This window comes from Macaca nemestrina, chromosome 1 (genome assembly GCF_043159975.1).
Source record: "Macaca nemestrina isolate mMacNem1 chromosome 1, mMacNem.hap1, whole genome shotgun sequence".
Lineage (NCBI taxonomy): Eukaryota > Metazoa > Chordata > Mammalia > Primates > Cercopithecidae > Macaca > Macaca nemestrina.
Genome location: NC_092125.1, coordinates 231,589,313 through 231,813,182, shown reverse-complemented (window position 1 = coordinate 231,813,182; position 223,870 = coordinate 231,589,313). Strand labels below are relative to the sequence as shown.

The 223,870-nt window shown below is 58.0% G+C and overlaps 5 protein-coding genes and 1 long non-coding RNA gene across 30 annotated transcripts; 3 read left to right on the top strand and 3 right to left on the bottom strand.

Moving 5' to 3' along the window:
- The first annotated feature begins 9,441 nt into the window (after positions 1-9,441).
- Positions 9,442-13,607, top strand: LOC105496708 (uncharacterized). The gene is made up of 3 exons (XR_011606736.1): positions 9,442-11,161; positions 11,737-11,815; positions 12,783-13,607. It is a non-coding gene; the product is annotated as an uncharacterized lncRNA (long non-coding RNA).
- Positions 13,608-16,738: 3,131 nt separating this feature from the next.
- Positions 16,739-18,122, bottom strand: LOC105496722 (uncharacterized). The gene is given in 3 exon segments (XM_011767297.3): positions 16,739-17,052; positions 17,055-17,297; positions 17,300-18,122. Coding segments are annotated over 3 exon segments (819 nt in total). The 5' UTR covers positions 17,562-18,122.
- A 15,735-nt stretch (positions 18,123-33,857) lies between these two features.
- Positions 33,858-118,185, top strand: LOC105496707 (SKI proto-oncogene). 2 transcript variants are annotated; one of them, XM_011767275.3, is made up of 7 exons: positions 33,858-34,871; positions 111,422-111,547; positions 111,730-111,845; positions 112,295-112,557; positions 112,752-113,044; positions 114,471-114,701; positions 115,035-118,185. In XM_011767275.3, the coding sequence occupies exons 1-7, from the start codon at positions 33,903-33,905 to the stop codon at positions 115,221-115,223; spliced, it is 2,187 nt and encodes a 728-aa protein (XP_011765577.1). In that variant the 5' UTR covers positions 33,858-33,902; the 3' UTR covers positions 115,224-118,185. The 2 variants fall into 2 exon arrangements, with proteins under 2 accessions (XP_011765577.1, XP_011765576.1); XM_011767274.3 differs by having other exon boundaries at positions 112,295-112,563.
- Positions 118,186-130,004: 11,819 nt separating this feature from the next.
- On the bottom strand, positions 130,005-200,625 carry LOC105496701 (MORN repeat containing 1). 12 transcript variants are annotated; one of them, XM_071067772.1, is made up of 15 exons: positions 200,375-200,624; positions 199,026-199,123; positions 198,837-198,908; positions 196,362-196,460; positions 195,235-195,345; positions 193,627-193,717; positions 192,806-192,893; positions 181,984-182,080; positions 179,733-179,843; positions 166,947-167,070; positions 165,491-165,657; positions 144,168-144,301; positions 143,921-144,000; positions 132,856-132,902; positions 130,005-130,319 (listed from the first exon to the last, which is right to left on the bottom strand). In XM_071067772.1, the coding sequence occupies exons 2-15, from the start codon at positions 199,096-199,098 to the stop codon at positions 130,126-130,128; spliced, it is 1,488 nt and encodes a 495-aa protein (XP_070923873.1). In that variant the 5' UTR covers positions 199,099-199,123; positions 200,375-200,624; the 3' UTR covers positions 130,005-130,125. The 12 variants fall into 12 exon arrangements, with proteins under 12 accessions (XP_070923873.1, XP_070923818.1, XP_070923823.1 ...); XM_071067717.1 differs by having other exon boundaries at positions 198,837-199,351; positions 200,375-200,625; XM_071067722.1 differs by having other exon boundaries at positions 198,837-199,123; positions 200,375-200,625.
- Positions 200,626-200,716: 91 nt separating this feature from the next.
- On the top strand, positions 200,717-213,260 carry LOC105496702 (retention in endoplasmic reticulum sorting receptor 1). Of its 6 annotated transcripts, none has more exons than XM_011767267.3 (7): positions 200,717-200,873; positions 204,788-204,875; positions 206,423-206,527; positions 209,213-209,312; positions 210,842-210,920; positions 212,255-212,390; positions 213,078-213,260. In XM_011767267.3, exons 2-7 carry the CDS (start codon positions 204,795-204,797, stop codon positions 213,165-213,167), a joined length of 591 nt encoding a protein of 196 aa, XP_011765569.1. In that variant the 5' UTR covers positions 200,717-200,873; positions 204,788-204,794; the 3' UTR covers positions 213,168-213,260. The 6 variants fall into 6 exon arrangements, with proteins under 6 accessions (XP_011765569.1, XP_011765571.1, XP_011765568.1 ...); XM_011767269.3 differs by lacking the exon at positions 200,717-200,873 and adding an exon at positions 200,929-201,041; XM_011767266.3 differs by lacking the exon at positions 200,717-200,873 and adding an exon at positions 201,171-201,312.
- LOC105496704 (peroxisomal biogenesis factor 10) lies at positions 204,859-222,818 on the bottom strand. Of its 8 annotated transcripts, XM_011767272.3 has the most exons (7): positions 222,644-222,817; positions 220,655-220,735; positions 218,691-219,097; positions 217,008-217,183; positions 216,772-216,907; positions 216,104-216,235; positions 215,680-215,815 (listed from the first exon to the last, which is right to left on the bottom strand). In XM_011767272.3, exons 1-6 carry the CDS (start codon positions 222,753-222,755, stop codon positions 216,131-216,133), a joined length of 1,017 nt encoding a protein of 338 aa, XP_011765574.2. In that variant the 5' UTR covers positions 222,756-222,817; the 3' UTR covers positions 215,680-215,815; positions 216,104-216,130. The 8 variants fall into 8 exon arrangements, with proteins under 8 accessions (XP_070923889.1, XP_070923903.1, XP_070923893.1 ...); XM_071067788.1 differs by lacking the exons at positions 215,680-215,815; positions 216,104-216,235; positions 217,008-217,183 and adding exons at positions 204,859-205,043; positions 205,238-205,406 and having other exon boundaries at positions 222,644-222,818; XM_071067802.1 differs by lacking the exons at positions 215,680-215,815; positions 216,104-216,235 and adding an exon at positions 204,861-205,043 and having other exon boundaries at positions 222,644-222,816.
- Between the last annotated feature and the right edge of the window lie 1,052 nt (positions 222,819-223,870).

The following is a 223,870-nucleotide window of genomic DNA, read 5'->3' as shown; positions in this document are numbered from 1 at the left end:
CTAGGCCCGTTCTCAGGGGAGAGAAGCCCAGCCGTGGGGTCTCCACAGCCCCACGTCCACCACATGGCAGGTGCCAGCTGACCAAGAGCTCCCAAACAGCCAGTGTCCAGGGCTCCCCGGCAGTCCTGGCTGCCCTGGCTTCAGCTCTGAGCTTCTGGGTCTTTCCTGGAAGTATAGTCCCAGCCTCCCAAGAAAGGAGGAAAAGCCAGGCCCAGTGGTTCATGCCTGTAATCCTAGGACTTGGAGAGGCCCAAGCAGGCAGATTGCTTGAGCCCAGGAGTTTGAGACCAGCCTGGGCAACATGGCAAGACCTTGTCTCTATAAATAAAAAAATTAGCTGGGCATGGTGGCATGTGCCTGTGGTCCCACCTACTTGGGGGGCTAAGGTGGGAGGATCACCTGAGCCCAGGGAGGTGGAGGCTGCAGTGAGCCAAGATCATGCCACTGCAGACCCCATCTCAAAAAAAAAAAAAAAAAAAAAAGCCAGGTGTGGTGGCTCAAGCCTGCAATCCCAGCACTGTGGGAGGCCAAGGCGGGAGGATCACTGGAGGGCCAGGAGTTCGAGACCAGCCTGGCCAACATGGAGAAACCCCATCTCTACTAAAAATACAAAAAGTAGCCTGGCGTGGTGGCGCAGGCCTGTAATCCCAGCTACTTGGGTGGCTGAGGCATGAAAATCACTTGAGCCTAGGAGGCAAAGGTTGTGGTGAGCCAAGATCACACCACTGCACTCCAGCCTGGGCGACACAGCAAGACTCTATTTCGAAAAACAAAAAAAAGACAAGAGAAAGGCCCTTGAAGACAAGTGTTTGTTTGCTCAGCTCTCTGGGCCATGCTGGGATGGTGATATGTTCTTGCCCCTTCTCTCCCTTCCCCGCCCTGGCTCCCTAACCCCAGGGTTCCACTGTTGGACCCGGGGGTGGTTCCTGCCTCCTCCTCCTCTATGGCCCCCACATGGTCCAGTGCCCTCCTGCCGCAGGACCGGCTGGCCTCCGGATGGGCTTCAAGCCCCTGGGACTCATCTCCTTCCCTGCCTGGGTCCCTTGGGCAGAGCCTGGGAACCTCAGGCCCCTGCCCTGTCCTGGAGGACCGTGTGAGGGACACCTGCGTGCAGCTGCTGCTCCAGAACAGGGGTCTTTCTGGGAGGGAGGACCAAGCCCCCACCCCTGGGAAGCCAAACACTACAGCTTTGCTGGGGCCTTCAGCATCCTTCCGGCCCCTCCCGGCTCCCGCATGCAGGTGTCCTGGCCACTGGGCCCAAGAGGGGCAGAGCAAAGCAGGAGCAGGGAGGCGTCTCAAGTGGCCCAGACCTGGGACACCTGCGCTGCCTGGCTGGCACGGGCTGCTTGGGAAGCTCTCGCTGCAGGTGCCCCAAGGCTAGGAGGCACGAGCCTGCAGGGGACGTCGGGGCTAGCTGAGCCTGGCTCCAGCCTGCAGCACCGAAGCTGGGGGGCCCCCATCCCCTTTGGTCTTAGTCACCCCAGTGGGCCTCATTTACCCTTGGCCACCAGGGAAGAGGAGCCGAGGCCCCATGCCAGTGCCATGTGGCAGAAAGCAGGGCCTCTGGGCCTGGTGCTTTGGGGACGCAGAGGCAGTGCAACATGTCACAGTTGTCCTCCTAGGGGCTCTTCCCCTCTGGTTTATCTGCTGCTCTGGATTAATTTCCCCTCCTCCCATGTCACCACGGGGGAGGGGGCAGTGGGGCAGGCCCCTGTGACCTACAGCCAGGGATAAGTCCACAGAGAAAGGCACTGGGGTGACCTCTGCTCTGGGCACATGGTGGGTGCCTCCACTTGTCAGGAAGCCTGACCCCCAATCCCCTCCCTCCTGACAGCTCTCCCAACAGCTGCCTGCCAGCCAAGGGCCTGGAAGGGGACCGGCCACTCAAGACTCTCAAGACAAGGAAGCGTGTTCGCCTCCAACAAACACACCTTGTCCCGCCTGTCCCAAAGTTATTAGCAGACACAGTGGTGCTGGTGCTGGTGGAAGTTTCAAAGTTGAGCCTGGTGAAAAGGCTCCACTTCTTCAGAGCTAGCTGCTGCTACTGTGGTGACAGGGAGTTTTGCTTTATTGGAAAATAATTTCTGGTTGGAACTGACACGTGCAGTGTGGAAATGAGTTTTTGCTAAGCCGAAATTAATGTTTACAAAAAAATGTTTCAGCCGTGGGAGTTTGCACCCCAGGCAGAGCCGAAGGTGTTCAAGTGGGTGGGGGCATCGGAGCCGCCCATCTCGTACTGCCACACCTGCAAACCGGTGGGCGAGGAGGCCCCTTACCCTCTGTGGCATAAAAGGACGCATTTATGGATGATGAATCAGGCCCCAGCCCACTGAGCTGGTTTCAGAAGCCTGGTGAGGTCTGCTGGTTGCAGGTCAGGGAGCCAACCCTCTCCAACTCCTTCCACCACGAAGGAACAAGTGTCCCAGCCACTGGCATCCTCAGAGTCCCCCGGATGATCGTCTCTGCCCAGCGCTCACACCCTGCAAATCAGGCTAAGACAGCAGTGACAGGCCCGGAGGCTGGCAGGCCTAAGCAGCCCGATGGCAGTGCACCCTCCCAATTTCCCAGTGAGACGTGTGACCAGCAGGCACCCTGGGTACACGCTGAAGGCACTGGGCTGTCTCCACCCCTTCCCACGTGGCAAAACGGCCTGGCGCCCAAGCACAGTGCCCTGGCAATGCTCGCCTGCTGGCAACAACAGCCAAAACGCCCGGGCAGCCTTCCGACACAGCCAGGAAGCGGGCTGTGCTCTGCCACACCTGCTGGCCCATGGATGCCAGGCAGACACGCCCGCCTGTAGCCAGATGTGGTGGCATTTACGGGATATGGGAGTGCCAGGCAGATAGGCTGTGTGAGACAGTTGCCTGGGAAACATCACCAGATCCTTGGGGCAGCAGAGCAGGTGCTCGGGCCCACACATGGGTGCGAGAGTAGGGGTGTGCCTTGGTGCCCCTGGGCACCCCCAGCCTCCTCACAGCCTCAGTGGCGGGGTCATGGCACAGACCCGCCCCCGACCCCAAGAGCCGGAAAGCCAGTAGTAGCTGGGGAGGGCCCTGGCCCGGGAGACAGTGGTCCTGTTTCTGAACCCCACCCCAGCCATGGCCTGTCTCTGGGCCAGCATTCCCCACCAGACAGGGCCAGCTGCCCTCTCTCAAAGTCCCCAGCACCCCTTCAAGCACTCTCCTGTTCACACCCTCCCACAGCCTGTCCTCTATCCCCATGTGTCAGGCTCAGCCCCCTGCCCCCTCAGCCCCCAGCCAGGGGCGGGCTTTTGTCAGCCCCAGACCCTGCTCTGACGTCCCCTCCCCAGAGAACCCAGCCCAGCCCAGGCTTCTCTCTCCACCCCACTGCCCTGCTGGGAAATTGTGAGCTCAGATGCTGGTTGGTCTTCCTAGGAGGGCGGTCCTGTGTGCTCTGTTCCCTGGGAAGCCTCGCAGAGTGCTTGGCACCAAGGAGCCGGTCAGGCAGTGGAGACCTCTCAGGGCACCCCTCCTCTGGGGAAAACAAGTCACAGAAATCAAGCTGGGGGAGTGCTGTGGGTTGAGCAGTGTCTCCAAAGACTCATGTCCACCAGTACCTGAGGAAGTGGCCTCGCTCGGAAGCAAGGTCTGCGCTCATAGAATCAAATCAGGATGAGGCGATACTGGGTTAGGGGTGGCTCTGAATGCAGTGTGACCAGTGTTCTTGTAAGAAAAGGAGAATTGGCCAGGTGTAATATCTCACGCCTGCAATCCCAGCACTTTGGGAGGCCGAGGCGGGCAGACCACTTGAGGTCAGGAGTTCAAGACCAGCCTGGCCAACATAGTGAAACCCCGTCTCTACTAAAAACTACAAAAATTAGCTCAGTGTGATGACGGGCGCCTGTAGTCTCAGCTACTCGGGAGGCTGAGGCAGGAGAATCGCTTGAACCCGGAAGGCAGAGGTTGCAGTAAGCTGAGATTGAGCCACTGCACTCCAGCCTGGGCAACAGAGCAAGACTCCATCTCAAAAAAAAAAAAAAAAGAGAAAAAGAAAAGGAAAATTGGCCAGGGCCAGGTGCTGTGGCTCATGCCTGTAATCTCAGCACTTTGGGAGGCCGAGGCAGGTGGATCATGTGAGGTCAGGAGTTCAAGACCAGCCTGAAAGACATGATGAAACTTCATCTCTACTAAAAATATAAAATTAGCTGGGTGTGGGTGGTGGGTGCTTGTAATCCCAGCTACTTAGGAGGCTGAGGCAGGAGAATTGCTTGAACCCAGGAGGCGGAGGTTGCGGTGAGCCAAGATCATGCTGTTGCACTCCAGCCTGAGCGACAAGAGCAAAACTCCATCTTGGGAAAAAAAAGAAAAAGAAAAAGAAAAGAAGGGAAAATTTGGACACAGAGTCACAGGAAGGAAGCTTGGGGTTGGGGGTGGTACAGCCGCAAGCCAGGGAATGCCAGGGGCCCAGAGCTGGAAGGGGCAGGAAGCAGCCGCCCAGAGCCTTTAGAGGGAAGGCCACCCTCCCAACCACTGATTTTGGACTCCAGCTGCCTGAACTGTGACAGGATAAATGTCGGTTGTTTTAGGCTCCCAATGTGTGGTCATTTTTTCACAGCAGCCCCAGGAGACACGCAGCAGGCTCCCAGCTTTCCAAGCCACCTCGCACCAAGTTCAGCTTGAAAACACTGAGCCCAGGCCGGGCGCGGTGGCTCAAGCCTGTAATTCCAGCACTTTGGGAGGCCGAGACGGGCGGATCACGAGGTCAGGAGATGGAGACCATCCTGGCGAACACGGTGAAACCCCGTCTCTACTAAAAAAGTACAAAAAAACTACCCGGGCGAGGTGGCGGGTGCCTGTAGTCCCAGCTACTTGGGAGGCTGAGGCAGGAGAATGGCGTAAACCCGGGAGGCGGAGCTTGCAGTGAGCTGAGATCTGGCCACTGCACTCCAGCCTGGGCGACAGAGCGAGACTCCGTCTCAAAAAAAACAACAAAAAAGAAAACACTGAGCCCAGCTCGGTGCGGGGAGCCCTAGGTCTCCTGTCCACCAAGCCCAGAACTGAGGAACTGGCTCCCCCATGGGCCGAGAGCTGGAAGGGGGCCCTCGGAGGAGGAGCTATTGGGCCAGGAAACCTCTGCAGGTGGAGAGGCTGGCCAGGGCCCCCTTGGGAGTCCCCAGGGAAGGTCTGGATTCTCAGCTCTGTAGAATCAGCTTTGTCCCCAGTTCAGCACCTTTTTATGGGAAATCTGCTGGCTGGAGACAGCCCTTGATGTCCCGAGATGCTGGCTGGTCCTTGCACTTTCCAGGACCCAGCTCGCCTGCAGCACACAGATTTCCATTTGTCATAGGAAACTGTCCTTGGCGCATCCCCTGTGCAGCCTGGCCAGCTGTGAACTGTGAGCTCCAGCCCTGCTTCGTTTGCTTCAACTTTCTGAGTGACGTGCAGACTTTCACAGGGGAACCGTGGGGTGGCTCCGTCCGACACCTCCCTTGCTGCCCCTGCATTGGAAAATAAGGACAGTGGGTGGCCTGGGCCCTGCGCATCCTCCAGAGGGTCAGGGACATGCACGGTGAGCGACTTCTGTAGGCTCGAAGGCACAGCCTGGAAGGACTGGGACACCCGTGGGCAGGGAGCAAGAAGTCACCACTGGGGGCTTAGGTCTTGTGTGTTCATCTGGTAGAATTGCTGACTTTTAGAGAAAGGGACCTGAGTCTGGGCACAGTGGCTCACGCCTGCAATCCCAGTACTTTGTTTTTTTTTTTTTTTTTTTTTTTTTTTTTTTGAGAGGGAGTCTCGCTCTGCGCCCAGGCTGGAGTGCAGTGGCGCGATCTAGGCTCACTGCAAGCTCCGCCTCCCGGGTTCACGCCATTCTCCTGCCTCAGCCTCCCGAGTAGCTGGGACTACAGGCACCCGCCACCGCGCCCGGCTAATTTTTTGTATTTTTAGTAGAGACGGGGTTTCACTGTGGTCTCGATCTCCTGACCTTGTGATCCGCCCACCTCGGCCTCCCAAAGTGCTGGGATTACAGGCGTGAGCCACCACGCCCGGCCAATCCCAGTACTTTGGAAGGCCAAGGCAGGTGGATCACCTGAGGCCAGGAGTTCAAGACCAGCCTAACCAATATGGTGAAACCCCATCTCTGCTAAAAATACAAAATTTAGCCAGGCGTGGTGGTGTACGCCTGTAGTCCCAACTACTTGGGAGGCTGAAACAGGAGAATTGCTTGAACCCAGGAGGTGGAGGTTGCAGTGAGCCAAGATTGTGCCACTGTACTCCAGCCTGGGTGACAGAGAAATTCCAACTCAAAAAAAAAAAAGAAAAAGAAGGAGAAAAAGAGAAAGTGGCTTGAAAGATATGGCCCAAAAATGGGCTGGTTTTCTGTTTCTCTTTTCCCCTGGGTGCTCCCTCGGGGACTGTCTGGAGAACCAGGCTCCAGGAGGCCCCCGTGCAGACTACTGACTGTCCTGCAAACCCTCACACTGTGTGGCCTTGGCCTAGGGCTGCTCTCCCCTACCAGGTGCCCGAGGAGGAGGTGGCCTCTGTTCCTTCCAGCTATGCCCTCCATATGTGCCACTGGACCCCATCACCACGAGCCCCAGCTAAGTGACAACCAACAACCCTATTTCTGTTTTTGGTTTTGTTTTAGAGACAGGGTCTTGCTCTGTTGCCCAGGCTGCAGTGCAGTGGCAAAATCTTGATTCACTGCAACCTCTACCTCCTGGGTTCAAGCAATCCTCAACACCTCTTTATTTTTATTTTATTGAGACAGTCTCCCTCTGTTACCCAAGCTAGAGTCTAGTGGCACGATCTCGGCTCACTGCAACTGCTGCTTCCCTGGCTCAAGCAATCCTCCCACTTCAGCCTCCCAAGTAGCTGGGACTACAGGCACAAGCCACCATGGTTAATTTTTTGTTTTGTTTTGTTTTGTAGAGACGGCATGGGATTTTGCCATGTTGCCCAGGCTGATCTTAAACTCCTGAGCTCAAGCGATCCTCTTCCCTTGGCCTCCCAAAGTGCTAGGATTACAAGCATGAGTCACCACACCAGGGCCCTGGCTAATTTTAATTTTTGTAAAGACAGGGTCTTACACTATTGTCCAGGATGGTCTCGTCAAACTCCTGGCCTCAGGCAGTCCTCCTGCCTTGGCCTCCCAAAGTGCCATATACCCCCATTTCTGGGTGAGCAATTTCCAACTTTGTGGTGTGAGGGATGTCTGACAATGAAGTTCCATCCTCCTCCCTGGGGTCCATCCTGCAGTGGAAGCCGTCCTCCCAGCCAGCTGGTGACTGAACAACAGTGCTGTGCATCCGAGCGGGACACTGGCTGAGACTCTCCTCCCCCTCCCATCCCCCTTCTGCTTTTCTCCCTGCCCATGGCCTGGCAACCTTCCCCGGGGCCAGAGGGCAGCCCAGAGTCCTGAGGCCCCAGGAAGCTATCTGGCCGCTGGAAACAGTGGCCTGATGCCCAGCAGAATCTCTGAACAGGTTCTTTGCCTGCAACCTAGGTGGAGCCAAGGCATGACTAGGATCCGAACTGGCCAGACAGTGGCCGCCAAGACCAGCCCCGCCTCCATTCTGCCACCTTCTTCCCCGCAGGCTTCTCCATAGTGGGGCAGGCTCTCTGGACACCCCTCCGCAGTCAGGGCCCTCCCATGGCTGCCCTGCCCAGGACTGGGCACAGCTGCACTGACTGTTCCTGGCAACCTCACCTGTGCAGGCCACCTCGCTGCTTCAGCACAGTCCAGCACGGGTGTTCTCGCTCTGGGGTTGGCCTGGCACTGACCTGTGCGCCTGTGAGGGAAGGTGGGCAACTCTGGAGCTGGCTGGTGCCCCCTGCCTGGGTGGAGGTGGGGCAGGTCCCAGATTTCTCAGAACAATTCCAGGATGCAGCTGCGTCTGGGGCCTAAGCAGAGGGGAGATATCAGGCTGGGGCTGGCTGCTGGGCCTGTCCTCTCTGAGCTGCCTCAAATCCCCTATTCCTTGAGCGGCCTTGGAGCCTGGCCTCAGGCCTCAGGGCACCACACCACTTGTCTCCAGGGACCAACCTGTTCACCCCACACCCAGCCCTGTGACGGAGGTGCTGTCTCTTGGCCCCACTTACAGATGGGCCAACTGAGGCCCAGGGCATCTGCCCACTTGTCATGACAGTGAGCAGCCAAGCTGGATGTGAACCCAGGTTTTTGTACACTGCCGTCTGGCAGGGTTGGGGAGGACTTAGTGGCACCCACTGACCTCCCACTGGGGGTCGGGGTCAGGGAGTGAAGTAAGTGCCTGGCTGTCTGAGCACCCTGGGGCAGCCCCTCCAGCCTGGGAGAGCCAGCTCACTCTGGGCAGCTGGCGAGGCCAGCTCCTGCCATATTGGGTCCTTACACACCTCTCAGCTGTGAAAGCCCCTTGCTGGCCTCCAGAGAACCTCGAGGATGGCCTCACAGGCCAAACCCAGCGGCTGCACTGCCCATGGTCACCAACTCTGCAGCACGCGTGTACAACCAGTGTCCCTCCGGTGTCCCCACGCCCAGGTGCCCGGCTGTTTGACCTGCCAGCATCGCGAGCCGTTTCTGGCGCTGCCTGTGGTCTGCCTTCCTGGCACATCCTGAATGGAGGTGCACGCATAGAGGCTGCCTGTGAATCTCCTGCGCCTCCTCGGAGGGATTTGCTCCCTTCTGGGACGTGCCCTGGGGACAGTCAATTCCCCCAAATAGTGACTTCCATTCTCCACATAATGAGAGCCTTTGGCTGAAGGATTGGGAGGACCAGGAAAAAGCCTCCAGGCCACGTGGGGCGTGACTTGGCGATCCCGGTCGCTCCGGGAGTCAGCCTGGACCCCCAACGCCCGGTGGCCTGCTCTGAGGGCCACGCCCGCCGCCGAGCGCCCGGGAACCGGAGAACCCGCAGGGCGTCAGCCGGGTGGATTTCCTCCCACTGCCCCTGACCCCACTGCCCAGCGCTTTCGGGACTAGCGGATGATGGACTTGTGCTAAACTGGCTACGACCCCTCCGGAGCGGGGTCCTGGGGTAAATCAGCAGTGAGCTGCAGCCTCAACCAGCCCCTGCCTTTGGTTTCCTCGCGCTCCCGGCTCACAACACCTCAGACCCGAACTAACTCTCCAGCCTGGGTCCTCTGCCGGACCCTCCTCCCGGGCACCTCCCACGCCCCGCCCCTCAAGCCCCGCCTCTCCCTCCGGGCTCCCTCGCGTCCCGCCCCCAAGCCCCGCCCTTCCTCCCGTGCTCTCCACGCCCCGCCCCGCCCCCCGGGCTCCCCACGCCCCACCCCTCAATCCCCGCCCGTCTTTCCGGGCCCCCCTGCGCCCCGCCCCCGCTCCGCCTGCTGGCGCTTCCCTGCCCCGCCCCTCTCAGCTCCACCCTCCGTCTAGGCCCCGCCCACACCCCGCCCCCATGGGCACCACCCACAAAGCCAAGCCCCGCCCCGCAGGGTCCCGCGCACTTCCCGCCCCGCCCCGCCCCGGCCCTGTCCTCAGCACCCAGCCTGGGGCCGCCGTGGCGGTGAGACCCGCAGGGGGAGGGCCGGTCCCAGCCACCTCGCCGCTCCAATTTCCTCCATGTTCACAGGCCCAGCCTGGCACTCACCGCTCGTTCTGCGACCTCCAGGGCGAGTGCGCTTCCGGGGCGGCCGTCCAAGAGGCGTGGGAAGCGCACGGGGGATTCTGGGCGTGCAGTCGCCGCCAGCGGATGGCGAAGGGGCGGGTGGGTGAAGCGAGTTTCCAGCGTCGAGCCTGCTTCGTTTCAACGTGGACGCCACATGCAAGCCACGAGCGCAGCGCCTCACGGTGTTCGCCCTTGCTCCGGGTCCGGCGTTCTGAGGGTGCCCCAGCTGCGCTGCAGGCCTCAGTGGCACGCCCGGGGGCTGGAAGGCTGAGCCGTCCTCCTCCCATGTGCGCGGGAGACCCTCCGCCACTGCGCCCAGATCGCCGGCGAGGCGCAGGGGGACGCTGGGAAGGGCATCGGGAGACCCCGGGCCTCCTGTCCGCACACCTGTCCGAAGCCTCAATGTCTCCATTCCTTTTCGGTCTGTCTGACCTGAGAGCCGAGCTCACGGCAGGGATGGGGACCCCGGGCTTGAACTGCAGGTGCCGTGCCAATCAGGGCCCAGGCAGGAGAGGGGCGTCCCTGCATTGGGGCCCCATCATCAGGTTCGCATGGCCACTCTAGCGTGGTGGGGGAGGGCAGGGCCTTTCCCTGTCAATTCACTTCCCTGTCGGTACTCACCGACCTGTCTGTGGAAGGGCAGCAATGGTCGATTTCCCGATTAAACAAAGTGTGAAGGAGGAAGAGAGGCTACAGGAATCTCCCGTCCGGGAGACCCTGTCTCTAAGGGGCCAGGCGGGGTCCTCCTGTGTCTCCTGCAGCCCTGCACAGCCCCTGTCAGAGGTACCTTCTGGAGAGAGTGGCCCACCTGTCCCGGCCTTTGCCACTGGGCGCCCTGTCCCAATTTATCCGTGTCCAGTCTGATTCGTGGTATCATGGATTGGAAAGCTGTGACAGACGCCCTGGGCTGGGAGGTATAAAACGAAACTGTTTAACTCCAGTGAAAAACAGTTGCAGGAATCCCAGAAGTGGGAAAAGGTCGTTCTGAGCAATTTCCGTGGAGTGGGTGTGATTCCGAGACTGAGGCTCCAGGGGCCGGGGTCAGTGGCTCACGCCTGTAATCCCAGCACTTTGGGAGGCCGAGGCAGGCACTTACCAGGTCAGGAGATCGAGACCATCCTGGCTAACACAATGAAACTCCGTCTCTACTAAAAATACAAAAAATTAGCCGGGTGTGGTGGCGGGCGCCTGTAGTCCCAGCTACTCGGGAGGCTGAGGCAGGAGAATGATGTGAACCCGGGAGGCAGAGCTTGCAGTGAGCCACGATAGTGCCACTGCACCCCAGCCTGGGCGACAGAGCAAGACTCTGTCTCAAAAAAAAAAAAAAAAAGAGAAAAAAAAGGTTCTGGGACCCCTGGCCCAGGAGCCCCAGGCCACAGCCTCCTGCCTGGGAGGTGTGGCTCCCCATGCAGCCAGCTTCTTCCCTGCCTCGGGTGTGCGACCTGCACTCTGTCCAGGAGGAGGGGAGACTCTGTTGCCCAGGGGCAAACCTGAAAACACAGCAAGGTTAAGGGAGGAGGGCAGTTTCCTGTCAAAGTCCACATTTGTGAAAAAGCATTGATTGGGCAGAGAGAGGTGCTGTATTCTGGAATGGAGGTGAGTGGGGGCCAGTGCGGGCTGGCCGGTGAGGGTGGGTGTGATGTTTTGCCTGGCCCAGTGGAGCTGGGGCCGCAGGTTCCCAGTCTGCTGGCAGAGCTGGGTCCTGGTAGGGGCAGAGCTGGGCAGGCCCACATGGCCTGTGCATCCAGGGTGTCTTGTCCCCTCGATCCTTCAGAGGATGAGCCCCCACCCTTTGCCGGCCTTCTTGGGCGTGGTCTGATAGAGGCTGAAGACAGTCAAAGCCGCTCTCCTCTTTTCTTTTTTTTTTTTTTTTCAGACAGGGTCTTGTTCTGTCACCCAGGCTGGAGTGCAGAGGCCTGATCTCGGCTCACTGCAACCTCCATCTCCCAGGTTCAAGCGATTCTCCTGCCTCAGCCTCCCGAGTAGCTGGGATTACAGGCACGCACCACCATGCCTGGCTAATTTTTGTATTTTTAGTAGAGACGGGGTTTCATCATGTCGGTCAGGCTGGTCTTGAACTCCTGACCTCGTGATCCGCCCACCTCAGCCTCCCAACGTGCTGGGATTACAGGCGTGAGCCACCGCGCCCGGCCCGCTCTCCTCTTTTCTAGGTGAGAACAGTGAGCCCGCAAGGTCAGGGAGCTGCCCTCAGGTCATCTGGGCTGTTGAAGATGGAGGTGGCAGATGGAGGTAGGAGAGGAGGCCAGAGAGGAGCCGTGTGCTCCCGATCCCTGGCCCAGCACTCTCCTTCCCTGGCCCCCACTTGGCATCTGCCCCACCCGGGGCCTGGACTCCCACTCACGCACTGGAAACTCCCTGTCCCGGGGCCACACACACCATGCCTGGCAGGCGCTGGAGATGCAGCAGAGCAGACGCGGCCACAGGAGTAGCTGTGTTTCCTACAGTGGAGAAGGGGACCCTGGTAGGAGCACTGCCCAGCCAGGCACGTGGTGCTCAACCCTATGGGCACTGACCCCACGAAAGGCCGGGGTTTGTGCTGTGGGAGGCCTCTGTTTGGCGAGAGCTCTGTCCCGGCTCCAGTGCGGCAGCCCTCCCCCGGCCTGCTGGAATGGGACCTCATCCCTGCTCCAGCGTCATGGACTTTTCCGGCCTTGGGCCCTCAGCGATTCAGGCGGGGCCGTTTTGCTAACACCCGTGTGTATGTGGGGGTGTGGGGGGGGTGTGTGTGTGTGTGTGCACGCGCCTGTGTGTGCACGCGTGCAGGCATGTGAGCCTCTGTGTGCCCATGTGCCTGCATGTGTGTGCACGTGTGTGCAGTGTTTCTGCCCCAAGGCTGGACCCCGAGGCCCGTCTTGGGTGCAGGGTGTTTTCTGTAGGGGAAACTGAGGCATGGGAGGCTCAGCCCCATGCCTGGGAGGGTGACTGCCAGCCAGTTGGCCTCAGAGCTCCCACTCCTGGGCACAATGGGCACCTGGCCCTGGGGCCTGCGCTTCTTAGCTACACACAGACCATAGCCCTGGATCCCAGGCCAGGGGTGTCCTCTCAGCCCTGCCTCCCTGGAGTGCACGTCCCCCGGCCAACCTTCTGGTCTCCTTTCTTCCTCTCAACTTTACCCTCTCTCTCTCCTTTCCTCTCTCTGCCCCCCTCCTGGCAAGCGGATTGCAATCCAAACTTGTTGTTAACTTCTCCCCTGCAGTTGTCCACGGGCCCTTCCAAGTTAAACATTACTCACGGCGACAAGAGCCCGCCGGGCAGTGCCTGGCCTGGAGGTGGACCCGCGTGCAGAAGGTGCTGGGACGGGGTGAGTGCCAGGCCCCTCCCTGCAGCATCTGTGGGGCAGCTGCTGGTGCAGGTGGCCCCAGCACCCTGAGCCCATACCTGGGTCCCTGCAGCCTCTTGCCTCGCCCTTTGAAGTCATGAATGTGCCTGTTTATGTAACCCCCATGCTCGGCCAGAGCGGGTAGGCCTGTGGGCAGCAGGTCCCTGGGCAGGCTTGGGAGGGGCCAGCCAGGGGCCCCAGAGGGGTTTGGGCTGGGCCAGGCGAGAGCCCTCCCCTCGGCCAGTCACGCCAGCTCTGTGCCAGGCTAGGGGTGGGACTGGAAACAAAATGCTCAGAAAAAAAATAGCCTCATCTGTTTTGAATCGATTCCGCTGATCGGGCCCTCAGTTTTCCCAGCAGGGAAGTGGAGGGATAGGTAGTCATGGGCTCAAGCACCTCAGGGAGCCCCCACAGCCGGGGGAGGCACGAAGCCCAGACCCCACTCACCACACCCAGCAGCTGCTCCACCCTTGTCTGCCAAGAGCCTGCCAGGTTAGGAGCAGAGCCCCCCAGGCTGGGTCCCCCAGGGGAGCAAAGTTGGATGTCAACAGCAAATAGGCAACGGTGTCCTCTGCCCACCCTCTGCCACCCCACCCCTCGCGTCCTCTCTTACCACTCCCTCCTCCACCTGCTGCACGCATCCTGCAGGGACCCAAGCACCGTCCTGCCCCCAGGCCTTTGCGCTGCTGGCCCCGGCCCCGAAAGCTCATCCCTCACCCATTTTAGGGCTGCTGAGATGGACCTCATAGGAAGCCCCCCTCCAACTCAGCACCTCTCCACTTACCCTGGTCTATTCCTTTTAAGAACATGGACCCCCGTCCAACAGAGAACATTTGGAGACTTAATTTTTTATGCTCTCCTAGGGAAGCTGCCAGCTCTGTAGAACAGGAGCTCTTTCCCGTGTGTCTGTGCTTGCTGTAGGGAGGCATGCAGTCTACTCCACAGAAGAAACCAGTTCCACGCTCACCCACCCAGCGCCCTCAGGGCCCAGCCCCCTGGCCTGCACCCGGACCCTGTCGGGCAGGACACATCTGGCTGACTAGAGCTCCGGCCAGGGGCCTCCTGTGGGACTCAGCGGGGACAGCTGGAGCCTGAGCCAACAGGGGGAGGGCAGCAGGCCGAGGCGCACAAAGTTCAGGGGGGCTGCTTGGTGCCGGTGGCGTTCGGCCACCCCACTTCGTGCAGGGCTATGGGCCACTCGTCCAGGAACTCCACACCCCTCCATGTGAAGCCGCTCTCCTGTCCTGCTCACACCCCCAGGACCCTTCAGCCTCCCAGCCTCCCTCCTGCCTCTGTCCAGACAGAGATTGTTGGAGGAGGTGCTTCAGTGCACGCACAACGTCCACATCCCTGCTGCAGCCAGGTTCCATCCAGGGAGCACAGAACCTGTCCTGGGCACCCAAACGCTCATGGGGCCTCTGTGCCACTGGGCCCTCTCTTGAGAGGCCTCTTCCCAGCACCTCACCCTGGAATGCAGCCTTAGGGTGGGGGGTCCTCAGTGGGGGCTGGGGGAAAGGCCCTGCCTAGTGCCCTGGGGCTGTGTTCTCCAGGCACCTTGTCTGTGCACCACAGGGTCTTGAGGGGCTCTGGAGACGGGCGCCTCACCTGCCTGCCTCGTGCCCAGACCTGCGAGTGTGCCTGCCGGTGTCAGACAGAGGCGAGCTGGGACTTCATCCCTGAAATCAAGCAGGAGGGTAGGAATGTGAGCCTCGAAACCACCTTGTTTCTGTATCGTTTCTGGGAGCAGTGATGTTGGCCATTGGGACACCTGCTGAGGGTCCTGTTTTCCCATCCGGGTGCTGGTGGGACAGAGGGAGGCTGTGACCTTCACCCAGCCTGTGCCGAGAGCTCCAGCTCCCCACAGCTTCCACAGCCCTGCCTGCCACCTCCCCCACACCAGACCCTGCCCTCCTGCCCTCCATGCCTCCTTTGGGGAGGAGGCCGGGGGTGGGTGGAGCTGATTTAGTCACAGGCCCTGCTTAGGCAGTGAGACCCCAGCACCCCCCAGGTAAGGGTGCCTCGGGGGCCGGGTGGGGGTGGCTCCTCGGGGCTCCTCCTGGCCCTCTGGGGGCTGCGAAACTTTCGAGGCTGCACTTGTCCTTTTTGCAAGGCACTGCCAAGACGTGTGGCATTTCTGTGGTCTCTGCAAGCACAGCGAAGCACACACGTGCTCCAGGGCTGGGGCTCTTCTCCTGGAGGGTGACCCTGGGAAAGGGTAGCCTTGCCCACCCAACCTTGGTCACCAGTGGCCATCCAACCCCGGGTGTCCCCATCCTCGGTTTGGGCTGAGGGCAGACTGCAGGCTGGCGTTGCAGAGGCAGCTGGGTAAAGTGTGGTCCCAGACAGGGACACAAGCTGGCAGTTACTGTGGGGGACCTGGGCCTGGGCTTAGGGACTGCCGCCCCTATCCAGACGCCTGATTGGGACCAGGGTGTGGGGCTGGGCCCTGCAGCGCCTGTCTTGCCTGGGCTGGAGCCCTGGAGCTGTGCGACCTGGGGCCAGGGTGTTCTGACAGCCTCACTCTCAGGGGCTGGATGCCCTTGGGCACTACAGTGGGTGCCTAGCAGACCGTGCTATAGACCATACCCTGCTCTGGGCGTCTGTGGACTCCCTGGGCCCCTGCCACCATGGTCACTGCCTCTCTTGGGAGCAAGTTTGTTTTCTTTTCTTTTGTTTTCTTTTTTTTTTTTTTTTGAGATGGAGTTTTACTCTTGTTGCCCAGGTTGGAGTGCAGTGGCACGATCTCAGCTCACTGCAAGCTCCGCCTCCCAGGTTCAAGTGATTCTCCACCTCAGCCTCTTAAGTAGCTGAGGTTACAGGTACCTGGCTAATTTTTTATATTTTTATTAGAGATGGGGTTTCATCATGTTGGCCACGCTGGTCTCAAACTCCTGACCTCGGGTGATCCACCCGCCTCGGCCTTCCAAAGTGCAGGGATTACAGGCGTGAGCCACCGCGCCTGGCCGAGACCAAGCTGCTGCTGCTACTTTTTTGTTTGAGACGGAATCTTGCTTTGTCGCCCAGGCTGGAGTGCAGTGGTGTGATCTCAGCTCACTGCAAGCTCCGCCTCCTGGGTTCACATCATTCTCCTGCCTCAGCCTCCCAAGTAGCTGGGACTACAGGCGCCCACCACCATGCCCAGCTAATTTGTTTTTTTGTATTTTTAGTAGCGACAGGGTTTCACTGTGTTAGCCAGGATGGTCTCGATCTCCTGACCTCATGATCCGCCCGCCTGGGCCTCCCAAAGTGCTGGGATTACAGGAGTGAGCCACGGTGCCAAGAGCAAGCTTCTGATGCTGGGGCCGCAAGGAGCTTCCCAGGCCAGGCAGGTTGCTGTCTCAGCGGCAGCCTGCAGCCTCCTCCCAGGATCTGGAGCAGGAGGGTGGCTGTCTTTTGCATTCAATCCGTTGGGCTGCTGCAGGGCTCCCGCAGAGCTGCTCCAAGGGGCCAAGAGAAGGAAGGACGCTGCCCCCAAGGACAGACGGGCAAGCTGGAGTCAGGAGAGGCCCAGCCGTGGCCCGCAGGCCTTGAGTCGCTGCTTGGGGGAGCGTGAGGCAGGTATGGGAGGGGGCCAGGGAAGCCCTGCAGCCCCCCCACCCCCACCCCCGGCCCCAGGCAGCAGTGCCTCCGAGGCCTGGGCGGCAGGAAAGGGAGAGATGACGTCATTGCCGCCTGGAATCTGCTGTTTGGAGGCGTCGCCATGGAGACCGGAAGGCTCAGGGTGGGTAAAAATAGCAAACCCAAGAGGGTGTAAGTTCCAAGAACCCGAGTCTCTGAAAAGCGAGGCATACATGTTCTCGTTGCCTGGAGGACAGAGGGCCCAGGCTGGGAGTCTAGCGGGAGGGGCCGCTCGGGGCTGCTGGCTTGCAGCCACCCGCACGCGGTGTGTCCCCGCCACAGCCACCGAGAGCTTTGTCCCCGCGCAGGGTGTGGCGGGGGTGGCAGGCTCCCAGCAGGAGGCATCTGCAAGCACGCTCCCTTCCTCTGCTTGGGCACCGCAGCCTGAGCCGAGGGCCGCTCTGCAGGGACTTTTCTTTCCTCGCAGAGGGGAAGCAGCCGTGGCCTGTGAGTCGCTGGGCTTCCCAGGCCTCATCCCGGCCGGAACTCCGTGCCTCCAGGCGGCCTCTGGTGGGGCGGGAGGGACCGAGCTGGGGTTTTCGCTGCCTGGGCGGAATGCTCTTTTCCTGCCCTGCTTCTGGAGGAGGAAAGGGGCGGCTGCCTGAGGAAAGCCTCCTGCACCCCAACCCCGTTCCTCTAGGGTGGTTTCCTTGCCAGGGAGCAGGATTTTCCTCCAGGCCAGGAGGTGGCTGTCCCGCTCCTTCTGGGCTCGGTCCCCGGAAACGCCAGTACACACTGTCTGCACCTCCCTTCAGCGGTGTCCCAGTGTCCTCATGGGTCCCCCCAAGTCCCAGGCCACAGAATACGGCAGGAGGCCCGAGGGCTCTGGGCTGCTCTCCCCAGATGGCTGAGTCCGTGGAGAACCCCTGCAGCCGTGAGGGGCTCCCTGGCCCGGTGCCACGTCCGAGAAACTCTGCCCTGTCTTTGCTCTCGGCGTGGCTGGGGCCTCCTCTCTCCCAGGCCAGGCTGCACCAGGGCATGGAGGGGACCTTGCCTGGCGGCTTCCTCCAGCCGCACGAGCCTGGGCAGAAGTGTCATTGGGCTCAGGGACCCTCAGATGTCCCAAAATGACCCAGGAGCCCTCAGAAGGCCCAAAATGACCCAGGAGCCCTCAGATGGCCCAAAATGACCCAGGAGCCCTCAGATGGCCCAAAATGACCCAGGAGCCCTCAGATGGCCCAAGAGCACCCTGGGTGGGGAAGGATCCAGGGTGATTCCCAGCCCCGAGAAATGAAGCTCCATTCCGGGAGGGTGACTGTACCCGGGCAAGGGGTGACCATCCCTGGTTGGGAGGCAACTGCCCACTATAGCAATGAACGTTCTCCTGAGCAGCCTGGGGAGCCCTTTCCTCCCTCCGTGCAGGGGGCTGCTGGGGCTGAGTCTCTGTCCGCCGCTCCCTGGGTGCTAAATCCTGGAACATCTTCAAAGAGTTTCAGTCCCTTCTCTTCTGCACATACCATTGTTCTCAGGGTGGCTGGGCAGCCCCTTCCTCCACCCAGGGCAGGGGAGCACGGGGTCACCTCTCACGCCCAGCCCTCCCTCGGCTCATGGTGGTCTGTGGCTGGAGAGGGCGAGGGGATGTAGAGCCCCGTGTAGGGGTCGCTCATTCCCCCAAGACATAGCTCACATGCCTTATGTAACTCGTGAGCTCACGCAGAGGGCCTGCCAGAAATGACGGCAGGGGCGGGAGGGGCCTGCTCGGGAAGCCAAGTGTGGCTCAGGCTTACGAGGAGCCGGCCGGGCCCTGCCTCGAGGAGAGAGGGGCCCTAGCCTTTGCAACCTGGGGCTCCTACGCTGTGGCAGGGGATGGGCAGGGCCTGGGACGGAGCGAAGGCCGGGGTGGTGCAGTGTATGGCTAGGCCTGGGATGGCTATGCTGGTCACTTGGCCTGTGGGTAACTGGCCAAGAAGGATGTGGGCCCAGGCCCACCCCACTCCCCCACCAGCAGGCGCCAGCAGGCCCGTGATGTCAGAGGAAGGGCCTAAGTCACCCAAGACCCCCGGGAGCAGCTCTGGGGGCCTCGGAGGGGTGGGTGGGTGGAGGCAGTGCTGTCTCCCCCAGTGCCAGCTGCCCTTCCACCCCCAAACACAGACCAGGGCGGATGCTGCACTGAGGATGGCCCTGAGGCAGGGCTGGACCCAGTGCCTGCGGCTGTCCCTGCCCTTCCTCCCTTCCCTTTTGGAGTCCCGTGCTTCCCCTCTGCCTGCTGCACAGGCCCCCACGCTGTGGCTGGCCCAGCCCAGTTTCACTCCTGGAATGGGACCCCGGGCCCCAAGAAGGGCAAGGGCTTCAGGGAGGCTGTGGCAAGGGCCTCTGGGCAGCACTTGAGGCCTAGGTGACAGCACGGGTCCTCAGGGCAGTGCCCCCAGCCAAGAGCGAGCCATCCCTCCAAACACAGTACCAAGGGGCACCTGGCCTGGGGACCCGTGTCCCGCCAGAGGCAGGGCCTGGCATAGCTGCACCTCACCGGGCCCAGGCCAGCCATTGGCCAGCCTGTTGCTGGGAAGGCAGCCAGCCCCTGATAGGGAAGGGGTAACGGGGAGTCCAACTAGGAGGAAGGGGATGCCGGGACGGGGAGGCCAGCCCTCCGGCCTGAGGAGGGCAGAACACTGGCAGGGGTCCCTGGCAGGGTCTCGGACTGTGCCTTCGAGCCCTTAAGCAGGAGAATGGGATGGGTGGGGGCTCTCTGAGGGGGCCAAGGGCGGTGCTGGGAGCCCAGTGTGGGACAGACCCTGCTCTCAGGAAGGCTGGCCAAGGGGCCATGGCCCTAGACAGAGGGTGGGGCTGTGTCCTGCTGCTGACGGGGAGGGGTGAGGATGGGGGCAAGGGGCGTCCATGCAGAGGCAGAGAGCAGGAGGTAAGGGGCTGGGCTCCTGGGATGGCTTGGCCTGAGCCTGGAGGCTGCAGCCCCTCTGAGTAGCGGGAAGGTGGCTGCGGGCAGGTGCCGTGGGTGACTGAAGGGTAGGACCTGTGTGAAGGACCCCTCGCTGCCCTTGGGACCACTGGGCCCCTGAGGTCTGGCTCTCACACATGCCCTGCCCTCACCTGACCTCACGCCCCGATCAGCCACATGCTCCAGCAGGTCCCAGGTTGCCCTGAGCCTCAGCGTGCTCTGGTCTGCATATGGTGGTAATGCCACCTGGCTCAGCATGTCGAGGGAAAACCAGCCCTGGCACCTGGGTCCCACAGTGCCTGTGATGACTCATGAGGTTCTGCCATTGCAACCAGCAGTGCCACGGCTCAGGCCCCTGGAAAGCACTGTGGGGATGGTCCCCCACTTTGGGAAGTGCTGGCTGAAAACTTCTTGTGGGCAAGGACAGCACCCTTCTGTCCCCATTGCATCCCCTGTGCCCACCTCATGGTGCTCAGTGTTGTGTGCCGGGTAAAGGACAGCAGCCAGGGCCTTGGAGGATGCTGGTGATGCCCCGGCCATGGCTGGGTCCCTGGCTCTCGCTCTGTCCCCACTGTTTGACATGTACCTGCTTCAGCTAAGTCAAGAGTGAGCTCTGGCCCTAGGGTCCCAGGCTCAGTGAAGTGCTGAGGGCACTCGGGGAGGTGGCAGTGAATGACTGGGGTGGCATGGCATGGCTGCAGCCCCGGGCAGCCATAACCAGCACAGCGCACAATCCAGGGCAGCACAGGATGCCCCCAGGACAGGGTCCAGTGGGCGAGGGTGGCAGGGCTGGGTGCCCACACTGGCTTTTAAATTCAGCACACGGCCCCCCAGGCTGGGCCTCACCAGTGTCCCCCTGGCTGTCCATAGGCTGTGGACGCGTCCTCAGAGCCAGGCTGCGGGCTGCTGAGGGTGCCGAGACCTCTGTGCCCCTCCCTCCCTCAGGCCCATCTTCCTGCTGCTGCGCCCTCAGCCTCCAAGGTCCCTGTGGCCCTGGGCAGGGGCTGCCAGGGGTCTCCTGCAGGAAAAGGAGCCTGAGAGAGCCAGCCTTGTCTCCCTAGCCTGGGACTGGGCCAGGCCCTGTCATACTCTGGGTGTGAGCTCAAGGTGGGGTTGGATGGACAACTGGCTCCTGGGATGGCCCAATGCCTGGCCCAGGCTGTCCAAGCCTGGGCAGCCACATTGCTGCCCTACCTGGCTTCGTCCCTGTGGGGAGTGGGCAGGAGCTGGGCTCTGACTCTGAGTGGGGTGGTCGGCCGGCCACCTGCTCTCACCCTCTGGTTCCCAATGGCCACAATGGCAGGATCATCCGTGGCCCCCCAGGGGCAGGCGCCCTGCTCAGCGCTTCCCATGCATCGCCTCGGGTGACCCCAAGAGGCAGGCCCTGGCTCCGGGACCACCACAGGGAGGCTGACACACACCTGAGGCCACCTGGGCCCGGTACAGGTCAGGCAACTGATTTCACAGAAGACCCCACGGCAGGCGAGGGCTCTCCTGGGGAGAAGGGCTCTGAGAGAAACAACAGAAAAGGCAAACAAAACTGAAGGCAGCTTCCTTAGAAAACCAGAGAATGGGTCAGGCGCGGTGGCTCATGCCTGTGATCCCAGGACTTCGGGAGGCCGAGGCGGGTGGATCATGAGGTCAGGGGATCGAGACCATCCTGGCCAACGTGGTGAAACCCCATATCTACTAAACATAAAAAAATTAGCCAGGTGTGGTGGTGGGCACCTGTAGTCCCAGCCACTCAGGAGGCCGAGGCAGGAGAATGGTGTGAACCCGGGGGCAGAGGTTGCAGTGAGCTGAGATTGCAGGACTGCACTCCAGCCTGGGCGACAGAGCGAGACTCTGTCTCAAAAAAAAAAGAAAGCCAGAAACTGCCGGCCAGGTGTGGTGGCTCACGCCTGTAATCCCAGCACTTTGAGAGGCTGAGGCGGGCGGATCACCTGAGGACAAGAGTTCAAGACCAGCCTGGCCAACATGGTGAAACCTTGTCTCTGCTAAAAATACAAAAATTAGCTCTGCATGGTGGCATGCTCCTGTAATCGCAGCTACTACGGAGGCTTAGGCCTGAGAATTGCTTGAACCCTGGAGGTGGAGGTTGCAGTGAGCTGAAATCACGCTGCTGCACTCCAGCCTGGGTGACAGAGATTCTGTCTCAAAAAAAAAAAGAAAGAAAGAAAGAAAGAAAGAAAGAGAGAGGGAGAGAAAGAGAGAGAAAGGAAAGAAAGGAAAGAAAGGAAGAAAGAAAGCAAGCAAGCAAGCTAGGCCAGGTGCAAGGGCTCACGCCTGTAATCCCAGCACTTTGGGAGGCCGAGGTGGGCAGATCACCTGAGGTCGGGAGTTCGAGGCCAGCCTGACCAACATGGAGAAACTCTGTCTCTATTAAAAATAAAAAATTAGCCTGGCGTGGTGGCACACGCCTATAATCTCAGCTACTCGGGAGGCTGAGGCAGGAGAATCACTTGAACCCGGGAGGCAGAGGTTGCGGTGAGCTGAGATCACGCCATTGCACTCCAGCCTGGGCAACAAGAGCAAAACTCCGTCTTAAAATAAAGGGGGAGGCCGGGCGTGGTGGCTCAAGCCTGTAATCCCAGCACTTTGGGAGGCCGAGACGGGTGAATCACGAGGTCAGGAGATCAAGACCATCCTGGCTAACACAGTGAAACCCCGTCTCTACTAAAAAATACAAAAAACTAGCTGGGCGAGGTGGCGGGCGCCTGTAGTCCTAGCTACTGGGGAGGCTGAGGCAGGAGAATGGCGTGAACCTGGGAGGCTGAGCTTGCAGTGAGCTGAGATCCGGCCACTGCATTCCAGCCTGGGTGACAGAGCAAGACTCCGTCTCAAAAAAATAAAATAAAATAAAATAAAATAAAATAAAATAAAATAAAAGGGGGGCCAGGCGCGGTGGCTCACGCCTGTAATCCCAGCACTTTGGGAGGCCGAGGTGGGCGGATCACGAGGTCAGGAGATCAAGACCATTCTGGCTAACACGGTGAAACCCCGTCTCTACTAAAAATACAAACAAATTAGCCGGGCGTGGTGACGGGTGCCTGTAGTCCCAGCTACTCGGGAGGCTGAGGCAGGAGAATGGCATGAACCTGGGAGGTGGAGCTTGCAGTGAGTCGATATCGTGCCACTGCACTCCAGCCTGGGCAACAGAGTGAGACTCTGTCTCAAAAAAAAAAAAAAAAAAAAAAAAGGAAAACTAGAAATTGCAGGTCAGCACAAAAGAGAAACTTTAAGACAGCTATAGATTCTTCACTTGGCAAAAATCACTTTCTTGTTTTTTGTTATATGATCTGAAGACTATAACATTCTAAGTACCGTGTGAGCTACATCTAGGAATTTTCATTGACAGTGTTTTCATTATCATTCAATTTAAAACATGTTGTGGTTTCCATTTTGATTCCTTCTTTAATTGATGACGTGTCCAAAGTATTTTGCAATGTCCCAGATAATGGTGATTTTTGATGGGAATGTGTATTTTTCTTTGTTATTTATTTTTATTTTATTTTTTGAGATGAAGTCTTGCTTTATTGCCCAGGCTGAAGTGCACTAGTGCAATCTCAGCTCACTGCAACCTCCACTTCCTGAGTACAAGTGATTCTCCTGCCTCAGCCTCCCGAGTAGCTGGGACTATAGGCACATGCTACCATACCCGGCTAATTTTTGTATTTTTAGTAGATGGGGTTTCACCAGGCTGGTCTCGAACTCCTGCCCTCAGGTGATCCGCCCGCCTCAGCCTACCAAAGTGCTGGGATTACAGGTGTGAGCCACTGCCCCCAGCCTGTTATTTTTCATTTGGAATTCTAGTGTGTTTCTTTATTTTAATAGCTACCAAAGAAATACAGCTATATAGAGATATATAGATAAAAGAAAGGAAAAAAACCCTCAAAGTGAGTACAGTTTAAATATTGAAACTGTAGATCTGTAGAAACTATTTATCTGTAGAACTCACCAAGCCCTAGCCCTCCTTTGCTCCTCCATGATGGCCCTGGCATCAGCCTCTTTCAAAGCTTTCAACCATTTTTTTTGTCTTAGCTCTCTCCATACTTCTAAATTGTGTGCTCTCGCTGCCCCTTCTTGGTTTAGCAGCTTTATACATGGTGAGATGTTACCGGGGAATGAGGGTTTTGCTCTTGTCCAATGCTCTCTGCCGCACCCTACCATCTCGTCTTCTGGCTTCCCAAATGAGCAATTTCATCGTTTTTGTTTAAGTTGATGACTCTGTTATAAGTATGTACTATAACTCTCTGCTGAGGCAAGTAGTGAACTCTGTTTAGGTTTTCTTTTTGTTTTTCCTGGAGTTAGTATTGGCCTTGCTTTCTTCTTTCATCTGCTGAGTTTCCTCTGTGCCTATGGCCCATCCCACCTACGTCTTCCAACAAGCCCTCCACACACTGTTTGATCTAGTCAATTGCATCCTACATTCCACTGGTTCCTTGTTTTCCTGGAGCCGTGTGTCCTTCTGTCTCAGTCTGGGCTGGTCACTCTCTGGGCTCCATGTCTAGGCTGGTGGGCAAAGATTTCCATGTCCCCTTCACGGACTGGGACAGACCCTTCTTAGCTCTTATTGTTATGATGGAAGCCCAGTTCCAGATCCCATTCGGAAAGGGTCTGTGGCCATGACTGTGTTTCTCACTGGCCTTAACCAGTAGCCCTCATTGGACATGAGACCAGGCCCAAGCCTTGCATTGGCAGTTTGGTTTCCATTCTTGCTTACCACTGTGACTTGAGTGCTATCTTCATTTCTAGTTCTGCACAGCTTCCTTCCTCGTGTTGTTTTACCGGACATTTAAAAAACAAATCTGGCTGGGTGCGGTGGTTCACACCTGTAATCCCAGCACTTTGGGAGGCCGAGGCGGGTGGATCACCTGAGGTCTGGAGTTTGAGACCAACCTGGCCAACATGGCGAAACCCCATCTCTACTAAAAAAAATACAAAAATTAGCCAGGCATGTTGGCGGGCGCTTGTCATCTCAGCTGCTCAGGAGGCTGAGGCAGGAGAATCACTTGAACCCGAGAGACAGAGTTTGCAGAGAGCCAAGATCATGCCACTGCACTCCAGCCTGGGTAACAGAACAAGACTCTGTCTCAAAAAAAAAAAAAAAAAAAAAGACCGGGCACGGTGGCTCACGCCTTTAATCCCAGCACTTTGGGAGGCCGAGACGGGTGGATCACAAACTCAGGAGATCAAGACCATCTGGCTAACACGGTGAAACCCCGTCTCTACTAAAAATACAAAAAATTAGCTGGGCATGGTAGCACGCGCCTATAATCCCAGCTACTTGGGAGGCTGAGGCAGGAGAATCGCTTGAACCCAGGAGGCAGAGGTTGTAGTGAGCTGAGATTGCGCCACTGCACTCCAGCCTGGGTGACAGAGTGAGACTCCATCTCAAAAAAAAAAAAAAAAAAAAAGCAAATCTATTTTACCCAGCACGTGTTTGTGCTTGGACTGGGAAGGGGACCCTGCGCCATCCTGGCTGGAGTTGTAGCAGATGCTCTGGTGTCCTGCGGCTCCCTGGCCCCACCCTCACAGTGCCCCACTGCAGGACTGTCAGAAGCTTCAGGTTGCAGCCTGCCCGACAGCTCAAGCTCAGCAGGGCCGAATGGAGAATGTGTGCCTCCTCCTCCTAACATTGTTAAAAATAAAATTTGTATTTTGACACAATCTCAAGCTTATAGAAAAGTTGCAAGAATAGTACAGGAACTTTTTTTCCCCTGAAGCATTTGAAGGTTTGTTGCCGCATGGTGCTCCACCACACCCCGAAACAAGGACATTCTCCTACACGCCCCAACACGGCTGTCCAAGGCAGGAAATCACGTGGAGTCAGACCCCACTCTGGGCTTTCTGGTAGTCCCAGTAATATCCCTTGCAGTAAAGAGATCAGCCTGAGACCACACATTGCACTGAGTTGCCATCGTGTCTTCTGTCTCTGTCACTCCAGAACATTCCTTGGCCTTTCCCTGACTGTCCTTTGAAGTTTCCAGGCCAGGCTTTTTGGAGAAGATTCCCTGTGTGGCTTTGTCTGAGAGGTCATCACAGACAGACACGGGTTGTGCATCTTTGGCAGGAAAGGGGCAGATGTGACAATGTGGTCTGCTCATCCCACCCTGTTAGGTGGGGCAGGATTCTGATTGATCCAGTACCACTGGAGTCCACTGTGATCACTTGATTAAGGTGGGGTCTGTGTCTCTGCTGGAACTTACATTCTTTTTCCCTTTGTGACAAATTAGCATTTTGTGGGGGAGATTCCTCCCTCCCTCCCTCCCTCCCTCCGTTTCTCCCTCTCTCTCCCTCTCTTTTTTAGAGACAGGGTCTCGCTCTGTTGTCCTGGCTGAAATGCACTGATGCTATCCTAGCCCACTGCAGCCTTGGACTCCTTGGCTCAAGCAATCCTCCTGCCTCAGCTTCCTGAGTTGCTGGGACCACAGGTGCGTGCCATCATGCATGGCTACTTTTTGTTATTGTTGTTGTTTTATTTTTGAGACAAGGTCTTGCTCTGTTGTCCCGGCTGGAGTGCAGTGGCGACATGATGGCTCACTGCAACCTCGACCTCCTGGGCTCAAGGGATCCTCCTGTCTCAGTCTCTTAAGTAGCTGGGACTGCAGGCCTGCACCACCACGCTTAGCTAATTTTTAAAGTTTGTGTAGAAGCAGGGTCTCTACGTTGCCCAGGCTGGTCACGAACTCCTGGGCTCAAGCAACTGTTCCACCTTGGCCTCCCCAAAAGTGCTGGGATTATAGGTGTGAGCCACCATGCTCAGCTGATGCTTTCAAAATATGCAAATTGCTCTTTTTAAACTTTCAATTTATTAATATATTTATTTTAATAAATATGAAAATATGTATAGACTCATGGTTTTCTATTTTATTTGGTAATTATAACTATCATTACCATCTATTAATATCATTATTCGGCCTGATTTGGCAAACAGGGGCTGTGGCTCAGTGCCCTCTCCATGTGACCCGGGGTGCCTTATGTCTTGTCGTCACTCTCTCCCTTCCCGGCCCTGGGGTCAGCCATCTTTTTTTTTTTTTTTAATGGAGTTTTCCCTCTTGTTGCCCAGGCCGGAGTGCAAAGGCGAGATCTTGGCTCACCGCAACCTTCGCCTCCCGGGTTCAAGTGATTCTCCTGCCTCAGCCATGTTGGTCAGGCTGGTCTCAAACTCCCAATGTCAGGTGATTCGCCCACCACAGCCTTCCAAAGTGCTGGGATTACAGGTGTGAGCCACTGTGCCCGGCTGGATCAGCCGTCTCTTTAAAGAACTCCGGGCCGGGCGCGGTGGCTCAAGCCTGTAATCCCAGCACTTTGGGAGGCCGAGACGGGCGGATCACGAGGTCAGGAGATCGAGACCATCCTGGCTAACACGGTAAAACCCCGTCTCTACTAAAAAATACAAAAAACTAGCCGGGCGAGGTGGCGGGCGCCTGTAGTCCCAGCTACTCGGGAGGCTGAGGCAGGAGAATGGCGTAAACCCGGGAGGCGGAGCTTGCAGTGAGCCGAGAGGGCGCCACTGCACTCCAGACTCTGTCTCAAAAAAAAAAAAAAAAAAGAACTCCGGTTCCTGGCTGGGCGCGGTGGCTCACGCCTGTAATCCCAGCACTTTGGGAGGCTGAGGTGGGCGGATCACGAGGTCAGGAGATTGAGACCATTCTGGCTAACACGGTGAAACCCCGTCTCTACTAAAAATACAAAAAATTAGCCAGGTGTGGTGGCGGCACCTGCAGTCCCAGCTGCTCAGGAGGCTGAGGCAGGAGAATGGTGTGAACCCGGGAGGCAGAGGTTGCAGTGAGCTGAGATTGCACCACTGCACTTCAGCCTGGGCGACAGAGCGAGACTCCATCTCAAAAACAAAAACAGAAACACTTTGGTTCCCTTCAGTGAATGAAAATTGGGAGCCAAGACTGGGCTTCCTGGTGCGCTCCCTGCTGCTGAGGTGTGCCTTGTCTTGGTGGGCAGAGTGAGGGCTGATGTTTATACAAAACACATTTACATCAATAGTTTTCTTTTTTTTTTTTTTGAGACGGAGTCTCGCTCTGTCGCCCAGGCTGGAGTGCAGTGGCCGGATCTCAGCTCACTGCAAGCTCCGCCTCCCGGGTTCACGCCATTCTCCTGCCTCAGCCTCCCCAGTAGCTAGGACTACAGGCGCCCGCCACCTCGCCCGGCTAATTTTTTGTATTTTTTAGTAGAGACGGGGTTTCACCGTGTTAACCAGCATGGTCTCAATCTCCTGACCTCGTGATCCGCCCGTCTCGGCCTCCCAAAGTGCTGGGATTACAGGCTTGAGCCACCGCGCCCGGCCAATAGTTTTCTTTATAAACATGGACATTTGTGAGCTCATGCAGGTATCGATAATTCCAATCCAACACCACATGGTTCCTTCCTCCCTTTCTGTATTTTAACATCGAGAAACCTGACTCTTGCTACCTTTAACTAATTTCCCGATTGGATTAATCTTGCTGTTCCAGTGCTCGTCTCTCACACCCTTGGACTCTGGCCAGGGCAGCCCCTGGGATGGCTCTGAGACCTGGGGTCTACCCTGAGGATTCAGCTCCAGGTGCCCAGGGGTAAGAGGCTTTGCAGCACCCGCTTAGGGCCTGGCTTCCCCTCCCCTGCTCATTTGCTCTGACCCTTTCCTGTGCTTCCTTGGATCGCCTCCCAAGCAAAGCACTCGAACTCAAATCTTTGTCTTGTCTGGGCGCGGTGGCTCACACCTGTAATCCCAGCACTTTGGGAGGCCGAGGGGAGGAGCACTAGAGTTCAGGAGTTTAACACAAACCTGGGCAACATAGTGAGATCTCATTTCTTTAAATAAAAAAATTAAATAAAAGGCCAGGCACAGTGGCTCACGCCTGTAATCTCAGTACTTTGGAGGCCAAGGCAGGTGGATCACCTGAGGTCAGAAGTTTGAGACCAGCCTACCCAACATGGCGAAACCCCGTCTCTACTAAAAATACAAAAAAAAGGTAGCCAGTCATGGTGGCAGGCGCCTGTAGTGCCAGCTACTCGGGAGGCTGAGGCAGGAGAATGGCATGAACCTGGGAGGCGAAGCTTGCAGTGAGCCAAGATCGCGCCACTGCACTCCAACCTGGGCGACACAGCGAGACTCCGTCTCAAAAATAAATAAATAAAATAAAATAAAAATCTTTGTCTCAGGGCCTATTTTTGGGGGAATCCAAAGTAAGACAAAGGTCTTTCTAAAACTTCTACCAGCTGGGCATGGTGGTATAGCCTGTAATCCCAGCACTTTGGGAGGCCAAGGCAGGTAGACCACCTGAGGTCAGAAGTTCCAGACCAGCCTGGCCAGCATGGTGAAACCCTGTCTCTACTAAAAATACAAAATATTAGCTGGGCGTGGTGGCAGGTGCCTGTAATCCCAGCTACTCGGGAGGCTGAGACAGGAAAATCGCTTGAACCCGGGAGACGCAGGTTGCAGTGAGCCAAGATCGCACCATTGCACTCCAACCTGGGCAACAAGAGTGAAACTTTATCTCGAACAAAAACAAAAACAAAACAAAATTATACTAAGCTGATGTTACTTGGGCAATTTTTATTTTCACATTTGAAGGTTTCTTTCCCAGTAACTGAGCATGTTTTTGCCAATGGTAGTCTGTGCCTGGCTGCTACCAGGCCTTCCTTCTGGTTCCTGAGGAGGAGACAGTGGATGGCATTAGGGCAGGGCAGGGCAGGGTGGAGCAGAACTGGTCTGCAATGCATTTCCCCACCAAGGTTTCTGAGTTCCCTCAAAGCTTGGGGGACCTCTTGCTTTGCCAGTGTCTTCCTCTCTCTGGTCCTGGAGTGCTGTCCAACTTATCTCCACACTGCTGGCTCCTTAAGGTGGGGGTCTCAACTCCAAGGCCAGCCTCCCAGGAGGCCTTCCCTGCCTAAAGCCAGCCCCAGCCACTCCGGGCCTTTTGGGGATCTGAAGGATCTCGCTCCTGTACTAGCAGGTTTGTTGATTGACTATTGTCTCTCACACCAGAATGGAACCACACAGGGCACAACCTGGTCTCCTTACCCCGATCCCAGTGTCCACAGTGGTAGGAGCTCATTGAGTAAGTGGACAAACTCATGACCAGCTGTCAGCATGACCAAGCCTGTCAGCGTGGCAGGGGCCAGGGAGCGAGCTGGGAGGTCCCTGCCTTTGCCCGCATGCCGGGGCTCCTCTGGGCAGGCACCACGTCTGTCCCACCCTATTCTGAGCTGTGGCTGTGCCTGTAGCTTTGACCCGCTGCCTGTCAGTATGGTGGCCTGAGTGGGCGACTGGCCTGAGCAGCTGCTGGGCGGGGCTGGAGGGTGGAAGGCCAGCGGGTGGGAGACACCCCCCAGCCCCTTCCCTGCCAAGCTCAGGGAGAAAAGAGGACCCTGCTGGCTCCCTCTAGGCGTGGCTGCTCTGACCCTTGGTGGGGTGGTGTGGGTGCCTTCCTCTGGAAGCTCTGACATCTTGGGGGAAGGAAGTCTCAAGAGTCCACAGAGGTGGAGGTAGCTTCAGAGACCAGCTGGAGGCCTTCACCTGTCCCCGCACCTTCACTCTACTGCACGCCTATGGCTGCTTCCCAGGGGTCCACAGTCTGGAGACAGTGTTGGTCCCTGGCCAGGACCCTGCAAAGCCAGAGGCACAGAGGGAAGCAGGGGCTCTGGGTGGGCACTGCCCATGCTAGGGGCCCTGCACAGAGCCCCTAATCCCCAGAGGAGCTGGAGGAATTCTCTGCTTGATTGGAGACACTTCCCAGCAGGCCTGGCTGCAACCACCTTCTTTGAGTTACAATTTGTATGGAATTCAAATCTACATGGAAGGAAGTGACAACCTCAAGTGCAACACTAGCTGTTTTTTTTTTGTGTGTGTCCAAAATGTGGGCCGACGAAACCATCTCCAGGAAAACAAAGAAGTCCCTTTTCTATTTTTTTTTTTTTTTGAAACAGAGTCTCACTCCTTCACCCGGGCTGGAGTGCAGTGGCACCATCTCGGCTCACTGCAAGCTCCGCCTACCGGGTTCAAGCGATTCTCCTGCCTCAGCCTCCCGAGTAGCTGGGACTACAGGCGTGCACCACAACGCCTGGCTATTTTTTGTATATTTAGTAGAGAGGGGGTTTCACCATGTTGGCCAGGCTGGTCTCCAACTCCTGATCTCAAATAATCCATCCGCCTCGGCCTCCCAAAGTGCTGGGATTACAGGCGTGAGCCACTGCATCTGCCCTAAATATCTTTTTTGTTTGTTTTTTTAAGACGGAGTCTCGCTCTGTTGCTCAGGCTGGAGTGCAGTGGCGCCATCTCGGCTCACTGCAAGCTCTGCCTACCAGGTTCACACCATTCTCTTGCCTCAGCCTCCTGAGTAGCTGGGACTACAGGCGCCAGCCACCACGCCCAGCTAATTTGTTGTATTTTTAGTAGAGACGGGGTTTCACTGTGTTAGCCAGGATGGTCCCCATCTGCTGACCTCGTGATCCGCCTGCCTCGGCCTCCCAAAGTGTTGTGATTACAGGCGTGAGCCACCGCGCCTGACCGGACAGAATGTTTTTGTTGTTTTTTTTTTTTGAGACGGAGTCTTACTCTGTCTCCCAGGCTGGAGTGCAGTGGCGCGATCTCGGCTCACTGCAAGCTCTGCCTCCCGGGCTTACCCCATTCTCCTGCCTCAGCCTCCCAAGTAGCTGGACTACAGGCGCTGCTACCACGACCTGCTAATTTTTTGTATTTTTAGTAGGGACGGGGTTTCACCGTGTTAGCCAGGATGGTCTCAATCTCCTGACCTCCTGATCTGCCTGCCTTGGCCTCCCAAAGTGCTGGGATTACACGGGTAAGCCACAGTGCCCGGCCTTTTTTTTTTTTTTAGAGACAGGGTCTGTCTCAAAAAAAGGGTGTGTCCCTGTCACCCAGGAGGGAGTGCAGTGGCTCAAGCACGGCTCCCTGCAGCCCCAACCTTCTGGGCTCAAGCAATCTTCCCACCTCAGCTTCCCAAGTAGCTGAGACCACAGGTGCAGGCCACCATGCCCGGCTAATTTAAAAAATATATATTTTTTTGGTAGACGGGGTCTCACTATATTTCCCAGGTTAGTCTTGAACCCCTGGGCTCAAGCAATGAGCCTGCCTCATCCTCCCAAAGTGGTGGGATTACAGGCGTGAGCCACCCTGCCGGGTTAAATATCCCTTTTAAGGAAATGATCTTCTTACCCAGCTTTCTGATGTGTGAACGCACAGAGAGGCCTGGCCTCCAATTGTGGGGGCCAACAGAGTCAATGGGAAGAGTCGGGGGACAGCGTGGAGTGTGATGACAAGGAGACAAACCCCAAGGCAGCGGAGAGAGGGAGTATGGAGCTGCCCTGGGGTCACCTGCTGGGGGTCACCTGCTGGTAGGTCCTGGCTCCCTCTCCAGACACCTGCCCTGCCGCAGGTCGGGCCAAGACCTGCACAGGGGCGCTGGGCCGGCTCCCCCAGGGTAGGAACTGCGCCCAGGCGTGCTGGTTTGAGGCTGGTTCCAGCCTCCACTGGGGAAGTGAGGGGCAGGAGGTCCCAGCTAAAGGTCACTCACATTGCAGTACCCAGGCCAGCTTGGGCACCCCTGGCCCGTCGGGAATGTCTCTCCACCTCAGGTGAGCACAGTCCGAGCCCTCAGCCCCGCGACCATTGCGTCCCCGCGCCCGCACGCCTCGCTGGACGCTGCCTCCCCTGGAGACCACCTGGCCGACTGTCCAACTTCGGGGCCCCGGGCTTCCCGCTTCCAGCCCTGCCATGGCTTGGGTCTCTCCCACTGCGTGGCCAGGCGTGGAGGGCCGACCTGGCCCCGAAAGCCGTCTCAGCGCTCCGAGGCCCTGGGGCGGAGGGCAGGGGTCTCGCCGGCCTGCCCGCCGGGACCCGCGGGACCGAAATTCTGATAAGCCACCTGGCCGGGGTGGCTGGCAAACCGGCCGCGTCGGGGGCACCCGACGCCGCCCCTCTCAGGCCCGAAACCCCTGGCCCGCGCATCAGGGACAGTCCGCCCGGGGCCGTCGGGCGGGGCGGGGCTGGCGCGGGCGGGAGCCGCGGACACTCGGCCACCGGGCCACGGGGCAGCGGGGGCCGCTGGGCTGCGCCGCCAGGGTCACGCGGCGCGGTGCCTGTCTCGGCGCGGGGTCCCTGGGCGTGGCCGCTGTCCCCCTCGTGTGTGGTACCCCAGGTCACCGTGTGGCGTCCCGGTAGTGTGTGGGACCCCAGAGGCGTCCGGGGCCTCCCCGCTGTGTGGCGTCCCACCCTGGGAGAACCCCGGCTGCGTGGCGTGGCCCCCCGGCCTCCCCCAGCTGGTTTGCGGTCGTGGCGGAGGCCTGTGGGTTTCTGGGCCCCGGCGGCGGCGAGACGGGCGCCTTCCCAGCCGCGCAGGAAGCGGCCTCGGCCGGAAGGGGGGCCCCGGGCGCCACCGCCGCCTCCGCCTCCGCCCGCGCCGAGCGGCCTTCGACGGGCGGGGCCGAGCGGGGCCGAGCGGAGTCGAGCATGGCCGAGCGGAGCCGAGTCCTGGCCGAGAGTAGCCGAGTCGTGGCAGGGCGGGTCCGAGCGTGGCCGAGTCCCGGGCGAGCGGAGCCGAGTGCGGCCGAGTCCGGGCGGGGAGCGCGCGTTCCTGGAAGAGCCCGACTGGGGAGCGGGTCACATTCTTGGCCAGCGCTCGGGCTGAGGCGGACGCACGGCAACAAACAGCGCGGGGGGCGGGGCCGGCGCGGGGCGGAGCAGGCGGCGCGGGGCGGGGCGGCGCGGCGGCGGCGTGAGCTCAGCGCCGGGCGCTCAGTCCGAGCCGGAGCGAGCCGCCGGGAGGATGTGCGCCGAGCGCCCCGAGCCCCGCGCCGCCGCCGCGCTCTGAGGGCCGCGGGCGAGAGGCGCCTCCGCCGCCCCGGAAGCCGGGCGGGCGGGCCGCGGAGCCGGCGGGCGGGCGGGCCGGGGGCCGGCGGCGGGCGCGACGCGGCCGGCCAGCGCCGCCGGGACGAGCCGGGCGGGCGCCGCGCGGTGGGAGGAGCGGGGCGGCGGCGGCGCGCCGCGCGAGGACGGCCCGGCGGGCCCCGCGCCCGCGCCCCCGCTCCTCCCGGGCCCCTCGGCCTCGGCCGCCGCGGCGATTCGCGCCTCGCGGCGCCGGCACCTGCCCGCGCGCCCCCCGCGAGCCCCGGGCCCGCGAGCGTTGGCGTTGGCGTTGGCGGCGCGCGCCGGGGCATGCCCCGCGCCTAGAGCCCGGGGGGCGCGCGGGGGACGCGCGGGGGGCCCGGGCGGCGGCGGGCGCGGCGCGGGGCGCGTGGATGTGGCGCCGGGCCCGGGCGGCGGCGGGCTCCAGCGGCGGGACCCCTTCGCCCCGCCCGCCTTCCCCTTCGCGCCCCCGGGCGAGGCCGCGGCCGTGATCGGCCGTGAGCCGGCGGCGGGGGGCGGCCGGGGTCGGGGCCGCGGGCGCCGCCGGGGCGCGCGGGGCGGCGGCGGGGGCCGGGGGGGCCCGGGCGCGCGGGAGCGGGAGCGGCCGGGGGAGACGGAGCGCACCATGGAGGCGGCGGCAGGCGGCCGCGGCTGCTTCCAGCCGCACCCGGGGCTGCAGAAGACGCTGGAGCAGTTCCACCTGAGCTCTATGAGCTCGCTGGGCGGCCCGGCCGCCTTCTCGGCGCGCTGGGCGCAGGAGGCCTACAAGAAGGAGAGCGCCAAGGAGGCGGGCGCGGCCGCGGTGCCGGCGCCGGTGCCCGCAGCCACCGAGCCGCCGCCCGTGCTGCACCTGCCCGCCATCCAGCCGCCGCCGCCCGTGCTGCCCGGTCCCTTCTTCATGCCGTCCGATCGCTCCACTGAGCGCTGCGAGACCGTGCTAGAAGGCGAGACCATCTCGTGCTTCGTGGTGGGAGGCGAGAAGCGTCTGTGTCTGCCGCAGATCCTCAACTCGGTGCTGCGCGACTTCTCGCTGCAGCAGATCAACTCGGTGTGCGACGAGCTCCACATCTACTGCTCGCGCTGCACGGCCGACCAGCTGGAGATCCTCAAAGTCATGGGCATCCTGCCCTTCTCGGCGCCCTCGTGCGGGCTCATCACCAAGACGGACGCCGAGCGCCTGTGCAACGCGCTGCTCTACGGCGGCGCCTACCCGCCGCCTTGCAAGAAGGAGCTGGCCGCCAGCCTGGCGCTGGGCCTGGAGCTCAGCGAGCGCAGCGTCCGCGTGTACCACGAGTGCTTCGGCAAGTGTAAGGGGCTGCTGGTGCCGGAGCTCTACAGCAGCCCGAGCGCCGCCTGCATCCAGTGCCTGGACTGCCGCCTCATGTACCCACCGCACAAGTTCGTGGTGCACTCGCACAAGGCCCTGGAGAACCGGACCTGCCACTGGGGCTTCGACTCGGCCAACTGGCGGGCCTACATCCTGCTGAGCCAGGACTACACGGGCAAGGAGGAGCAGGCGCGCCTCGGTCGCTGCCTGGACGACGTGAAGGAGAAGTTCGACTACGGCAACAAGTACAAGCGGCGGGTGCCCCGGGTGAGTGGCCCCAGGCCTGGGAGCAGGGGTGGATGTGCTTGCGGTGGGGGACCCTTCTGGGCCACAGGCTCTGGTCTCCAAAGGCTGGGACCTGTGTTTCTGCCGTGCCCCATGTGTCAAGTCTTTGCTTTGTTTTAGGGAAATTCAGAGTGTTCCCCTTGGCAGGGCCAGAGGGTTTAGTAGGAAGGCCCTCCTGCCCTTTCCCCCAGGAGGAGCCTGGAGTGGGGGCTGTGGCGGTGGGGTGGGGGCTAGGCCTGGTGTGTGGGGAAGGCCCACAGGCCCATAGCCTTTGCCCAGATAGGATAGGAAGGCACAGGCCTCCTATGCTCCCGGGAAAGCGGCCTGCCCCGAGGTCAGGGAAGTTAGTTCCAGTTGGGCCCCAGCCGGATGCCTCAGGCCCAGGTCTTCCTTGGGGTTGGGGTGGAGGTGACTGCCCTCACCCCGAAGGCACCCGGCCTCGAAGACGGAGGGCTGCCTGCCCTTGGGCCCCAGGAGACAGCTTGGGCCAGACGAGGCCTGGTTTTGTTACTGGCTCCCGGTCCATGTTTGTTGCCTTGAAGTTTTGGGACAGAGACACAAAATGAAGCCAGGTGTTCAGGCTGCAGCGACAGGGGCCTGAGACTGGGCGGCTCCAGCACTGTGCTGGTTGGTCTCCCTGGGCCTGCCAGGGACCAAATCCCAGAGTGCCCCGTGTGGAGTGAGGGCCACTTGGCACCCGGCTGAGGGCCTGGTCAGCAGGCCCCTGGGCCCACATGCTGGAGTTACTGGCGGCTTGGGATTTGTTTTGGACTCACCCATTTCCTTCTCTCCTTCTGAAACGCAGAGGGGTGCGCTGGGGAGGGAGGCCGCTGGCCTGGCTTTGTAGTTTGCCAGTTGGAGGATCTACGGGATCCGGCATGGGCAGCTCCCAGGCCACGAGGCGCCGAAATTACTCAGTGGGGTCCTCAGGAACTTTCCGTTGCATACCTCCCCAAGTATGTGTAACTTTTCTTTTAAATATCCAGGCTTATTAAATTGCACACACAGAATGCTGCATTGGCTCAGCTATTCTTGGGAGGCCTAATTAATTCAGCTATTGCATCAAACTTTTTTTTTCTGAATCTGTGAATAGATGCTCCAGCCCGGTTTTCTCTGGGCGCCCCTCCAGCAGAGTGTCAGATCGTGGGGAGGAGGGGCTGTGGATGGAAGCGAGGGACTGTCGCCTCTGCGCGGAGGGGGCTGCGGAGGGTGCCTGTGCGTGTGCCTGTGTGTGTGCGTGTGTGCGTGTGTGTGTGCAGGGGTGCTTCTGACCCTGCCAGGCCAGGGCTCGGGTGGCAGCTGCCTGCAGACCTGTGGGCTGGGGACGGATGCTCGTGGCAGACCTGCAGACAGACCTCGCAGGCTGGGACCCTCGCCAGTGCCTATGGCTGGGGGAAGCCACGTGTCGCTGGGGTGGTTGGTGGGCTCGGGCAGGCTGCATAGTGGGTCACCTGTGGCCAAGGCCTGAGCTGCTGGGACACACTCATCACTGTCTCCAGAGCTGACGGCAGAGGATCTCGGCTGAGCAGGGTGTGTCTGCGTTTGTTTTTGTCCGACTGTGGGTCATGTATGTGCTTGCAGTCTTTCTGTCTTCCTGGGTTTTGTTGGGGGGCCATTGGAGTGGCCAGCAGGGCCTCTTCGTCACAGCTGACACAGAGCAGGGCCCAGGCCACCGGCTTCTCCCTCCCGGCGGTTGTGAGCGCCGGGGTCCTTGGGCTACCATGGAGACGGGCCAGACAAGCTTTCCCCCTGGTCATCTCAGCGGATGGCTCCAAGTTGCCTTTCCCTTTTGAAGTCCTCCCCAGCACAGCTCTGAAATCTCATCTACTGATTAAAAAGGAATTCCCAAGCCATACTGACGACGTTTACGGTGTGAGTGACTGGGTCCTCCAGGCCTGAGTGGCAGCCACAGCCTGGCCCTGGCAGTGGTGGCCTCCGCCTGGCTCCCTGCATGTTCACCAGCTCCTGCGGGCTTTCCTCTCCTCATGCTCCTGGGGGTGGGCACCCATCCTGCCCGTGTCGCCTCCTGCTCTGTGTTCTTGACGTGGGGTGGCAGCCAGGGACTCTGCCCTCGCTCAGTGCGTGCCCCCAGGCTCTGTGACTGTGTGGTTGGGAGTTCTGGGCTGCAGGATCCCCTTAAGTCTCCCTAGGACAGCCATGTGCGTGTCTCTGTGCACGGGGGCAACACATGAGAAGGGAGTGTGGTCTCAGGGTGGGCGTGGACCCGCAGTGCCCAGACCCCACTTCTCCTAGAAGGAGTGGCCTGGGAGGCCCCGCCTCCACCCTCGCTGGCTGCCGTTGGCTCCTCCCACCCATGTCTTGACAGCTTATTCTCAGGATATGTTTTGATTTCTTCACTTCCTTTGTAGCTTATTTTAATATTTTTGATCTGCCGAAGATGAGGGCTGAAGGAACAAAGAGTGTACTGGAACCCTCTTTGCAGGGCTGCTGCTCCCAGCAGGCCTTCGGGCTCTGTGGAGCGGGAGGGAGCTGAACTGCCTTCCGGGTGTTTGTGGCCAGGCCAGGGCCGGGTCTCCTGCCTGAGTGGGCTGGGTCAGCGTCACTCTGCTACCCGTGATGGGAGGTGGGAGAGGGCGGTGGTGTTCCCGTGTCCCAAACCAAGTGGGAGGCGGGGCTGCAGCTTTTGCTTTGGAAGCCTCGTGTGAAGGCGGCTGTGCCGGAGTCCCTGGCCTGTCGGCAGTGCAGTGACAGTGTGAGGGGCAGACGGTCTTCCTCCAGATGCCCCCTCATATCACGGGGTTGCAGAGGAGGCCTCCGCTCCTGTCCAGTGGCTGTCGGGCCCAGCCAGCTTCCTGCTGCTGTATCTTGGAAGACTGTGTGGGCTGTGTGGGTGCTTGGCGAGTCCCCTCTTAGGGACCCTGGGGCTGCTATCCTTGACAGGGGCCTTATCTCACCTCCGTACTTGGTTCCACGCTGGCTTTGTGACCTTGGACAAGTTGCTTAACCTGTCTGTTTCGGTGTAAACTGGGGACTGTTTCTTGATCTTGGGCTTTATGTTTTGAGTGGTACAGGTGGGGCACAGATGGGCCATTGTGCTGCTGGGAGCACTTAGCCAAGAGACTGGAGCCTTCCCCACTCCCACTGTTCTTCTTTCCGGTCGGCTCGCCTCCTTCCTCTTGGGTTCTCTGATAGCTGTAGGACTCCATTGGACTACATCTTTTTGTCAGCGTAGACAGCTGTCAGAGACGGAGACAAAATGTGGCAGTTGGAGCTGCCGCTTGGCCTGCTGCCTGGGACGTGGCCCCTTGTCCCGCAGAACGTCTTGCTGGGCAGCCAAGCGCTTTCCTTGCAGGCTGATAACAGGGTGGTGTGGTGTGGTGCCTCCCTTGGGCCATGGCAGGGTCCTGCTCCGAGGGGGCTGGGGGTCCTGCTTCAAGGGGGCCGGGGTCCTGTTCCGGGCAGGGATTCTGCTCTGAGGGTCCTGTTCCAAGAGGGCTGGGGGGGTCCTGTTCTGGCCGGGGGTTCTGCTCCGAGGGGGCCGGGGGTCCTGTTCCTGGGGTGGTGGGCTGCCTTTGTGAGAGCTGTTGCTCACCTGCCACGTGCGTTCTGGGCATTCTGGTGACTGGAGAATTTGGGTTGTGTTAGAGTGTTGTCGCTCTGTCCTGCAGATGCGTGAGTTCCCAGGAGTCCTGCAGGTTGGCTTGCCCTTGCTCTGTGTGGGCTGGTGTGGGTCTTAGTGGGCTGCGGGCTGAGGGTCACTTGGTTGGGAAGCTCTGTGTGCCGCAGTGGAGGGTCCGCGACGAGGGTTTTCTGATCCCTCATGCTGGGCTTTTGACCCGTGTCACTGCATGGCTGGCCCTGGCCCCAGGCAGTGTTTCCTGAGGCAGGTGCCCAGCCAGGTGGTCGGGCTTGAGAGCTTTGAGTCTCGAGGTCTGTTCTGGGGAATGACTGTGCTGGTGGAGGCCAGGAGGGGGTCGTTGGGCTGGGCGGGCCTCGGGTAGGAGCTGTGTTTTGCTCTTTTAAGCTGAACTGATCACAGGAAGGGACAGCATCAGGAGTTTCTCTCTGGGACACCCCTCACTCAGCGAGGTCGCCGTGTGTGGGTTTCGGGCTGTGCCCTCCCAGACACCCTCAGGTCCGGGGAGCACTTTGGGGGCCATCTGGCCCTTTGTCCACCGGCTTCCTTTGGAAAAAGCGTCTGCTGTGAGTGTTTTTCTCCAGCTTTTTTGGGGTTCCATGTGGTCTTGGGCCATGCTCTGGGGTCAGGCTCCTGGGCAGGCCCTGGTCCCTGTGCAGAAGGCCAGGATCTGTAGGTTTGGGCTGGTCTGCCCCCCAGGTGAGGGTTCTGGAAAGACGGTCGGCTACTGGGTCTTCTCAAGGGGCGGGGGGACAGCAGCTTGAGAGTGGTTCTTGACCTCTGCCCACCCCAGCTGGCTGTGCATGGGGAGGACATGGGCGGCTGCCCCTGGTGGCTTCTGCAGGGAACAGAACCTAGTGGTCATTTTCCCCGCACGGTCTGTCATCCATCTGTCTGGGACCCCTCTGGGAGCTGGGCTGGGTCCCTCGCCTTCTGGGACAGCAGGGTCACGGAGGGGGGCTTCCCTCTGTCAGTGTCTTGTTTCTCAGCCGTCCCTGTGGCTGATTTGTGCAATGTCTGGCTGTCTGTCTGTCTGAGTCTCTGGGTGAGGGCAGACAGGATATGGTGCGAGGAAGTCTGGGGTAAGTGTGAGCCGAACCCCGCCCTGGAGTCTCGCGGGGTTATGGGGCCACAGCCCCAGCTTAGGTTAGGCCTTCGCTGCCGGCAGGGCCTCCAGAGAGAAGGCGGTGGTTCCGGGGCCTAGGCCCTGACTGTCTGGCAGGAGGTGTCCACGCCGGCGGCCGGACTCTCTGTGGCAATAATGTGTCTCTTTCTAAGGATTGCGAAAGTTGAGGGAGGATTTCTCCACTGGAAGAATTATGCAAGTTTCAACTGAAATGTTTTTAAAAAGTTTCTTTGTTTTGAGTCAAAATACAGAGGGTGAATTATTTCCCCAATATCTGGGAGAGCTGGAAAAGAAGGCCCCCGTCCTTACTCTTAAGGGCTCTTCCCCTCCTGAGCAGTGGTCACCAGGCCAGGGTGTCGTGGAGTGGGGGGCTGCCCGGGGACCAGCTCTTTACACCTGGCCTCCAGAGCGGGCGGTAGGGCGGCTGCTTCCTGTCGTGCCCTGGCCGTCACCCTCGTGGTCTGGAGCGGGGTTTTTTTTTTTTTTTGAGACAGTCTGTCTCTGTTGCCCAGGTTGGAGTGCAGTGGTGCCATCTTGGCTTGCTGCAGCCTCTGTCTCCTGGGTTTAAGCGATTCTCCTGCCCCAGCCTCCCGTGTAGCTGGGATTACAGATGTGCACCACCAGGCCCAGTTAATTTTTTTGTATTTTTAGTAGAGATGGGGTTTCACCATGTTGGCCAGGCTGGTCTTGAACTCCTGACCTCAAGTGATCCACCCACCTTGGCCTCCCAAAGTGCTGGGATTACGGGCATGAGCCATCGTGCCTGGCCCCTGGAGTGGGTTCTGCCACGGAAGGCATCCCCGGGGCCTGCGGGGTGGAGGGGTCGCCCCCGACGTCCCACCTGTTCTCTTGAGGCCTGGTTACCCTCTGCAGACCAGGTGCCATGCCGGGTGACCCTCAGGAAGCTCTGGCTCACCCCGGGGGTTGGGAGCATGGTAAGTGATAGTTCTATAGGTGCTGCTGCTTTGTGAATATGAGAGAGGGTTCCAGAAGGGTCCTGCTTCCCAGAGCCTGCGTGCTGGTTTCACTGTGCGGTACTTGATATTTTTCCAGGCTGCCTTGCTGGGGTGGCCTCGATGGGGGGCCCAGGGAGCCTCCAGCTCTGGGGACATGCCGCCACATGAGCCTGCTTATTTACGAAAATGAAGAACCAGGACTCGAGTGTGAAATTTAAATGAGATTGTGGGGACAATAGTAAAATCCAGACTAGGAGCAGATGGACCCAGCACCTGCGTTGGTCATGGCCCGGAGGTGGCGTGGTGGCGCCTGGTGCCTGTGGCCCTCAACTTGTGTCCTGCCTGCCGCCTAGTAGGCCTTCGCATGAAGCGCTTGTTCCTTTGAGTACTGCTCCTGTCTCTTGTCTGGGGGGAAGATAAAGGGAGCTTTGAGAGGCGTTTTGGCTTGAGCCTGGGAAACGGCCGAGATTCTGTTTGGTGCTTGGTGTTCATGTCTTCTCCGATTTTACTTTTTTGACTCATAAAGATGGAAGGAGTGCTCTGCCTTGGTGCCCCTGCAGCTGCTGAATCGGGGTGTCTAGGCCTGCCTCTTAGGCCAGCACACCCAGCCCTTGTCAGGCCTTCTTGGGCTGCCTCTGCTGGGGGCCTTGTCTCACTGGCCATGGGGGTTGTCGTGTGTGTGGTTGTGTTGCCGGCCTCAGGGGCTAGGGTTGGGGGCGCCTGGTCACGTCTGGGTCCCCAGTTTGGGGGCCAGATTCAATAACTCACTGAATGACTCAGTGGACCTCGCAGGCATTGGGGGTCAGGGTTTATTGGCAGCTCCGTTTTCTGGTTAGAAGGGGAATGCTGTTTCTTCTCTCACTGTTTCACCTTTGTTTGTTTTTTGTTTTTTTTTTTGAGACGGAGTCTCGCTCTGTCGCCCAGGCTGGAGTGCAGTGGCGCGATCTTGGCTCACTGCAACCTCCGCCTCCCGGGTTCAAGCAATTCCCCTGACTCAGCCTGCCGAGTAGCTGGGACTACAGGCGTGCACCACCACGCCCGGCTAATTTTTTGTATTTTAGTAGGGATGGGGTTTCACCATGTTAGCCAGAATGGTCTCCATCTCCTGACCTCATGATTCACCTGCCTCAGCCTCCCAAAGTGTTGGGACTACAGGCGTGAGCCACCGCGCCGGCCATTGTTCCACCTTTGGAAGAAATTGGTTCACTGTCTTCTGACCTGGGGGCGCTTCTACCCTGGTTCCATGTTGAGGGCTCAGAAGGTGCTGGAATATTACCCTTGGCTGGTGAGGCTGAGTGCTGATGCTCCTCCCAGCTCTCAGCCCTGCCTGGACTGACTGTGGCTTCTGCTGGAATGTCGGTGGCTGACTTAGAAACAGCTCCTGTTCTAGGCTTCCTGCAGGCCCCACGGTGCTGCTCATTTCAGAGAAATGCAGCTCAGGCTGGCGGCCTCAGGGTGGGCATGGGTGGCAGGGGACACCGTCACCCAAATCAGAGGATCTGTCTCTGTCCTGAGGGTTCCACCCCAGGACCCAAGACACTAACTGGGCTCTTGTGTGGCCCTTCCCAACCAGACCTGATCCCTGAGCTGCGTGAGGTGACGGTGACTCCACGACAACTCGTGTCCTGTTATGGGGGCACCTGGGGACTGGCTGACCTCACCAGGAAGTGCGTCAGGAGTGGGTGAGGGGCGGTGGGAGGGCAGGGAGCACCCAGCAGGTGTCCAGTGGTGCTGGCGCAGCCTCTGTCTCTCTGTCCATACCCTGCCTGTATCTGAAGCAGCTTAGGTGCTCCCTGCGGGGCTCCCTGGCTGCTGTGGTTCCTGAAGACTGGCTGTGCCGGTGTTTCCTTTGATGTCAGTTTTCTTCTACAGGGGAAACCATATTGCCAGGAGAGCCAGGTGTCTGCTAATTACATAGTGTTCTTCTGCCCAGGAGTAAATTTGTAAGTGATGAGAATAAGAAGCAGTTGTCAGCCTGCAGACCCGCCCTCACCCTGCCCTGGTTGGTGCTGCCTGCTGGGAACTGCTGGTCCAGCTGTTGAGAGGAGGCCGATTGGGTGCACAGTTGTTGCAGAGTCTGATGTAGGCTCTCTGTCCTGAAAGTAACGTGGAAACATTTTTGCTTTTACTATGGAGTATGCGTCTTTGCCCAGAAACAGAAATGTTCTTGCTTTCGTTTTTGGAAATAAGGCCCATGGGTTGAGTCCTTCTTGCCCTGTTGAGGGAATGTGTCTGTCCTTAGCATGGAGGCCAGTCTGGCTGGGTGCTGAGCTCGTCCTGCAGAACACATGTAAACGCCTCATCCCTGAGAGCCCCGGGAGGCTGGCACCTTCTGTGGGAGGTCTGAGGTTGGCCCATTTGACCCTATCCAGGATGGGTTACTTACCGAGTCGAATGGGCCTCGATAGGCTGATCACCCTCTCGTGGCGGGCGTCTCTCCCGGTGCCCTCCCGCCTGGTGCTGTCAAAGGCTTCTCTTTGTCAGGCATTGGGCTATGGCAGCCCCAGGTCCCCGCCTGGTATGGCTGCCCATGGTCCAGGCAATGCCAGGGCAGGCATCCTTGACTCCCTCCCTCACCCTCACAGCTGGCCCTGGAGGTCTGTCTGAGGGGAGTTAGGCTTCATTGTCCATGCTCAGAGAACCTGAGCCTTTCTTGGGAAGCAGTTTGTCCCCGTGCCTCCCTTCAGGCTCCTGGCCTGAGGAGCCTCCGCGTGGCAGTGGATGGCAGCTCCAGCTGCCTGTGGCCCTCTTTTTTTATAGTTTCCCAGACGACTAGGCCAAACTGGGCCTCTGCGTCCTAGACTTGCTATTCCCTGTGCTGCTCTGGAAGGTTGGCGGCCCTGCGTGGACCTACACAGTACCCAGGACAGGCCTGCCATGGCACCGGTTGGGCCTCTGGGCACAGGGTGCTCTGCCTCCCTGGCCCTGACAGGCTCTGATGCCTGAGGATGGGGACCAGGCACTCCCAGCCTTGAGACTTCCCTCTGCAGAGGTGGCACAAGCCTGGGGCCCCAGAGAGAGGGACTCCTGCCTGCCTGGTGAGGGTGAGCGTGGGGTCTGGACTCTGACTCCTGGTCCAGGCGGGAGGAGCAGCACACTGGACAGGGCAGCTGAACCACCCTCTGCAGAGCTGTGGACACTGCGTGTGTGGTGCCGAAGGTGTGCACGTCCACCGAGGCCACCCGCGCCGCGGCCCGTGTCCTGTGGACTGGCGCTCACCGAGTGAGAGCTGCACATAGAACCTGGGCTGTCAGTGGGCTGGGCCACCCTGGGGAGGGGGGTATTCTGTGCTTGCACTGAAGCCTGCCTCAGGCTGCCTTCTGGGTTAGGGACACCCAGGACCTCCATAGCTGGTGTGACGTCTGTGAGATCTCAGCTGCTTCCTCCCTGGACACCCGTGTGGACCTGGAGGGAGGTGGGGACCCGGCCTGGCACGGTCCCCGGCCACCTGCCTGGTGCTCCGGGTTGTGCCGTTGGCAGGGCCTTCGCTCTGCCTCACCTGCTGCCTCCGCATTTCCTGGCTACAACCCTGTTGCCCAAACCATTAAAAAAATTATACTCCCAAGTTGAATGATATGCAAATGTAGTCAATTAAGCGAGGGGATTTTAATTAGCAGTTTAAGTTCATGTGTGAAGTGCCTTGCCTTAATTACTTGACAGTTTTGTTGTAAATTTGCTAAGTTTTTTTTTGCAGAACTATCAAAACTGTGATTTTTGTTAACATTCTTGGATGCAGTGAGTGTCGCCCAGCTTGCCTGACCCTAGTGGGTTTTGTCTTAATTTATAAAGCTCGTTAAACTGTGAAAACAAGGTAAACCCCCTGGTTTGCCTCTGTGTGGCTCTTTGAGTCAAGCCGGGCTGAGTGTCTTCCTTGTCACTGGCTGGGGTGGGGACCTGCCTCTCGCGTGGTCTTGAGCTCCCCTTGGGGAAACGGGCGAACCCTCTTCGCATGTGGGTGTAGCCGATGGCGGCACCTGTGTCTGGGGACACATCCCGGACCTGAATGGAGTCAGGAAGGGTTTCGAGCTGGACAGCCCGCATGCCAGGGACCTGCAGGGTGTGCGGTGGCGAGGGCCTGGTCCAGGTGGCGGGCTCCTTGGTGATGCCGGGGACCCACAGGGTGTGTGGTGGCGAGGGCCTGGTCCAGGTGGCGGGCTCCCTGGTGATGCCGGGGACCCGCGGGGTGTGCGGTGGCGAGGGCCTGGTCCAGGTGGCGGGCTCCCTGGTGATGCTTGTGGGTGGCTGTGTGTGGGTCTTGGGGTTCACAGTTCAGTTTGGGAGAGGGGAGAACCCCTCACTTTGAAGTCTTTCCTGGCCAATGGGAGGCTTCTCAGAGCAGCTTTCACAGCTCCGGGGCTGGGTGAGGCCTGTGTCTAGGCTCATGCCGCCCTCCGGGGCGTCCCGGTGTGTCTGGGCAGTGGTGCAGCTCCTTGCGCTGGGTGTAGGTTTGCTTCAGTTCCCCACTGCTGCTTCAGCTGCCTCCTTTGTGAGTCCGTGGAACTTCGGTGCCCCCACCCCTGTTCAGCTCCCTGACTCAGCTCGATGCCTCTGGTGTAGATGGGCTTTTTATTTTCCCATCTAAACATTGTTACTGAAATTGTGATTTCTTTGGTATTTTAATGGACTGTAGATAAAGAAGGACCTGTTTTCTCAGGAGTGCCTGTGGGGTCCCTTGTTCTGGTTTGCTCAGTGAGGTGTGGCCCCAGGTGCTGAGGAAGGTGGCCAGGACCCCACAGGGCAGCGCCCACCGCAGGGGCCCCTGTCCTCTGGGTTCCGCTCTACTTTCTGGGACCTTGGCCCAGGAGGCCTCTGGGAGGGTGAAATGGCCGCAGGCCTGGGGTAGGGGCACTGGCGGGAAGCCACAGGCCGAGAAGTCAGGGAGGAGGGAGGCCTGGGTCTGGAGGAACGTGGGAAGGGCAGGCGCCTCCGAGCAGCCTCGAGAAATGTGGGCCAGGCTGGTCTGGCCGCGGGCAGGACTGTGTCTGGGACTCTGAGTTGCCAGAAGCACCTGGCGGCAAGCCACATGCTGTCCACAGTGTCGCCCGGCCCCCATGAGGAGGTCCCGTGGGTGGTGGCTGGTGGGGGGCAAGGCTGCGGCACTGGAACCGCTGAGCAGGGGTTCCTGGGGCCATCAAGGCCCCCAGAAGAAGAAATCAAGTGGATTTTAAGAAGCAGAGCTCTCTTTAGCCCGAAGTAACCGTAGAGCATTAACAAGAAAACCTGGGGTTCTTAGAAATGCAGCTCTCTCTGCTGGTTCGGCGGACGGCGGACAGTTCTAGATCCAGGAGAGTAGTGGCGCGGACACAGACTTCGCCCTCGGTGGGGGCGGGAAGCACAGCGTCCTGTCATTCATGAGTCAGGTGAGAGGCGCGAGAAACCACAGCTCTTAGGAAAATCTGTGCTACCCAGTGTGGGGGCCGTCCACAGCCCCTCCAGCACTGCTAGTAGGTGGCCCCGCATTGGCCCCAAGCTGCCTCGGCTGTGCTCAGACCCTGAGATGTCCTGGGCACCCTGGTTGAACTTTGGTGGATAACTGCAGGGTGTACACAGGAGCTGCAGCTGAGGGGTTTGTGGGAGCTCTGTGGCCGCCCCGCATCCCTGGCCTCTGCCATTTTCTGCCTAAACGTGGACACGTGGAAGAGGGAGCCCAGGATGCTGTGGGCCTGGAAGGCGGGTCCCTGCGGGCTCCATCCCTTCACTTCAGGGCATGGAGGGCCCAGGGTCCCCTCACACTTGCCTGCGGGGCAAACGGGGAACGCTTCTCTTTTTACTGTCATTATGAACTTACGGCTTAAATATGTCTATGGACTTAAGAGTGTCATCTGTGTGGAAAATTCCCGGCTTTCACTGCAGTAGAGAGATTAGCTCAATGCACCCCGTGTATCGCGTTCACCAGTTATCCGTGGCTCACTCATTTTGTTTCATCCAACTTCCCTCTCCTATTTTGAGGGGGAGGGACTGTAATTTTGTTTTGTTTTGTTTTGTTTTTGAGACGGTGTTCTACTCTGTAGCCCAGGCTGGAGTGCCACCAGTGGCACGATCTTGGCTCACTGCAAGCTCCATCTCCTGGGCTCACGCCATTCACCTGCCTCGGCCCTCCCGAGTAGCTGGGACTACAGGCGCCCACCACCACGTCCGGCTAATTTTTTTGTATTTTTAGTAGAGACGGGGTTTCACCATGTTAGCCAGGATGATCTTGATCTCCTGACCACGTGATCCGCCTGCCTCAGCCTCCCAAAGTGTTGGGATTACAGGCGTGAGCCACCGCGCTCAGCTGGGAGTGTAATTTTTTAATGCAAATCCCAGGCATCATCTGATTTCATATTTAAGTGTTTCGGTATCCACATCTAAGGAATATGGCATTGTAAACAATGCTAACTATGACCCATTAACTTGCCTAACAAAGCTAAGGGGGATTTCTGGACACCAGCCTATGTTCAGGTCCCTCCTGTCTCAGAAGGGTCCTCCCGCTGCTTTTTGGGACCAAGGGACGACACTGCGTGTGATGAGTGGGTCTTCCACGCGGGCCTCTGTGTGTGCATGTGTGGTGCTGTGACGGGCTGTGGGGACAGTCCGAGGGCTGACCTGAGCCTGGCAGAGGCAACATCTTGTTGGGAGGCAGCAGGCCAGGAGAGAGCGGAGCTGGTTGGAGGAGGGCCAGCCTCCCCACCTGGAGACTGTTGGTGACCTTCCTCACGTGGCGTGGCCCTTGGCACGGCCCCCAGCCACTAGTGGTGAGCCTCTGTAATGTCTGAACACTTCCCATGCGTGTCTAGTCAGGAGAGTGATCAGAGGAGCGACTGGTGTGTGCTCACCGAAGAAGCCCAGAACAGCGGAGAAGAGTGCAGAGGGTGACCCCTTCTCTCTCTGTTCTTGGCGGGTTGAGGCAGAAGTACAGTGTCCTGTGGTTCACATGTCAGGGGAGAGGCGGGAGCGTGCCACAGCTCTGTTGCTGGAAACGTGGGAAGCCGGGATACGGCCGACCGTGGCCCCTTCTGGCCCCGCTGGGGAGTGGGTGTCCCTGTCCTCACTGTGGTCTCTGCCACATTGACGGAAAGATTTTTCTTTTTTCTCATTTTTGGAGACAAGGTCTTGTTCTGTCATCTGTGCTGGAGAGTGCAGTGGTGTGATCCCAGCTCACGGCAGCTTTGACCTCTTGGGCTCAAGTGGTTCTCCTGCCTCAGCTTCCTGAGTAGCCAGGACTACAGGTAGGCATCACCGCACCTGGCTGATGTTTTTGTAATTTTAGCGATATGATCTGCGTATGTTGCCCAGATTGGTCTGGAACTCCTGGGCTCAAGTGATCCTCCTGCCTCAGCCTCCCAAAGTGCTGTGCGCCACCGCTCCTGGACTGGAAGTTTTCTTAATTGGATTTTTCCATATGTGCACTAAGGTCTGCCTTTTTCCCTGAATGAGGCATAACAAGTATATCTGTGACCGTGTTTTCTTTGTTTTTTGAGACGGAGTCTCGCTCTGTCCCCCAGGCTGGAGTGCAGTGGCACGATCTTGGCTCACTGCGAGCTACGCCTCCTGGGTTCACGCCATTCTCCTGCCTCAGCCTCCCAAGTAGCTGGGACCACAGGCGCCGCCACCACGCCCGGCTGATTTTTTGTATTTTTAGTAGAGACGGGTTTCACCGTGTTAGCCAGGATGGTCTCGATCTCCTGACCTTGTGATCCACCCACCTCGGCCTCCCAAAGTGCTGGGATTACAGGTGTGAGCCACCGCGCCCGGCCTGTGTTTCTGTAGGAATATTACTGTGACATTCTTGTAAGAAGTAAGTGAAAAGCACACCAGCACAGTATTCACATAACACAGAAAGGTATAAAAGACAAATGCAGATGTGGGTGAGGGCAGAGTTCTAGGTTTATCACAAGGGCACGTGAACGTGGTTCCCCGTCTGCCCTGCTCTGCTCAGCACCTTTGGGATATCAGTGCCTTGGGTGCCTGGTGCCTTTTTGGGCCAGCCCTGTGGTATTTTGGAGTATTAGTTGGTATTGAGGGTCTGGAACTTACTTAGTGTCTAGGGCATGGGCCGTGTTTTGGTATTGCAAGAGATGCTTCAGGGCGTGTGTTAACACAAACACATCACACGAGCTTCGTGACCACATGCTGCCTGCACGAGATGTCAGTGTTCTCCAGCTACCGCCTGCTTCATCCCTGCCCTGCCTTCTCATGCTCCTCAGCGGGGGCCACCGTCCTCTTGCCCCGCCCGCTCTTTCTGCAGGCTGGCCATTGTGCTCTGTTGCAGAAGCCCCTGTCAGGGTGCTGGTCTGCACGTGTGCTTTTCGAGTGCCCGTCACTCTGGCCGGCTCACTGTGTCACTGTCACCGTGCAGCTTTGTTCGTCCTCTTCTTGTGCCTTAGGGACGAACGGGCAGAGTGCTTGCTCTTGGGTGTACTGCGGTGCACATGTGGGCTTGGGAGTGAGACAGCTTGGTTGGAGGGTGTGGGTCAGGCCTGGCTGTCTTCCGAAGCATCCCAGCCCTCCCTGTCATCAGTCTAGTTGGCTGTAAACGCATTCTCTGCTGCGTGGGATGCTAGGTGTGTGGTAAGCTTCTTGTGGATGCGGCAGGTCAGTGGGGAGGCACACTGTCTGCTGGGTACCCTGTTATTTACTGATACACGCACACGCAATACACATCTCTATAGATTGCTTTTGTATGTTAGCTCAGCTGGGATGATTCTGTTTGTGCTTAGATCTTTGTCCACATTTCTGATCATTTCCTTAGTAGGCTCTGAGATTCTCCTAAAAGGTGGTGTTGTTTTCCCCAAACTTTTCTTTGAATGGTGTGCAGGTTACATGCCCATGCCCACAGAGTTAAGAAACTGCCCATTTTCCTACCTCCTGATGACTTACCTCCGCTCTGTCACCTAGGCTGGAGTGTGGTGGCGCCATCTCAGCTCACTGCAAGCTCCGCCTCCCGGGTTCACACCATTCTCCTGCCTCAGCCTCCCGAGTAGCTGGAACTACAGGCGCCCACCACCACGCCTGGCTAATGTTTTGTATTTTTAGTAGAGACGGGGTTTCACCGTGTTAGCCAGGATGGTCTGGATCTCCTGACCTCGTGATCCGCCCGCCTTGGCCTCCCAAAGTGCTGGGATTACAGGCGTGAGCCACCACACCCGGCCCCTCCTGACGACTTTTAAGATTCTGTCATTTAGGCTGGGTGTGGTGGCTCATGCCTGTAATCCCAGCATTTTGGGAGGCTGAGGTGGGTGGATCACCTGAGGTCAGGATTTCAAGACCAGCCTGGCCAACATGGTAAAACCATGTTTCTATTTAAAAAAATACAAAAATTAGCCAGGTGTGGTGTTACACACCTGTAGTCCCAGCTACTTGGGAGGCTGAGGCTGGAGAATCACTTGAACCTGGGAGGTGGAGGTTGCAGTGAGCCGAGATGATGACATTCTACTACAGCCTGGGTGATAGAGTGAGACTTTGTCCCATAAAACAAAAAACAGGCCGGGTTCGGTGGCTCACGCCTGTAATCCCAGCACTTTGGGTGGCCAAGGAGGGCGGATCACGAGGTCAGGAGATCCAGACCATCCTGGCTAACACAGTGAAACCCCGTCTCTACTAAAAATGCAAAAATTAGTTGGATATGGTGGCGCACGCCTGTAATCCCAGTTACTCGGGAGGCTGAGGCAGGAGAATTGCTTGAACCTGGGAGGCAGAGGTTGCAGTGAGCTGAGATCGTGCGACTGCACTCCAGGATGGGCGACAGAGCGAGACTCCGTCTCAGAAAAAAAAAAAAAAAGATTCTGTCATTTAGAGTGTCTTTGTTAATTTGAAAGGTGAAAAATCTCATCGTTTAGTTTGTATTTCTTTGCTTTTTGGTCGGTTGGTTGTTATTTCAGTAATTTTTTCTGTAACTTGTACATATTACGTTTTTTTATTGTGGCAAAATAGACATAACGTTTACCATTATGTGTACCATTCAGCAGTGTTGAACACATAGGCCGACAGTGAAGGAATGGAAAAAGACGTCCCATGCCACTGGTGACCAAAAGAAAACAGGAGTGGCTCCATTTGTATCACACCAAATAGACTTTTTTTTCAGAAACTATTCCTAGAGACGGAAAAGTAGTTACAGAATGATAAACGGGTCGAATCAACTGGAAGATCTAGCAATAATATATATGCACCCAACATCAGAACAGCTAAAACTATGAAGCAAATTCACACTGCTGTTCACCTACCTTCCCAGGCCCAGCCTCTGTCCCCGTGAAACACTCACTCCCCATTCTGCCGCCCCCAGTCCCCGTCACCCACCCACCGCTTTCTGTTTCTGTGAGTTTGGTGACTCTAGGGACCTCCTGTGAGTGGAGTCGCACGGGATCTGTCCTTTTGTGACTGCTTATTTCATTCAGCGCCGTGTCCTCAAGGTGCAGCCATGAAGCAGCCTGTGTCACAGTCTCCTTCCTTTTTTTTTTTTTTTTTGAGACGGAGTCTCGCTCTGTGGCCCAGGCTGGAGTGCAGTGGCCGGATCTCAGCTCACTGCAAGCTCCGCCTCCCGGGTTCCCGCCATTCTCCTGCCTCAGCCTCCCAAGTAGCTGAGACTACAGGCGCCTGCCACCTCGCCCGGGTAGTGTTTTGTGTTTTTTTTTTAGTAGAGACGGGGTTTCACCGTGTTAGCCAGGATGGTCTCGATCTCCTGACCTCGTGATCCGCCCGTCTCAGCCTCCCAAAGTGCTGGGATTACAGTCTTGAGCCACCGTGCCCGGCTCCTTCCTTCTTAAGACTGAACCGCAGGCTGTTGCTTGGATGTATTTTGTTTACCCATTTCTGTCGGTGGACACATGGGTGACTTCCACAGTTTAGCTGTCGTGAATGATGCTGCTGTCAGCACGGGTGCACAGTGACCTCTGGAGACCCTGCCTTCAGTTCTGGGTGTAGATTCGGAAGTGGAATTGCTGGGTCATTGATCATTCTAGTTTTATTTATTTTTGAGACAGCATCTTGCTCTGTCACCCAAGCTGGAGTGCAGTGGCACGATCTTGGCTCACTGCAGCCTCCACCTCCTGGACTCAAGTGATTCTCCTGTCTGAGCCTCCCAAGTAGCTGGGACTAAAGGCATGTGCCACCCCGCCCGGCTAATTTTTGTATTTTTTGTAGAGACAGGGTTTCACCATGTTGGCCAGGCTAGTCTTGAACTCTTGACCTTATGTGACCTACCCACCTTGGCCTCCTAAAGTGCTGGGATTACAAGCATCAGCCACTGCACCTGGCCCTATTTTTTCTTCCTTCTTTCTTTCTTTCTTTTTTTTTTTTTGAGATGGCACCTCTCTCTGTTGCCCAGGCTGGAGTGTAGTGGCGCCATCTCGGCTCACTGCAAGCTCCACCTCCTGGGTTTATGCCATTCTCCTGTCTCAGCCTCCCGAATAGCTGGGACTGCAGGCGCCTGCCACCACACCTGGCTAATTTTTTTGTATTTTTAGTAGATATGGGGTTTCACCGTGTTAGCCAGGATGTTCTCCATCTCCTGACCTCGTGATCCACCCGCCTCGGTCTCCCAAAGTGCTGTGATTATAGGCGTAAGCCACGGCACTTGGCCTTTTTTTTTTTTTTTTTTTTTTTGAGGCAGAGGAGTCTCACTCTGTTGCCCAGGCCGGAGTGCGGTGGCTCTATCTCGGCTCACTGCAGCCTCCGCCTCCTGGGTTCAAGTGATTCTCCTGCCTCAGCCTCCTGAGTAGCTGGGACTATAAGTGTATGCCACCACACCTGGCTAATTTTTGTATTTTTAGTGGAGACAGTATTTCGCCATGTTGACCAGGCTGGTCTCTGACTCCTGGCCTCCCAAAGTGCTGGGATTACAGGCGTGAGCCACCACATTCAGCCCGTTTTTCTTTTTGAAGAACCGACTGTTTTTCATAGTGGCTGCAGCATTTTCCACTTCCAGCAACAGCGTTCGAGCAACACTGTCTTCACATCCTCTCCAGCACTCGTTCTGTTTTTTGACAGCAGCCATCCTAATGGGTGTGAGGTGGCATCTCATTGTGGTTTTGCTTCTCATTTCCCTGATGACTAGTATGTTGAGCATTTTTTCATGTGCTTATTGGTCCCTCCTGTATCCTCTTTGAGGAATGTCTGAGTCCCTCTTTTTTTTGTTGTTGTTTTTTTTTTTTTTTTTTTTTTTTTTTGAGACGGAGTCTTGCTCTGTAGCCCGGGCTGGAGTGCAGTGGCCGGATCTCAGCTCACTGCAAGCTCCGCCTCTTGGGTTTACGCCATTCTCCTGCCTCAGCCTCCCGAGTAGCTGGGACTATAGGCGCTCGCCACCTTGCCTGGCTAGTTTTTTGTATTTTTTTTTAGTAGAGACGGGGTTTCACCGTGTTAGCCAGGATGGTCTGGATCTCCTGCCCTTGTGATCCGCCCGTCTCGGCCTCCCAAAGTGCTGGGATTACAGGCTTGAGCCACCGCGACTGGCCTGAGTCCCTCTTTGAGTTGAGTTGTATGTGGAGGCTTTTGCTCAGTTGTGCTTCTTTCTCTACTCTGGTTAGTGATCCTGTTCCACTTGTTGTAGATTTCTCTCTCCTGTTTGTCTATGGCATGCACCGTGGTCTGATCCTCCCTCTGTTGCCGGAGGCTGCCTCCGTCCTCTGCTGTGGTGGTCAGGAAGCTGGAGCGTCTCAGCGCCAGATTCATCTTTGTAAGGGGAGACGCTCTGTGAGCCTCAGTGTGTAGCACCGTCTGCAAGTCAGACTCCCCACCCCTCCTTTGTGCAAGCTGGGCGGGGGCTCTGCAGGAACTGGTGGTGCTCATGGAAAGGGCTTCCGTGTGATGCAGACATGACAGTCACCTGCTGGGGCCAAGGGCTGTGAGTGCCGTTGGGGGAGGCAGTCTCAGAGTGAGATGCGGCAGTCAGGCCTGAACGGGGCTGCTGTTCCATGAAGGAGCACCTACTGTGCGCCTGGCCTGTGGCAGCAGCAAAGAGGAACCTGCTGGGGCCTCAGGGACCTCCACCTTGCCCACTGTGGCCAGGCTGCTGCTTCTTTCTGGGAGGCCTGTGCAAGAGCCATGGGCACAGGCTGGGCACAGTGGCTCGCGCCTGTAATCCCAGCACTTTGGGAGGCCGAGGCAGGTGGATCACGAGGTCAGGAGTTCAAGACCAGCCTGGCCAATATGGTGAAACCCCATCTCTACTAAAAATACAAAAGTTAGCCAGGTGTGGTGGCATGCACCTGTAGTCCCAGCTACTTGGGAGGCTGAGGCAGGAGAATCACTCCAACCTGGGAGTCAGAGTTTGCAGTGAGCTGAGATTGTGCCACTGCACTTCAGCCTGGGCAACAGAGTGAGACTCCGTCTTAAAAAGAAAAAAGGAACCATGGGCATGTGTGTGCACAGGTGTGCGTGGGTGTGTGCAGTCAGAGAGGGAAGGGCTTGGGTCACGGGCTGCCCTCAGCCTGGGGCCAGGGAAGGGCAGCGAGAGGACCCCAGATTCCCAAAATGACCAGGGGCCTGTTTGCAGCTTCCCTCTGCCTCCTCTCTTCTCGCTCTGAAGTTATGTCCTGCCAGATCCTGGAGAAAATTCTTTTAGCAAAGTGATGGCTTCCCTGAAAATACTTCCTACCACACAGAAGCCCATCAGAGTCCTCCCTTTGGAATCCCATTGCCAAATGTGGGTGGTGTGGTGGACCCGGGGCAAGGTGCCGTTTTCTTGGCAACCCCTAGAAATGTCTCCCTGGGGTTGGGGTGTAGCCACCAGGCAGGAAGTGTGTATCCTCCTGCCCTGGCCACTTGGGGTTTCTGGGACAATCTGCTGGCTTGACCTTGACTTTTCCCTGAAAACAGGAGCCCCAGGGCCTGCTCCTGGCATCAGGACTTGCTCTTCCTCTTTCCTGGGCCTCACAGGTGCCCTTGGGGAGCGCACAGCTGCCTCGGCCCGAGTCCAGTCTGGCTTTCGGGAAGGGGCCTCACTGCTGGCTGCACACCTTGGCCTCCTTCCCCTGGACACACCATTGCTGACGCAGCTGGGACCGCCCTTGGACGCCGCATGCCCGCCTCTTTCACCAGGGCATGTGGGCTGGGACCAGTCTCAGCCCCATGTTGACTTGTTTGGCTCTGCTGGTGGTGACGGGTGAGGGGGGGGGCCTGGGTTGTTTCATGTCTGCTCTTGTGCTCCGGTGCCTCACGGAGAGGCTCTGGTGAGTGCGCAGAGGGACCCTGGTGCTTTTGGGTACTTTCTGGAGCAGCCCACGTTCCTTCCCCAGAGCCCTAGGGGCCCGGCCAGCTGCCTTTCCAGGCCCTGAGACCACCAGGTTCTGGGGGGAGCTCCTGGGCTCTGCTTTGGTCTGGCTGGGTGGTGCCCACGCTGCCGCGTCCCCTCTCCGGGGCTGCCTGGACTCACCCTGGCTGGCAGCCATTTCCGTTACTTGGTTTCCAAAGGCCCCATCTTGGAATCAGGAACAGGCTGGGACTCAGGGTGGGTTCGGAGCTTGGTGACCTGCTCTGCTCTTTTGTCCGGCTTTGTCCTAACTGTTGAATATTAATGAGGGGCACCGCAGGGTGGCTCTCCAGTGGAGGGTCCTCACTTTTTGTTTTGCAAATAACGCTGGGGCCTCTGTGCCACTGGGGCAATGCAACTGTGATGCTGCTCGTTGGATTCAAAAGGAAGCCTGGCAGTGGCGGGGCCTGGACAGGCAGCCTTTGACCCGAGGCAGGCGGAGCTCTGCGCTGGTTCGAGAAAGGCGTGGGGCAGCCTCTCTGGCAGGCACTGGCTGTGCCTGTTGGTTTTCCTTTGCCCACAGTGAAGTGAAAGTCACTGCAGCTGGGTTTGCTGTTGAACTCGCTGTCTTTCCTTCTCATGTCTTCTCTGTGCAAATAGTGGTCGGTGTACTTTTGGATTATTTCAGTCAAGTGGAAGTTTCTAGGAGCGTAGAGAGAGGCAACGTGGCTTAGGGGTTAGGAGCATGGCTGGGCTACCTTCTTACTCTAAGTGTGGGCCGCGTTCCATTACTTTTCTAGGCCTCAGTTTCCCATTGGCCCCCCTCCTGTTTGGAAGAGGCAGCTGGGTCCCACTAAGCCATCTCAGGAGCCACGTCTGGGCTTTGGCATGGGGACTGTGCCCACAGCCAGCCAGCCTGGTGGTCAGCTGATGGATTCCCATAGGTACTTAGCAAAATGCCTGGAGCATGTGAGGCAGCCGGCGAGGCTGTCAGGCCAGTGGCAGATGTGGTCGATTGCTGTTGGTTCTTGGTGCCGCCTGGCACTGCTGCCCTGATAGTCGGCTCTGAGTTGGAGGCCAGCTTCCATGGCAGCATCGTCAGTGGGCGCGCAGGGTGCGTCTGACTTGGGCCTGGGCATTGGGTCCCATTATGGTTGGGTCCACAGGGCCGCTTGCCTCATTTGTGGAGATGCTGGGGGAAGCCCACAGGCTGAGGACGCGTGAGGCTCCAGGGTCCAGCATGCAGGCCGAGTGTTCCTGCTGTTGCTGGCCACGTGCACAGCTGTGCCACCGGGAGGTGCCCGGCAATGGGAGCCACTTCTCTGCTCAGTTCAGCCTTCGATGCCCCAGGACTGTTTGAGAGCAAGGCTGAGGGGACCCTTTCAAGTGTCTCTGCCTTTGATGGTCCCAGGTGACCGGCTCCTCACCCATGGTGTGATCTGAGTGGGCAGAAACTGACCCCAGGTGACTCTTATTGGGAAGAGATGTTTCTGAAAATGAGAGCAAGGTGGTGAGTGGAGAGCCGGCTGAGAGATGTCTGATTGCCCCGCTGCTGTTGTTGGGGCCGAAAGTGTGGGGGAGGGAAGAGCCAGCACAGAGGGCTCACGGTGTCCCCAGCTCCAACCAACTCACCAGCCTTGGCCTCATGGGGCCTCCCTGTCCTGCCGCCTGCTCAACAGACCACAGGTTTTGTTGGATTTGTCAATTACGACCCAGGTTGTTGAATGGGAATTGGAGATGTTTTTATAGTTGGAGAGTTTGTTCCAGTCAGAACATTTCAGGTTGCTGGAGTTCGGTGTCTTGCTGTTGTTGCAGCTTGCATCTTTTGGCCACCGGGTTTTTTTTTTTTTTTTTTTTTTTTGATAGAGAGTTTCACTCTATCCCCCCAGGCTGGAGTGCAGTCACGCAATGTTGGCTCACTGCAACCTCTGCCTCCTGCCTCCCGGGTTCAAGTGATTCTCCTGCCTCCAGCCTCCCCAGTAACTGGGATTACAGGCACATGCCACCACGCCCGGCTAATTTTTGTTTTTTTTTTTTTTGTTTGTTTTTTTGAGACGGAGTCTCGCTCTGTCGCCCAGGCTGGAGTGCAGTGGCGCGATCTCGGCTCACTGCAAGCTCCGCCTCCTGGGTTCACGCCATTCTCCTGCCTCAGCCTCCTGAGTAGCTGGGACTACAGGCGCCCGCCACCGCGCCCGGCTAATTTTTTGTATTTTTAGTAGAGACGGGGTTTCACCGTGGTCTCGATCTCCTGACCTTGTGATCCGCCCGCCTCGGCCTCCCAAAGTGCTGGGATTACAGGCGTGAGCCACCGCGCCCGGCTAATTTTTGTATTTTTAGTAGATACAGGGTTTCACCATGTTGGCCAAGCTGGTCTCTAACTCCTGACCTCAAGTGATCCAGCCACCTTGGCCTCCCAAAGTGCTGGGATTACAGGCATGAGCCACCGTGCCCGGCCATGGCCACCTGTTTTAAGGAAACCACTCAGTGTGTCTTAAAAGTTAAGGATGCTCGTTGCCCTGCTCAACAGAGAGCCCGGCGTGGTGCTGGGCAGCCCTCGCGCTGCTCTCTGGCCATCCCAGAACCTGATGTCCGTTCCCAGTGTGTCATCGGCTGTGGGGTGGCCACTGCTGCCCAGGTGTGCCGCTGCCCACGGCTGACGGGGGAGCAGGAAGTGGCCCGTTTGCAAGCCAAGCCTGCTGCCTGTCCTTGGTTTGGGTCTTTTTATTTTGAGAAACCTCCAAACCTCCATACAATGAAGTTGCAGGAAGAACATGGTGAGTCCCCGTTCACGAAGCCTAGCTGCTGCTGGCACTGGCCTCCTCTCGCCACGATTGTTTTCGCAGCTTTTTGCAGGTTATTTGAGAGAAGGTTTCAGTCAGTGGGGTCCTCCCTGCTCAGCCCTTCAGTCTGAATTTCTAAAAGTAAGGGGATGTGGTGTGTGACCGTGACACAGTGATCAAGTCTGGGAAGCTGGCTCCCCTGGCCACGCTGTGCCTGTGTCTGCCACGCCCTTTTCAGTGGTTTACTTCTGCCTGGGACCTGCCTGGCGGCTCACTGACTCTTCTCTTGGGCCTGCGTCATTGCCTTGGGTAGCCGGCTGTGCATTGGCAGGGCCCAGACGGGCAGGTGGGTAGGGGCAACCCCAGGGGGGCCGGTGCCGTGTCAGAGGCATGGGAAGCATCAGGAACAAGCGCCCCCCATGCTTTCCTCAGGAGAGCCTCTCCCTTGGTGATTAATGAGTAATCTGCCGAGGGGACTTTGGACCCTGAAAGTCCCCTGCCCCCATGAACTTTCTCCCGGTGGGCCAGATCCCTGGTAAGTCTGCTTGTCTTAGGGATGGGGACGCCGGGCGCTGACTGCACTCCTGGCCCCTGCTGCTGCTGGAGCCTCGCCTTTCTCCTCCTGCCTGCCTTCCTGCCAGTTAGTAGCGCCGCAGACCGCGTTTGGAAAGAGTCACTCTTACTGTCCATTCTGGTCAGTTTTGACGCCCGAGTTGTCCTTCTGTTGGCTGCCCACAGGTCTTGGTATCTGCTGATGTCCTTTTATTTTTTTATTTTTTGTAGAGATGGGGTCTCGCTCTGTGGCCCAGGCTGCTCCTGAATTCCTGGGCTTAAGCCATCCTCCCGCCTGGCCTCTCACAGTGCTGGGATTACAGGCTGAGCCTGGCGCCCGGCCCCGCCCCTGCACCCTCCCCCCGCCCCGGCCCCTGCTGACGTCTTATTTCAGAGCCAGCAGGGCTTTCCCAGCTCTCAAGTGCCCTCACGGCCCGCTGCAGTGACGTATGGCGTGTCCGCTCCTGTCCTGGTCCCCAGGTGGTGTGAGGCCATCGAGGCTCATCCCCAGCTGCAGCCGCCCTCCTTTCCCCGTAGAGCCCTTGCCTGCCTAACGGTGACTGCCTCTGTGTGGGCAGCATCGGGGGGGGGCTGGTGCCAGGCGTGGGGGACCTGCTCCGTGTCACTGGTGGAGCCCAGTGTGTGCGATGGGTTCACAGGTCTCCGCTGTGAAGTTGTGTTTGTACACAGTGGCTTTTTCTAGAAAAATGAACGGCAAAGTATTTCTTTCCCTGTGAATGTCGACCATTTTCCCGAGTCCGGTGGTTGTTGGCCAGTGACACAAACCCGCAGCTTCTCCCCTTCTTGCTTCCCTCCCCGCCCCTTGGCTCCGGGCACAGTGCGGCTGAGCCGGCTTATCTGGCCTCGTCTCTGGAGGCCTTGCCAGCTGTCATGTCCGTTGACATTTCACTGTTCCTGGCAGTGGCTGTGCCCAGACGCGCTGTGGCATGTGGGAGTGACGCCGGTCTTTGCCAGTGCTCTGCACACCTGTGGGGAGGCCTCTCGGGGTTTCCTGCCAGGTCTCCGCGCACTCCCCGGTGAGAGATACGAGGAGGAGGAGCAGCCGAGGGCAGGCAGGGCGCTCTTCAGACGTGGAGGGTTGAAAACTGTCCCTTTTTCTCCAGTTAAATAGCAAACTATCCTACCTTAAGTTTTCAAAAGTCTTGTAAAGAACGGGTCCATTCATTTTTAGCTGCTCCATGAAAGGTGAGAAAGCTGAATAGGGGGCTGTGTCCCAAGACCAGGGTTTGCTGTGGCCTGGCTCGATTGAGAATCCCCTGGGCCCCAGGAGGGTGCTGTGGCTGCTGGGGAGGCTGCCCCACGTTCTGACCCTGGTGCAGGGCCGCACTCAGCCTCCCTGGAAGCAGCTTGGGCCTGGGTCCCACATGGCACTACCTCTGCAGGCCCCTTTGTGTCGTGGTGTTTTGACCTATGGAGGGCTTTCGTCCGTCTGAGTTGCTGACCGAGGGTCTTTATTTCCACATTCGAGAGAAGCCCGGTAGCCCATCAGTCAGTGCCCGTGGAGCAGGTACAGCTCGGGGAAGGGAGCAGCCCCTTGCTCACGGGCCTTTCTGGCACAGTCTGTGGCCCTCCAGAGGACCTGGCCAGTGTCCTCACAGCTGTCCCCAAGCTCGTGGTATGGGTTCCTCGCTCAGGGCCAGCACCAGGCTGGTGCTCAGCTCTTCTGGAAGAGCCTTCTCATGGTCCCAGCACATCCATGGAAGATTGAACTATTAAACATTAGAAGAAGAAAGTGAGGGCGGGCGTGGTATCTCACACCTGTAATCCCAGCACTTTGGGAGTTGGAGATGGGCAGATCACTTGAGGTCAGGAGTTTGAGACCAGGCTGGACCAAAATGACAAAACCCCGTCACTACTAAAAATACAAAAATTAGCGAGGCATGGTGGCAGGTGCCTGTGATCCTAGCTACTCGGAAGGCTGAGGCATGAGAATACCTTGAACCTGGGAGGCAGAGGTTGCAGTGAGCCCAAGTCATGGCACTGCACTCCAGGCTGGGTGATGGAGTGAGACCCTGTCTGGGAAAAAAAAAAAAAAAAAAAAAAAAAAAGAGAATTGCTAAATTGAAGGAAATATTTCATAACGCGATTTGATCAGTTGCTTTAGCTGCTCTGTGAGTCCAGCACCCGCGTGCAGCGCAGCCTCCCCTGGGAAGTCCGGAGCACCCAGGCCAACATCACAGGCTCCAGCACAGCAGGCAAAAGCTGGGAGGCTCTCCAGACTTTGGGTGTCTGGAGTTATCCATAAAGGGGACTTCCTGAGTTTTGGTGTATCCATTTGTTTACAACCCAGGGAGAAGCCTGGCCACTTGTGAGTGCAGGTCGTCCTCGGACACACACTTGGAGGAAGCAGAATGAACAGGACACGCAGCCTTGTGTTCCTGTCAGCCCTTCCTGCACATACGCCCTGTCTCAGGGGGCTGCTGGCCTCTGCCATGGTGTCCTCACTTTTGTTCCTGAGGACATCTTCCCAACACGTGTGCACTTACTAAATGAGCCATATGCCCCCAGTGCTGACAGCTAGGAACGGTGCGAGCAGATGGAGGATGGAGCTGGTGGTGCTACATACAGAGGTCCCGGGAGTGAGGCGCAGATCCCCTGTGCGCTGGTGTGGCCCTGGCTTGAGGCCTTTGGGGGCGTTGTGCCCCCCATACCAGGGGTGAGAGCCCACAGTGACAGCAGTGGGGAGGTGTGTGTGGGGGCTGGGCATCGATGCCAGCCTGGCTGAGGGTTGCTTTCTGGTGGTCTGCGCACCTCTTGGGCCAGAGTGGTATCTCCAGAGCGCCTGCTGCTGGAAGAGAAGGCTCTGGGTCCTTCTGGACGCCCACCCTGACTCTGTGGACCATGGTGGCGAGGGCCACGTGCCTGATCTTCATACCATGGATGCTTGTCTGGAGCTGCCTCACGTGACTCTTGGACAGAAGGCACCATTCTAGACGTTCCAGGTGGGCTCCAGTGACCATGGGGGGCTGGGGTTGGCACTGGCGCTGCTTCTCTGAGGTGTTGGACCCACGTGGAAACTGCTTGTTCCCCTCCAGATGCTGATTGTGAAGAATCTGGAAGGTCCACGCTAGAGGAGGCCACAGCCTGCTGGTGCACCTGCGAGAGTGCTGGCCCAACCGGTCCCCGAGCGTGGTGCCCGTTGGTGGGGGCGGAAGGGCTCGGCTCTGCTCTCCCCCCGTGGGTCTTTGTGTCACAGGGTGCTTGGGGGACTCTGCTGCACTGCGATCTCCAGCGTGACATGTCCCCGTCTCGAACAGCCCTGAAATGGCAGTGCCTCGTCCTAGGATTACCATCCCTGCCCGAAGGCTCGAGATTCTACTTAGATGCCTAGTGGACTGCTTTGTATTTTAATTTACTTGATATTCAGTCTGGGCACGTTGAGGACGCGGCTTTCAGCTGTCAGCCTGTCCTTGTGTGCAGTGTGACAGGTCTACCTGTCTGGCCTTGTGCCTAGACTTGTGGCCGTCACCACCATCTCTGGGGAGGGGTGAAGTGGACTGGGAGGTAGAAGCCGAATTGGAGTCTTCTCTTTGTTCCTGAAGTTATCACAGTCTCAGCCAGACTGTGGTTACTGTGTGTGTGTGTGTGTGTGTGTGTGTGTGTGTGTGTGTGTGTGTGTGATGCGCAGGGCATTTGCTGGTGGAATAGCACGGTCCATCGGCACGTGCACCTGAGGCGTGCAACCACCTGCTGCACACCTGTGGGGTCCCTGCGGTCAGGTGAGTTCTGGGGGATTTCTGAAAGTGGAGATAGCCATGACAACACTTCTTTCCTCCAAATGCCTGTGCTGTGCACTTGGGTGCAGGTGGCTTTTAGGGGACGCGGCTGGGCACTGCCCCACAATGTCACCTCTCTGTCATGTGGTGCGTGCTGTGGACTGGCGCCACACCCCACATGCCTGTTAGACAAACTTCTCTCTGGTGTTTGTCACCCCACCATGTGGCCTTTCTTTTGTCTTTTATCTTTAGCTAAGGAGTCCATGGCATACCAAAAGCTGAATGATGGCAGCCAGTGTCCCCATCCTGTCCTGCCCCACTTTCCATAGGCAGGGATGCTCCCCATTCTTGCTGCATAGTCTTCTGTTGACCCCATGTACCTGAGCGACAAGCACTGTGGTGCTTGACCTCGGTCCAGCTGCTTAGACTTGTACCTGCCACAGCCCCACGTGCTGACACCGTGTGTCTTGAGTTTTGATAAATCTATCCTTTGGCTGATTAATATGACTGAGTGGTGTCTTCTGACCCCATTTCTTATCTGGTACACTGTGTCCTGACCTCATTTCCTGCCCGGGGCACACTGTGTCCTGACCATTTCCTGTCTGGAGCGTGTTGTGTCCTGACCTCATTTCATGTCTGGAACACACTGTGTCCTGACCTCATTTCCTGCCTGGAGCTCTGTGTCCTGACCTCATTTCCTGCCTGGAGCTTTCTGTGTCCTGACCTCATTTCCTGTCTGGAGCTCTCTGTCCTGACCTCATTTCCTGTCTGGAACATGCTGTGTCCTGACCTCATTTCCTGTCTGGAACATGCTGTGTCCTGACCTCATTTCCTGTCTGTGCCACCCTGTGCCACACTGTGTCCTGACCTCATTTCCTGTCTGTGCCACCCTTTGTCCTGACCTCATTTCATGTCTGGAACATGCTGTGTCCTAACTGCATTTCCTGTCTGGAGCTCTCTCTGTCCTGACCTCATTTCCTGTCTGGAGCTCTCTGTGTCCTGACCTCATTTGCTATCTGGAACACTCTGTGTCCTGACCTCATTTCCTGTCTGGAACATGCTGTGTCCTGATCTCATTTCCTGTCTGTGCCACTCTGTCTGGACCTCACTTCCTGTCTCGAGCACTCTGTGTTCTGACCTCATTTCCTGTCTGTGCCACTATGTGTCCTGACCTCATTTCCTGTCTGGAACATGCTGTGTCCGGATTGCATTTCCTCTCTGGAGCTCTCTCTGTCCTGACCTCATTTCCTGTCTGGAACTCTCTGTCTCCTGACCTCATTTCCTGTCTGTGCCACTCTGTGTCCTGACCTCATTTCCTGTCTGTGCCACCCTTTATCCTGACTTCATTTCCTGTCTGCGGCACACTATCCGGACTGCATTTCTTGTCTGGAGCTCTCTCTGTCCTGATCTCATTTCCTGTCAGGAGCATTCTGTGTACTGACCTCATTTCCTGTCTGTGCCACTCTTGTGTCCTGATCTTTTTTCCTGTCTGAGCCATTCTGTGTCCCTGACCTCATTTCCTGTCTGGAGCGCTCTGTCTCCTGACCTCATTTCCTGTCTGATGTTCTCTGTCTCCTGACCTCATTTCCTGTCTGTGCCACCCTTTGTCCTGACTTCATTTCCTGTCTGCAGCACACTGTCCAGACTGCATTTCTTGTCTGGAGCGCGCTCTGTCCTGATCTCATTTCCTGTCAGGAGCATTCTGTGTACTGACCTCATTTCCTGTCTTGTGTCCTGACCTCATTTCCTGTCTGGAGCACTCTGTGTCCTGACCTCATTTCTTGTCTGTGCCGCTCTGTGTCCTGACCTCATTTCCTATCTGGAATTATTTGTGTCCTGACCTCATTTCATATCTGGAGCTGTGTCCTGACCTCATTTCCTTTCTGGAGCCCTCTGTGTCCTGACCTCATTTCCTGTCTGGAGCCCTCTGTGTCCTGACCTCATTTCCTGTCTGGAGCACTCCGTGTCCTTACCTCATTTCCTGTCTCGTGCCACTGCTTTCTGTCTTGGAGTTGTGTGCCTGACCTCATTTCCTCTCCACTGTGTGTTCCTGGAGTTAGGCAGCGTCTTGTTTTTTACTCCCTTGCTTGGTTTTCTCAGGATCTCTGGCTGCTCCGTCCTTGCTCCAGCGTTCTTCCCTGCTCCTCCCTCTGTGGTCCAGAGGCCGATGGCCAGCTGGCCCCACCTGCCTGCCCTGGGTATTTCTGTGCTCTTCCTGCTGTGGGGTTCTAGGGGTTCCCCTCCTGGGTTCGTCCTTATCTGAGTGACCGCAGCACACTGTGCAGTTGGGTGCCTGGGAGGCACGTGCTTTGGGTGTTGTATGGCTGACCGGGTAACTGGGCACCCATGTGTGGAGGGCTGGAACAGAACACTTGTCAGCCCTCCTCAGTGTTTTGCCTCTGGTGTCCCCATGGCGAAATCCCCTGCCATCTGCCTTGGGCTCTGACATGTGACCTGACTGTGTCCTTCAGGAGCTTTCAAAACCTCCTCTTGGATCTGGCATTCAAAATGTCATCTTGTCAGACACCTCGAGGCGGCTTGTATTTGGCCCTGTGTTGGGCACCTGCTGGGCCCTTGTCAGGTTTTCGTTACCAGGAGGCTCATGCCCCGATCTTTGGGATGGCGCCCGCGGCATCTCCTGCTTAGCACTCCCTAGGGCTTGACGTTGGTTCTCCTGGCACTGGTGCTCTTGCCGTGGCCTCCCTGCTGTCACCTTGTGGCTCAGGGTTACTCTCTGGAGGTCTCCACCTTATCATCCAGCACTTTCTTTGTTGGCTACTTTTAGTTTCATGATTTCATTTTCGTTTCTAAGATATCCGGTCTTTCTCTTTGTAAAAGCTCTTACCGCCGGGCGTGGTGGCTCACGCCTGTAATCCCAGCACTTTGGGAGGCCGAGGTGGGCGGATCACAAGGTCAGGAGATCGAGACCATGGTGAAACCCCGTCTCTACTAAAAATAGAAAAAATTAGCTGGGCGCAGGGGCGGGCGCCTGTAGTCCCAGCTACTCGGGAGGCTGAGGCAGGAGAATGGCGTGAACCCGGGAGGCGGAGCTTGCAGTGAGCCGAGATTGCGCCACTGCACTCCAGCCTGGGCGACAGAGCGAGACTCCATCTAAAAAAAAAAAAAAAAAAAAAAAAAAAAAGCTCTTACCTGTTGTGACTTGTGGATGCCGCATCTTTCTCCTGTCGCCGCAGACATTAATGTTTTCCTTGACAGTTTGTCCTGCTGGTTTGCTCTGCATTCCTTTGGTTGATTTCAGACCTTGACTTTTTAAAGGGGCATTTCCCCACATTGCCAATTCTTTTCCGTCTGGTCACGTCGAGGCTGACGTGCCAGTGGCTGCGGGGGGAGGGCACCTAGGAGCCCCGTGGATAGCTCTTATGCAGACGTGTGGACCAGCCCCTGATCCTGCTTCTGCAAGGCCTCCCCTCCCGTGGCAGCGCTTTGGTGCCAGAGCGCGTCGGCGTGGCTCCCTGGCGTCTGCCTGCGCAGCTGCTTGGCCCCCAGCCGCCTCCTCCCAGCTGCCTCCTGCCCTGTGTGTGCTTGAGCTCGAGACAATGCTTCCTTCATCCCAGAGCTGGGCTCTCGGCGACTTTTGAGAGGAGAATGGGGTTGAAGCGATGTTGCTCTTCCATCTAAAAACTGGATTTCTTTCCTCATTATGTTTTTGAATTATTATATCTTCTTGACATGTTTCTCTGGATTTGCAAAAGATTTTTATATTTTACATTTTTATTTTTATTGATTTGTTTATTTTGGGGGCGGAACTTTGCTCTTGTTGCCCAGGCTGGAGTGCAATGGTGTGATCTGGGCTCACCGCAACCTCCGCCTCCCGGGTTCAAGCAATTCTCCTGCCTCAGCCTCCTGAGTAGCTGGGATTACAGGCGTGCACCACCACGCCTGGCTAATTTTGTAATTTTAGTAGATTTGGAGTTTCTCCATGTTGGTCAGGTTGGTCTCGAACTCCTGACCTCAGGTGAACTGCCCACCTCAGCCTCCCAAAGTGCTGGGATTACAGGCTTGAGCCACCACGCCCAGCCTGCAAAACATTTTAAGTAAATGTTGACATTTTAAGCATTGAGCAAGGAAGAGTGTGAAGAGGTACTTTATAAAGGGAAATATGGCAATACTGATTATTTGTGACTTTAACCAGCAGTAATCTTTGGACAGCCAGACGTTATTTTCTTGGAATGTGGTGTTTTATCTCGCGACAGTGTGTGTGCATGCACGCGTGGACACACAGGATTCCTGGTCCTCAAACCCGTATGTTTGGTGTCTGCAGCATAGAGCGGTCTCGGCTGGTGTGTGTGGGACCAGCTCAGATGTCCCCATTCTAGATGCCGAGGCCGAATCGCCCCCTTGGGAGGATCAGGCAGTGGCTGTGCGGAGCGTGCTGCGGCGTCATGGAAGGGCAGCAGAGGCGTTTGAGAATGGTTTTTTTTTTTTTCTTTTTGAAAGCGCTGAAACTTGTCAGTCAGGAAATGGAGTAACAGGTTTATCAGGAATGTCATTTTCTTTTCTTTTCTTTTCTTTTTCTCCCCCATGAGTGGCTTGGTCAGGGAACTCATGTTTTTTTTTGTTTTTGTTTTTGAGTTGGAGTCTTGGTCTGTCACGCAGGCTGGAGTGCGGTGACACGGTCCAGCTCACTGCAACCTCTGCCTCCCAGGTTCAAGGGATTCTCCTGCCTCAGCCTCCTGAGTAGCTGGGATTATAGGCACCTGGCACCACACCCGGCTAATTTTTTAATTTTTAGTAGAGGCGGGGTTTCACCATGTTGGTGGGCCATGTTCACCAGGCTGGTCTTGAACTCCTGACCTTGTGATCTACCCGCCTTGGCCTCCCAAATTTGCTGGGATTACAGGTGTGAGCCACCGCGCCTGGCGGGACTCATGTTTTATCTGAGGTGGCCCAGGGCCCCACCTGGGATCGGGGTCAGCAGTTCCTGGCCCTTGAGTGTTTGCCTTGGGGTGTGTTCCTTTTAAATCAGATCAGCTCATCACTTGGCCGGTTTTCTAGACCAGCATATTCAAACCCAGGCTTTGGAATCACGGACTGGCTTCTGAAATGACATGCTGTGGGCTCCATCCCCAGAACTGTGGGTTCCCAGGTTCGAGGTAGGGTCTGAGAATGTGCATTTCTAGCAAGTTCCCAGATGACATGGTGGCTGCTGCTCCTCCGGCACCCCTTGCCTGCTTTTGTGAGTAAAGTGTTACAGGTGCATGGCCCGCCCTCGCCGGTGCCGTCTGTGGCTGTTCTGTGTCACAGCAGAAAGGCTGAGTAGGTGTGAGAGAGACCATGTGGCCTACAAACCCAAAGTATGTGTGATTTGGTCCTTTACAGGAAACGCTTGCAGGTTCCTGATCTAGAGAAAGAATAACTGTAACACAGAGCTACGTTGTTTTTGTGAAACTCTTAGGATGGAAAAGGGCATTTCTGAGGTCAGCGACAGAAGCCGTGGTGGTTTCGTGCCACCAGTTTCCCTTTGTCCTGAGCTGTGGAGGTTGTTTAAAGCTATAGAACAAACGAAGCCTGGAATGTACGGGTGCGGTTGGGATGATTGCTGTGTAGTTATTTTTTAAAACCTCTTTTTGAGGCGTAATTAACATAATAAGCTGCGTATATTTAAAGCATACAGTTAGATAATTTTTGATGTATGCACACGCGTGTAAAACATGTATTAAACCCTCGCTGCAGTCCAGATGATGAACCTGTCCGTCACCCAGAAGTTCTCTCCTGCCCACACCCCTTTCTCCCCAGGCTGCAGCAGTCTGCTTTTGGGCCTGTAGATGCGTTGCCTTCCTTAGAGCTTTGTCTAAATGAAATCCTACAATATGTTCTTCTTTTGGTCTGGCTTCCTTCCCTCAGCGTAATTATTTTGGGCTCCTTCGACGCCTGGCGTGTGCTGGGCAGTGTTCCCCTGTGTGGATGTCGCGTTTGTTCCTTCGTTTGCCTGTTGGAGCGTGTGGAGTGTTTCCAGTTCTTGACTGTCACAAAGAAAGCGGCTGTGAACATTCGGGTACAAGTTGTTGTCGCGACACACGGTTTTATTTCCTTGGATGGATACCTAGGTGTGGAATGGCTGCATCATATATTTGTGCTTGTGTTTAACTTTTAGAAACCGCCAGACTATCTTCCAAGGTGGCCGCACCGTCCCGCGTCCTGCCGGCGGTGAGAGTTGCTGCTGCTCCACGTCCTCGCCGGCGCGCGTGGTGGGCGGGCTTAGGAGTTCCGTCGTCCCGATGGGTGTGCGGCGTCATCTCCTTGGGGTTTAGGTTGAGCTTCCCTCATTGCTGAGATTGTGGAGTGGCTTCTCTTGTGCTTATTTGCCACCATATGTCTTCTCTGGTGGAATGTCCCTTCTGATTTTTGCCAGTTATATTAGATTGGGTTTGTTGTTTTACTGTTGACTTGTGAGAGATCTTTATGTATTCTGGATGCAAGTCCCTTTTCACATTGGTGCCTTACGTAGACTTTGTCCCTGTCCGTGGCTTTCTTTTTCTGAAGTGTCTTTTGAAGAATAGAACTGCGAAATTTTTACTTGGTCCAATTTTTCAGTTTGTTCTTTTTCTTTTTTTTGAGACAGGGTGTGGTTCTGTCACCCCGGCTGGAGTGCAGTCTCGTGATCTGAGCTCACTGCAGCCTCCACCTCCCGGGCTCAGGTGATCCTCCTGCCTCAGCCTCCTGACTGGCTGAGACTACAGGCACATGCCACCACACCTGGCTAATTTTTGTGTTTTTTGTAGAGACGGGGTTTCGCTATGTTGCGCAGGTTGGTTGCGAACTCAAGCTCAAATGATCTGCCTGCCTCTGCCTCCCAAAGTGCTGGGATCACAGGTGTGAGCCACTACGTCTGGCCTCAGTTTGTTCTTTTGTTTGGACTTCAGTTTCCTAGCTGATAACTTTTTTCCTAACTCAAGGTCACAAAGATTATCTCCTGTTTTCTTCTAGAAATTTTGTAGCTTTAAGTTGTATATTTAGGTCTGTGATCCATTTTGAGTTAATTTTTATGTATGATGCAAGGTGTGAACCTGAGTTCATTTCTTTGCCCAAGGTGTTCAGTTGTTTTAGTGGAGCTTGTGGTAAGGATTATTTCTCTACTGGATTGTCTTTGTGCCTTTGTCAGAAATCAGCTGTGCGGATGTGTATTCAGTTGATCCACTTGTTTATCTTTTTATATCAACGCCACGCTGTTTTGGATTGTTGTAGCTTTAAAATAATTCTTGAGGTCCCAGGTGATATTCATGCTCTAACCCTGTGCTTTTTCAGAGCTGTTATGGCTATTTGAGATCTTCCACTTTTCCATATGAATTTTAGAATCAGTTTGTCAATTTCTGGGAACATTTTTGTGAAATTTTGATTGGGACTGAATTGAGTCCGTAGATAAATTGGGAACATCTGAACTGGAGTTTTCCGACCCATGGAAAGCTCTCTGTTTATTTGGGTTGTTTTTAATTTAATATTTTGTTGTTTGTAGCGCATAGGTTTTTACCATGTTTTGATGTTTTGTCAGATGTTTTCATTTATCTATTAAGGTTTTTTTTTGTCTTGTAAATAGTATTTTTAAAAAATCCGTTTACTGAATATAAACGGCCAGTACAATTCTTGTATGTTGATCGTGTAGCCTGCAATTTTGCTCAACTCACTTACTAACCTTACTGGCTTTTGTTGTAGTCGTCATCGGGTTTTCTGTGTAGATGATCGTGTCATCCGCAGTAAAAGCAGTTTCACTTCTTCCTTTCCAGTCCGGATGCCCTTTTATTTGTCTTGCCTGATGGTACTGTCTAGAGCCTCCAGAGCAGTTTGTATGGGAGCGGTGGGAGTGGACGCCCTTGCTCCTGATCGGGAAGGCGTGGAGTGGGAGAGTTTGGATGGGAGCGGTGGGAGTGGACGCCCTCGCTCCTGATCGGGAAGGTGTGGAGTGGGAGAGTTTGGATGGGAGCGGTGGGAGTGGACGCCCCCGGTCCTGATCGGGAAGGCGTGGAGTGGGAGAGTTTAGTTTGGATGGGAGTGGTGGGAGTGGACGCCCTTGCTCCTGATCGGGAAGGCGTGGAGTGGGAGAGTTTGGATGGGAGTGGACGCCCCCGCTCCTGATCGGGAAGGCGTGGAGTGGGAGAGTTTGGATGGGAGCGGTGGGAGTGGACGCCCCCGCTCCTGATCTGGAAGGTGTGGAGTAGGAGAGTTTAGTTTGGATGGGAGCGGTGGGAGTGGACGCCCTCGCTCCTGATCGGGAAGGCGTGGAGTGGGAGAGTTTAGTTTGGATGGGAGCGGTGGGAGTGGACGCCCCCGCTCCTGATCGGGAAGGCGTGGAGTGGGAGAGTTTGGATGGGAGCGGTGGGAGTGAACGCCCCCGCTTCTGATCTGGAAGGTGTGGAGTGGGAGAGTTTGGATGGGAGCGGTGGGAGTGGACGCCCCCGCTCCTGATCTGGAAGGTGTGGAGTGGGAGAGTTTGGATGGGAGCGGTGGGAGTGGACGCCCCCGCTCCTGATCTGGAAGGTGTGGAGTGGGAGAGTTTGGATGGGAGCGGTGGGAGTGGACGCCCTCGCTCCTGATCGGGAAGGCGTGGAGTGGGAGAGTTTGGATGGGAGTGGACGCCCCCGCTCCTCATCTGGAAGGTGTGGAGTGGGAGAGTTTAGTTTGGATGGGAGTGGTGGGAGTGGACGCCCTCCCTCCTGATCTATAATTGGCACCATTGAGTGTGATGCTGTGTGTGGGTGTGGGGTTTTTGCCAGTGCCCTTTATGAGTCCGAGGAAGTCGCCAGAATACGGTTCCTAGTTTACTTGATCAGGAAGGCTATTGGATTTTGTCAGGTGTTTTTTTCCTGCATTTTTTGAGATTATTAATATGGTATCTTTCTATTTTGGTAATGTGATGAATTACACTGACTGATTTCTTGAATGCTAAACCAGTTGTTCATTCCTGGGATAACCCCCTCTTCAGTCATGATGTTTTATTATTTATTTTAGCATGTTGTTGAGTTGTTTTTTGTTTTGGTTTTGAGGCCGAGCCTTGCTCTGTCACCGAGGCTGCAGTGCAGTGATGCTGTCTTGGCTCACTGTAACCCCCGCCTCCCAGGTTCAAGTGATTCTCCTGCCTCAGCCTCCTAAGTAACTGGGATTACAGGTGCCTGCCACCATGCCCAGCTAGTTTTTTGTATTTTCAGTAGAGACGGGGTTTCACCATGTTGGCCAGGCTAGTCCCAAACTCCTGACCTCAAGTGATCCGTCTGCCTCAGCCTCCCAAGTAGTGAGGATTACAGGCGTGTGCCACTGCGCCCGGCTAATTTTTGTATTTTTAGTAGAGATGGGGTTTCACTCTATTGACCAGGCAGTCTTGAACTTCTGACCTTAGGTGATCCCCCTGCCTCGGCCTCCCAAAGTGCTGGGATTACAGGCGGGAGCCACGGCGCCCGCCAAGAATTCTTGCATTTATATTCATGAGGGATGTTGGTGTTTTTGTTTTCTTTTTTTTCTTCTTCCCTTGTATCTTTGTCTGGTTTTGATATTAACAGAGTAATATTCTTGTAGAATGATTTGAGAGGTATTTCCTCCTAAGTTTTCTGAAAGGATTTTTTCTTTTAAAAATGTTTGGTGGGGGGCTGGGTGCAGTGGCTCACGCCTGTAATCCCAACACTTTGGGAAGCCAGGTCAGGAGTTCGAGACCAGATTGGCCAATATGGTGGTGAGATGGTTCACCCATCTCTACTAAAATACAAAAATTAACCTGGTGTGGTGGCGCATGCCTGTAGTCCCAGCTGCGTGGGAGGCCGAGGCAGGAGAATCTCTTGAGCCTGGGAGGCAAAGGTTGCAGTGAACCGAGATTGTACCACTGCACTTCAGCCTAGGCGACAAAGCAAGACTCCATCTCAAAAAAAAAAAAAAAAAAGTTTTGTGGGGGTTGGGTGTGGTGGCTTACGCCTGTAATTCCTAGCACTTTGGGAGGCCAAGGCAGGAGGATCCCTTGAGCCCAGGAGTTCGAGACCAGCCTGGGCAACATAGGGGAACTCTGTTTCTATTAAAAAACAAAAGTTTCGTGGAACTTTTTTTTTTTTTTTTTTGAGACGGAGTCTCGCTCTGTCGCCCAGGCTGGAGTGCAGTGGCGCTATCTCGGCTCACTGCAAGCTCTGCCTCCCGAGTTTACACCATTCTCCTGCCTCAGCCTCCCGAGTAGCTGGGACTACAGGCGCCCGCCACCTCGCCCGGCTAATTTTTTTGTATTTTTAGTAGAGACGGGGTTTCATTGTGTTAGCCAGGATGGTCTCGATCTCCTGATCTTGTGATCCGCCCGTCTCGGCCTCCCAAAGTGCTGGGATTACAGGCTTGAGCCACCGTGCCCGGCCAAGTTTCGTGGAACTTACCATTAAAACCTACTTGGACCCAGAGTTTTTTTTTGTGGGAAGATTTTTAGCTATATAGACTATTCAGTTTATCTGTTCTTGGTTGAGGGTTACTGGTTTGTGTTATACAGGTAATTTTCTCTATGTATGTATGTCTGTATGTATATGAGACAGAGTCTCTGTCACCCAGGCTGCAGTGCAGTGGCATGATCTTGGCTCACTGCAACTTCCGCCTCCCGAGTTCAAGCGATTATCCTGCCTCAGCCTCCCAAGCAGCTGAGACTACAGGTGCGTGCCACCACGCCCGACTCATTTTTTGTATTTTTAGTAGAAACGAGGTTTCACCGTGTTATCCAGGATGGTCTCGATCTCCTGACCTCATGATCCATCCGCTTCGGGTTTCCAAAGTGCTGGGATTATAGGGGTGAGCCACCGCGTCCGGCCTGTTTTATTTTTTTGTAGAGATGGGATTTCGCCATGTTGCCCAGGCTAGTCTCAAACTTGGACTCAAGCAATCGGCCGTCCCCAGCTTCCCATAGTGCTGAGATTTCGCAGGCATGAGCCACCGTGCCTGGCCCCAATTTTCAATACTTTAAAGATGTTGCTGCACTGTCTTCCTGCTTGTGTGCTTCCAGAAAGAGATCTGTTCATCCTTCTCTCCTCTTCTTGACGGACATGCCTCTTCTTTTTTTCTTCCTTTTCTTTTTTTCTTTTTTTGAGATGGAGTCTCACTCTGTCACCCAGGCTGAAGTGCAGTGGCGCAATCTCCACTCACTGCAACCTCTGCCTCCGGATTCAAGTGATTCTCCTGCCTCAGCCTCCTGAGCAGCTGGGATTACAGGCGCCTCCCACCACGCCCAGCTAATTTTTTGTATTTTTAGTAGAGACGGGGTTTCTCCATGTTGGCCAGGCTGGTCTCAAACTCAGCCTCAGGTAATCCACCTGCCTTGGCCTCCCAAAGTGTTGGGATTACAGGCGTGAGCCATGGCGCTCAATGCCTTTCTTTAGCATTGTCTCTTTGTCACTGCTTTGAGCCACTTTGCTGTGGTTTCCTCATGCTCCGTGTGTTCAGAGTACGTTGTATAGTTTTTGTTAGGTTTGGAAGGCGTTTCTCCTGCCTCCCTCCTCCGGGCACTTGGCGGCCCATGTGTCAGTCATGTGACTGTTCTCAGCTCAAGGTGCTCTTCTCACCTTTGGATTCTTTTTCCTCTGTTTCTCTGTGAATAGTTTTCTGTTACTGTGTCCACATCGCAAATGTTTTCTTCCACAGCGTCTCCTCAACACTTAATCCCGTGTAGCAGCGGATGTTTCATCTCTAGAAGTTTGATTTGGGACTTTATTATAATCTTTCATGTCTTTATTTTACTCTTTTAAACATGTAGAATACAGTGTCCTAACAGTTCCAGTGTCTTCTATGAATTTCTACGTCTGTGCCAGTTCTGATCTTTTGCAATTGATGGATTTTCCTCATCGTGGTCCACAATTTCTTGCTTTCTGGATTCTAGACGTTTTGAAATTTGCCTGTTTGGGTGCTGAATGTTTTTGTATTCCTATAAATTGGCTGGGCGTGGTGACTCACACCAGTAATACTAGCACTTTGGGAGGCTGAGGTGGGCAGATTGCTTGAGTCCAGGAGATCGAGACCAGCCTGGGCAACATGGAGAAATTGTCTCTACTTAAAAATACAAAAATTAGCCAGGTGTGGTGGTGCACACCTGTAGTCCCAGCTACTTGGGAGGCTGAGGTGGGAGGATCACTTGAACCCAGGAGGTGGAGGTTGCAGTGAGCTTCGATCGCGCCGCTGCACTCCGGCCTGGGTGACAGAGCCAGACCCTGTCTCAGGGAAAAAATACAATAAAATACAAATTTGAGCTTTGTCCAGACTGCCTTCAGTTACTTGGAGGTAGCTTGATCCGTTTGGGTCTTGCTTTTGTGATTTGTTTTAGGTGGGTCTAGAGCTGGGCTCAGGGCTCATTCTAGGCCGGATAATTCCCCACTCCTGTGGCAGAGTCTTCTGAGGGACACAGGACCCCATGAATTTGGGCAATTTCCTGTCTGTCTGGTGGAGACAGGCTCTTTGCCTAGCCTGGTGTGAGCCTCAGGCCTGTCGTCTCTAAATCTCTGTGGGTGAGTCATCCCGGCCTCGTGGAGTTTCTGCACATACATGCTGTGATCTGGGGTCTGCGGAATTGTCAGGGGCCCCTGCAGACCCCAGGCGCTCTGTGCGGTGCTCCCTTCTCTGCTGTTCCTGTGAATTGCAGCTGCCTTGCTTGCCCTGAATTGTCAGCTCCATCTCAACCCAGTGTCTGCTGGGCCCTGCCTGGGTCCCGCTTCCTGTACCATGGCTGGGAACTCTCGGGAGGCAGTGAGCTGGGGCTGCCAGAGGGTTTGGCTCCACTCTGAATTTTGGGGACCACTGTCCTTTGCTGTCTGACATCCAGGGTCCCCGGGGCCATTGTCTCTTGCCTCATGTCTTGTCTGCATTTTTGGCCTTTCCGGGGAGGAGGGTGATGGGTCTCTGTGACTTCACCTTGGCTGCAGGCGGGCCCTGGCATCGCAGTCCGTGAGTGACATCCAGCTTCTCTCATCGGTCACCCCCTTCATCCACTCCATTTGAAAAATGAGATAGAAAATGAATATGGTGCTGTCATCACGGTGGCCGGACCTGTGTAGCTCGTGGGCTCTCCTCCAGGCTGAGGCTCTTGTGGGAGAAAGTTGCTCAGGGCCAAGTTTCAGATAGAAAGAGCCAAAGTAACTGGAAATGTTGAGATGGCCCTGGAGGCCCTCAGGGTGGCCTCTGCTTCAGGGAGGAAGGTGGGCAAATCCCGCTCCATGGCAGCAGGTTTAAAAACATCGCTGAATTGTGCTGACTGGCACATCCATTGTGAGCGGATGTGTTTTCCTTTTGCAATAATTTTGGCTACATTAAATTCGTTTTGTTAACATCTTCATCACCGCCTTTTCAGTTTCAGCGGGAATTGATTATGAACAAAGTGCCATGATTTTGACTATTCAGGCGAGCAACTGCATCAAGCCAGCGCTGAACTGGTTTTGTAACAAGCTTGGTGTCCATGTCGCTCTTAATAACATCTGCAGGCACAGGCGATGGTAGCAGTTGTGGGCCAGCCGTCAGGAAAGGGGGACTAGCACGTACCACTCCGAATTCAGCTTGCGCAGGGGTACAGTGGAGTTCTGGGGTTTGTTTGCAGACATTTCCAGGCAGTCTGATCTTGTGAGGAGCAAGGAAGGGGTGTGTTGACGGGGCCGTCCGGGCTGGAGCAGGTGCGACAAGAATGTCCCACGTCCTCTCGTGTGCTATGTGGGAGACAAACCTCTTCACACTTCAATATCCCGTTCATTTCAGAGCCTCCTTTCAGGGTGGAAGGCGTGGTGGACAGCTTTGGGATTGGGCCAGGCCTGAGGGCACTGAGGGAGTGGGGCATTAGGGGCCATGCGATCAGTGCTGCACTTTGCTCTCATCAGAAGCTGGGCAGTGGCCAGAGGCCTGGGAAAGGCTTGCTGTGGGGGCACGGGGGGCGCCACACGTCAGGGATGCAGTCAGCCTTTGGGCGTCAGGAAATGCAGCTGGGGTGTCCTGAGGTGTGTGAGGCTGATGCTTGGGCCTTTCTACTTCCAGACTGTTCCAGGACACAGGTCCAGGGTCACACTGTCTGTACGGTCTCCAAATGAGCAGGAGCACCTTGCATGCCCTGCGAGACGTGTTTGGAAGTCACACTTTGGTTCCAGGTCACAGCTTGAGCCTGAGGCCACCTCCAGTGGGAGGCTGGAGGTCCTGAGTGCCACCTGGGGCCTGTGTGCTCTGGTGGCCGTGGCTATGTGGGTGCCAGGCGGAGACCTCACAGGCTGGGCAGCCGCCACCCCTCCATGGATGCTACTCACCCTTAGAAGCAGGTTCCCACAGGCCAGGGCACTCCCAACAGCACTACGTGGAGCTGGTGCCCACCCCAGTGGTCAGATGCATGGCCCCCGCAGCCCTGGCCCAGGTGCCCCCTGGGTTGTCATGCGGTGGGGCCCTGGCTCTGAGCGGGCGGCTGTGCTGCCGCTGATGTCGCCCGTCCTTGGGGGCTGGCATCGCCTCCCTGCTGCTCCCACTGTCCCTCCAGCACCTCCCGGGAGGCTGTGTAGCCGGGTGTCTCAGAGGACTCGGGGATCCTGCTCCCACTGTGTGCCTCCTGGTCCCTCCAGCACCTCCCAGGAGGCTGTGTAGGCAGGTGTCTCAGAGGACTCGGGGATCCTGGTAGGGTTTTGGTGGGTTGAACCCTGCATCCTGATCTGGGTGTGGGATCCTGGTGCTGTGGGGCCTGGGACACCTGTGCTTCCTGCAGCTCTGCGTGCCCCTGATGGAGGCCTCTCGTTAAGGGGGCACTTCAGCGAGAGTCAGGTGCCCTGGGGTTCATAAGCCACCTTGGGGTATGTCTGGTTGCAGGGGGACTCGTCTGGCCTTCCCAGTGGTGCCGAGCTGTCACTACAGGGCAGCTGTGGCCGCATTCAACTGGTCTTGGGACAAGGTGAATTTTCTTGGCTGGCTTGACAGGTCCCCCTTTCCCTGACCATGGAGTTTCACCCAATTTTCAGCGTTGACGGAGAGATGAGGCTTGGAGTCTTTCTCTGGCCTGTGAGGGCTGCAGAGCAGCATGCCGGGGCCATAGGCGCAGTCGAGGGAGAGGCCGTGACAGGAGTGGGTGCGGGGACTGGTGGGGACAGCAACTGTGCCTTCTGGCCCCACCCAGAGAGCCCCAGCTGCTGTGCTGCCGTATTCTGATTCCTTCCTTCCTTCCTTCCTCCCTCCCTCTCTTCCCCCCTCCCTTTTCCCTTCCCCCTTTTCCCCCTTCCCTTTCCATTTCCCTCCTCCTTCCCTCCCTCCCTCCCTCTCTTTTTCCTTCTCTCCTTCTCTCCCTCTTTCCTTCTTTCTTTCGACAGGGTCTGGCTCTGGCTCTGTCACGCAGGCTGGAGCGCAGCAGCACGATCTTGCAGCCTCAATCTGTTGGTTCAAGTGAATCCTCCCACCTCAGCCTCATGAGTAGCCGAGACTACAGGCACACACCACTATGTCTGGCTAAGGTTTTGTATTGTTTGAGCAGAGGCGGGGTCTCACCATGTTGTCCAGGCTGGTCTAGAACTCCTGGGCTCAAGTGATCCTCCTGTTTCGGCCTCCCAAAATGTTGGGATGACAGGCGTGAGCCACCGTGCCGGCCTGTGTTTGATTCTTGATGCAGATCCAGCCCTGGGATCCAAGCCTGGGCAGAGCCAGAGGGTGACTAAGGGGCCGTTAGGACAGAGACAGTGGGTTTTGCAGTGATGTGAGCGTTGATGGAAGTGGCCACACTGCAGGCCCCCACAGTGTCACCAGTAGGCCAAGTGGACACTGCCAGATGCGTTCCCCCATTTGGGGTATCTGTCCTCGGCAGCCTGTGGCCTGTCGTGAAGCAAAGCCATTCCGCAGGCTGGGTTCATCCCTCTTCAGGCCTGCACTAGTGGCGCCTGGTTCTCGGGTGTGATGAGGAGCTTTGCTGCCCTGGAGCGTTGCTTTGTGGGCAGAAGCCAGCTTTGGAATCGGCCTCATGGCTGGTCCTGGACACTCTCCTCCTTCCTTCCCTGTTGGTTGCTGTTAAGCCAGCCTTGGGCACCAGGGACAGTGGGGACGTGGCTGTGCACTGGGCCCAGGGCCGGCAGGAGGCTGCTTCAGGACTCTGGACCAGAGCAGTGTGTGGCTGGTGGTGCCTGTGGCTGGCGTGGGTCTGGTGGGTCTGGCGGTACCTGTGGCTGGCGTGGGTCTGGCGGTGCCTGTGATTGGCGCGGGTCTGGCAGTACCTGTGGCTGGATTGGGTCTGGCGAGTCTGGCGGTACCTGTGGCTGGCGTGGGTCTGGCGGGTCTGGCATGTTTGGCGGTGTCTGCCACCAGACTGCCAATGGATGAGCCTGGCTGTCCCTGGATGTCCCCCACTGGTTGGAGTTTTGCCCGGGGGTGCTGTGCTGTGCCCTGGTCATCTTGTCCCCTACAGCTGGACAGTGAAGTGTGGCTAGCACCTTGCTGCAAGTGAGGGACAGAGGTGGTCTCTCCACAAGCTAGAGCAAGGGCAGGTGGGCCCGTTGACTGGCGCTGGGTCTGGGTTCGGTCCTGGGCCTGCTGCACGTCATCCTCCCTTCGGGCCTGGCAGATGCTGGTGACACCACTCTGACGCCAGCGCCTGAGGCATCCCCTGGACAGTGCTCATCTTGAATGCAGCCCTGGTGACCCAAAGCCCCTGTCTTGGTCCCTCACAGGCGTGGGGGTGTGGCCACAAGGCCTGGGCTTTGTCCCGTTTACGAGAGGTCAGGCGGTCACAGGGTAATGGGAGGCCTGTGGTTCCTGGGCTGCCATCTGGCGATTGTAAAATGGGCAGTGCGCAGTGTTGAGGGGGCGCTGGGGAAACAAGCTGCCGACTGAGGAGGCCGCACTCCCTGTGCCTCCCGGGCAGACACCTCACGGCCTTTCTTTGGGTGTCTGAGCCCAAGGTGAAAAGTTCAGGCCATCCTGCCCTCCAGAGGGGCTGGAGGTGGGGCGGGAGCAGAGACTGGACCTGGCCAGCCCTTCCCGCTTCCCTTCTTCTGGGCCCCTGGACTCTGGGGGCGAGGGCAGGGCTGTTCAGCTGTTTGACATCCTTGCTGTCCCTTTGCCGCACTCTCCAGAGGGCCAGCATGGAGGTGGACAAGTTCACATTTGCCCCTCTCCTGCCCGAGGGCTCCTGGTCCTGTCCCGGGCCACCCCAGGCTGGACTAGCTGCCCATGTCACCAGGCCAGACGGTTTCCCTGTGAATGAGCCTATGGCCCCAAGTGCCTGACCCCAGGCCTGGGCTCTGGGGATGACTGAGGCCTGGTGAGGAGTGTTCTGGGGCCTGGTGCGACCTGCATGGTCTGTGGGGGTTGGAGGGATGTGTGTCCTTGGGCCCACTGCAGAACTTGGGGTGTCCTGATGGGTGTTGGGTTGCACACGAGCCTGGGCTCCTTTGTGGTGGGCAACCCCAGAGTCACGGGGCAGTCTCTGAGAAGTGCAGAGGCCTGGACACCCCCACCTCCCAGCCAGGCCCTGCCACATCCTCCCTGATGGCTCCAGGGGCATTTGTTCACTGAGGAACACTGGCTGGCCTCCCCCCAGAAGAGTCTGCCACGCTGGGGAGCTGCAGGGGCTGCCCCCGTCCAGGCCAGAGAAACCAGGCAGCCTCTCCCGCCGGGAGAGGTCCCCCACAGGAGCCTGTTATGGGGCCGCGTGGCGCCTGGGCTGGTGTCACCCCTGGGAGCCCCCTTTTAAAGAAGATTCAGTGTCCCATCTCTCAGACGGTCTCCAGTGTGGGGATTAAGCGCTCAGATGCTGGCAGGTTCGGCGGAGCACTGGCTGCCCTCGGCAGGGGCTTTGTGTCGGCTGCCCTGCCCCGGGCTGACCCCAGACGCTCGCCTTTTGTGCTGTGCTGCTCTCGCCCCTCGGAACCTTTGTCCCATTGAGCCCCACCATCGCCTGGGGCCCCTCGCCTGTCCCCGCAGGCCCGCCCCGGGGCGGGGATTGTGGCCCCTGTCCCGCGGTGGGGAGGGGGTGCTTCTGGTGGCCTAAGGGGACCCTCTGAGCAGTCATGCAGGCCTCCCCTCAACCCCCCGCGTCCAGGTCTGTTGCGGAGGGGCCAGGAGATTCTGATATTGATGCGATGGCCCCAGAGGTTGGCATCCTGGGAGGACTGGCTGGCGATGCTTCCAGAAAGTGGTTTTTGAAGATGCATCTGGTCCTGGCCCGTGGGTGGCTGGCGGGACTGGGACTGGGAGAGGAGCTCCGGGCCACTGGCCGCTTCCTCGTTGCTTTTCTCCTCTGGGAGGACTTGCCCCTGTGGGCAGGTGCAGGGACACCGAGTGGAGGGGCTTGGGGGCCTCCGCCCGCCCCAGGCCACCTTGCTGTCTCTCCAGGCCTGTGTCCTGCAAAGAGGCTGGTTCAAAAGGTCACTGCCCCGATTTTTATTGCTGTCTCTTAGGTTCTCACGACCTCTTGCCCTCTGCACAGATGGGCGGGGCTGGAGCCTCCACCAGGGCCGGCCTTTCCGGGGATTAAAAACCTGAAAGGTCTGAGCTGAGCTACCAAGGTTAAATGTTTTAGTAGCTTAAAAATGGTGTTAAAAATTAAGCAAAAACACACATAGACTTCCAGGTTTAGCATAAATAGAAACCAGAGGTGTTGAGACTGTGCTGCCTCCTCAAAACATGCAGTGGAAAGAGGGGACAGAGCCCTCCACAGGATCCCTCCGTTGGGGGGTGGGGGAGACAGCCCTGGCCCAGCGTCTACAGCTCCCAGCTGCACTGAGTGGCAGTGGCTGTCCCTGTGGTCTGGGGGCCTCCTTCCCCAACAGGCTACACGAGCCCTGTTCCTGCTAAGGCTCGGGGAAGCTCTTTGCGACTTAAAAAATAGTAATAATAACGGAGGGTGAACTGGTTCCTATTTTTGCATTGTCATTGATTGCCAAAACCCACTTAAATTAAATACAACCATGTCTTGTAAATGGTGTCCTTAATGCAGTTTATCAAAACCAAAACTCCCCTGTTGAGGTCTTTGTGTTTTGTCAGTAGCGTGTTGGAGTCTGATTCCTGTCTCCCGTGCCCCTGTCTGTGTGTGCTGACCCCGGACCCTGTGAGGGAGTTCTCACCATGCACCAAGCCTCGCCCTCCCAGGCCCCTCATGCCCCCGAGGCTCGCTGGTGCCTCAGCTTCTTCCAGGGGAGGGGGAGGTGGTAGGCGCCTTGGGTCTTAAATCAGAGAAACTGTTCCAGCAGTAGTAAATGTCATCAGCTGGCCCCAAAGAGCACCTGAAAACACAGGCTGTACCCCTGCCCCCGTGGAGACATTTGGCGCCACCTGTGTTCAGTGCAGATGCCACACGGCTATTCCTGAGATGGCTGCCGAGGCCATTTGGCCCTTCATTTTGGGAACAGACCAAGGCGGTGTGTTTGGCCGGCTGAGACCCACCTGGGGGTGTCCGGGCCTTGGCCATGCTGCCTTCTCCAAGCCCCACACTTCCCCCGGCCCCTCCTCCTTCCCACCGGCGCCGGAGACCCTCGGAAGCGTGTGCGGGAAGACAGCAGCCGTGGGGTCCCTCTCCTGGTCAGAGGGTGGCATTCCTCCCACAGTCCTGGGAGCCACGGGGCTGAGATGGGACTGCCTGGCTTAGCGTGGGGAGGACGGGACGGGGTGGCTGCCATGCCTCTTTCTGTCTGTGATGGAATGGGAGGGTCTGGCCCTGCCTCGTTAGTGAGCTTGAGCCAGGGATACCCGTGACCCTGCTGGGGACGGTCCTCCCCAGCCTTGTGAGCCTGGGCAGAGGTGCTGTGGCCCCAGGTTGTGTGGCTGACCTGGTGGGGGGAGGGTAAGAACATCCTTGGAGAAGTGACAAGTGTGCGACCAGAGGGTGGACCCAGCCAGGAGGCCCGACCGTGACTGCAGCCTCCCCCAGCATCACGCCAAAGTGTGCTGGTGCAGGGCCTCGAAGCTGCTCCATGGGCAGCCTTCGGGCTGAGGCTGTGGGGGACCTTGGGAGTGCGGCGGCCCCCCGTCCGTTCTGTGGACCGGGTGCGGATGGGCCGTGCGGGCAGACGTGCTCTTGGGTGGTTGTGGCGGGGATACCTCTCTGCCCACAGCCTCTCACTCGCTGCCCTGGCTGGAAGGTGGGGACATCTCCCTGACCAGCAGCACCAGGATGGCGGCCCTGGAACAGCATCCTGGTCCGCCCAGATGCATGCTGAGCACCCACGCGTGTGCGCAGGTCTTATGGGCCATGTCCAGACCCAGCCCTGGGGTCAGGTGACACTTGCAGTTGGGTGGGCGCTCACGTGGGCACCTCCAGGTAAGGGGGATTCAGGAAGGCAGCGCTTTGTAAGTGGCGCTGGTTTTGCTTTGAGGCCGGACTCCTTTTCCCGTTGAGGAGCTCTGCCTGTGCGCTTCGCTTGCTTTCCCATGGCAGGCTTTCTGTTGGTTAAATAAAGACACGAACTTTCCGTCAGTCTTTGCAAATACTTGGTTCCGGGAAGTTCTTGGCCCTTCCCAGGCTTGGGGCTGCCGGCTCACCGTTCCTCTCTCTGCATTTCAGCCAGGCCCCCATATGCTGGGTTTGCAGGTCAAGACCACCCATGACAGCTGTGCTTCGTGGGGTGCGGTTCCCTGTGGGCGCCGAGGGTGGCGTGGGGCTGCCTCTCGCTCGCTCCACCAGTCACCTGAGGGCCCGTGTCCCGGTCGTGGCCGCGTGTGCTCTACTGTGCGGGTGGTCAGCCCTCCCCAGGGGCCACCTGGATGGTGTCCACTCCTGCCCCGTGGCAGGAAGTCCCAGCGACACCTGGCCATGTCCCTCTTACATGTTTCTGGAAGTGGGATTCCAGGCCGGAGCCTCATGGGGGGCGGACACCGCCACTTGGCCCATGACAGTTGGTTGATGGGACTTGAAGGGGCCTCTGGACTATGTGGCTGCAGCGCCGGACCCTAGGAGAATAGCAGCCGTGATGGGGGGCGGGGGCCCCACTTTCTGGGAGGGAGTGAGGGAGGCTGGCTGCTGCCCCTTGCTGCAGTCAGCTTTGGTCACTTTCCTTGCCACCACGGCCCCTCCCAACTCCTTGCTCTCAGCAGAGGAGACACGACCCTTGTGAGGGTGGGCGAAGGCACCCCAATTGTTTGGGGCCTTTGCTGTCTGTGCTGGTCTTTCCAGGCAGCCCCAGGCCGTGTGTGTCAGCAGGCGGAGGCTGCACCTCTCACCCACCCAAGCTGAAGCAGCCTCACAGGGGGCGGCCCCAGGGGTTTCTCCAGCTGAACAAGCTTGTCCTGGAACCCCCACCTGAAAGGGCTGCTGCCCCGTGAGAGGAGCTTCTAGAGATGGTGGCCAGCCTCGGGGGCCCGGTGGAGATCTGTACGTGGGGTCCTGGTCCGATTCTGTCTTGGAAGGAGCATCAGGGCCCTGAGTGGTCGGAGCAGTGGCCGGCCCATGGCTCCGCTCAGGTGCCACCGACGGCTCCTTTCTGTTTCTTGTAGTCACAGAGCTCGAGGTTCCCACAGGGACGAGGCTTCCTGTGGCTCCGCCTTCAGGGAGCAGTGGGGCTGCCCCGCCCTCTGGGGGTTTTTAGGTGCTCTGAGGTGGTCTGGGTGTGGCCTGGCCGGTGTGGACAACTTTGCCCTTTGTCTGAGACCCTGAGCCCTGGGGAAGGATGAGGGTGTGGGGGGAGTCTGGTTTTTCCATAAACATTTATCGTTTTTTTTTTTTTTTTGAGACGGAGTCACGCTGTCGTCCAGGCTGGAGTGCGGTGGAGTGATCTCGGCTCACTGCAAGCTCCGCCTCCTGGGTTCACGCCATTCTCCTGCCTCAGCCTCCCGAGTAGCTGGGACTACAGGCGCCGCCACTACACATGGCTAATTCTTTGTATTTTTAGTAGAGACGGGGTTTCACCGTGTTCGCCAGGATGGTCTCGATCTCCTGACCTCGTGATCCGCCTGCCTCAGTCCCCCGAAGTGCTGAGATTACAGGCGTGGGCCACCGCACCAGGCCAACGTTTATCTTTAAATGTTCCTTGGACCTGGCCTCTGGCTCTTTGGGAGGGAGAGTCCTTGGCAGGCCCCGTTGCCTGCATCCCCCAGCGCACCTTGGCTCCTGGTCGTGCGTGCACTCTGCCCACCCTCCCCGCCCAGGCTGGTCCTGGGGCAGCAGCCTCTCAGAGGTGTTGACAATTGAGCAGTCTCCTTGTGCCCTTTCTCTTTTTTTTGAGACGGAATCTCGCTCTGTCGCCCAGGCTGGAGTGCAGTGGCCAGATCTCAGCTCACTGCAAGCTCCACCTCCTGGGTTTACACCATTCTCCTGCCTCAGCCTCCCCAGTAGCTGGGACTACAGGCGCTGCTACCTCACCCACCTAGTTTTTTGTATTTTTTAGTAGAGACGGGGTTTCACCGTGTTCGCCAGGATGGTCTCGATCTTGTGACCTCATGATCCGCCCGTCTCAGCCTCCCAAAGTGCTGGGATTACAGGCTTGAGCCGCCGCGCCCGGCCTCCTTGTGCCCTTTCAAGCTGTTCTTTTCTTTGGTTCACACTGAGCAGGGGCCGGTTGCTCTGATAGGGAGAAGACGTGAGGAACTGGCATTTACTGTGATTGAGCCCGGCGCGGGTGGACTCTCCCATTCGTGCAGCCACATTTCACAGAAAGAAGTCCTGCTCCCCACCCCCGACCCCCACTGCCGCTCCACCTGCCTTTACCTGCACTTGAAGGGACAGCCCAGCAGGCTGTGGCTGGCTACCCCAGGAGCACCTGGCTCCACCCAGCTCTCAGAAGTTCACCTGCTGCCCTCAAAAGCCATTTACTTGAGGTTTGATATTTATCTCCAAAGGAATGGCTGGCCCGACTGCCCTGGACCCTCCAGGGAGATCAGCAAGCCGGAAATGCGTGTCTGTTGCTCTCCTGGTCCCTGGGCCACCTGCTCCTGTGGCCCTGGGGTTGGGGAGCCAGGGCTGAAGGCCTGTAGGGCCCCCTGTCTGTGCCTCTAGAGGCCCTGAGCCGCCTCCGCAGTGTTTTAGACCCATAAGCGAGAGACAGCGTTGTGGTTGGATGGTGAGAAAACATGAAGCTTTTTCTTTGTAAGCAGAAGATTGTAGGGCTCAGTGTGTGGGGCTGGGGACAGCACTAGGCCTGCTCTAGACCATGCACCCCAACCTGGGGTGTCCCACCAAGAGGAGGTACAGGGGCCTCCACTGTGAATATGTGGCCATCCTCTGGCTCCTGATTGCTGAGTTCCTGATTGCTGTCTTTGAGTAACTTACGAACCCCCATGAAAAGCCCCCACTCGCAGCTCCATTCCTGACGTGTTCAGGAACCCCTCCGTTGAGGTTTTTGTCTTTGGTTCTGGAATTCGTGGGTCCCTCTGGCCCCTGATGCGTTTGTAATGGGTGTTGATGAGCACTGGAGCTGCTTCCTCTCAGGGGCGGGGCATTGGAGAGATTCCGGCAGGCACCGCAGGGACCTCACCCAGGAGGCTGCTGCCGGTGCTGGGGCGGGCGCTTCCATGGAGCTGTGATTCCTCTCATTTGGGGCTGCAGGAAAGCGTCTTTTCTCTCTGTGCTAACAGTTTGTTTAAAAAGAAAGGGTATTTAAACCTTTCAAACTTAAAACTATTTTTCTTTGGAGATGGAGTCTCACTCTGTCTCCTCCCAGGTTCAAGTGATTCTCGTGCCACAGCCTCCTGAATAGCTGAGATTACAGGCACATGCTACCATGCCCAGCTAAGTTCTGTAGTTTTAGTAGAGACGGTGATATGGTTTGGCTGTGTCCCCACCCAAATCTCAACTTGAATTGTATCTCCCAGAATTTCCACGTGTTGTGGGAGGGACCCAGGGGAGGTAATTGAACCATCCGGCCGGACTTTCTCTGCTATTCCTGTGATAGAGAATAAGTCTCGTGAGATCTGATGGGTTTATTAGGGGTTTCCGCTTTTGCTTCCTCCTCATTTTTTCTCTTGCCGCCGCCATGTAAGAAGTGCCTTTTGCCACCTGCCATGATTCTGAGGCCTCCCCAGCCATGTGGAACTGTAAGTCCAATTAAACCTCTTTTTGTTTCCAGTTTTGGGTATATCTTCATCAGCAGTGTGAAAATGGAGTGCACGCACGCATCAGCACCCACGGGCACACACACCTGCACTCATGCACTCATCAGGACCCACGGGCACACGTGCACACAAACATCAGCACCCACGGGCACACACACCTGTCTCACACACTCATCAGGACCCACAGGAACACGTGCACACATCAGCACCCACGGGCACACACACCTGTCTCACTCATCAGGACCCACAGGAACACGTGCACACACATCAGCACCCACGGGCACACACACGGCATCCACGGGCGCACACACCTGTCTCATGCAGTCATCAGGACAGGCATACATGGATGCACATATCAGTACCATGGACGCACACACACATGCACCACTCCTGATGGCTTCGGCTTGCTGGATGCCTGCTTTGCCCTCAAGTGAGCAAGGTCTGGAGGCAGGCACTTGGGGTGGGGCCACAGTATGATTCTTAGGAGCCCGGTGTCCCCTGTACCCACTTACTCCCAGCCTTGGGTCCTGAAGTGCTGCTCCTGCTGGTCTCTGTGCCCCACCCATTGTGGGCAGGGCTGTCTGAACAGGGCAGAGCCAGGAGTGATGCAAGGGTGGGGCATGGAGGCCTTGCCCAGAGGCAGCAGCCGGCTCTGGCTTGGCTGGGCCTTGCCTTTGCTGTCCTGCTGTGAGACACAGGAGCCCTGGGGAGGACGGCAGTCTGTATCAGGACCAGTGGTGAAATTGCAGATTCCTAAATGTGATCTGGAGACCACTCTTGCTAGAGAAATCTACCCAGGTCCCTTGGGTCTGCCCCTCCCTTCACCTTTCACCGTCAGGCACAGGCTGTGTGTGCCTTCCCATCTGTGCATGGCCTCAGCGGAGCAGGCCTGTCCTGCCCATTCCTAAAGGTAGAGCCCGGCAGATTCATTGTGTGGTGAGGGCTTCCCTAGACCCACCAACTCCTGTGTCTTCCCGTGGTTGAGAGGGGTGGGGTCTCTGGGGCCTTTTTTTAGGAAGTCACTGATGCCACTCAGGAGGCTGCCCCAGGCTGGATGCCGTGGCCCGCAGACCTCCCTTCCTGCAGTCCCTGGGCGGGCAGCACCCATGGGCACACGTGTACACAGGCCGTGAGCACTGCCCTGTGAGCCAGGTGGTGGTGGGGGGTGTTAGGGCTAAGATTTGGTTAGGGCCCGAGTGCTTGCACACCCCCCACCCAATTCCCTGTGGTGCTGGGATGCTACCACCTCCTGGACCCTGGCATTGAAGTGCCACCTTCATCTCCCTCCCCAGACAGTAAGCTCCACAAGGGCAGGGCTGTGGCCATCACTCTGACCAGCTGCTCGGGGGCTTGGTGGCTGCTGGGTGATCGCCTGGACTCTGCCCTCCTGTCTCCTGGTGTCCCGGAGGGGCCTTGCTGGACTGGGCCCTCGACCGCCCCACTGGGTGCCTGTCAGGGCGCAGTCAGCTCTTTGGGGATGGCCGTGTGACCTGGAGTGGTCTGTCCCTGATCTCTGAGCGGGACTGCCTCTGGCCTTTCTTCTGCGTCCCATACAGAATGGCAGCCTACTAGACGCCCTGAGGAGGCAGGCGGAGGGGTGGAAGGGGCGTGGCCGTGCCCAGCAGAGACCACCCTCTGATGATGGTGGGCGTCCCTTCCAGCCCCTCTCGGGCATCGCTTCATCCCTTCCCCCATTTCCTTCCTGGCCCTACTCTCCAAGTCTTGTGTGCGTGGTGGGGCCTGGCTTCCCTCCCGGCCTCTCGCCCGCTCCCGCCCATGCCGCTCTGGTTCTCTCAGGCCTCCTCTGGGCTTGCCAAGAATGTAGGGGAATTAGGGGGAGGGGGACACAGGAAATGCCTCCCCTCCTCTGACAACAGCTCCAGCTGCAGGGGGAGGGGGGAGGGGAGAGCAGAGTGGGTGAGACAAGGGAGGGCTGATGGGCGGTGGGGGGGGGAGTTGGGTGGGGGGGAGTTGGGTGGGGGGGGCGAGTATTCTCCTGTCCACCCAGGCACTAGGCGTGGCCCAGCCCTACAGACAGAACAGTTCTTTCTTCCTTATTTTGTTTTTTGTTAGAGACAGGGTCTCACTCTGTCGCCCAGGCTGGAGTGCAGCGGTGTGACTGGGGCTCACTGCAGCCTCCATCTCCTGGCTTCAAGCGACTCTCCCACCTCAGTCTTCCAAAGCACAGGGATTACAGCAGTGAACCAGTGTGCCCAGCCTCTTCCAGACCAGTGTGGGCATCCAGTGAGGGGAATGGGCCTGTGATACGGTGGTCCTTGTGACATGTCAGGCAGTTTTAGAGTAGGGTTTGTTAAAACACGGGTGAAATTGGGCCCCAACCCCAGCCCTCCACTCCTCAGCCATTCAGGAGAAGCGCAGGGCACGTGTGGGCGAAACTTCTGAGTCCACCTTCCACCTGAACCCACTGTGGAAAGTCTGACCACAGGCTGGGTGCGGTGGCTCAAGCCTGTAATCCCAGCAGTTTGGGAGGCCGAGGCAGGCGGATCACAAGGTCAGGAGTTCGAGACTAGCCTGGCCAATATGGTGAAACCCCGTCTCTACTAAAAAAAGAAAAAGTTAGCCGGGTGTGGTGGCGGGCGCCTGTAGTCCCAGCTACTCAGGAGGCTGAGGCAGGAGAATCCTTTGAACCTGGGAGGCGGAGGTTGCAGTGAGCCGAGATCGAGCCACTGCACTCCAGCCTGGACGACAGAGCAAGAGTCTGTCTTTAAAAAAACAAAATAAATAAAGTCTGATCACAGCCCCTTCTCACAAGGGGGCTGCCCCCTCCACCCTCATTGGGGAAGCCTGGCCTGCTGTAAGTGCACTGACCGGACATTAAAATCCCTTGGAATGGTCTTGGAGGAGCCACTTCTGGGAGTCTTCCCTGACCAGCCACATACCTTTTAAAGAGAGACCTGAAGACACCTGAGAAGACAGGCAGTGGTGGAGATCTTCAGAAAGAGCCCGGTCGCGTAGTGGGCAGGTGGGTGGTGTTTGGGCTTGTACAGCACCAGGGCAGGGCCTCCGAACCCATGGAAAGCCTTGCTTTCCCCGAGCCTGCTGGCTCCCAGCCCTCCACCCTCATGATAGGGCCTGGGTAGTGACTGCTGGTCACCCTTTACTCCCACCCAGGAAAAGGACAAGAGGCTGGGCTCCCCGTCAAGGAGTGGTTTCCGGGGACACTGGCTCTTGGGGGCGCCAGTCCTGTCCTTGGCTCCCAGCACATGCTGCTAGTGGCATTTGCAAGGGTGGGTCTTGTCCTGAGCCCCCGACCTGTCACCCTGGTGTGGGCCCAGCGACCTCAGTGAGCCCCTCCTGTGCCCTAAGCTGAGCCACTGTGTACACTGAAGAGGAGGCTGGGGTCCTGTGTGCACCTGGCCCACTTCCCTTGCCGGTGCTGGGAGACGGGAGCCAGTCTTGGCCCCTCGCCGGCCAGCAGCTCCTGTGGCTCTGGGGGTGCAGGCATCTTGGCTGACTAGGGAGGATCCCGTGGGAATGACCCCATGCCGTGACCAGGGAGGCGCTCCCCTTCCCCCAGCGCCTTTGTCGGGGATCCTGAGAGGTTTTTTGCGGAGGCTGGGTCCCAGGCTGGGGACCGAGGGAGCCGGTGCACCCCTTCTACAGGTGAGGCTGTCCGTTTACAGCTGAATGCTTCTCCCCCGTCCTGCACCGGGCCCCACTCAGTCTCCCCAGTGTGGAGCTCTTGTTGCTGGCCCAGGGCCTGTCCAGGCCCCTTGACAGGGCAAGGACTGAGACCCTCACCAGGGCTGGGCCTTCTGGGCAGTATGTCTCTGTGAAAATGGGGATGAGGAGGTGGCAGCGTCACCTTTTGAGGAGAGTCTTGGAGAGGTGTTGCCTCTCTGGGGAGGACCCTGTGATTCTCCTGCAACCATGTGGGCCAGGGCCAGGACCAAAGCCATTGTGCTGTTGCTGTGGGTTTGGTGGCTGCTCCCTCTGCTCAGATGTTGCACTGCAGGCCTGGGCCTCTCGGCTTGGGGTTTCTGTGTCTCCATGTTCAGGACAGGCTTGTGGCTTTGGGTACCACAAGGGGCTCTCCAGCCCAGGGTGCTTCAGGGGGCTGCCCCTCAAGTGCATGGGGGGTGCCGGGACACAGCCCTGCTGCCCATGGCCCAGAAGTCCAGGCAGCACTGCGCTGGCTCCGAGCTGTCCCAAGGGCGCGGAAGACCCATCCACTGGAGCTGAGGCCTGGCACCGTGCTGTGTCGGTTTTCATGGCGAGTAAACATCGTGGGCGTCCACTGCGCCTGGAGGAGGCTGGAGGCCGAGGCAGCAAAGCCGACCCGCTGGCGGGGGGGGCACTGTGGTTTCCCCTTCCTGCAGGAGTCAGGGAGACGCTGGTTTCCCTGCAGAGCTGCTGTCTGCCCGCAGCCAGAGCCCCGTCAGCAGGTGCGGTGCCTGTGCCACCTTCTCCCCCGACTCAGACCCTCCCCTACTCCTGGAGACCCTGGCCTCCGGGCCATCCCCTCTCCATGAATGCCCGGGGCTTGGGATCCATCTTCTTTCCACATGGGCCTCCCCTCTTGGGTGTAACAGCTGCATCAGAGGCCCAGAGGCTGGCCTTGGGGGGCCCAGGCCCCAGCGCAGCGTCCTCCCTATTCCACTAGCCGGGCCTCTCGGGTGATGCCAGAGGCTTCCTAAGGTTGCTGCTCTGCCTCTAGATCCCTGACCCCTGAGACATCCTGGTAGGGTTGAGTTCCCTCCTGTCCCACGCTGAGGTGGCCAGAGAAGAGCCTCCTGGAGGTTCAGGTGACCCGGCCTGGGTCAGCACGGTCGAGGCGGATCTGCCCTCAGACCTCTTTTGTAACAGTTATCTCCTGGAAACCTAAAACTTAATTGGGCAACGGCAGCTCTGAGTCAAGTAGAGATTGTCTGGAAGAGATTTGCCCCGTGCTGTGGAGCAGGGCGGATGCAGCCGAGGTGCCTGGGACCAGAGACCTTTCCCCGGTGGGCTTGCCCCAGTGGCGTGGGGTGGTAGAGTTCAGAGGACCTGCCCAGGACCGGCCCAGAGGACCTGCTGTCCGTGTGGACCTCCTGTGACCATGTGGACCTCTCGCGGCAGCTCCCTCCTGCCCTGCACTGGCCTGTGAGCCCTCCCTGGCCCCTGGGGTGGCTGAGAGGGCTCCAGGCAGGAAGAGTCAGGGAGCGGTGGATGGCCGGGCTGGCTGTAAGAATGACAGGTGGATATGGGGGCCCACTTTGGCTGGTGCTGGGGGCCCTGGTGGCTGGAGAGTGGGCGTGGGCGCTCTTGCTGAGGGTCCGACCCTGTTCCGCAGTGCGGCGTAGAGGCGGTTTTGGTGCCACACAGAGCACAGGTGCACCAGGTGGGCGTTTCTGATGATAAGAATTCATAAGTGATTTTATTTTGTAAATTAACAGGACAGAAAAGCCTTTTTGTTCTAGCTAAAGTTCTATGATTTTATGTTTGGGCCCACCAGGGTATCTGGAGGCTGGGGGCAGTCGTGACCGGGGTCAGAGTCTGGGTTGGAGATGGGTGTCATGCGGCAGTTGGTGTGGCTGTGTGGACTTGTCCCCATCTGTCTAGTAAATTTCCATCTGCCCTGACGTCAGCTGCCTTTTTGACATGCATTTGGAAGGTGTTAACAAATGGGCTTAAGACTCTTCCAGGCCGGGCGCGGTGGCTCACGCCTGTAATCCCACCACTTTGGGAGGCCGAGGCGGGTGGATCACCTGAGGTCAGGAGTTCAAGACTAGCCTGGCCAACATGGTGAAACCCCATCCCTACTGAAAATACAAAAAAACTAGCTGAGCGTGGTGGCGGGCGCCTGTAGTCCCAGCTACTCGGAAGGCTGAGGCAGGAGAATGGCGTGAACCCGGGAGGTAGAGGTTGCAGTGAGCTGAGATCGTGCCACAGCACTCCAGCCTGGGCAACAAGAGTGAAACTCTGTCTCAAAAACAAACAATAAAGGCCGGGCGCGGTGGCTCAAGCCTGTAATCCCAGCACTTTGGGAGGCCGAGACGGGTGGATCACAAGGTCAGAAGATCGAGACCATCCTGGCTAACACGGTGAAACCCCGTCTCTACTAAAAAATACAAAAAACTAGCCGGGCGAGGTGGCGGGCGCCTGTAGTCCCAGCTACTCGGGAGGCTGAGGCAGGAGAATGGCGTGAACCCGGGAGGCGGGGCTTGCAGTGAGCTGAGATCCGGCCACTGCACTCCAGCCTGGGCGACAGAGCAAGACTCCGTCTCAAAAAAAAAAAAAAAAAAAAAAAAACAATAAAACAACTCTTCCTTTGAAAGTTTTGTTTTGCTTTGTTTTTTTGTTTTTGAGATGGAGTCTTGCTCTGTCACACAGGTTGAAGTACGGTGGTATGATCTCAGCTCACTACAACCTCCACCTCCCGGGTTCGAGAAGTTCTCTGCCTCAGCCTCCCTAGTAGCTGGGATTACAGGCGTTGCCACCATGCCTGGCTAAGTTTTATATTTTTAGTAGAGATGGGGTTTCACCATCTTGGCCAGGCTGGTCTTGAACTCCTGACCTCGTGATCCACCCGCCATGGCCTCCCAATGTGCTGGGATTACAGGTGTGAGCCACCGCACCCCGGCTTTTTTTTTTTTTAAAGACTGAATCTCACTGTGTCCCCCAGGCTGGAGTTCAGTGGCACAATTTCGGCTCACTGCAACCTCCGCCTCCTGGGTTCAAATGATTCTTGTGCCTCAGCCTCTCGAGTATTTGGAATTACAGGTGCCCACCACCATGTCCAGCTAATTTTTGCATTTGTGGCAGAGATGGGGGTTTTTACCGTGTTGGCCAGGATGGTCTTGAACGCCTGACCTCACATGATCTGCTCATCTGGACCTCCTAAAGTGCTGGGATTAATAGGCGTGAGCCACCGTGTTGGCCAGAAGGTTTTTTGTGTTTTTTTGGTGGTTTTTTTGAGATGGAGTATCGCTCTGTCGCTGATGCTGGACTGCAATGGCGCAATCTCGGCTCACTGCAACCTCTACCTCCTGGGTTCACGCCATTCTCCTGCCTCAACCTCCCGAGTAGCTGGGACTACAGGCACCTGCCACCATGCCCGGCTAATTTTTTGTATTGTTTTAGTAGAGACAGGGTTTCACCACGTTAGCCAGGATGGTCTCGATCTCCTGACCTCATGATCCAACCACCTTGGCCTCCCAAAGTGCTGGAATTACAGGTGTGAGCCACCGCGCCCGGCCTTTTTTTTTTTTTTTTTCCCTTTTAACAGTTAGAAAATCTCCCGGTTGCCTTGCCAGTTTGAGTGTGGTGGGGGGTCCTTGCTCACTAAGGTGCCATGTGGCCATGGCTCCCACGAGTCCTGGGTGGTGGTCACCAGTGCACGTGGGCTCTGTTCCGTGTAGCCAGTGTGTTTGGGATGCTTTTTGTCTAAGAAAAGTTCTACCTTGTGTTGAAGCCTGGCCTCCCTTTTGTTGAGCCCTTTCCTTTGAGTTATTCAGGGGCTCTGCAGTCAAGGCCAGAAGTGAGCCCAGGCCCCCTGTGAGTGTGAGTCCAGGAGTGCCAGGGCCAAGCTGGGTCCCTTGTCCAGAGAGCCGGGGAAAATGCAACTGAAGCTGCTGACATAGAAACTCGTTGTCCCTGTTCCACATTCCCACCCAACTGGTCGTAGTGATTTTTAGTTGCTATTCAGCATCATTTTAAGTAGGGAAAAGTTAGACATTTAAGTTATTACCGTAAGTGTCACTATTCATCTTTTTTTCTTTTTTCTCTTTTTTTGAGATGGAGTCTCGCTATATCGCCCAGGCTGGAGTGCAGTGGCGTGATCTCGGCTCACTGCAACCTCTGCCTCCCAGGTTGAAGTGATTCTTCTGCCTCAGCCTCCTGAGTAGCTGGGACTACAGGCGCCACCACCACACCCGGCTAATTTTTGTATTTTTAGTAGAGACGGGGTTTCACCATATTGGCCAGGCTAGTCTCGAACTCCTGACCTTGTGATCCGCCCACCTTGGCCTCCGAAAGTGCTGGGATTACAGGCGTGAACCCCCATGCCTGGCCTGCTGTTCGCCTTTACCTTGTGTAATGCCAGTTTAAAATGCAAATGCAGGGTCGGGTGCAGTGGCTCACTCCTGTCATTCCAGTGGCTCACTCCTGTCATTCCAGTGCTTTGGGAGGACAAGGTGGACAGATCACTTGGGCCCAGGAGACCAGCCTGGGCAACATGGAGAAACCCCATCTCTACAAAAACACAAACATTAGCTAGGTATGGTGGCGTGCCCGTGGTCCCAGCTACTCGGAGGCTGAGAGGGGAGGATCAGTTGAGCAGCCTGGGAGGCGGAGGCGGCAGTGAGCTCAGTGAGCTATGATTATGCCACCGCACTCCAGCTTGTGTGACAGAGTGAGACCATGTCTCTTTAAAAAATAATAAAATGCAAATGTAAGAGTGTTTAACTTGTGAAATCATCAAAATTGCACAGTTTGTGATTTGTACCCCAAATATAATAATAAAATGCACGTGCATTTTATTCTCAGCACATCAGTGAAAATGCTGCATAAAATGAACTTGGCTGTTGGAGTTCACTTAACTCGTCCATGTGGCCACACAGCCCTCGTTCTGAGTGAGAACAGACTGCGTGTGGGGGCCATGGGCGCCTGTCTCCCTCCCTGCCAAGTCTCCAGTCGTGGGCTAGTGGGAGAAAGTGACTGGGTGGGACAAACACGACCTCCTCCCTGGACGCTCTGCACACGGGCTGGGAATGGCAGTGGGCTCGCATGTGGCATGTGCCGCCTCTGCTCATGCGGGCTCCGTGGTCACGGAGAACTTTGCTTATAGAAGAACATCTTATCAAAGGTGAAATTGTTCAGAATGCCAATGATTGGGACAGAGCGTGAAGCCCAGGGCGTGGCTGCATGCCCACGAAGCCAGCTTTGGATGGAAAAGTAATGAGTGGAGGGCGTTTTCTTCCCAGACCTGGTGGTCCAGCCATGAGCGCCCAGCTGCAGGCTCTACAGTGGCCAGCTCTGGGTGAAAATCTAGACAGCCCCTGAGCGCCCTCCCGCTCGGGGTGCCCTGGCCCAGGGTGCACATGTGCTCTGGACCTTGTGCCGTGTGGGGCTCCAGGGCACCTGGAGACTTTGCCATTCTGTGTGGGGAGGTGGAGGTGACTAGGGAATGCATTTCTTTAGATTTTAAAGATGAGAGAGTGTTGGCCTTGGACAGGAAAAATTCCAGTTGGGCAAGAAATGAAAATGTCCAGTTTTTTTTTTTTTTTTTTGAAATGGAGTCTCGCTCTGTCACCCAGGTTGGAGTGCAGTGGCGCGATCCCGGCTCACTGCAAGCTCCGCCTCCTGGGTTCACGCCATTCTCCAGCCTCAGCCTCCCAAGCAGCTGGGACTACAGGCACCCGCCACCACACCCGGCTAATTTTTTGTATTTTTAGTAGAGATGGAGTTTCACTGTGTTAGCCAGGATGGATAATGTCCAAACATTTTATCCAAGTCCGAGTAGCAGTGTCGGTGGTAGGTGTGCTCTGCCGGTGGGTGGGGGTGGTCTCTGTCTCAAGGTGGGCTACAAGGGTCTGCCCCAGGGAGGGGGTGGACGCATCTTGCCTGCGTCACCTTCCCTGCGTGGGACGTGGGGGTGGTCTCCCCAGAAGGACAGGGCTTAAGGCAGCCGCGAGATGGATGGATGTCCCAGAATCTGCCCTCACCTTGGGGGTGAACCCAGGCTCCTTTCTGTGGCCTCCAGTGTGTCCCTGATGGACCAGCTTCCTGCACAGCACCACCTGCACTGCTCCTGGCCCTGGCCTGGCCCTCGAGGGCTGCTCTCAGGGCTATCTCTTGTCTTTCTTTTTTCTTTCTGTCTTTTTTTTCTGAGACGGAGTTTCATTCTTGTTGCCCAGGCTGGAGTGCAATGGCACAATCTCAGCTCACTGCAACCTCCACCTGCCGGGTTCAAGCAGTTCTCCTACCTCAGCCTCCCAAGTCGCTGGGATTACAGGCATGTGCCACCATACCTGGATAATTTTTGTATTTTTAGTAGAGACGGGGTTTCTCCACATGGGCCAGGCTGGTCTCGAACTCCTGACTTCAGGTGATCCACCCGCCTCGGCCTCCCAAAGTGTTGGGATTACAGGCGTGAGCGACGGTGCCCAGCAGGGCCATTTACTTAAAGGCGTGTGTTCCGATCCCTGAATTAGTTTTAGTTTGAGGTTAGGAGTGAGAACACTATTGGCTGTTGTCATTTCCTGTGGGAGTGGCTCTTTTCAGAGGCAGACGGTTGTCCTTGCGCGTGTGCACATTTGTCTGCGTGCGCGTGCGTGCACATTTGTCTGCCTGCACGTTTGCGTATGTGCACATTTGTCTGCGTGCATGTTTGCGTGCGTGCACATTTGCGTGCGCGTGCGTGTACATTTGCGTGCACGTTTGCCGGCGTGCACATTTGTCTGCATGCACGTTTGTCTGCGTGCACCTTTGTCTGCGTGCACGTTTGTCGGCATGCACGTTTGCGTGCACATTTGTCTGCGTGCACGTTTGCGTGCACATTTGTCTGCGTGCACCTTTGCGTGCACATTTGTCTGCGTGCACCTTTGCGTGCACGTTTGTCTGCATGCGCGTCCATGCACATTTGTCTGCGTGCACATTTGCGTGCACGTTTGTCGGCGTGCACGTTTGTCGGCGTGCACATTTGTCGTCGTGCGCGTGCATGCACATTTGTCTGCGTGTGCGTTTTTCTGCGTGCGTGTGAGACCCCCTGGGTGGTTTAGCCCTAGGAGTTGTGGGGTGTGTTCTCTGCTCCCTTCCCTTGTCCTGAGTGGCCTTGGTTGGCCGGAGGCAGCTGGCAGTGGCTGTCCATGGGTCACCTCCGTGCATGGATGAACCTAGCCTGAGGTGGGCTGTTGTTGGCCCACTGGGGTTTTGGGGTCATGGCAGTGCCCTCAGGCTGGCGATTGTGGGGGTGGGGACCTTGTCCCGAGCACCAAGTTCCTCTTCATCTTTTGATCCCTTCTTCCAAAAACTACCCCCTCCCCACCGTGTGTGTGAGGCCTGCCATGGTGTGCACAGAGGCCACCCACCCATGTTGAGCTTCCTTGGGCCTGCTGGCCTGGCTGACCTGGCCTCCCTCTGGGCAGCACCTGGCTGGCTGCAGGTCCCCTCCAGGTGGCTGGAGGTGTCTCGCTCTCCCTGCAGGTCCCCAGCGCCGCCTGGTTTTCCCGAGTCCCATGCACCTGTCTCTGAGCTGTCGGTGCGGTCAGCTTGCTGCACCCACCTGGGAAGTGGAGCTGGGGGAAGGTCGTGTTCCGCAGGAGGCCTGGCGGCTCAGAACCAACTGTCCCTCCGTGAGAAGCAGCGGTTGATGAGAAAGCGTACAGAAAGGCAAAGGCTGGAGACGCAGCTCCTGTGTCAGGTTGAGCCTCCCTAGGCGGGGAGCGCAGAGACCCGAAGGTGGCCCTCCTGCCTCCTCTGTGTCGGGGCTTGACACCCGTCTCCGCGGCCATGCCTGTTTGTCTTCATCCCTCTCTGGTGAGGGTGGCAGGCGGCCAGATGCCCATTACAGGCCACCTCTCCTGCCAGCCAGTCTTCGAGGGTGGGTCACCACGTGGCCACTTAGTGAGGCCCCTCCTCTAAGATCAAACGTGGTGCTGCAGAGCTGTACCAACCCCCAGCCCCACGCAGAGCAGGGCAGGAGAACCAAGACCGTGGGGGTGGGAGTGCCGCGCAGGTCGCACTTCCCTTCCTCAAGCCCACCATGTGCTCCTTGTCCAGCCTTTTGAGATGCCCACAGCTCTCGGTTTGGCCCCGCAGCAGCATCTGGGTTGATGTCCCTGATGAGGTTTGGAGACAACAGAGAAGGGGTTGTCCTCTTCCACCGAGAGCCTGGCCTCCCTCTGGGCAGCACCTGGCTGGGCTGACTGGGCAGAGGGAAGGGGTGGCCTGGCCAGGGTGAGCATGGGGCTCTCGCTGCTCCATGGAGGGGTGCAGGAGGTGCCTCCAGGCCATGTTGCACCGGGACATGCCACCTCCACAGCCCCCTCCTTGGAATCTTTCCTCAAGCTCATAGGATGGCTCTTTGTGCCCTATGATGGAGACCCTTGCCCACGTGTGCGGCGCCGGGGGTCCCTGTTGGTCAGGGATGTTCCTGGGGTGCGGAGGGAGTAGGTAAGGCAAGGGTGATGTTGGTTGTAAGGGGTGGAGTCCTTAGTCTTGAGAGATCAAGAGATCGGGCAGGGCCCGGCAGAGCCTCTGCCCCAGGCAAGGCCCGGGGCTCCTGGGAGCAGGGGGGAGACCTGCTGTGAGCAGAACTTAGGGGTGTGGCCGTGCTGGGGACTCTTGACTGCAGTGTAGATGTGAGCTGATTGGGGGTAGGCCAGCCTTCAGTGCAGGGCACTTGGGAACTGAGGGGACACGGCTACCACCCTGCGCTGCTCAGCCTGACCGCCTTCTCTGGTGTTTGGTGCTGCACGTGTTTCTGGGCATCTGAGATGAGGCCCCAGGGCCTTTGCTTCCAGACGCCAGGGGAGAGAGACCAGCCCCAGAACAGCAGGTGTCCCGTGGGCTGGGGTCGTCTGAGCTTCTGACCTCATCAGGGGCTCTCCAGAGTTTCCTGTGCGCAGCCATGTGTCTGGGCCAGCGCCGGGGGCAAGCGATGCCTTCTGTGGTTTGAGAACTTGTAGGCAGGAGGAGGAGGAGGGCACCTCCTGAGATGCCTCGCTGGTCTGCTCCTTCTGCCCCAACTGGCGCCTGGGTGAGGGTTGGGCCTGTGGAGCCGTCCTGTCAAGCCGGGGATGGCAGGACGCGGTGTCACCCCTCCCGCCGCTCTTACGAAACACTCTCTTAATGAAGCCCGATTCTTGGTGAATCAGCCTTCCAAGAACCGCGACCGCAGCATCCTGTGCCGCTTCTGTGCTCCGCGTTTTCTCTTTCTGCAGCGTTTCCTCTAATTCTGGGTGGAAAGGCCTGTTTGTCTCCCTCAATCTTTAGCGAGGTGGCAGGCGGCCAGGCGGCCATTACGGGCCGCGCCTCCCACCAGCCAGTCGCTGGCAGGAGCATCCCTCACCCCAGAACCGAAGCAGCGAGGGGACCCAGCCGAGCTGTGGACGCAGGCGCTGAGGATACTCGTGCCAGCTTGCTGTTCCTGGGACTCTGTTTATTCTTTTAAGTTATTGTGGCAGTTACCTTCCAGTGGCATCAGAGGAAAAGAACGATCCGTTCGCCCCAGTCTGTCCCCTGGGGGACCTCTGGCTAATTTTCTGATTCCCAAAGTGAGGTTTTGCGCGGCTGTGTAGCCGCCCCTCTGTGGTCGGCCCCGATGTCATCAGGCTGGTTTCAAATCTGGGGTCTGTGGTTCAAGGCTGAGTGCAGGGCTCAGGCTGGATGGGGAGGGTAAGAAGAGCGGGGCCAGACTTCCCTGGGTCAGCACACACATCTGGGGTCGTCGTGGAGCCCATGGCTGCACTGCTTGGCTGTTGGCCCCTGGTGGACGCCTCAAACTGAGGTCCCAGGAGAACCCCAGCGAGGTTGGGGCTGCAGAGGGAGCCCTCCCCTGGGCAGCAGCTGGACCAGGACAGAAGCTGGGCCCCCCCCCACCCCCCCCCCCAGTCTCTGCAGCCCCACCCTCCTTCCAGCACCTTCCCCCCTGGCTGGGTCTTTTGTGTTTTGACGCCCCTTGGCTCTGGCATTGTGGGGGGCCCCCGGGGCATGAGGAAGAGGGCCAGTGCCAAGGCCCCGAGGAGCACTGCTAATTGCCACTTGGTTTCCTTAGAAAGATTTGGCTTTTTGTCATCAACAGCGTTGAAGTAACAGCAAAGATGACCTACTTAAACGAAAGAAAGATCCAAGTGAACCTTTAAAGCTGGTGTTCTCACTTCATTTTGGGGCTTGGGGTGGTCTTGCAGATTCAATCTGTTTCCTCTGTGCCACAATAATCAGAAAATAGGTTAATTTAAGCCCAATATGAAATGCGAATTATCATGTGTGAAATATTAATGGGACTTACAAAAATAGCTTTATAATTTCTTGAACTGTGAAATCTTCAGAGAAGGCCCATAGCTCACATGTTGAGCCGATTCCTGAGTGAGGGTATTTGGGGGTGCACCTGGAGGAGACAGCGATGGTCTCAGCAGGGCTTGTCTCCATAGTGCCTCAGCATGAGCTTCTGCCAGTCCCCAGAGAGGGCTCCCCACGCCTCCCCGCGCCTCCCCGCCCTGGTCAGAGCTGGGAGTTGCCATGTAGGAGTCGCCACGTAGGAAAGCACGGTCCACCCCGTGCTTTGGGGGTTTGTCCAGGCTTTGGGGTGGGGTTTGCCTGTAGAAGCTCTGAGCTGTGCTGCGTGGTGGGGTGACCACAGTGGGCTGCCCTGGGTGCCCTTTGAAGGACTGAGCAGTGAGGTGACCCTTCATCCAGCAGGCGTTCATCAGGAACCTGCTGTGGACCAGGCTGGGGTCACCCTCAGGACTGAGCGGGGCAGGTCGCTGTGCATAGCCAGGCAGGCCGCTGTGGGAGCAGGGCAGGCCGCTGTGCGGAGCGGAGCAGGCCACCGTGCGGAGCAGGGTTTTGGCCCCCACAGGGCTTTTGTTTCTGTTGCTTCTGTTGGCGATTGGGACTCACCATGTTAGACCTGAGGTTCGTGGTGGGATCCCCTGGCATGGCCCTGGGTGGCTGCCCTGCGTGCTCGGGGAGCAGGCACGGACCCTGAGTGGTGTTGCTCTCGGGTCTGGAACGTCCAGCCGAGGGTTGGGGCCTGCTGTTGTCGCTCCTCTGAAGATGAGAAGCCAGGGCGAGGCCCCCACCAGATCCGGAAGGTTCTCCTGCATCGCCCTGTCCTTCCAGGCACACTTGGCCGCCCTGTTTTCTGCGCGTCTGTCCCCACCATCGTGCTCTCTTCTTCTCTGGACTGCATTTGATTTCTTTGAACTGTTTTTATTCTGGAAAGTTCTGCTCGAGCATCTGGTATCTCCCTGGTGTTTGGGATGTCTCCTTCTCATTCCCCTGTGTCTTGCTTTAAGCTGCGTGTCCTCGTGTTCCTGCTGCCCCTGTTCTTGGGCACTGTTCTGTCTGGGATCCCCGTGCAAGGCTCCTGGGTCTGGTGGCTGCTGCCCGGCCTGAGACTGTCTTACCTGTCCCAGCCACCATTTCCTGGCTTCTTCAACTGGCACCTTGACACTCGGTGCCGGATGAGCAGGCCTGTGGCTGCAGGTTCCCGGCGTCTGTCCTGAGTTCCGGTTGTTCCTTCCAGCGCAGTCGGTGGTCACTGCGCCGCCATGGTGGTCCAGGCAGCAGGGTGGTCATGTGGTGGGCATCACTCTGGGTTTTTCATTCTCCTTTCATTTGTGGCCTCGGAGGCTCCCCGTGTTTTCTGAGGTGCACAGTACGTGGAGGGGTGCTCATCTCGTCTCAGATGTTGGAAGGATGTCGTGCAGGAAGGTGCGAGGGTCTCGGGGTGGTCCTGAGAAGCCAATGTGATAGGTGCGGCAGTTTCCTCTTCCCCTGAGCGGGGGCTTCCAGAGCCTCCCTCCCACCGGTGCCCGTGGGGTTTGAGCCTGACTGTGAGTCACACCCAGGATGGAGAGGTCTAAGGAAGGCCTGATGCTGGGCAGGGCGATGTTTCTAGAAAAGGTTTCATCTGGTGACCTGCTGAATGGCATGAAAATCACAAAATTGGCGCTCAGTGACCATGAGGCTGCTGTGTGTGGCTGCTCCCCTCAGCAAGGGAACGGCTGCCCCCATCCAGGGCCCCGACTCTCCCTGGCCTCCCCCATGCGTGGCAGGCTTTGCCCTTGTCCCTGTCTGCCCCAAACTCCAGCTGAGTCCCCGGTCTGCAGTCACCGCACACAACCTGGGGGCATTCTTACCTGCCTTGCCCTGGGCCCTGGTTCTCTGTGGGTGAGGGAACCTCAGCAAGGTTGATGTGATAAAAATCGTGTGTTTTTACTATTCTTCACCCAGAACCTGTGGGTGATAGAAACGTTGGTCACATCTGAGTTCTCAATCTGCAGTTACTTTTTCTAACTTGGAAATGCTACTTAGTAGCTGAATTCTGTATTAAAATCTGCTTATTGGCCGGGCGCGGGGGCTTAGCCTGTAATCCCAGCACTTTAGAAGGCTGAGGCGGGCGGATCACGAGGTCAGGAGATCGCGACCATCCTGGCTAACACAGTGGAACCCTGTCTCTGCTAAAAAATACAAAAATTAGCCGGGCGCGGTGGCAGGAGCTTGTAATCCCAGCTACTCGGGAGACTGAGGCAGGAGAATGGCTTGAACCCGGAAAGCAGAGGTTGCAGTGAGCCGAGATCACGCCTTTGCACTCCAGCCTGGGCGACAGAGCGAGACTCTGACTCAAAAAAAAAAAAAAAAAAAAAATCCTGCCTATTGAAAAAGGAACTCTTTTTAAAATTTAATCTCTAAGTTATGGCGTTGTGAGATTCCTGGACATGGTTTTCAGGTTGCTCTTGTAGCTTTGGTGAAAGGGCTTCATTAGCCTCAGGTGTGCTGTTGCCGACTGGTGGGGCGGCTTGGTCCTTCCCGACCTTTCCGAGGAGCTCCTGGCTCCAGCCCCCAAGATCAGGAGTTGTTTCATGGCTGGGGGCTGGAGGCCACCTTCTTTCTTTAATGGCCAGCAAGATAATGACAGGACTCACGGACTCACGGAGGTGTCAGTGTCAACTTGGTGGTGTCTGGGCACGGTGGGGAGCAGGGTTGGGGACAGAGTCGGGTTGGGGGTGCTGTGAAGGGGTATGACCCTGGGGGACAAGGGGTCGCAGGGGGCCCCGGGCACAGCTGCATTGCCTGTTGCCATGGGCAGCAGCAGCGTCTCTGGCTGTGGGGTTTGTCTGAACCTGTGTCTTGCCCTCGTTGACCCAGGTGGGGCTCAAGGCCGTGCCTGCCATGAGCGGGGATGCGGGCCCCAGAGACCAGCCTGACCTCTCTGGCAGGAAGAAGACCACGTCGTGCTGTCTCCTCCTCCCCCGAGCTGGTTAGCTGTCTCAGGGAACCTGTAAGCCCAGACCCACCTGCTGCCCCACTGGGCCTTATCCAGGGCCACCTTGTCACGTCCTCCACTGAACGTGGGTGCGTGTAGATGCCAGCCCCTCGGTCTTGCCCAGAAGCTGTGGGAGGTGCTGGCTGCCGGGGGTGGCTATGCATGTCTGTCCCCATGGCAGGGAGGCCTCTGGGGGCCTGACTGTCCCTTCTCTAGCTGCTTCTCACATTTTTGTCTCCCCGAGAGCCACCTGCTCTCCCAGGGCCCTCAGGCCCCCGTCTGCCAGTCTCCTGGCACCTGGGCTGGGGTCCGCACCAGGCAGCACCCCCAGCAGGGCAGGACCCACCCTCCACAGCATCATGACTGCCACGCCCTGTGCCTGGGGTGGAGGCCACTCCCACCCAGTGGGGCCCCTCTGAAAAGGAAACTTGACCTCAGGGTGGTGACAGGGCTCTGTGGGATGGCCTTGGTGACAGGGACCAGAATGTTCCCTAAACTGGACGTCAGGCCCCTGGCTCAGATGGAGCTTTCTTTTCTTGCTGGGCTTTAGAAGGTGAAAAACTAGAGGCTTCCAGAGGTAAAGCTGCCCTGTGGGCTTCGTGGCAAATAAGCGCTGCCTGACCCCAAACAGCTGCGAAAGACTCAAACCTGGAGCCTTCCTGGTGTCCTGTGTGTCCACACAGGTGTGGCAATGTGGCAGCCCTGTGCCAGGAGCTGCCCCTCCCTGTCGCAGCAGCGACCATGCCAGCCAAGCACCCCTCTGGTTCCTCCATGCCAGCCGAGCGCCCCCCTGGCTCCCAGGCATCTCATCCTGTCTTGCTCTGAGGGCCGTGCTGTGGTGAAAACCATTCACCTCGACAGTTTGGCTTTCGACCAAGAATTCACTCTCATATTTTTGTTTTTTAAATAGATTTTTAAAATTAAGACTGTATTCACCGGGCGCGGTGGCTCACGCCTGTAATCCCAGCACTTTAGGAGGCCGAGGCGGGCGGATCACGAGGTCAGGAGATCGAGACCATCCTAGCTAACACGGTGAAACCCCGTCTCTACTAAAATGCAAAAAATTTGCCAGACGTGGTGGCGGGCGCGTGTAGTCCCAGCTACTCGGAGGCTGAGGCAGGAGAATGGCGTGAACCTGGGAGGTGGAGCTTGCAGTGAGCCGAGATCGCACCACTGCACTCCAGCCTGGGCGACAAAGTAAGACTCCGTCTCAAAAAAAAAAAAAAAATTAAGACTGTATTGATATAATTTGCATACCATAAAATTTTTTCCTTCCACAGAATATAGTTTAATGGTTTAACCATCATCATCAAAGTTGAGAACATTTTTGTCACCCCCAACAAGAAGCTCCATACACATGACCCGTCACTCCCCAGGTCCCAAACCCCATCCGACGCTGATCTTGGTGATTGGCCTGTCCTGGTCATTCCATAGAGCCACACGTGACTGTGTGTATCTGGGCCACGCGTGGCTGTGTGTATGAGAGCCATGCATGACTCTGTCTCAGCCACGTGTGACTGACTGTATGTGTGTCTGGGCCACATGTGACTATATGAGGGCCACGAGTTACTGTGTGTCTGGGCCACATGTGACCTTGTTTGGGCCACACGTGGCTGTGTGTATGAGAGCCATGCATGACTGTGTCAGCCACACGCGACTGTGTGTCCGGGCCACACGTGGCAGTGTCTGGGCCACACGTGGCTGTGTGTCCGGGCTACGTGTGGCTGTGTCCAGCGTTGGCACAGTATTTCCAAGGCTCCTTCCTTCCTTTTCTTTTTTTTTTTTTTTTTTTTTTTTTTGAGACGGAGTCTCACTCTGTCGCCCAGGCTGGAGTGCAGTGGCCGGATCTCAGCTCACTGCAAGCTCCGCTTCCCGGGTTCACGCCATTCTCCTGCCTCAGCCTCCCGAGTAGCTGGGACTACAGGCGCCCGCCACCTCGCCCGGCTAGTTTTTTGTATTTTTTAGTAGAGACGGGGTTTCACCGGGTTAGCCAGGATGGTTTCGATCTTCTGACCTCGTGATCCACCCGTCTTGGCCTCCCAAAGTGCTGGGATTACAGGCTTGAGCCACCGCGCCCGGCCGCCTTCCTTCCTTTTCATGGCTGAGTCATACTCCGTTGTGTGCAGAGACCACAATCTGTCTATCCCGTCATCTGTCCCCGGACACTTGGGCAGCTCTGCTTCGCTGCTGTGAGCACTCGTGCACAAACTGTCGTGTGGACGTGTGTTTTCAGTAACCTGCGTGTACGCCCAGGACTGGAATTGCTGGGCGATGTAACTGTGTTAAAGCTTCCGAGGACTGGCCAGGCTGTTTTCCACAGCAGCAAAATAATCGTACATTCCTCCCAGCAGTTCATAGGGGTCCCTGTGTCTCCATGTCATCATTGTCCAAACTAAAAAATTCTAGGCCGGGCGCGGTGGCTCATGCCTGTAGTCCCAGCAGTTTGGGAGGCCGAGGCGGGCAAATTACCTACATGAGTCCAGGAGTTCAAGACCAGCCAGGGTAACAAAGTAAAACCTTGTCTCTAGAAAAAAAAAAAATACAAAAAATTAGCTGGGCATGGTGGCACATGTCTGTAGTCGCAGCTACTCATGAGGCTGAGGCAGGAGGATTGCCTGAGCCCTGGGAGGTTGAGGCTGCAGTGAGCTGAGATCGCGCCACTACACTCCGGCCTGGGTGACAGAGCAAGACTCCGTCTCAAAAACCAACCAACCCAATTCAAGCCATCGTTGTGGGCCTGAGTCGGCGTCTCCCTGCGGTGTGGTTGCGTTTCCACAGTGAATGATGTCAGGCAGCTTTGCGTGTGGTTACTGGATGTTGGCATCCTGTTTGGAGAAGTGGCTACTCGAGTTCTTTCCCATTTGGAAATGGGGTTGTGTATTCTGTTTTCCTTGCTGACTTGTAGAGTTCTTCACGTGGTCTGAATCTGGTCCCTTGTCAGATACCGGGTTTGCACGTTTTCCCTTCCATCCTGTGGGCTGTCTTTTCGCTTTCTCGATGGTGCCCTTTGAAGCACAAAAATGTCATGATTGTTTTCTGGGAAGCCTTGTTGTTCTGTTTTCTGTCTGTTCCTTGTGCTTTGGTGTCATCGAAGCACTTCTGTGGGGGCGGGAGTCTGGACTGAGGCCGCTGCGCTCCTGCTATGAAAACCTTCACGTGCAGTCGTAGCCTCGGCTCCACGGACGGTTCAGTCCGGGAAATGGTTTCTGGGAAACGTTTAAGGAGGCCATGCACAAAAACCGTCTTTGCAGCGAGGGGCATGAGAGCACACGGTGCTGTTCCCACAGGGCCCGTGGCCTCTGCGGGTGAGAATTGGTGGCCTCCCTTGGAAATGCTGACTTGAGGTGCCAGGCACCCACCCAGGCTCTTGGTGTGGGCATAGGCTGTCTTCCACTTGAAGAATGTGGCAAGATGGTCTGAAAACCACAGAGTTTGTTTGGAGACACGGTCTTGCTGTGTTGCTCAGGCTGGAGTGCAGCGGTGGGATCATAGCTCACTGCAGCCTCCACCTTTCGAGGTCCAGAGATGCTCCCACCTCAGCCTCCCAAGTAGCTGGCATTACAGGCATGAGCCTCCACACTAGGCCCACGGCTGAAGTTTGGGTTGTATCCTTTTAAGGCATAGCAGACGGGTTTTCAGCCACACTGAAAAGCTTACCACAGCAGAGTGCTTCTGGGCCACGTACTTCGGGAGCAGGGCCGCAGGCAGGACCTTGGGCACCCAGCCCACTCACCACGCTGCAGGCAGCCTCTTGGGAACGTCAGAACGCCAGCACAGGCGATCGCCACAGAACCTGGATTGGGGTGATCCTGCCGTTCCACCTGCTGTGGCCCCCGGGCTGCACCGCCATGTGGCCTGTGGCTGGCAGCTTCTGGAGACTTCTTGGTACCTGCAACATCTGCGCCACTCCATGGCATTGCCTGTTGGTGGCAGCCATCCCCTCCACAGGCCGGTGTCCCCTGTACAGAGATGAATTGGCGCTCACGGACTCACCCTGCGAGGCAGCATCGGCATCTACAGGACTTCCCGGCCCTTGGCCGCACGTTTCCCCCCTGTTCCCGTCGTGGCAGCTGTGCCTGGGTGCGGACGCTGCATGCTGACGAGAGGAGGCTTGGGCCTGCCTGGTGTGCGTGAGTGGGTCAGAGACTGGCCTCTCCATGTGGCGTGTGCATTCCCTTGGAGGGTCCCCTGACCCCATGGCTGCAGCCTGGCAGGAGAAGACACTGAGTGGGACGCACGGGAGGGGATGCAGGGCGGGCTGTGCTGTGCAGCAGGCCTTGGGGCGTAGAGTGGCCCATCCCCGCACCAGGCTGCAGTTTTGACACCAGGTGGTCGTGGGCCGAGTGTCCGTGCAGGTGTGGAGACAGAAGCCTGACCCACAGAGCTTGGCGGTGGCCCCTGGACTGACCTGTGGGATGCACAACCGCTCTGCCACTGTGCGTCGTTCACACGTGAAACTGACGCCACAGAGGCCTCAATGTCTGTTTCAGCCGGATACATGCTGTGCCCCTCATGGGGGCACATCTGGCCACTGGACATCGGGGCCCTGGGGTGACTGAGGCTGGTGCCCTCGTGACAGGTCGCTGGGCTGCAGGTTGAACAGGAAACTGGTTTTCTCCACTCTGCGAAGTCCCCTGTGGTTCTCCCTGTGGTTGGAGGAAGTTGTGTTGACATTATCATGAGTGCTGCTGTGCGCCCCTCTCTGCCCACCACTCACTACCGCCTCCCCGGAGTCTTGCTCTGGGGGGGTCCTGGTGTGGGATCTGCCTTCTGTCGTCCGGTGGAGCCTTGCCCGCTGGTGCCTGTGAGCCCAGGGTGGGTGGACGCCGGGTGGTCCTGGAGGTTCACAGCAGGCTCTACGTGTGGTTGTTTTGATTTTGGGTGTGAATCCTCTCAGCAAAGGTTGACTCAAACCCCAGTGTCCCCAGAAGGTTCGAGGCAACGACCGTCAGCACCGAGTGGCCAGCAGGGCGGGGATGTGGCCTTGAGCCCTGTCATTCAGCTTCAGTGTGAGAGAAGCAGCCCGGAGCTCTGGGCAGCTGCTCAGGGACTCGAGTGACCGTCCCTGCCTCGGGACCACATGGGCGGGCGGGGCACAGCTGGTGCCCATGTCCTCCTCACAGGCTCTGGAAGTGAGAGGTGCTGAGGCCACAGTGGGGGAGGTGGCTGAGCTGACCACCCGGGCTCTCGGTGCCCTGGGAGGAGCTGTCATTAGGACATGTGCAGACTGGGTTCAGCCTGTCTGGGGTGGCTCAGGTGCCTGGGGACGGAGGCCAGCTGTAACCGCTGCTGTATTCAGTCTCGGGTTAGTGCCCTCCGCCTCTGCGGCGTCTCCCTTGGCAGCCGTCCAGGACTCCAGCCTCCCTGCCAGGGTAGGGGACGTGGAGCCTCTCCTTGGTCTCTGGGGTTGAGCTCTTGTGTGTTTGGACCCTGTGGGATCTGGCAGGAGAAGCAGCCCCCACTCTTGTTGAGCCAGGGGCCTGGGGAAGGGAGATGGCCGTTCTGTGACCTCCAAACTCTCTTTCCTCATTGCAGGGAATGGGTCAGTATTTCGCTCTGAGCCCTGAGCGTCTGCACATACCAGGCAGGAAAGGGTCCCAAGGCCTTCTTGGTGGCTCTTCTCTGTTCTTCGCACCTTGCAGGCCTGATACGCAGGGCCCCCGAGGGTGGGGTGTGCATTTTTGGAGAGCGTCTTTTCTGGGACACCTCCCATGGGGAGCCACTGGCTTGCCTGTAGCAGTATACTGTGGCTGCCCCGTTCTGGGCAGGCGGCCACTGCCAGCTCCTCACCTGTTTGGGTCACCGCCTCTGCATAGGTCCTTTGGGCTTTGGGCAAGAACTGTTCCATCAGAGAGCCTAGGGTGTCCACAACCTTGGGCCCACTGTTCCTCAGCCCTGCCCTGGCAGGGGGGCACCTGCACATGGGTGCAAGCTCACACTCGTTCCCCGGGTGCCTGCTGTCCAGGTAGCTTGCCTGGTCATTGTCGGGGTGTGGGGAAGGACCCCAGGAGGAGAAGTGGCCACGGGGCAGTGCGGCGTGTCGGCTGGCCTCTGCTGTGCAAGCTGACAGTGGCCTGAAGGGCTTTGGGATGGCCAGGTCCAGAGCCGTGCTCCTGCCTCATGGCCTGTGGGCTCCAAGGGCCAGTTTTGAAGCCCCAAGAAGGGTCACACCAGAGGCCAGCGGTTGTAGCTGCTCTTCCCAGAGGAAGACTCAGCCGTCTGTCACTGGGTGTGGTTTTGTCCCTGACCGACAGCTGACACTGGGGCCCCCGGGGGCCTTGGTAGGGCGGGTGGCATCCCAGGCCTGAAGACGTCTGTCTGCTTCCTGGGGCTTTGAGAAACCAATACTGCTCAGGTGACAGTCCCTCTGAGACTGTCACTTCCTCCGGCCAGCCCACAAGGGCGCAGACACCTTCTGTTTACACATTCCCCTCGTGATGCCGCAGAGAGCCCGCTCCGAGAGCTGGGGAGTGCCTGATGAGGATCCGGGGTCTTAACGGAGTCATGTCTCCGAAGGCTTGTCTTGGCCCCCTGAAGACCAGGAGCCTCCCTGGCCCCAAGGATGGCCCCAAGCCCATCTGCCTCAACCCTCCAGATCTGCAGGGTCCTCGGCCACCCCCACTGAGCGGATGGGGGTCGGGGTCCTGGGCCTATGGTCCTCCCGCCACCTCCACAGGGCAGCTGCTGGGGCCCCGCCAGACAGAGCCGTGTTCTCAGATGTTGGCTGTCATGGAGGTGGCCTGAGGCGTCTGACTCTTTCCCCTCAAGGAGTCTCTGAGTCTCCCGGAGTCAGCGCCGGCTGTTGTGGCTTTTCCCCGGGTGAGAACTGAGCCAAATTTCCGCGCCCGCTTCAGTGGCTGCTTAGACAGGAAGCTCCACCCAGCTGGGCGTCCTCGGCCTTCTGTGCCTCTTGGGAGGGTCTGCATGATTCCGGAAGGGGCTCTGCTGCAGCTAGGATGGCACCCGCCCCTGCTGGGCACAGGCACGGCACCCTGCGGTCAGGGCCTCCGCCAGACGTCACCAACACTCAACTTCCCCTCGAAAGCTACCACATAGGGGGGGTATTTTCGGTGTCTTTTTTCCTGAACAGCTGTTTTAGTGTCTCTGAAAAAAACCGTCCACAGCCAGGGCTGCGTGAGCCTTCAGGGGCTGCCCGCCCTGCGTCCACGGCCCTGTGCCCGAACACTTACCTTTCTCCCTTGGGCCCAGGTCAGAGCCAGGCACCCACCCCTCCCCTGGCCCCACCCTGCTTGTTCCCTGAGGGCTGCAGGGTACGTGCACATTCTACAGGGGAGGCCACAGGCTTTGGCCAGATCTTCCCCCAGGGCCCTCCATCCCCGTAATTGGGGCACCTTGATGGACAGCCTGCCCTGTGCCCCACCTTCTCCTTAGGGAAGCAGGGTCCCTGCTGCCTCCAGGAGGCTGGTTCCTGATGCCGCGTCTCCTCCTGGAGTCCTGGAGGTGGGAAGAGCCCCCGGCCCTGAGTGTGCTCTGTCCACCAAGGCTTTCTGGCTGAGGGCAAGGGCAGCGCCCCCACCGCCCCACTGTGCTGCCCCCGCTTGAGGTTGGCCTCAGCAGAGTGAGCAGGACCTCACCCCGTGAAGGGTCCCTTGCCCTGTGTGGCCTCTTCTGCACTGGCCCGTGGTGTAGACCTGGCACCAGCTGCCCTGGGAACTCTGTGCTGTCCTGTGGGGTCTTTGGCAGTAGAGGAATGCTTGGTTGTACAGAGACTGCCCTGTGATTTTGCTTGGGAAGAGACCTTGGGTCTCATTTGTGCCTTGTGGGCAGCGTGTCTCAGGGATCTCCAGCCACAGGGCTGGGGGAGTTCATGTTTGCCTGAGGCTGGATGTACCGGGTCAGGCCCCCAGCACACAGCCTGTATCATTCACTGATTCTTGGGGGATGTGCCTGGGTACCTGACACACAACACCTGGTTCTGGGTGGGCTGGGTCCGGGCACCTTCGCTAAGCTTCCTCCAGCAGCAGGGCTGGCAGGGAACGAGGAAAAGGTGTGTGTGGTGCCATCCTGTAGACCAAGGCTCCTTCGGGGATGGTGTCCTTCGTTTTGAAAATGTTTCCTTCCTGTGGGGAGGGGGTAGCCAGAATGCCCACTCTTCAATGCACTGGTGCCAGTGGCCCACAGGGACACGGTGTCCCCTTCTCACGAACCACCCGTGCCACAGCTGCCCTTCCCAGACGCATCTGTCGTGAGTGGCTCTCACCGCGCTGTGGCTGTTTGAGCTGAGTGCCCAGCATGGGCACCCTCTGAGAACACACTCGGGTTCTTGGAAAGGGGTTTGGCAGGAGAAGGACGAGGGACTCCGGGCCAGGCTGAGCTGCTGTGGAAGGGGTCTTGGTTCTCCATCTGAAACCTGCTGCAGCCGTGGGTGAGGTCACCCGGAATGGCAGGACAGGGTCTGCTTTGTTCTGTCGGAGATGACCTGTTCCTCAGCACAGCCTCCATGCACCTGTTGCGCGTGACCCAAGGGCCTTTATGCAAAGTGGACTCGGCCTCCTGGGGGGTGCCATGGAATCTGCCTTCTGCACCACTCAGGGTCCTTCATGGCCAGAGTGCCTGGGGCTGTGACTGCCACGCTGGCCACGGGCTGGTGGAGGGACCATGCCTTGGGCACCACTCAGGGTCCTTCATGGCCAGAGTGCCTGGGGCTGTGACTGCCACGCTGGCCACAGGGTGGTGGAGGGACCATGCCCTGGGAACCAGATGTGCCAACAAGTCCTTTCATTGATCGCAGGTTTCCTCTGAGCCCCCGGCCTCCATAAGACCCAAAACAGATGACACCTCTTCCCAGTCCCCCGCGCCTTCCGAAAAGGACAAGCCGTCCAGCTGGCTGCGGACCTTGGCCGGCTCTTCCAATAAGGTGCTGTGGGGCCTGTCAGGGTCCTTGGGGTGGTGGGTGGTGGGTACTGGGCCCTTCTCCTTGGGCAGACCCAGCGGCTGGCGGCTCTGTCTGCCCCCCACTGAGGGCTGGCACCCGGCACAGCCTCGGGGACGTGAAGTGGCTTTTCTCCTGGTCACTCACACAGACGACTCTCTCGACAGAGCTTGGGCTGTGTTCACCCTCGCCAGCGCCTCTCTGCTTTCCGACCCTGGTCCCCCGCGGTGTCAGCGAGTGAGAAGGAGCTCTCCCCACACCTCCCGGCCCTCATCCGAGACAGGTGAGTGGGCACCATTCACAGGTGTTTCTGGCCACGGGGGAGGCCCCACGAGGGCTGTGCACGCGGACGCGCCCATGTTTCTGCAGGCTGGGTGCCCAGACCTGCCGCCTTTTGGTCAGGGCAGTCTCAGTGTTGGTTCCTTTGGCTGGCGTCATGACGGTGAGCACACCTAGAGCGTTCCCTGTGTTCTGGGTGGAGTCGTGGGTGGAGCCCTGTCTGCTGGGCGCAGCCTCTTGATGTGGTGGTCGGCCTGTGTCTGGCCTGTGCGAGATACCCAGCAAGTAGAAAATACTTACGGGTTCTTAGGAACTGAAAGCTTGACTTTAAGAATCAGAGCTGGGAGAGAAAGTCTTTCCTCTGTAACACCTTCAGAGCGGGTGTGTGCCACGATGGGCCTGGGTGGCTCTTGGGGACAGAGGCACCTTCCTGACACCCGTTTGCCTCTCCAGCTTCTACTCCTACAAGAGCTTTGAGACAGCCGTGGCCCCCAACGTGGCCCTCGCACCGCCGGCCCAGCAGAAGGTTGTGAGCAGCCCTCCATGTACTGCTGCCGTCTCCCGGGCCCCCGAGCCTCTCGCCACTTGCACCCAGCCTCGGAAGCGGAAGCTGACTGTGGATACCCCAGGAGCCCCAGAGACGTTGGCACCCGTGGCTGCCCCAGAGGAGGACAAGGACTCGGAGGCCGAGGTGGAAGTTGAAAGCAGGGAGGAATGTACGTGTGAGTCGCTTTCTGTGCCTACCTGTGGGCCGTGGGCTGTGGGCGTGGCACCGGCTGAGGGGGTTGGTTGCCTGGGGGTGCTTCGGCGGCCCCGTGTTTCGCAGGTTCCTCTGGGAGCGGCGCGTCTCCCTGATGTGGAGCTGCCGGGCACTTCCGTGACTTCGTTTCTGTCTCTGCTTCCTCCTCAGTCACCTCCTCCTTGTCCTCGCTCTCTTCCCCGTCCTTTACCTCATCCAGCTCCGCCAAGGACCTGGGCTCCCCGGGCGCGCGTGCCCTGCCCTCGGCCGTCCCTGATGCCGCGGCCCCTGCCGACACCCCCAGTGGGCTGGAGGCGGAGCTGGAGCACCTGCGGCAGGCGCTGGAGGGCGGCCTGGACACCAAGGAAGCCAAAGAGAAGTTCCTGCATGAGGTGGTCAAGATGCGCGTGAAGCAGGAGGAGAAGCTCAGCGCAGCCCTGCAGGCCAAGCGCAGCCTCCACCAGGTGAGCAGGGCGGGTGGCGCTAGGAGGTCCAGGGCGCGGGCGGTGAGCACAGCTTCCACTAGGTGAACGGGCACAGGTGATGCCTCCTCCCTTCCTGGCTGCCCCATGTGCTCCTCTCCGCCTCCACCTCAGTGGGCCTGCCTGGGACCTTGGGGGTCCGTCTCCCGAAAGCTGCAGCTCTGGGTATGGTGAGCCCCTGTGTCCCCAGGCCAATGGACATCCCAGGAGGCCCCTGCATTTGGCTTGACCACAGCTTTCCCCATCAGGATCACACACCCTGTGTGGTGGCCCCACGAAGGAAGTAGCCGTGTTCCTCTGGTATAAAGAAGGCCGGGCTATTTTTAGTGGCAGAAAGAGTCGGGAGCAGCTGCACGGAGACAGTTCCTTGCTCTGTGTGCTCCAGGAGTGGGTGTTCATGCGCTCCGCCAGCAAGACCTGGCTTCTGCAAAACAGGCGTGAGGGGTGTGCTTCCTAAAGCCTGGTATTCCAGGAGGCGGCTCCTGCCAGGCCTCCCAAGTAGGAAGGAGAGGGCTCGGCCCGCGCGCACACCCCACCTGCACACGCTGCTTCTCTGGGCTCTGCCTCACGGTTCTCACGCTGCAGCTCCGGTCTCGCGCCTCCTTTTACGTTGTTTAGGTTTCTTTCTGACTTGACTGAGGGAGGCGCAGTTCACAGGCAGGGCTGCCTGCGGGGAGAGGTGTGCGGGTGGCCCGGCCTTCACCCGGCCCCAGCCTCGCTAAATTCACACCTCGGCGGTGTCTGGCAGCTTCCGCGGCGTGGGCTTTAGCACAACACAACCCCGTCGGCCCTCAGAGCTGCAGGGTTGTCGACGTGCCCCCTTGCGCGTGCCAGTCCCTCGCCCCAGCGCGTCCCCCGCCACTGTTGTCCTTGATTCTGGTTGGAGGTGTGATTTCCCACATGCATATTCATGTGGTGTTTGCAGCGTGGGGTGTGAGTCACACGGATATTTTCATGGGGAGGCGGGGGGCTTGTGGAGGCGCCCAGTGGATGGATGTCTCCATCTGGCCGCGTGGGGAGACCCAGGGCCCTCAGATGGTGCGATGTCTGAGGCTGCCCTCCTCACATTGGTGGGAGCCGGGGCCTACTTGGCTGGCTGCCCTCAAGGGGAACATGGCCCTGGATGTCAGGGGAGGGCCCTGCTGCAGCCTCAAGTGTGACTGACTCAGGCCCCCAGGTGCAGCACAGCTGCCGCAGGCCTGGCAGAAACTCAGGATGGGGGTCTGAAAAGCCTTTGTGGGGTGGGGGCACCACACGAGTTGGGCACAGATGGGGCACTGGGGGCGGGGCTCGAGGGCACATTGCCAGATGGATGACCCCACGGGGCGGGCTGGGGGCTGCTGGCCATGGTTGGGGGGTGGCGCTGGGACCGGCTGGGAAGTGACCCTGAGCCGTCCCTGGCCCCCAGGAGCTGGAGTTCCTGCGCGTGGCCAAGAAGGAGAAGCTGCGGGAGGCCACCGAGGCCAAGCGTAACCTGCGGAAGGAGATCGAGCGTCTCCGCGCGGAGAACGAGAAGAAGATGAAAGAGGCCAACGAGTCCCGGCTGCGCCTGAAGCGGGAGCTGGAGCAGGCGCGGCAGGCCCGGGTGTGCGACAAGGGCTGTGAGGCGGGCCGCCTGCGCGCCAAGTACTCGGCCCAGGTATGCGGGTGGGGAGACTGAGGCACGTGGCGCGGCGGGCGTGGAGCCCAGACCGCATGGGGCCACCGTGGGCCCTGGTGGCCAGCCCTGCGCAGCCGGAAAGGCCTTGGAGCAGAATCTAGGGCCGGGACCGTGATCGGTGCGCGCCCTGACGGGCACTGGGTGGGTGGTTGCTGGGTCCTGTCTCGTGAGCCTATGTCCCGGCAGGTGGAGGAGGGACCGGCACGTGGCATGGGGGAGGCACAGGAGCGGTGCAGGAGCCTGCGGTGGGGGCAGCAGCGTCGGGCCTGGGCAGGGCAGCGAGCAGACGCTAACCACGCAGCTCCCTTTCAGATCGAAGACCTGCAGGTGAAGCTGCAGCACGCGGAGGCCGACCGGGAGCAGCTGCGGGCGGACCTGCTGCGGGAGCGCGAGGCCAGGGAGCACCTGGAGAAGGTGGTGAAGGAGCTGCAGGAGCAGCTGTGGCCGCGGGCCCGCCCCGAGGCTGCGGGCAGCGAGGGCGCCGCGGAATTGGAGCCCTAGATTCCGTGCCTGCCGCCGCGGCGCCGCCGACAACGCGGGTGCAGGGGGGCGCGGCTGGGCGGTGCAGCTCTGCCCGGCCGCGCCCCTGCAGCCCGCCCACACAGCACAACGTCTTACTGTGCCTATTACCAAGCGAGTGTTTGTAACCATGTAGTTTTGGAATCCACTGCAAAATTTTCTACTGGCCAAGTTCAAGTGAGCAAGCCGTGTCCCCCAACTGCAGCTGGAGACGGGGCCAGCTCGGCGGCATGCTGGTCCTCTGCTTGCTAGAACATTCTAACATTTACACTTTTGTTATAAGCTATTTAAAACCAGTAAGGAGACTTGAAATTCAGAAAATCAACACATTTTTAAATGACTAACTTTTAAAAGCCCCCAACACATAACGCCATCTGAAGACCCGCAACGGAGTGGGGGTGGCGGCCGCCCCACCCTCCCCACCCGGGGAAGCCATCACAGCTCATCTGCCCGCGGCTGCGTGAGGACAGCAGGGGTTTTTCTTCAGAGTCTATTTTTTCAGCGACAAGGACCCAGGTCTTCCTGCTGCTGCCAGGGAGAGCAGGGACAGTGCCGCGTGCGAGATGAGCTCGAACACTGCCCGCCTTACGCCCACCCCGCCTGCCATGTCGCCGTCGATGCCAGCGCTGCCCCCACGGGTACCAGGAGGTGCAGAGCCGCACAGGAGCTGCCCCAGAGCTGAGGGGACGGTCTTCGGCTCCTCTGCACCCCGTGATTCTGCCCAGGCTCCTCCACCACGAGGCACTGACCTGCGTCAGGTGGTGACCGTGGCTGGCGGTCACACCCTCAGCCCCTCCGGGCACACGTGCCGCCTGACCGGGCGATCTTTTCAGTTCGGCAAACATCGCTCCCTTCATTTTGGGACTGAGGCTGCAGCATTGGAACAAAACAGCATTATTTCAATTTTTCTTTTTTTTTTTTTTTGTTCATTTAAACGTATATTTAGAACTGCACTTTGTCAACAACCTTCCCTTTCTATTCCCCAGTGAACTGAGGTTTTTACCGATTTATAGAGCAGTCAAATCCTAAGTGCTCGAGTGCTTAGAAACCCCCTCTGGTGCTTGGTTGAACAAGGGAATCACAAGAAAACGAAAATGCAAAAACTGAACTTCGGGGGTCGTTCTGTGCCTTCCAGCATCTTGTACAGCAAATCCTGACTCGTGTCTTTTTACCCCCAAAATATCTGTCTTCAGTAGCGACTGAATCTGCCACTCTCAGAATAAGTTCCTTGCATTTATTCCAAATAATCTCGTTTACTCTCACCTGTTTATGCAAATTGTATAAGGTTTCTTATGCCCAAGCTTGAAAAATGATTTCCCAGTAGACAAGAGGCGGCTACCCATCCTACAGTTACGGTATTTATTTACATAAGAAGATCTTACCGGAGTTCTTTGCTTGAATCCGTTGTAACACCCACGGCAGCTGCACGCGCTCACGGAAGGTGGAGATGACTCGCCCAGGTACAGACGACCTCGGGGCAGTGACGAGCAAAGACCAGAGACTGCTGAGCCCTCGCGTCTGGGTGGCGGAATTGCCTGCAGGGTTTTGCCCTTGGTTTACTGAGGGGGGGTCTTGGTTGCTGCTGAAGCCCCCCACCCCTTCTAAAGTGCAATGCAAAAGGGACATCATGTATATGCAGCGTTTGTTTGGGTTTTTCTTTGCTTTTGTTTTCTTTGCGGTTGTTCTATCTGTGTGCATGGATTCCACACCTCTGCCGTAGGTAGATCCGTCAGCGGGCATTATTACCGTGTCTTGTAAAGGGTCGGTTTTGTTATGCAACACGCAGAATGCTGTTTTTAGCCTTGTTTTACCAGAGTTGTGTTTTTTCAGTCATTTCTTCAAGGGAAACTAAACGATTTAGTTGGAGCAAAGCTTTAAGTGTGTTGGCGTGCTTCTGTGTGGCCGTCCTGTCGCCAGGTCGAAGATCACCGTGAGGTAGAGGCCCTGCCCCATCCCCGGGGCTACCAGGTTTGCTCCGTTTGCTTTGAGTTTTTACACCCCAGAGGGAGATGAACTTTTCCAAGCTCTGTCTGGGCCAGAGCCTCTCCTTGCCCTTGCTCCATCCTGATGGTCACCGTTGGGTCCACGCCTCCACCGCCCCGTCTTGCCCCAAACGGAAAGCGCTGTGTCTGCAGTGGCAGCCCTTCCCCACTTTGGCTCTGGGAGGGTCCAGCCAGTGTCACCTGGGCCCACCCCTTCCTGCAGCTGCCAGGCCCGTGCGGTCAGTGGGACCCGGACGCGGGCAGGCCCTCCCTGCACCAGCCACTGGAGCCGGGGACCCTCCCAGGCAGTTCCCGCAGCTCTTAGCTCGGCCCACCAGGGTTGCTTCCACCCTCAGGGGCCTGAGTCTGAGGAGACAGCTGTGGCTGCAGGGCCGCTCTGGACTGGGGTCCCAGGCCCCGAGGGGTGCGTGCCTGGCTTCCCTTGGCACAGGTGCAAGTCAGTTTCCTTTCAGCAGAAGGGGGGAAGAGGTGTCCGCTGCGTGGGCTGCTGACTCCTCTGTGTGTGAGGCCCTTCATCTAAGTGATTTTGTATTCAGTTTAATTCTCATTATATTTCTATACTGAAAGAAGATTTTTAACGAAGGGAAAAACAACAGCAATAACATTCATATCTCTGGAGCAGCTAACTCGTACCCGTAACGTCTGCTTTTCGTACAGAACTAGCCAGTGTAAAAACAGTTCACCTGTAAATACTTGTTCCTTTTTCACCGTTGTATTATACATGTATATGCTGGGTCCTTTTTCAGAAACTCTTTTCTTACCTGAGAGTCGTCTTGTTTTCTGGGCTGTTTTTAACTGAGGAAAAAAAAAATGCTTTCCTGCTGGGGGGCGGGGGAGACAGAGAAACCCGTGTGCGTTTCCCATGTGACACCCCCCTCCCTGTGGGTCTGAGCCCCGGCCCCCCCACCCCCTTCCTCCCTCCCTCCTCCCTGTGGGTCCGAGCCCCGCCCCCCCACCCCCTCCTCCCTGTGGGTCCGAGCCCCGCCCCCCCACCCCCTCCTCCCTGTGGGTCCGAGCCCCGCCCCCCCACCCCCTCCTCCCTGTGGGTCTGAGCCCCGGCCCCCCCACCCCCTTCCTCCCTCCCTCCCTCCTCCCCGTGGGTCCGAGCCCTGGCCCCCCCACCCCCTCCTCCCTGTGGGTCCGAGCCCCGCCCCCCCACCCCCTCCTCCCTGTGGGTCCGAGCCCCGCCCCCCCCACCCCCTCCTCCCTGTGGGTCCGAGCCCCGCCCCCCCACCCCCTCCTCCCTGTGGGTCTGAGCCCCGGCCCCCCCACCCCCTTCCTCCCTCCCTCCCTCCTCCCCGTGGGTCCGAGCCCTGGCCCCCCCACCCCCTCCTCCCTGTGGGTCCGAGCCCCGCCCCCCCCACCCCCTCCTCCCTGTGGGTCCGAGCCCCGCCCCCCCACCCCCTCCTCCCTGTGGGTCCGAGCCCCGCCCCCCCACCCCCTCCTCCCTGTGGGTCCGAGCCCCGGCCCCCCCACCCCGCCCTCAGCCCGCCAGGGTCCAGGGAGACATTTGTTCTTGCTTTAAGTCAGGAGTCACAAATGACTTTTTTTTCAATTAAGGAAAAAGCTCCATCTCTACCTTTAACATCACCCAGACCCCTGCCCCTGCCCGTGCCCCACGCTGCTGCTAACGACAGTATGATGCTTACTCTGCTACTCGGAAACTATTTTTATGTAATTAATGTATGCTTTCTTGTTTATAAATGCCTGATTTAAAAAGAAAAGAAAAAGAGCTTGGCATATTTATCTATTTCGCTGTGTACCTGTTAGTCCTTCCCCGACCCCGAAACAGATGACATTGTACAATAAAGGACTTTGAGAGGACTGCAGGACAGCCGTGCATGTGCCCACCGCAGCCCCTCCCCGGACCGGCCACACACGGGCGGCTGGGACCCCCTCGCGTTCAGGCCACTGTGGGTGGCAGCACTGTCACATGTCAGATCGTGGGCCTCGGGGTTTCCATCGACCCCGAGGGCACATGGGGTCCAGGTGGCCACCCTGGCACAACTGCCCTCTCGCCTCGTCCCCATCTTCTCCGAGCTGGACAAGGCCACGGAGGTTTCAAACCCCTGCGATTTAGGGAGCTTGCAGTCCCTCCTTGTAGCGCTGGATGTGGCTGGAGCCCCGGCTTGGGGCCACCATGGCCTTGGCCAGGCTGGGAGAAAACCCCACAAAGGGCAATGCCAGGACAGAAGATGGGATGGGGTCTTCCCGGCTGGGCCTCCACAGGGGCCTCTGAGGCCACACCTGGGGTTGGCCAAGGTCCAGCTCCCACATGGACAGACCTGTCCCCAACGGGTGGGTCGCCAGCTCCCTGAGGAGCTCCTAGGTCACTTGCGGGAGGAGAGGAGAGGTGGCATCAGAACCCTGGACCCCAGCGAGCTGCCCTGAGGGAGACACAGAGGTCCCTTCTCCCCACCTGACCTCACGGTGGGCCCTTCCCAGACCCCTGTTCTGGGGAGTGGAGGTGCCCGCCGCACGCCCGTTTTGTGGAGGCACAGCCGCGGGCTAGGGTCCTGGGGTCCCAGGCCACCACCTCTCTAGGCTTTCTTAGGCCACCACATCCAGCATCTCCAGCCCATCCAGGCCCTGACAGGTGCATCTGGCCTGTGGTCTGAGAAATACTTGGACTGGAGAGCCCCTCTCCCCAGCCTCCCGGCACAATTCCCGGGTCCCCGTCTTCTCTCCGCCCCCCGGGAAGCGCCCCCAAGCCTGGGGCTGGAACAGACCTGGCCCTGCCCTCACTGGCACACAGGGACTTCCTCCTTCCCTGCCCAACTCCAGGGCCCCAAAGGCCTCACAGAGCCCCCCCAGGGAGGGGGTACAGGGCGGCCTCTAGACCACACAGGCCCACCCCAGCAGGCCTGGAAACACCCACTCCACGTGGGCCTGGCCTCCCCATCCAGGCTAGGCCCTTGGGTGTTGGGGGCAGTGGGCCGTGGTGTGGGCCGAGGGGAACATGGGCCACAGCAGGAGTGGGCGTGGACTGGTCCTGGGCACTTGCATGTTCTGGGGGACAGAGGATGGACGGCTCCAGAGTGCCGCTGGCCGGACCCTGAGACACTCAGTTGTGAGCATGGAGCCGCAGCCTGCGGTCAGGTGCGGTGGGGCCCACGGGGAGGAGTGGTCAGGTGCAGTGGGGCCCACGGGGAGGAGTGGGGGAAGGGCTGGGCAGAGATGTTGGGTGGGCCTCGCGGGCTGTCCCTGTGGCCACGTGGGCACTGTCTCGGAGCTGAGTGCCACAGGGCTTGATGTCGGCCCTCCCGGAGGCTCAGAGGCACTGCGTCCAGCAGCCACGCCGCGGCGGGGGGCGGGGGGCGGGGGGCGGGGGCTGCTCTGGGCTCAGTTGTTCCCCGAGTTGCCCCAGGTTTCTCTTTGGTGTTTACCTTTGGGTATAAACTCCGAGCTTTAAAGGGCTCTGGCCACCTGCTGAGCCAGGTCAGCCATCACCCAGGGCCAGAGCCCTCTTCCCAAAGCTGTTCGAAGGGGTCCAGGGGTCTCCTGAGGGCTGGGGGAGAAGAGGCCAGGGTGGGAGAAGCTCCCTGCCTCTGTGCCAGGGAGAGATGGCTCTCCCCACCCTACCTCTGCATCCTCAGGCTCAGGACTCGCAGCATTCACACCTGCCTGGGCCTCTGCAGGGACCACGGGTTGGCCGTCCAGCCTCAGCTCCTTGGAAGGGCAGCTCCCAGTACTAGTACCTCTGTTCCTGGCAGTCCCTGTTTCCCAGTCCCCTGAGAGCTGGGGTCTGGGGAAGATGACCTCCATCCTCAGTTTCTGCCCCACCCGTTTCATTTCTGCCTCAGTCACCAACAGCTGTCCTTGGGCCACCCTTGGGTCTCAGCTGTGCTGGTCTCCCTTCCTCCTGCAGCCACAGTCCTGCCGGCCTTCCCTCACCACTCTGTTGTCAAGGGGGCTGGCAGCGGCCGAGCAGCGTGGCCTTGTCTGGGAAGGCAGCAGCCGGCACGTCCTCAGTGGGGAGTGGGGACTGCTGACCAGTCACTGCAGCCACTGGTTCAGCCCAGCGTGTCCCTGGCCCCTAAGCCTGGGCGGGGACCTGGCTCCACCCTCACCTCATCCCCAACCCACCCTCCTGCCCCAGTGCAATGCTCCGAGGGCATGGCCAGGGGCCCCCAAGCTGGACGCCCCCTCATGGCTGCATGAAGGGCTCTGCCCAATGCCCCAGCCCACAGGCCTGGACCCCGACCCCATCCTGGCCCAGGCCTGGCCACCCCCATGCCCCAGCACCTGCTCCGACTCCCTCACTTCCTTCTGGCTAGGAAGAGGCAGCCCCCACCCACTCTGTTCTCGTAGCCTCTGCACAGCTGCTGGTCCTGCTCCAGGCAACCCAGCCTCGGACCCCACAGAGCCTCCCCTGCAATGAGATGTGGAGCCCACAGGGACACCCCCAGGCCAGGGCCATCTGCCCTCAGGAAAGGATGGGGTCGTGACCCTGATGTGTTGGCCCTTGGGGGGTCCTGACCCTCCCCACAGAAACTGCCCTATCCACCCCACCCCTAGGGGACCCTGGGGAGGGGGTGAGGACAGAACATTTGGAGACTGGATGCCCGCCCAGCCCTGCCACCCCCTGGTCTCAGTGACGCAGATGGCCATCTGTGCCTGGCCTGTGCCAGGTGGGCGGGGGCTTCAATGGCTGGGGCACCCAGCCCTGGAGCAGGTGGCCCCGCTGCGGGTGGGGACCAGCAGGGGCTGCCTGGCCAGCCTGGCTTGTCTTTGCAGTGTCCTGTGCTGGGCCAGGTGTCCGGCTGGGCTGGGAACGGACCTTTCTCTCCCATGGCCGGGCCTGGCAGCTCTCACTGGCAAGAAGTACAGCCCAGGCTTGGCCTGCATGGCTCCTGCTGCAAAGGAGGCCTGTTCCAGAAACTTCCAGGGACAAGGAACCGTGGGGAAATGGGGAGGTGGAGGCTGGAGGCAGGGGCTCCCTGGGTCAGCCCAGGCAAAAGTGTCTCCCAGCCTCCTGCCCCTCTGGCAGCTGTCCCAGGGATACTCTCAGGTAGAGGGGCGCCAAGTGCTCAGGCCCCGTGGGGATACAACTGGCTGGCTTGGAAGGGTGGGCTCCTGGCTGCCCAGCTCAGCCCAGAAACCAGGGTGGGTTGCCCTCCAGACCTAGAACCAGAGCCCAGGGGTGTGGAGGGTCGAAGGCCGCCTAGAGGCCTTGGTGGGGGCCGGGCAGGCCACCAGCCCTGGACCCTGAAGGGTCCCGTGTCCCGTATACCCTGGCCAGTGCCGGCTGCTGCCCCTCTGGCCTGGCCCTGCCAGATTCTCCCTGACAGCCCTGTCCCCCTCTCTGCTGTTGGAACCTTCTGGCCCCTCCTGCAAGGTGGGCCTGGCCAGGCTGGGGTCTGGGTGGCGGGCAAGCAGGAACCAGAGCCACTGCTTGCCAAGGACACACGATGGAGCTGTGTGTGTCCCTCCCTCATGGAGATGCCCCCGGCTGGGTGAAATGACCCTGGTCGGTGCTATGCCCGGGTTAGGCCAGGCCACCAGTCCCAGATGGACACTGCCCTGTGCCCTGCTGTGCCCACCCTGGGGGAGGAGCTGGGCAAGGTGCTGTGTGCCCTGTGGTCCAGTCCCACTCTGCCCTGCCCCTGGTGGGGCCTGGACCCGAGGGATGTGAGGCCCACGCCCCAGCTTCCTGTTTCTAAGGAAAAACAGTCCTAGGAAAAAGGCTGTATCGGGTCGGAGGAGCTGCCCTCGCCAGGGCCTGGGGGGTTGGAGGGGGGAGACTGCCCCATTCTGTGATCCCAGAGGCGTGCAGAGAGGTGCAGTTGGTGTGGCCGGCACTGGGTCAGGCTTAGGCCGGGGTCTTTCAGGTCTCGGTGTTGGCCCCTCCATGTTTAGAATCCCCCTCAGGCCAGCCCAAGGCGGCCTCCAGGGTCACTCCTGCACAGGACAGTGGCCGGAACTCTGAAATGACCACCGACCTGCACTGGCCGCTGGGGGTCTGACAGACCAAGGCTCTGGGACCCCCAACCCATCTTGCGCCCCCTGCGCGGAGTCTGCGGGGTCAGTGGTGCGCAGGACAGAAAACCCCGCGGTGGGGCCCGGGCCTGCCCCCGGCCCTGGCGCTGTCCTGGCATCCGGGGAAATCCTGTTTCTGGCTTCAGGCCAGGGCCTGCCCCTCACCTTGGAGAGGCCCCGTCGGAGGCCGGCCTCGCGGGGGAAAGGCGGTGGCGAAGGAACCACCCAGAAATTGCAGCGCGGGCTCCGAAACCTTCCCAATCCCGCTCCTTCGCCCGGGCCGGAAGCCGCGCTGTGGGGGTGGGGAGGGGTGCACGTCCCGGTCCCCGCGTCGCGTCCTCAGGACCAGGCCGGCCTCCCCGACTCCCGTTCCGTTCCCGGTCCGGGGGCACTGGGGGCCCCGAGTCAGGCGGAGCGCGCCGGGCCCCATTCCCCACGCGGAGGGGCAGCCCCGCAGCCTTAGTTTCCCCCCCGCCCCCGCAGCCTCAGTTTCCCCCCCCGCCCCCGCCGCCGCTTCCGCTTCCCCCACCCTCCCTGCCGTCCGGGGCGGCGCCCCCCAGATTCGCGGCCGCCGCCTCGGATTCCGGCGGGGCGGGGCGGGGCGGGGGCTTCCGGCCTGGGGGCGGCGGGTCCGAGCCGCAGACCCGGCTGGGGGGCGGGACGGAGGCCCTGGGAGCTTCCTGCAGCGTCGGGGGCGGCTCCCGAGGCGGGAATTCCCCCCAACCCGAGGCGGGCGAAGTGCGGGGGTCTCAGAGGTTGTGGCTCCTCCCGTCGGTGGGCGCGGCCGCCCCCAGAGGCCGCTGCGGGAGGCAGGGCGGCGGCAGGAAGCGTTCCCACCCCCGTTCCCCCGTCCCCGCCGCCCCCGCCGCCCCCTCCTCCCCGGCTCGTCCCCCCTTCCCCACCCCGGGCCCTGCGGAGGCGGCGCGCGTTTCACGGGTTTCACCGCCCGCGGGGAGGTGGGGGGCGGGGGGGCGGCGCGACCCCCGGCGGCGGAGGCGGGAATTGCCGCTTGGCTGAGCTCGGGTGGGGGGTCTCTGCCAACCCTGCCCTCCCGGAAGGTCCCAGCCTGGCGGGTTGGGGTGCTTTTCGCTCTGGGGAGCAGTCTGTTCCCGGGAAGAACCACCGCCCCCCATCCCGGCCCGCAGGCCCCAGCCGCCGAGTCGCTGCTGGGGGAAGTGGGCGCCGGCCGCCCCCTCTCCATGAGCCCACTCGAGGGGCCTGGGGGAACTTGGTGGATCCAACCACAGGAGACCATGAGACACAGGCGGCCTCCCCGAGACCTGCCCCTTAGAGCTGTTTTTCCTTCTCACCTGCCCCCAGCTCCCTGCAGGCCTGGCCTCCTATCCCCCTCAGGCCATCAGCCAAGGGACCCCCAGCCCAGGCACCCCCACCCATGCTCTAAACTGTGGGCTTGAAACCCGCCCTCCCAGCAGGGAGCCTGGCTGCCTCCCAGGCCACTTCTGCTTGGAGCTCTGTGGAAGGCCCCCAGGCACTGAGCCCCGCTCCCGATAGCCCCCATCAGGAGTACAGCAGCGTCATGGCGCTCAGCCTGCTTCTCCCTGCCTGGGCAGGACCGTGGAGCCGTGTCCTCCTGTCCCCAGGTGGAAGCCGGCAGGTGGGGCCCTAGCAGGGGACATGCGTGGTGTGTGGGTGGATGAGGACCCAGTGGGGTCAGGTCTGGGACAGCAGGACAGGGTCTCCAGGTGTGGGCCTGGCTAGGGATGGGCGGGCGAATGACTGGTGGTGCCCTGAGGCCACTGGGGAGCCAACATGCAGTCCCCGAGGGGTCTCCAGGGAGCAGCCGCTGGGCTGGGCAGCTGGGAGCAGGAGCTGAGAGAGCTGAATCCTGGCCTGCCCCTGGGGACTCCTGGGCCGTGAGGCAGGGGTGGGCAGAGCCTCGACCCTTGATGGGGGCCCCTCCCTGGCTGTGGTCGACCTCAGGAGCCAAGGAAGCTAGGGGGCTGGCGTGGGCCGCTACCTCTGTTCCCCACGGGTCCTCAGGAAGGAGGGTGCACAGACTGAGGAGGCCCCACTGGCCCTGGAGCTGTGTTCGGAAGCCCCCAGCCTGGCTCCTGGCTCTGGTTGCCGTGGGTGGGAGGTGGAAGTACTAGGAGGAGTGTCCAGCATTTTCACAAGTGCTACTGCCAGAGGCCAAGTTGGGGGCAGAGAGGGCAGCCAGGCAGCACCCTGGCCCCAGGCGGTCTCCCCAAGGCTCGCTGAAGAGCCGGCAGCTCCCCTTGCAAGCCCCAGCTGGGGGCTCTGTCATCAGGGAGGCCCTGGCTGCCTCTGGGCCTGGAGGCAGGACAGAAAGGGGCTGAAGGGTGTGGTATTTGCTGAGCTGTGGTCTTACAGGCCCAGTGACTCCTGGCTTAATCGGCCCAGGCCTGAGGCTCCCAGGGAAGGCCAGGCCAGGCTGTGCAGGAACCTGCCTATGGGGCTGGGCACCTGGCCCTCCAGGAAGGCCTGCCTGGGCGGGGCTGCCCTGCACAGCTGGTCTCGACACCCCCCTAGGCACCAGAAGTGAAGAGGGAGGGGCTTTGGGAGGGGGACACAGGTCAGGTGGGTCCCATCTGGTTCATGGCTGTGGCCTAGCTATGCTGTCCACTGGTAACACCAAAGGGGCCTGGGCATGGTCTGGAGGGTGTCCTGGCTGAGCCGCTGCTGAAGGGGTGAGGCGGGCATCCCCTCCCCACCCCCACCCCATCTCTCTACCTCTCTGTGTCTTCGCCTGTGTCTGTCTCTGACTGTGTCTCTGCCTCTTTCTGTGTGTTTCTGTCTCTCTCTGGCTCACAGATTCCATCTTCCATGGCAGCAACTGGCTTGATGGCTTTCAGTGTCATCTTTGCTCGGTAACCGTGGGTGGGAGGAAAGGAGGAACGGCCACTGCTCCCTTGTCTGGAGGTTGAAGGAACAGGAAGGGCACGGGGAGGCGGGCGGGGCTTGGACCTGGAGCTCTCCCCAAGACTCCTCCTGGGGCAGGAGAGGGGGCTGGCTGGGGTTGGGGGGGCTCCACCTCCGAGACACTGTGCTTATGAGCTTGCCAGAGAGCTGCCACCTGGCCTCGGGTTCCCAGGGGTGGCACCAGTAAGCCGTGGTCTGCAGGCCAGAGGCAGACACAGCCCCTACCATGCCCACCAGGTCAGGAGGAGCCCAACAGAGCCCCTGCCCAGCCTGGAAGGAGGCCTTAGCCCAGCTCATATCTGGCTGTGTTGACAGACAGTCACATGGCATGGCCACCCTGGCCCCAAAGCCGGTGTGTTGCCACCTCCACACCACGAGCTGCCCGCTCTCCCCCTGACACACAGAGGAGAGCCTGCTCAAGAGGACTGGGAAGCCTGGGAGACCGTGGCCGCCACGGGCAGGGCTGGTGGCCACCGCCGCATGCTGCCAAGGCCTTTGGGAGCACGTCTGTCCCCAGCCCGCGCCCTCCGCTCAGAGACGCTTCTCGGCCTGCAGTAAGTCTGTCCACTCACGCCGTCACTGAGGCCCCAGTGCCGGGTGTGAGGCCAGTGCCCAGGAATCAGTGCCCAGTCTCAGATGCAGACTCAGTGAGCAGGGGCAGGCGAGCCGAGGTCAGCCCATGAGCCTTTATCCTTCCACGTGACCCCGCCCCGGGCTCGGCACTCAGGGACTGGTTCCGGCCCGCGTGGGGCAGGCAATGGGGGAGAACTTTCACGGGGGCGGGGTACACCCCAGAGCAGGGAGGTGTGCTGGTGGGAGACGCATGTCGGGGGCTCTGGGTCCTCCTTCCAGGGTCTTCCCACCCCAAGACAGCAAAGGGTCCTGGGACTCTGCCCAAGAGGTCAGCTGGACCAGACAGATGGGCCAGCCTCTGTGGCCTCCCCAGGGCATGGGGACTGGCAGACTCAGAAGCCAGGGTGAAGGGACGCGGAAGGCCTTGTGTTCTGTGGCCCGTCCCGAGGACTCTGTCCCTACCGTGGGCTGTCCAAGCAGAGTTCGAGGGGACGGTCACTGTCCCTGGGTGAGGCCTGGCCTGTGGCCACCTCGCCATTCCTGGTCTCTGGCGCTGCTCCCCGCAGTCCCTCCCTCTCCCACCCGGCTCCTCACCACACGTCCAGAGCAGTGTCTGTGGCCACAAGGCTGTCTCCGCAGGCTTCTCTCCCTAGCTGTTTTTGCTTTTTGTTTTTAAAAATTCAAATTTTGTGTGTATTTTAACTTTGGGATGTGGTGTGGGGAGTAGGGTGAGTGGGGCTGGGGCGGGAGTCCAGGCAAGGCCCAGGCGCTGCATCTCTCCAAGGCCGACTGCCTGTTGGCTCTGAAGCATGCTGGCCAGAGAGGCGCCAGCAGCCCTAGGGAGCCACGGCTCTCTGCTCCCTCCCAGGGTCCCCAGGGCCTGTCCTGGTGGGTTGGGCATGGGCAGAGGAGCACGGCCAGGTAGCCACCTGGCCACCTTCTCGGGCCCTCAGTGGCCCCAGCAGCAAGCCCAGGGGACACCGACGCCTGCCCTGGTTTTGCTGTGATAACCAAGGAAGCGGATGGCTCTGGGCTTCTGTGTTTGCAGAGAGCTTGCCGAAAAGTCAGCCTCGATGGACGGCAAGATGCACCTGTCAGCCACAAAGGAGCCCCCCTGAGGTGCAGACCCCCACGCCCGCCGCACCCGTGGGGAGAAAACAGTCCTGGATTTCCTGTCGTGGGTTTTGTGACTCTGAAAGCCGAGGCTGCTGATTGGGAAATAAATCCCAGAGGACACTGCTCCGCACACTGGAAACCCAGCAGCTGCTGCTGTTCCCAGCAATTTTTTTCTCTCTAAATTGAAGCATCATTTTCTATTTTTCTTCTGACACAAATGTGGTTTCATCCTGAAGTGAAAAAAAGCTACAAAGCAATTTGCCAAATGTAAGGGGCAGACCCAGGTGAGCGTCGCTCACTTGCAGTTGATCAAGGCCAGCGTGGCGCGGTGGCATCTGCCCTTCGCGGGGGCTCTGTGGGCCCGGCCTGGCCGATGTCTGCCTGTCCTCCTGGGAGGCAGGTGACCCAGGTCGGGGCAGGTCAGGCACACCAGGAGCCTCCCCTCCAACAGGCGTAGCCAACCCCAAGGGCAAGGGACAGTGTCAGAACCGCAGGGCACTCACAAGGCCCCCGGGGACCAGAGGCTGGAGCCATGGCTGTGACGAAGCCGCCCTGGGCTCTGGGAGCCTCGAGGATGGCCACAGCTGGGAGATGCAGCCTTGCCCCTGGGTCTGGGCTTCTAGAAGGTACAGGAGGGTGGCTGCCTGCCTTGCTGTATGGAATGGAAGCCTGCGTGTCTGGGGAAACTTCAGGGATGCCACAGCCCCCCACATGTGCTCGACCGCCAAGTGGCAGAGCTCAGAACCAGGGGGCCTTGGGGCCACTCTGCCCTGGTAGAGGAAGGGTCCCCTCGCTGCAGCTCCAGTGGCCTCCAGCTTGTCACCTGCAAGGATGGGGGGCCCAGCATCCCATGATCTGGTCTGGTTCCTCCCCGCAATGCCCCCCGAGCTCGCCCCTTTGCCCTCGGGCAGCCAGCCTTCTTCGGTGCATCCACCACGCTACGCCCGACCTGGCCCCAACCAGGCTCTCCCTGAGAGCTTCCCAGGGTCCCCCCACTGTGCAGCACCCCAGCTTCTGGGTGTGTCTTCACCCCCGTGTGCCCAGGGGCTGCCCTGGGTTCCTGCACTGCTGTGAACACAGCTTCTCTGTCCACAGTCTCCCTCCGCCGAGCAGAAGCAGCTGCCTGTGCGGGTCTGGAGAGAGGCCCCGGCCGCAGCTGGCCCAGGACATGGGTGTGTTCCCAGGGAGGTGTGCCTGGACGGTGGGAGGGTGGGTCTGGCCGCAGCGCAAGGAGGTCGGTGCCAGTCGTGGGAGGGCCAGGGACAGCAGCATGAGGGAAACATCGGGGGCACAGGCCTGGTGTGGGGCTGGGCTGGGTCCTGGACGCCCCCTCCCCAGGGCTCCAAACGGTGGTCTTCTGAGAGGGTGGGCTGCAAGAACAGGGAGGGGTCTGAGGGACTGCCGAGAGAGCAAGGGCCTGAGGAGGCTGGCTCCCTGCCCAGCGCTGAGAGGGCAGAGGGTGAGACCAGCCAGGCTGCGCAGGCCCCAGGTGGGCAGGGTGAAGCCAGGGACCAGAGCAGGCGTGGCGGGGCCAGGAGGCAGGGTCTGTGCAGTCGCCACCTTCTGTGCTGACTGAGTGGCTGGCTGCCCATGGGCCACCTCAGTGCCCCCTCCCCAGCGACCTTCTGGCCCCTCTCAGTGGCTGAGGGGCCCTCCAGAGGCAGCCGTAGAATGTTCCTGACCGTCCTCCCTGTTCAGCGCGGGGCGGGGACGTCAGGCAGGCAGGATACCGGCCAGGAGAGTTGATCGCATGCCTCCTGCCTCTCGCCATGGGAGTCCGTCCTGCGGGCAGGATTGCCTGGAGTGGGCAGTGCCAGGCGGAGGCGCGGGGGTTGCCTGGCTGGGCTTCACTGCAGAGCTCTGTGGCAGGGAGACAGGGACCCTCCTTCCCAGCCCCAGCCTGGCAGGGAATTCCGGCACCGACCGTGGCTGGGCCTGGGAACAGTGTGGGTGGGACAGACATGCTGGCCTCGAAGGGTGCCTGGGCGACTGCCACAGCCTGGCCTTGAGACGAGTCACCCCATGTGTCCCGCCTGAGCCCCCAGGCTTCCCAGGGCTCTGCGCAGAGCGGAGGCCACAGCAGTGAGGGAGGACGCAGTCTCCAGTCCTGTGGCCTCGCCTGTGAGTGTGCGGGTGCATGGGGAGGGCCTCGCTGCGGGCGTCGGGCCCAAGGAGCGGTGCCCTCCACAGCTGCCACTGAGCATTTTATTCAAACAGCCGCAGGGCTCTGGGGAATCGGGGACAGGGTCCCGCAAGCAGAGGCAGAGTTTCTTGCCGTTCACACCGAGGTGGTCTCCTGTGGACACTGGGCCTCACTGAGGCGCTGGAGGCTCTGGGGTGCAGCCATGGGCCTGCCAGCCGCTTGAGGCTTCAGGGCCTTCTTCCAGAACGTGGGGTGGCCGGTCAGCCCTCTTCGCTACGACCCGCAGGTGTTTGAAGGCGGGGGGCAGCGTGCGTCCCAGGAATGGTGGAGTGGTCACGTCATGGATCATGAGCACGTACTCCCCTGCAAGGGGCGCGCTGGGCTGGTCCTCAGCAGGCTCCTGTCCCCTCCCCTCCCTGGCCTCAGCCCACTGCCCACTCTCGTGTGCCCACTGGCCCGTGTCCCCGACCCTGGTCATCTCTGCCCGGGTTCTGGGATTCTTGGCACTGTAACCACAGCACCGGCCACCGGACCAGTCCTGGGGTGCTGGACACACAGTCAGCGTAGGTGGATGAACTAATTTTGGGTGAAGGAAACCACCTCTGGCCTCAGGCCACCGCCCAGCTACGGCCTCCGACTCAGAGGCTGGCAAGGACAGACACGACCCTCGCATGGCGGCCGCTCTCCAGCCCCTGCGGCCGACCTGGCTGTGGGTCCCGGGAGGATTCCTTTGCAAATACTTTCCTACTTTTTAGGAGAAAAATAATTCATTTCCTCTATAAACTGTTTTTAAAAATAACGAGCGCTCTGAAGGCAGGTGTGTGTGACTTGCTTTCGGAGCCCCCGCCCCAGCCCCTTCCGCACACCCGCGCTGGGGCTCTCTGGGTGGGGCTGGAGGGCGGCCCTGCTGGGGGGACTCGGCAGAGAAGGAAAAGTACTTTTCCTTTCACAGTCTGTAAACTGTCTGGAGAGCTTCAAAGTTGGAGAAACCATAAAAAAGAAAATAAGAAATAACAAAAAGTGAGGTTGCCATAGAAACCGTCCTCTCCCCTCCCCTGAGCCTGCCGGGGCTGGCACCGGAGACTGGAAAAGGCGCCTCGGCTGGCCCGGGCTCACACCAGGAATGCGGCCGCAGCTGAAATGGGGGCAGGAGTCGGCTCACACCGCAAGGCAGAGCAACATTCCAGACGCCGGCCTGGAAAACAGCGCTCGCTTTGCGGAGCGGCGGCCTCCTCCGGCCAGGCCAAGGGCTCGGCCGCCTGTGCGTTCCCAGGGCTGGACGAGAGCGAGCCTCGGGGGCCGGGAGGAATGTACTTGGCCCTGAGTCAGTTCCTCTAGAAAAAAACACGGTTCTGGGGGGCCTCGCAGGGGGACACACGTTCTGCAGCCTGGCGGGTGTGGGCCACAGCGCTGGGCACCAGGGCCAGCCTCCCTGGCGGGCGGAGGAAGGGCCCCACATGGCAACGCCACAGTGTTTCCAAGCAGCCGGGTTTCTAGGTGTTCCCAGGAATCCAGCTGTACCAGCGGCGGCCAAGGCGCTGGCCGGGGGGCCGAGAGCTCAGTGGGCAGTGGCTGAGGAGCCGGCCACAGGCCCCATCTGACCCCACTCCTGAGGCCGGCGTCCCGGCAGATGGGAAGGGCGGGAAGGGCTCTGGCTGGTGGCCACTATACGGCAGGCCGGGCCTCGACGGCCACGTGATCGAGCCCTGGGCCAGCTCTCACCCGGGGCCTCGGCCATACATATATGGCTTAGCCCCAAATGGCCCCCGCGTCATCGGATCTCCCTTCGCTCCTCACCCCGAGCTGTCTCCACTGAGCACATAAACCCTGGCCGGGCGGCTGTGCAGACATGCCAGGACCAGCCGACGTCGATGCGGTGATGTCCCCGCCCCCACCCTCACCCACCTACTCCTCCTGGGATGGCCGGGATGGGGTGGCCTGGTCGACGGTGTGAGGGCTGCTGTGGGACCCCAGGGGACATCGCCCAGGACTCCGGTCCCACCCCTCACCCAGGCCTCGCTGGCTATAGCCCTGGCCGCACTGGTGCCGTCCCCACGACCAGGGTGGTTCCACTTGCTCCCGCTGTGCCAGAGGCAGCTCCGTGGTGGCATCCAGACCCCAGTGAGCAGTGGGCCCAGACCTTCCAGCCTTTGGCTCTCCAGCCAGAACCCCAGAGACACCAGAGGAAGGGTCATTCACGTTGGCCCAGCGGACAGAGAGGCTCCACTCTCCATCAGGCACCCAGTCAGCCGCGGTGCCCAGGCCTTGCTAGGGCTCCAAGCCGTTGTGTAGCTGAGGTGCCTGGCGTTTGGCCCCTCTGACTTGGAGGGGGATGCCAGGCCTAGGCTGTGGGGCTGAGTCCCAGGACTGGGGCGACTGGAGGAGGCCCCACGGCTGAGGGTCTGCACCTGAGCCTCCTCCAGGCCCTCGCTGCACCCCTCCTCACTGTCCCCACAGCAGCCCCCATGCCGGGAGGAACCTTCCGCCCAGCCCAGCCCACCAGGCCCCGGCAGCCGGCCTTGCGGGGAGCAGCTCCTCATGGTTCAGCCACCGTGGGCCTCGACAGCTGCCCCTCAGCAACCTTGGACCCCAAGGCTTCTGCGCCTCTGTGCTCCCTGTCCCCATGGCTTCCTCCTTTCTAGGACATTCCCCACATCAAGGGCTGTGTCGGCCCAGCTTCAAATCTTTCTGGACCGTCCCCAGCCCCCAAACCACCAGCCCCCTTCCCATTCAGGCCCTTGGGAGGGCTCGGCTGCTCCCAAATCCCCCACCCACAGCCACCTGCCTCTGGGGACCCCGGGCTGAGTTCCCCCAACCCCACCCCCAGCTCTGGGCTGTGGCCTCTCGCCTCTCCAGACAGTGGCACAACCGGCGATGGACTTGGGCCCCGTCCACCTACCTGGGTATGCTGCCGCAGGCTGCTCCTCCGTGGCGCTCCCCTCAGGCCTGTGGAGATGACACAGTGAGGCCCCTGAATGCCCTGTCTGGACCCCCAGGACATGGCATCGCTGACCCGAACCAGGGCTAGTGGCTCCAGCGTGGATTCGGGGCCCCAGGACAGCAGAGGCCGGCAAACTCCACCTCGGGGCCACGGGCAGGATAAGGAGAGTCCTCTGGCAGCCTGCACCCAGCTCTCTGCCCCTCGGGCCCGTGGGCTGCCCTGTGCAAATCCTCCTTGTCTAAATTATTGACGTGCTTATGGCCTTGGAGCAGGAGTGGGACTGACAACCCCATTCCCACAGGCTTCTGACAAGGCGGAGGCCCCCCGGTGCAGCCGAGAAGACCATGAAGGGTGAGAAAGACCCGAAGCCCCTGAGAGGCGGCGACGCCGGAGCCTGCAGAATGAAGGACAGAAGACTGAAGTGGCTTCATTTCGAGTGGGGAGAATGGGTCTTGCCGGGCCCCAGACCCATGTAAGACACAGGAGTACGGGCAAGGAGGGGAAGCGGGGTACGTAATTCAGCACCGAGAGTAACTAGTCTGCCAGGCTGCCAGCCTTAGAGAAAGAAGCAGGATTACAGGAATCCTGAGTTTTTACAGGACCCCCAGGGCTTTGAGGAAAACACAGGCAGAGCCAGGAAGGAGCTCGGGAGTCTCGGCCTAGGGAGGAGGCCGTGCAGATTCGAAGGCATCAGTGCCCCATGGACGGCGAGCAGGCCCGAGGCCAGCGTCCGCAGAGACCGCACGTGGGGAGGCGGTGCAGGCAGTGGCCTGGGGGGCGTCTGGGTGCCCACTGCGTGCCTGGGACTGCACCTTCACGTGGGTGCCAGCCCCTCATTCCTGTCCCTCAGTCGCTGGCCATGACGGCCCTGACACTGGAGGCCCCAGTGAGTCCGCACCACCCCGGCGCCGTTTCCTGCCAGTTCTGCCCGAGGCAGCAGCTGCCACCACCGCACAGACACATCCTGCTCCCTCCTGACCTGCGGAGGTCTGGCCCGGCATCGGCCTGGCAGTCTCGGCCTCCCCGGCGGGGTCAGTGTCTGGGGACCCGGGTGAAGACACAGCAGTCCGGGCCTCACCCAGGGTCTATGTGTGGCCGTTCTGCAGCGCTGAACGTCTGAGGCCTGTGTTGCCCCCGCGGACCCGTGCTCTGGACACACCAACGCTCACACAGAAACACAGAAACACAGTGGGCGGCGTCCAGGCCGCAGAGGCTCCATTGCCGACCCCAAGTCCAGAGGCTGTGGCCGGTTGCGAGTGGTCTCCGTGGCTTTTAGAAGCACAGACGGGAGATGAGGTGGACGAGGCGGCGCAGGTGGAGGGCCGTGAGGAGGGACAGGCATGGTGGGCAGGCAACCACCTCTGCAAGGCCAACAGGTGCTGCGCCCGGCTCCCTCCTCTTGCCTGTGCCTCTGGCAGTGACCAGAGTGGCCTGTCGGCCGAACTGGCAACCCTGACGGGTAAGGGCTGCTTTTCCCGAGGCCCTGCATTGCATCTCGGTGTCACCGAGTGAGCTCCTGGCCTTGGCAGTCCCCCTCACCGCACCTTCCCAGGCCAGATGCTCCGAGAAGCCAAGAGGTCCCCGGAGGAGCTCCTCACAGGCTTCTGTGCAGACAGCAGCGAGCCCCGAGCAGAGCTCCAGGGAGCGGCGTCAGAGAGGCCTTGGCCGAGTGCAGGCCCAGCAAGGGACCTCTGGCAGCCTGTAGCCCTTGACCCTGTCTACCCAGACCCGCTCCTTCGGGCCGAGGCCCTTGACCCTGTCTACCCAGACCCGCTCCTTCGGGCCTGGGCTCGGCCTTTGCTGTCCTCAGTCTTCCAGTCTATGACGTGGACATGTTCCTCATGCATGGCTTTGGCGTGCCCTGACCTGGGCATGAAGTTAGAGCTGGGCCTGAGGCCAGTCTGCTGCCAGGCCAGGGAGGGCAGTTCATGGCCAGGGTGTGAGGCCCAGGGGACCCCTTCCTGCAGCCTGGCCTGGTGTCCCGGCTCCTGGAGAAGGGCGCCCACTGGAGCCGTCAGGGGTCATGCCTGGGAGTCAGAGAGTCCAGGCAGATCCTGGTGACAAGGGGCAGGAGCCTTTGCCCAGCTCTGGGGTTCCACGTGGCCTCTAGAGCCACCAGGATGTGCCGGGAGCTGGTGAGGCAAGAGCCAAGCAAGACACAATCAGGAGGAATCTGTCACGTGGGGGTGGGGGGTGTGACTCTCAGAGAAGGGCCCAGGCTTCCCCACCTGCTGCGCAGGAGCCACACCCTAGGGTTTTCTACAGCCCCGGGAGCCCCTGTGAAAGTCCGAAAATCAGGACCCTTGGCCGCAGATCTGGGGCCAGCTTGGAAGCCGCTGTCACCTCCTTAGTATCCCCAAGAAATGAGAGCCACGGGCCAGGGCTTTCTGTAACAGCCCCAGGCACAGACACAGACGGGTGCAGACGCCAGCCCCGGCTCCTCTCCCAGAGCACAGTCTGCGTGTCCTGCCCCGTGGAGCCCCTGGAGAACATGCCGGCACCACGGAGGCCTCGTGCCCCTGGCCTGGGCCGAGGAACTGGGGGCCACGTTGCCAGGGGAGCCCTCCCGGGGAGGCCCCTCTGCACCGCAGGCCTCTGCACCCGGGGAGATGACTGCTTTCCCAGGTCGAAGATCAGAGTTTGGATTCTTGGCCCCAGGCCTTGGGGAGGCAACCGCCACAGACCCCCAGGTGCCCTGTCCCCAGTGGGCGGTCAGCTTCAGGCCTTGGAAAGCCTGAGGGGTGTTCTCTGTTTGGGGGAGCCTGTTCACCTGGGGGCACTTGCCGGTGCGGGCGTGCGAAGAGTTAACAGCTGCCCTGCCCCAGCCCCGCCGTCTGCTGTGGGGCTATCATTGCACATCCCCCTGAGCGCTGGGCACATCCGCGGGCCCAGCCGTTCCCGCCTGGCCCTCACACCTGCTTTGGTTTAGTATCCCTGCTTGGACAAGACAGGGCTCGTTTTTCAACCTTTAAAAGTTTCTAGGCCGGGTGCGGTGGCTCTTGCCTGTAATCCCAGAACTTTGGGAGGCCGTGGCGGGCGGATCACGAGGTCAGGAGATCGAGACCATCCTGGCTAACATGGTGAAATACAAAAAAATTAGCCGGGCGTGGTGGCGGGCACCTGTAGTCCCAGCTGCTTGGGAGGCTGAGGCAGGAAAATGGCGTGAACCCAGGAGATGGAGCTTGCAGTGAGCCGAGATCGGGCCACTGCACTCCAGCCTGGGTGACAGAGTGAGACTCTGTCTCAGAAAAAAAAAAAGTTTCTAAAGAAGAACCCAGTCAATCCCTTTCTCTCGTGGCTGAACTCCCACTTGGAGGTGCTTCCAGCAGTGGGGCCAGGGCGCCTGGTGCTGCCTACTGAGGACCCTGGTGCCCCCGGCTGCCTGGTGCCCTCCCTGCAGCCCACCCCATTGTCCTGGGAGCTCTCATCCCTGTGGGCCCAGCCCCCAGCCTGCTGGACACCAATCCCCCACCCCGGGGCCAGATCCCATGAGGACCACAGCCAGGTGCAGGTTGAGACCCACTGGCCAGGGCATCCCCTGGGCGCCTTCCCTGGGGATGGAGGGGCTGGGCTGAGTGGGACCTCCTGGCCGCGGGGTCAGCAAGTGGCAAGGCCCAGAGAGGAGGCAGAGCCCTAGGGGAGGGTGAGCGGGTGAGCAGGTGAGCCGAGGAGACCAGAGTTGCCACCGCATCATGCGGGCCCCTTTGGGTCTGTTGAGAGTCTATTCCAGATCGTGTTCTCCAAGGCCCCACTGGGCTGGGCCCCGTGCAGGTGCAGTGTGGAGGAGGCACTGGCAAGAATGCTCAGAGATGGCACCAGCAGTGAGCAGGCCAGACTCAGGCCAAGGGGCAGGCTGGGCTGCTGGGCTGTGTCCGTGTGTTTATGGCGGAGACCAGCGTGCCCAGGAGAGGACTGGGGGGAGCTGCGGGTGAGGTGGGACCCCTGGCTTGTGCCCGTGGGAATTTTCTATTTGTCCATCTTGGGGCCGGGGTGGGGGTGGTTGCTGGGCTTCTCTGTGCTTCCTCCATCCGCACCCCTCGGCCAGGCAAGCTGGTGGCACGGGCCTCCCCACCTGGGCTGCGAATCACAGGCTGCTTTGCTGGCCAGGCCTGCACCTAACTGGCCACAGGGTGCTGGCCCGGACTCACGCTCAGAGAAAGGACACGTTGCCACCCCAAGTCCTGTCCCTATTCAGACCCAGCCAACCCCGCCAGGCCCGGTGCGTGGCCAGGCTCTTGCCTCACGTGTCTCTGGGCACCAGTGGTGGCTGCTGGCTCCAAGGCCATTCTCCTGGCTCCTGTCACCTCTTCGTGGCAAATGAGGGAGGAACGGGTCGGTGTCCTGCATCCTCTGGGCCTGGGACAGGTGAGGAGCCCAGGTGCCTGTCCCCACCGATGGCCTTTCAAAGGGGATGAAGGCCTGTGTGGGACGCTCCACGGTCACTGGCGATGGTGCCAGGAAGGGGCTCTGTGGGCTGTGGAGCTTCCACAATCTTTTCAAGTAAAAAAAAATTAATTGACTCCATCTGTGTTGGCCTAATGACTGATTAAATGACTAATCACAGAAGTCTTAATTAAGCCCATTTTTCTTGGAGCCGAGGAGGGAGGAGGGGCTTGGATGCCGACAGCCACCAGTGAGCAATGACACACAAGGTCTCCGCGCATGCCCGTGTCTGTGGTTGGGCGGATGGACCCCGTCCCGGGCCGATGGGGCTCGGGTGGCCGCATTTTCCTATCATGAAGCATGGAATTAGGATTTCTGGGGCCAGCACCACCCCCACCATTCCTGTGGAATTCTCCTGTGTGGCTGGGCAAAATCACGGCCACGTTGATCAAACCGAGTCCCTCTTCTGCAGCTGACATAATTTCACATCTTTTAGGAACTGACAGGGCTTTGTCCTTTTGTGGAATTCCGTAACACGCCTGGAATGTCTCTGCAGGAATGCAGCCAGAGGCCTTCTCAGAAACGCGTCCCCTCCCAGGGCAGCAGGCGGTGGGCACGTGCGGGGCCCTCATGTCTGGTCTGCGTCTACCGCCCACTACAGGGAGGGCCATCCCATCCACGCTGTCTCCCCTCCCACAAGCTGGGGTTCGGCCCCAGGTGGACATGGGGCACGTGGTGAGGCAGCGAGTTAGGAGCCAGGTTCAGCGGATGGCGCAGGAGCCCCTCGTGCAGCCTCTCCAGAGCCAGTCGGGACCCCTCTCCCGGTCAGCACCTCGGGACCCCTCTCCCGGTCAGCACCTCGGGACCTCTCCCAGTCAGCACCTCTCCCTGTCAGCCTGCCAGAACAGCATGAGTCAGGGCAGCCGTGGCCCTCCAGGCCTGGACTCTGCCCCACGTGGCCGCAGGGGTGGGTGGGGCTCCTCCCCAGGGCTCCCTGACATCCTTGGACGCGCTGGGGCAGTTGAGGGTGCCCTGGCAGGCAGGTGCCGGGCCTCGGCCTCTGGCTATGTCTGCAGGGCCCTTGCAGCAGGACCCTCCTTTCTGGCCACCCTGCACAAAGGGTGACCAGGCCCTGGAGGGCTTCAGAGGGTCAGAGCATGCCTGCGGGGGTCCTGGTGGCCCTGGCTGGGCTCTGGGAGGGCAGACATGGCTTCTGTGCCCACAAAAACCAGGCTTCCCTTGGGGCACAGCTTGTGAAGGAACGTTGGCCCCTCTTTCCTCTGCCTATTTTAGGGAGCAAAGAAGGCTTTGCAGGATCCTGCCTGAGAGTCATAACAAACGCACATGCTTCTCCCGCGTGGGCCGTGCTTCTTATGTAAATTGAAACCCGCTGCTGCGCCTCATCCGCTGCTGCGCCTCATCCGCTGCTGCGCCTCTCCCGCTCCCGCTGCTGCGCCTCTCCCGCTGCCGCTGCTGCGCCTCTCCCGCTCCCGCTGCTGCGCCTCTCCGGCTGCTGCGCCTCTCCGGCTGCTGCGCCTCTCCGGCTGCTGCGCCTCTTCCACGCACGCCTCTCCCGAAATTACAGGCTGGTGTGTCACTCTTCATCTTTGTCCTTTTTTTTTTTCAGTCATTTCTATTGTTTGGAGCCTCCTGGATGACGGTGACAGGCTCTGATGTGGGCTTTGAGGGGCCACCCGGTGGGGAGTGCACCAGGCGCCCCGGTGCTCACCAGGTGCCCAGAGGGGCTGCCTGTCCTCCTGAGGGCACTGGCGTCACCCAGTGGATGTTGAGAGAAGCTCCTGCTGTGCAGCTCACGAAGGGGACACAGATGCGGCTGTTTTGGGGGACAGATGGCTCCCCCAGAGCCCCAGTCTCAGCACACCCTGGTGAGCACAGCCCGACCACCCTGACCACGGCTCACAGACTCCAGCGCCCGAGGGAATGCTGCCTGCCCTTGGTCCACACTCAGATCCTTCCAGTGGGATGGGGGACCCCTGGCCCAGACTCACTGCTTCTCCCATTCACCGGCCCCATGCAGGCCGCTAGGACCTGGGCTTCTATGATGGGGGAATAGGTGGCGCTGTCGGGGGCACAGCAGGCCTCCGGCACAGGCCCAGGTTGGGGGCCAGGAGGGCGCGACCTGGTGTCCGGACACGGAAGGGGTCACACTCCCGTCTCAGTCTCCTGTTGTCCACACTGCAGAATCCCGTCTGTGGCTCCAGATTTGGAACAGCCGGGAGGCCCCTTTGTTAGCTCCTGCCGGGATTCTGGGAGGGGGTGAAAACCTCCATGAGGGAGTGAGGCTTTGGGGCTTTGTGGGGAGACGAGGGGAGGAGCCAAAGCCAGGACCCCGGGGTCTCAGAGGGGCCCCCAGGTTGCGCCTTGTGTGCCTCGAGGGGCCAAGCTCTATCAGGGGCTGGGCTGGGTTCCGTGACCTCCATGGGGTGCAGCCCACCAGGCTGCCTATGAGGGTGCCTCCAAGTCTTCACCCAACTGACCTCTGGCCAACCCCCACGGGTCCCCCAAGGGACTTGCTCTGGAACTGGAGAGCGGGACTATAAAGAAACGGAACCCAGGAATCTGGCATTGTTGGGGTCCTTAGGAAGGATAAAAAGGTGGCCACTTGGCCAGGCGCGGTGGCTCAAGCCTGTAATCCCAGCACTTTGGGAGGCCGAGACGGGCGGATCATGAGGTCAGGAGATCGAGACCATCCTGGCTGACATGGTGAAACCCCGTCTCTACTAAAAAATACAAAAAACTAGCCGGGTGAGGTGGCGGGCACCTGTAGTCCCAGCTACTGGGGAGGCTGAGGCAGGAGAATTGCGTGAACCCGGGAGGCGGAGACTGCAGTGAGCTGAGATCTGGCCACTGCACTCCAGCCTGGGCGGCAGAGAGAGACTCCGTCTCAAAAAAAAAAAAAAAAAAAAAAAAGGTGGCCACATGTTGAATGGGGTGGGGGGGTGACTGGGGGTGGCCAGAACGTTCCAGGCAGGAAGTGCAGTGAGCGTCGGTCTCCGGCCTGGAGATGCTCCTGGTGCGTAATTATGCTGGCCGGTGGGCGCGCCGAGCAGGACCTGGGCTGGCCCCACATCCTCTGTGCCCAGCAGTGGGGATGCCAGCTGGGACCCAGCAGCCAGGTCAGCCCCGGGCCCAGCTCCCGAAGCAGCCTCCCCATTACGGAAAGGGGGTCCCCGGCGATGGCAACTGGGGACAGCTGGTGAGTGCAGGGAGTGGCCTCGGCCCTGGAGACGCTGGAATAATACAGGACCGTGCCAGGGTAGGGGCCACGGCTGGTGCAGAACAAAGTTGTCAGTCACAGGGCCACACTGGGGGGGGACCCGAGGGAGGTCTCGGACCTGAGGGGTCTCCTGGGACTCCAGGGTGCTAGCGGCAGGATCCCTGCTCAAGGTTCTGCTGCTGAGGCTGGAGCCCAAGGAAGCGCTGAGAGCCGGCCGCAGCCCCTGCCCTTCTCCACCCCATTCACAAGCGTGTCAGTCAGAAGCGGCAGACCCAAAGGTGCCAGGAGCTTCCACTCCTCCAGCCCCGCCCCGCCCTGCCCGGCCCTGCCTGCTGACAGTGAGCCCTCCCCTGTGCCTGGCACGGGCTGGGGACCCTGCCTGGAACCACTCGGCCATGACACAGTGAGGGTTCCTTAAATGCAAACCGGACGCAGCCGACTGAGTGTTCGAGGGCTTTGGATTTGCCAGAGCCAGGTTGGCTGCTGGAAAGAATGGCTTTCTCAGAATTCTGACAAGTGGGCTCTTTGGGCCCAGAGACAGGTCTGGACGCTGGTTCAGGAAGCTGGGACCCACACCAGAGGGACAGGTGCTTCTTCCTCACCGCACAGCAGGCAGAAGGCACGGGGGCAACAGCGGGGGGAGCCTCAGGCAGGGTCCCCCACTCTTTCCTAAGACGGGGCCGTCGCACAAACACCCAGATGGGTTGTGGGGGCTTCCGCAGGGACAGAGCTGGGCACGCCCTGGAAGAGGTCGTGAGGTCGACGCCCTGGTCAGCCACAGTTGAAGGCCTCTGGGTGGGGGGGGCAGCAGATTCGAGGGTAGTAAGGGATCACGTGGCTGCAATGACCCGCTGGCGGGGGCAGGGAGGCCAGGCTCCGGCGAGGACGAGAGGCACAGGCCCAGGTTTGTCTCTAAGCCACTGCCGCCCCAGGATCCATGGCGGAGAGGCCGGCAAATGTGCGGCCCTTCACCTGCATGCTGGGTACTCACTCCAGGAGCCGGCAGAGCTCACGGCGAGTTCGCCATCGGTAAGACTCCCCAGGGTTTCCGTACCCAGAAGACGTAAGCCCAGCTGCACGGAGAGCCGGGGCTCCCTGCAGGGAGCAGGCCTCGTTTTGGGACGCCTGCCCCAACACCATGGGAGGGCCCTAGCCGTGTGGCCGTGGAGCCGGCAGGAGGCAGGGGAATCGGCTGCTGGTCACAAATGTGTGTCCCGAAGAGACGACATCATTTTAACACTGAACACTCCAACTCAGCGGCCACGTCGTCCTGGGATTGTAACAATCCTAGTCCAAAGATACGGCACCTGAGGGCAGTGCGAGCGCTTCGTGGGCGCAGCCCAGGCTGGGAGGAGACGCCGACCCCTCCGTTCTCTCAGGTGGAAAAGAGCGAAAGCCTGTTTGCTGAAATAAGACGTTTCAACATCACACTCGGCGCTGAGGCTGCCACGGTCATGGAACGAAGTAGAGATGCTGCCCTGGGCGTGTGGGTCGGTGCGTGTCTGTGGGAGTGACTCTCAGAGCGTCTCAGCTTTTGGCTCTCACAGATGCTGCCACGGCCGAGTCGCTGGGCAAACGGGGCCCCCGTGCCTGCAGGAGCTTGGCTATTTTTTAGTCTCTGCTTCTCAAGTTATCGTACAAAGCGAGTTTCATATTTAATTCACAAACCATGACTCAGAGCTAGACAGAGGGCGGCGCCGCCCCCATGGGTGAGTGGCATCAAAGGCCTGCCAGTGCCAGCGCCTTGGCAGCCCCCGAGCGTCCCCCACGAGGGGCCTCACTGCAGGGGGCTGCAGCAGACCCTCCTCCCACCTCGCCAGACCCCTTCCCTGGAGCTCCACCACTGGGCCTGTGCTCACTGCCTTGGCTACTTCCATACCCGCCCCCCCTCCCCGTGGAAGCAGGAGGCGGCCCCGGCACATTCACACTCACACTCACACTCACACTCACACTCACATCCACTTCTGTTTGCTGGATGGGCAGAGGCACGGGAGGTCTCAAGGGCCCGACACCCCGTGTTGGTCCCAGGCGGGCGCTGGGGATACCTGGAGCCCTCCTCTGCCCCTGAGGTCCTTCTGTGGCCACTGCAGGGGTCTGGTTCTCCACCCACCTGCCTTGCCCAAGGCCCCCGGTGCCAACCCTGTCCCAGGAGGACCCATGTCTCTCAAGAGCAGGTGATTTTTCCTGCAGGGTCTGTGCACCACGTCACCAGAATGTTTTGCCCCAATCAGGAATCCCAAACGTCACAGCTTCCACCCAAGAAAACAAGAGCAGGTGCCTGGGCCGGGCGCAGTGGCTCACGCCTGTAATCCCAGCACTTTGGGAGGCCAAGGCGGGCGGATCACGAGGTCAGGAGATTGAGACCATCCTGGCTAACACGGTGAAACCCTGTCTCTACTAAAATTACAAAAAAAAAATAATTATCCAAGTGTGGTTGCAGGAGCCTGTAGTTCCCGCTACTTGAGAGGCTGAGGCAGGAGAATGGCGTGAACCGGGAGGCAGAGCTTGCAGTGAGCCGAGATCACGCCACTGTACTCCAGCCTGGGCAGGTAACAGAGCAAGACTCCATCTCAAAAGAAAAAAAAAAAAAGAGCGAGTGCCTGGCAGGCGGGTGGGAGCGGGACGGGTGCTGGTCACTCTGTGAGCAACCCAGCAGCTCCTCCACAGCCTGCGGGGCCAGGTGAGGGTTGGTGGGACAAGCCACTGTGTCCTCGGGCTCAGGCCAGGAGGGATGGGTCCCCAGGGCACATCAGCGGGGGCCTCCCTAGCCCAGCCCAGCCTAGCCCAGCCCAGTGCGCAGCTGCCTCCAGTTTGTAGACAGAGTCCTGACCTGAGGTGGAAGCTGTCGCTGGGCCCCGAGCCCCAGTTTCCTCCCAGTAGAACCAGCCGGTTATGGCCCTGCATGTGCTGTGCCCGTAGCACTGCCAGGCCCAGGATGGTGAGATGTGACGACCACAAACCCCCACGGTGTCCCCACTTGCACGTGCCACGATGTGCACCTGGTCCCGCTCCTGTCCTCCAGCTCACAGTGTCCCCTTAGACCACTGCCCTGAACCCTGGCCACCAGCCGCCTTCCTCTGGGAGTCCCTGGGCTCCTCCTGCCTCTCTGCCTCCACATGCCCACAGTCTGGTCTACCCGACGGTCTGGGGGTTGTAGTGATCAAAGCAGATGGACCGGCTCCAGCTCCGCCCACTTCGTACCAGCCCAGGCAAGTCACAGGGCAGCTGTCAGCCCTTCGAGACCCTGGTTGGGGGCTCCCTGAAGCGAGGCCCGTGAAGGCTCACTGCCTTCTCAGACCAGGTCCTTGGCTCCCCTGGGCCTTCCCCGTCCTCCTGGCCCAGCTGATGAGGAGGCCAGAGCTGACCCTCCAAACGCCTGCCAGTGGGGTGGGACACTCCTACCTGCTGCCTCCAGGCGGCTCCTGTGCAGTGGGTGGTGTCCCCCCGGGGTACAAGCCGCCTCTGGATCTGCTGCCTGCCTTCTAGAAGGATTGGGCAGGAGGAGGGGAGAGGGAGAGGCTCAGAAGGGGGGCCCAGGAGCTCTGCTCGAAACCCCCCGGGCACACGTGGCCTGGGTGTTGAGGTGGTGGGTGGGCAGGGACCGTCTGAGTGATGTGGGGTGGCCTCTCCGCCCCCCGTGGGCACCCACCTTGTGGAGGCTGTCCAGGAACAGGAAGGGGTGGTACCCGGGCGGGGGCGGCCCCAGTAGGACATCGGTGAACTCGGCACAGCCCTGATCCACTTGCCGACAGGCCCCGGGACAATGGGGCGTGTGTCCCCCGGCTAAGGAGACAGAATGAAGAAAGGCCCTGTGAGGGGCTCGCGGCGGAGACAGAGGGAGCCCCGCATGGCTGTGCTGAAGTGTGGCTCTGGCCAGGGCAGCGGGCACAGACGTCAGCAGCGATGCCATCTTGGTGGGGGCAGGTCAGGGGGCAGGGACTGTCCCTCCTGGGTGCTCCCTCTGGCCACCGACAGTGGAGGTGGGGGTCCTTCGTATCCACGGCCCCGTGACACCCCCATTCCCTTCTGAGTCCACCCCAGCACCTGGGAGCCCAGTGTTCTGTGGCAGGAAGGCTCTCCAATCTGCAGCCCCCTGCCGGCCGAGGCATCGCTTCCAGGGTAGGGCCGGGCCTCGGACCCTGGCCAGAGAGGCCGGTGCTCAGCAGCATAGCCACGTGCCCTCCTCTGAGTGTAGCATGAGGAGGAAGACGGTTCTGCTCCAGCGATGCGTCGAGATGGGCCTGGCATCGGGCCCCGTTCTCCACCAGCGGGGAGGGGAGAAACCGGGGGCGGCTGCCAGTCCTTCCAAGTGGCAGCAGACCCTAAGTCCTCGGGCATCGGAGGAGGCTGTGGGCGGGCTCGGCCTGTGCATCCCTCAGTGGGACCCCTGCAGACCCTTGCCCATCCTAGCTTTCTTCAGCCCCTCTCCCAGGATCCCAGGGTGTGAGGTATGGGGGCTTCCCTTTGGCTCCGCCCACGAACAGATGGAGCTACAGCCCCCAGGGCCTACCCTGCTGTGTCTTTTACAAGGACGCTCAGTGGCTGAGCCTGAAGGAGATAACTTCAGTGCAGCCCCTCCACACACACATACACATCAGAACCCACTCTCCCACCGGCAGCTGGGGCTCTCCTGACGTCCCTGGCCCGAGGGCCCTCCCCTTGCACACACCACTGGTAGGAGGTGCTAGCAGGAGGCCATGGGATGTGGTGAGGGCTGAAGGTCGGCTCCAGAGTTGGCTGGATGGGGGAGTTCTGAGAGGGAGGCAGGGGCTGGTGTGGTGGCTTTAGGGCCACAAACAAGTGTCCCCACCAGGCAGTGACACCATCAAAAAACAGAAGAGGCCGGGCGCGGTGGCTCAAGCCTGTAATCCCAGCACTTTGGGAGGCCGAGACGGGCGGATCACTAGGTCAGGAGATCGAGACCATCCTGGCTAACACGGTGAAACCCCGTCTCTACTAAAAAATACAAAAAAAAAAAAACTAGCCGGGCGAGGTGGCGGGCGCCTGTAGTCCCAGCTACTCAGGAGGCTGAGACAGGAGAATGGCCCGAACCCGGGAGGCGGAGCTTGCAGTGAGCTGAGATCCGGCCACTGCACTCCAGCCTGGGCGACAGAGCGAGACTCCGTCTCAAAAAAAAAAAAAAAAACAACAAAAAACAAAAAAACAAAACAGAAGAGACCCAGCTCCAGGGTGGATAGAAGGGTGGAGCCAGGACAGTGCCCAGGAGGGAAGGAGGAGTCAGGGGCTGCTGAGGGGTGCACAGGAGGCCAGGTCTGTTTGGGCTCAGTTTCATTTGTGGCCGGATCCCAGGAGGCAGAACCCTCATGTGGGGCCCTGGGGCAGCTGCCTCCGTGGGGCTCTGAGTGAGTGGAGGGCGCTGGATAGGACCTTGGGGATGGAGGCATTAACACCCCTTTCCCGGAGCCCACCTTCTGTAGGGAGGAGCCCAACTTCTGTAGACGCTGAGGAGAGCCAGCCTCAGAAGTGTCTCCAAATTACAGGTGGGAGAATTATCTCTCTCGGAGGTGTCTTAATTTAATCATTATGGTGCATTATAGAGAGAAAGTCTACCCTCTGCAAGGACACTCTTTAACCAACATCCTTCTCCCAGCAGCTTTTGCTGGCCCGGCACTATTTACGTCCGGGGCGATGGCTGGGAGCTGCACTGCTGATGGCATAATTTCCATTTCTTAACGCACCGATGGTTTCCACGTGGACTGCACTGGAGCTAACTTGGATTGCGTCTTTTATCGACACCCCCTGGGCAATAAAGACGCCAGCTCTGTATCCTGATCATGCGGACGCCCTCCCCCTCGGCAAGGTGACTGCTCCAGAGCGGGCCCGGATCCTGAGCCCGGAGGATGCGTGGTTCACACGATGGCAGGGGCTTTAGACCTCCACCTGCCACGTGCCGTTTCCGGGGGCAAGGTGGGAGATTGGAAAATGTATTTGTAGAAGCCCAGCAGGCATTCCTGGTGTGTAAATAAACATCCATCCACCTGGAGCCTGGAGGGTGTCTGCATCGCTGAGGCTGGGGGTTCCGGCCAAGCTATTGGAAGAGCCTCCTTTGCCTGGTGATCACAAGGGCTAGTGCCAGGCGCCTTCAGGCAGGTTCTCACAACATCCCCGCTCTCCTCAGAGTAAAGGCTCTGTCGTGACTGCCCCTGGCTGATAAGCAGCCAAGGCTCAGCCGGGTAAAGGGAGGCCTCCCTGCGCAGCACAAACAGAAACTAACAGCTTTCAGTTCAGCAGGAAGAAGACAGAGGACACCAGGGCCTGTAAAGCCGGGTTCCTTGAGCCCATGTGGGTTTGACACGGGGGGTTCCCTGGAGATGCAGGCAGACCCCTATGTGTGGTCCCTGTCCGAGAGTGAAGAGGAGGCCCTCTGGGTTGGCCAAGACGCTTTTGTTGCAAGCAAGAGAAACGAGAAATAGTGAAAAGCGGAAGGGGGGTGTTGTCCACAGCCTTGAGCTCGGAGGAGCCTTCTAGATCCCAGCACATCTGGATCCAGGAGCCCACACTGTGTCTCTTTCTTCTGGATGTCACCACCCCCTCCCTCAGGCTCTGACCGCCACATGGCACAGGCCCACGGAGGGCCTTCTGCTGCCACGCTGGGGGGCTGCCTGGCCATGAGAGACAGAGGTCCACCTCTGCCATGCACTCCCCGAGTCGGGGCTGCAGGCTGACCGCAGCGGCCCCCGGGGCCTGGCTGTGACTGCCTTCCCCGAGGTTGGCACCACACCCCCCAGGTGCTCAAGCTGAAAGTTTGGGGTCAGCCTCCAGTTGCCCCTGCCCCATATCCTATGCACCCACAATTACTGCAGCTGCAGCAACAAGGCTGACATCAAGGCTGCCTTCAAAACGTATCTGTGCCTGGACCCCCAAGGCTGCCCACTGCCCTGCCACACCCCCGCCAGGCCCCAGTGTCTCCCACCAAGTCACTGGCACTGCCCTCAGCTGAAGCCCAACTCCTGGGTCCCCCTCGCCCTTCAGTCCATTGTTTACACGGGACCCTCACACGGAAGCCAGGTCAGTCCCTCCCCTGCCAAGGGCCCGGAGCTCAGCCCGGCCTGGCCCCTGCCTGATGCTGGGCCAGAAATGCTACACAAGCTTGCACATCCCCTAAAGAAAACGAGGGCACAGGAAGGCCCAGCCAAAGTGTCCTGTGGGGCTGCTCTCTGTGAAGCAAGGTTTGGAATCCACTTGGCTGCTCCTGTTCAGGGCACCCTCTGTGCAGAAGCGGGCACCCCCGCCGCACGACTTCTCTGCGTTTGCTGAAGAGGCAGATTTTCCAAGGCTGCGCCTGGGCTCTGCTGCTGACATCAGGGTGGCCCTGGCCTGAGCCCCTACTTGTCCCCCAGTGTCATCGGCTACAGATGGCCACTGTACCCACAGGCCCTGTTTCCTCCTGCCCCTGGGCCCCAGGGGACCTCGGAGGCTGCTGTCCCTGGGGCAGGCTGGCCTCTCTTCTGTTCAGACCCCTTTGGGCGATCACCTTGCTTGCCATGGACACAAGCACCACGTTCAGCCAGATGACCCCTCACCTGCCTCCTCAGGGGCCACACACCCAGCCCTGGCAGCCAGCAGTCCCCTCATGCTGTGTACTGCGCATCCCACACCCTGCAGACACCAGAGCAGAGCTCAGTCCCTCCTCCAGCTCAGCTTCCCCTTGGTGAGGGGCCTGCCCTCCCGCTGGTCACTGACTCCTCCCCTCACTCCATGACACCCCTCCACCCACACAAGTCTCCCCAAACTTCTCAGATCCTCCTTGGGGGCACCTCCATGGCTGCAGTCCTGGGGTTTGGGCCATCATCTGTGGCTCGAAGGACTGCAGTGGTTCCCTAGGCCTCCAGCACCCCTGGTCCTGTCACCCACTGTTTGTCTCCAGCACATGAAGGACTCAAGGCAGCAGGTGGACCTTGTCACTCACCAGCTCCACATGGCCAGAGGCTTTTCCTGTAATGTGAGCACAGGCCATGATGTGAGCCACCACACAGGCCACGATGAGGGCCGCCACACAGGCCACCACACAGGCCACGATGAGAGCTGCCACACAGGCCACCACACAGGCCACCACACAGGCCACGATGAGGGCCGCCACACAGGCCACCACACAGGCCACGATGAGGGCCGCCACGCAGGCCACCACACAGGCCACGATGAGGGCCGCCACGCAGGCCACCACACAGGCCACGATGAGGGCCGCCACGCAGGCCACCACACAGGCCATGATGTTGGGCTGCCACACAGGACGCCATACAGGCTGCCACACAGGCTGCCATATGAGCCACCGCATGATGTGGGTTGCCACATAGGCCATGGCAAGGGTGGCCACACAGGCTGCCACACAGGCCATGACGTGGGGCCACACAAGCTACCATACAAAGACCACGACCTGTGGCCACCACACAGGCCACCACATAGGCCATGGTGAGGGCTGCCACAGAAGCCAAAACATGGGCCCCATAGTGTAGACCATGATACCAGCCACGAGGCCATGACGCGGGCTGTCCTCCAGTCCTCTCTCTCTTCCTTGCCCATCTCCACCCAGCCCCTCTGGCCCTGGCATTGCTGCTTGTCTGGTGCAGGCTGGCCTCACCCTTCCGTCCTGGTCCCCACACTGCCTTGGTCTGGTGGCCCCTCCCGACAGAGCCTCTCCTAGCCCTGCTGTGTCCCACCTGTTGCCTGCTGCCCAGCTTCCCCTTTGTGGATCTGTCCCAGCAGAGCCCACTTCCCTGTCTTGTCCCCAGCACTCCCCAACTGGTCCTGGGCATGCTGCTGACTGTGCGATGGCCAGGTGCCCGGCTGAGCCAACTTGCTAGTCACAGTGTAGCTGCCCCCCAACATCACCCCCTTCCTGGGCATCGTCCTGCTTGTGCCCCCGTCTGCAAATTTGCTCCCATTAGGCCAAACCACCGAAAAGAAAAGGCTAAAAGGGGCCGGGCGCAGTGGCTCACGCCTGTAATCCCAGCATTTTGGAGGTCAAAGTGGGCAGATCAGGAGGTCAGGAGATTGAGACCATCCTGGCCAACACAGTGAAACCCCATCTCTACTAAAAATACAAAAATTAGCTGGGTGTGGTGGTGCATGCGTGTAGTTCCAGCTACTCAGGAGGCTGAGGCACGAGAATCGCTTGAACCCGGGAGGCAGAGGTTGCAGTGAGCTGAGATCGCACCACTGCACTCCAGCCTGGCCACAGGGTGAGACTCCCTCTTAAAAAAAAAAAAAAAGAAATAAAGAAATAAAGAAAATAATAAAAGTCTGATGGCGAGTACCCCCCCAAGGCATTAAACTCGAAAAGCTGAGGTGCAGAGCCGCCTTCAGACAGCACAGTGCCCACTGTCAGTGGAGACCCTCTCTTCCCCGTCTGAGTGGCGCCCGCCAGCCTGAGTGGGCCTCACTCCAAGGCTCAGGGAGACAAATTCTGTGACAGACGCATCAGCTCATCAAACTCTGGGCTCCACCGGCCCCAGAGGAACCACTCATGGCGGAGAGTGAGGGTCCCTGGCAGTGTCTGGGGCACTCCCTGACCCAAGGCCATGCTCATCACCTCCCGGCCAGGCCGACCCACTGAGGCGGGGCTCCCAGCAGGCGTGCCCATGCCCAGCTCTCAGGAGTGACTTCCAAAGCCTTTATGCCAGTTTTAATTACATCAATTACGGCTTTATAAGCAAGATAAAGGTCACCGTACGACCTCGAGGGGGCCTCAGGAACCGAGAGGCTGAGAGCCAGCGCGGGACGGGATCGGGCAGCTCGACCGCTCTGGAGGGGATGCCAATTCATTATCTTTTTACGGCGGACTCAATTAGACTCCCTAGTCACCTGTGTAGGGCACCAGGCAGCAGGCGGGGACACTGCCGGAATCAACAAGGCTGCTCGGGCCAGGCCAGCCCCAAGAGCGGCCGCAGCAGGCCCAGGACCTGGCCGGGGGAGGGAAGGCCAAAGCAGAAACGTTGATTTCATGTAAGTGGATTCAAAAAATAAAACGTTATTGGCCCTAAGGGGATGAGAACAGTCTCATTCGGAGGTGACCAGACACAGGGCATTAGTCTTTAGGAGTCGGTCAGTCAGCCGAGAAGTGTGGCTCATTAGAGACGCAGGGCAGGGCCTGGAGAAGTCAGCGGGAATACGCGGGGGGACACGAGTCACACGGGGGCCTGTCAGACTCCCCTGCTGTCCCCAGCCCCGGGCTTCGTCCTCACCCCCCTCACCCTCCTCACCTCCCACACCTCAGATATGGCTCCACTGACCCGAGCCACCCAAGAGCCACGGGGAGGTGTAGGCTGGGCCACCACCGTGCCTGGCCTCCCTCAGCAGAGCCAGCGTGGGCCCTGGCACTGTCACCGAGAAGGAACCCATGCTGGTCTTTCCTTTGCCTTTTAAAATATTTTTATTTTATCATAGAGAAGGCCTCCCTATGCGGCCCAGGCTGGCCTTGAACTCCTGAGTTCAACCAATCCTCCCGCCTCAGCCTCCCGAAGTGCTGGGATCACAGGTGTGGCTCCGCGCCAGCTCCGCGCCTTTCCTGAGGCATAGAAAATGTGCTTGACCCTAAGCCTCCGTCTCCAGTAGCCTCCAACCTTCCTGAATGTTCAGAAAATAAAGGATGCTCCGGAGCTCCCGGGGCCTGATCGGTCGCGGCTGCTCCTGCGCGTTTCGCCAGCACGATGCTGTTTCTCCACTGCTGCCTTCAGACCTGCTTCTGGGACGTGCGGGCGCGTCTGCTGGCAAAGCTGCCAAGACAGGACTGCTCTGGGCTCTCTCCGTGCCTGCCCATTCCTCGCCTCCAGGAGCCCCCCACAGAGCTGTCTGTGCAGCTGGCAGAGCCGGCTGGGCCCTGGACACAACGCTGCGGGGCACCAGCCCTGCTGGGGTCAGGCAGGTGCCGTTCCGGCCAGGCGGGAACGGGATCAGGCCCCTCATCTTGCTCCTGATCCTCTGGGGGTGCTGTGCTGAGCAGAAGTGGCCCCCTGAGGACTGAGACTCGGGCCTGGGGGCCTGGACAAGGTCCACGGCTCCCGTGGCTGCTGTCCTCAGGGCTCTCCTCATCCCCACTGTGTTCTCAGGAGCTGTTCTGAAGCTCTCCTGGGGAGGACAGGCCAGGAGCCACCCTGCCATGGCTGTCCTGGGCCCTCAGACAGACAGAAGCCTCGTGGAGCCGTGGAAGCAGCTTCACAGGGAAGCAGGAGGAGGCGCAACCGCAGAGGCCAGCTCTCACGGGGACTGGCTGCCTCCCGAGGCTTCTAAACACCGTGGCGTCCACCTCTGGCTTGGGGTTTGGACTTCTTTTAGCAAAACGGTGTAGAATCCATGGCCCCCTATTCTTCTGGAAGAGAATGGAGGAAACCGTGGTCCCGTGTCTGCTGGGCGGGATTCCCGCAGGCCCCCCCTGCTACCAGCAGGCCCAGCTGTGAGGGTGACTGAGGTGGGGCTGGGGCCAGGGGCAGGGTGGGGTGGGGGTGGGCCAGCTTCCCTAGGACCCCCTTCCCGGCCATCGGCCGCCTTTCCCATCTGGAGCAGGAGAGAAAGGAGTGTGGGAGGGCCTGGTCCAGACCCACCAGAATCAGGCCAGCAGAGAACGTGCGTCCCCGCAGTCACGGCTGAGGAGGACGTTCAGGGGCACTGCCCTCAGGTGGCCTTAGGGGCTCTTCTTGCCAGAGCAGCATCACCTGAGGGCTGGGCGTGGCTGGGCACGAGGGGCCGGTGGGCCTGGGAGGGATCTGCAGGGCAGGTTGAGACGTGGTTCTGAAGCCGGGCACCTGCTCCCCAGAAGCTCCAGTGAGCACGCTCGACAAGGCGGTGTGGCGAGCTGGCCCCGAGCGTCCCCCACAGGGCCACACTCTCACTGGGGGAGCAGGAAGGCCCAGCGACCAGCAGCATGCTGCGGGGCTGGGAAAGGCCTGGGGGACAGGGTGTGGGGTGCAGGAGCCCTAAGGCCGACGCTGGTGAGGACGCCAGGGGTGGGGACTGCACAGACAGCAGTTCCTCTAGACAGGGATCCCGCGTGGGCCGGGCTGTGCAAAGGACACGCTGGTCCCTGCTGGCCTCTCGGGGCAAGCGTGATGACCCTGGCCTGCTCCGGCCTCCGTCCCTGGGGGCCTTGTCCCTGCGCTGCACAGATAGGGCCCAGCCGCCCCAGTGGGAAGGGAAAGGGGGAGCGCTGTGCCAACTTGCGGGCTGTATGAGCCACAACGGCCACCTGCAGAGCCTGGGGCAGGGCTGAAGCTGGCCACGGAGGTCCTGGGGGGCCACCTCCACCTTCCAGCAGCAAATGCCAAGTCCCCAAATGCAGAATTCTGCCAGAGGGAGCATCACCATCTCTCTGTTGGTACCAAATGAGAGGAACGAAGACAGTGTCAGCCGCCGGGAGGGATCTACGTGTCCTCACACTCTGTACTCATGGGTGGCCACATGCACCCGCACCCTTGCACAGGCACAGGCGGTCCTCAGGCTGCCACACTCAGGGTCTGTGTCTGCCCCTGGCACCTCCAACCCATTCCTTCCACCGGGCCAGGGCCAGGCCTGCACACCCACCACCTGCCACCTGCTGGGGCAGCAGCCACGCACTCCCCTGCTGCTCCCTGTTGGCGGCCGAGCGTGGGCCAGCCTTGTTGGGGGACACAGGACAATTCGGGGCACTTGCCTCGCCTCCGTCCTCCTTGGAGAGCCTCGGGCTCACCCTACGTGGCTCTGAACAACAAGGGCCAGGCTCTGCACCGGGAGACCCTTTGCCCTGCCAGCTGGACCCTCAGGCCGCTCAGAGGGCCAACCCCAGCACCTGCCCCTCGCCAGTGGACACAGGCTGCCAGCAGCATTGCGGCTGACCAGAGATGGAGATGAAGGCACCCTAGCTGGCAACATAGGGGCTCTGTGTCCGAGGGCCTCCTCGAGGAACAGAAACTGTGCCGAGGGCCTAGGGCCAGGCTGCAGTGAGCAGCTCTGACCCCAGGTGCCCAGGTGCCCACGCCAGCCAAGCTCACACCAGCAGCGTCGCTGCTCACAGGCCCCACCAGGGGAGAGCAGGAGCACACACAGAGGCGCGTGTAGGAGGCCACACACATACACGCACACACGGATGTTTCCTCTTATCTCTATGACACACACCCCGAGCTCACACGCCCCAAGCCCATGGGTTCTATCTTGTCTCCCCTTTTCCATGTCTGCCAGAGATGCAGCCTCCATCTGTGATGAGACCTCAAAGCCACACAGGGAACCTTCCCTGAAAGGCCTGGCCTGGAAGCTTCAAAGATGCCAGGGCCCCGGCAGCCTGGGAAAGGCCCAGGAATGTTCTGAAGTGCTGGGAGGCTGGGGCGGGAGGATCAGCACCCCAAGCCAGTTGCTGGCCCCACGGTCTCGGTGCGGGGGATGGGGCCACACAGGTGCCTTCCCCGCCGTGGCTGCCCGTGCCATGCTCCCGATGGCCTCAGGGTTAGATTCTGACTGCGGGGCAGGGGGTGGACTGCGCGGCTGCTGCGGCCTCGAGGCTCCTGCTCGGCCCCCGCCGCCTCCGTCACTCCCTTGCTGCCCTGTGTGCAGAGTGCACTGGTATTTTCCATTTTGGGGTAAATGTTTAATCAAACATTTACAGAAAAGTCACAGGTAGAGTACAAAGAATGTTTTCCCTGCCTGGGCCGTCTGAAAGTCCGTTTTTTTTGTTTGTTTGTTTTTTTTTTTTTTTTTTTTGAGACGGAGTCTCGCTCTGCCGCCCAGGCTGGAGTGCAGTGACTGGATCTCAGCTCACTGCAAGCTCCGCCTCCCGGGTTCACGCCATTCTCCTGCCTCAGCCTCCCGAGTAGCTGGGACTACAGGCGCCCGCCACCTCGCCCGGCTAGTTTTTTGTATTTTTAGTAGAGACGGGGTTTCACCGTGTTAGCCAGGATGGTCTCGATCTCCTGACCTCGTGATCCGCCCGTCTCGGCCTCCCAAAGTGCTGGGATTACAGGCTTGAGCCACCGCGCCCGGCCTTTTTTTTTTTTTTTGAGACGGAGTCTCGCTCTGTGGCCCAGGTTGGAGTGCAGTGGCGCGATCTCGGCTCACTGCAAGCTCCGCCTCCCGGGTTCACGCTATTCTCCTGCCTCAGCCTCCCAAGTACCTGGGACTACAGGCACCTGCCACCACGCCCGGCTAAGTTTTGTGTTTTCAGTAGAGATGGGGTCTCACCATGTTAGCCAGGATGGTCTCAATCTCCTGACCTCATGATCTGCCCGCCTCGGTCTCCCAAAGTGCTGGGATTACATATGTGAGCCACCGCGCCTGGCCTCGTTGCTGAATTTGTTTCTCACTCCACGTCCTTGAGTGCATTTTACAAACCAGGAAGTTTTTCACCTCACATAACCCAGCACAGTCGTCCTGGGGCAGGGCACGCCTCAGGGTCAGACCCCAGCCCGGGCTTTCCCATGGCCCAGTGATGTCCCTCACAGGAAGGAGATCAGCCTGGGACCACACATTGGAGAGAGCTGTCATTGTGTCTTCAGTCTCCGTCGGTCCGGAACATTCCTGGGCCTTTCCCTGACTGCCATGGTCCTGGCGTCTTTGAAGCTTCCAGGCCAGGCCTTTCAGGGAAGGTTCCCCCGTGTGGCCTTGTCTGAGGTCTCATCACAGAGAGACCTGGGTTACGCATCGTTGGCAGGAAAGGAATGGATGCGACGCTGTGGTCTGCTCAGCCCACGCTACCGGGTGGGGCAGGATTTTCACTGATCCAGTACCAGTGGAGTCTACCGTGATGGCTCCGTGAGGGTGGTGGGGCGTCTGCATGGGGAGCTGACTCCTCCTCCCTCTGCCCTCCATGGGGGAAATTCCTCCATCCTGCCCCAGCCCGGATCTGCTGCTTCTCCAGGGAACCCCGGTTTTTTTCAGATGCGATCCTGGGTGCTGCATCTGCTCCTGCCTGCTGGGGAGCCGCTGCCCACGGGCCCTGGCAGAGCCAGTGAGTGCACACGCATGCACACCTCCCCCCACACACGCACCTGCGCAGGCATACACACGCACCCGCGCAGGCATACACACGCACCCGCACGCACACACGCACCTGTGTAGGCATACACATGCACCTGCATGCACACATGCACCTGTGCAGGCATGCACACGTGCACATGTGCACCTGCACAGACGCACACACATACACACACGCACCTGTGCAGACACGCATGCTCACCTGTGCAGGCATACACACAGATGCACACGCATGTGCACACACACACATGTGCAGGCGCACACACACGCACACACACACACACATGCACACGTGTACCTGTGCAGACACGCACACATGCACCTGCGCAGGCATACATGCACATGCACCTGCGCAAGCACGCACACACACGTAGGCACGCACACACATGTACATGCGCACCTGCGCAGACACGCACGTGCACGCACACACACTTGCGCAGGCACGCACACGCACGCACACATGCACCTGCATAGGCACGCACACACATATGCACACGCACACCTGTGCAGGCACATACACATACGTGCACACACACACAGCCGTGTGTACACAGACATGCACACAAACGCACAGGTTCACTTTCCTCTCTATGATGCAAACCCCCAGTTCACACCCCTGAATGCAAGCCCACGGGTTCCTTCTTTTTTTTTTTTTTTTTTTTTTTGAGACGGAGTCTCGCTCTGTCGCCCAGGCTGGAGTGCAGTGGCGCAATCTCGGCTCACTGCAAGCTCCGCCTCCCGGGTTCATGCCATTCTCCTGCCTCAGCCTCCCGAGTAGCTGGGACTACAGGCGCCCGCCCCTGCGCCCGGCTAATTTTTTCCATTTTTAGTAGAGACGGGGTTTCACCATGGTCTCGATCTCCTGACCTTGTGATCCGCCCACCTCGGCCTCCCAAAGTGCTGGGATTACAGGCGTGAGCCACCACGCCCGGCCATGGGTTCCTTCTTGTCCCCCCTTCTTTGTGTCTGTAGGCCCTGCTGCACCCCTCAGCGCAGGGATACCCCATGGACGCTGCCTCCATCACCCCCTCAGGCCCCGTGCTTGGGGGCTTCCCTGCTCCATTGGGCCCAACACCCAGACACAGCTCTGAGACCCCAATGGCTACCTCACTTGGCAGGACTTGATGGCTTTAGGACTGAATTGTTCCAGGCGGGAAGGGGAGGGAAGAACAGGAAGGAACCTGGGAGAAGAGAAAAGGACCTGTGGAGGAGGAGGGAACCTGAAAGCTTAAGCTTTTACCCAAAAGAGCAGCCACCTCCAAAGAGGCTGCTTAACCCCAAGGGAGGGGTGCTCCACCCGCCTGCCAGCCAAAGAGCCCCTCGGCTCCCACACGCCTGCCTGAAGGCAGAGAATTAACTTGCCCCTCCAACATCCCTGCTTAGTTTTAGACAGACGCACACCCCGAAGTCTGAGTTCATTTCCATTTTCATCCACTGTTCTGGCATTGGAAGCAACATGATATCTTTTTATACTGTATTTTTCTGGGACAGTCCCTCTATATGATGTGATTCCTAGAAAAAGAATTTATAGCACAAACATTCCTTTAAAAATATGGCTCTTTCATGCTACTCTGCCATAATTAACCATAGACAATTAATATTTAAAGCTGTTATCACCCCATGAGGCAATGAAATTTCCTGAAATTCTCTGCTGCACATTCAGACACTTTTACTGGCAAGATTGAATTAGTGGCAGAGGGCACCTTGATTTTTAAAATCATCTTACAATAATGATTGATTCTTCATAGATCCCATCTGATGAATACTCAAAACCATTTGTCCAACACATGAAAAAGAGAAACCACTCAGATCTGTTGAAAATATTCACTGGGAGGGTTTTGTGCATTAAACCAAAAAAAAAAAAAAAAAAGAAGAAGAAAAGAAAAGCAACCTGACGTCCTCTCACGCCTGCAGCCTCTCTACGTTCCCAAATCCAATTCCCAGGGGATCGTTTGAGGCACTGGGGCCCAGCCGGCCTGACCGTGTCCACCCGCCATGGGCAGCACCTGCACTCCAACTCAATGGCCCAAATTACGGGGCCCAGGCAGACACCCCACTGACAACAAGGGACACAAAAGGGTTCTGCGCTGCAAGCTGTGGGTGGGAATTACAAAAGGTTAAGAGACTAAATATAAAAATCCTTTGAATATAAAATCAATGTGCTTTGTTACTAAAATCTGGGTGCTGTAATTTAACCAAAATAGGGTTTAGAGTATCTGGCAATAGTCCACGCCTTGGAAATCGTCTTTTCTTCTCAACGAAATGCAAATCCTTATTTGAAAGTTAAAAACAACTAAACAACTGAAACATTTCATATCAACAAAATAATAAAATACTGTGATGTGCAATTATGTATCACTGACATTAGGCCTCCAGAAAGAGAAAGGATTTGCCCTCTTTGTCAACTTATTGCTATGAGTGAAAGGCAGGTTTCTGGAGGGTTTGTTCCCGGCTGCTGTCGGGTCTTCGAGGAAAGATGCCTGGGACCCCGAGTCCACGTCAGTTTGTTGGGGGCGAGTGTGAGCTCCCGGGAAGCCTGTCCCTGGGGTGGGCACAGTTGGGCTGAATTTCCAGCCTCCTCCACAGACAGTGGAGCAAGGCCTGTGCTCCCCACAACATGGGCATGAGGGGCAGGGCTGGAGGTGCTCCTGGGAGACCCCAGTGGCCTTGACCCAGCAGGAGGTGCCTTCCAGGGCCTTCTGTTTCCTTCAGCCCAGAGACCTCAGGGGTGGCACGGGGGTGACATAGGTGTGCTGGGCATCTGTGGCAGGTGTTTATCGGCCCCTGGCTGTCGCCCTGAGCTTCAGAACATGCTGAGACACTGGCAATTGCTTTAAAACGTGAGGCGGCTTGGCTTGGCTTGATTTCAGGTCTGACTCATGTCCGTGCTCTCTCAAAGCCCTCCTTCTCTCCCTCCTTTCCCCAGGGCAGCCCGACCTCTGTGCCCCAAAGCCCAGAGGCTGTGAAGTCTGGAGGTGGCTGAGAACATTCCAGTTTGTGTTTGTGGCAGGTGGAGCAGCGCGGGGAGGCAGCACATCCCACTGTTCGGGCCGGCCCAGCTCCCCATGCACGACCCCCCGGGGCAGAGGCCACAGTGAGGCCTGTCGGGTGTCCTGCTAGGCAAAGTCCAGCTGGGACTGGCGGGGGTGCTGCTTGAGCACAGCTGCCCAGGATGGCCGGGTCAGCGCCCGTCTCCCACGCTCCCCACACACTCACCCCTAGCACTGGGCTTTCACTGCAAAAGCGGCAGGCGTAGAGTCTGTGGAGATGGAGGGTGAGACTAAAGGCTGTTTCAGGGTCATGGCAGGGCACCCCACCCAATTCCTTACCAGAGAAGCGAGTGAGGGTCCCTGGGCTCCTCCTGCAGGGGTGACTGGAGACTCAGGTCCCTGCCTGCCAGCCCTCTCCAGGACTTTCAAGTCGGTTGGTGCACCTGTGGGGACCCAGCAGGGGTCGTTCGTGACGAGCCATTTGGCAAAGAGCCATTCTCCCCTCCTCCTCTGGTAACAGAGTCTTTGCTGCGCTGCTTGTCTCTGTGTGGCCTCGTCTGGCTGTGTGGCCTGGTGTGGCCGGGCCGTGTAACCAAGTTCTGAGCAATGGCAGTGAGGGTGGCGCCTCCAGGAAGTTTCTTTAGAAGGGGAGGGCCCTAACCCCGCTTTTCTTCACGTTCTGGTCGCTTCGCATTCGTTGGTTTCATCTTTCTGAACTCTCACAATCACAGGGGTCAAATTCACACGCTTATCAAAAGCCTTAAAGGTGCCAGTGAAGACTCCGCCATCTTGTAGGATACGTCTCATTCTGCGGTCCACGTGCAGCAGCATCTTGCTCCTCTGGCCCACGGTCATGATTGCCGTTCCACCACATCTGATGTCCACAGTTAAAACGTGGTGCTTCTGAACCTGGTATGAGGCCACCCACAGGCCTACCAATTGGGCTTCCCCCTGCTTGAGGGATGCCGGAAGGCATGCCCCCTCCAGGAATGAGGCCCCCTCCACCAGGAATTAGAGGTCCACCTCCCCGATGAATGCGTCCATCAACACCCTAGCATACTGTTGATCCATCTCAGTCACTTTTTCCCCTGCAATGTGTCTTATGAAATTGTGTAGAGTGTTTGTGAGCTTTTTGTCCCCTTGTTCTGCAATAATAATAGCTAATAATAAATGCATAGAGCAATTAAAAAAAAAAGAAGGGGAGGGCCCTTCTCCTTGCCACTTATGCTTCCCCCTTTCTGCTAGCTGGAATAGGGGCATAATGGCTAGAGCCTGTGCAGCCATCCAGGACCATGAGGTGGTGCAGAAAGATGACAGTGGCAGAACAGGTAACAGGAACTGGGGTCCCCAGTGGCTGGGGAGGGAGGTCACCTCTCCCTCTTGAGCTCTGATGTGAGTGAGAAGTCATCTTGGCTGGACTGAAGTCACCCTAGTGTTGTTTGCTAAAAGCAGCCATGTCTCATCCTAAGCACATGGCCTGCCGGGAGGAAGCCAAAGTGGCAGGGCCATGGGGAAGCCTGTGCCACGCAGCAGGGGGTCAGCGGCGGGGAGCAACCCAAGGGGCCTGGCGAGAGCCATCCTGCTCTCTGGCTGTGGCCGGGCTTTGTTGCAGGTAGGTGTTCCTAGTGTGCGTAGTCTGTGACTGCGGGGAGAGGGCTGCCCAGACCTGGAGCTTCCGCCACGGATGCACGTGTCTCAGCCACTGGCTCAGGGGAGTCCTCGGAAGGGACTTTGGCAGGCAGGTACCCTGGAGATTTTCTGGCCCGAGTTTCCTTCAGGCCTCATGTTGGATTATCTTCTGGCCTGAAGCTCTCTGGCCTGGCGTCTCTGCCCCGCACATGAGTGGCCGTCCGCGTGGGAGATCCTGCTTGGTGGCTGGAAGGCGTGCCATGGTTGGTGTGGGGTGGGCACGTTTCCACAGGTGCCATCTCTGCAGCCACGGGACAGGGGTCTCACTGGGCATCCTGCATCCCGTGGTCCCCGGCCCTCTCCCAGGTAAGCACAGAGACGGAAACTTGAGGCTGGGACCAGCACAGCTGCACGCGGCCCCAGGACGCACTGCAGGCCAGGCCAGAGGCTTCAACGTGGCCCACCCGTTGGCAAGGGTCTGGCCAGAGGGAAGGACGCCCGTCTGGGAGCCAAGCAAGCAGCGCTGTGACCGGGCCAGGGACGAGTGTGAGCAAGGGACTTTGGTTTGTTTTTTTTGAGAATGTGAAGTTCACGCTTACAAGGAAATGATTCCTGGTGTATTTTCCCTGGACACGCGGGACAGCCTCAGAACGGCACCTTTTGTTTTCTTTCAGGACGATGGCTAAAGCCAGCCCCTGGTCCCCGCTGGCTGGTTGTGAGGTCTTCCTTGATTCTGGGGCCTCCCTGTGGCTGGGCCTGGGCCTGTCTGGAATTGGCTTCCCCTTCCAGGCCTGAGCAGGGGTTGCTGACTGAGGGAGGGGGCTCCGGGAGCTGCCCCAGACCTCGGGGTGATGCTGGTAGGCCCAGGTAGACAGAGCTGGGTTCCTGACACAGTGGGGCTGATACCTCTAGCCTCCCGGCCAGGACTACTCTTGTCTAAGCCATCATTATTTTAGTTTTCTCCTACTTGGGGATGAATGCTGTCCCGGCTGGAACTGAAACTTCGAAATGACTCCGTTTCCTCTGTAGGGCTCCTGGCCAGCGTCCCCAATCCCCTAGGGCCTGAGGGCTGTGGTGGGGGCCTGGTTGGGCTCCAGGTACTGAGTGGGGCCCTCTGCCCAGCACCCTGCTGTCCTGGGGCAGGGAGAACCCACCATGTCCTAGGGTGCTGTGAAGGCCACATGTTGGGGGCAGACTTTCAACGGGAGATGGGAATTGGGAAGAAAAGTTTGTGTCAACTGCTGCATGGAATGAAGGGGTCTGGAAGCAGCAAGCCCGATCAATCAGTCCTAAATGGCATTATGGATTACATAAAGAAGGGAAGATAAAGACTAAAGAGGCTGGGATGGTGGCTCATGCCTGTGATCCCAGCACTTTGAGGGGCCAAGGCGAGCAGGTCACGTGAGGCCAGGAGTTCGAGACCATCCTGGCCAACATGGCAAAACCCCATCTCTACTAAAAATACAAAAATTAGTCGGGTGTGGTGCTTTATAGATGAGGAAACTGAGGCACAGAGAGGTTTAGTTTCACATCAGTGTGAAAGCAGCAGCCCAGCCTCCCAGGGTTGGTCTTGGATGCACCCATGAGTCCTGCTGGGTCCTTGGCCCAGTCGCTGAGACAGGAGACAGACAAAGCAAGGACCCTGCCGACCGTCGGACACATGCCCGACCCGCCCCTTCCCGCGAGGGAGTTCTCCAGTTTTAAGAAAAGGAAAGTGAAAGCAGCCTGTGATCCCAGCACTTCGGGAGGCTGAGGCGGGAGGATCGCTTGGACTCAGGAGTTTGAGACCAGCCTGGGCAACATGGCGAGGCCCTGTCTCTACAAAAAAATACAAAATATTAGCCAGGCATGGTGGCTCGTGCCTGTGGTCCCAGCTACTCTGGAGGCTGAGCCGGGAGGATCGCCTGAGCCTGGGAGGTGGAGGCTGCAGTGAGCTGAGATCACGCCATTGCACTCCAGCCTGGGTGACGGAAAGGAAGTAGGAGCCTACTGGAGAGCCCCTCCCTGACTCTGGCCTCCCCCTCCTCTTCTCAGCATGGACTTGACTGCACCAGACCCCAGGCCAGGCTCCTCCCCTCCAGGGTGCCCCTGCACAGGTCGGAGTGGAGGCCAGCATGTGTACTCAGTCATCCGTCCTTGGGGTGGACACTGCTGTTACCCTCCCTTTATAGATGAGGAAACTGAGGCACAGAGACGTTTAGTTTCACATCAGTGTGAAAGCAGCAGCCCAGCCTCCCAGGGTTGGTCTTGGATGCACCCATGAGCCCTAGGCAGAGCTTGGCACCAAACTCCAAATGTCTGGGGTTCAAGCCCCAGCAGGTCTTACAAAAACAAAAGCATGTACCTCTAGGTTTCCCAAGGGACATTTCTTTTGTGCTGGATAATTTATGGCTGGACACTCACATCATCGTCAAGCCAGAAATAGCCTGGGCCGGGCTGAGAGTTGGGGGGGCCCCCAGACCCAGGCAGTGGGGCTGGTGCAGGGGCCCGCGCGGGGTAGGGTGCGATGCAGGCACAAGGCTGGTTTTAATTGAGACCTTGGCTCCGAAAATCTCTCCAAGTAGAAGGCGTGGCGCCCAGTAAGTATTTTTACGCAGAAATATGAGAGCTATTCCACCTATGCGGCATAAAACTGCTTCTATAAACTGAGGTAAAGGCAGACGAGGGGGCGCGGGCTGGACCCCCCGTGGCCCTGCTGGCCCGAGGCTTGGCCGCCTTGGCCTCCCGTGGAGGCGCCGGGCCCTGCTGTCCCACCTGGGATGCCCGCATGCTCTTTTATATGAAGAATGACGCCGGGCTTGCTGCTCTGCTCACAGCCGTTGTTTGACGGAGCCTCATCTGATCCTAGAAGAATGAGCTCCCTACAAGCAGACCCCCGAGGCTCTGAGGCTCTGGCCACCAGCTGGGTGAGGTTTCCGGGGGCAGGGGCACAGGCATGGAAGGTGGCCCCGGTGGCGGAGGCTCTTCCCAGGACGGCGAGGGCCATTTCGCTGCTGCTTCCTCCCACTTAAGCTGTGTGAGTCACGGATCCTCAGGGAGAACTTGGGGCCAAGTGACCGGCCAAGAGTGCTGGCTGCTGAGAGGGGCTGCTGCAGACAGTGACCAGCAGGGTCACAGGCCACACAGTGCCTGGGAGAGAGGTGCAGGCACAGCCTGCCAACCACACCCCTCAGCCCTGCCTCGCTGCAGGAGAGCCTGGAGCTGAGCTGAGCCCGAGGCAGTGTGGCTGGCTGTGCTGAGGTCTGGGGCACCCTTGGGACAGGCACACCTGGGCAGGAAGATGTGAGGGAGGCTTTGGGGCCTGCTAGGCTGGCTGAAGGGACAGGAAAGGGGGGTCCAGACCAAGGCTCACCAGACTCCGGCTTGGGAGGGGCTGGCCCTGCCTGCCCACCCCAGGGGCCTGGAGGGTCGGAATTGGGGCTCCCCCGAGTGGGACAGCCGGGTCAGGAGACTGTGAGGACTCAGGGGTGGCAGGTGGGGCTCAGGTCTAGAGTGGAGAGGCCTCAGAATTTGGGGAGGCGGTGGTGGTGCCATCTGTGCAAATCCTGGAGACAGCCTCCAGGGGACTTGGGGCTGCGTGTGGTGGGCAGGGCCGGGCAGAGACATGGCAGGGACTGAGCTCGCATCGGCCAAGGCAGGTGACAAGGGCTGGCATATGAGGCGCATTTGGGGATGATTCGGGGCATCTCATCAAACCTGGGACATTTACCTGCATGTGGAAGGTGGCGGCGCACAGCCCACCCACGCTAAGTTGTGAATCTGGGCTCACCACAGCCTCTCAGATCTGCCCTGTGCTCCTCGACCCAGGAACCTGCAGCCTGTGTCCTCCCCAAGCAGCACTCCAGGCTCAGATTCCAGCTCTAGGGGCCGGGGACCTCAGTTGTCAGCTGGGCCCTCTTCAAAGGCCCCCAAACTCAAAGTGCCAGGCATTTGTACAGTGGGGACCCCCATGCCCGATCCCCGTTTACTGAGCCTTGGGGTGCAGGGCTGTGGCAAGAAGGACCCGGTGGCTGGCAGCACCCCAGGGCCTCCCAACGCTGTTAAGACTGTTCCCTCACTCTGGCACTGAGACGCACACCGTGCTGCACGGGAGGGTTTGACGTGCACACCGCTCGCTGCATGGGACACGCACACTGCACTGCACAGGAGGGTTTGACACGCACACCGTGCTGCATGGGAGGGTTTGACACGCACACCGTGCTGCATGGGAGGGTTTGACACGCACACCGTGCTGCATGGGACATGCACACTGCACTGCACAGGAGGATTTGACGTGCACATGGTTCACTGCATGGGAGGGTTTGATGCGCACACCACACTGTACGGGAGGGTTTGACGCGCACACCACGCTGTAAGGGAGGGTTTGACGCGCACACCGCGCTGCATGGGAGAGTTTAACGCGCACACTGCACTGCACGGGAGGGTTTGACATGCACACGGTTCACTGCACTGGAGGGTTTGACGCGCACACTGCACTGCACGGGAGGGTTTGACGCACACACTGCACTGCACGGGAGGGTTTGACGTGTACATCGCACTGCACTGGAGGGTTTGATGGGCACACCGCACTGCACTGGAGGGTTTGACGCGCACACCGCACTGCACGGGAGAGTTTAAGGCGCACACTGCACTGCACTGGAGGGTTTGACGCACACACTGCACTGCACGGGAGGGTTTGACGTGTACACCGCACTGCACTGGAGGGTTTGACGCGCACACTGCACCGCATGGGAGGGTTTGACAGGCACATCGCGTTGCACGGGAGGGATTAAGCTTTGACTCAAATCCATGAGTAACTCTGGAATGATCCGTGTGAAGTCTAGGCCACACATTCTGTGGAAGTGCCGTTCTCACTGGCCCCAGCCTGGGGGGCAGAGTTGGGGGCTGGGGGTTCTGTCGGAGCACCTAGGCCTCATCTCCACGAGGAAACGTGAGGCCACCCATGCAGAAGTGCAGCAGCAGGAAACCCAGACCTTGAGAGAGCAGTGGGCGCCGCGGCCCCTCAGAGCCACGGCCAGCGGCCACTGTGGGGGCTACCAGGTGGCAAGAGTGGCTGGGGCCGTGTCCAGGCTGGCCACTGGCCTCAAGGCCTGGGTGAGTCTGCTGCCCTCAGCCAGGGAGACCCAGAAATTCTGCCCTGAGGACCCTACGAGGCTGAGCCCCTGCCAGGCTCAGGGGAGACGAACAATCGGCTTGAGCCTCCGCAGCCCCCCGGGACTGCTTGTCTGGGGATGCGGCTGCCTGGCCCTGCCTCCTTTCACCCACGTGTGACGACTGACCCTGGGTACGGCTTGCTCCTGCTCTGGCCTGGTTCTGGGTCCCCATGACCGCACATTCCCTTGACTGCTGGGCCTGGGCCCACCCACCCCCAACCCCCAACTGGTTTGTGAGCTCCACTTACCAAGCAGGCCACCGGGGGTGCCCTCCTGGCCACAGAGGGCACCCAAATCCAGCTCCAGGTCTCTCCTGGGCAGGGGTACGTCGGCTTCTGCACCTCTCTTGGCAGCTCTGGGCCCCGGCGCCCCAGCTGCGGGGCTGGACACAGGATAAGGGATGCATTCGAACCCACTGCAAAGGAATGGGGCAGCTTGGCTCTGCTCACCCCACACCAAGCTAGGGTGCAGGCAGACAGCGTGCTCCGTGCCCTGGACCCAGGGACTTGCCTACACTGAGTCCAGGGAGTGCTACTCAGCCTCTCTGGGAGGTCTCCTGCTGGGATGGGATCAACAGAGGCCCAGAGAGAAAAAGGGCCTAGCCAGATAGCAGGTCTCAGCGTGAAGGAAGAGCTGCCTGCCGCCCCCACTATTCTTTTTTTTTTTTGAGACGGAGTCTTGCTCTGTCACCCAGGCTGGAGTGCAGTGGCGCGATCTCGGCTCACTACAAGCTCCGCCTCCTGGGTTCACGCCATTCTCCTGCCTCAGCCTCCCGAGTAGCTGGGACTAGAGGCGCCCGCTACCACGCCCGGCTAATTTTTTTCTATTTTTAGTAGAGACGGGGTTTCACCGTGTTAGCCAGGATGGTCTCGATCTCCTGACCTTGTGATCCGCCCGTCTCGGCCTCCCAAAGTGCTGGGATTACAGGCTTGAGCCACCGCACCCGGCCCCCATTATTCTTTATGACAACTCCAGCAGCATCACCTCTTGGGTGCATTCTGACTTTCACAGTGGGTCCAAGTTTACTGCAAATGTCAGACTGTCCTTAACTCTGGAGAAGGGCTGGTGGGAAAAGGGAGTGTCAGAGCTGTGGCGGTACACTCAGGTCTGGTCGCCTGGGGCACGGCTAAGTTCTGACTGTGAACGGGAAAGTGCATGGATTGTCATGTGGCAGGGCTTAGAGTGAGGCCTCTTCCTGGAGTCCTGCAGCTCAGGCCTCTGTTGGCATGTGGGTTCGTGCACACACTGGCCTGGTCCAGCATCTTCCTGGGAGGCCTGGGGATGTGTGCATGGGGAGTGGCGCCCAACTAGGCCTGGCTGGTAAGGGCCGTTCCCCTCCTGGCTGCATCGAGAGGCCTGAGCATCTCTGCAGCCGACCCTCCTCCCAGGAGCACCCGAGGGCCGGAGTCCTGACGTCGCCCCTCCAGATATGGACCCAGGCCCAGAGGCTTCGGGGCCGATTTCTGGGGGAGACTGGGGGCTCTGACTAGGGGCTTGCGGTCTCAGAAGGCAAGAGGGACCACAGCAAAGGGTCAGATACTGAAATTCAAGGGAGCTGTTTCCTTAGAACAGACATCGAATATTTCATTTGTCATAACCAGGACTTAGCCCAGGTCTCCAGGGAAAAAAGGACAAGGAATTAATGTGATCTAAATGAACTCAAAACAAACTCAAAACTAACTCGTTGGTGTCACACGTACTCACAATGGGGTCTGGATGAGTGTCTCTTGGTTGTCTCCGTCCACTTTGAAAAAGCTGACCTCAGAATAGGCCGACAGCTGCACGTATCTGACGCCCGCTGAGATCTGCAGGACCCGGCCACTCTCGCCTTCCAGGAGAGAGGAGCAGGCAGTGAACACTCACAGGCACCCAGGAGCAGGGGGCGCGGGCACAGGGCTCACCAAGACTTGTCTGTGGGCCCGGGGCAGGCCTCTGGGACACTGTGTTTATAACTCGGCGGGGCCACATTTGCTGGCAGCCGTGGCCCCGGGGGGCTGAGTACCGCGGCTTGCCCTCTGTGGCCTCTCTGCTCCTCTCCCATGCCCTGCAGAAGTTTCCCGGCCCTGGGATCTCTGGTGCTGGCCACACTCACCCCAACACCCCTGTGCCCCTTGCCTCAGGTCCTGGATCCTGAATCTCCAGCTCTGGGCCTCGGGGACCCCTGGCTCCACCTCTGCCCGAGCCTGGGGGTGGCACACTATCAGAAGGCGTCTCCTTGCCAACCAGCCTCAGGGGTTCACCTCAGGTACACCCAGGCCCTGGGCTGGTCAGGGGCATGGGGTGGCACTGGCACTCACAAGCTCCCGGGGCCTCCAACGTGGTTCTCATCCCCCTGGTGGAGAGCAGGCCTTCCATGCCCATCTCCCACCCTGACCCGGGGGGATGGTCCCTCCACCAAGGTACCCAGCACAGGGCCTGGCACATAGCCGGTGCCCACCAAGTGTCTGCTGAGTCAGCTGCTTCATCCTGCACCCCATTGCTCCTGGGAACCTCAGGCTGCAGGTGGCCCCCAGAGGACTGTGCCCAAGGAGTGGACACCATTGTCCCTCTGAGTTGCTGAGTGCAGATGCTCTGGGCCCTGCTGGGCAGGTGGAGGTGGCGGAGTTGGGTGTTCAGCCACACTCAGAAGACCCCACGTGGGAGCTGGATAGCAGGGAGGAGTGGCTTGGGCACCGTGGGTGGAGGCAAGATGGCTGTGCCGAGAGGAGCAAAGAGGAAGAGGAAGGAGGCCAGGTGCGGTGGCTCACACCCGTAATTCCAGCACTTTGGGAGGATCACCTGAGGTCAGGAGTTTGAGACCAGCGAAACCTGTCTCTACTAAAAATACAAAAATTAGTCAAGGGTGGTGGCAGACACCTGTAATCATCCCAGCTCCTTGGGAGGCTGAGGCAGGAGAATCACTTGAACCCAGGGGGCGGAGGCTGCAGTGAGCGAGCCGGGATCCGGCCCCTGCCCTCCAGCCTGGGAGACAGAGAGAGACTTCGCCTCAAAAAAAAAAAAAAAAAAAAAAAAAAAAAAAAAGAAAGAAAGAAAGAAAAAAAAGAAACAAAAGAAGAGGAAGGAGACCAGTTCAGGGCCCCAGAGTGGATGCCAAGCTCTGGGATGGGTTCCCAGGTGGGAAGTGACTGGACTTCAGCGAACATGGGCTATTCGGACAAAGCAGGGCCCAGGCGGGCTCCCACTTGGGGTGGCGGTGGAGGGTCGCCTCAGAGCCTAGGCTGTCCCCGATCATCACCGATGAAGTATCACACCCTGCACCCCTAGCACTAGGCACAGGTCCAGGGCCTGGTCATGTGGACGCTGAGGTCAAGGTCCCATGGAGAAGGAAAGGTCAACAGGAACCCAGCCTAAGATCTGGTGCAGGAGACGTGACTGAGAAAGCAAAGATGTGAAATGTAAAAACACCAGCGTAGCCTGCTGGACTTCCGTATGGGGACGGAGTGACTGGGATCGACGGACGCCCCGGTTCAAACAACCAAGAACACTGACAAAGTGCCATGAAATTGATCACCAGGATCCCGGACACCAGGCAACTCAGGACAGATTCTTCAAAGAAGGAAACAAACGGTGTGGCCACTGCCTTAAGAAAACGTGCAGGATGAGCTGCAGACAGAGGAAACTGAGGCACAGCCCAACAAACCCCTCAGTTGAGAAAAATGAGCAGAGAATCTGGGGAACAAGGCACACAGTCAGTTTTTTTTTTTTTTTTTTTGAGACGGAGTCTTGCTCTGTCACCCAGGCTGGAGTGCAGTGGCCGGATCTCAGCTCACTGCAAGCTCTGCCTCCCGGGTTCACGCCATTCTCCTGCCTCAGCCTCCCAAGCAGCTGGGACTACAGGTGCCCGCCACCACGCCCGGCTAGTTTTTTTTTGTATTTTAGTAGAGACGGGGTTTCACCGTGTTAGCCAGGATGGTCTCGATCTCCTGACCTTGTGATCTGCCCGTCTCGGCCTCCCAAAGTGCTGGGATTACAGGCTTGAGCCACCACGCCCGGCCTCAGAGTTTTAAAGTTCAAAAGGCAGAGCAGCGAAGAGGAGAGAGAGGACCCTGAGTAGAGGGAGGACCCTGCAGCCTGCAGGAGGCCCTGGAATACTCAGCGGAGCACCAGTCAGCACAGCTGGGACGAAACTCCACAAGGCTGGGGAAGAACCACCCGAAGAATTAAGAGGGACCAGGACCTGGGCCTCACACAGGACTGGGCATGGTGCCTGTTCTCATCGGCCAGGCTGGAAAAACTCAGAAGTCACAGGAAGCTGGGACAAGCTCTCAGAAGGTTCTTGCTACAGTCATGGGGAACCATTGGTGTGAGGCAGACAGGTCTCCAGCAGACCTGCCCAACAAATCATAAACGCAAGAGCCAGGAGGACTTAACTGTCTCCAAGTCACTGAACTGTGCCCCAGAACAAAGCTCAAGAATATTGACAGGAATACAAAAATATCCAGCACCCAACAAGGTAAAATTTACAATGTCTGGCATCCAGTCAAAGATTATGAGGCATGCAAAGAATGCAGGAAAGTATGGCCCATAACAAGGAGAAAAATACATTGAAACTGTCCAAAACCGACACGGATGTTAGAATCAGCAGTAAAGGACATTCAAGCATGGTCATCATAACTGTATTCCATGTTCTAAAGTTAAATAGAGACACAGAAGATGTAAAAAAGGAACAAAGAGCCGGGCGCGGTGGCTCGCACCTGTAATCCCAGCACTTTGGGAGGTTGAGGTGGGCAGATCACCTGAGGTCAGAAGTTTGAGACCAGCCTGGCCAACATGGTGAAACCCCATCTCTAATAAAAATACAAAAAATTAGCTGGGTGTGGTGGCACATGTCTGTCATCCCAGCTACTTGGGAGGCTGAAGCGGGAGAATCATTTGAACCTGGGAGGTGGAGGTTGCAGTGAGCCGAGATTGCGCCACTGGACTCCAGCCTGGGAGACAGAGCGAGACTCTGTCTCCATCAATCAATCAATCAATAAGAAAAAAGAATGATGTGAAACTTCTGGTGATGAAAACTATAATGTATGAGATAAAAAAATATGCTGTTGCTCACAACAGGTTAAACATTGCAGAAGAAAAGATTTATGAACCTGGAAATGCGGTTGACCCTGGGCCAACATGGGAATGCCGGCCGCTGACCCTCCATGCGGCTGAAAATCCACATGTCGATTCTGACTCCCCCATGACTTAACTCTAATAGCATACTGTTGACCAGAAGCCTTGCTGATAACAGAAACTGTTGATTAACACGTATTTTGTATGTTGTATCTATTAAATACTGTATTCTTAAAATAAAGTAAGCTAGAAGAAAGAAAATCATAGTAAAAGAAAACAAGGCCAGGCGCAGTGGCTCACGCCTGTAATCCCAGCACCTTGGAAGGCTGAGGCAAGTGGATCACGAGGTCAGGAGTTTGCGACCAGCCTGGCCAATATGGTGAAACTCCATCTCTACTAAATATACAAATTTTTTTTTTTTTTTTTTTTTTTTTTGAGACGGAGTCTCACTGTTGCCCAGGCTGGAGTGCAGTAGCCCAATCTCAGCTCACTGCAAGCTCCGCCTCCCGGGTTTATGCCATTCTCCTGCCTCAGCCTCCCAAGTAGCTGGGACTACAGGCGCCCGCCACCTCGCCCGGCTAATTTTTGTATTTTTTAGTAGAGACGGGGTTTCACCGTGTTAGCCAGGATGGTCTTGATCTCCTGACCTTGTGATCCGCCCGTCTCGGCCTCCCAAAGTGCTGGGATTACAGGCTTGAGCCACCGTGCCTGGCCCTAAATATACAAATATTAGCCGGGCGTGGTGGCACATGCCTGTAATCCCAGCTACTCGGGAGGCTGAGGCAGGAGAATTGCTTGAACCCAGGAGGTGGAGGTTGCAATGAGCTGAGATCATGCCACTGCACTCCAGCCTGGGCGACAGAATGAGACATCTCAAAAACCCCAAAAAACAAAAAACATATTTACTATTTATTAAGTGGAAGTGGATTATCATAAAGCTCATCCTTGTCTTCACACTGAATAGACTGAGGAGGAGAAGGAAGAAGAGGGGTTGGTCTTGCTGTTTTGGGGGTGGCCGAGGCAGAGGAAAACCTGTGTATGAGTGGATCCCGCAGTTCAAACCTGTGTTGTTCAACTGTACAGCTGTAGAAGCCATCCCAAGTGAACCATCGAGGGAAAAAAAAGTAAGAAAGAAAAAACAAGAAGGAAGAAAGGAAGGGAACCAGTGAACAGTGGGACAACCTCAAGTAACCCAATCATGGGTAACACATGGGAGAGGCTGTGCCAGAAAAACTACTGGAAGAAATAATGGTTGAAAATTTTCCAAATTTAATGAAAACAACTGAGGTCAGGAGTTTGAGACCAGCCTGGCCTACATGGCGAAATCCTATCTCTACTAAAAATACAAAAAAAAATTAGCTAGGCGTGGTGGTGGGTGCCTGTCATCCCAGCTATTCGGGAGGCTGAGGCAGGAGAATTGCTTGAACCTGGGAGGCAGAGGTTGCAGTGAGCTGAGATGGTGCCATTGTACTCCAGCCTGGGTGACAGAGCAAAACTCAAAAAAAAAAAAAAAAAAAGAAAGAAAGAAACTAAAATCAAGATGCTTTCAGACATACAAAAGCGGAAAGAATTCATTACTAGCAAACCCGTACTACAAGAAATGTTAAAGATTAAGTCCTTCGGGCAGAGGAAAATGAGAGCAGATGGAAATATGGATCCGCAGGAAGAAGCAAGAAGAACCAGAAGCCACAGCAATGCGGGTCAACAGGAGAGACCTGCTTCCTGTTTATTAAGCAGACATTAAAACCTAAGTGGCCATTTAAATAAAAATAACAATGTATTATTAATTTTATTACATATATGAACATGAAATGTGTGAAAACAATTGCAGAAAAACTGGGAGTGGCAAAAAAGGTATACAATTGTACAGTTCTTACACGTGAGGTAGTATTATAGCTCTTGAAAATAACTGTGTCACAGTTTGCCAGGAGAAAATAATAAAATAAAAAAGAAAGGAAGTAACTGGTAAGTCAAGATGTACCTCTGCTACCCTGACACAGCAAGACCAGCCCTTCCTCTTCCTCCAATCCCTTCACGATGGTCCACTTTCACTTCATGAATTGTAAACCCTAAAGTAATCCCTCAAATAATGAAGCAAAGAGTTATAATTAATCCCTTAACAGAGGGCCAGGCGCGGTGGCTCACACCTGTAATCCCAGCACTTTGGGAGGCCCAGGTGAGTGGATTGCTTGAGACCAGGAGTTTAAGAGCAGCCTGGGCAACACAGTGATACCTCATCTCTACAAGAAAAAAATTTTTTTTAATCGGCCAGGCGTGGTGGTGTGCACCTGCAGTCTCAGCTGCTCAGGAGGCTGAGGCAGGAGGATCACTTGAGCCCAGGAGGTCGAGGCTGCAGTGAGCTATGATTTCACCATTGCACTTCTGCCTGGGTGACAGAGTGAGACCTTATCTCGGGAAAAAAAAAAATCAGAGAAGATAAAATGGAATAATAAAAAATGCCCAATTCAAAAAAGATAAAAATAGATATAGAGGGGAAATAAACAGCTGGAGCAAATTAAAAAATAGTAAAATGGTAAATTTAATCCTACTGTGTCAATAACCATATTAAATGTGAATGGTATAAACAGTTCAGTTAAAAGGCAGAGATTGTTAGATTGGATAAAAAAGCAAGACGACTATATGCTGCCTACAAAAAGAACACTTAAAAAACATAAGCAAGCTAAAAGTAAAAGGATGGATACAGCTATATCATGCTAACGCTAGTCAAAAGAAATAAAAAGTGACCATATTAACATCACAGAAAGTAGATGTAAGAGTAAAGACAGTTAACTAGAGATAAAGAAAGTAATTTCACAGTGATAAGGGATCAACTGATTAAACCACATAAAAATCCCACATGTATATGTCCCCAATAACAGAGCCCCAAAACACATGAACCAAAAATTGAGATAAATAAAAGCAGAAATAGGCAAATCTTTTGTTTGTCTGTTTTGAGACAGAGTCTTGCTCTGTCGCCCAGGCTGGAGTGCAGTGGTGTGATCTCAGCTCACAGCAACCTCCGCCTCCCAGGTTCAAGCAATTCTCCTGCCTCAGCCTCCCAAGCAGCTGGGATTACAGGTGTGAACCACCATGCCTAATTTTTGTATTTTTAGTAGAGATTTTAGTAGAGATGGGGTTTCACCATGTTGGCTAGGCTGGTCTCAAACTCCTGGCTTCAAGTGATCTGCTTGCCTCAGCCTCCCAAAATGCTGGGATGACAGGTATGAGCCACTGCACCTGGCAAGGCAAATCTATCATAGTCAGATATTTCAATATGCTACTCTCAATAACTGATAAAACAAGCAGACAGAAAATCAGCAAGGATATCGTATACTTAAACAATAATATCAACAAAACTGACCTGATTTATAAAATATTGTATGCAACAAAATTCACATTCTTCTCAACTGCACACAAATTCTTCCAGAAACTTGAAGAGAGAATTTTTCCTAATTCACTCATTCTATGAGGACAGCATTACCTTGATAGCGAAACTAGACAAAAACATTACAAGAAAAGAAAATTTCATGCCAATATCGTCTTCATGAAGAGGGATGCAGAAACTCCCAACAAAAGTTTAGCAAACTGAAGGACAAGATAATTCATTGCTCTATTAAAAAAAAAGAAAGAAAGAAAAAAGGCCAGGCTTGGTGGCTTATGCCTGTGATCCCAACATTTTGGGAGGCTAAGGTGGGAGGATCGCTTGAGCCTGGGAGTTTGAGACCAGCCTGGGCAACAGAGTGAGATTCTGTCTCTATAAAAAAAAAAAAACAAAAACAAACAAAAAGATAATTGGGGAAAGAATGCTCTTTTTAACAAATGATCTTGGGACAAACAGATATCCACATTCAAAAGAATATACAACAGCTGGACTCCTTCCTTATACCATACAAAAAGATTAACACTGAATGGTTCATAGTCCTAAATGTAAGAGCTAAATATATATATATTTTTGTGTATATATACAAAATATATATATAAATTTATATATATATTTTTATTTATATATATTTATTTTATATATACAAATAAAATTACATATAAATAAAATTATATATAAATATTATATAAAATTCTATTTATTTTATATATATATATTTTTTTTTTGAGATGGAGTCTTGCTCTGGAGTGCAGTGGTGTGATCTCGGCTCACTGCAACCTCTGCCTCCTGGGTTCAAGCAATTCTCCCGCCTCAGCCTCTCAAGTAGCTGGAACTATAGGAACCTACCACCAGGCTCAGCTAGTTTTTGTATTTTTAGTAGTGACGGGTTTTGCCATGTTGGTGATCCACCTGTCTTGGCCTCCCAAAGTGTTGGGATTACAGGTGTGAGCCTGGCCTAAAGATACAAAATTCTTTTTTTTTTTTTTTTTTTTTTTTGAGACGGAGTCTCGCTCTGTCGCCCAGGCTGGAGTGCAGTGGCCAGATCTCAGCTCACTGCAAGCTCCGCCTCCTGGGTTTACGCCATTCTCCCGCCTCAGCCTCCCCAGTAGCTGGGACTACAGGTGCCCGCCACCTCGCCCGGCTAGTTTTTTGTAATTTTTTAGTAGAGATGGGGTTTCACTGGGTTAGCCAGGATGGTCTCGATCTCCTGATCTCGTGATCTGCCCATCTCAGCCTCCTAAAGTGCTGGGATTACAGGCTTGAGCCACCGTGCCCGGCCTAAAATTCTTAAAAGAAAACATAGGAGTAAATCTCCATGACTCCAGACTAAGCAAAGTCTTCTTAGATATGACATCAAAAGCAACAAAAATAAAAATAGAGAAATTGGGCTTCATCAAAACTTGAAACTTTCGTGTTTCAAAGGATGCCATCAAGAAACTGCCAGACTGCCCACGAAATGGAAAAATGTATTTGCAAAGTAGATATCTGATAAGAGACTTGTATCTAGAAGAACTCTCAAGACATTTTGATGCAGGGCAGGTGAGCCCCACAGTAGGGCTTAGCCTGTGAGGGTTCCTGGCTTTGGCCAGGGAAGGATTCAAGGGTGAGCGGGAGGTATGGAAGTGACAGGGCCACAGCTCCTGCAGAGCTGGGCTGCCCCACAGGCAGAAAGCAGCAGCTCAGGGCAGTGCTGCAGTCATATTTATACCCACTTTTAACTGCACGCAGATTAAGCGGCGGTTTATGTGGAGACTTCTAGGGAAGCGGCAGTACCTTGTGGGTCATCAGGTCATTGCCATGGCAAGGGGCGGGAACGCCCAGGTGTTGCCATGGTGATGGTAAACGGGCATGATGTGTCGGTGAGCGTGTCTTACGGAAGGCTGCTTCTGCCCTGGCCCTGTTTTATCTAGTCCTCAATTTGGTCCTGTGTCTGAGCCCCACTTCTGGAGTCAAGTTCCGCCTCCTATCTCCATGTCTCCAGCTAACATCTATAAATGGCCCACAGCACACACAAAGATGCTCAACATCATTAGCCTTTAGGGAAATGTAAATCAAAACCACAGGGCGGCACCACTTCACACCCACAGAGATGGCCATATCCAAAAGACAGACAGGCCGGCGCGGTGGCTCACGCTTGTAATCCCTGCACTTTGGGAGGCTGAGGCGGGCGGATCATGAGGTCAGAAGATGGAGACCATCCTGGCCAACATGGTGAAAGCCCGTCTCTACTAAAAATACAAAAATTAGCCAGGCGTGGTGGCCAGTGCCTGTAGTCCCAACTACTCGGGACGCTGAGGCAGGAGAATTGCCTGAGCCTGGGAGGCAGAGGTTGCAGTGACCCAAGATCACACCACTGCACTCCAGCCTGGACCACAGAGCAAGACCCAGTCTCAAAAAAAAAAAAAAAAAAAAAAAATGCCAGGCGCGGTGGCTCATCCCTGTAATCCCAGCACTTTGGAAGGCCGAGGCGGGTGGATCACGAGGTCAGGAGGTTGAGACCATCCTGGCTAGCACGGTGAAACCCCGTCTCTACTAAAAAAAAATACAAAAAAAAATTAACCGGGTGTGGTGGTGGGCGCCTGTTTTCCCAGCTACTGGGGAGGCTGAGGGAGAAGAATGGTGTGAACCCAGGCGGTGGAGCTTGCAGTGAGCCAAGATCGCGCCACTGCACTGTAGCCTGGACTGACAGAGCAAGACTCAGTCTCAAAAAAAACGCAGACAGACATTAGCAAGTACTGAGGAGGGTGTGGAGCCATTGGAACCCTCGTTCATTGCTGGAGGTAATGTAAAAACCTTACAGGTTTTCATGCTCAGACTGAAAAGGAAGAAGTAAAATTATATTTATTTATAGACAATATGATCATATATAGACAAAATCTTAAGGAATCCTCCATAAAACTAGTACAACTAATAAATGAGTAAAGCAAGTCAAAGGAAATGAGGTCAATATGTAAAAATCAATTGTAGTCTAGCAACCTCTGAAATGAAGTTAAGAAAATTCTACTAGGCCAGGTGCGGTGGGTCAAGCCTGTAATCCCAGCACTTTGGGAGGCCGAGACGGGCAGATCACGAGGTCAGGAGATCGAAACCATCCTGGCTAACACGGTGAAACCCCGTCTCTACTAAAAAATACAAAAAACTAGCTGGGCATGGTGGTAGGCACCTGTAGTCCCAGCTACTTGGGAGTCTGAGGCAGGAGAATGGCGAGAACCCAGGAGGCAGAGCTTGCAGTGAGCTGAGATCACACCACTGCACTCCAGCCTGGGCGACAGAGCGAGACTCTGTTTCAAAAAAAAAAAAAAAAAGAAAGAAAATTCTACTCATGACGGCATAAAAAGAATACAATAAATTTATCAGTGTTTAGAAATAATTAACAAAATACTTATAATTCAATATCTAATAAATAAAATATTATTATATATTAACAGATTTCACAAAGAAGTGCAAGATGTGTGCTGAAAGTAACAAGACACTGGTGATAAAGTAGGAACTCTAACTACATGGAGAGTTGCTTCCGTGTTCATGAGCCTCAGTGTTGGTAAGATTTCATCTGGCCATTCCCTCCAGAGGGGTTCAACGCACCCCCTCGACATTCCAGCAGCCTTCTTTTGTTGTTGTTGCAGAAGTTGGCAAGCTGATCTTAACATTTTATACGGAAATGTAAACGTCCCAGCAGAGTCAAGATCATTTTGAAAAGAAAGAACAAAACTGGAGGACTCTACAACTGGAAAACGTGCTAAAAGCGACAAGAATCCAGAGAGTGTGGCTCTGGCATAGACTGAGGATAAATCAGGATAGACAGATCAGTGGAGCAGACTGGGAGTCCAGGCATAAACTAAACCCTGACTCTTAGAGCTGACGGATTTTCAACCAAGGTGCCAAGGCAACTCGACGGCGAAAGCGTAGTGTTTTCAACAAATTGTGCTGAGATGACGGAACATCCCCATGAAGAAAAGATGAATTTAGAACTTTATCTTTTCCATAAAAATAACTCAAACTGGATCACAGGCCTAAATGTAAGAGCTAGAACTGTAAGACTTCCAGAGGGATATGAGACAATCTTTGTGAAACTTGGGTTAGGCAAAGAATTCTTAAATACGGTACCACAACTATGATCCATAAAAGAAAAAATGGACAAATTGGACTTCACCAAAATTAAAGATTTTTGCTGTTCCAAAGATAGCATTAAGCAAATGAAAAGACAAGCCTTAAGTGGACAGAAAACATTTGCAAAGATGTGTCTGATAAAGGGCTTGTATGAAGACTCGGGAAAGAACTCCACGGCTCAAAAATAAGAAGACGACTTTTCAAAAATTTCTTCTTCTTCTTTCTCTCTCTCCCCTTTTTTTTTCTGAGACAGGGTCTCCCTCCGTCGCCCAGGCTGGAGTGTAGTGGTGCAGTCATGGGGCTCACTGTAGCCTCAACCTGCTGGGCTCAAGGGACCCTCCCAATTTAGGCCTTCCAAGTAGCTGGGACCACAGGCATACACTACTATGACCAGCTAATTAAACATAATTTTGGGGCCAGGCGCACTGGCTCTTGCCTGTAATCCCAGTACTTTGGGAGGCCAAGGTGGGCGGATCACAAGGTCAGGAGATAGAGACCATCCTGGCTAACATGGTGAAACCTTGTCTCTATGAAAAATACAAAAAATTAGCTGGGCGTGGTGGCGGGCACCTGTAGTCCCAGCTACTCGGGAGGCTGAAGCAGGAGAATGGCGTGAACCCGGCAGAGCTTGCAGTGAGCCGAGATCGCGCCACTGCACTCCAGCCTGGGCGACAGAGCGAGACTCTGTCTCAAAAAAAAAAAAAAAAAAAAAAAAAAAGAAAGATCTCCAGGGCTCTAGTGATCCTTGCACCTCAGCCTCCCAAAGTGGTGGGATTTTAGGTGTGAGCCACTGTACTGTCTGACAGTCCAATTTTAAAAAAATGGGTACAATATTTGAATAGACATTTCTCCAAAGAAGATAAACAAATAGCCAATAAGCACAGCGAGAGCCACTCATAATCAACGGTTGTTAGGGAAATGCGAATCAAAATCATGAGGAGCTACCAATTCACACCGACAGGGCAGCTATTACACAAAGACACAATTCCAAGTGCTGGGAAGATGCGGAGAAATCTGAACCTTCATGCATTGCTGGCAGGACTGTAAAATGCTGCAGCCATTTTGGAAAAACAGTTTAGGAGTTTCTTCAAAAGTTCAGGCCAGGTGCGGTGGCTCACGCCTGTGATCCCAGCAGTTTGGGAGGTTGAGGCGGGCTGATCACCTGAGGTCGGGAGTTCGAGACCAGCCTGACCAACATGGTGAAACCCCATCTCTACTCAAAATACAAAATTAGCTGGGCGTGGTGGCACGCGCCTGCAATCTCAGCTACTCGGGAGGCAGAGGCAGGAGAATCGCTTGAACGCAGGAGGCGGAGGTTGTGGTGAGCCGAGATTGCACCATTGCACTCCAGCCTGGGCAAGAAGAGGGAAACTCCGTCTCAAAAAAGAAAAAAAAGTTCAAACATAAATCTATCACATGATCCAGCAATTCCATCTGTAGGTACATACCCATGAGAAATGAAAACACATTCACACAGAAACTTGTATACAAGTGTTCACAGCGGCACCATTCACTACAGCCCAAGGTGCAAACAACTGCGACGCCCACCGGCAGACGAGTGGGGAAGCAGAAAGTGGCCCATCACCGGAACGGAGACTGTTCCTCCTGAAAAGGAAGGACACACTGACACGCACGCATGCGTGCCCCACCACACACATACACAGTCAGACCTGTGCACACCTGTGCAAGGCATACACACACGTGCACACACATACACGAGCACGCACATCACACAGTATGTGCACGCATGCTTGCACACACACCCATGGCTGCCCTGACTGGCAGGGGAGCTGGCACGCCTGCAACCTCTCTGCCAGGCTCTGGGCACGAAGTCACCTCTGTACCTCAGGAGCCACATGCAACATCTTGTCCGCATCTTCACTGCTTAAGAACCTGCTGCCTGTTTCTCTTTCGGAAACATTAGGTCATCTCCCCCCGGAGATGCTTACTCTTGGCAATTTCCCCGTGGTCCTGCAGCAGCTGAACGTTCACTGAGAAGGGAGACCCTTGGGCCACTTCCATCACCTCCGGACCCAAGATCGCGATCCTTGTGGCTTGTTCTGGGAGAGGACAGAGTGTGGCTTTAGTGGTGACTGGCATGGCCCTCCACCCACCCCATGGCTGAGTCAGCAGTGGGCGCCCCGGGAACCGACCCGAGCTCGGTGTGGCAGCTGGAACACAAGCACATGCTGGGGCCGACCCCCCACAAGCCACCTTGCAGAGCAGCGACCTGGGCAGTCGTCCGCACTCAGACCGTGCGGCTCAGCTCTGCTGGCCCGGAGCACTGTGGAATCGAATCAAGTGGACCACAGGGACCACGGAGTACGCAAGAGACACAAGTGGGCGGTGTGGGGCTGTAGGATTTTCCTGCCCATGGAATGTTCCGGCATGTCTTCCCGCTGGTTGGGATTCAGGCCCTGCATTCCCTGCGTCTGAGTCAGCACCCTGAGGTGCTGGACCCGGGGCTGGGGCGAGGCCCGGCAAGGGTGGGTCCACTGGCTGGCCAGTGCCTCCTGGCAGCCAGGGCCGCCCCTGCTCTACCGGGGCCTGTGGGGCATTGCTGTGGGCAGTGTTGCCACACCGTGTCCTGCTGCCCACCACCCCCGCCCCCACCCGCCATCCCTGACTCTCCACTATGGACCGGCCTCCAGCAATCCCTGACTCTCCACTACGGACCGGCCTCCAGCAATCCCTGACTCTCAGCTACGGACCGGCCTCCAGCAATCCCTGACTCTCCACTACGGACCGGCCTCCAGCAATCCCTGACTCTCCGCTACGGACCGGCCTCCAGCAATCCCTGACTCTCCGCTACGGACTGGCCTCCAGCAATCCCTGACTCTCCGCTATGGACCGGCCTCCAGCAATCCCTGACTCTCCACTATGGACCGGCCTCCAGCCATCCCTGACTCTCCACTGTGGACCGGCCTCCAGCAAAGCACAATGGAGGGGCTTTAAAAGCAGATGCTGGGAGAACGCCTGGAATCTGAGGCTGCCTTGAAAAGCAGCACAGGTGACGCCTGGTACACAGGGTGGCGGGTGCCCTGGACTTCATGGCAACGGTGGGGCTGGGGAAGGGCCTGAAGCTCTGGCCCCCGTGGGAGCTCTTGCTGTGTTCTGGGGGTAAAGCCAGAGCCCACCTTGGCTTGGAGGGAGACCCTCCTCAGGGTGAACCCAGGCTACGTCCTGCACCTCTTGCCCCGTTTTTCCCACTTAGGAATTTCAACAAGGACCAAGAGACTTTTGGGAGGAGGGGCTGGGATCTGGATTATTTCCCTTGAGGTGAGGTCACCAAGACGCTCCTGGAGGGCTCTGCTGAGGATCCAGGGGCCCCTCAGGGAGACTCCACCTGAGGCAGAAGCATCTGGGCCGGGACCCAGGCTCGGCCTCTGCTCCAGGATCCCCTGCAGGGTGCACTGTGTGTGTGCGGGTGCTGGGACCTGCCTCTCAGTGCTCCCCGGGCACCTGGCCACTTCTGCCTTCCCCAAGACCTCAGCCTCCATGAGGAGCCCAGGGCCAGCAGGTCTGGGCTGAGGGCAGCAGTTACTGTTACCTGTAACCCTGTGACCTCTCCCAGCTAACAGGTCTTGTCCTCCAAGGTCCTCCAGGCTGAGAAGGCATGTGGGGGGCTGCCTGGGCTGAGACCTTGCAGGCATCCCCAGTGCAGAGCCCGAGTCGGTGCTAGCGGCACCTGCACCTGTCACCAACTTGGCCCCAAGGTTTGGATGAGTGTCATGTCCCTGGCCAGACTGACCCCTGGGGTGGCACCCTCATCCTGGAATCTATCGAGAGGCCACCCAGAGGCCACCAGGAACACCATGGTGAGAGGGAAGGTGGCTCAGGGAGGCACCCCCAGAGGAGGCCCAACTGGCTGGTCCTTCTGTGAGCCCGAGGCCACCCTGTGGTCACATCACAGTGCAGAGGGCTCAGGGAAATTGGACAGAAGCCACTTGAGGGACAGTGCAGCTGTGACCAGGTCACCCCCAAACACTCAGGCCCCAAATCTGGGAGGCCCCACTTGCAGCAGGAGCACTTTTGACATCAAACATGTTTTTCCTAAAAAGGGATGGGATTTTAGATTCCACTGCGCCCCACTCCCCCCCAGTGTGCTCTGTGTCAGTATCTCCCATGTGACTGCCCAGGGGCCAGGGACACACCCCACAGTGGACCTCACAGTGCCCACGGGAAGGCAGGGACACCTACCTGCTGGGTGGCCGTTGATCCACAACCCATAATAGGTGACCCCTGAGCAGTGGGCCATGCTGCCCAGTCCACTGAAGACGTCGCTGTGCCACTGTCCCTGCAGACAGAAGGGTGAGGCTCAGGCTGGTGGCTCCCAAGGGTCTTGTGTGGGTCCCCGCACGGCACTGCAGCTCCCTGGGGCTACAGCGGGGCCCGAGGACCACAGGCTGCTAGAAAACCACATCGTCTCGAGGGTCCTTGCAGCCTGTCCCTTGGTGGTGAGAAACTATATTTCATTAGAATGCGATCCAATTTGCTTTGCAAAATATACTCCCCTTTGAATTTTAACGATGCCAGGAGGTATGGGAACAATGGCACAGTATATAAAATGCAAACAAAACCTCGAACGGGCACATTTCAGCACAAAAATCCTTTTAATACAAAGACTCTGCGTTTGTGGCATGTATCATAAAGGAGGCCTGAACCTGCAAACTGGCCGACTGTGGCGCTGGGATTAAGGTGCCCTGCTTGTCCGTTACACTGCTCATTTGTACATGAAGAGGCCAATTAAAAAACACAGTTTGAAAAAACGTGCCCGTGCGCTTGGGAGAAACGCCTGTTCGCTGCACACCCCAACTCTGCCTCCTTCATAACAAGCCTGGTTTCCAAGTCGTACGACAAAGCCAGGGAAAATCATGTGAAATAGCAGGGTGATTATTTTCACGGAAAATGTCAACGGTATTTCATTTGACTCTCAATTACTTCTATTAGAAGAAAAATTAACCAAAGGCACGTTTTGCTTCTGTTCACTCTTCGGCAGGAGCCAAGCGGGCTCCTGCTTCCCTGCCTGGCCCTCCCTGGGTGCCTTTCCCAGGGGAACCCCGAGGCAGCCGCGGCAGGTCTGCAGGGCGCAGTGTGTGCCTTCCCAGGGCCTCTCCACGGATCCTGGGCCCTGGGATGCGTGGGAAGAGACAAGGAGGGCCGAGGGCCAGGGCTGAGGAGTGCAGCAGATCAGGGGGAAGTGGATGGTGCCGGAGTTCTCTCCGGCCGCAGGGAGACAAGGCCTCTGCAGACAGCCCTGAAGGCCACTGGATTGCCCCAAAGGCCAGGGAGAGCCACGTGCATGAGGGGCTGGCGGGGGGCGGGGAGTGGTGTGGATCGCATCTGCAGAGTGGCTGAAGAGAAGCCTCCGGGTCCAGGCCATCAGCTGGGGGCAGGGCAGGGCGGGGGCCACTCAGCGGCGGGCCAGGAGCACGGCTCACGCCTCCAGGCAGGGAGCTTCTATCCGATCCGAGACAACTGGCAGCCCACGTGGGTGCCCAGAGGCAGCAAAAAGGCAGCTCTCAGCTTCAGGAGAGGCTTGGCAGCCAGCTGGGGGTGCCAGGTGGGCAGAGGCCCGGCTGCTGTCTGGACAGGGCCCTTGCTCCTGGGGCTCTTGTCCTTCTAGCACCCAGACCCCAAGATCCCAGCCAGCACCCACCCAGCTGCATTCCTGCAATGTTCCAAGCTGAGCGCACCACTGACATCACCCTATTGGCCAGACAGTTGCCCTGAAGATCAGAGTCCGGTTCACTGTGCCACCTGGGCCCTGGGCAAGCACCACCCACACTGGCAGCTACAGTGGATGGGAGTCCCAGAGCTGATCGCATGTGGGGTCAGGTGAGAGCGCTTCTGGGGTTCAGATACCAAGCACTGGCGCAGAGTCCATGGGCTGTCCTGACTGCTGCTGCACGGCGTGCCTGGAGGCCAAGGCCTGTCGGAGGCCGTGGGCGCCCTGGCACGCACACAGCAGCTCCCCTCAGCCTTGCCCCCTCAGCTCTCTGTCCTGTGACTTCAGGCGTTCCCACCAAACTGGGCGAGAGTCCACTGCATTTGATTGGCATTTCTTGAGGGTCCCTTCCTGGGACCATTGTCCTCTCTCTCTCATCTCATTCACGCTGGATGGGGAGAGGCGCAAGGTCAGCGCACAGCTGAGGGCTCTTCAGGGCGTCCCGGGCCCCTGTCACCGTCAGTAATGAGAATAGTGATGTCTGGTCTCTGCCCCGTTCCACCTGCTTGGCCTCTGGAAGGTGCCCTGGGCTTTCAGGAGGAGGAAGGTGGAGCTGTGGGGCAGGGCCAGCACCAGCTGCCATATAGTGTCCAGGGTGAGTACCCAGTGAGGCCACGGCTGGGCAGGGGAAGCCAGACACACTCAGGTCATGAGAAACGCAGAGGTGCAGAGCCCACCTTTGGGGTGAGTGACTTCAGCCATGGCTGGTCTGGGGCTGCAGCTCACATATGTGGCACGAGCCTGCCTGGCATCCCCCTCCCTGGGTGCTCAGCAATCAGGTCCGGGCTCAGCATCCTCGGTGCCCACCGCTGGTGTCCGGGTGGGAGGGCTGAGCCGGGCAAGCTTTCATGCAGCACTTGATCAGTCCAAGCACATCTGAGTGATCAATGCAACGGATTCAATAGCATGGTCTTGTCTAATTCATGTTATCAATCTCACCTTTGACAATTCGGTTTCTGTTGCATGCACCCCAAGCAGGAATGAGCAGGTGCTTATTAAATAGGGTGCAGGGGAGGCTCCTGATCCCCTTGCTGACCTCACAGACTGGGGCATTGAAAGTTCTGGAGCAGGCCGGGCGCGGTGGCTCAAGCCTGTAATCCCAGCACTTTGGGAGGCCGAGACGGGCGGATCACGAGGTCAGGAGATCGAGACCATCCTGGCTAACACGGTGAAACCCCGTCTCTACTAAAAAATACAAAAAACTAGCCGGGCGAGGTGGCGGGCGCCTGTAGTCCCAGCTACTCGGGAGGCTGAGGCAGGAGAATGGTCTAAACCCGGAAGGCGGAGCTTGCAGTGAGCTGAGATCCGGCCACTGCACCCCAGCCTGGGCGACAGAGCAAGACTCTGTCTCAAAAAAAAAAAAAAAAAAAAAGAAAGTTCTGGAGCAGCCGCCTCCCGCCTGGGCCTCAGGGAGCACCCAGGCACAGCCCAGGGCAATGCCCAGTGTGGAGAGCTATGTGCAGGGCCTCAGTCACAGAGAGGCCGGGACAGAGGAATGGGCACGCCGCCGCCTGCTCTCCCTCCTCCTCCCTGCCGGGCCACTGCCTGGCACCCAGGTGAGCACAGGTGTATGGTGTAGGACACAGGAAGGTGGTGATGGTCACATGACCTTTGGGGAAGGGCTTCTTGGGGTCCAGGTCCACACCCAAAATAAAGAGGCAAACAGTGGTTCCAAAGTCAGGAAGCGGTCGTGCAGGATGATGGTGACACACATACGTTCCCCCTCGGTCACAAAGGTGACCCCAGGACCATAAGGGTGTTTTCTGTCAGGGGCCCTCCTTTCCCTGCCCTGCTCTGCCAGGTGGCAGAGCACTCAGGAGGCCCCGGGCAGTGCTCAGCTCTCCCCAGCTCCCAGCACCACGTGGCCAAAGGCTCACACCTTCCTTGACAGTCGATGAGCTCCGACGGCTTGGCTGGTGCGGGCACTGATTTAGCACTGGCCTACTCCAAGCAGCCTGGGGTGGAAGAGATTGTGAGCGCTCTCCTTTCTCACTCTGGGAAGCACTTCTGGTCCATTCATGCTGTTTTCTTTCCGTGCTTTATTGGAAGCAACTCCCTCTGTTTTCAGGCCATAGTCAGGCGTCCACCCTCCCCTGGCACCACGAGGCACTTCCTGCCTCCGGCCCTCCTGGGGGATCCTGGGTCTGGTGCTCCTTGGGGTTCGACAGCCCCAGGAGGTGGGGGTGAAGAGCGGGGGCTCCAGCCTTCCCCAGTGTCGGCCTTCAGGGTGTTGTGGTCTGGAGAAAGTAACCCCCAACAATTGCCAAATCTTGGGTATGAAGCAGGCGGGGCCTTTGCTGAGGTTCACGGCCTGGTGCACCAGGTGGGGGCTCCCAGGACCAGCTGCCCAGCCCCCTCAGGCCATGTTATGAGTGAGGAGCCTGCCGGACCCTCCTGCCTGGGCCCTGCGACTGCCCAGGGGCTGCTGTGCCTTGGTGGGATGGGTGGGGCTAGCTCCGGTTTCTGAGGACTGGTCATCTGTGTCACTTCCTGGTAACAGTGAGGACCAGGGGTCCTGCATTTGACCTCGCTGGTCCCATCGCAAGTGCCTGGGCTTTAAGGTATGAACTATGAGGAGTTCCAGAGGGGACATGGGCTCTGCCCTAGTGTAACCCTGGTGTCCTGATAGCCAGCCCCCTCCTCTGCCCCAGGGTGGTGGGGGGTCCACCTGAGGCAAGCCGGCCAGACTCCCCAAAGGCCATGCGTGCTCAAACGCCCCAAATTATTTACATGGTTCTCAGTGTTACATGCACGTCAGGATACCCCCACTGGCCCAGGCTTCCTGGACTATGACCCCTGGGTCTGAGGGCAGTAGGCCCGAATGTGGAGGCTGCAGGCCCTGTGGAGGACCCGGGTGGGCATTCCCACACATGCCCAGCTAAGGAGAGGAGGCTGGGGGACTGCGGCGGGCAAAGCTGCCCAGAAGGAGCCACCTGCTCCGTGCAGTGAGCAGGTGCTCGGCACCCAGCGGCGACTCTGGGAAAGCCGGCGTGTGAGACAGCCAACACTCATGGCGCAGCCGACGCAGCCAGGGACGCCTGGCGGCCCACGCTGCTGCCAACATGGGTAGGAGACCCTCTGATGTGCACACACACGTGTGGCCTCCAATCTGTCTGCTCCGAGTTCTGGTCCAGCTCCCACCGAGGGTGTTCGGAGGATGTGTGGGGCCTGCCCAAGCCCTCGGGTCCTGGGAGGTTGAGGCAGTAAGCCGTAAACCAGGAGTGCAGGGGATGGAGATGGCCGAGGCGTCGCAGGCTGGTGGGGGTGCTCGCGGCCCAGGACCTCTGTGGCTTGGGCCCGGCCTGAGCTGCGTGGCTCCTGTCCCTGTGGAAGAGGAGCCTCCTCTGCTTTGGGATCCGCTGTTCTTATTTTCCGTCAGAAGAAGCTGTAACACGTGTATTTTCAGGAATGTATTTTTTCTAGAATGCATTTTTTTAAAAAGGTTCTTCATAGAGCTCTGCATTAAGGAATACTGGCTGCAAGGCAGGAGACACGGTTTGCAGGAGACATACCTGCCATTGAGAGGGGAACAGGTCTCCTGGAGGGCTTCGCCAACCTCGAGCTCACGGTGCCCTGGGTAGCAGCCGATGTCTCCTGGAGTTTCTCCTACTATAGATGGATCAGAGCTGATGTAGGAGGTGCCAAGGGCATGCTCTGACGTGGGCAGAGGCGAAGGCCAGGAGAGAGAGAAGGACTCACCACTTTCTTGTCTTTTCAGAACATAAAATGATCTCTAAAACAAACAGCCGGCGCTGGTTGGGGTGTGGCTGGAGGGGCAGGGCAGTTCTCAGAGGCAACTCAGTGTCCAAGAAGGGCCTGGCGTCTGCCTCGTGGCCTCGATTGATGGCTTAAGCTCCCAGGGAAGAAACGAAAGGGCCCAAACTCCTGTGCACAAAGGCACTCCACAAAGCCTTGCAGCACCAACATGGTGAGGGGCAGGTGCTCCCGGATGGGGGTGGCTGGTGGCCAGGACTGGGGGAGAACACAGTCACCAAGAAGCGTCAAAGAGGGGAAGACCGGGTGCGCAGTGCTGGCCACAGCTGACAGTGGGTGGGCTTGCGTCTCAATTGTGGTCATTGTTAAGAGGGCCGATACTCATTAGGGTAACCTTTTACAAAAACAACAGAAAATAACCAGTGTTGGTGAGGCTGCGGAGGAACTAGAACTGTGTGCACCGTGGGCGGGAAGGTAAAAGGGTGAGGCCGCTGTGGAGAACAGCATGGCGGTTCCTCAAAAATTAAAAACAGAATCACCATCCGATGCAGCAGTCTCACTTCTGGGGCTGCGGCCCACAGGGCCTCGAAGAGTTCTCTGTGCAGCCGTATTCACAGCAGCATCACCCACAGGACCCAGGAGGGGAAGCCTCCCTAGAGTCCACCCACAGAGGGGCAGAGAAGCATGTCTGTCCACATCGGGGGAGCCCGCCTCAGCCTTAGGAAGGAAGGAGGGGCTGGCACAGGCTCCAGCATGGAGGCATCTGAGGACACCGCGCTGGGTGAAACAAGCCTGGCATGAAAGGACACCACTCACAGGAGGCCCGAGACCAGCAGGGTCTACAGACACAGTGGAACGGTGGCCGCCAGGGGCGGGAGCGTGGGGAGTTCGTGTTGGAAGGGGACAGAGGTTCAGGTGGGAAGGTGACAAAGTTCTGGAGGTGGATGTGGTTGTGGCTGCACAAAATGTACACGTGCCTCCTGCCACTCCACTGCATGCTTAAAAACGGCTATGGCCCAGTGCAGTGGCTCATGCCTGAAATCCCAGCTCTCTGGGGGCCAAGGCAGAAGTGTTAGAGCCCAGGAGTTGGAGATGAGCCTGGGTGACACAGTGAGACCTCGCCTCCACAGAACAAAAAGTAGTTAAGATGCTACGTTTTATACTATATGGATTTTACCATGACAGAATGGTTGGTGTTTTGGTTTTTTATTTTTTTGAGACAGGGTCTTGCTCTGTTGCCCAGGCTTGAGTGCAGTGGGCATGATCTCAGCTCACTACAACCTCTGCCTCCCAGGTTCAAGCCATCCTCCCGCCTCAGCCTCCTGAGTAGCTGGGGCCACAGGTGTGTGCCATCGCGCCCAGTCTAATTTCGTATTTTTAAAAACTTCTTTTGTAGAGACAGGGTCTCCCTGTGTTGCCCAGGCTGGTCTTGAACTCCTGGGCTCAAGCAATCCTCCCACCTTGGCCTCCCAAAGTGCTGAAAGTACAGGTGTGAGCCACCATGCCTAGCCAACAAAACGTTTTTTAAAGCAGGCTAAATATTTGACTAATGACACCACAAGGAACAGCTGTCCCCTCCCTCTGGACAGCCCTCAGGATATGCGGAGTGACTCCCATCTCTGGCAGCTGCTGCCTCTCCGGGTGGACGCCATTTACTCTCCAGGATAAAGGTGGAGGAGAGGCACTGTGACCAGAGGGTCCAGCACTGAGACACAGAGAACTGAGCAGCTGAGCCGAGAGCGCCTTGCTTCTCCTCATTAACCAGAGTCCAAGGGACAGACCTGGCAATGTTTTCTTGCACACACAGCCATGTGAAGACCTCCTGCCTCTGAAGTGCAATCTGGCAGCCATGGCTGTGCTGTGTGGGAGGCGGCCCCAGCCCAGTCCTGACCTGAGGGCATGGGGGCCCAGCCTGTCCTCTTGGCCTCTGGCGCCCTTCTCTGTTTGTAGCGTCTACGTCGGTCTGGGCAGGAGCAATGCCCAGAGAAGGCGCTGGAGGAGCGGGCAGCTCACTGGCCACGGTCCGTGTGTGCCTGCAGGTGTCAGTGGTGTGGACAAGGCCAGGGGACTGCTGCCACCGGGGACAATGCCCAGGGGACCCCACAGGGCAGCGAGCACCAGCACACAGCAGTGTCCCCACGGGGCTCAGGCCACAGGCCTGCCTGGTGAGGGTGTGTGGGCCTTGGTCGGCAGGCAGTCCCAGGGCCTGCCCAGGTGTCCCAGTCCTCTGGGCCTGGATGGCAGAGGGAGTGGGGAGGTCATATTATAGCCCCCGGGAATGTAGGTCACTTTAAGGGTTTTACACCAAGACTCTCATAGAAATCCTCTGCAAAACTGTCCGCAGAATTCAAGGCTTTAGTGCCAAGGGGAAAAACCATCCCAAGCAGAAAGGCCGGGAGGCGGCTCGGGGGCCTGGCTCTCAGGAGTACCCAGCCAGCCCCTGGGCCCAGTGGCCATCCCAGGCCACGCTCGCCTGTCCAAACTATGGCCTGGGAATAAGCTCGGAGCTCCCGGGGAGGCCAGTGCGGTGCCGGGACAGGGCTGGGCCGCCCCCTGGTGGATGCGCTGAGCACCCTGCTGCCATCAGCCCAGGAGGGAGGGCACCGTCCCTCGCCTGGTCCTCTCTTTCGGCCCAGGGTGCTGGTGACCAGCAAGCAGCGTGGACCCGAGTTGGCACCTGCGTGGCAGCCAGGGGACCTGTGGGACAGAAGAGCCTCTGGGGACAGGGCTGTGCTGGGAGTGGGGGTGGGGAGGACGAAGCTGTCCATGGTCCTCTGGAAGAACAGGAGCTGCTTCTTGCCCAGCCCAGGCCGGAGTGGACAGCGCTGTCTGGCAGCAGGCAGCACCTGTGTCCCTGGGCCATGAGACAGGCCCTGAGCAGGTCCTCCTGAATCTCGGGGAACGTGAGGGTTGGGTGAGTGGCCGGGGGTCCCCAGGGCCGCACTGCCACTGCCTGGTAAGGGAGCCTGCTGTCCTTGCACCTCAGCTTCCTCACCTGCACCCTGCACGGACTGGTGGGGACCACGAGCCAACGCACCAAAAGGCTGACAGCAGCGCCTCGCATCCAGGAAGTGAAACCACACACCCGAGCCCAAGCTCCAGAGCTGTGTACCAGCGCCGGCCCCAGCTTTGCCCCAACCCTGCAAGGCGAGGGAATCGTCATGGTGGCAGTGGGCTGGGGGCCCGGGTGTGCTGGGGTGGAAGCGGGTGAGGAGAAGAGAATTCTGCCCAGGGACTCCTTTGGCCGCACTCTCTCACAGCCGTTCTGGAGAGCGAAGACAAGGGAGTGATGGCTGCCCCAGCACGCAGTGAAGTCTGGTCCTGCAGGATGGACACACATCCCGGGGGAGAAGAGGCAGAGCCGTGGCTTGGGTGCCGTATCTCCTGCATATGGCTCAGGTGAGAACCCGCAGCACCAGCCCAGGCCAGCAGGGGCAGCAACGAGGCTGACATGGACTCCCAGGGTCCAGCAAGGACACTGCCAACGGCCAACTGCCCTGAGCAGGGCTGGCAGTCCCTGGAGTGGGCATGGATGGCACTTTTACCCAAGCAGGATGCTCTGTTTCAAGAGCAGGGAGGGTGGACATGCATTTGGAGGGGAGCCACGCTGCACCTCCCACCTGACCACCCTTCCAGGGGCCCCACATCTGACCACCTCTGAGGCCTTGCTGCGGAGCGGACAGCTGTGCCAGCCAGGATGAGGCTCCCATCCCCACCCCATCTCCTTCATCACCATGTGGCCCCATGCCAATTGCCAACCCACCACCTCTCAGTTCCCAGCATCCCCCTTCCTTGCCCACTTGTCCCTGACGGGAAGTGGACCCTGTCAATGTTTCTCCTTTGCCAGCAAGTGCAATGCCAGGTTTTGTCAACAGAGAACAAGGCGGGACTACGGGAAGCTGTGTTTCCACTTTAACTCCTATGGCCGGGGCCAGTGGCCTGTGGAAAACCCCACAGTGTCTGGTCTCTGGCAAGCGTCTCCTGCACCTCAGTGGGAGTTTCCTGAGAAGCAGCTCTGGCCCCTGGCACCCTAGAAAAGCTCTCTACCACCTGGGCTGGCAGCCACACCCTCTCTGTTGAGGTCTGAGTCTCAGGAGGGTGCTGGCTTCCTCCCAGTTTGAGGGACTATTCACTCCAACCACTGCTCCAACTTTCACACGAGAATCTTGGTAAGGAAGGGAATTCAACTGACATTGTAATTCTGCGACCCACACAATTAAATGTTGCGTTTCTCATCAAAGCAGCCCCAAGGCTCTAGGGAACGAGGGACTCCTCTCCACGGCCGTGGCAGTCCTGATTGGCTGTGACTTGTGCTGCATTGAGAGACCCGCACGTGTGGTTTCTTCCTGTTAGTGCTGCTGGACGCTCAGGGGACCCCTCACAGCCCTTGCAGTCATGGTCATCCTCATGGCTGTGACAGCCTCACACAGCAGCACCTGGGCTCCTGAGGCCCTCGATTGGGCTGGTGTCTCACGGCCAGCATGGGGGATGGCTTGGTTAACTGTGAAGCTCCCCCAGGCTGTGGACCAGCGGCCTCCCCTTCCCACCAGCCAGGGGCTCAGGCCTGCAGCCCAGCCCAAGCAACAACCACGCCACTCTTAGACTCCACTGCAGAGGCTCTGTCTCCGGGACCCCACCTGACATTGCGATGCTGGTATTCCTTCTCTTGCCCTTTTTGGTAGCTAGCTGCCTCGTCCTTGTTAGTGACTCTTTCAGTACATTTTCCCCACTGGAGTGATGGGTGTTGCTTCTACCTCCTGACTGCGTCCTGAACCAGGCCCCACTGTCCATTCAACGCTCAGACCGAAAGCTCAGGTGCCAACCTTGACTCTTCTCTTGCCTTTGCCCACACATCCAGCCTGTCAACAAGTCTGGCGTCCTCTCCTCCAAACATCCTGAAATTTGCTCTCTGTACTCATGGGGCCGCTGCCCCATGCCCCCAAGAACAATCCTGGTCCCTGCCTTGTAGGGCCTGTCACAGACCAGAATGTACCACCTCAAAATCTGCCTCTTTGGCATCAGCACTATTTTGAGCTGATTATTTTGAGAAACTGCAGACACAGGAGAAGCTCTGAAAACAGAGTACAAGTTTCCCTTTTGTAAGAAAAATTTGCATCCGTAAAGGAAACTCCACTGGTAAGGGTCTGTCCTCTCCGTACCAGGAAGAGAAAGGCCCCAGATCACCAAGGCGCAAAGGCTCCTGTAGGTGGAGAAGGCCCTGCCTTAGCTGCACCACAAGCCTTATCCCATGACTGGCCCCCAACACCCTTCTTCCTTTGGTTTGGCTGAAGATGGGATTTAAGTCAAAGGCGAGGGCCGCCTGTGAGCTTCCCCGCCTCTCCACGTACCTCCCGAGTACATACAAGGCACACATATGAATACGCTCCTGTTTGTTTTTCTCTTTTCCCGACAGGGAACTGTGAGGGGAGAGGGAAACTTATCTTCCCACGCGGGATAAGGGAATTGCAGGGCCTGGAACTTGGAGAAGCTGCCAGGGTGAGGCTCCCCACACACCCCACGCGCCCCACCCCCGCGAGGCCCGCACCCTCTGGGCAGCAGGTGCTCTGCACCCCTGGGTACCTCGTAGGTGGAGCCATCGGCGCAGCGCAGCACCCCGTGTCCCTGACGCTGGTCCCGGACCCAGTCGCCATCGTACTTGTCACCGTTCCTGGGGGACACACGCACAGAGTCCACTCTCAGCAGGGGGAGCCAGGTGGTGGCAGTGACTCAGCCCGGCTCCTCCCACCGGGCTCCGCAGGCACCGCGGGACGGAGGCAAAAATAGGCCCGAGCAGATGGCCCCGAGAGCTCCTGCCTCGCCAGGGCCGGCTGGGGGCCGACGACAGGCGGCGGGGACACGTCCGCCCACCCCCACCCTAGATGGCAGGCCTGCTCGGGACACGCTTAGCCTCCGCCACTCAAAATGGGAAATGACACGGAGAGGCAACAGGAGGGGGCTGCAGTCTCCACAGCCAGTGACGCTGAGACTCCGCCGTGGGAATTTCCACACGGGCTGAAGACGCCTAGCACCTGGGAGGCGGGAGGCTCTGCTGGCCAGAGGGCACCCCCAGCCTCATTTAGACCTGGAGAAGCTCCTGTGGTGCCATCTTGCTGCCAGCCTGACCTTCTCAGGAGGTATTTTAATGGGAGGGGTGATGTTTTATCTACTAAACACACCATCGGTCAATTTCAATCAATAAGGGGAAAATTACAGAACAACACCGAAACCACAGAATGTGGTCCAACAACTTGGCACTGGAGCGGTGGCAGGTGGACAGCAGGGGCCGGAACAGGCCCGGGGTGTCCTACGGCAGTCTTGTCTACACCCCCAGGCCACATGGCCTCACACCTGTCCTGTGTGTCTGTCATACGCCGGGCAGCACCTGCAAGACTCATACTCACTTAAAGAGCATCTGCCCAGGGCCGTGCCTCTTGTTGTCATGGAAGGAGCCCTGGTACACTTGTCCGTCCCGGTCCACCAGAAACCCGTGTCCTGGAGAAGGGACCAAGAGACAGACTTGGCTTTGTGCCTCCTCCTGCATCTGAGAAAGGATCTGACCCCTGCTCCTCAGAGGGCAGGTAGAGGAAAGTGGTAAGTCTAGGAGGCATGGGGCTCAGGGCCCCCCAGGAGCATGACAAACCCTGCAGGCCTGGCTACACAGGGCCTTGGCACAGCTCGGAGAGGCTCTGAATGGGAAGGGCAGATGTGCTTTGGGACAGGTCGGTCAGCCGACAGGGCAGCAAAAATGGCCCTGGGGTCCAGCTCTCAAAGGTGCTGCTGAGGGACCCTGCAGACTGCCATTGGAGGCTGCACAGGCTCTGTGTCCTGCTGGGGTGAGGACGGGTGCGGTTTGGGCCTGTTGTTTGTTTTTATAAGAAACTTCAAGTTCACAGTGAGGGAGGCAGGGCTTCACCTGAACAAGGAGAAACTCAAGAGGATGGGAGTTCAGTAAACTGTGGCATTTTCAAATTTTGGACAACTCAGAAATTTGAGAGTATTTCTGATTCTTTTTTGTTGTTGTTGTTGTTGCTTTGTTTTTGAGACGGAGTCCCGCTCTGTCGCCAGGCTGGAGTGCAGTGGCATGATCTCAGCTCACTGTAACCTCTGCCTCCCAGGTTCAAGTGATTCTCCTGCCTCAGCCTCCTGAGTAGCTGGGATTACAGGCGTGTGCCACCATGCCCAGCCATTTTTGTATTTTTAGTAGAGATAGAGTTTCACCATTTTGCCCAGGCTGGTCTCAAACTCCTGACCTCAGGTGATCCGACTGCCTCAGCCTCCCAAAGTGCTGGGATTACAAGCATGAGCCACTATGCCTGGCCTCAGATTCTTAACATAAGAAAAACACTGGAAAAAGAAGCTCCATCTGTGGTGGAGAGTATCATGTGCTTGACTCCTGTCTCGGGTGCAGGTGGCCTTTTGGCTGTGGGACCGTGGACCGTGCTCTGCCTGGCTTGGCTGGGTAGAGGGACAGGGCACAGCCCCCTCCTAGCTTGAGTCTGGCCTCCTGACTTGCTTGGGCCAACAGAATGTGGAGGAAGTGGCCAAGCTGCCCAAGACTCCTGGGTAAGGAGCTGGGCTTCCCAGGCCTATGAGGATCTCAGGGACCCTCAGGCCTGGCGGAGTTGCTGTGACTATAGCCATTTAGTAACCCCATGAGACCAGACTAGAAGCCCCTCCCTGCAGGGCCCACGCCAACCTACTGACTCCAGGATCAGGAGCAGTTAATAAAGCAGTGGCCATTTTAACCCCGAAGCCATGGGCGTCTATTCCGCAGTAGCGGATAACAGAGATGCACGAAGTGCCACAGGACCTGGTGGGCATACTGGTGTATGCAGGGCATAGGACACGGTCTGGGGGTGGGGAGAAGATAGCATGGGCCCCCTACCTTCTTTCCCACCCTCTGAAGTCAGATAGGCCCCATCAGAGGTTCCTGAATCCAAGTGGACGTAGGATCCCGTGCCCTGAAAGCACCCGCCCCTCACAGCGCCCGGCTCCCGTGGACGCCAGACCTTCCCGCATGCCATGGGAGACCTCCCCTTCATAACATCCGCCGGCTTTGTACTCCATGACGCCGTATCCTTGAGGCTCTCCCAGAACAAACTGTCCAGAGAAGGTGTCCCCTGCGTGTGGACAAGAAGGAGGTGAGACAGGAGGTTCAGTTCAGGGATGCGGCCCCAGTCGGCTCTTCTCTGTCCCTGACCCATGAGACGCAGGAACCACTCCAGAATGGATGTCCCCGCCTCCATTGTACTACTTAGTCTGGTTCATGAGAGAAAACATGGTAAGCAGGTCTGGTCTCCCCAGCAGCTGGGCACGCAGACAGCCCTAGGCAGACACTCTCTGCGGACATCTACCCGAGGGCAAAGGACCCTCTGGTAAGAGTTTGCAGGGTGAAGGATGAGGTTTTTCCCTGGCTCTTTAAAAACTGAAAGCCGGCCGGGCGTGGTGGCTCAAGCCTGTAATCCCAGCACTTTGGGAGGCCGAGACGGGCGGATCACGAGGTCAGGAGATCGAGACCATCCTGGCTAACACGGTGAAACCCCGTCTCTACTAAAAAATACAAAAAACTAGCTGGGCGAGGTGGCGGGCGCCTGTAGTCCCAGCTACTCGGGAGGCTAAGGCAGGAGAATGACGTAAACCCGGGAGGCGGAGCTTGCAGTGAGCTGAGATCCGGCCACTACACTCCAGCCTGGGCAACAGAGCGAGACTCCGTCTCAAAAAAAAAAAAAAAAATACCTGAGAGAAAAGACCTCCACTGAGAACCCACCGACCCCTCTGGCATGAGGGTCTGAGGTTCCTGGAGACACAGCTTCTGGCAACGAGCACGGGAGTCCCCAGAGGAGGTTTCCCATCTAGGGATACAATGTGGCTGAAATAGCTTTAAAGAAAAAAGAAATAGTGTAACTTGGGATAGATAAATCTTTATTCCAGAAAAGCATCTCCAGAAGCCTGAGTTGCTCTCAGTGGTGACCACAGAGCCTCAGTCAGGTCCCCAGGCCTTCCGGGTAGGCCAGGCTCCTCACAGCACAAAGGTTCCCGTCTACACGTCATGCCTTCTGCGTCTAGACTCGTGGGACCAACTGAGCCCAACGGGTTATGAGAAAGGAGTGAATGTGCCATCCCGGCTAGAGCTCACCTGACCAGGCCCAGTGCCGGCGGCCTTCTCCCGTGATCTCTCCGTCCACAAATGCCCCCTCGTAATAACTGCCATCTTTAAATAACAACTTCCCGTGACCTGGCAGGAGAAATCGCTGTGTAAAGTCAGACAGCGGTTGGGTTGACTGCAATGACCCTGTGCAGTGTGGGGCCTGTTTCTCAGAACAGAGAGCTTGCCTTCAAAACCTGTGTTTGGCTCCATCACTCATGCGATACATGTATTTAAAAATAAAAAATGCTCTCAAAATCATCTGCCGAAACATGCCTGAGCAACCTGGGCCTTCAGCCAGAACAAGCAGAGGAATCAAAGTGCAGGCGACCAGCCTGAGCAACGTGGAGAGACCCTGACTCTACACAAAATGTTAAAAATCAGCGGGGTATGGTGGTGCGTGTTTGTGGTTCCAGCCGCTCAGGAGGCTGAGGTGGGAGGATCACTTGAGCCAGGAGGTTGAGGCTGCAGTGGGCCGTGATTGCACCACCGCACTCCAGCCTGGGTGACAGAGAGACACCCCGCATCAAAAATAAATAAATAAAAGTGCAGTTGAGACCTCATCTCTGAGCCTCCTGAGGGGACACTCCCATCACCCTGCTTCTGTCAATGTGAGGACAGAGAGTCTGCAGAACACGGCGCCACAGAAGAGCACCTTTTAAAAGGGGGAACGTCCTGCCCAGGCCAGGCTCTGACAGCGGCCACAGACAGGAGCCTTCGCGCCTGCCTGGTGGACAAGCATCTTTCCTGTCGGACCCTACAGAAGAAGCATCTGCGTAGCAAAAACACTAAAAAAAAGTTAAACGTTTTAAAAATACAGAAAATACTGATAGATACAAAAATAGCTCATATAGCAAAACCCCGGAAGACCAAGCTCCCATGAGAAAACTGGGCAGAGTGGCCGGGTGCCGTGGCTTACACCTGTAATCCCAGCACTCTGAGAGGCTGAGGTGGGCAGATCACTTGAGGTCAGGAGTTTGAGACCAGCCTGGCCAACATGGTGAAATCCTTTCTCCACTTTAAAAAAAAAAAAAAATACAAGTCGGCCGGGCGCGGTGGCTCATGCCTGTAATCCCAGCACTTTGGGAGGCTGAGATGGGTGGATCACAAGGTCGGGAGATAGAGACCATCCTGGCTAACACCATGAAACCCTGTCTCTACTGAAAATACAAAAAATTAGCTGGGCGAGGTGGCAGGCGCCTGTAGTCCCAACTACTTGGGAGGCTGAGGCAGAAGAATTGCTTAAACCCGGGAGACGGAGGTTGCAGTGAGCCGAGATCGAGCTACTACACTCTAGCTTGGGTGACAGAGCGAAATTGTCTCAAAAAGAAAGAAAGAAAGAAAGAAAACTGGGCAGAGTGGCTGGGCACAGTGGCTCACGCCTGTAATGCCATCACTTTGGGAGGTCAAGGTGGGTGGATCACCTGAGGTCAGGAGTTCGAGACTAGTCTGGCCAACATGGCAAAACTGCATCTCTACTAAAAACACAAAAATTAGCTGGGCGTGGTGGCAGGTGCCTGTAATCCCAGCTACTCGGGAGGCTGAAGCAGGAGAATCGCTTAAACCTGGTAGCTGGAGGTTGCAGTGAACCGAGATGGCACCACTGCACTCCAGCCTGGGCAACAAGAGCAAAACTCTGTCTCAAAAAACAAAAACAAAAACAAAAAAGAAAAGAAAAGAAAAGAATACTGGCAGAGGGCAGATACAAAACTGTGTGAGAGGAGCACAGTGGTGGGAAGGTCCACACCATGGAAGGTTCATGGCATTTGCCTGGGGTTGAGGGGGTACAGGTGTTATTGACTTTATACTTGGTTTCTTTGTTTTTTGTTTTGTTTTGAGATGGAGTCTCACTCTGTGACCCAGGCTGGAGTGCAGTGGCGCAACCTCAGCTCACTGCAACGTCTGCCTCCTGTGTTCAAGGGATTCTCCTGGCTCAGCCTGCCAAGTAGCTGGGATTAGAGGTGTGCATTACCATATCCAGCTAGTGTATTTTTAGTAGGGTCGGGGTTTCAGCCTGCTGGTCAGGCTGTTCTGCAACTCCTGACCTCAAGTGATCCACCCATCTTGGCCTCCCAAAGTACTGGGATTACAGGTGTGAGCCACTGCGCTTGGCCTGACTTTACACTTTCTTCTATTACTTGGACTTACTACAAGAGTAGGTTCTCCTTATAATCAGAAATAAACCACAAAGCCAGTTTTCACTCTAGAAAAGACAAATTAACTCAACCTCTAGGGAGAATTTCTAAGTCGCAGCTTCCTTTGCTAAAGATGGCCCTCCAGGGGGGTCTCCCAGGCCTCTGTTTCCCCGTCCATCCGGCCTTACCCCCAGCAGCCAGGGAAGCACCAGGGTACAGTGGGCTCGAAAGCTACAGGAAATGCCACTTGCCCACCCAGCCTCCCGGGGAGAAACCAGCTTCATCAGCCGTGGGGTGGCAGCTGCAAGAAGAAACCACAGAGGCCTCTCACCGTGCTTCCTCCCTCCTTTCCATTCTCCTTCATATCGAAAGAAAGAATTTGGGTATACGTAGACACCATAACCTGAATATTGAGAAGACACACACAGGTGAGCACAGACACTGAGATGAGGGATGGTCTCCAGTATTGAAGGAGGGAGTCCAGCTCCCTCGAGGACTTCAAGGGGTTGGTACACATCACCTTCAGCGGCCCAGAGGCGGCCTGTGGGGCTCATGAGCTCTCCTGTCGGCTGTTGGGCCGTCCATTTGCTCATTTGTTTATGTGACAAGGACGAGGACCTACTTGGTGCAGAGAAGACAGGCCCAGTGAGAGGAGGGCTGGGTTGAAACAAGAGCAGGTCCTTGAGACAGTAGAGGTGCTCGGGAGGTGGTGAGGGACAGGTTGGGAGCCTTGTTGCGGGAGATGAGTGAGCCAGGGGAAGGCAGAGCCGGCAGCATCAGTGAGGCACACAGGGGAGGAGCAGACCCTCCCATCCCCTGCTGTGACCCTTCAGTGGTCTCCTATCCCTGGGGACAAAATCCACACTCAAACCTAAGGAGGGCCTGGCCGGCTTTAACTCTTCCCAGTTGCTGGGTGGGCCACCCGCCAACTCCCGCAGTTCCTGGAATGGGTAGGGCTCCCTCCCCACCAGCTCCTCCTCGGGCACATCTTGGGGGCAGGGTTTATGGGAAAATGTCGGGGAGGAGGGCGGGGGTTTCAACAGGCTACTGTATCTGCCCCAAATCTTCTACCTGAAGATACTAGTGTGAGCTCTGAGTTCATTCCAGACCCGTTTATTTGATTCTAGAAACAGTTCCTATCAAGAGCGGCTTTTTTTTTTTTTTTTTTTTTTTGAAACGGAGTCTTGCTCTGTCGCCCAGGCTGGGATGCAGTGGCGCGATCTCGGCTCACTGCAACCTCCGCTTCCTGGGTTCAAGGGATTCTCCTGCCTCAGCCTCCTGAGTAGCTGGAACTACAGGCGGCACCACGCTCGGCTAATTTTTGTATTTTTTTAGTAGAGACGGGGTTTCGCCATGTTGGCCAGACTGGTCTCGAACTCCTGACTTCAGGTGATCCGCCCGCCTCGGCCTCCCAAAGTGCTGGGAGTGACAGGCAAAATCTGCTTTTGAAACGTGACCTAGCGTTTCTGGACAGCACCGGCCAGGAAGTCAGGAGGCTTCGTGCTGCTCCTGCGCCTGCCCTGGCCCCACATCCCGGGCTTCGGGATCCCCAAGGCAACCCCAGGTCCGGCTGGCTGTGAGGCTGCGGCCGGAATCCGGTCTTCCCTGCTGGGAGCAAGCCGGGGGCGACCCCCTGCAGGGCTGGGCCTGCTGCGGCAGGAGGGCTCGGGGAAGGGTGCGAGCCGGGCCCGGGGAGGCGCACGGCGAGTCCTGTGGGAGTGGGGGACGCGGAGGCGGCCCCGGCTCCGCCGCGGCACCTGGACCTCCACTTTCCGAGGTGAGCATTTGGGGGTCGAGGGCGTAGAGCGATCGCACCCCGAACGGGGCCCAGGGCAGCCGGCGACCTGCCCCGTGGCCCGCAGTCGTTACCGTCCCGGGGCGGCCTCCTCGGCGGGTCCCGGCGCGGCCCACGGGAGCTCGGGGTGCCCTCGCCAACCGCCGCCATCTTGCCGCCGGGGGTTTCCTTAGCGACCAGCAACGCCCGCTTCCATTGGTCTTTGTCGCAAGGGGGTGTGGCCACGGGCCTAGTCCCTGAGCCCGCGCAATCTCTGGAGCGAAGCTAGCCGGACCCGGAGCCAGAGGACGCAGCTGCGCCTCTGCGCGTTTCCGCCGCTGTCGTGTCTTCCGCGGAGAGGCCCGCCCGCCAACGGCCTGCGCGTCTGCGCCGGAAGCGGAAATGGTTGGAGCCCTCGACCCCGCCCTCGCGCCATCTTGGGGGCCCTGGAGGCGGTGCCGCGGAGGACGGAGCGGAAGTGCTCGCTGCAGTTTCCCGGAGCCAGAGCGCAGCCCCGGCGGCCGCCCCTGCCCCGCCGTCCTCCTTCCCGCGGCCGTGAGGGAGACCGCGGCTCGGCCGTAGCGGAGCTGCGAGGTGCCAGGAAGGGCTGCGTGGCGCGGGAACGGCCGGGCAGCGCCGCCTCCGCTGCTTCCGGGCTCTCAAGGCCGCGGGCGGGCGGGGCCGCGCTGAGGGCCGGGCGGGGAGGGACGTCGGGGCCTGGGTGGCCGCTGGGACCGTGTTCCCGACCTGCGGCCCTGAGGGGTACGGGTCGCGCCTCGGGGCCGGGCCCGGGACGAGGGGCTGGGGGGTGCGGCGGAGAGGGGCCCGGAGGTGCAGGCCGAGCCCTGGGGCCTGCGAGGGGCAGGTGAGCGGGAGAGGGGCCGGGCGGGGGCTGCAGCCTTCCCCACCCGGGCCTCGTCTCGTCCGCTTCCCCTGTTGTGCATTTGGGGGAAGCGGGAAGTCGCCGCCCCATAGCGCTGCGAGTTGGGCTGGATTCGAGAGGGGATATGCCGTCTCCCCATCCTGCGTCCAGGTCAGCGCTTATCTATAGGATTTAGTGTTAAGCCCTGGGCCGAAGGCGTTACTGACGGGCTCAAGGGAAACTAGTTACATCGGTTTTGATCGTATTCTAAATAGGCAATAAAATCATAAATTCTCCAGGCTGACTTAGTACTGGTCTGTGGCCCCGCTGATAAAGGTATCGTTCGTTTCTCTGCCAGGTGTCTTACAGCACAGAGGGCTGCTTTCAGCCTGAGTACCTTCAGTGGGCTTTCGCCCTTTTCCCTTTGTGAAGAGTAGAGGCTGGCCGTTGGTCCTGGAAACACTTTGTTTTTAGTTGGGTTGACATTTCACAGGAAATGCAGTTATCCCGTAAGTGGATAAAGGGTTCTCAGTAATTCAGACTCGCTTGGCTTCTGCCGTATGCCCGAGGTGACGGCGGTTACAGTGTGTCAGAGCCAGGTGGAGATGTACGATGGTCAGGCCCAGAGGAGGGAGGAGCCCAAGCTGGAATGTGGCCTTGGAAAGAAGGAAGAGAAGGGGTCTGGGAGGGCATTTCAGAGAACTGAACAACACTAGAGGCATGAAGCTTGGTGCACCGCTGCTAGGGCTTTCCTAGTTCCGGAGGAATTGGGGAATTGGGGATGGGGTCGTGAAGAGAAAGGTGGTGGGAGCCAGACTGTCAGTGCTCCCGGACGCCAGGCGGAGGACTTCACCCCGGACTGTCAGTGCTCCCGGACCCCAGGCGGAGGACTTCACCCCGGACTGTCAGTGCTCCCGGACCCCAGGCGGAGGACTTCATCCTTACCACGCACATAGTGATGGACCACAGATGTGGATGAATGTGGTGGGCCCTAGAACAAGGCACATAGAGAGTTTTACACTTTCTGGCATGTCCTCATGGTTTCTGCTTGGACTGGTTTTATCTCCCTTTCAGTTTTGTTTGTGACTAGACATAAAGCAGTCACCTTCAGCAGGTAACTGATGGGCTGTCTGCTATGGAATGGACTTCCAGGTGGTAGGGCCCAGCCCCGAACCAGAGAAGGGACCCCTCCAGGAGCTTCATTCTAGCAGGAGAAAATTGAGAAATAAGTCAGAAAGGTATCAGGAAACAGTTGTACACAAAATAAAAGCAGGGTGATGTGATGTAAGGTACTAGGGGTCAGTGTGGGCAATAACGGAGGCCTCTGAAGAGGAGGTGGCCTTCAAACTGAGCAGAGAGGAGGGCTGCAGTGGGGGCAGCTGCTGTGAGGGCTGGCCTTGATCTGGGAACAGGGCTGGCACTGCCTTGCCTGGATCCAAGGGTGTTCCACGGGCTGCCCAGTGACGACTCGCAAGAGCCTCGTGGAGAAGGCACGAGAGGTGCTGTTGTCCCATTTCACAGACTGGAACCTGAGGCATCCTGGAATAGCCTGTCCTGGTCACACTGACAGAGAGTGGTAGAGCCAGGATCTGAAAGCAGGCCGTTGGAGTCCAAAGTTCACGTTCTTGCTCCTGCCACACTGCCTCAGGCTGTTCCTGGTGATGCGTTCAGTCAGGGTGTGAGCTGACTGTGTGTGTGTGGTATACGTGTTGTGTGTGTCAGAGAAGCAGAATTGGCTGATGGGTTTCGAGTAGGTTTTTTACACGTTCAGCTGGAGAGAGAGACGTTCTGAACTTTGCCTAGAGAACACCCTTTGGTGGGAGAGCCGAGTATTTTCTCTCTGACATTACTCTCATCACCTGCAGTCAAGTAAAAGCGCTTTAATGGGAAACAGTCTGAGTAAAACGGGGAAAACTGTAAGGAGCTACAAGACGAAGAATGTGATGCGTGTCTTTCAGATGCCTGGCTTTGGCCTAAACAGGGTGGCCTTTCCAGGTGGCGCATTCTAGTGTAGCCTCTATTTAAATACGGAGTTCTCTCAGTGGAGAGTGAAAGTCCTCCTCCTGTGTGTCTTTGGTTTACATGAGACCAAAGGGCCCCTCGGTCTCCTCGAGCCGGCCTGGCACTCCGCAGGATCCAGGAATGGTGTCACGGAGCCACATTCTGCACAGACTTGGTGACGTGGAGGGAGCTGCCTGGATCATTTCCCCGCATCAGTTGTGATGGGAGAGCCGAGGCCCTTGAGGGCAGGATTGCGTCTGGCCCCCTCTGCCTTCCACCTGCAGGGAAGGTTTCCCCAGCGCTCACAGGGTGGGACTGGAGGAGCGTTGGTTTCAGGAAGATGCGGGTTCCAGCTCCTGCCCACTGCAAACATGCTGATGGGCCAGGACAATGCTTTATCCTTTGTGAGCCTCAGTTTTCTTACCTGTGCATGAGAACAGTAAGACTGACCCCAAGGGTTGCCGAGGAACGATGTCTTTGCTTTCGTGTCTGGTGTTTCTTAGAGCCTCGTTTTACAGATGAGGAAACCGAGGCCGGCTGCTGCGTGCTCAGAGGGTTTGTTGAAGGCCTCACAGCCGCTTAGCACAGGCGGGACTTTAGGCCAAACTTGAGGCCGGAGTCTTTCTCCTCACTGCCCTGCCGAGGCAGCAGTTGGGGTTGGTGGGGGAGGGGAATGCGCCCCTGGCATCTTCTCTAGCTCAGGGGCCAGCAGGCATCTCATCTTCTAAAGTAGGAATGACAACCGGCAGGCGTTGGGTACTCAGCAGCGCTCTCCTGAAGAGCGGCAGGTCCTGATGCCGTCTCGTCCCGGGAGTGGGTGGTGGCGTGCTCGGCTGAGGAGCCAGGTGGCAGTCAGGCTTGGCTTGGCCTGTCCAGAAGCAGAGCTGTGGCGGGACCGTGGACACGTGGCTTCCACTGTTTGAGACTAGGTCCTTCTTGGTGAAATGTGGGTAATGATGCCCTTCACTTGGGCATCTGGGAATTAAGTGGGTGAACAATGTGACCTCTGGCACGTGGGTTCTCAGGTGAATTCCTCAGGGCATCACCGCAGTGTGTTGAAATAGGAGCAGATATGTTACCTCCACTTGCCAGATAAGAAACTGGGACGCAGATGGATGCACTACCTGAGAGTTGTAGGTAACATTTTCCTGTTCGTGGGGTGGAGGACCTGGCCCTGCGAGGACAGGACCCTTCCTGCTCCTGCCAGACCAGAGACCCAGGACAGGGCGTGGAGCAGACAGGGTGCCTGGGTGGGGGAACTCTGAGGGATCCACAGAGGATGCGGTCCCTGGAGGGAGGACGTGCAGTGCCACATGCCATAGACCAGCCAGTGGACCCCATGGCACCAAGGCTGCTCCTGGGGCCAGTGGGGTGGACAGTGCCACCCACGCAGGTGACTGAGGTGCTGGAGTGGGAATGAAAACGCGGCCTGTGCTGGGCCCATGTGTCTAACGCTGCCCTTCCCCTCCACGGAAGCCTGTGCACCTGCTACTTTTTCCCGAACAGTTCATGATAAAAACACAAATGGTATGGACAGAATACTGAATGTTGAAGAAACCTACTTGACAGTGTTGGTGAAAATAGGGCCAAGATTTCACACCCTTGAATGCTTTTTATTGAAAAGTATTTTGTGTTTTTCTCCCAGTTACAGAATGTCTGAAGGGGACAGTGTGGGAGAGTCCGTCCATGGGAAACCTTCGGTGGTGTACAGATTTTTCACAAGACTTGGACAGGTTGGTGGGTTTTTAGTAGATGAGTGTAAATATTTGAAAAAGAAACTGGACTGCCAGCATTTTCCGGAAGGATCTGTGTGCTGTTGTTCCTGACGGAGAAGTTACTTTGCCTCAGGCTCAGACTTCCTGAAGACAGCGCTCTCTGCTCTCTTCATCCTAAAGCGCCACCTGTGGAGAGATCGGGCTCTGAGGCCACACGTGGTCTGTCACATGCGTTTTCTGTTTTTGTTTTCCTTTTACCAACCTTTAAAAATACAAAACCCAGTCTCAGCACCCAGGCAGGACAGACGCGGCCGTGGCTGCCATTCTACTCTTGCTGTCCCTCTCCTGGCCACCCACGTCCCTGGTGCTGGGAGCCCCACCTGCCCCGTGTCAGGTCGGAGGTTCTGCCCCTGAGGGCAGGAGGCTCTTGTGTGGGCTGCGTGTGCATTTGGTGAGTGAGGTGCCTAGAGCTGCCTTTGAACACTGGAGTCTCAGAAGCCTTAGTCTCAGGAAAAGCTTGGGTCACCGGCAGTTCCAGGTGCTGAGGATCTGGGTCAAAAAAAAATTCATCACCTTAATTAAATCACATATGAAAAGCGATTGGCGATTAATGAAGTTGAGTGATGGGCATATGTGGGCTTCTATAATCTTTTTACTTTTGTGAATTTGGAAATTTCTCACAATTTGGAAATTAAATTTCAAAATAAAAAACCATACATACATATATTTGTAAAAATAAGTACATAGCCGGGCACGGTGGCTCAAGCCTGTAATCCCAGCACTTTGGGAGGCCGAGATGTGCGGATTACGAGGTCAGGAGATCCAGACCATCCTGGTTAACACGGTGAAACCCCGTCTCCACTAAAAAAATACAAAAAACTAGCCGGGCGAGGTGGCGGGCGCCTGTAGTCCCAGCTACTCGGGAGGCTGAGGCAGGAGAATGGCGTAAACCCGGGAGGCGGAGCTTGCAGTGAGCTGAGATCCGGCCACTGCACTCCAGCCTGGGCGACAGAGCGAGACTCCGTCTCAAAAAAAAAAAAAAAAAAGTACATAAAACTAAGGGCTCCCTCGGTCATGTCCATAGCCGCCTGGATGCACACAGATGCTGCTGTGGCTGCTGGGACTCAGGCTGTGGCCAGTGGGCCTGGGAGTGGGGCAAGGCTGGCCGCTGGCTGCAGCAGATGGGGGAGCTGACTTGAGACGTGGCGATAAGGGCTGTGCTGTAGGGTGGGGACTTTGAGATGCACAGTCCTCTATTTGGGGTGAGGCTGGGTCTTCCTCATAGTGATCCCTTCGGGCCAGCACCATGTCACAACCTCCTAGGAGATTGTTTTGTAACAGTCTTGCTTAAGAGATGAACCTGCTTCAGGAATTATTGAAAATAAACTTTGGATTAATTATAGTCACTGCTTTGTGCTGATACATAGACAATCTCTTGCTGTTGTAACTCACTCTTAGCTTTTTTAAAAATTGAAAGCCAACGCTAGCAGAAGGTACATTTTGTGGCAGGGTCAGTGCAGAAGTTACAGGACTTGCTTCATGCTTTTGGACTCTTGTCTTTCTAGATTTATCAGTCCTGGCTAGACAAGTCCACACCCTACACGGCCGTGCGATGGGTCGTGACACTGGGCCTGAGCTTTGTCTACATGATTCGAGTTTACCTGCTGCAGGTAGGTGTGGGCTGATGTGAGTTGGCCGTGTCCATGTTACCTGGACGTGGTGCTGGTGGGGATGCTGTTGATCCAGTTTGTATTGCAGGAAATGGTCTGTAGAAATCAGTTTTCAGCTAAACGCCAAATGTCAGAAAGATCTCAGTGACTGTCTTTAACAAACACGGTTGTTTATGATTCACCCAGAGTCCCCTCACCAGGCTTCTCAGTGTACCCAGGTGGTCCTGAGCCCAGCCTGGCCCTGCCCTGGGCGTGTCCAGGCCTGGACAGTGGAGCCGCTGTGTCCCTCTGACCCTGCTGCATGATGCTGAGGACAAAGTGGTGCTCTGTGGCTGCCTCATTCCTCGGGTGAAGAGTCCATACCTTGGGTGTCATGAATGATTTGGCATCCAAAGGGTTTATTTAGCCTTTCCTGAGTTCTACCTTATATGAGGCCAAAGAGGACAGTGCAGGTTGAGACGCTGAGTCAAATAAGAGAGACAGTGACGAAAGAGGGTCTTGAGGGTTTCAAACCTTCATGTGTTTTGGGGCACCCCTAGGTCAGGCGATGTTGTCTCAGACTTCACCTTGGGTGCTCCTTTACTTGCTAGTAAACACGGGGTTTCTAGGAGCAAACCTGCAGATGGGAATTCTTCGTAGATCTTTAGAGGAGGTTAATCTTACGTGCAGAGCAGGGCAGGTTGAAAGCCTTGTCAGGGCTATTTTCTCCTCTGGGGACTGTGGAAGATACTTCCTTGTTTACCACCTTAATTGATTTTTTTTTTTTTTTTTTTTTTTTTTTGAGACGGAGTCTCACTCTGTCCCCCTTGCTGGAGTGCAGTGGCCGGATCTCAGCTCACTGCAAGCTCTGCCTCCCGGGTTCAGGCCATTCTCCTGCCTCAGCCTCCCGAGTAGCTGGGACTACAGGCGCCCGCCACCTCGCCCGGCTAGTTTTTTTTTTGTATTTTTTAGTAGAGACGGGGTTTCACTGTGTTAGCCAGGATGGTCTCGATCTCCTGACCTCGTGATCCACCCGTCTCGGCCTCCCAAAGTGCTGGGATTACAGGCTTGAGCCACCGCGCCCGGCCTGATTTTTTTTTTTTTTTTTAATTGGAACTCGGTCCATTGTCTGATGGAAAGAATGACCTAGAAATTTTGAATCAGGGACATCAGGCAGGAGCAGGGGGCGGGAAGAGTGCAGCACCCACAGGTCAGTTTTACTATGTTCTTTTTTTTTTTTTTTTTTGAGACGGAGTCTCGCTCTGTGGCCCAGGCTGGAGTGCAGTGGCCAGATCTCGGCTCACTGCAAGCTCTGCCTCCTGGGTTCACGCCATTCTCCTGCCTCAGCCTCCCAAGTAGCTGGGACTACAGGTGCCCACCACCATGCCCAGCTAATTTTTTGTATTTTTAGTAGAGATGGGGTTTCACCATGTTAGCCAGGATGGTCTCGATCTCCTGACTTCGTGATCCGCCCGTCTCGGCCTCCCAAAGTGCTGGGATTACAGGCTTGAGCCACTGCACTCGTCAGTTTTACTATGTTCTAAACGAAGCTCGTGCCTCATTTGATGTGCCTTCAGGCGTGGCCTTGCAGCACAAAGGTAGATACACAGACATCCAGTTAACCCTCACATCTAGTGTTTAGCCCTAAGTCTGACTCGAAAAGTGTTTAGGCAGAAAGATTTCTTGTTTGTATGAGAAAGTTAAAGCGTTTATATTTATTTTTTTGAGACGGGGTCTCACTGTTACCCAGGCTGGAGTGCAGTGGCGTGATCTCAGCTCACTGCAACCTCCACTTCCCGGGGTCAAGCGATTCTCTTACCTCAGCTTCCCGAGCAGCTGGGATCACAGGCATGCGCCACCACGCCTGGCTAGTTTTTGTATTTTTAGTAGAGATGGGGTTTCACCATGTTGGCCAGGCTCGTCTTGAACTCCTGACCTCAGGTGATCCACCCACCTTGGCCTCCCAAAGTTCTGGGATTACAGGCCTGAGCCACCGCACCCGACTGAGACATTTAAGGCTTTTAAAATTGAGAATGCAGTTCTGGCTTCTAATGGGTTATACTTAGTCATTTTAAAACTGAGTGAGTTGCAAGTGTGCTGCACTCAGGCATCTTGGCAGAATTCTCCCACTCTGCGTCTCTTGAGGAAGGCTTGGCTTAAGCTCTCTTTTCTTGATTGCCCAGTTGTGGGTTTCTTCTGGCAAAGGTTTCACCCTCCTGGCAGAGTGTGTTTGGCAATGGGAATTGTCTGTTGGAGGAACATCAGCTAGCACACCTCCAGTCACAGTTGACATTCTGTCTTCTGTTTCTGATGAACCTGCTCCTGCTGGGGGCTCTGGGCCAGCATCGCTCAGATGCCTGGGCCACCTGAGCCTGTGGTGTAGCTTGAGCATGTGCTTCTTGTGAAAAGCCTCCTTTTCTGCTGCGCTCCTTATGGGGCGTCTGTGGCTTCGGGGATTACATGTGTCTAACTGGACCCTTGAAGAGCTTTGCTCATTTGTCCCCTTAGTCTCAGTACCCACAAAGTATAATTTGAGATAAGTTGTTACCATGGGATTTCACTGTATTTCATTGTCGTTGCTGTAAGTAAGTTTTGTGTGTTTTTAAGATCACTTAAAGTTGAGAGTGAACTGGAGTGCAAACATGAACTGACTCGGGCTGATGGACAGTCGGAGTGCACCACTGACTCTCTTTCCTTCTCTTTCAGGGTTGGTACATTGTGACCTATGCCTTGGGGATCTACCATCTAAATCTTTTCATAGCTTTTCTTTCTCCCAAAGTGGATCCTTCCTTAATGGAAGACTCAGGTAGGGTAGCAGCTGTGCACTGGGCTGTGTGGGCAGGTTGGGCCTTTCTTTTCTGATGGGATTGCCCAGTGTTCTCTGGAAACACCCGAGACTCTTCTCTTGGGGTTGAAATGTACTTGTAACGTTGGGTGATCAGGATACGTTTGTAGAACGACTCTTCAAACCCTCCTGATAGCCACGAAGTAGGTGTTCATTCTGTTTTCCCACTTTGCAGATGAGGAAACTGAGGTGTACTGGGTTAGGTAACGTGTTCAAGGTCACATGGCACCATAGACAGTAGGGGTCTGAGGCGGATGGTCCGACTCCGGCACCCGTCCCACCCCAGTCAACGGCCCCTTTCAGAATCCGTGGAGGCGGCCATGATGAGGTTACCTTTTCCCATAGCCAGAGGGTTCCACAGGCAGCTCATTGTGCACAGAGAGTGCCAGGACCCTGATGCCAACATCACGTCGGGTCAGGCTTTGGGTGGCCTCCTCTGGTTTCTGAGGAGCTCTGAGCTGAAGTGTTCCTGGCGCTTCGTGCTCCATGCTTGGAAGACTCACGCTGCTCCTGGGCCTGCCTAGGCCAGGTAGGGGCCCTGAGTTCACGCCTGACTGGCCAGCCCCAGGGGAGGAACAAACAACTGCTTTCCAAGACATCGTGGCCACTGCGGGAAAACCCACGTGCAGCTCCCTGCCAGGATCCTCCTCCTTCTGGGGGAACCTGCTGTCAGGGAGCAGGGTGTGCTCTCACTGTGTGGCCAGAAGCCTGTGAGTCTTCTGGGTAGGGTATGTGATGAGAAGATTGACGGGAACACAGCTCCTCTCATTTGTTGCTATTTGGAGGAGACTAGAAAATAACAAAAGAGCCCCTTTCCTGTAGGCCTCAGTTTTCCCATCTGTAAATGGGGAGCGGCACCCGTCCGGGTGGGAGGGTGGGGTGAGAGCGGGCTTGGCACAGCTGCTGGTGGGACAGGCCTGGCACCCGGGTTCCACGGTCAGTGCATCCTCTGCCCCGCCCTGTTCTCTGCTGCTTGCTTTTTATGTTAATTTGCCTTTGTTTTCTTTCTGTGCCTGTACGTGGCATAGCTGACGTGTTCTGGAGGTTTATATGTGGTTGAATTATTTGCGCCTCCTGGGTTCACGCCATTCTCCTGCCTCAGCCTCCTGAGTAGCTGGGACTACAGGCGCCTGCCACCGCGCCCGGCTAATTTTTTTTTTTTTTGTATTTTTGGTAGAGACGGGGTTTCACCGTAGTCTCGATCTCCTGACCTTGTGATCCGCCCGCCTCGGCCTCCCAAAGTGCTGGGATTACAGGCGTGAGCCACTGCGCCCGGCCGGAAGTCTTTAAAAACATTCTGATAGCACTTTCTGAAAGCAGTGAACTGGATGTGTCAGTTGACCACAGACCCCCGTTTTCTCTTTGGTTAAAGACACAAATCTCAGTTTAGATTTGTGAGGCCTGCTAGTCCAAAGCCTTGAGGGGAAATGGTAGAAATGTGATGGAAATGAAAAGAGGCGCCCCTCCCTGATGGTTGCTTTGCCTTGCAGATGACGGTCCTTCGCTACCCACCAAACAGAACGAGGAATTCCGCCCCTTCATTCGAAGGCTTCCAGAGTTTAAATTTTGGTGAGCTAATTCTTCACGGTATTTGAGAAGGAAAATTGGGCTCAAGGGTGGCTGAGACTGAGACTACACTGATTCTGGTTGAAGTTTTGTTCAAGTCACCCGAAAGATGACTGCTGTGCTGGGCTGGGCACAGGGGGAATCACAGGGGCTCTCACTGGAAGGCCACTCACTGCCTTGCCGCGTTCTCTTGTTTTCAAGTCAGCACCAGTGCCCCGGAGGCTGGCGGAAAGGAGGCTGACTCTGGGATGGAGTGCGCACTGGCTCCTGTGGTCGTGGCCTGGGGAGGGCAGGCCCTGCGTCCAGTCTCCGTCCTCCCTCCTTCCTCTCTCCCATCCCCAGCCCTGTGGCTCCCTGTGGCTGGCAGAGGAGGACTAGCCTTCTCCTGGAGTCATTTTTGAGAGGGGTCTGAGCCGAGGTGCCCGTATCTGCACGGGTAGGCAGAGGTGGGTGGCGTAGCCGTCAGAGGGATGGGAGCTCTGTGGCTGCATCTGCTTGTCCTGTCCCTCATACCCCAGGGGCCCTGGGGGCACAAGAGGAACCCACGTCTGTTGGATCAGTAAAGTGAAGGAGCCTGCTGAGCTCGTGGGGCTCCACACCTTGACTTTGCAGCCCCAGATGGAGTCGGGGACAGAAAGATCAGGGGCCCTGGAAGCCACCAGAGGCTTGGACTAGGAAGGGAGAGCTGAGCCTCAAGGGCGATGGCATCTCTTGGCCATGTGCTGGGGCGGGAGGGAGCACTGGTGGCCATACCCGAACCCACGTCTGTTGGATCAGTAAAGTGAAGGAGCCTGCTGAGCTCGTGGGGCTCCACACCTTGACTTTGCAGCCCCAGATGGAGTCGGGGACAGAAAGATCAGGGGCCCTGGAAGCCACCAGAGGCTTGGACTAGGAAGGGAGAGCTGAGCCTCAAGGGCGATGGCATCTCTTGGCCATGTGCTGGGGCGGGAGGGAGCACTGGTGGCCATGCCACAGTGACAGGGTGAAGGCCCTGGATGGTCCACAAGACACAGCCTGGGTTTCTCTCCAGATCACAGGCCCAGCCAGCAGGCATGGGGCCCCCAGCCTCACATTAATGCTTTATACTTCGTGTAGTTTTAAGAATTGTACGTTTCAAGGGAGTGAGAGAAGGAAGTCTCTGGTGAGGGCAGTACAGTACATTTCTGTGAGCTACTTGCAAAGGGTCATGCTGCTGCTGTGCCCAGGGTAGACCCCTCCTTTCCACAGGGATGCTTCTGTTTGCGGGGACGGTCTGTGCAGCTGCAAGGCTGGAGGCGGCCGGCAGGTGCCCGGTGCTGGCTGCAGATGCTGCGCTAACCTTCTCTCCCCACTTGAAGGCACGCGGCTACCAAGGGCATCCTTGTGGCTATGGTCTGTACTTTCTTTGACGCTTTCAACGTCCCGGTGTTCTGGCCGATCCTGGTGATGTACTTCATCATGCTCTTCTGTATCACAATGAAGAGGCAAATCAAGGTAAAGCAGAGGCACTGCCGCCACGCCGGCCGCAGTCGCTGTTCTGTTACCTGCAGCATGGGGGAGCCGTGGTGGGCTGTGGTGGGTGGTGGCAGAGTCTGCCTGGTGTGAATGTGGAGCTCAGTGGCACTGTCTTGTGTGTGACGAGGACACTGCTCCGTTCCCAGCACAGCTAGTGAACTAAACGGGGAGCGCATCTGTCGGAGCGGGTGGGCTCTTGATGGAAGCTTTGTGGGAGCTGAACGGGAGAGCCCCAGCATGTGCAGTGTCCCAGTGGCTCCTCTTAGGGGGCCCAGCGCCCTGCGCCAGCCTGCCTGAGGAGGAGGGCATTGGGGGAAATTAGCTGAGACTGCTGACTGACCCCTTGATGGCATGGCCTTGCTGCTGCGGGCCTTACTCTGTGCCCGGGGTGTTGGCTGCAGAGGGCCCTGGGCCACCTCACATCCCCCTTGCCCTTCCTCCATAGGAGGCTCAGGAAACACTGGGATTGATGGGGTTTCAAACCTAGGCCTCGTGGGCTATGGAAGGCCTTGCTGTGTTGACATGGGCGCAGGAAGCCACTGGGGCCCCGATTCCACTTGTCAGATGTATAGAAAAGATGGGGGCCTTTGGCCGCTCCCATGTGGGGACAGTGTGGCTGGCCGGAGAGCGCTTGTGCAGTGACTGAGTCTGTGCTTCTCTCCCCAGCACATGATTAAGTACCGGTACATCCCGTTCACACATGGGAAGAGGAGGTACAGAGGCAAGGAGGACGCCGGCAAGGCTTTTGCCAGCTAGAAGCGGGACTGAGGCTGCCTCACGTGTTGCAAGAACGGTTTTGAGCCATTGTTAACAATGCCTTTTTTCTTCACATAAAGTAGTTGATTACGAGGGAGTTGAATTTTCTTTTTAAAAAGGAGCTTCAATGATTTGTAACTGAAATACCAGGTTCTTGAAGAAACTGGCACTTAAACCAAATCGCATGGATTTCTTTTTCAGTGACGTTCAAGTGTTTCTCACGGATGGAATTCTAGTCAGCTGCAGGCGGGAAGCCAGGCGGGTGGAGCCCATGGGAGCAAGGGCGAGTGGCCGGTCCCCCCCCGGTGCCAGGTGGGCAGGCAGGAGCGAGGCCTGCGAGGGAGGAATGGGCCGCTCCCCGCCAGCCGCCTTCCCCACCAGCCACAGGTGTGCCAGCCACTCCACAGAGCCCGAGTGATGATCTAGCCTGATTCCTGCGTGTCTGAAAGAACTTAACGTTTTAAAGGTGATTGTCAAGTAACTGTGTGGGGTTCTAATGCCAGTTTCCTAATCCATCTCACTGGAGATGTTTAAAGTTGGCCTCTATCCTAATGACTCAAAACTTTGTTCTTAACTACCATGATTGCTTTTGAGGGCCCAGAATTATAAATATATATTATATTTTAATTGTTTGAGATTATTTTGACACATTTCTTTGATATGTAAAGTGTTTTGTTTTTAATTTAAATCTGTCATCATGCAACCCCCCCGAGGGGCAGCGAAGCTGGCGGGGAGCAGACTGGCTTTGTGGGTTCGGCACTCGGCACCCCACTGCGGGGGGAGAGGCAGAACCCACGTGCATGTCAGCATTTTTGATGTGATAAAATACTCAACATCTTAGCAAGTGATTTTTAACTCCACCTTTATTAAGGTCTTATCTAAAACACGACAGTCGCTGGACACAAGAAAGCCCAACTTTCGTTTGGCCTTTCCAAAAGGTGAACCCATTTTGCCAACAGCAGAACATCATAGCTGCGGTCCCAGACGAGACACAGATGCAAGGGAAGGCCTCTCCTGGGTCCCGGGCTGCTCAGGCTCCTCACTCTGGGCGGTGTGTCCTGTCTTAGAATTTACATGGTGAAAGATGATTGTCTGGATTTTCTTGTGCCAGTATTTGCATATCCGACATTGAGCTCCTCTCTTAAGAGGCCACGTTCAAGCTTGTGGGTCCCTGGCCCAGGATAGCAAGGGCTGCTCCCAGGGGGTGCTTCTGGTACTGTGTTGAGACACTTGGATTCTCAGACTCCAGACAGCAGTGTCTGTCACTTTCCATACTGTTTTCCTAATAAGCGCTCAGGCCTAAAATGTGACAGGAGGTCGCGTGCACTTGGCCCGAGCACAGTGTGAATCAAAGGACTGGGTGCTGACGGATGGAGCCACGGTGGCATTTGCCCACCCAGCTGCAGCCCCAGTGCCTCCCTTGGTGCTCCTCCCAGTTTAGAGGGTCACAGCCTCCCCACCCCAGCCCCTGGTAAGCTGACCTTGACTAACCCGGGAATACAGGGTCATCCTCATTCCTAAGTCAAACAGCAGGACATGGTCTGCGGGGGTCTTTGCTGGAAGCTGGTGCTGCTGGCCAGGCCTCGGCCTTGCCAACAGGTCAGTAGGGAAATGTGGCATACGCCCTCGAGGCATGTTAACACTGCGCTTTAGGAAATCTCAAGTTCCATCTTGTTATTAATGTGCCCACATTTTGGTGGAGTTAGTTTATTAAAGATGCCTACGGTGAAGTCTCTGGCACAGGTTAAATGCAATTTTGAAAACCTGGAAATGTCAAATGGAGGCAGGAAATAGGCTAGGGACGAGCTGAAGGGCTGAGCACAGCAGTGATGCTGGGTCAGCAGGTTGCCTGCCCAGCGGGCCCCCAGGAGAGGGCTTGGGCGCCCCGGCAGCCCCCCAGTCCCCAGGACCTGGCACGCAAGTGCGTTTGGGTCAGGAGAGCTCTGTGTGCATGTCAGGCCCGAGATGCAGATTTCTATTTTCTGAAACTGGAAGCAGCCTTGATGTGTTTTGAAGGTGTGTGCCAAATGCTTCAGACGGAGGTGCTGACCTTGGTTGGTTTCTCTCTGCCCAGCTACTCTGGGGGCGAGCCTGACCGCCTCCGATGGGGGCCATGGGGCTGCTGTTCTGACCACACTGGCTGAAGCAAACCGCCAGCCCCCCGTGCCCCCTCCCAACTCAACATGCACTCATTCAGTCCATTGCCTTAACACAAGCCTGATGGAACCATTTTCTCACAATATAAATGAATAAAGTGTCTTCTGACCTACTTCTCAATTACTTCTCAACTGTATGGTTTGGGGAAGGGAGGGAAACCTAAAATCCTGTCCAAATAAGTGAAATTCCTGAAGAAGTGGCTGAGTCATACCAGGTTGGGGTTAGCGCCCCTCCCAGGGCTGAGAAAGCACAGTCAGGGACAGCTTTCTGTTCTCTCCCGGGGTGGCTGGGTTAGTGTCTTACATGATAGAAAACCCGTGAGAATGTTCTAATTCCTGTGCAAGCAGGGTTCATCCTGAGACTAAATCTTGCGTTCAGACTTCCGTAGAAGTCATCTGTGTCCAGGCCCACCTGGCGCCGGCTCAGCGGTAGTGCCGAAGGTAGATGAGCTTCTGGGGAGGGAACTTCTCCCGGCAGAGGGGACACTCCGCCTGCAGAGAGGAGGAAGGGGTCACAGCAGCTGGGACCACTGGGCCAGGCCCATCCCCATCGGCATCTCTCGTCCTGTCCACATTCTCTGCCCATGATGTGGAACATCAATGTTGGATTTCCTTCAGCTAGTGACCAAGAAAGCCAGCCTTTTTTCAGAAGGCCGAGTCCCAGTGGGGGCCGGGGCCAGGGCAGGACTGGGGGGTGGGGCTCGGCTGGGAGGTTCCCTCCTGCTCTCGCAGCTCACACAGCCCAGGAAGCCCAGCTCCGGGAAGACGTGCCACTCTCACCCTGCCGGCATCTTCCGTGGCTGTGATTCAGTGTGCCAGGGTTTCCAAGTGTGGTGAGGAGCCCAGGAGGAAGGGCATGCTGGGGTGCATGGGGGAGGTGTGGGGCCTTTCAGGGTTGGCCGCTGCCCCAACCTGTGTTCAGCAAAGTCTCAGTACGCGTGAATTTGGAACTTTAACCCCCACAACGACCCCACATCTGACCTACCTGGGAGCCTTTAAAAAGACGCCCATCTCTACTCTCAACCTGAAGGGTGCTCAGAGCCAGACTCCCCACTTCTGCTGCAGCCAGGTGGGTGGGTCTTTTTTGTTTTTTTCTTTTGAGACGGAGTCTCGCTCTGTCGCCCAGGCTGGAGTGCAGTGGCGCGATCTCGGCTCACTGCAAGCTCCGCCTCCCGGGTTCACGCCATTCTCCTGCCTCAGCCTCCCGAGTAGCTGGGACTACAGGCGCCCGCCACCTCGCCTGGCTAGTTTTTTGTATTTTTTTAGTAGAGACGGGGTTTCACCGCTTTAGCCAGGATGGTCTCGATCTCCTGACCTCGTGATCCCCCCGCCTCGGCCTCCCAAAGTGCTGGGATTACAGGCTGAACCACCGCACCCGGCCTTGCCAGGTGTGTCTTGCCAGCGCAGCCGCTGAGCCATCTCAGGACCCCAGCAGGCTCCCACCTCACCTTGCTGCTGCACCACGCGGTGATGCACTCCCAGCAGAACAGGTGGCCGCAGGGCGTGGCTGTCGGGTGCCTGCGCTCCTCCAGGCACAGGGTGCACAGGGGGTTTCTGGAAACCGCTCTCTCCTCCAGGGAGCCCCTGGGGAAGGGGGGGCAGAGCGTCAAGGTGGGTGCACCTCACAGGTCCTTGTGAAGTGCAAAGGACACCCCCAGCCCCCACGTGTGGCCCCCGCGTGCACCTGCGGTGAGACAGGCCGCGGTGCAGCCTCCACTCCTTCCTGGCTCGCTGCCGCTGCCTGAAGCCATACAGCTGCAGCCCCACGGACAGCACCAGGTGCAGCAGCGAGACGACCCCCAGCAGCCTGTAGCTAACACGGGCCCTCAGGTCCTCTCCGGGCAGGCTGCGGACACGGAGCTGTAAGGCAGACAGTGTCACACCCATCAGGACCCTGAGGGGATCTGGCCTCAGCGCCTGCTGGGAGGGTCAGTCTGCACGGAGCGTGTTAGAACCAGGCCTCTCCCTGGCACTGGGAGCGCCCGGCAGAAACCAAGCCAGGGGCAGGTTCAGGGAGTCTGAACTGCTTCACAGCCTAGCATGACGGAGAGGCCTGAGCTCCAGACCGGCCTTGGCATTGTCAGCGCAGAAGGAGTCTTAGCGCTGGCGGAGGGGGTGAGGACATGGGGATGTCCAGGGACCACCTCTCTGAAAGGGATGGGGGGGAGCAGACATGTTGGGCTGTAGATGCTGCCCACCAGCCACCCTGCTGCAAGGCACATGGCCCTAGGGACCCTGCTCCCCCCCTCATGCTGCTGGTGACGTGTGTAGCTTCTGGCTGTGCCACTGAAGGACAGCTGGCTGCCCTCGGCTTCCCGTGTCCCTTTCCACTGGCTGGGAAATGGAGACAGCCAGATGGCCTCGGCCCAGGGCTGGGAACCACATACAGAGGTGGCAGGTCACACCACCAGTGTGGGCCCTGGGTGTCCAGCCACTTCCTGGCTGTCCTAGGAGAGAGGGAGCCTCCCAGCTGGTTTGAGCCCCGTTTCCAAGCCCCTGTCACAGCAGCTCAGCAAATCCCTCACTAACACGGATGGGGCGAGGAACCGCGTCAAATACGCGGGAGGCTGGGTATGCTAAGAATGAAGACCTGACCACTGACTCTGTGACGAGATCACTGTGGCCTCCTGTTTAGGGTGTGTGGAGGTGGGGTCGCCTGGCAAGTGGGGGCTGAGGGGCCCAGTGAAGCTCTAGGGACGGAAGAAAGGGGGTTCCTCAGAGGGCTGTTCTAGAAGGAGCTCGTGCAGCAGTGGCTCTGGTGGGCCCGGGTCTAACGCCGTGGCAGATGGACATGGTGTCAGGACCACTGGGGAGGCTTCGTTGCTGAATCTGGAAGCAGGAGCGTCAGCTGGGGGTTAGGATGGGCAGAGGTGCTGACAGCTGCGGAGGGGAGAAGGTGGGAACGGCCATCTGATGGGGCAGACTGCTGGGCCAGGCACGGGTGAGGGGTGAGGGGCTGGGGCTGAGGCTGCAGTACATGCTCCCACACACTCTGGGAGAAGCTGCTTGTTCCTCACAGCAGTGACATGGGCAGTCATGGGCCAAGGTTCAGGGATCTGTGGTGAGGCGTGACCCAGGGCCCCCGGTCAGTAAAAAGCTGAGTGCAGGGCCTGGTGTCCACGTGGGGCTGCAGCAGGAGCCCATTCTGCCCTCAGGGTCTGGACTTCCTTGGATCTTTCAGCCAAGTGTAACTAAACAAAACCTGCCTCTTTTCAAGCAGAGGATTTGGGTTCCTGCCTTGACACAGGTTCTGGGTGTGGAACCCTGTCGGCTGAGAGGCCTGGAGGGCCAGCTCTGCACACACCCAAGTCCAGTGGGGGTGACACGGGTGGCCGAAGCGGCTGTGCCCTCAGCACCTGCTACTTACGTACGTGATCCCCGTGAGCCTCTTGGCCAGGTGGTAGAAGACGCCGTGGATGTAAAACCAGGCAACGTGTAGCCGCTGGAGGCAGGCGAGGCCCTGTCTGAGGACGAAGGCCGCCCGCAGCAGCGCCCTCCTCTGTTGCTCAGTCAGGGTGGCTGTGTGGCGCCGCACCCAGCGCCGCACCCCCGAGCAGCCACGCCCGCCTGGCGCCAGGCTCCCCTGCGAAGGCCGCCCACTGTCAGGATCAGCCTGCAACTCCTGCTCTAGGGGGAGCAGGACCTTGTCCAGCAGGTAGGGCAGGACGGCATGCAGCGTCACCAGCACGCCACGGCGCAGCCAGGAGGGCACACGTGTCCGTGACGGGTCCACCTGGACGATGCTGACGTACTCCTCCCCCAGGGTCTGGTAGCCTGCGAGGAAGAGGATGGGTATGTGGACCCTGAGACTGCTGCCTCGGGGACAGGCTCCCGGCCCCCCTGCCAGCTGACCCTCTGCTGGCTCCTGTCAACAGCGCCATCTTGTCGCCCTTGAGCCCACTGCCACCCCGTGCTGGCTGAGGCCAACATGACCTTCTGTTGCTAAGCCCACTGTGACCTCAGGCAGCATATAACAGGCCTGGCCAATGGCTGCCCTCAGCTCCTGGAGCCTTGGCTGGCCGGTGTCCGGTGTCCTTCCCTCTCCTGGCTTTTCCCCAGGAATCTCTGCTCCTTCCCCTTTCTCCCTAGCTGTCCCCACCACCTCCCCCGGCCCAAGCACTCAGATCCAGTCCCATGGCTCTCCACCAACCACACAGCTGGCACCACCCGATTTATGCCCAGCCCGGACCTGACTCTTGAGTGCCAGCCATCCAGTTCCGTCACCTACCTGATATCGCCATGTATCCTCAGATGAGCACCCCCAATTCCATCCCTGCCAAGACAGCTTCTAGTTCCCCCACCCGGAAAAGTCTGCTCCCCCTTCCCATCTCTGTGGATGGCGACACCAGGCCTCCAGTTCCTGAGGTCAAGCCCAAGGGGCGCCCTGCATGCACCTTCCCTGCGTGTTTCACCCCGTCACTGCCGCCCCTGCTCTGTACCACCACCATCCCATGGGGGACTGTCAGCCTCTGTAGTCTCCCTGAGCCCAACTTTGTCCCCTGAGGTCTGGTCTTAGCCAGTGGTTGGCCGCTCCCCTGCCCAAGTCCCTGCAATGCCCCAAGCCTTGCACAGGGAAAGCTGTGGGCTTAGAAAACCCACGAGCCCCCCGGGATCATCCCCACAAACGGCCAAGGACGTGTTCTTCTCAGGGCCTTTCCCAGCTGCTTGCTCTGCCTGGAAAATGCTCTTCCCCAAGACGTGGTCTTTATCTCTAAGAGCCCCTCAATTCCCAAGATGCCCTGTGACGCAGCCACATCTGTCTCCCACCCACCGAGCATGCTCTCCATGGCGGCAGGATGCCCAGGGGGAGTCCCTCATAGGGAACCAGGCTGGCGCTCAGTGGTCCTTGCTGCATGCTGAGCTGGGGTTGGGAGCCTGAGAGCCTCCGTCAACAACTCCCTCTCCAGGGTGGCGACCAGCCTGGGCCACAGGCCCGCCACTGCGCCGCCAGGGCACTGTCACATGAGCACTGCACACTGTGACACAGCTCAGCACTGTTGCTCCACCAGGGCACTCCGACAGGGGCACTGCACCCTATGACATGGCTCAGCACTGTGACTCACTTTGCTACCAGGGCTGGCCACTGAGAAATGGGTCTCAATGGCACCCGGGTGGGTCCCCAGGGACACACAAAGGCTGGAAAAATGGGCTCCCTGCTGGGAGCTGACGCCTCGTCTCCCTCGGAGCAGCACCTCCTGCACTTCCCTAAGGCAGCCTCACCTGGGCCAGCTCCAGGAGCTTCTCACACTGCTGGGCAGCCCCCTGGCCACTGTCCCCCGGACTTGGTGTGTGTGGCTGCCCTCAGTCCTGAGGACCAGTGGGGGCTTCTACCTGCAAGTGTGGTGAGGCCAAAGTAGGCCACATCTGAGAGCAGCTCAACCTCCTTCCTCCACTCCAGCCACTTCCTCGCACCTGAGAGGAGAAACAGCATTAGTTTGGGGCAGCTGGTGGGCATGCCCTGAGCACGAGGGACCACAGTCCTCCCCGGAGTTGTCTAGGCCCAGATCCAGTCCCATCCCCCAACTCCCTCTCTGCTTCTGTCTCCAGAGGCACCACCTTGTCTCCACCTTGACCTGCCTTAGCGTGAGCTGCAGACAGTCTGCTAAGAACCTCCCACTTGCACCCATCTCTCGCTCTGGGATTCCCCTGAGCAACCATTCTAGGGCCTATGAGGGCAACATGGAAAGACGGTCTGGGGTAGTAAGAGTACAGGCCAGAGGCCAACTGTCTAGCATCAAACAGCAGCTCTCCAACTTCCTGGCTGTGAGATCTTTCTGGAATCTCAATTTGCTCATCTATCAGAAGAGTAATAGTAAGTCCTACCTATAGGGATATTTGAAGATTCAATGAGTTAATATTTGTAAAACACTGGGAACAGTGTCTGGCACAGGGCTAAGTGCCCAGTGTATTGTAAAATAAATATGGACACACACACAAAATTCTTGTCACTCTCCTGTTCAGAATCTGCCAATGGCTGCCCACCTGATACCCATGGCCCCTCCTGGCAGGGAGCCTGGCTGTCCTCTGATATTTACCCACGCTCTTCCTGTCCCACAGCACTGTTCCTGCTGCCATGACACCCCTGCCACTGGGCTCTAGTGCCACTGCTCCATGAAACGTTCTGCTGGGAGTTGATGCCTTTAACAACTGCCTGCCAAACCCCCAAAGACTTGATGGCGTTGCTTTTTTTTTGTTCTGTCCCCTAGGGTGGAGTGCAGTGGCATGATCTTGGCTCACTGCAACCTCCGCCTCCCGTGTTCAAGTGATTCTGTCTCAGCCTCCCGAGTAGCTGGAATCACAGGCACATGCCACCATGCCCACTAATTTTTGTATTTTTAGTAGAGACGGGATTTCACTATGTTGCCCAGACTGGTCTCGAACTCCTGACCTCAAGTGATCCGTCTGCCTGGGCCTCCCAAAGTGCTGGGATTACAGGCCTAAGCCACCGCACCCGGCCTCTTTTTTTTTTTTCTTCGTGTTTTAATCGGTGATGGGGTCTGGTCCCATCACCCAGGTTGGAGTGCAGTGGCACAATCATGGCTCACTGCAGCCTCATCCCTTGGGCTCAGGCGATTCTCTTGCCTCAGCCTCCTGAGGAGCTGGAATTACAGACACCACTATCACGCCCGGCTAATTTTCAGATTTTTTATAGAGACGGAGTGTTGCCTTGTTGCCCAGGCTGGTCTCAAACTCCTGGGCTCAAGCGATCCTCCCGCCTCCGCCTCCCAAACTGCTAGGATGACAGCCGCTGCTTCATTGAGTACACTGGCTTCTGTACTCAGCTCACGGCCTGGTGAGGCAGGTAGGGCCTGGCTGAGCCTACCCTGGGGTCAGAAGGGCGAGGGGCCTGGGCGGCTGGTCAAGCCTAGGAAAGGCCGGGGTCAGTGTGAACGGGACCGAGGTACGAGGCGTTCGCGCCGCGGGCGCGCCGACCCCTCTGCTCACAGGGGAGGAGCGGAGGGAGGCCTGAAGCGCTTGCCAAAGCCGCACACCTGGAGGGGACAGAGCCTTCCCCAGCCGCTGGCCACAACTGGACCTGCCCTGACCTGGGGACGGGAAGGGCTGGGGCGGGAAATGGAGGCCCACGCAGCTCCCCTGCGGTGTCTGCGGCCTGTGCCTCTGGGGCCACCTGGCCAGGCAGGGCAGGAGGTGCCCCGCACATCTCTGAATGACCGCAGGGCAGGCGAAGGAGACTGCCGGGTCCCGGCTTGCGGGACGGGCCCAGGCGACGGTGACCACACACGGTAGACACCCCGCCTCCATGAGGGGCAACGCCCCCTAGGCCGCTTGCGAGGACATCCGGCCGCGCCCGGCCCTCACCCGCCAGGCTGTGCAGGGCGCCACCCGCCGCGCTCCGCAGCCCACCGCGGTAGTACTCGTCCTTCTGCGCCGCGCGGATCACCTCCGGGGGGCTGGCGGCGGCCGGGGCCATGGCCGCGAGTTCAGGTGGTCCCGAAAAGCCACGCTGGCCACGCCCACAGCCACGCGGGCGAGACCTAATGACAGCACGACGTGGCTCGGCGTACGGCGCAGACCTTTGCGTCACGGTGCGGGGGCGGGGCCGGACCGGGGCTGGAGGTGGGGCCAGGGCCTGGGCGGAAGTGGGGCTGGAGTCCGAACCAGCGCGGCGCGGAGCGGGGCAGCACGGGGAGTCGGAGGCGCAGAACGGGGCGGAGCCCAGGAGCCGGCGTGGGGGCGGGGCGCGCGGGCGACAGGCGCTGGCGAGGCCGCGGGGTGCGGCGCCCCCAGGGTCCTGCGTTGCCTCGGGCCCCCGCCGTGCTCCCTGCACGTCCACGGGCCGCCCTCCCACTGGGGACAGCGCTGCGGGGTGGAGACGCTGCGGGCCCATTTGCGGCTGGGGAGACGGAGGCCTGCGCTTGGCTCTCCGGGAAGCCGAGCTCCCAGCGCCCCCGCGGCTGTCCCGCCCTCTCGCCCTCTGAGCTGCGCGGGCTCTCAGCACCGGTTGGCTTGTTCCGGGGCGCCGGTGGGTTTGGGGGCCAGAGGGGCACGAGGCGAGACCCGGGACCTTCCAGGTACCGAGCAGCCGGCTTCCCCAGTAATCCCGCGCGAAAAGCACATGGCCGGCTTGGTGTGGACTCCCCACTGGTGCCCATGGGAGGCAGGGCCTGGCGGGTGGGGGGCAACCGGGAGGCCGCCGCGTGGTTCCAGGACGGGCGGAAGGTGGCCCTCTACCCTCCACCCTGCTTGGCCTGAACCCCGCTGGTGCTCTGGGGAACCACATCGCAGGCGCCCCGACCCCTCTGCTCACAGGGCAGGAGCGGAGGGAGGCCTGAAGCACTGGCCAAGGCTGCACACCTGGAGGGGACAGAGCCTTCCCCAACCGCTGGCCACAGCTGGACCTGCCCTGAACTGGGGATGGGAAGGGCTGGGGCGGGAACTGGAGGCCCACGCAGGTCCCCCGCGGTGTCTGCGGCCTGTGCTTCTGGGGCCACCTGGCCAGGCAGAGCAGGAGGTGCCCTGCATGTCTCTGAATGGCCGCAGGGCAGGCGAAGGAGAAGGCGCTGTCTTTTTGGCCCCAAAGGCAGC

What these genes read in the sequence shown, in the direction of transcription:
- LOC105496704 (XM_011767271.3), bottom strand. Translation starts at nt 222,755, where the DNA reads ATGGCCCCGGCCGCCGCCAGCCCCCCGGAGGTGATCCGCGCGGCGCAG. An exon ending in CGCGGCCTGTCTCACCGCAG is followed by an intron (nt 216,908 to 217,007) that starts GTGCACGCGGGG and finishes CCCCTTCCCCAG; the next exon opens with GGGCTCCCTGGAGGAGAGAG. An exon ending in CCGCGTGGTGCAGCAGCAAG is followed by an intron (nt 216,236 to 216,771) that starts GTGAGGTGGGAG and finishes TGCTGAACACAG; the next exon opens with GTTGGGGCAGCGGCCAACCC.
- LOC105496707 (XM_011767274.3), top strand. Translation starts at nt 33,903, where the DNA reads ATGGAGGCGGCGGCAGGCGGCCGCGGCTGCTTCCAGCCGCACCCGGGG. An exon ending in ACAAGCGGCGGGTGCCCCGG is followed by an intron (nt 34,872 to 111,421) that starts GTGAGTGGCCCC and finishes CATTGATCGCAG; the next exon opens with GTTTCCTCTGAGCCCCCGGC. An exon ending in CCGGCCCTCATCCGAGACAG is followed by an intron (nt 111,846 to 112,294) that starts GTGAGTGGGCAC and finishes TTGCCTCTCCAG; the next exon opens with CTTCTACTCCTACAAGAGCT.
- LOC105496701 (XM_071067717.1), bottom strand. Translation starts at nt 199,098, where the DNA reads ATGAGCAAATGGACGGCCCAACAGCCGACAGGAGAGCTCATGAGCCCC. An exon ending in CCGATGGCTCCACCTACGAG is followed by an intron (nt 182,081 to 192,805) that starts GTACCCAGGGGT and finishes TTCTGTCTGCAG; the next exon opens with GGACAGTGGCACAGCGACGT. An exon ending in CCACGGGGAAATTGCCAAGA is followed by an intron (nt 167,071 to 179,732) that starts GTAAGCATCTCC and finishes CTCTCCTGGAAG; the next exon opens with GCGAGAGTGGCCGGGTCCTG.
- LOC105496702 (XM_024797581.2), top strand. Translation starts at nt 204,585, where the DNA reads ATGTGTCTAACGCTGCCCTTCCCCTCCACGGAAGCCTGTGCACCTGCT. An exon ending in TTCCTTAATGGAAGACTCAG is followed by an intron (nt 209,313 to 210,841) that starts GTAGGGTAGCAG and finishes TTTGCCTTGCAG; the next exon opens with ATGACGGTCCTTCGCTACCC. An exon ending in CTTCCAGAGTTTAAATTTTG is followed by an intron (nt 210,921 to 212,254) that starts GTGAGCTAATTC and finishes CCCCACTTGAAG; the next exon opens with GCACGCGGCTACCAAGGGCA.